The sequence below is a fragment of the Acomys minous genome, assembly GCF_964271855.1.
Source record: "Acomys minous genome assembly, chromosome: 13".
NCBI lineage: Eukaryota > Metazoa > Chordata > Mammalia > Rodentia > Muridae > Acomys > Acomys minous.
Window position 1 is genome coordinate 44,808,363 of NC_140495.1, and position 285,081 is coordinate 45,093,443.

At 45.8% G+C, this 285,081-nt stretch overlaps 6 protein-coding genes and 2 long non-coding RNA genes across 16 annotated transcripts; 4 read left to right on the forward strand and 4 right to left on the reverse strand.

The window, feature by feature from the left end:
* Positions 1–11,016: 11,016 nt before the first annotated feature.
* Positions 11,017–62,129, forward strand: TMOD2 (tropomodulin 2). 2 transcript variants are annotated; one of them, XM_084754579.1, is made up of 11 exons: positions 11,017–11,305; positions 27,584–27,770; positions 30,644–30,800; positions 32,413–32,535; positions 38,064–38,150; positions 40,046–40,176; positions 44,862–44,969; positions 49,734–49,877; positions 52,395–52,539; positions 55,324–56,136; positions 56,215–62,129. In XM_084754579.1, the coding sequence occupies exons 2-10, from the start codon at positions 27,645–27,647 to the stop codon at positions 55,356–55,358; spliced, it is 1,056 nt and encodes a 351-aa protein (XP_084610705.1). In that variant the 5' UTR covers positions 11,017–11,305; positions 27,584–27,644; the 3' UTR covers positions 55,359–56,136; positions 56,215–62,129. The 2 variants fall into 2 exon arrangements, with proteins under 2 accessions (XP_084610705.1, XP_084610706.1); XM_084754580.1 differs by lacking the exon at positions 11,017–11,305 and adding an exon at positions 11,334–11,464.
* An 8,914-nt stretch (positions 62,130–71,043) lies between these two features.
* TMOD3 (tropomodulin 3) lies at positions 71,044–134,462 on the forward strand. Of its 2 annotated transcripts, none has more exons than XM_084754577.1 (10): positions 71,044–71,211; positions 96,671–96,838; positions 101,573–101,729; positions 113,991–114,113; positions 115,673–115,762; positions 119,793–119,923; positions 121,321–121,428; positions 124,938–125,081; positions 127,101–127,245; positions 132,132–134,462. In XM_084754577.1, the coding sequence occupies exons 2-10, from the start codon at positions 96,713–96,715 to the stop codon at positions 132,164–132,166; spliced, it is 1,059 nt and encodes a 352-aa protein (XP_084610703.1). In that variant the 5' UTR covers positions 71,044–71,211; positions 96,671–96,712; the 3' UTR covers positions 132,167–134,462. The 2 variants fall into 2 exon arrangements, with proteins under 2 accessions (XP_084610703.1, XP_084610704.1); XM_084754578.1 differs by lacking the exon at positions 71,044–71,211 and adding an exon at positions 71,397–71,419.
* On the reverse strand, positions 91,638–91,836 carry LOC311580953. Its single transcript, XR_014773612.1, has 2 exons — positions 91,768–91,836; positions 91,638–91,727 (listed from the first exon to the last, which is right to left on the reverse strand). It is a non-coding gene; the product is annotated as an uncharacterized lncRNA (long non-coding RNA).
* On the reverse strand, positions 133,828–155,038 carry LOC311581989 (RNA polymerase-associated protein LEO1-like). Of its 2 annotated transcripts, XM_084754590.1 has the most exons (10): positions 154,959–155,038; positions 150,579–150,673; positions 149,785–149,930; positions 148,747–148,831; positions 146,467–146,561; positions 145,031–145,165; positions 143,375–143,507; positions 142,860–143,013; positions 141,691–141,789; positions 133,828–140,445 (listed from the first exon to the last, which is right to left on the reverse strand). In XM_084754590.1, the coding sequence occupies exons 2-10, from the start codon at positions 150,657–150,659 to the stop codon at positions 140,399–140,401; spliced, it is 975 nt and encodes a 324-aa protein (XP_084610716.1). In that variant the 5' UTR covers positions 150,660–150,673; positions 154,959–155,038; the 3' UTR covers positions 133,828–140,398. The 2 variants fall into 2 exon arrangements, with proteins under 2 accessions (XP_084610716.1, XP_084610717.1); XM_084754591.1 differs by lacking the exon at positions 154,959–155,038 and having other exon boundaries at positions 150,579–150,718.
* Positions 155,039–157,003: 1,965 nt separating this feature from the next.
* LEO1 (LEO1 homolog, Paf1/RNA polymerase II complex component) lies at positions 157,004–182,375 on the reverse strand. 2 transcript variants are annotated; one of them, XM_084752105.1, is made up of 12 exons: positions 182,047–182,375; positions 177,850–178,611; positions 176,476–176,580; positions 175,211–175,305; positions 174,218–174,363; positions 171,371–171,455; positions 167,522–167,616; positions 166,994–167,128; positions 165,811–165,946; positions 164,783–164,969; positions 162,920–163,017; positions 157,004–157,234 (listed from the first exon to the last, which is right to left on the reverse strand). In XM_084752105.1, the coding sequence occupies exons 1-12, from the start codon at positions 182,237–182,239 to the stop codon at positions 157,166–157,168; spliced, it is 2,106 nt and encodes a 701-aa protein (XP_084608231.1). In that variant the 5' UTR covers positions 182,240–182,375; the 3' UTR covers positions 157,004–157,165. The 2 variants fall into 2 exon arrangements, with proteins under 2 accessions (XP_084608231.1, XP_084608230.1); XM_084752104.1 differs by having other exon boundaries at positions 157,004–157,238; positions 182,047–182,363.
* Positions 182,376–196,883: 14,508 nt separating this feature from the next.
* On the forward strand, positions 196,884–197,300 carry LOC311580561 (large ribosomal subunit protein eL33-like). The gene has a single exon (XM_084752208.1). The coding sequence runs from the start codon at positions 196,927–196,929 to the stop codon at positions 197,257–197,259; it is 333 nt and encodes a 110-aa protein (XP_084608334.1). The 5' UTR covers positions 196,884–196,926; the 3' UTR covers positions 197,260–197,300.
* Positions 197,301–202,416: 5,116 nt separating this feature from the next.
* Positions 202,417–211,501, reverse strand: LOC311580475. The gene is made up of 3 exons (XR_014773469.1): positions 210,165–211,501; positions 204,792–205,278; positions 202,417–202,816 (listed from the first exon to the last, which is right to left on the reverse strand). It is a non-coding gene; the product is annotated as an uncharacterized lncRNA (long non-coding RNA).
* A 1,343-nt stretch (positions 211,502–212,844) lies between these two features.
* MAPK6 (mitogen-activated protein kinase 6) lies at positions 212,845–242,028 on the forward strand. 5 transcript variants are annotated; one of them, XM_084753622.1, is made up of 7 exons: positions 217,253–217,417; positions 231,460–231,701; positions 232,134–232,632; positions 234,302–234,446; positions 236,413–236,577; positions 238,149–238,350; positions 239,805–242,028. In XM_084753622.1, exons 3-7 carry the CDS (start codon positions 232,138–232,140, stop codon positions 240,910–240,912), a joined length of 2,115 nt encoding a protein of 704 aa, XP_084609748.1. In that variant the 5' UTR covers positions 217,253–217,417; positions 231,460–231,701; positions 232,134–232,137; the 3' UTR covers positions 240,913–242,028. The 5 variants fall into 5 exon arrangements, with proteins under 5 accessions (XP_084609747.1, XP_084609746.1, XP_084609748.1 ...); XM_084753621.1 differs by lacking the exon at positions 217,253–217,417 and adding an exon at positions 212,845–212,961 and having other exon boundaries at positions 231,460–232,632; XM_084753620.1 differs by lacking the exon at positions 217,253–217,417 and adding an exon at positions 213,031–213,048 and having other exon boundaries at positions 231,460–232,632.
* Positions 242,029–285,081: the final 43,053 nt, after the last annotated feature.

Sequence of the window (285,081 nt, forward strand, 5' to 3'; positions counted from 1 at the left end):
TATATATATATATATATATTCCATTGGTTTTGTGTGGCTTAACGCTTGTCTCTAAAATAAGTTTATTTAATTTAAACAAAACATGCATGTCTGGTAAGATGGCTCAGTGGATAAAGTTACTTGCTGCACAAGGCTGGCAACCTAAATTCATTCCCCACAGCTCATATAAAGGTGAAATGAGAGAAACAACTCCATAAAGTTGTCCTCTGTCCTTCACATGAATGCAATGGCCGCGGTGTACTACACACACACACACACACACACACACACACACACACACACACACCCTCATACACACACATACATACACTAATTATAATCTTGCAGTTCATTTCCTCTGAAAATTTAATAATGCTTTCTTGTTTATCTGTTCACTGACTGAAAGACATCTCTTTTGTGTCCAAGTTTTGGCAACTGTGAACTTCTGTGTACAGGTTGGTGTGTGATCATGAACTTGAACTCATACAGGAGCACAGTTGCTAGACTTTAGGGGGAGGCTGTGTTTGCTCTGTGAGAAATTGACAGACTGACTTCTGGAGTGTCAGCATTGTTTTGCATCCACAGCTGCACTAACAGTTGGGGCAGCCCCTGCTTAAAATATTAGCCTGAACCTGGAGGCAATCGTCTGGCTTCTGACTCCACCCCCCAGTTTCTCCACCTATGCCCAGCTCGTCTCTCCCCCTCACCCCACCCAGCTGGCACTGTGATGTTGATTAGGAATATAGAGGGAGGAGATCCTTGCCCTGTTTATGGAGCCTGGGGAAAACATAGTTTCTCACCGTTGTGTTATGTTAGCTGTAGAGTTGTTTTTAAAAGAAACAAAACAGCCTCTCTTTATTAAATCAAGGAAGCCTCCTTTTAGGCCAAGTTCACTGAGAGCTTTTTATCGTGAATACACATTAAATTTTGTGAAAACCTTTACAAATGCATAAATCCATATGGTCATCTTTTTTTTTTCTTCTTTCCCCTGTTGATAGAATCAATTAAGCTGGAACCACTTGATCACGGTGTAGAATCCATTTTATATGTGGTTTAATCCAATTCACTAATACTTTGTTAGGATTTTTGCATTTGTATCTGCGGGAACTACTGACCTGTTCCCAAAGAACTCTTTGCTTGTAGTGTCTTTTTTCAGAATTAGGGCAATGTTGGCCTCACAGGATGAAGTCATATATTGTTGCTGCTTTGGCTTTCTATTGAAGATTGTATAAAACATATAATTTCTTCATTAAATCTCTGAATGAATTCCCCCTGAAAGCATAATTTATCTAACAAATGTTAAAGTAAAACCAAAGAAAATAGCTTAGAAAATTTTAGGCAAATCAACAAAACCAAAAGATAGTTCTTTGATAGATGAACAAAACTCGTAAACTTTCACATGGACTAACCAAGGGGAATGTCTTGGTTAGGGCTTCAAGAGACACCTTGACCAAGACAACTTTTTAAAAGGATTTATTTATTCATTTACCGTACATACAATGTTCTGCCTGCGTGTGTGCCAGCACGCTAGAAGAGGGCACCAGATTTCATTATAGATGGTTGTGAGCCACCATGTGGTTTCTGGGAATTGAATTCATCACCTTTGGAAGAACAGACAGTGCTCTTAACCTCTGAGCCATTGCTCCAGCCCTGACCAAGACAACTCTTATAAAGGAAAACATTTAACTGGGGCTGGCTTACAGTTTCAGAGGTTTAGTCCATTATCATCATGGGGGGAAACATGGCAGCCTGCAGGCAGACACGGTGATGGAGGAGCTGAGAGTTCTACATCTTGATCCACAGGCAGCAGGAGACTGTGTGTCACACTGGGCATAGCATGAGCATATATGAGACCTCAAAGCCCTCCTCCCCAGTGACACACTTCCTCCAGCAAGGCCCCGGCTCCTATTAGTACTATTTCCTATGGGCCAAGCATTCAAACACATGAGTCTATGGGGCCGTACACCACAGCAAGGGAGAGAAAACTCACATTGCAATGATTAAGATTAGGAATATAAGAACATCAATACTTACCTTATTGAAATAAAAGGAATAGTCAAGGCATGTTATGAACAGCTCTGCTAATAAACTAGATAACAAATGAAGTAGAAAATTATAAGAAATACACAAACTAGTAAAACTAACCCAAGAAGAGGTATATAATCCAAGTTGGGTAAGGCTGCAATACCCATGGTCCCACCACTTGGAAGAAACAGGAGGATGGGCATTCAAGGCCAGCCTAGGTGAATTTTCAGGCTGAGCTACATGATATCCTGTCTCAAAAAAAAAAAACTAATTTAGTAATTTTCAAAGTATGAATAGACCCAGAGGTCATCCCAACCAGTACACCATGCAGTGCAGATGGGCAGGGGACACCCAGAGACCAGCCTGCCACCATGCCACATAGCATGGGCAAGAGGAAGACACCCAGAGACCACCGCACTGTCATGCCATGTGCCCAGATCCAGTATCCATGCGGCCAGCCCTCAGCAGGAGCCACTATGATGTACAAGTGTGTGGTGGACAGATGGGAGAGAGACAGAAGGGGTACAGTTTGAGCATCATGAAGAGAGACGGAACTGGGGGATATGAGGGTGGAGAGGGGCAGCCTGCTGTGAGTAGCCAGCCCTGCTACCTGAGGCCATGGTGAAGTCCTAGCCCATGCTGCTGCCGAGGGCCATGTCTGGGTCTGTGGCCATGCAACCATAAAGGTCTATGTTGATGTCCATGGTTCATATTACCTCTGAAAATCATGTGACTGTTCCTGGTCTGGGCTGCTGCCTGTCACCACATAAATGTGCAAGGGCTGTGCAGAGCTGGTCCTGCCCCTCATTGGCTGCGCTCTGGAGAGCTGGCTCAGGCTACCGTATTCAGGAGGGAGGGCCCTGTATCTCCCTGGGCAGCACAGTAGAGCTGGCCCCACCACTCGTCAGCTGTGAAGTGGCACAGGTGTGGAGGTGACGCCCACCGCCAGCTGTGACAGTCAGGAGAGCTGGCCCCAGGGTCATGAGAGTGGGAGAGCTGTTGTCCCTGCCCCTCAGCAGCTGCATCACTCAGGAGAGCAGGCATGGCACATCGACTGAGCAGCACAGTGAAGCTGGCTCTAGTGGCATGGCTGGGAGAGCTGGCCCTGCCCCTTGCCAGCTGCAGCACTGGGTGAGCTAGCCAGGGCAGTGCTGGAGAGCTCACCCTGGTGACGCATGTGTGGGAGAGCTGGTGGGCTGACCAACTTAGCCACCCCCCCAGGCACAGATCTGGGGCTTTGAGTTGGTCCACCCCAACATCTACCTCATCTGCGAACTGTTGGGAGTTTGTAAAAGGGACAGTGCTACAGGATCTCCAGGGCAGATAGCAACAACAGCATGACCAAGAGGAGTCCCAATGAGGATCCAGTATGGATGGTGTAGCAGAAGCCAGAGGCCTCAAACCAGACCAATGATTCTTTGCAATGAACATTTGCAAGTAAAGATGTGTGGACAAAAGGCTGTGCTGTGGGGCACCCTGTGATACACGGCCGCTTCCATAGCAAGATGTTTTCCTATGCTTTGTTTTGTTTTCTTTATTATTGTTTTTTATTTTCTTTTGTTAGGAAGGATGCAAAGGTAGAGGGGCAGATACAAAGGGATGGGGAGGTGAGTGGGATTGGGGTGCATGATATGAAGCCCTCAAAGAATTAATAAAAAGTTAAAACAAACGAACAAACAAAAACCTTTGAATAGAGAAAAGGCAAAGCCAGGCCTATCACCCGAGTCCTTAGAAGAACTGAGGCTGGGAGGTTACCAGTCAGAAGCCATTCCCGACTACACAGTGACGCTCTGCCTCAAAACAAAGACAAAGAACAGCAACAAAAAGGGTGGGAGTCCTAGTGTGTGCCTTTATGCTGGCCCTCGGGAACGCTGAGTCAGGCTCAGAAACTTGAGGCTGGCAGGGGCTACGTAGTGAGATCCATTCTCAGACACAGAATGACTCTGTGGAGACCCAGACCGATTCACCAGCAAATTCTAGCAAACATTTAGAGACAGATTACTACCGCAAACATTTCCAGTGGACAGTAGATAAAAAAAAAAAAAAACCCTAACACCATTCTATAAAGCTAATGTTATCCTAATACCAAAATCATCCAAAGCTATGAAAACTGCAGATCAATATAACTGGTGATGCATAGTGGAACCTCGTCTCAAAAATAAAAAAAAATAAATCTGGAAGTGACAGTTCACATCTGCAATCCTAGCACTTCAGAGGCAGAGGCCAGAAGGATTAGAAGTTCAAGGCCAGCTTCAGTTATATGGTGAGGTGGAGGGCAGCCTGGCCTATTTGATATTCAGTTTTAAAACAAAACATCCTAAACCAGAAAACACTACCACGGGGGCTTCAACAATTATCAGCTTACACCCAATCCTATTTCATCTGTAACCCTACTCCTCTACTTCCACATTTTGGGTTTTTTTTTTTTTTCCAGTTTACTGAGGAAATGTTGCATTGTTAGCCACGTGGCTTGCTACATCCTGGACTTGGCTGGTAGAATTATAGTGGTGCCGTTTAACATGTGCACTATTATACAGTGGGTGGCTTTTAAATGCTTGCTGCCAATTCTCCTGTAAATACGACTTAATCCATCTGTCATCAACGCGCTGTTGCTCCTGTAGTCCTAACTGATTGCTGCATCCTTTGTAGCGTACTGGAAGGTAGTGATCTCATCCCATTTTCCTAAAAGCCCTATGTGGTACGCATAATTCTCCCTAATCGAGAGATGGTGAACACAAAACTTAAAGAGGTTAAGAAATTTTGACTACAGTTAATTCGCCAGAAAAATAATTGCTGGGCTCAAACTTTGATGTTAAAATCCATATTGTTATCCACTGTGTCATAATGTCCCCTCGTGACCCTTTGCCTGGGCCTTGTGGTGGTTGGCTATTTTTGTTTTGTTTTGGTTTGGTTTGTTTGTTTGTTTGTTTGTTTGATTTTCCCCCTTGGATTTTCAAGACAGGTTTCCTCTATGTAACAGCCCCGGCTGTCCTGGAACTTGCGTCGTAGACCATGCTGGCCTGGAACTCACAGAGATCCGGCTGCCTCTGCCTCCCGAGTGCTGAGATTAAAGGTGTGCGCCACCACACCCGTGGTTGGTTGTTTTAGTCAGCTCTAGGTTGTAGTTCTTCAAACTACCTAGAGAACTTTCGCATTTCACGTCCTAAGTAACACTTAGGGTGCTTTCCGCTCCAAGTAAGAGAAAACTCCATCTCAAGTGGACGCAACAATAAGGCTATTTATTGTCTCACCTAACAAGAGAGTGAAAAGTGGGACGGTACCATGGCTGGCCGGTTTGCTGACTCAACAGCAGCGGTGCAGGCCACGGTCCATCCTATCTCTTCACTTGAGCATCATCAGTGTGTTTTTGTCCTTCAGCTGGAAGCTCTGATGGTTATAATATAACCGTCCTGATTTCAAGCCACACAGCCCTGTGAAGCAGCATCTATCATGAATGAGGGCATGTTTCTCTGTGTGTCTCGCTCTATTTAAGAGAAGGAAGTCCCTTCACACAGGAGAGGAGAAATAATGTTAAGAGCCAGAGAGTGAGGTGGGGTGCTGTCAAATTATGCCTTCTGGACACTGCTGTTGCTTTCATGAAATCGCTGCACTTATTATTTCTTGCATTGGATCAGGCCATCAAAATCCCCTCGATATTTCAGCAGACAGCACTAATTAAATTCGGTGGGGAGGTAGGTACATAATAGTGAGAGGGGGCCATGCTGGGAAGTTTCTGAGATGAGTAGAAGAGGGAGCAGGAGTGCATGAATACACAAAATTATCAAAGAATAAAATAAAGAGCAAAAGAGAGGTGTTGGGGGACAATCTGATGTATTTTGATGCTAATTACTGCTTGCTGTCTGACCCACCTTTTGCTTAATAAAAAGCTGTCCCACCTGGGCAGGGCAGGAGATAGGTGGGGCTTAGAGAGGAAAGGATTCTGGGAAGAAGAAAGACTGCCACAAGGAGAAAGGAGAGAGACCTGAAGTGAAGAGAGGAAGGCCGCCATGGGTTAGCTGGAGGAGAAGCACATGGCCGGGGTGGATGGAGAATCTGGTCCAGATGAAGAACATGAGTAAGTGTATGGGATTATGGATGGGAGGTAGCTTGATAGAAGTTATTAGAAGCAGATGGCATGGGATTGAGACAGGGATCCCATGCCTGCCCCACTATGGGAGGTAGTTTAGAGGATTGATATCTGCCCTGCTCCAGGTTAACTAAGGCTATTTTAAAATATAACAGGTGTCTGTGTCTTGATTGATCGCTAGCCGGGCCTACTGATAATATAGATAATTTAAAAAAATAATAGAGAGGTTTCTTCATCAGACCTTGCCTCGCATGTCACTGGCCAGAATAAGCCAGGTGTCCACTCCCGGGACTATAATGTCATATTATAATGTCATGTAGTCCAGGGAAGATGGTCCTATTCCTCGCAGCTATAATAGGATTAAGAGCGTATCCCTAAAACGGTATTAGGGCATCCTTTCCCTGATGGATGCATTCTACAGTCAAGAAGAACATGAAAGAGAAGGGCGGTGGTGGCGCGCGCTTTTAATCCAGCACTGGGGAGGCAGAGGCAGGTGGATCTCTGAGTTTGAGGCCAGCCTGGTCTACAGAGTGTGTTCCAGGACAACCAAGGCTACACAGAGAAACACGTCTCAAAATAAAAGAAAAAGAAAAAGAAAGAAAGAAAGAAAAGAAAAGAAAGAAACAAGGAGGAGAGCCAAGCAAGGTGGCACACGCCTTTAATCCCAGCACTCGGGGAAGCAGATGCAGGTGGATTGCTGTGAGTTCGAGGCCAGCCTGGTCTACAAAACTAGTCCAGAACAGCCGGGGCCACAAGAGAAAGAGGAGGAGCGAGAATAGAATGGATGTGTTACAGGCAACCAATAACACTGCTGCCCGCTCGCCCTGGGTGTGCTGCTGCCATAAATAACTCAAGCACTTCATTGCTTCATTGTAAGTATTTTCTGCTGACAATTTTCCGCCAGTGTGTCGGTGTCTTCCTTTGCATGAGGAGGCTACACCTGGTGCCCTGCAATGGCGCAGTTCTGGCCTAACTCTCCATCTTCACAGTCCAAAAGCAATCGGAGGTGCTGGAGAACTGACTCGGTTGGTAAAGTGCTTGCTGCAGGAGCCTGAGGGTCCGAGCTTGATCCCTAGCACCCAGGTAGAACAGTTGCCATAACTGACAGTGAGTGCCTCTAACGCCAGGGCTGAGAAGGCAGAAACAGGGGCTCACTGACCAACCCCAGTCCCCAAAGACAGAATCTGTTTAAAAAAAAAAAATAGATGGCACCTGAGAAATGACACCCAGGGTTGACCTCTGGCCTGTACATACATATACAGATATATACATGAGTGTCTGAGAGTATACATGTATGTATGCATGCACGCATGCACTCACACGCTCAGGAGAGGCGGGGAACTGGCATGGTGTTACAGGCCTAGAACACTAGAGTTTGGAAGGTGGAGACAAGATCAGGAGTTCAAGGTCACCTTTAGCTAGACACCAAGTTGGCGGGCAGCCAGAGCTATGGAAGACCTTGTCTCAAAAAAAGGAAATTTAAAAATAAACAACAACAACAACAAAAACATCGTCTAGAAATTCTGACAAGCTTGAATTAAATCATAGGTATGACTGTATCTTTTCTTTAAAAAAATAGAACATGAACAATAAACTGTTACCATCTTCCCTTCGTTTATTTTGTTTGTTTGCTTGCTTGGTTTGTTGTTGTTGTTGTTGCTGCTGCCATTTGTAAAACCAGCCTTTCCAATAGATAAGGCTGGCCAGGAACCTCCTGCCTCCACCTCCCAAGTGCTCAAACTAAAGGTTCACACCATTGTACCCACTATTTGTTTTGGTTTTTTGTGGTTTTGTTTTATGGGGTTTTTTTTTGTTTGTTTGTTTGTTTGTTTGTAGCCCTGGCTTTCTGGGAGCTCACTATGTAGAATAGACGGGACTCGAACTCCTGCCTCTACCTCCTGAGTAATGGGATTAAAGGCCTGTACTACCACACAGGTATTTTGATTTTTTGAAATAGCACCTCACACTGTAACCCAGGCTGTCCCATATTTTACTGTATAGCCCAGGCCAGCCTTAATTTCCCAGCAATCCTTCTGCTTCAACCACCAAGTGCTAGAATTACAGAAGTGCACTCACTGCCAGGCCCAACTTCTTATTAATGTGTATCTGTCTGTCTGTGTGTTGTTCTAAGACAGGGTCTCTGTAGCCCTTTAAACTTACCATGTAGCTGAGGATGACCTTGAACTTGTGATCCTCCTGCCTCTGTCTCCCAAACATTAGAATTATAGCCATATGCCACCATGCCTAGCTTATTGATCGCTAGTATTAAAAACGGGAAAGTTAAGTAAGCTTTCTACTTTCCACACTTGTACATCCATTGACATCCACTTGCTTCTACTCCTCATGGGACATACAGAAGTTGTCTAGATGGTCTTTCTTCTCAGATGTCTTTAGTGTGATTTCAACATCTTCCTAGAGCCCACACATGGCTCTCTATTTCTGCTCGGGCTGCCAACTATGACGACAGCGTAAGAAACCACTTCCCTGTCTGCTTCATCTCATGGACTGCTTCCGAAGTAATGATCCATTCATTGTTTCCCATGCAGCCAGATTACTTGCGGAGGACCACGACACAGCCACAGGAGGAGACATCCTGCCACCAGGCATCTTGACTACTCTTTTCTCCAATCTGAACAAAGGTGTTTGCCTACACCACCTTTCTCTAGAAAAACTGGGCACCTGATCTGTAAGCAGCTCCTTTTTTTTTTTTTTAGTAAAAGGCTACGATTTGTAATGAATGCACAACAGACATGTGAGGACATTTGGAGTAATAAAAGCGCACAAGAGACCTTGAGAACACTGTTTAAGGCAATTTGGTCACACTACCATTTCTTTGCACTCTGACCAGGGGGTGCAGGGTTATAACTGACCATGAAAACACAGATGTCTCTCAGCAGCCATGGTAGACCTGCATTCACCACCCTAATTTCCAGGGCCTTAAAAGGCCAGCTTTTATGTTCTGACTCAGCCACCCACTGGCCTGGTTTTTTATTTGTTTTAATGCATATGTTACTTGTCTGTGGATGCCCTTAGGAGACCATAAAAAGGGCATAGGGTACCCCAAAGTTAGAGTCCTGAGGTGATGTGGTCTGTCTCGTATAGGTATCTGGAACCAAACTTGTGTCCTTGGGAAGAGTTATCAAGGTTAGGCTTAGAAAGATGTCTTTACTGAGTGGCTAAGCTGGACCAGCCTACATAAGTCCTATCACCTGTCTGAATGACTCTGATTGTATTAAAAACTCCCTCTGCCCCCAGCCAAGGACTATACTTGCAGTAAACATCAAACCCTGACCTAGATCTAGCCAATGGACAGGACATTCTCCACAGTTGAGTGGAGAGTGGGGACTGACTTTCACACAAACTCTGGTGCCCCGCATTTGACCACATCCTCTGGATGGGAAGACCTGGTGGCACTCAGAGGAAGGATAGCAGGCTACCAAGAAGAGACTTGATACCCTATGAGCACATACAGGGGGAGGAAATCCCCCTCAGTCACAGTCATAGGGGAGGGGAGTAGGGGGGAAAGCAGGAGAGAGGAAGGAATGGGAGGATACAAGGGATGGGATAACAATTGAGATGTAATATGAATGAATTAATTTTAAAAAAGAAAAAAACTCCCTCTGCCCATCCCACAGGACTATTACAAAACTAAAGCAAACACAGGAATAGAAAGCATATTTCACATGCATACGGAGCTGCTGTTATTATTTTCAACTATAGAATTTCCTCCGCAGCATAGTTTCTCACCACGTGACTATTGCATACCTCATTCCAGAGAGCAGTCACTGAGGTTCACTCTCGCTCATCCTTTGTCTATTGCAGATCCCATCAGCCCTGGGGCATCCGTCTCTGTAGCTCATCTTTCTGAGCTGTATTTATAAACACAAATCCCGCCATACTGTGAAATGTTGCACGGAGCGACTTGAAAAACAAAACTCAGCAGAGCTGTAACTGGCAAGTACCCTAGCAAAGGTTATGCTCAAAGTACCCAACAAAAAGTCATAAGGAGAGAGACCTTATCGAATTAGAAAATGCCTCTACTGTGTAAGCGTGGTGGTACATGCCTGTAATCCAAAGCCTCAGGAACCGAAATCAGGAAAATTATGAGTTCAAGACCAGCCTAGTCTACATAATAAGACCCTGCTCGCCCTTGAAATGAAGTTTCTGGAAGGAACGCATGTGCCATGTACTTCCACAATCAGGAATTTGTCCCACCCGACTTGCGTGCTTCAGAAACAAGATAATATTCTGTGGCTCCTAAGAACCAGGCAGAGAGAAACGGGCGTTCCACTACATATTCGGAAGAGAAAGTGAGACCGCTAAAAAACCCACGGTAATAAACTCAAGGAGTTTTAATGTCTACCCAGGCAGGAGATGCAGCTATGTTTTGCAAAGCACTTTTTGAAGTGCTTTCCCACCAGGAAACTGTATCCAAAGAACATCTGTTGTAACCACGATGAAGGACAGCTGTGGTCATTGACTCACACCTCGAATCTTTAAACTGTAAACATTTTACAGGCGACGACTCTGAGTCTCGAGTCCAGTGTTCAGGCAGGGTCGTATCATGTGAAGCCAGCACGTAGGTCTAAGTTCCCCCAATGCACTCAAACTCCCAATCAAGCACCCTAAACCCTAGCTAGCTTTCCTTTCCGTTTCCCTACGCAATTAACCCATCTAATCCTTCCCATGCTCACACCCAGCCAATAAATCCTAGGGTAGGCCTGGTCTGTTTCTGAGCTTGGCTTGACCTGGGCCTTCACAAGGCTGCCCAGAAAGATGCTCACTTGTCCCCAGTCTTGCCAAGCCTCTGCCACCGCCACCCATCGCATCAGTGATCCTGAGCATCTCCACAAAGCCTACGCAGCTCCCCTACCCCACCCCCCAAAGCCAGGCTCCACCTGCCCTGCAGCACGCTGGCGCATGTAGCTCCAGATGCTAGGGAAAGACCCTGGGAGGCCATCGGGTCTTAGGGAGACCCAGTCGCGGCCCAGGCAGGGGTCCTGCTTCGGTGTGGCCACCGCGCGCCGCCGAAACTACGCTTCCCAGGCTGCCTCGCTGCAGCCGCGCGCCCCGCGCCGCACCCGGCGGGGAGCTGCCTGTTGCTCGCAGTTCTAGCTCGGGGCCCCGGCGCCGCCCCTGCTGGTCGGACCTGAGCATTCGGGACTCTAAGACTGCTGGCCAGGACCTTCCGCTTCGGAATGGGCGCAAGCAAGGGTGAGAACCCGGGGCAGGAGGGGACTGTCGGGGCAGCTTGTCTGCAGTACCCGGGTCAGCGGCTCAGCAGCCACCGCGCCCTGCGTGTCCACAGGAGGATGCTCCATGGCGTGGCGCGTGGCCAAGCGCAGCCCGCAGCGGCTTGCACCGGAGCGGCGGGTGAGCTGGGTGGCAGGAGACAGCGCCGGGCGGCCAGGGATGCTTGTAGTTACCGGTTGCACTGTGCGGTGCAGCCCCACAGCCCCGCAGCCCCGCAGCCCCTCAGCACCGGAGTCCACGAGCAGAGAAAGGGCGCGGTCTCCGATCGCCCGGGGCTGCGGAGCTGGGGTTTTCCACGCTGGGCTTTGTTTCCCATTTTCTCTACTCTGGTGAACCTGTGAGTGTTAAGCTCTCGGAGCCTCCAGCATCTCGCGGCCTCGTTTCAGCAGGAGCCTGGGAAAGGAGGACGCGGGCCGGCATCTTTTCTGAGCTCGGAGCTGTCACAGGACGCATCAGCCTTCAGAAAGCCGCCCCGGGCAGTTCGCTGGGAATCATTTTCTTATTCTTCCTGGGTAAAATCATGTTGGTCTGTTCATTGCCGGGGCTTCTTTGCTTTTTAACCTGTTGACCTGTGAAAAATGAAGGTCGATTTTTTTTAAATGATAATAACAGGCTCTGGGAATTTTTACTTTAAAATAACAGAAAATGGGAAGATGATGCGGCTAAGATACAAATTACAGTAAAGAGGCCAAGAACGCCACCGCGTCTTAGGTGCCTATTATATATCTGATTCGCCATGCGCCTGGAAAAGGAGAGAAAAGAACATCAGAGGACGTGTTACAAAAGCATGGTTTCTGTAGCAGCTCCACCATTGAGGAGTTGAGGGATCCTGGGCCAGACCCCTTCGCCTCTCTGTAATGGGGTATTTGGTGAAATGGTTTCTGGGCCTCTTTTCTTCCTAGATTCTTGTATCAAGGAACTGAAATGGCAAGAATGCTTTAACACTTTTACAAAAAGCTTGACAGGGACAGAACGAACCGTTTTCCCTTAAGGAAGCAGGAAGAACCCCCCTCCCCCCTAGGGTTTAGCTAATCCAGTTTTTTGTTTTGTTTTCTTTTTTTAAATATACCTGGTTTCATCTGTTCTCTTCAGCTTATCTCAAAGGTTTGGTTTTTATGTTAACATAAATTGGCAGGCCACAATGTGATGGTTTTGTTTGCAGAAGGCATTGCGATCAGCTGATAAAGGTTAGTGGCTGCCTAGGGCTGGGCCCGGGCTGTCAAATGCGCTCTGTAAGAAGGTGGGGGAGGAGACGCCAGCAAGAAATAACCAGAGAGGACATACAGTGAGAAAAGACAGAGTGCCACTGATGGGCTGTTGTGTGAAACGTGAATGCACAATAGAAGGACTGAGAAACGCACTGTACAAACACTGACCGAACTCACTAGCTGGTACAGAGTATTTGAGAGAAAGAAGGATGAGAGCGGACCTTTCGGATTATCTCAGAGTGTCCTACGCAGGGAGAACGCGCCTTTACAATGCACAGACTAGGAAGTTTCCACTCTCCCCCAAAGGTCAAGGTGCTGTCTCTTGTGAGTCTCCCGTGCTATGATAAAAAGACTGTAATTTCACCCATGTAGTATTCCTAGTAAGCCTAGAGGACGCAGGAGTGGGGGAACAGCTATCGTAGATAGAAACACATGTGACTGTGGATTGGTGTGTGTGCACTTTGACTCGTAGATGAGAAATCAATAGCTGCAAAAGATCGTTTTGGGGGGACAGGGCATGGTGGGGCCTGCCTAATGCCAGCAGGTAAATCTCTGTGAATTTAAGGCCAGCCTGGTCTACATAGTGAGTTTCAGGGCAGCCTGGGCAACATATAGTGAGACCCTGTCTCAACCTTGTATCCAAAATAAAGAAATAAATAGAGATAATTTGGAAATGTCCAAGATACCCAAATATGCACTGTGTATTAGACAATGTAGAATTTTTGCTCTTAGGTATCCTAAAGGTATGGTAGTACATAGGAAACTGTTCTTTTGTTTTGTTTGGTTTGGTTTGGTTGGTTTTTGGGTTTTTGAGACAGGGTTTCTCAGTGTTAGCCTTGGCTGTCCTGGACTCACTTTGTAGACCAGGCTGGCCTCGAACTCACAGAGATCTGCCTGCCTCTGCCTCCCTAGTGCTGGGATTAAAGGCGTGCGCCACCACCACCCGGCTGTTTCTTCGTTTTTAACCCCCAATACATCCCCTTCCCACCTTCATGCCTTTGGTGGTGGTAACCTAGTAAATCCGAAGTAGCATGATCTTGTTGGGTTGATCTGCAGATCTTGTGTTAGTAACCACAGCAGCTATGCGTTCATGAGTGCAACAGCTGTGTGGTGTCTAGAAGACAGCATTTCACTGCACTCCTTCCTGTCCTCTGGGTCTTATGTTCTTTCTGCTTCTTTCCACACCCTCTTAACTGATCTTCCCTGAGCTTCTAGGTGGTTGGGATGTTCCATTTAGGGATGAGCACTCAATAGTCCACTTGCTCTCAGCACGTTAGTCTGCATTAACTGCTGCCCACTGCTGAAGAATCTTCTCTGGCCAAAGTCGAGAGGATCACTAATGTATGAGCGCAGCCATAAGTATTCAGAAGACAACTTGATGGCTTGTCTGTTTAGCAAAACAGCAGCACCGCCTGTACCTCCCCCCATGTGTACCGTCTGTAACCTCCCCCTATGTGTACTGCCTGTAACCTCCCCCCATGTGTACCGCCTGTAACTTCCCCCCATGTGTACCGCCTGTACCTCCCCCCATGTGTACTGCCTGTACCTCCCCCCATGTGTACCGCCTGTACCTCCCCCCATGTGTACTGCCTGTACCTCCCCCCATGTGTACTGCCTGTACCTCCCCCCCATGTGTACTGCCTGTAACCTCCCCCCATGTGTACCACCTGTAACCTCCCCCCATGTGTACTGCCTGTACCTCCCCCCCATGTGTACCGCCTGTAACCTCCCCCCATGTGTACCACCTGTAACCTCCCCCCATGTGTACTGCCTGTACCTCCCCCCCATGTGTACCGTCTGTAACCTCCCCCCATGTGTACCGCCTGTACCTCCCCCCCATGTGTACCATCTGTAACCTCCCCCCATGTGTACCGCCTGTAACCTCCCCCCATGTGTACTGCCTGTACCTCCCCCCCATGTGTACCGCCTGTAACCTCCCAAGCCACAGGCTTTTGACCAGGCATGAACTTCCTCCTGCAGAACAGGCCTCAAGTCTAGTCAGAAGTTGGTTGCCCCCATAACCTTCGTACCCCTGTATCATGACTCACACCTTACCTGGCAGGTCGGCTGTTTTTATGGAAAGTGTACACAGTAGAGACACTCTAGGAATAAACTCAGAGTCTTCCTAGGAAAGCACTAGACCACTGAACCGTATCTTTTTTTTTTTTTTATCATTTGACCTGCAGTTGATTAAAGTAGCAGATGTGGAGATCACACTTATTAGTGTAGACTCTGTGTTAGTAATTCTCAGCCCTCAATAATTCTTGCCCTCGCTAAGAACTGCCCTGAAAGAACGCTCCTCGTCTCCACACTCATCACCTTGGAGACTGAAGATGCCCACACATGCTAGGAGAACACTCTACCCCGGAGCCATGTCCGCAGCCTTCCTGTGTTTGTTTGATTGGCTGGTGGTGGTGATGAAGATCTTGGTTTGTTCAATTGTTTGTTCTTTCATTGGTGATGGTTTTTTGTTTGTTTGTTTTGTTTTGGGGGGGCGTGAGACAGAGGGTTTTTGTTGCTGTTGTTGTTGTTTGTTTTGTTTTGTTTTTCGAGACAAAGTTTTTCTGTGTAGCCCTGGCTGTTCTGGAAGTCGAACTCTAGATCAGGTTGGCCTTGAACTCAGAAATCTGCCTCCCTCTGTCTCCCAACTGCTGGGATTAAAGGTGTGTACTGTGATGCGCAGCCTCAGCCTTCTTTTGGTTTTTCGCCTTTGAGCCAAGGTCTCAGCACATTGCTGAGACAAGCCTTGAGTTCTTGTCCCTCTGCTCCAGCTTCTTGGGTGGCTGGTCTGCTCTACAAGGTCCAGCCAACTATTTCCCTTTCATGCCTGAGATCTGTGACAGTATGTAAGGGAGTTTGGGAATGTAGGTTCTAGCTACATTGGTTCGACCATTGAATGGTAGTTCATTTTACTTTGGATGGAGAAAATTCTGGGGAAATAACTGGTCTAATTTCAACAGAAACATAAAGAGTGGATTCCCTTTTAGCCCTTCTGTGAGTAAATTACATGTTACCTTGTGTAAAAGGTTACATGGACTTATAGACTATTTTTTGTCCAGAGAAACTTCTAGAAGGCATGTGCAAAGACTTCCTACTGCAGACTAAAAAACCAGAATCAATTCTTAAGACACCACCAGGTGTGACGGCTCATGCTCCCTAATCCTAGCATTCAGGAGGCTATTATGGTTATTTTTTATAAAACTATGTTTATCAGTTTCTGTTTTAACCCAGATAACACCCAAATAATTGAGACTCTGTTATATTTGTTTAATAATAAGCTTCACAGCACAAGAACTGAACTGTTATTACTCTGTTCTTTTGTTGCTCTTGTTTGCTTTGGCTTTTGGTTTTGGGGTTTGGTTTGGGTTGGCTTGGCTTGGCTTGGGTTTTTTTGTTTTGTTTTGTTTTGTTTGTTTGTTTGTTCATTTGGCTTTTTTTGAGACAGGGTTTCTCTGTGAAGCCTTGGCTGTCCTGGCTTTTATAGACCAAGCTGGCCTCAAACTCACAGCAATCCACCAGCCTCTGTCTCCCGAGTGATTAAAGGTGTGCATCACCGTGCCTGGCTATTACTCTATTCTTAGCCATCTAGACTAATTTGGCTTCCTCCTAACTTACATCCCAGAGATGATTGCACTTTGTAGCTTTCCTGTTCCAGCTCTCTCTCTCTCTCTCTCTCTCTCTCTCTCTCTCTCTCTCTCTCTCTCTCTTTCTCTCTCACTCACTCTCTCATTAGCTGTAAGATGCTTTATTGGCCCATCAGGGAACAATTGGGGAACAGTGTTAACACAACATTGAGCCCGGAGATTCTAATAACAAGGACAGGAACTAGATATGGGGGTACAGAAATTAGCATTTGAATTACACAGTAACGTTATGTCTACAGGAGACAGAGAAAGGACACTCATCACAAGTTCCAGGCTAGCCTGCCCTACATACTGAGTAAGTTCCAGGCTAGGCTGGTCTACATAGTAAGTTCAAGACCAGTTAGGCTACAAGATGAGACCCTGTCTAAACGTTAAAATAAATAAATGAATGAATACATAAAAAGATACTGCATTTAGTCTCTGATACAGACCCCTTTTGTTCAAGACTAATTTTCCTATAACAAGATCTCATGTGTGTGTGAAAATGGTCATTTAAAGGATGCATTACTTGGACATTTGTCTGTAGTGACATACATGTGTATGATCTGTGATTCTCTCAGCTGTTGTGCTTCCAAGTGTTTAGAATATTGTTATCACTATAAGAAAAGGAGACTATCTAATCAGATCCAGGAAAACTGTTTTACTCTTCATGGTCAGAGCTTTTCATGGGTTAATGACCATTGAGTTCTTGGATCTGGAGGGAGGGAGGGAGAGAGATTCAATATGTTATACAATTGTAAAGGAACTTTTATTTGCCTGTTTCAACTGTTATCTCAGAAGATTACTGCCTCTGTCTGCTCACCTAGGCCTAGTCCTGGAAGCTTCTAGCCTCCATATAATCTAATCTAGGCCTAGAATGTTTATAGCCTCTGAGACTTACTGCTTTATAAGCTCACCCTTTCTTGTTCTTACTGAGCACTGGACTGGCCGGTTCAACTCAGCTGTTCTGGCTCAAACTCCTCTCCCAGCTGATTTATTCAATCTGGTGTCTCTCTCGGCCCTTGAATTGCTCTGCTTGGCCTCAAACTAACTCCAGCTAACTGCTCCAATCTTGTGGCTCCTTCTCATTCTCTGGCTCATTCTGTCCTCACCTGAGTTCTCTTTTTGCAACTTGTCTCTCTATTGCTGTCCAGGTAAAACTGACTCTTCTCTCTCTCTCTCTCTCTCTCCACTGCTCCCTAAAATAGCTTCCGTTTCCTCTCTGTTCTCATGAGAGTTGGGCATATTCTATTCTGTCAAATCTTCCCTGATTCATCACTTTCTTTTTCTGTCACTCAATTAGACACCACTTTCCAGCATGGATGCTTCCTTCTACAAACTAACTTTACCTTCATTGTTTTGGATTAAAGGCATGTGTCATCACACCTGGATCTAAGCCTTTCTTTAGCTGACATTTGCTCTATACAAGTCTGGCCTTGGACTCTAATCTGCTTGCCTCTGGCTCCTGGATTAAAGATGTGTTTGTATTCCAGCTAGATCAGTTGGTAGAGCATGATACTCTTTTCATTTTTTTTTAAGGTTTATTTTTATTTTATGTATCTGAGTACCTTGTCTTCATGCACACCAGAAGAGGGCATGAGATCTCATTATAGATGGTTGTGAGCCACCATGTGGTTGCTGGGAATTGAACTCAGGACCTTTGGAAGAGCATTCAGTGCTCTTAACTTCTGAGCCATCTCTCCAGCCCCGAGCATGATACTCTTAATCTCAGGGTCATGGGTTTGTGCCCGATGTTGGGCACCAAAATGTTGTTATAAAGAAATAAAATCCCCAATCATTCGATTTTACCAGTGAAGACTCAGGAGCCAGATGCTGGGGTGAAAACCTGCTAGCTCAGAGACGCAGAGAAAGCATCCAGCTTTCCTTCCTACTCAGCTCACGTCCCAGAGGAAAAGGCCAAAAAGCCAAAAGCCAAAAGCCCAAGTCCAAAAGCTTGCTAGCTCAGATGATGACCCAGGAGGAAAAGGCCTGCAAGCAAACCCAACAACCCAGGAGGAAAAAAGCCAAAAAGCCAAAGAGTTCTTTCTTCTTCTCCACACTGTCTTAAAAACTCTTCTCTCAAAGTCCTGAGCAAACATAGAGCCCACAGGTCATAACAAGGCATAAGTCAAAATTTATCTGATTGATGCCAAAGAAAAAGACAGAGATAGGTAGATCAAAGACCACATGAACAGGCAGAAGCCAGGAAAACAGGCAGATGAAAGAAAAGAAACAAATCCATGGTGTCAGAAAATTAGAAGTCTTTACGTTTCCAAAGGCTGGGTGAGGAACATAGTAAAGCCAACGTGAAACTGGAGCTGGTGGCACATACCTGTAATCTCAGCATTTGGGAGATGAGGCAAGAGGGTCAAGCATTCAAAGCCAGTACCCACATGGCTGCTAACAACTGTCTGTAGGTCTAGAGGGTTCAACAGAGACACTGTACACACACAGCCCACAAATGTACATGCAGGAAAAGGTACATCTACCCAAAATAAAGATGGATTAATATTTAAAATAGTAAATAATAATATAACAACAGGCAGTTAAAAACCAGAAAGGCTGGAATGTAGGCAAAGAAGTAGATACAGGTCTAGAAGTGGGAGTTCAGCAAGGCGTGGTGACTCACCCCCTATTGTCACCAGGACTAAGAAAGAAAAAGCTAACCCTGTCTACTGTGAGTTCCAGATCTTCTAGGACCACATGACACAATAGCAAAAAAAAGGGGGGGATATCTCAGAAAATAGGGCCTAACCAAGAGGGACAAGCAGCAGCAACAGGACCCACCAAGAGAATTAGAAAGTAAATGGTGGGGCTGGAAAGATGGTTCAGAGGTTAAGAGCATTAACTGCTCTTCCGGAGGTCCTGAGTACAATTCCCCCGCAACCACATGGTGGCTCACAGCAACCATCTATGATGTGATCTGATGCCCTCTTCTGGCCTGCAGAGGTACATGAAAGCAGGGCACTGTATACATAATAAATAAATAAATCTTTTTTAAAAAGAAAGAAAGAAAGAAAGAAAGTGGCAGCAGAAGAAGGCCATAAGAATCTCATGTAAGAGAGCTTCTGCCCCAGCTGGCAAGTCCTGGCCACCTCCTGCCCAGGTGGAAATCTATATCAGTGTGGGCAGCCACCCACCATGGAGGCTTGCTGCCCTTGGCAGTGTTGATTCAAGACCCTCACACGCTGCTGCTTTCCTGTATGTAATCTTAGCAAGGAAAACAAAGGAAAGACAGCTTTCAAAAGAAGACTTTTCTCAGACCTCAGACCAAAGGCGCACGAGGCACTGTGCCTCGGAATACAGTAATACCCCAGGTACTGCTCAATATAGTTACGTGATGATTGTCTCAGTCAGTGGTGGAGCACATGCATGGCAAGGATTACGTCACCCGATTCACTGTAGGTATCTTAAGAGTGTGTATGGTCCGTAATGTTAGCACGGTACAGAATGGCCTGATGACACATTTCTCGGAATACTGCTCCGTGGCGAGGCAATGTGTGGCTGCACTGTTCTTTGCTCGTTTTGCAAAGGATAGGTCATCAGTTCCTTTTTTTTTAAAGATTTATTTATTTGTTTGTTTGTTTATTTATTATGTATACATTGCTGTGCCTGCTTGTACCCCTGCAGGCCAGAAGAGGGCGTCAGATCACATTATAGATGGTTGTGAGCCACCATGTGGTTGCTGGGAATTGAACTCAGGACCTCTGGAAGAGCAGACAGTGCTCTTAACCGCTGAGCCATCTCTCCAGCCCATCAGTTCCATCTTTGTCTGCATCATGAGGCCCTGAGCTAGTTATCTCCAAGGTCATGCTTTTAGTCTTTGATGCTTTCTGGTCCATTGCTTTAGCCACAGGCCACGATGACACCAAAGCCTTCTGTGCTTTCTGAACTAGACAGGAGCCTTCTTTTGTGGGTCTTGTGAGATAATGAAGGTGTATTAAACAAGGGAAGATTAACATCATTTACTGATTCAGAAATAAGTCAGCAACAGCAGTTTGGGGTTTTGGTCTGCTTTTGTGTAGAGAGAGTACAAGGCTGAGCCCTTGGTGTCCTAGTTGATTTTCCTCTTTCACAGCACAGTTGAATTAACAAGGTAATGGAAAAAGAAGCAAAGGGACCCACGCTCTTAACTTTCCTTCCCAAGGCTTGTGTTTCTGGGTAACAGGAAGAGGCGCTTCCTTCAGCTCACCGGGCACTCCTATTTTCCATTCTGCTAATAGGCTTTGCGCTGGCCCAGCTGGGCTCCTGGAAGCCTCAGAGAGGCATGTGCTCTCTTCCAGTGTGTGCATAGTGTCCTGTTGTGTGTTGACGGTTTGCCATGGGACAGACACCCTGCTGGAAGCGAGGCTGTGGCAGGACTTTGCAAACTTTCCACTGCCTCATCACTCCCAGGAGGGGAAACAAACGTGAACCCAGCAGGGTTTGGGTGTGGGCTAGGGCAGGCCAGCCAAGCTCCAGGAAATCTGAGGTTTGACAATAGGGTTATAGGAAGACCATGTTCTTCACTACAGCATACCTATATTTGTTTTAGGAGTTTGGTTTGGTTTTGGAACAGGGCTCTTACTATATAGACTAGGCTGGTCTCAAACTTGAATCAATCCTCCTGCTTCTGTCCCAAAAATGATTAAAATTAATTTTAAAAAAAGTATTAATAATAATAATATAGCCTGTAGAGGCTGAGGAAGGATTGCTGTAAGTTTGAGGCCAGCCCTAGGCTACAAAGTGAATTCCAGGTTAGCCTAGGCTATAGTGCAAGAGCCTGCCTCAAACCAAACAAAAAGCAATCTACCAATAACTAGGTTCTCCTTGAATCCTCAGAGCAGTTTGTGCTATAAACAGATACAACTTTCTTTTCTCCTCTGGCACTGAGACCTCCTGGCACTTTGCTATAACATATGAAGTTTGTTTTGACAGATACTGTTGTCATTAGTTTTTTGTTTGTTTGTTTGTTTGTTTGTTTCTTCCAGACAGGGTTGTAGCCTTAGCTGTCCTGGACTCACTTTGTAGACCAGGCTGGCCTTGAACTCAAAGTGATCCACCTGCCTCTGACTCCCAAGTGCTAGGATTAAAGGTATGTGCCACCTGGCCATCGTGTGTGTGTGTGTGTGTGTGTGTGCGTGTGCATATATACATATATATAAAGATATGTTTATTTGTTTATTTATTATGTATACAGTGCTCCATCTGCATGTACACCTGTAGGCCAGAAGAGGGCACCAGATCTCATTACAAGTGGTTGCTGGGATTTGAACTCAGGATGTCTGGAAGAGCAGTCAGTGCTCTTAACCTCTGAGCCATCTCTCCAGCCCTGTCATTAGTTTTTAACTATTTTATTTGGGGTATTTACTGCCTCTACCTCTCTTCTCCACCCCATCCCTTCCGACACCCCAACACTACATATGAGAGACAGAAGGTTAATGGAGAGAGGGGGCCTGTAGACTTCTTTACTTCTCCTGGCTGTTTAGAGTCTATTGAAGCCCCCCTCTCTCTCTTTCCCCCTCCCTCCCTCCCTCCCTTCCTTCCCCCCCCCTCTCTCTGTGTATGTGTGTGTCTGTCTGTGTGTGTGTGTGTGTGTGTGTGTATGTCTGTGTGTGTGTGTGTGTGTGTGTGTGTGTGTCTCTCTCTCTCTCTCTCTCTCTCTCTCTCTCTCTCTGTGTCTCTCTCTCTCTGTCTCTCTGTATGTCTTTACGTGTGTGTATTTGTCTCTCTCTCTCTTTCTCTCTCTCTGTCTCTCTGTCTCTCTCTCTGTCTCTCTGTCTCTCTCTGTGTCTCTTTCTGTCTCTCTGTGTGTCTGTGTGTCTCTCTGTGTGTATCTCTCTGTCTCTTTCTCTGTGTCTCTCTCTTTCTCTTTTTCTGTATGTCTCTCTGTCTCTTTCTCTGTGTCTCTGTGTGTGTCTCTCTCTTTCTCTTTCTGTCTCTGTGTGTGTCTCTCTATCTCTTTCTCTGTATCTCTCTCTGTCTCTTTGTCTCTCTCTGTGTATGTCTCTCTCTCTGTTACTCTCTCTGTGTTTCTCTCTGTCTTTATCTCAGTGTCTCTGTCTCTCTCTGTGTGTGTCTCTCTTTCTCTGTCTCTGTCTCTGTGTCTCTCTCTGCCTCTCTCTGTCTCTCTGTCTCTCTGTCTCTCTGTGTGTCTCTCTCTTTCTCTCTCTCTCTGTCTCTGTGTGTGTGTGTCTGTCTTTCTCTCTCTGTCTCTCTCTCTCTCTCTGTGTCTCTGTGTCTCTGTCTCTCTGTGTGTCTCTGTATGTGTGTCTCTCTTTCTCTCTCTGTCTTTCTCTCTGTGTGTGTCTCTCTGTGTCTCTGTGTGTGTGTCTCTCTCTCTCTCTCTCTCTCTCTCTCTCTCTCTCTCTCTCTCTGGCTCTCTCTGCCTCTCTGTCTCTGTCTGTCTTCTTCTTCTTTTCTTCTCTCTCTCTCTCTCTCTCTCTCTCTCTCTCTCTCTCTCTCTCTCTCTCTCTCTCTCCCCCAACTCTGAGCTCTTGTATTTATAGCCCTCGGAGTCCTCAGGCTTATTAGACTACCTGTAGCTGGCAAAGACCATGCCCCACATGAGGCAATTATCAGCTATGGACAGACTAAAGCCCAAACTAAAATCCGACGCTTGGGATTAAAACAAAATCATGTTTATATAACATAACTGAGTTTTTAAAGAAACAAAAACTTCCCTTACAGACACTGTTGGTGGTTAAAGTATTATTGTTATTGCTTATTGTTCTTTCCCTTGTGGATCATAGGCCCAGGTAGCACACAGGACTATCGGTTTTGTCCACTACTATGTCCCAGCAGTGTCTGGAAAAGGTAGGCTTTCAATAGACATCTGCTGAATGAATATGCAAGCCCGGACTTGAAAAGTCCAGGAGCATAGAGAATTAGAACATGGTCCCTGTTTTATGGAGGTTGTGGTTCCTGGAGAGAGAACTGTATAATAACATATGTGAAAGATAACAAGTGATGGGTGCTGAATGGGTGACACAGTCAAAGCAAATTTGGGGAGAGGAACAAATCCTGCATGCAGAGGTGATCTCAGCAGGCTCTACGGAGGGGAGGGGGAGGGGGGCTGATGGAAAAAAATGGCTGCAGTAGGAAGATCTCTGCGCCCGTGGCCACCTCACCACTCTGAGCTCATTCCCTTCGTTTGGCTTCTGTATTTACTGGATGTCTACCGTGGGTCAAGAGCTGTGCCGGGAGCCAAGATTCTATTGGTGGATAAAAGTTATATAGTCTCCACCCTCACAGAGATTAGCAAGCAATTGTGCTGAAGCCAAGTTTGGAGTCAAAGAGGCACCGTAGGGGCCGCAAGTGATCCAGATTTTGACTCAGGGTCTGACCTGATGGAAGAAATGAAGCTCACATTAAAGACTGGAAGATGAGTCTGGAAGAGTCAGCCAGAGGTGGGATATGAGTAGGAGTTCTTAGTCCTCTGAGATAAATAAATAAATAAATAAATAAATAAATAAATAGTTGGGGGAAACGTAAATGAAGACCTGGAAGTGGTCCAGGAGGCTGGATGCAGGAAGACATCAGGAATGCAGGGGATGGGGGATAGAACCACAGAGGCCAGAGCATGAGTTTGAACTTCATCCTTGGGGCAATGATGATCTGTAGAGTGATCAGATGGTGTCGGGCTGGGCGTGGCCTGGATGGAGGGGCAGGTGAGCTCTCCGTCATCCCTCTGTAAGGACAGGATTTAGTGATTAGTAGACAGAAGCGAAGGGAAAGGAAAATGTAAAGCATGACACTTCTCTAAATGCTATGGACAGAAAGAAAAGGTGAGAGGTCTTCCGCTGTATTTTAAGGGTCTGAGGTAGCAAAGGGGAGATTTTGGTCAGAAAACTCAGATCCGGTCCTTGGAGACAAAATCTAAAATCCAGATACAGATTTTAAAGTTAGCAGAATATAGGTTCTAATTAAATTTTCAAGGCAAGTAAGCACCCTTGGTGAAGAGTGAGAAAATAGTATCTAAGGCAAGACTTTGAAGGACACCAGTATTTAAGGCAGGGGAAGAGAAACTGTGAAAACAGACCAAGAGAAGAGTGGTGAGAAAAAACACAAAAGCTGCCTGTGGGGCTAGGCTCGATGGCCAAAGGCCTCCCTCACTCTGGAGTCCCGTGGTCCTGTAGAGCTTGGGACCTTAGCCAGGCCTCAGAAACAGAGCACAAAGAGAAAGGACATTCCAAGCAATGGGGCCACATCTGCCAACTCCCCGACAAGAAACAGAGGGCGCGCTCAAACCGAATCGCTTGAGAAGGGTTCAATAGAGAGGCTATTTACAAGGGTGTAGGAAGCTTTAGAGAAACAACAAAGCAGAAATCTGGCAAGCGTCATAACAGAGACCCTTTAACCACCCCCAAAGCCTGAAGCCAGCAAGAAGGCGGGGGGGGGGGGGGGGGCCTGTGGGAAGATGTGATCATCTGAAACACCCTCTCCACAACCACCCCACACCCCACCACTATGCCCTCTGCTTTGCCGCTGGTGCCTCCTGTTGGCCAAACAGAAGGCAGAAAGGACAGGAACGCGGGGATGCAGCCTAAGCCTATAGTAGTCCTAAGGCACAGAGCAGAGTGAAGAACAGAAATGGACGGATGGACGGAGTGTTCTAGAACACTTCCCCGAGAGATGAGAGTGGGTTGGACAGGGAATATTGGTTTCTGTATTGCTCTGGTGACAACAAGCAAATTCAGTTGCTTAAAACAATACAAGTGTGTGGTCGCCATTTCGGAAGTTCGAGATCCAAATGGCTCTCACTGGTGTCAGCAGGACCTTAGCGCTCTCTAAAGGCCGCAAGGGGGAGATCCCTAACCTTCCCCAACACCCATGGTCCTCACACGGCTTCTCGTGGCTTTCCTGCATCTTTGAAACCCCAAATCCTGACCTTCTGACCTTCTGTTCCCGCCACGGCTGCTTGGCTCCCACTTCCATCACCTGAGCACTTTGGAATACATTGTGCCACCCAGACAATCCAGAATACTTGCCCTGCGGTGAGTCCTTAATGTAGGGGCCCTGGGTGTGGCTCAGTTGTGAGACCCAGGTCCCTTAGGCATAGCACGTGCTCCACCAGTCCTCCTCCTGGCCACCCCGGCCATCCCACCAGCCATTGTATACTTCCCTGTCCTGTGTCTCTGCCTGTGCTTGTCTGTGTCTTAGATGACCCTGGCACATGCGTGTCCTCCTCAGGACCTCTTCCTTCAAGGCTCGGTGACAATCTCTGTCTCCTGAGACTTTCAGCCTACTTCAAATGTTACAGGAATACTTACCACACGGCTTTTTTTTTTTTTTTTTTTGCTATATGTGTGCTGCCTTGCTAAGCTATGGTCCTCCTGGAGGGAGCTTTTCTAGAACTTTGCTTGGCGGCAGCAGGTGTACAAAAAGTGCATACTGCCTTGGAAGAGCTAGCTGAAGACCGAATGCAGGATTGTCTTGCTAGGGAAGACCTGGAGAAATTTCCTGCAAGGGACTGAGGAAAGCTTGCATTTGTCGTGAAAGTTTAAGAATGAAGCATTCAGCAGGCCCCAGTGACACACAACTGTAATCCCAGCACTCAGGAGGCTGAGGCAGGCAGATCTCTGAGTTCGAGGCCAGCCTGGTCTACAAAGTGAGTCTAAGACAGCCAAGGCTACACAGAGAAACCCTATCTTGAAAAAAAGGGGGGGAGCAGGAAGAAAAACCAAAAAAGAAAAAGAACAAGGCATTGGCGTTTCAGAGGGGTGGGGGACTAAAAAAAAGAATGTTTTAAGAGTATAAAGAAAGAAAAATTAAAAAGAATTGCTACAGAAACAACAACAACCAAAATAAAAAGAGGACATGAAGATGGGAGGGAGATGGGACTGCAGGGCATCGGAGGGAGGCGGAGGGGGCACCGGAGGGAGTGGGGGGGGCACTGGAGGGAGGTGGAGGGGGCACTGGAGGGAGTGGGGGGGCACCGGAGGGAGTGGGGGGCACTGGAGGGAATCGGAGGGGGCACTGGAGGGAGTGGGGGGGGCACTGGAGGGAGGCGGAGGGGGCACTGGAGGGAGGCGGAGGGGGCACTGGAGGGAGTGGGGGGGCACCGGAGGGAGTGGGGGGGGGGCACCGGAGGGAGTGGGGGGGGCACCGGAGGGAGTGGGGGGGCACCGGAGGGAGTGGGGGGGGCACCGGAGGGAGTGGGGGGGCACCGGAGGGAGTGGGGGGGGCACTGGAGGGAGGCGGAGGGGGCACTGGAGGGAGTGGGGGGGGCACCGGAGGGAGTGGGGGGGCACTGGAGGGAGTGGGGGGGCACCGGAGGGAGTGGGGGGGCACCGGAGGGAGGCGGAGGGGGCACTGGAGGGAGTGGGGGGGGCACTGGAGGGAGTGGGGGGGCACTGGAGGGAGTCGGAGGGGGCACCGGAGGGAATGGGGGGGCACCGGAGGGAGTGGGGGGCATTGGAGGGAGTGGGGGGCACTGGAGGGAGTGGGGGGGCACTGGAGGGAGGCGGAGGGGGCACTGGAGGGAGTGGGGGGGCACCGGAGGGAGTGGGGGGGGCACCGGAGGGAGTGGGGGGGGCACCGGAGGGAGTGGGGGGGGGCACCGGAGGGAGTGGGGGGGCACCGGAGGGAGGCGGAGGGGGCACCGGAGGGAGGCGGAGGGGGCACTAGAAGGTGTTGGAGGGAGGCAGTAGTGGACAAATGTGATCAAAAGCCATAATTTAAAGATAAAACTTTCAAATAAAAAAGAAACTATTAAAATGCTCTCAAAGACATCATTAAAAAATAATAGATAAGGGTGGGCGGTGGTGGTGCACGCCTTTAATCCCAGCACTCGGGAGGCAGAGGCCGGCGGATCTCTGTGAGTTCGAGGCCAGCCTGGTCTACAAAGCGAGTCCAGGACAGTCAAGGCTACACAGAGAGACCCTGTCTGGAAAAATAAAAATAACGAAGGAAAGGAATAAGAAGTGGAGAGAGTAACTGTGCTCAGAGCTTTAGAATGACTCTCGTTTTCACTGCGTGGGCGCAGGGGACAATGTGTTCTCACTCGGAGCCTCTGAACTCTTTCCTGAATGAATCCCAGTCTGTGTTCTTCACAGCCCTCTCTACCCTGAAAAGGCGTGAGTACGCTGCTTACAACCGCCCCACAATTAGTCATTGTTCCTCAGTGGGTTTCAATGGAACCCGAGGATGGAAAAGCACTCACTACCCTGGGACCCAGAAGCCAGGCACACCTCTCAGAGCTAGGCCTTTGCTCACCTCGCTCTCCGCCACAGTCTGTAAAATCCCCTGATGCTATCTTGCCGCCTTCCTTACAGGGCTGCCTTATGCGGGGGCAAAGATTGAAATAATACTGCAGGCTGTGGTCTGCTCTTTGGCTGTGCGGTAGAATCCATTGCCGGCACGGCACGGTCTGTTACTAATTTGGCAGTTTTATGGTAAGGAGATAACAGTGTTTCTCTTTGTGGTAGTGTGAAGTCTCGGGAAGCTGGCCCACTTCAAGGTGCGTGAGAAAGGTGTGTCTCAGAAGCCATGGCGCTCCCCTTCCAAAAAGAGCTGGGGAAATTCAAGGACATCGACGAAGATGAGCTTCTTGGCAAGCTGTCAGAAGAGGAACTGAAACAGTTGGAGAACGTTCTGGATGACCTGGATGCCGAGGTTTGTGCCGAGGGACTGGAGCGGGCTGCTGAAAGAGAGCGCAGGAGAAAGGGGCGGTTCCCTCCTTCCGCGTTGCCGAGGCCCCCACAGCCCCAGTGCGTAGTTCTGGCTTCCTTTAGCGTTTATGCTGAGCCCCAGGGCCACCACAGTGAGGAATGGCAAGGGTGCTTCTCAAAACCAGTTCGCTATAGATGAGGAAAAGTGGTTTTCATTGGGAAAGAACTGGTCTGGTTTAGCTCAGGAATTGGGGGAGCGGCCCAGAGTCCTTGGAGAAAACGGCATTAAGTGTATTTCACGACTAGAAGGTATACACACAAGAGTGACCCACACAGGAGCCCTCACTACAAATGTCTGAGGTGCTGTTGAAAACGCCTCTGTAGTATAGGATTTCTTTAGGTTGATTTATTTGTTTGAGACAGGGTCTTGTGTACTCCAGGCTGTCTTAGAACTCGATGTTGTAGCTGAGCATGACCCGCCCTTCTGATCTTCCGACCTCCACCTCCCAGGTGCTGGGACTACAGGCATGTTAAGGATGTAACTTGGGGGTTTCTGCCTGTGAGACAAGCACTCTGCCAACTATGCCACGGCTACAGCCTGTTTGTTTGTTTGTTTATTAAGACAGGGTCTTATAGCCCAGGTGGATGGCAAACTCACTGCACAGCTAAAGCTGACCTTGAATCCTTCCTGTCCTTACTTTCCAAGTGTTGGAATAACAGGCCTGAGCCGCCACACCAGCCAGACACCCTTTTTAAGGCAGGTCTCACTGTGTAGTCTTATCTGGCCTGAAACTCACTATGTAGCCCAGGCCAGTCTCAAACTCATAGAGAGCCACCTGCCTCTGCTTCCCAAGTGCTGGGATTAAATATATGTATGGAACTCTACAACCAGCCCAGAATTTTTTTTTCTTAAGATGGTGTCTCACTATGTAGCTAAGGCTGGCCGGCAACTTAGTACGTAGCCCAAGCCGGCCTCCTATATGTTAACTATAAGCATGCAACACCATTCCTGGATCTTCTTGGGTTTGGTTTTGGTTTTGTTGCTGTTCTGGGGAATTTTGTTTGGTTGGTTTGGTTTTGGTTTTGAGGTAAATCTTGTGTCTCCTGTAGCAGAACTGGCTTGAAGCCAGCTCGAGCTCACCATGTACTCTAGGAGAAGCTCAGGTTTCTGGTCATTCCACCTCCAGCTGCAAAGTGCTGGGATAGCCTGTGCTACCACTGGTATAATTTAGTTCAAACATACAAAGAACTTGAACTTCTATGACAGTGTGTAGATGATTAGCATCCGAGTCTCACTTTCCAACATTTCCATCGCTTCTCGAAAAGCTGGGCAGCTCTTGCTAAATACTTAGCAAGTGTTTCAGCCCTGAATGACATTATCTTAAAGCTGGAGGTATCCAGAGCTGTGATTAAGCCCTAAAGATGTCAGTAAATAAAACTATTCATATGACATTCTGCTCTACCTGATACCTGAGATGTTTATTTTTTTTTATTTAAGTATAATCTCCCCCCTCCCCCCCCCACTCAGTTTTTTGAGACAGAGTTTCTTTGTGTAGCCTTGGCTGACCTGGACTTGCTTTGTAAACCAGGCTGGCTGCAGACTCACAGCGATCCACCTGCCTCTGCCTCCCTGAGTGCTAGGATTACAGGCATGCACCACCATGCCCGGCTTAAGTGCAATGCTTTTATACACATAAGGAAGGAATGTTGGGGCTTAACCAGGGCATAATGCCACATGCCTATCACCCCAACACTTCGGGGAGCAGAGGAAGGTCATGAGTTTGGGTTGAGCCTGAGAACATAGAGAGTTCTAGGGCAGTGTGGACTACAAAGGGAGACTTTAACTTAAAAATCTAAAATAAAGCCAGGTGTAGTGGCTCACTCTTTTAATCTCAATACCTGAAAGATAAAGGTAGGCAGATCTCTGAGAGTCTGAGGCAAGCTTGGGCTACCTAGTGAGTTCTAGAACAGCCAGTGCTACTTGGTGAAACTTTGTCCACAAAAAAAGAAAAGGAAAAACCAACCAACCAAACAACAACAACAACAAACTAAAACAAGAGCTGGCCATGTTGGTGAATGTTTTTAATTCCAGCACTCAGGCAAGAGGGTCAGGAGCCAGGGCTAGCCTCAGTTACATAGGGAGTTTGAGGCCAGCCAGGGTTACATTCGACTGAGTCTTAAAAAGACAAATAAATGACTCTTACTCAGGCAGATATGGTCGTACACTATAATATTTCCTTACCTCTTGGTTGTCTCTGGAGGAGACAGGTTAGAAATAAGTGAGTATGGCCGTCCTGCCTGCCTTAGGAGCTGTGGGTGCATACCTGACCAGACCTTATGACAATAAACACAGAAAGACCTTTTCCTCCACATTCTAGAAGGCAGCTGCAGATGTTCCAGAGGCTGATGCTTCTGTGGCTGTGCTCCTTGAGCTGGTTGGGTCCCCTCCCTTAGCAAAGGAGGTTAGAACAAATACATTCCCCAGAGCCGTCTTAGAGAGCCCCAGGCCTCAGCCAGTAAAGGTGCTGCCAGGCCTTCCCGCTGACAGCACATGCAAAAGAGGAAAGAGCTCAGAGCAGAGCTGTGGTGCACGCCTCTAATCCCAGCACTCAGGGAGGCAGAGGCAGGTGGAGCTCTGAGTTCGAGGCCAGCCTGGTCTACAAAGAGAGTCCAGGACAGCCAAGACTACATAGAGAAACCCTGTCTGGAAAAAGGAAGGAAAGAAGAAAGGAAGGAAGGAGAAGGGAAGGAAAGAAGGGAGGAAGGAAGGAAGGGAAGGGAAGAAAGGAAAGAGGAAGGAAAGAAGGAAGGAGGAAAGAAACAAGGAAAAATCAGTCTAGCAAACATCTCCCCGACATCTCCTATCTGTCTTGTCAGAGTGCGATGTTGCCGGCTGGATTCCGACAGAAGGACCAGACCCAGAAAGCAGCCACGGGCCCGTTTGACCGCGAGCACCTCCTCATGTACCTGGAGAAGGAGGCTTTGGAACAGAAGGACAGAGAGGACTTTGTGCCCTTCACGGGAGAAAAGAAAGGTAAGGCCAGCACACTGCACCTCAGGGGACAAGGTGCCCTTCACGGATTTGTGGAGCATCAGGCAAGGGAGCTGGCCTGGGCATAGGGAGTGGGCCTATCATCTGTGCATGGTGTTTCCAGACACTAGGACTCATAGATACAGGTACAACACCCAAAGTGAACCCTAAGGTAAACTACAGCTCATGGGTGGTGATGATGGTGGTGCTTCCCAGACCCATTGGTTACCGCAGATGCTCCCACTATAGTGTGGGATACAAGTAGGGAGGTTGAGGGGGCACATGAGCATTTTCTGCTTAATTTGGATATGAACCTAAAGTTATTCTCAAAATTAAAAGCCATTAGTTTAAAAGAAAAAAAGCAGAGCAGGATGTGTGATTAGTTGAATGAATACATGAGATGTGATGGCTCTGAAATGAATTTCGTTAATTATTTTTTCAAAGTCTGAAGAAAAAAGCTTTGGACATGTTAAGCAGCGACCTACTCGGGCTTTGGACATGTTAAGCAGTGCCCGACAGGGCATCGCTGTGATAGCCCTAAAACCACACTCATCAGTTTGCATCTTTGCTTTGCTGGGGGTGTGGTCTCTGCATCAGAGCACTGCAGCCTACACTCTGTGCTGTGCACATCTGACGGGTCACAGGCCCCTGAGAAGGAAATTAAGAAGGCAGAGCCCATCAGTGATGAGTCAGGTAAAGAGCCATGGGTTACTGTGGAATGTGAGCGGTTGCTATGGTAACGCTGTTGCTGCTGTTGGACTTACTGAATTGTGGCAAGCATAATGTATAATGTAAAAAAAAAAATTCTTCAATAAAATTCCCCAAATGCTATGCATTAGATAGTGGCAGAATAATAAGAGGGAAAGCTTTTGTCATTTCGTCTCCAAGTAGAGGGGGTGGCTATGGCAAATTACCCGCTGCATCCCTGGTTCATGTACTTGTGGTGCTGGAGGTAGAAAGGAAAGCAGGAGCTATCGGAGTACAAATGGTGCACACAGTCACATCCTGTCGCCTAGGACACGGCTGGTGGGGTACTTACTCTCTCATTGCTGTGACAATGTGCCAAAACACCGGGCAAAGGCAACTTAAGGAAGGAAGGGTCGATTTGGAGTGACAGTTCAAGAGCACAGTCCATCTCCAGTGGAGAAAGCGCAGCAGCAGAAACCCAAGGCAGAGGCTCGCTCCGCATCCACGGGCAGGGAGCAGATGGATGCTGGGGCTCAGCTTGCTGTCTCCTTTTCAAGCCAGGACTCCAGCCCACGGATTGGAGCCTCCCCCATTCAGGGCGGGTCTTTCCAGTTCAAGAAATACAGAAACCTCCTCATAAGCATGCCCAGAGATTTTTCTTTTCTAGATCTTGTCAAGGTGATGCTATTAGCAATCACCCTTAGAAGAAGCTTAACTGCTGAAGTGTGGAGTTCTGCGTGGTAAGAGGCAGGGCAGGGTTCCTTCTCAAACTAGCTTAGCCCCATCCCGGCAGTTCAGGAACGTCAAATGATACGAGACAGTTCAATGATGCGTGTCTTTAATGCCAGCGTTGCATCTTCTGTTCAGTCTGCCAGCCCCACCCATAAGGCGGTAGTGCAGTTACTTTTGTTTTTCTTCTGATTTAAAGGGAGAGTGTTTATCCCCAAGGAAAAGCCTGTAGAAACTCATAAAGAAGAGAAAGTGACTCTGGACCCAGAACTGGAAGAAGCCTTGGCCAGCGCCTCTGACACTGAACTCTACGACCTTGCAGGTCAGTTCTCAGGGCTGACCTGTGTCCCCCGACGTGACCCCCAGGCATGCACTCACTCCCCTGGGGCAAACCTGTGAGCTTCTGGTAGCTGCTGAGACTTGTGCAGCCCAGGTGGCAGCCCTCACCTGTAATCCTGGATCCTGTGGCTGAGCAAGCCATGTTCTAGCCCATTCTGCTGTTTAGATGCTGCCCATCCTACAAACCTCCTATGAGAAACCAAACAGAGCAGATAAAAATAGTATCGAGAGCTTAAAAGAAGTAAAATTGCAATCTAGGTGTGGGGACTCATGCCTGAAATGGTAGCATTAGCACTCTAAAGGCTGAGGCAGGGGGATTATTGTGAGTTTGAGCCCAGCCTGGGCTACAGAATTAAGACACTATCTCAAAAAGAAAACAAAATTAGAAATTAAAAAATGAATGAAGAAGGGCCAGAGAGATGGCTTAGAGGTTAAGAGCACTGTCTGCTCTTCCAGAGGTCCTTAGTTCAATTCCCAGCAACCACATGGTGCCTCACAACCATCTATAGTGAGATCTGGTGCCCTCTTCTGGCATTCACACACACATGGGGGCAGAGTGCTGTATAAATAATAAATAAATAAAATCTTTTTTTAAAAAATGAATGAAGTAATATCCCCATATGCTTTCTAAGAGCTTCTACATTAAAACAAACTTACGGACTTCATATATTTAATGGTCACTTTTTTTTTTTTTTTGGTTGGCCTTGTTTTTGTTTTTTGAAACAATTTCTCTACGTAACCCTAGATGTCCTGGAACTTGCTCTATAGGTTCTCTCCAGGCTCAAACTCAGAGGTCCACCTGCCCCTGCCTCCCAAGGGAGGGATTGAAGGTGTGTGCCACCACCTCCTGGCTTCACGGTCACATTTCTGTGAAGGTATTTGTCTCCCTCACAGTCACCATTGCAAGCTGATTTGTGCCAAGCGGTCAGCTGGCCTTCTTGTTTCCTTAACAAACTGAAACATGAGGACGATGACAATGACAACGACAGCAGGACTGTTATTTTAGTTGATTTTACATGCAGATTGTATTAGTTACTTTTCTGTTGCTGTGACAAAACACCACGACCAGGGCGACTTATAAAAGAAAGTGTTTAGTTGAACGTGCGGTTTCAGAGGGTGAGAGTCTGTGGTGGCGAAGCAAAGGCACGGCACTAGGAACGGCTGAACACTCACATCTTGATCCAAAAGCAGGAGGCAGAGCGCACTGGGAATGAGTCTTTTGGAACTTCAAAGCCGGGCTGGAGAGATGGCTCGGAGGTTAAGAGCCCTGTCTGCTCTTCCAAAGGTCCTGAGTTCAATTCCCAGCAACCACATGGTGGCTCACAACCACCTATACTGAGATCTGGTGCCCTCTACTGGCGTGCAAGCTAAAATGCAGGCAGAACACTATAAATAATAAATAAATAAATCTAAAAAAAAAAAAAAGAAAGAAAGAAAGAAAGAAAGAAACTTCAAAGCCTGCCTACCCCAGAGACGAACATGCTCCAACAAAGCCACGCCTCCTAGTACTTGGCTCAGGACCACCCATTCAAATATATGAGTGAATGGTGGCCATTAACATTCAAGCTACCATGTAGCCATAAACTCAAATAATACAAAAGAAACGAGAAGTCTTTCCCCCAAATTAAGTCTATTCTCTTAAAAAAAAAAAAGATGTGATGCGGGTGTGAGTAACATAGTAAGTTCTAAAGTAGTATGGGCTATCTAGAACAAGGGCTGGAGAGGTGGCTCAGAGGTTAAGAGCACTGACTGTTCTTCCAAAGGTCCTGAGTTCAATTCCCAGCAACCACATGGTGGCTCACAACCATCTATAATGAGATCTGGTGCCCTCTTCAGGCATGCAGGTGTACATGCAGGCAGAACACTACATAATAAATAAATTTTTTTAAAAAAATCTAGAACAAGAGCTGGGTGTGGTGGTGTATGTTCTTAATCCTCACACTGGGGAAATAGAGGCAGGAGGATCAGCAGACCTGGCTAGTCTCAGTGTGCATGTGACGTTCACAGGACAAGTCTATGGAGCTGGCTCCCTCCTTCCCCTTTATGTGAGTTCTGAGGATCAAACTCAGGCCGTCCAGCTTGCATTGTGGGGCAGCAGGTGCCTTTACTTCCTGAGCCCAAAGCCCTGCCTGCCCCTATTTCCTTAGCACTGGGATCACAGATGCACACCTCCACACCCAACATGCATCTGGCTCTTACGTAAGTTCTGGGTTCTAACTCAGGTCCTTGTGTTTTCTTTTTTTGTTTGTTTGTTTGGTTTGGTTTGGTTTTTTGAGACAGGGTTTCTCTGTATAGCCTTGCCTGTCTTAGACTTGCTTTGTAGACCAGGCTGGCCTCGAACTCACAGCGATGTGCCTGCCTCTGCCTCCCGAGTGCTGAGATTAAAGGCGTGCGCCACCACACCCAGCTGGCCCTTGTGTTTTCCAGTGAAGTAGTTTATCAATTTATCTGCTTCCCAGCCCCGGCACTGTGGTTCTTATTCCACTAGTAGATGTGTGTAGAAAGCTTGTGGGGAAGCCTGCCAGCCTTCTCCCAGTGGAGAGTGCCACCCCCACACATTTCCATCCAGCTCTGCTGATGTCAGCGGGTGACACCAGGTCCATTAGAGGTCTCTGTAGCCTCGGCTCACCTGGTGAGGAAGGTATTTTGCAATGAATGACTGGGCCCTGTGGTTACTATGGAGACACTCCCTCCGTAGTTACTGCTTTTCCCAAGGGTTGTCTCACAAGCTTTACTGGAATTGCCCAAAGGAAGAATGCAGGGTCAGACTTGATTGCCAGGAAACACCTGAGAAAAGAGAAAGGGAAAAAAAGCAATCCCCCTGAAGATACTTGACCCTGGGCTCCGTGTATTAGCCGGGGAGATAGTGCAAACAGGCACTGCCTTTGTTCTCCTTCCTCGGCCGAACAGACACGCGCCCTAAGAACTCAGTGGAAAGCCTTCTCTGGGGATGAAAATCAAGCAGCGTCTTCTCCAGGGTGGATCTTTCTAGAAGATTAAGCATAACCTGTGAGTGCAAGGGCTAAGGAGCATTGCCTGTGCTGGTGTGGCTGGGAATGAGTAGAAAGGCCAGCAGTTCAAAGGTGTGGCGATGGCTTCTTCCCCTCGCGTGGTGGTCCCAGGCACATTGAGAGCAAGGCTTCCCCTCTCCTGGACTGCTCTGAGGAAACTCGCCCATAGAAAGCCCTGAGGGAGCTTTACTAACCGAAACTTTAGTCAAGTTCTCAAGCAGTTGGGGTTAAGGAGGAGGCAGACCCCGTGGGCAGTCAGTGGTTTCCCAGATCAAGGAAGTTAGGGTGTACCAGTGAGGATTCAAACTCTATGTGCTCCAGATTTTAGCTCCTAAATTCCATAGTTTAGTGTTGTGACTCAGTTTTCAGTGCAAGGGATTGAACCTAGGGCCTTGGGTGTGCTAGACAGGTGTTCTACAACTGAGCTATAGTCCCAGCCCTTGTGTTGTTGTTGTTGTTGTTGTTGTTGTTGTTGTTGTTGTTGTTGTTTGGGTTTGGTTTGTTTGTTTGTTTTCAAAACAGAGTCTCACTCTGGTAGTAGGTTATCCAGGCTGGCCTTGAACTCTTGAACTATGTACATACCCCCGTACATAGCCCCACACTGGCCTCTTGATACCCTTATGCTTCTTGGGTGCAAGCCACATACCTACCTCTAACTCCTGGGGTTGTTTGTTTTGTTTTGTTTTTTGAAACTGGATTTCTTGTAGCCCTGGCTGTCCTGGATCTCACTCTGTAGACCAGGCTGGCCTTGAACTCAGAGATCCGCCTGCCTCGGCCTCTCGAGTGCTGGGATTAAAGGTGCATTCCACCACTGCCTTGCCTCACTTCCAGGCTTAACCACGGTTACTGGCTTAATCACGGGCCCTTCTTTGTATTGTGTTAGCTGCCTCACTTCTAAAATATAGCTTAGAGTAGAATCAATCAGGTCTTAGGGGCCTGTGCCTCTCACCTGTAATTTCACTAGAAGAGAAAACTGTTTCAGCCTGCCCAGCACCACCCGGCCCACAGTGCAGCTTCCTGCAGGCCTGCCCCCTAGTGCCAGTTCTGTGTAACAACAGGCACTGGGGCCTTAATATACTCAGCTGACCCAGTGTTCCTGATAGCCTTTCTCTTCTTTCCCAAAAGGAAAGAAAGGACAACTTTTTTTCTAGCTGGTTTTGCCTCTGGGGTGGGGGTGGAGTGGAAGGGAACCAACATAATAATCTATACCACATCAGATCTTTAAAATCCTGAGAATCCATCAGGGTTATTGGTCCAGTATTAATCTCAACACTCAGGGGGCAGCAGCGAGAGGATTACTGCAGATCTGAGGCCAGCCTGGTCTACGTGATGAGTTCCAGGCTAGACAGGGTTACAGATAAGAAAATTAAACAAGGCCAGGTGTGGTGGCACACACCTGTAATCCCAGCACTCAGGGAGGCAGAGGCAGGTGGATCGCTGTGAGTTCGAGGCCAGCCTGGTCTACAAAGTGAGTCCAGGGCAGCCAAGGCTACACAGAGAAACCCTGTCTCAAAAAACAAAACAAAAAAAGAAAACTAAATGAAGGTGGGATGTGGTGGCACCTACCTATAACACAGCATTTGGGAGCAGAGGCAGGAGGATCACACTGAGTTTGAGGTCAGTCTAGCCTATGAGTGAGTTCCAGGCCATCCAGGGCAATAAGGCGAAACCCTGAAAACAAAGTAACGATGACAGTAACAAACAGCTGAATGTTGAGTCTCCTTAGCTAGGGCAGTGTTCTAGACTCATCTCTCTTACTATGATCAAAGGCAGCTCAGGGCAGGAAGGGGTTTATTCGGCTTACACTGCCAGCTCACTGTCCAGCATCGAGGGCAGGAGTCAAAACAGGAACTTACGCCCCTAGTCACATCACATCCACAGCTCAAAGTGGGGAGAAATAAACAAATAGACGCTGCCACTTCTGTCCAGCTGGCTGTCTTCACTCTGGCACGGTTCAGGGCCCAGCCCAGGAAGTGATGCTGCTCACATCGGGCTGGATCTTCTGGCCTCGATAATAACCCTCCCAAAGGCATGACCTCACACCAGCGTAATCTAGAGAATTCCTCATTAAGACTCTTTCCAGGTGACCTGTGGTCGTGTCAAGTTGGCAGTTGTGTTTTGGTGACTAGCCGGAATGGCTACACAGTTAGTTGTTCCTCGGCCCCTTAATGACCCTGCACATCTAACCACACAGAGCTACTGGAAGTCTCTGGAAGGATTCAAGGTTATTGAACACTGTGCACAGACGACACACTGTGCCAGGGAAGGGGTCCTGGAGACTTTGTGCTATGTAAAGAATTGTTTGGCTGGGAGTGGTGACGCACATCTTTAATCCCAGCACAGGACAGCCAAGGCTACACAGAGAAACCCTGTCTCAAAAAGACCCAAAAAAAAAAAGAAAAGAAAAAAAGAATTGTTCTTCTAGGTGCAAATTAACAATGTGGCCATCCTCGCCTGTGTTTCAAAACTTAATGCTTGTTATTGTCGCTTGTGTTTTCAGCTGTCCTTGGAGTCCACAATTTGCTCAACAATCCAAAGTTTGATGAAGAAACCACCAATGGCAAAGGTCGCAAGGGGCCTGTAAGGAGTAAGTTGTTGAGGAGTCTGGGGACTCGGGAAGCTTCGGAGCCTTGGCCTGGTGCCTGCTGGAGAAAGACCCGCTGCTTCTAGCAGGAGTCACTGGGCGCCAAGCAGTCAGACCCGGTGGAGAAGCCGATGGCGGGCACTCTGCCTGCCGGTGTTGGCTAGAACCACAGAACACGCCTTCATGCCAGGTTATCCAGTAGGGGGAAAAAATCCTGATAAAAAGTTTGCAGAGTGGGCTTAGAATGCAAATAAAGTTTTATGTTCGTAAGGATATTTTAATCACTGAGGGAATCTTGGCTGCTGTCTTCTTCATTAGTTAAATCATTGTTAAATACTTACTGGGAATGTCCTGGGCAAATGTAGAAAGATCTTTTCCAAAGGAACTTAACCAGAGTGACCGGTTAGTCTTCCCTCCGTGAGAGCTGAGTAAAGGCAGATCCTGGCTTCTGGACCAATTGCCTAGGATTCCCTCTGTCCGAGATGTCAGAGATGCCACTCAGTCGCAGTAGCTTGTTTACTTGGTTAGTTATTGAGATGAGGTCTTGCTACTTAGCTTAGGACGACCCCAAACTCCTCTCTCCCAGAGCCCTCCTCTCTCAGCTTAAAATTTAAAGAATTTATTTGCTTGTATATTATGTGCATTGGTGTGAGGGTGTCAGACCACCTGGAACGGGAGTTACAGACAGGTATAAGCTGCCATGATTGGTACTGGGAGTTGAACCCTGGTCCTTTGGAAGAGTAGACAGTGCTCTTAACTACTGAGCCATCTCTCCAGCCCTTCTCTCAGCTTCTTGAGTGCCGGGATTATAGGTGTGTTGCTGGTGTGTAAGAGCTCTCTGCACATTAGAATATTGAATCCTTTGTATGTTACATGTACTCCAAATACTTTCGGATAAATCAGTGTGGGCTGTTTTGTTGTTGTTGTTTGGTTTTTGTTTATTCTGAGACGGGCCTGAAATTCACTGTGTGGCCCAGGCTGGTCTCAAACTCCTAACTCAATCTCTGAAATTCGAGTATTTGAGGCATGTCTTGCTATATCTGGCTCAAGTAATTTCTCATTTATTTATTCTTATGAATGTAAGTGGGCTTATTTTACATGTATATATGTGTGCCACATGCGCATCCAATGCCCAAGGAAGCCAGAAGAGAGTTTCAGATCCCTGGGTCTGGACTTGGTAGTGTTTGTAAGGCACCATGAGGGTGCTTGGAGCTAAACTCCAGTCCTCTGCGAGAGTAGCAAGTGCTCTTAACCACTGAGCCATGTCTCCAGCCCCCAATACTTGCTTTTAAGATGGCCTTCATTCTCCTCTTCCATTCCTTGGTCTTTCCCATACCTTTCTCAAAGCTAAAGATGCCAAATGGAAATTGGAGGAGGGAGGCAATGGAGAACTAATGGGTTGGGACCTGGAGACAGAGGTGTAGTTCTCAGCGCAGTTCTTACCACTTCTAAGCAGGAGAACAAAAGCTCTGAGCGGGTCCTGGGTTCAAGTTTTTAGATTCACACAAAAGTTTTAAAAGGGTTTGGGAAGCAAAGAGACTCATCATGGCGCCCAGTTTTGCATCTCAGAGCCTGTGGTCTGGTGAAGATAGTGCGGGGAAAGTCCATATGGTACAGCAGGGACTGCCAGTGGATGTCTTGGGGGTTGGAGTTTGCTTTAGGGCCTTCTGTACTGGGACTTCATGTAGTGTCAGCTACTGAGACCCTCGTGGTAGCTGAAAAGCACCTGCCTCCCAAACTAACTCAAGAGCAGTGCTTGCCCAGTGACAGTGCACTTACTGTCATTGCTACGGAGTGTTAGACTCCACAGGAAAAAACGGTGCTTTCTGGGGAGGTCGTCTCTGGTTCGGTAAAGGATGCCTTGCGCTTTCTTTTCTAAATTAAAACTTGTGTTTTAGATGTCGTCAAAGGTGAAAAAGCCAAGCCAGTATTTGAGGAGCCACCGAACCCCACAAACGTGGAAGCGAGTCTACAGCAGATGAAGGCCAATGACCCCAGCCTGCAAGAGGTCAACCTCAACAACATCAAGGTAGCTCTTGGCTCAGCCTGGCATCACAGAGCTGGCCGGAGGCCACCGCCTGCTTGCCTGCCTTTACACTGGCCTCAGCCTGGCATCACAGAGCTAGCTGGAGGTCACTGCCTGCCTGCCTTTACACTGGCTTGCAGTCCTTTCAACCTACTGACTTTAGACAGAACACTCTAGTCAAAAGAAAGGGGTCCACGAAAATAGTAACTTCTAGAACTTTTTGAAAAAATAATAATAATAACACTCAGGCCAAACAAAGCACATTGTACCTGCTGCTGAATAACACCAATACTTGTTTCTTTTCTTTCTTTCTTTCCTTCCTTCCTTCCTTTTTTTTTTTTCTTTTTTTTTCAGTTCTAGGAGTCAAACCCAAAGCCTCGTGTGTGCTACAGCACTCTACCACTTAGCTGTATTCCCAGCCCCCTCACACAGTTTCGAGTATCAAGAATGTCAGAGTAACTTAGAAGGGTAGTTGGCACAAGCTCTCAGGTGAGACTGCAGTGAAGGCGCCTGTCGAGGCTAAGCTGTCCAAGGCTCCACTTCCAGGATGGCACACCCCTGCGGCCGTGGCCAGGAGACCACGTTCCCACCACGTGGGCCTCTCTTTATGGTCACATGAGTGTCCTTACACAATCACACCTGGCATCCCCAAGGAAAGCGACCTTAGAATGAAAGAGAACACGAAGCCAGGGTGGAGAGAAAGCTCAGTGGTTAGAAGCCATTCAGAGTACCCAACCTCAGCACCCATGGCAAGTGCCTCACAACCACCTGTAACTCCAGATCAGGGGTCCAACACTTTTGGCCTCTATGTGTACCCATACTTAGAGATACAGGCCTATATGCATGCCTGCACACACACACACACACACACACACACACACACACACACACACACACTTTTTTAAATAGTGAGAAGAGCATGACAGTATTTTCCACGACCCGGTGTGTGAAGTCACACGCTGTCGTGGTCATTTCCACCTTATTCATTTTCGACGTAAGTCATGCTGTTGCCACTCTAGTTGGTAGCATGAGCCTGGGAGAATGGGGCCTAAAACTGAGGCGGACTACACAAGTCTTATGCAACTAGCCAACGTTATTCAGAGCATCAGATCATTTATGCTCTGAGGGTTAACAAGAGTCACCTGAGTAAAGTGAACAATCACAAGGACAAGCCACGTGTGACAAACGCACATTTGGGGGGGGTCATAGAAGCATATGAATAAATAACAGTAGCCAGGTGTAATGAGTAACCTAAAGTGAACTCCTGCCTGCGACACCTGGGCACAAAAGCACATTCATTCCAAGAACAGCCTGCGCTGTGGATGAATGGAGGTTAACAGCCTCTTGTGAGGAGGTCACAAAGTCTCAGAAGTCCCCCCCACAGCTTTATCCGTGGACTGTGTCCTGCCATTGCGCTAGTGGAGGAAGATAGAGAAAGGAAGAGATGGAACATGAGCAAATGTGACCGGCCTGAGCCCGCTTGATGCATCCTCTTCAGCTGGTTGTTTGGTTGATTAGTTGGTTCACTAGTTTGAGACAAGGTTTCACTGTGTTGCCAAGACTGGCTTTAAACCGTTGACATTCCCTATGTACACAAGGGTGATTTCCACTGCTCCATGCTCCGGCCTCCACCTCCCTAAAGCTTAGGGATTACAGGCATGCGTCATCAATCAGGCTTGTTTTCTTCATCCTTCCAGAGCTTGCATTTAATATTTTTCTAAAGATTTTTTTCTTCTTTCTTCTTCCTTCTTTCTTTTTATTTATTCTTCTCTCAAACAATACATCCCGACTACAGTCTTCCCTTCCTCCGCTCCTCCAAGTTCCCCCCTCCCCTCTCCCTGAGATCCACTGCTCCTCCCTTTTCCTTCAGAAAAGAGCAGACTTACCAGGGATGTCAACCAAACATGGCCTAACAAGATGCATCTTATTTCATCTTGCATGGTGGCGCATACCTTTACTCCCAGCACTAGGGAGGCAGAGGCAGGCGGATCTCTGTGAGTTTCAGGACAGCCTGGTCTACAAAGGGAGTCCAGGACAGCCAAGGCTACACAGAGAAATCCTGTCTCGAAAAACAAAAACAAAACAAAAAAGTCTAGACACAAATCTTCATATCAAGGTTAGACAAGGCAACCCAGTAAAAGGAAAAGGGTCCCATTAGCAGGCAAAAAGAGTCAGAGACACCCCAACTCTCACCGTTAGGAAGCCCACAAAAGTCTCAAGCTAAACAACCATAGCATTTATACAGAGGATCTAGCCCAGACCAGGCAGACTCCGTGGTTGTCACATTAGTCTCTGTGCTCCCCTATGAACCCTGCTTAGTTGATGCTGTGGGCCGTTTGCTCCTGGTGTCCTTGACCGCTCTGGCTCCTGCGATCTTTCCTCCTCCTCTTCTTCTTCCTCCTCCTCTTCCTCCTCCTCCTCTTTTGTGGGCTTCCCCCAAGCTCTGCCTACTGTTTGACTGTGGCTCTTACATCTGCTCCCATCTGCTGCCTGAGGCGCCTCTCTGAGAGTGACTGGGATAGGCACTGAGCTATGTTATGTGTAAAGCAGAATATCATTATGGAATCGTTTCATTGAAAAAAAATATTTTTTTTTTTTTGCCAGTCATGTTTAGTTCTATCCTAGGACTCTGGCCTATCCAGCTTCCGGTTCCTGGTCATCTAGGAAGGGTCTGAGCTCTCTTTCCTGTGTGGGCCTCAAGCTAGACCACTCCCACAAGCTCTGAGCCACCATTGTCCTAGTACATCTTGCAGGCAGGACAGAGGGAAGGTCAGAGGGTTGGTGGCTGGGTTGGTGTCCCAGTGCCACCACTAGAAGCCTTGACTGATTACAGAAGATGGCCAGTTCAGGCTCCCAATCCGCCATTACTAGGAGTCCTTGCTAGGGTCACCCTCATAAGTCCCAGAGAGTTTCCACTGTACTAGGTTTCCACATTGGCCCCAATTCCAGCTGTCTGTCTCCATACTCTCTCCCTGCCCCACCTGGTTCCTCGTGTTTTTAACTCTGTGTGTAGTTGTCTCACGTGGGTATGTGCCCACGAGTGAAGTTGCCTGCAGAGGCCAGGAGAGGCCATTGGGTCCCCTGGAGGTGGACGCACGGGCAGTTGTGAGCCACCCAACGTGGATGCTGGGAACTGAACTCGGGTCCTCTGCAAGAACAGCCAAGTGTTCTCCAGTGCTGAACCATCTCTCCAGCCGCAGTAATACTGTTCTCACTGAGTGTGCGCTCTGTGTTACATCACTGACTACTTAAAATTCATTCTCTCGTGCCATCCTCAGCGAGGCCTGGAGAGACGGCGTTGTTGCCACCACTCAGCCGGGCTCGTGTCTACTGCTGCCCCGTGCTGCTTACCACTTACTTCCACGGTGCCCACTGCAGTGCTACGTGACTTATGAGAAAGAGTGCAGGCACACACATGCACACATGCATGAAAAAACAATCATAAAACACAATTCATCTAAAAGAAGAAGGAGAAGAAAGGAATACACACAAACTCGGTAGCTCACACCGTGTATCTGAAGGATCCAGTCCCAGCAGGGCACGCCCATGTGCCTGTGGGCCTGAGACCTCACTCTGTAGGAATCTACCTTTTAGAGGCAAAAGCAGAGGCCACTTAGCAGGAGTTCAAGGGAGCTTTGGCCACATAGTGAAATTGGATCCAGCCTGGGTTCCAGGAGACCCAGGTAAGATCCATCCCCTCCTTACTTAGAAAAGTAATAGTAGGAGAAAATAACATTAACCAAATGTTGGCAGCATGGTGTGGTAAGCCCCAAAATGTAGGAATTGTAGAATTGTAGGAAAGGAAAAATTTGAAGCTGCCTAGGAGAACTCATAAACAAGAGGAAATATTTCAGTCAGGTCTTCAAAGGTGAGTAGATAAGTAGATAAAAAAAAAAGGCAACAGGGATTGTCAGGCTAAGGAGAAAAGCATATGTCTAAGGGCATGTATGTGAGAGACCATGGCTGTTAACCTGTCCTAAAATATAGACAATGAGAAAAGAAAACTCTTTTGAGTTACATTCCCTTACTAGACACTAGGAGGCGCTATTCAGTCAGACTAGCTTAGTTATCGCACATGGATAAAAATCTAACTTGCACTTCCTGTTCCCTCAGATAATTAATTTTATTCCTTCTCAAGTCTCTGATAGGGCTGAAGACCAGATAGTTTAGTTTTAGGATTAGTTTTTTTAGGGCTTAAGTTGTTTTTAGGTCTAGATAGAAGTTTTTAGAGATAGAGATGAGATATGATGGATAATGATTTACATTCAGAATTGTAGACTCACCAAGATAGGAAAGATGCTTTCTCCAGTGTTGCCAAACACAAATAGACAAAACACTATGAATATAACATTTATATGATTCCTAATTGTTTCATGGTCCTTCTAGCTGTAGGTATTTTATATATGTATAATAATATAAATATATATGTAAAAGTAAAAATAAATATTTAAGAGCAGAAATGGGGAGGGAGAAAGAAAAAAAGGCTATGTAATCATCTAAATGTAGGTGATACTTCAGAGTTGCAGGGGACTTGCTGACAGTGGGGCTCAGCAGCAGAGCACATGCTTAGCACATGTGAGTGAGACCCTGTGCCCAGTCAAAAACAAAAACAGTATTCTCAAGTTGAGGCTGAGTGCTCTGCGAATGGTTTATAACTATATAACTAAGTCCTGTCTTCTACGCTTTAGAACATTCCAATTCCAACCCTGAGGGAGTTTGCAAAGGCTCTAGAGACGAACACTCATGTGAAGAAGTTCAGCCTGGCTGCGACCCGGAGCAATGACCCTGTGGCCCTTGTAAGTGAGACTTGAAACACACACGATATGAAGTCATTTTATTCACTGGAGACTCTTTATTTTTAGGTTTTGCTTATTGTTTAAAATTAGCTTAACTTAGCTCTTACTTGTTTTGAGATAGGGTCTTAAAGTGTGGCCTGAGTTTTGAAGTCACTATGTATCTTGGCCTGGCCTTGAACTCCCAGTAATCCTCCTGCCTCAGTGTGCCTAATGCTGAGATTTCAGGCATGAAATCACCATTCCTGGATAACTTATTTAATCAATTAAAAGTCTTAGATCTGGCCAACTTAATCTAACAAACTTGCAGTCCCAAAGCACAGGCTCAGAGCCTACACTACATTGACTTAACTGGATTCTTATCAGCACTGCATTTTCCAAAAAGGAAACAAGACAAGCATCTTGGCATTAACTAAATAAATATTTAGAGTTTGCTCTGTTGAGAAAAACCACTCTGAAACTTTCACTCTCTGCAACAGTCATTGGACGTCATGAACCCAATAGCCTACTTGAACTTGGCACGTAGGAAAAAAAAAGTCAGAGAATGTTTTATCTTGATCTTTATGAGCATTAATATGCCAGGCATACTGTAAACAGCCAAAATTGCTGAAGCATTTTGTTTGACATCCAGATAATTAGAATATGGAAAGAAAAATAATAACCGAAACCCTAGTCCTTTTATGCGTGTGGGGTAATTCAGCCAAACAAGAAAGCTACTTAGCTCGAGTAAATACTGTCATCCTGTCACCACCACTGACACTCCTCCTGTCTGCTTTAAGTATTTGAGGGATCAGGGACTACAGCACTGATACTTGCAAAGCTTCGAATGCATTGCCCCACCCAGTCATCCCCGTAGTGCTCTACGTGTGGGCTGCCATTGGTTCCTACTGCAACAAGAGAGAGGTTAGATTATCCCAGGTCTAACAAGTAAGGACAGAGAGTCACTGCCAGGTCTTTCTGGTTCCGCTCTGCTCTGTTTACACACACAGCCCTGCTGTGGTCCACTGACTAAAATACGTTGTTGGCAGGGTCTCTGGGAATCAGCCCGAGGGTCTACAAGTTCAGTCACTCAGCTCTCAAATCCAACTAGAAAAACAAAGTTGTCCTGGCAATGCTGTTTCCAATTTAGACCCAGAGAGATGGCTCAGCGGTTAACAGTGCTTGCGGCTTTTCCAGAGGACCTGAGTTGGTTCAAAGCACCCACTTCAGACAACGCACAGGCGCTTGTAACTCCAGCTCCAGGGGATCTGATGTTCCCTTCTGGCATCCTTGGCTACCTCATGCACGTGGTGCACAGACATGCTTTGAGGCAAAGCACCTATATGCATAAAATAAAAATAAAGATTAAAAAGTAAAAGCTATGTATGTCTATGTGTATAGATACAGTTTAAAACTATACTAAGGCATTCCACATTCTTTTATTTATATTTCATCTTTGAAATCTATGGTGTGCTTTTTATTTCTGGCACATCAATTAATTCAAACTAGCTAATTTTCGAAGACTTAGTAGCTACGTTTCTTTTTTGTTTTGTTTTGTTTTGTTTTGTTTTTGAGATAGGGTTTCTCTGTGTAGCCTTGGCTGTCCTGGACTCGCTTTATAGACCAGGCTGGCTTCGAACCCACAGAGATCTGCCTGCCTCTGCCTCCCGAGTGCTGGGATGACAGGCATGTGCCACCATACCTGGCTATAGCTACATTTCTTGTGACTACCATTTGGTCATCAGGGAAGCTATGTATTTTTGGGTTCTGTTTGTTAGATTTAGAAGAGTTGTTTTAACTTTTAATTAAAGTGTGTGTGTGTGTGTGTGTGTGTGTGCGCGCGCGCGCGCGCGTGCGCACGCGCATGAGAGTTCAGGTGTCCTTGAAGTCCAGAAGAGGGTATCTGGAGTCCTGGAACCAGAGTTACATGCGGTTGTGTACTGCCTGATATGGGTGTTGGGAACCGAACTTGGGTCTTCTCCAAGAACAGCATGTGCTCTGGACTGCTGAGCCATCTCTCTAGCCCTAGGAAATTATAGTTTTGTGTAATCCCATAAAGTGCAGAAAGCAAATCTTTTCTTGAGACATGTACTTCTACTTTAATAATTTAGATAACATTTAATAAACCACATCTGTGTTCTTCTGACATTACTATCCCAGCACTTGGAATAGATGCTCAGATATTTGCTGAACTGAAGTGAACTTGGGTGTAACAGCTCCAAGTTATGTTTGGCTGCGTGTGCTCCATTTTGCTCAGTTTGAGAAAAAGTGTTTTCTCAAGTTTGAGACAAAGCAGCATGATCTTGGCTGCCTCCCAGGAGGTCCTGCAAGTTTTTGTAAAGAACTAATTGCTCTGACATTTCATTATTCTGGAACTGAGAGTTAAGGCCAAAGCTGGGCGGCGTGTCCCGTAACAAAAGGCTTGTCACATTCCCGCCTCATGCTCTGATTAAAATGTGTACACTTAATTTTAAGATCAAGTATTAAACTGGGTGTGGTGGGGCACGCCTCTAATCCCCTCACGCGGGGGGCAGAGGCAGGCAGATCTCTGTGAGTTCGAGGCCAGCCTGGTCCACAGAGCGAGTTCTAGGACAGCCAAGGATACACAGAGAAGCCCTGTCTCAAAAAACAAAAACAAATAAACAAACAAACAAAGACCAAGTATCGAATAAATGTACCTTGAGTTACATAGTGTGCCTGCCACGAGCCCATGCCCAAGCTGTCAATGCCCAGGTTCCCTGTTCTGTCCCACTGAGTCTCAGGATAAGAGCTCTTTTGCTCCCGGGGCACACTGGCAGTGGCCGGAGATGTTTGGGGTTATGGTGAGGACAGATGCTACTGGCATCTTTAAGGTCTCTGAAGCCCAGAGAGGCTGCTAACCAGCCTACAATACACAGGACACCCCCCCCCCCAGCAAAGTCTCCAGGCCCAGACCTCAGCCATGCAGAGGATGGGAAACCTGCCCGGTCTCCTGTGGAATTCCTTCTCTTCCTTCTTCCCGTCTCAACTGCCACTGCAAGAGTGATGATCGTTTCGGGCTTCCTTGGTCCACTCCCTAGAAGCAATCACTATTAGTAATTTGTTTTGCATTCTTCTACTTACTGCCTTTATGACTTTAATTAAAGTGCCTGCCAATCTCAACTGTTTATTCATTTGAGGAGCAGAAGGCCAGGCCACAGCCTCCGAGATCCTGACTCAATTCATGGTCATCTGGGTGGGGCCAAAATATACTTAAAATTTTAATGTATATTTAAATTTATGTCAGTGTCTCCTCTCTCTCTCTCTCTCTCTCTCTCTCTCTCTCTCTCTCTCTCTCTCTCTCTCTGTGTGTGTGTGTGTGTGTGTGTGTGTGTGTGTGTGTGTGTTTGTCTAAGTGAGCATATGTACACATGAGTGTGAGGGTACCCATAGAGGCCAGAAGAAGGCATTAAATCACTTGGAGCTGGACTTATAGGTGTTTATGAGCCTCTTTTTTTGTTTGTTTGTTTAGTTTGGTTTTTCAAGACAGGGTTTCTCTGTGTAGCCTTGGCTGTCCTAGACTCACTTTATAGACCAGGCTGGCCTTGAACTCACAGAGATCCGCCTGCCTCTGCCTCCCTGAGTGCTGGGCTTAAAGGCGTGTGCCACCGCGCCTGGCTTTTGTGAGCTCTTGATGCTGGCATCTAGACACTTGTTTTCGTGATTGAGCAGCAAGTGTTCTGAACCACCAAACCGTACCCCCAGCCCCAATTTTATGTATAGTTTTGAAATCTGTTTGTACGGAGACTATTATTAAAATAGGTTCTTTTAGTGAATATGTGGTCTCAGATCTTGAGAGGCAGAAGCAAGATCAGCACTTCATGGCCAGCCTCAGTTACACAGCAAGTTCAAGGCTAGCCTGGGCTACCTGAATCTATCTTAGCATACATACACACACACATACACACACTCACACATACTCACACACAGAGGCTGTATAGACAGCTCAGTGTTTAAGGCAAAACATCTGTACATTAAAAAAATTAAAATTAAAAACAAGAGAAAGTTGGATGGGTGTGGTGGTGCACGCCTTTAATCCCAGCACTCAGGAGGCAGAGGCAGATGGATCGATGTGAGTTCGAGGCCAGCCTGGTCTGCAAAGTGAGTCCAGAACAGCCAAGGCTACACAGAGAAACCTTGTCTTGAAAAACCAAAATAAATAAATAAAACAAAGAGAAAGCATACACTTAGATGCTAGGAATCAAAGTCTGGTCCTCTGGAAGAGCAGCTGGCCGACATAACTGCTGAGCCATCTCTCTCAATTTCTGCTAAGCTATTTTAATTTTTTGCTTGGTTTTGGTTTGGGGTTTGGGTTTTAGGTTGGTTTTTTGTTTGTTTGTTTCTTTGTTTGTTTGTTTTTTTCAAAACAGGGTTTCTCTGTATAGCCTTTGCTATTCTGGAACTTGCTCTGTTGACCAGATTGGCCTAGCCAAAGATCTGCCTGCACCTGCCTCCTGAGTGCTAGGACTAAGGGCATGTGCCCCCACTGCCTGGCACTATTTTAATTTTTAACTGCATTTCTAAATTTTAGTTTTATTTGGAGATGAAAGTATGACTTAATAAATGTTTTCTTAAAGTGCTATAAAACTTTTTGGTTTGGTTTGGTTTGGTTTTTGAGACAGGGCTGTCCTGGACTCGCTTGTAGACCAGGCTAGCCTCGAACTCACAGTGATCCACCTGCCTCTGAGAACTATATTTTTTTTTAATTGGGAGAAAGATGTTCATGAGACCAACCTTTGGAAACCCTAATGCCTGTTTTTGTACACTAAGGCCTTTGCAGATATGCTGAAAGTCAACAAGACCTTGAAAAGTCTAAACATAGAATCCAATTTTATCACTGGAACGGGAATCCTGGCCCTGGTGGAAGCACTGCGGGAGAATGACACCTTGACAGAGGTCAAGATTGACAACCAGGTACATGGGGGGGGGGGTGCAAAGCTTGCTTACATCATAGACCCCACAGGCATTGGGCTAATGCTGAAAGCTCTGTGCGGACTTACTTCACGGGGTCTTCTGGCTTTCCTATAAATCTTAACAGTCTCTCTCTCTCTCTCTCTCTCTCTCTCTCTCTCTCTCTCTCTCTCTCTATTTCTCTCTCTCTCTCTCTCTCTCTCTCTGTGTGTGTGTGTGTGTGTGTGTGTGTGTGTATGCACCTGTGCATGTATTCAGGCTTGTGTACCTGCACATGTATGTGTGCACATGTGCATGCAGAAGTCATAGGACAGCCTCAGCTACATTTTGTCAGATACCACCACCCTTTTTTTGAAACAGGGTAGACTGGCTGGCCGGTGAGCCCCAGGAACCCCTCTTATCTCGGCCTCCCCAGTGCTGGGATTACAAACGCACACCAACACACCAGCTTTTTAAATGTGGGTCCTGGCGATTGAACTCACGGCCTCATGCTGTGGTGACAAGTGCTTTACTGACAAGGATTCTCCCTAGCCCCTGAGCATGTTCTTTCTTCTTTTCTTTTCTTTTTTAAAAATTTTTATTTTTTTAATGTGCATTGATGCTTTGCCTGCATGTATCAGTGTGAGGGTGTCAGATCTTGGAGTTACAAACAGTTGTGAGCTGCCATGTGGGTGCTGGGAATTGAACCCGGGTCCTCTGGAGGAGCAAACAGTGCTCTTAACCGCTGAGCCATTTCTCCAACCCCCATCAGAGCATGTTCTTACATAAATTTCACAGCAGGCCAACGGACACATACAGAGCCAGCTGCCTTTGCCCTAAACTAGCCAGGAAGCAGAGGTATTACCAACTGCTTTGTTCAGACTTCTTTCTCTTACCCTATAGCCTGAATCTCAGGCCAGTGGTGCCCAGCCTTGGTTTTGCCTATTACTGAGGCTGTGTCCAGAAAGAAAGTGGGGTGGCCCTGCCCAGACACTGAGGCAGCATGCCCTTGTTTGGAAGCCATTGGTCAATGATCTTTACCTTATTATTTTTAATGATGCATGTGGGGTGTGTGTGTGTGTGTGTGTGTGTGTGTGTGTGTGTGTGTGTGTGTGTGTGTGTGTGTGTGTATACACCAGAGGTCAGAGATGTCTAGTCCTGGGGTTACAGGAGGTTGGGAGCTGCCTAGTGTGGGTGTTGGGAATCCAATGCAGGTCTTCTGGAAGAACAGCAGGTGCTCTTAGCCACCAAGCCGTCTCTTCAGCCTAGCTCTTTACTTAGTCTTGGCTATGGATTCAAGGATAGAAAAACTGAGTAGCTGGGTTGATGGTTTTTCTGTCCGACCTTTACTTAAGAAACATCTCTGCTTTAATCCCATTAGCACTAAATGACCTGGAACCACAAATATTAGTTTTGCTTAAACTCACTCAGGAATTATGTTCTCTTTATTTTTGTTGGGTCTGTTCTATGTATTTATTTTTTAGGCAGTCCCGTTGGTTAGCACAGGCTAGCTTTGAACTAGAGATCTTCATGCCAGCCGGGCGTGGTGGCACACACCTTTAATCCCAGCACTTGAGAGGCAGAGGCAGGTGGATCTCTGTGAGTTCGAGGCCAGCCTGGTCTACAAAGGGAGCCTAGGACAGCCAAGGCTACACAGAGAAACCCTGTCTTGAAAAACCAAGGGGGGGGGGAGATCTTCATGTCTCGGTCTCTCAATACTGTGATTATAGGCATACACCTAGCTCATCTTTCCTTTGGAAAGGATTTCTTGTTTACTGTTAAGTTTGATTGTTTTTTTGTTTTTTGGTTTTTGTTTTTTTTTATGAGAGTGGGAGTTGAGACAGGGTTTCTCTGTGTAGCCTTGGCTGTCCCAGACTCAGAGAGGCTAGCCTTGAACTCACAGCGATCAGCCTGCCTCTGCCTCCCAAGTGCTGGGACTAAAGGCATGTTCCACCCCGCCCAGCTTGCTGTTAAGTTTTACTGTTGTTTACTTGCTTACTTGGTTTTGTTTTACTTATGTATATGTTCATTTGCAAGTGAGTGTGAATACATGTCACGTGTCTTTACCTTAGTGTTAGGTTTTGTAACAGGATCTGTCACTGGACCTGATGCTCGCTGTTTGGCTAAATTGGCTGAGCAGTGACCTCTGGGGATTTACCTAGCTGGGCACTTCCAGCTGTGTAGTTATAGGTTCACGTCATCATGCCTGATTTTATAACATGGGTGCTGGGGACCCAAGTTCAGGTCCGCGTGCTTGCATAGAGGCACGTGACCGCTGAGCCGTCTCCCCAGCCCAATTTTTGCTTGTTTATTTGGTTGGTTGGTTTCATTTTTTTTTTTTTTTCATTTTTGAGTTCCAGAAGATTGGGGCTGTCTCCATTTTCTTTCTAGACAAAGAACCAGACTCAGCGGCTGCATAGGAAGGAACATCTCAGTTTGACTCTCTTGGGGGAGGTAGCCATGTCGTTTTCCCCCGTAAGTAACTGTTCCCTTTCCCTCCCTGCTTATCCCGTGTCCGTGTGCGCGCCCACCCACAACCAGAGGCAGCAGCTGGGAACAGCCGTGGAGATGGAGATCGCCCAGATGCTGGAAGAGAACTCAAGGATCCTCAAGTTTGGGTACCAGTTTACTAAGCAAGGGCCACGGACAAGAGTGGCAGCTGCCATCACAAAAAATAATGACCTGGGTAAGGCAGATGTGGTTGGGGCTGGCAGGATGAGCACTGGGAGCATTTGTCTTCCCACTTCAGAGGCAGCATGGCCGACGACACCATGCCCCTGGGCCCTTGGGCACTCTATTAGGTGGTCATGGCAGTCCTCTGGTCTTCAAGGCGTTTAAGCTTCAACGCCGCATTCTTTTATTTTGTTTTATTTAATATATTTATTTAATATATTATTAATAATAATAAATAATATTAATTTATTCATATTACATCTCAATTGTTATCCCATCCCTTGTGCCCTCCCATTTTCCCCTTACTCCCCTCCCCTATGACTGTGACTGAGGGGGACCCCCTCCCCCTGTATATGTTCATAGGGTATCAAGTCTCTTCTTGGAAACCTGCTATCCTTCCTCTGAGTGCCACCAGGCCTCTTAGCTCTAGCTTAGCACTTGATTTCCTTGTCTTTGCCTGTCTTCTCCTCTCCTCCTTCTATGGCACCCTTTCTTTTCTTTCCTTCTTTTTTCTTTTCTTTCTTTCTTTTTTTTTTTTTTTTTTTTTTTTTTTTTTTTTTTTTGAGTCAAGGTCTCTCTGTATAGCCTTGGCTGTCCTAGACTCGCTTTGTAGACCAGGCTGGCCTCGAACTCACTGCAATCCGCCTGCCTCTGCCTCCCAAGTGTTGGGATTAAAGGCATGCACCACCACGCCCAGCCTATGGTACCCTTTCTGTTTGGACACAGGACACAACAATCCCAGGTTCCTCATGTGTGAGGTCTGCTGCTGCTTTCTTCAATACTCAGGCTTAAATATGGGGGCATGATTACGTCTTGCTTGACCCATGATGTGCCCTGACCGCCTACACTACACAGGCTAAACTCTCCCGGAACTCCTCAGCAAGGCTTCCCTTTACCTTCCCGTGCTGTTAGACTTCGCTGAGGGTCCACACTGTTTCTTCTGTTAGGATGAGATGGGGCATGTCACAGTGTAAAGGAGGCCGGTCACAGTGTAGAAGGATGGGGCGGTTTGGAAAAGCTTGGTCTGTAGACATCTTAGCTACCTGGAGTAGCATAGCAAAAAGACATATAGGACAGGCCAAATCCACTTGGCAGTGAGCCAGTAGCTGGCTTGGGTCCTTGTTTGAGCTTTGGGAATAATGTACCAGCCCTTGGACAAAACAGAAAGAGAGACACTAGCAAGATAGAGGCCGAGCTTACCAACTGAGAACAGTGAGTAAGTGAGACCCATGACCCAGAAGGAGGCTTTAGGAAAAGATGGAGTCAAGCAGAAACGCCTAGGAAATAAAGCGTGTTAGGTTGGTATCCGAGCAACCCAGAAGGAAAACGAGCAAAGGAAGGCTCTGGAAGCACTGACACTAGGTTCCATGCCCAGGAACAGCTATCACGGGCAACATCTTTGTCACTTCCAATAGCTTGGGCCACTGGAAGTAACAAGGTAGAAAGGACCATGGACAGCATACCAGTTTGGCCAACTCCGGGGAGCTTCCAGAAACCCCTTGCTGTCAACCAAAAAAGCCTGCAGTCCAGGAAGTAAAAAGAGAAGAAACAGGTTGTAGAAACCAGGAATACAGTCAAGTGTGGAGCGTGCCTGTAATTCTAGCACTCCGGAGGCTAGCACAGGAAACCTCCGGTTGAAGAGCTACCTGAGCTACGTGGTAAAACCATGTCAGAGGAGGGGAGACAGTGTCTTTGATCCCAAAGTACTGGTTTGAAGGAACCTCAATCTCTGATTTTGCCTGTTGTCCAAAATCCACTCCTTTTTTTTTTTTTTAAAAGACCAATAGTTAGGAATTTGTTTGTTTGTTTTGAGACAGAATCATGCTGTGTATCCCAAACCTGGCCTGGGACTCAGCTCTTTAGCCCAGGTTGGCCTTCACTTCTTGAATCTTCTGCCTCAGCCTTCAGGGTACCGATGACTACAGGTGTACTCCACCACAACCACGACTGAGGAGTTTTTAATCAGGATGAGATTTAGAATCTGAACCTGAGCTTCAGCCGGGCAGTGGTGGTGCACACCTTTAATCCCAGCACTCAGGAGGCAGAGGCAGGTGGATCTCTGTGAGTTCGAGGCCAGCCTGCTCTACAAAGCGAGGCCAGAACAGCCAGGACTACACAGAGAAACCGTATCTCGAAAAACTAAAAAAAAAAAAAAAAAAAAAAAAAAAGAATCTGAGCTTCTGTTTATAGATGCCTGCTCTCCCAGCCATAATCAGAGGTGATGGGCATGGCTTTATTCACCTGGGACTGAACTACACCGACCAACAAGATGCCCTATATATAAATACTCATGAAAATAGTTAGCAGTTCGCTATTCTGTGCTCTCTCCTGGACTGACTGCCTCCATAAACACACGAAGAGGCTCTCCCACTCAAGCTCCCAGTTAGCAGGCAGAACTTTATTTAAACGTAAGTTCTTCCACATCCTAGATTACCTTGCCATTTCCGCTTATTGCCACAGTTGATTGAATATTGGCATTTAAGATGATTGATCCCCTCAGGTGTGTGTCACCGAGTTTTGTAGGACGGATGTTGTCCTCAAGAACAGTGGCTCTCAACCTGAGGGTCACAACCCCCAAGGGGACACATGTCAGATTTCCTGCACATCAGATGATATTCACACAGCAATTCATAGCAAAATCACAGTGATGAAGTGACGATGACAGAATTTTATGGTTGGGCGGGGGTGGGGGTGTCGACACATTAAATGGCCACAGCATTAGGAAGGCTGAGACCCACAGCTCTGGAATGATTTTTAAAGACTGCCCTTTTCTATTTGTCCTCTCTCTCCTCCCTAGTTCGCAAGAAGAGAGTGGAAGGAGACAGGAGGTAAGCCTGCACCAGAAGAGGTGCAAGCCTCACCACGCAGCCATCCAAAACACCAGACATAAACTCCTCCTCTTCTCCACGGGACTGTCTTTATCTAAGGCCGTTTCGCTTCCGTCAACCCTGTATGTCATAATTGTAACTGTTACTTTTTTTTTCTGCACTACTTATTTACCTGAGATTCTGGATTGTGTGCGGCAGCTGGACTTGCTCCTGGACACACCTGGCGGCTCGCACGAGTGGGAGGAAACAGCTCTGAGACCGTGGCGACGCTGGCTGGGGGGGGGGGGTCTCACCCACCTCCCTACTTTCAGATCGGTTGTCTTGCTTTCTTACATGAACATCTTTTTTTAATCATGGAGAGGAACTTAGCATGTAGCATGTGTTTGCAGCTGACTGCATTAGTGGAGGCCTATCTCTGTTTACACGCATTTGCTTTGGGTTAGGCTGAGTATGTGTGAAGTGTGCTACCGACCACATAAAAAGTTAGTACTGCCAATCTCTCACAGATTTTCCGTTAATTCCAGGGGGCAAAAATGTCTCTACATGCACATGCCCCACTGACTGTTGGCCGGTGGGGCTCTCCTTAGAAAGCACTTTAACCTAGCACTCACAAATTAACTATTTATTATCCCATGAGTATATGAATAATCCAATACTTATCTTTACTGACTACTAAACGTGAATTGACATATTTGCATAGGTGTGTGGTCCTGGGGGTGTACCCAGGGCCCTGTGTGTTGTAGGCGAGTCCTGGGATGTATTTAGGGCCCTGTGTGTGGTAGGCGAGTCCTGGGATGTATTTAGGGCCCTGTGTGTTGTAGGCGAGGCCTGGGGTGTACCCAGGGCCCTGTGTGTGGTAGGCGAGCACCCTATTCCTCCTGAGCTACATCTCCAACTCAAATTATATTTAAAATGATTCCCTAATAGATAAGCATTTACAAAGCTGTGGAAAGGCTTTCCAGGTATGGTGGGAATTTTTCAAGTTTTACTAAAGAAAAATTCAAAATGGCACATTCCTAAATAAAACAACAATAACAGCATCTTAGGAGCTAGAAAGATGGCTCAGCAGTTAAGGGTGCTCGCTACTTTTGCAGAGGACCAGAGTTCAGTTCCCAGTACCTGTGTCAAGCAGCTAACAATGGCGAATAACTCCATCTTCAGTGGAATCTGAAGCCTCCAGCCTCTGAGGGCATCCATGCACACATGTATACATACCCCCCATACGCACACACATTATTAAAAATAAATTTAAAAGATATGGCACCTTAATCAAAGTTTCTGATACATAAGATTGAATGAATTTGAGAAAAGCAATTGTTGCTTCATCTTTAGCCTAACAAGACCTCAGGATAAAATTGCAGGCATTGTGGCTAATTATATAGATTTTTGTTACATGATACTACTTCTCTGCCTTTTGGCTTAAAAATCAAGCGCCAATTTTTGTCACATGACAAGGTCAATCCAGACATTTGCAAACCTAAGGTAAAAATGAATTGTCTGTTGCTCAGCTATTTGTCACCTCAAAAACAAAGCCTGTGGAGACACGGCTGAAATGACTGCATTAATTTCTTAGTAAAACAATTGGACAGGGCAATGCAAAATTAAGGTAACAAAGGATGGAAGTCCTTGACCCAAAATAATCCTGGCCCTCTCCTGCCTAGATAGCCACTTCAAGGTGTTGTGACTAAACACCTGACAGAAGGAGCATGAGGAGGGAAGGGCTCGGTATGGCTCACAGTTTTAGGGTACCATGCACCATGGCAGAGGAAAAAGGCAGGCAGAAGCAGGAGGCAGCTGGCCACATCGCATCACACCCAGGAGGCAGAGAGAGAGGGATGCTGGGGCTCTGCCTCTGGGACCAGCCTGTGCGATGGTGCTCCCCACGTTCTGGGTGAGTCCTCCGTTACACTTCTCTAGTAACAGGTTCCGCGACCCCAAGTCCCATCAAGTTGACAGTGAAGGTAACTGTCAACAGCATCTCTTTTCCTTTTCCTCTCCTCTCATCACACAGCATCCCTCCTGTTTCCCTTCTTCTCTTTAGGACTCTGAGTCAATGGTACCAACCTGTGGATCATGGCAACCCCTTTGGGGGTTGAGTGAACCTTTCACAGGGGTCACCTAAGACCATTGGAAAATACAGATTCATAGCATTGATTCAAACATTACGATTCATAGCAGTTGTAAAAATTACTGTTATGAAGTAGCAAGGAGATAATTTTATGGTGGAGGTCGCCACAACGTGAGGAGCTGTATTAAAGGGTCTCAGCATTAGGAAGGTTGAGAGCTGTTGTTCTAGGTCTTATAAAGGTGATACCTCCTGTGCTGGCCACAGAGCAAAAGACGCTGCTGGCTGCTGTCTCTGGCAGATCGTGACCCCCAATCCTGTATATTTTTAGTTACTGGGGATTCCTGACTTGCTTGGTAGCAGTAAGTCAAGTTATTGGGAAAGTAGATTAGCTTGAAAGCACTTGGAATCTGTTTGCAGAAGCCTTTAAAAAAACTGGACACTTGGAGGGAGAAACTGGACGGTTAGTGCGCTGTAAGTAGCCAAATGCTCTGAAACATCACATTGTCCTGACTCATGTCCGTGCTCCTCAGGACACAGTAAGGATGGTATTCTGACATTTTAGAGTCACACCCCCCCCCCAATCCTTTAGTCTAATATTTTATCTTCCTGTCAGTCTGAAAACATATTAGTTTTGTTTTATCCCATTTGATGGTTTTTAATCTGATTTTTCCTTCCTTCTCACCCACTTAGGGATGATATGTTGGGGCCAGTTTGTATAGGGTTGCTAGTTGTTCAGTTTTCAACAATTCTTTGAATTATTGCTAGCACTGCTAAAGATTAGGCGAAGTCAGTTGTGGTGGCACATGCCACTTGGAGTAGGAGCAAGATCAGTGTTGGCTATGTCGGAGGCAGGAAGCCAGCCTGCCACCTGAGACCCCCCCCCCAGGACACCCCCGTCAACTGAAACATATTAAATGACATGCACTTGTGGTTAAATCAATTATAGTAAAGGCACAAGTATGTTCTTGAGATTATTTGCGAATGTTGTGCCTATACAGTGTAAATACTGCTATGATGTGCTTTGGCGCAAGTCTTCCCAGCTCTGTCAGCATTAGCCTCTTGGCCTCGGGGAGAAGAGGCCTTGGGAGTGAGCAATGTGTAAGATACTGAGTCCTTTCTTCCCTCCAGATGGCTGGCTGATGAGCAGCCATCGTTTATGCCTGGGTGAAATGTGTATGGTGTATTTTAGCCTTAATTTTTGGTTACTCTGTTGCCAAAGGGAGAGTGCTAAGTCTCTTTCCTGTCTCTCAGTCTCAGACTTCTTTAAGAGCAAAGTCCCTAACAAGCTCCTGTGAATAATCCTTTTCCCTTTCCTCATTCACTCTCTTGCCTCATCCCTGAGACCCCCTGAATCTGCAGAGTGTTGTCTGCACCCCACATTGTGGAGAAAGGGCTTGCCCCAGTTGTTGACACACCCTAGCAAAAAGTGAGGAAAAAATCGGACTGGATCGTGGCTACTCCTTTTTACAAGTAATTATTCATACTATGAAAGCAAGAGAGTATAACATTATTTTTTAAATCTTACTGATTATATTTAAAATCATTTTAGCTTATCAAATGAGTTTATAAGATTATTTATTACAAATTACCTGTTTTATCATTAGGGATTTTTAGGTAGCTTGTAAAGTGATGTTTCCTTTTTTTGTTTGTTGTTGTTGTTGTTTGTTTGTTTGTTTGAGACAGGGTTTCTCTGGGTAGCCTTGGCTGTCCTCGACTCACTTTGTAGACCAGGCTAGCCTCACACTCACAGTGATCCTCCTGCCTCTACCTCCTGAGTGCTAGGATTAAAGGCTTGCACTACCACGCCCAGCTTGTAAAGTGATGTTTCCACTAGCATTTATAGAGTGAAGATAACTATTAGAAGATAAAACATACATCTTGGGGAAATCTATCAAATCATTTAATTAGATGACGGCTGCACACACACAAACACGCACACACACAAACACGCAAACACACAAACACACACACACACACCTGCCCAAAGTGGACCATTAATATCATCATGATGAGATATAATATATGTAAATTGCTTTAAGTATGTATGTTTTGCTAGCTAGTATCTTGGGGGTTTGGTGCTGCCTGAATGCTTCCCTTCCCTTTGCAGTTGTGTAGGCCCATAGTAAGTGAAAACCACTCACCTGGCCTTGAAGGTTCCTGCCACTGGTGTCTTGTCATGGCACATGCAGATGGATGGTTTTTAGGAGACAAAGTTCTCAAGTCTGGAAATGCTAACTGGTCCCACAGTGCAAGTGCATTTCTTCATCTGCCTAATGTGTGCAGTGGAAGCTCCTTCATCCTCATCAGCGTGATCAAACCCCTTGCTTTCATCCTTGAGGGATCTCTCTCTCTCTCTCTCTCTCTCTCTCTCTCTCTCTCTCTCTCTCTCTCTCTCTCTCCCTCTGTGTGTGTGTGTGTGTGTGTGTGTGTTGTCAGATATCTAACTAGGTATTTGGCTACATCTGGACAACTGATTGAAGGGGAGGCTCTCTCCCCAAGTCCACTCCCCTTCCCCTTTCTAGAGCTGCCCCACACCCAGGTTCCAAGGGAACTTACTCTGGGGTCTGCAGTTTCTGTCACCCACCACCACATTCCATAGTCGTATCGCAGACGACTCTTAGGAGACTGACTGGCTTATTCTTCCATGAGATCTTCCTGTATGCCTGACGTGTGTATCACTTCATACTCGTGACCATCAATTAGTCCCCTCCTTCCATCTCTGTAGGACACACTGTATATAGACATTTTGTACATAAAGATCGCCAAATACTGTAGTGAGGTATTTGGCTACGTGTGGACTGTGGATTGACGGTACCACTCTTCCCTCAGCCCTCTCAGGGTTGTTGTGGGCCCAGGTTAGAGAGTCACGTGCCTGGAGGGGCAGGTGCTGCCCACCCATCTTTCAGCACACGGTTTATCTTCCGGTAGAAGCCCGTCCCCATGTCAAAGCTCAGAAGCTATCACAGTGCCTGGAGCCCTGGAGCCTGTTTTCCTGAAGGAAGACTGGTACCCCAGACCAAGAACAGCTGCTTCTCTTCCACGTGCAGATGTGGCCCCTGGCGGGCGCCAGCCTATGGGAGCCACTGCCTTCCGAATAACTGCCACAAGACATTTCTAAAGCGCAAAGCTTAGACCCAGCGTGAAAGAGTCCACATGCTCTCCTGGTCAGACGGTCCTGTCGAGCTGATAAAAGTGTTTGAACAGACTTCCTTTCTCATGGCTGAGACTTGCTCTGCTCTCTCCTCGATACTGTGAAGGAGACAAGAAAACATAAGAATGCTGGTCTGGGAAGTTTGTGTTTTCAGTTGGGATGATAGACAGTGCCTTTTCAAAAAGTCGTTACTGAATTTGCTTACTGCTCAGTTCCCACCCTGCCGCTACCACCTCCGTTCTCGGTTACAAGACTGAGGCACCCATAAAAGAAAGGTACGGACACTGTAAATATCAGGCTGACCCCACTGGGTAAATACAGACCAGCCTTTGGGAACTAACAGGAGGGAAGTGCCCAGAACCTCAATGTTTGTTGTTTCCTTGTCCCCAATTCTAGATCTGACAGTATTTTACACTATGGCTCAAGATGCTTACAAAGTAGAAGGGCTGGGAACTTAATATTTAAATTAGTTTAATGGCAGAACTCTGTTCTGCTCACACCCCTAAACCTCTTTCCCATCAGCCTCTTGACCGAACCATAGGTGAGCAATGGGTTGCACATTTTAAGTCTGCGTCTCAGACACAGTGTACAAATTGGAGGTTATCCCTATTTATGACACAGTGTCGGCTTGGAGAGGGTGAAGGAGAGGGCATGAAGTCTTGGGTAGAAAAGAGTAACCAGCTAACCAGGCTTGGTTGGCTGTGTCTTGTGGCAGTCATTTGGAGCGCGTTGGCTCAGCTAGTTGGTATGGTGAACGGGTACCATACCAGCAGATTTGGAGGCTAAATCCCAATCCCGTTACTAACACTTAGCAGGTGTATGATCATGGGCAATTCATTTAATTGCCTGCCAATTATATACTATATGGGAGATGAGCACCCGAAATGGAGTCAAGTGACCCCGACCCTTGACTCCACACTTTCTGAGCTGAGTGACTTTGGAGAAGCCCCTTGATCTCTCAAGCCTCAAGCTCCCCAGCTAGTAAATGGAAATAATATCTTCACTAACTACCTCACAGAATTGTAGTGAGAAATATCATCAGGTAATTGGATGAAAACCACCGTAGAAACTAGAAAGCACTATACAAAAATAGGTCGCGTTTATCAATTCATTAATGTTTCCCACTGTCTGTGAGTCTGTTTTACTCTCACCAGTGGTTGGTTCATCTTCTGGAGTGGGGCAGATTGAAACATGAGTATGATGCAAGGGACTAGAACTGTTTTACTTTGAACTTAGAGGTGAGAGAAGTAGTTGGCAGTAGCAGTGGGTGTTATAGTTCAGTGATAAAATGATAGGCCGTTTCTGCTGGGTCATTTTGAAAAGGGTTGGGGAGTAACTGAGCAGGGTAGTACGCTTGCCTAGTGTGCACAAAGTCCTGGCTTTCATCCCCAGAGCTGCATAAACTGGGCATGATAGCACTAGCCTGTAATCCCAGCATTCAAAAGGTAGAGGCAGGAGGATCAAAAGCTCAGATTTATCCTTGGCTACATAGTGAATCTGAGACCAGCCTGGGTTACATGAGATCCTGTCTTAAAATAAAATAAAATAAAATAAAAAGCCCCTTAGGATGTGGTCGCAATTCTTGTAAATACCAGACCCAAGAGGGGAACTCAAACAGTGACTAAGAATTTAGGCGAGAGCACTGCTGCCTGTCACTAAAGGTGATGGAGGCCAGGATGACGGTATCGCTGGCAGCTTTGGAGAGCATCTCCCTGGGCCTCCAAGAACTGTCATGCCTAACATCTGCATACCAGGTGGCAGAGAAGAAAGCTCTCTGGGGCTACAGCTACCTATCACCAGCAACTCAGCCATGGTCAGTTCTTTATTTCAGCCAAGAAAAACAGTGGAGCCTGGCCTCACAGGGATGGTGTCTGATCAGTCCTTGTATCTTTGGTACCATCTAATACGGTGCCTTGTACATAGTAGGTGCTTAATCAGTGTTGCTTGTACTTCATTTTCTCCAGGCCTACAAGAATTATACTCCGTTTACAACCATGTGATTGATATATATATATATATATATATATATATATATATATATATATATATATATTGATTTGGATTGCAGCTGTATGTGACACTTTGGGCAAGATTTTCCATCTATCTTATCTTCATTTCATCTATAAAGCAGTGTGTTCTCAAAAGTCCCCCTTAGGTCCCAAACACTAGAACCCTGTGGTTCTGATTCTGAACATGGGTGTGTAAGGTAGCCACGGAAGCCCCAGCCCTCTCCAGGGACGTGCTGCAGACAGTTGCCTGGTCTTTTTCATCAGTGTTTGATTACTTCAGAGTAGTTCTGGACAAGCAGCCTCATCAGAAATGCTGCTGCAGGGCTGGGAAAGGTGGCTGAGTGGCAGAGCACTTCCTGGCATGTGGGTTCAATCCTAAGCACTACAGAATAATAAAAACTTTAAAAGTCTTGTGATGCTTCCCTCAAGAACAGAAAGGATATCTTTATATATATTCTCCTTTAGAATCAGAGGGAAAGGAAGGGAGGAAGTACAAGGAAAGAAACTGACCAGTATGGTATTTCATAGATTTTCATCTGTAGTATGTGGATTTGCATTTCCAAGCACAGATTGATTGCATACCAGGAGACAATCAAAAGTGCACTTCCTGCTGAAAGAAAGTGGTCCAGGATTTAAACTTCTGTGGACACAATCTAGAAGTGGGCAGACAGGAATCAGTCAAGTGAAAAGAGGAGATGGCTAGAAAGTATGTCCTGAGTAATTTTCCTTTAGTACCAAATGTTAGCCGTGACAATCTTTATCTAAGTGATTCTCAGCCAGGCTTGATGGTGTACACCTGTAATCTGAGCGCTTGGGAGGTGGAGGCAGGAGGATCAGAAGTTCAAGGTCATCCTCATCAGCATCACAAGTTCAAGACCAGCCTGGGATACACGAGACTTTGTCTTAAAATTTAAAATAAATAGATACATAGGATTAAAATAATCGTATCTCTGTGTACAGGAAAAAGCATATTTATATTTTAAGTAAACGTTTATCTTGATCTTATTCCATGTTTTTCAGAAAACAAGCAGCATTTTTCATTCACATAAAATGTAAAATACTTGCATGCCACCAGTCATAATGGCTTACTGGTTCTATGCCTGTCAGTGTGACCTTATGTGTATTGCTGCCGATATCCTGTTGAAGAGACTAAGGGACATAATACTCTTGTAAACTTGTAAATTTTGTTGGTAACATATGTTTACTTAAGCAGTTACTGAAAAGCCACATGGCTTTATTTTTCATTTGATACTTTTTGATCAAAGCTACACCGTTGGTTAATTCACTAGGACACTAAATATTAACTTGCCTTTTAAATGTGAAGTTGAACATCTTGTGAAAAGTAAGTGTGAATTTTTTTTTAAAAATGTATGCAGTGTAAACTAATTTTATCCTCAACATAAGGAACCCCTCTGGCCCAAAAAGGTGCAATTTTGGGCCCTTTGGAATTAGCCACCCAGAGATAATTAATGTTCAGCTAAATGTAAACTGTTTTAATTAGCCAAGATCGTTCAGCTTTCAGAGATGTCATGTGCTCATTTGTGTCTGGAATTATAGTTGTAAATGAAAATGTAAAAGGGTGATGGGGTGGTGATGGTGGGGGTCAATAAACTTACCTTTAAATGTAAAAGCCTGGTTCTTGGATACTCTTGGACAGTGTATCTCTTCACAATAAGTGTCTGACACTGTGTTCTTACTTAAGAACATTTGCAGAAAGAACAATGGCGCCTTAATACAAAGAAGATAAAGTGCACAGCCACTGTAGCCAGAGGAGAAACGGAAACATGTTAAACCCAAAAGCTTACATAATTGAAGTTTGTTAGAATAATTGGGAAACAGGAACACAATCATGGGTAGGTGTTTACACCTTCTGCCAGCTAACACTAAACCAATTTTCTGAATAAAGATTTGACCTGGACCAGCAGCAAAACTAAACTTGCTGCTTCCCCACTGAGCTCTGCCTCAGCTTGGTGAGCCCCAGGCTGACTACAGTCTGAGGAAAAGAGAGGCCTAGATCTGGTTTCTATATTTGCTGTCACGGACATCTATCAGGAAATATAATGCTTTATTGTTTTGCTTAACAAATTCTCCTTTTGCCTGGCGGTGGTGGTGCACACCTTTAATTGCAGCATGGGGAGGCAGAGGCCAATAGATCTCTGTGAGTTCAAGGCCAGCCTGGAGCAAGTTCTGGGACAGCTAGAGCTGTTACACAGAGAAGCCCTGTCTTGAAAAACAAAACAAACAAACAAACAAAAGTCTTCCTTTCCGGAGCTAGGGATGCAGTTTGGTTAGTAGAGCAGCAGAAGCCATGGACTCTGTCCCTGGCACCACATAAAACCCTGTGTGGTGGTATATACTTGTTAGCCTGGCATTTGTGAGGAGGAGGCAGGAGGGTCAGGAGTTTGAGGTCATGCTTAGTTATACAGTGAATTTGAGGTCAGTCTGAGCTACATGAGACTCTGTCCTTTTCAATCTGTGGCATCATGGTTAACAGAGATTATAAGTATACACACTGAGGTCACCCTTGTCTAGTTTAAAGTTCATCACACACACACACACACACACACACACACACACACACACACACACACACACACCAGGAACAATGATGTGCCTCAGGCTTCCTCACACTCACTATGTAGCCAAGGCTGGCCTTGAACTCCTGGTTCTCTGGTCCTTACCTCCCGAGTGCTGGCCTTGAACTACGGATTCTCCTGCTCTTACCTCCAATACACCTGGCTTTTTCTTTCTTTAAACTATATTCACTTTCTTTTGCCCCTCATTCCCCATGCAGAAGTCCTCCTGCCACAGCACCAAGAATGGAATACAAGCAAGATGGCGCTGCACTAGGAGTTACTCTGGCCCATCCTCTCACCTGACTGGGCCCCTGCTCACTCTCCTGTGCTGTACTTGCTGTTTTCTAGACACCAGCTTTCAGATTTGACCTCCCCCCCACACCCCCACACCCCCCCCCCACACACACACACCCCTCTGTTTCAGTTTTTTGGTTGGTTGGTTTTTTGGTTTTTTGAGAGACAGGGTTTCTCTATGTAGCCTTGGCTATCCTGGACTAGCTTTGTAGACCAGGCTTGCCACCCCCTCCACACCACATACCCCCACCTGGCAGCACTTAACTCTTAATTGACTTGACTTGGAGCTCTCTTGTGTTTGGATTTTGTTAAGGAATGCCTCGCCTTTGTGGACTGTTTGATAGTTAAGCCTTTTTCTAGCACTAAAAGAAAGGCAGCCCTTACACTATCCTCCATCTTTGGCTAGCAACCTAGAAACCCATTATTTTGTATGCTAATAAAAAAAGAAACCTGATAGGCCAGATGTCCATAGCTGATAACATTCCTTATGCCCAGGGTGTCGGTGGGGACCAGATGAGTAGGGTAATTGAACACAGGTCCTTGGCTTGACAAGTATAAAGGTCAGAAGGAGATTCTACAAATTTTATAAATCTGTGTTTATCAAGCCTGAGAAAATTTTAGAGCACTGTAGAATCCAGTAGAAAAAATGGCTTGTAAGCATACTGCCATGCCCTCCCCCCAACCGCACCCTACCCCCCGCCGTTCTTTTCTGAGACAAGGTTTCATATAGTTCAGGCTGGCCTTGAACTCCCTGTGGAGCTGGGAATGGCCTTGTTAGATCCTGATCTTCCCGTCTCCAGCTCCCTCCAGTCCTGGGATCACAGGCATAGGGCTTCCACAGCCGACTAGAGAATGCGTTTGGTTCTTGGTCCTCTGGCATTTATAGGAATGTGTATTATAGCTGCGCCGCTAGAAGAGCCGTGATAGGGCAGGGATGTGGGGAGAGTGGATTTCAGCTGATGGTGTTGTGGGGGGGGGGGGGAGGAGGGGGGTTGTGAGGGGGCGGGGCGGGCGGGAGTAATAAGTGGCCTTTGAGTTGGGCAGGAAACATGAGGAGACCTTACCATAAATGCGTGCCCATCAGGAACAGTGCTGCTCTCCTCTGAGTTCTACCTATCTCCTCTTTAACCAACTCCGAGGCCCCAGAATGCAATCCTTTCCTTTTAGTTTTTGGTCTACAGTTCAAGTTTTAACAGTTGTCCTGGAGACTGTTTTTTAAAAACTGCTTAAGTATATGAGGGAAGCTGTTTCCTGCAGGGATCTTTTGATAATGAGCAAGTTGCCCCTGGCGTTCATTTGCTAATGATGACTCAGTGTGTGTGGCACAGGCTTTATGAGGTCCTCTGGCTGGAGACATGAGGATAGCACTAATGACGACTCACGTGCAGCAAGGAGAACTGGCGTATCATCTTATCAATCACTTTCACTCTGTGTGTGTGATCTTATCAATTGCTTTCACTCAGGCCGTGTGTGTGTGTGTGTGTGTGTGTGTGTGTGTGTGTGTGTGTGTGTGAATGATCTTATCAATTGCTTTCACTCTGCCTGTGTGTGTGTGTGTGTGTGTGTGTGTGTGTGTGTGAGTGTCTGTGTGTGTCTGTGTGTGTGTGAGTGATCTTATCAATTGCTTTCACTCTGCCCGTGTGTGTGTGTGTGTGTGTGTGTGTGTGTGTGTGTGTGTATGTGTGTGTTGTAAGCCAAGGGACAATTTTGAGTACTCCTTGGGTGCTGTTTTTTGTTTTTTCATTTTTTTGTTTTTTGAGGTTGTGGGTATTCAAGATAGGGCTTCTCTGTGTAGCTCTGGCTGTCCTGGAACTCACTCTGTAGACCAGGCTGGCCTCATACTTGGAGATCTTCCTGCCTCTGCCTCCTGAGTGCTTGGATTAAAGCCATGTCCCAGCACTGCCCAGCAAGTAAGTGCCATCTTGAGAGAGAGAGAGAGAGAGAGAGAGAGAGAGAGAGAGAGAGAGAGAGAGAGAGAGATTTACATATACGTATGTGTGCCTAAGTATGTATGTACATCACATATGTGCAAGGGCCTGTGGGTGATAGAAGAGGACATTAGGTCCTCCTGAAGAGCAGGACGGGCTCTTAACCACTGAACCACTCCCCCAGCCCTCCAGGCCCATTGACGCCTGCACTGGAGCTCACTGGGTAGGCTAGGCTGGCTGGCCAGAGAGCCCAAAGCCTGACGACTAGAGTTAAATCTCCAGAATGGCAGAAGGAGAAAACCAGCTTCTTAGGCCAGAAGAACGAGGGTGCTGTGTAAAGTGAATATAGAGCTGTCAAAGGAGCCAGATGTATGGTACAAGACAGTAATTCAAGGATCTGGGAAGTGAAGTCACAAGGACCAAGAGTTCAAGGTCAGCCTCAGCTACATAATGAATTTGAGGCCACTCTGAGCTACATGAGACCTTTCTCTCACATAAACTGGTCTGGAGAGATGGCTCAGCAGGTAAGAGCATGTGCCACCCTTGCAGAGCATGGGACCAGTTCCCAGAACCCACATTTGTCTGCTCCCAAGTGCCTGTAACTCTAGTTTTCGGGGACCCAACATCCTCTTCTGGCTTTTACAAGACACCTTGCACACACATGGTGCACATAAACACATGCAGGCACACATACATGTACATCAACAAGAAATCAGGCTTTTGTTTTGTTTTATTTTTAAATATCACATACATGAACTGTCAAAGAATCCACCTTTTTATTCACCCAAAATGCTGTCTCTTCTGGAATTTCTTGGAGAAGTTTTTTCATGTTCTTTGACCATGGCCACAGATTATCGTATTTTAAAAAATTTGATAAGATCTAGGAGACATGTCGGTCTAACCTGCAGTTAGAAAGTAAGCTAGAATTTGAGCATATGCTTCATTTCTGGACTTATAAGTAGTAATTGGCTATTTGACTTTATGCAAATTAATTTCTCATTTTTATTTTTCTGTTTAAAACTTGAGGATATTAATTTCCTCCTTGTAGGGCTGTTTCAAAGCCCAATGAGGTATTACAAATACTGGCACAATGCTGGTATGTATTAGATACTCAATAAATATTCATTGAATCTGAGCGCTGTAGGAAATTTCTTTCAGAAACCAACTCCTGAATATCGTAACTTACAAGAGAGTTCCCTTAGCTAGGTAGGGCGGTGTGCGTCTGTAACTCTAGTGCTTGGGAGGCTGAGACAGATTTCTTTAAGGCCAGCCTGGTCTAATAGCAAGTTTCAGGGCAGCCTGACTATGTAGCAAGACCTTGTCTCAAATGAACAAACAAATGAAAAAGAGAGGGGAGAGAGGAAGAGGAAGAGAGGAGGAGAGGGGCAGAGAGGGGGAGGGGGAGAGGGGCAGAGGGAGAGGGAAAGAGGGGGTGAGGGGGAGAGGGGCAGAGGGAGAGGGGGAGAGGGGCAGAGGGAGAGGGAAAGAGGGGGTGAGGGGGAGAGGGGCAGAGGGAGAGGGGGAGAGGGGCAGAGGGAGAGAGACAGAGACTGAGGTTGATTTTCCTGATCATCAGTGCTGTTCAGTGGCTGTCAGTTGCACAAAATTCCAGGGTGTTTACTTAACCCAGGGTACTCCCTGCCCTGAGAAGAAGTAGAAGCCAGGAGAAGCTTAACCATGGGGCGACTCCCTATTCTGGGTGTAGCTGGAATGTACCTCAAGCATGCACTCCGGCCCTCTTCCGGCCTGCCTTTTTTTTTTTTTTTTTTTTTTTTTTTTTAGGTTATCAAGATTGAGCATTCTTCCTGTAATCTGGTACACTCCTTAGGTACACTCTCCTCAGAGCCCAGCATCTGAGACAGCCATTACATGGGGCATCATGCAACAGCCCTCTGAGGTGTTTCCGCTGTCTTCGTCTTCCCTCCCTGACTCTAACAACTTTATTTCCCCCCCTTTGACTAGTTGCTTCTGTCCTTTACTCACTGCCTGATGTAGAACATGAAGTTGGAACGGAAGGAAGGGACGGAGCAGAAACTGACCAGGAAAATGGGCCAATTGCTATCCAATAGGCAGTCAGAAGCTGCATCTGTTAAGCAGCGTTGACTCACTTGGGCGCATACGATAAGGAGAAGCCAGGTACTGCCTAGCATCTCCGGTTTCATTTTGTCTGCCTTCCTGTTTTGGGTTGCCTGGTAGCTCTGCATGGAGGCATGTGCATCATTCAAGGAATGCCTATCCAGACACCTGTGATACCTGTCCTAGCTCATCCCCGCTTCAAGGATAAAATAAAACAAAGTAACTGAGACATCTTATAGTCGGCTGTTACAATTCCTCCCTAAAGGCACCTAAGGTCACCTTGGATTCCAGGAACATCAGAGGATCCCAGGTCAGCCCACCTCCCAGATGAGGGCATCCTACCCAGAATGGAACATGAGCAGTCATCTTCTGAGAACGATATTGTCCCCTCAGGCAGGAGGGACTAGTTGGACCACCTTGTAGAACCAGACTGAAACAATGACCAGCCAGGATTGCTCAATTACACATTCTTCTTGCTGGCTCCCCCAGTTCTTGCTATGCTTAAACGTAAAGTTCATGTAGCTCCTATCTGTTCCTTTCCTGGCTGTGTGCATTAATGAAATCTAACTCTATTTTCATCTTTACTCCTCTTTTGTGTTAGGGGCACTACACCCTGTGGTTTCTTATGAAACTTTCTTCTCTGAGCTAGTTTTTTGTTTGTTTCTTTCTTTTGTTTCTTTGTTTTTGAGACAGGGTTTCTCTGTATAACAGCTTTGGCTGTCCTGGACTCACTTTGTTTTTTTGTTTTTGTTTTTGTTTTTTAAAGATCTTTATTTATTTTGTATACAGTGCTCTGCCTACATGTACACCTGCAGGCCAGAAGAGGGCATCAAATCACATTATAGATGGTTGTGAGGCACCATGTGGTTGCTGGGAATTGAACTCAGGACCTCTGGAAGAGCAGTCAGTGCTCTTAACCTCTGAGCCATCTCTCCAGCCCCCTGGACTCACTTTGTAAACCAGGCTGGCCTAGAACTCACAACAATCCGCCTGCCTCTGCCTCCCAAGTGATGGAATCAAAGATATGTGCCACCGCCACATCTAGGGTTCTGAGTTAGTCTTAAAAGGAAAATCTCATTAAGCCCAGACTGGCCTTGAACTCAGTACGTAGCTGGATGAATATTACCCTAAACTGATTCTCCTCCCCCCCCATCCCCCTTCAAGTGCTAGGATCTGAGATTACAGACACGTAACACCGCACCCAGTTCATGCATTGCTTGGAATTAAATATAGGGCTCTGTGTGTCCTTCAGCAAGCACTCTACCAACTGTGTTACAACCCCAGCCCCTCAGCGTTTATCTGCCTTCCATGACAAGACTTGCTCTATAAAAGGCCCACTTACGCAAGAAGGAAACCTATTACACCCCCGCCCCAAGCCTCTAGAAAGGCTTTCTACTCCCAGAGGGTTGCAGGCAGGTTATGTACAGGAGCGGAAAGCATATTTCTAGTCCTGGTATCTGTAGCCTGTTATAACACCCTTCCCCTAGTAAAGAACGTGATCCGTACGGAGCCGCGCCCTTCTCCCTCGAACTACAACTCCCAGGATGCAGCCTGTCCTAAGAGTACGCACGCGCATGGGAGGGGAAAGGGAGTAGTGGGGCGGGGGGGAGAACCAGCAGCACCGACAGCGCGGTAGGGTTTCGGGGCAGCTGGCCGGAGGACTCGTCGCCTCCCTGAACTTCAGGCACTGCGGAGTGCGGGCTCTGAGAGGAGCGATTCAAACCTTGTGGACCGCAGGGGTCGGCGGCCGGACAGGTGAGTTCAGCGACCGTGCTTTCCAGGAAGTCCGTCGGCGGGCGCGGCAGCGGGTCGCTCCGGCCTGGGCGACCGAGGAGGGAGCGGCTGTGCTTCCCGCTCCTTCCCCGCGGGCCTCGCTAGGGAGCGGAGGGTGCCGGGCCATTCCGGAACGGCGAGGTGTGCCGGGTGTCGCCCGCGGCCAGGCGCGCAGGGCTCCGAGCTGTCGGTGAGTCACTCGCGACCGGCCAGCTGGGGGTTCGGGGCCGACCGTCTCTCGGGTTCGGGACCCGCCGGCTGGGGTTCGGGGCCCGCCACCTAGTGTTCGGGACCGGCCTCCTCCAGTTCGGGGAAAGTCTGCATGGGGGGTTCGGGACTAGCCGTCTGGGTTTGGGACCGGCTGATGCTCCTGAACCCGCGTGGGCTGGCAAGCCGTCCAGGCATCGCCCCACTCTCTCTACCCGAGCCATCATCTCGCATGCCCCTGCTGTCGGTTGGGAGGGAACCCACAATCCTTGGGACACACCCTTTTCGTGATTGAAATCTGGCGTCTTGCATTGGCCATTTTGATCTATCTGCTGTGCTCTGCTCTTCCTTAGAATAAATTTCTGCCTCCTGCGCAGCACAGCTGGGGCCGGCTGTGAAGCTGACGACGGGTTTGTTTTGAGGACGTGACTAGGTCGTTATATTTTTGCTTACAGAAGTTGATGCGTTTCCTCCGCAAACCTACATTTTGATTACAAACAAAAATGGGAAACAGACCCAATTTTTACTTTCTTTCCGCCCCCCCCCCCCCGTCTCTTTCTCCTCTCTTTTGCGTTTTCTAGTCTTCTCGGTTGTGTTTAAGAATCTCCTTTCCCCTTTTGAATTCTTTTTCCTGTTCCCTTTCTACCCCCCACCCCCAGCCCGCGCCCCCCCCCCCTCGCTCTCGTCTTCTTTCATGTTCAGCAAAGAATCGCATTTCCAACTTGCCCTCTGCCTTCCCTAAAACCCACAGTCATCTATTTGGTAATGAACGCTGCAGTAAAACTTTTCCCAGGAGGTCGTACTTAAACAGGAAGTGAGCCTGTGGAGATTTGCTAGCCCTGTGCAGCCTTCTTGGGTTTCTGACATTTTTGTGCAGCTCGTATTTCTTTTTCTGAGCATTTTCAAGAATGGGGTTTTTTGGTTTTGGTTTGTTTGTTTGTTTGTTTTTTCATATTAAGTTGATGAATCAATTGACCTGCCAGTATTTTAGAAGAATAACTTTGCTTAGACTCAGAGCACATATTGATCTTTCAAACGACCTAGGTTTAGTTCCTAGCACCCCCACATCACATGACCTACAACGATCTGTAAGTCCAGTTTCAGGGCATCCAGTACCCTCTTCTGGTCTCTACAAGCCCTGGACACATGATGCATATAGTGCACATACAGACAAGCTGGCACAGACATATATATATATATACACATAAATAGATTAAAAAAAAAACTCTACAGTTACAGTTAGAATCCCATCTCCAGCTCTACAGTGTGCATTCCATTATATTCCGATCTTAGAAGAACCTCCCTTGCCTTTGCATCTGTCTCCCAGCAATTGATGGTGACCAGGTAACCCCATGATCGTCCTAGCATCCTGGGGTGTGTGTGTGTGTGTGTTTGGGTCTATGCAGATGTGTTCACACATGTGTGAACATGCATGTGGAAGCCTGGAAGTCGATGTTATGTCTTCCTGGATCATAACCACTGAACCATATCCCTTGTCCCTCCTTCTAGACTATTAAGAAATTAATCCATTTGGGAAACCTCGGCTACATGCGTATCATTCCAACCTCTATGCTAGACAAGAACAAAGAGAAGTGTGTTCGTGATATTGCTGCCCTATAGCTAAATTTTTTTTTCATCTTTGTGATAGACCTTTAGGCCACATTTTACCTGACATTACATCCTTATGGGTCAGATCCCATCACAATTCTTGGTTTTCAGTGTAATCACAATTTTATTTCAGGCTGGAGACGTAGCTCGATAATTAAATGCTTGCATAGCACGTAAGGGACTAGGCTGGATCCCAGCACCACAGGAGCCAAGCGATTGTTTTCAGCTCCCCAGAACTGGCTTATTAAACCGCAGGTTCAGTACAACAGAAAGAACCTAAGGGCCTAATGGAGGGCAGAGCTTTCCACATTTAGCATGCGTAAGTCACGTGCCTGTTCATCTGAAGTGGAGTCTAGAACGTGCATCTCTCAAAGTTGGTAGAAATCACACTTTGAAAACCAAGATGGGTGTGGCTGGGCGCGGACCCAGCACCCAGGAGGCAGAGGCAAGTAGATCGCTGTGAGTTCGAGGCCAGCCTGGTCTACAGAGTCCAGGGCAGCCAAGGCTACACAGAGAAACCTTGTCTCGAAAAACAGAAACAACCAAAAAAAAAAAAGAAAGAAAAAGAAAAAAGAAAACCAAGATGGGAAGATAATTTTTGAAGTTACTTCAAGGGGCTTATAATGGTTCTTTTAAGACAGGTGCTCATAATTGTGATATCAGATATATATATATCCAGGACTTGTCTAATTTTCAATATAGAAAATTTTTATTTGAGACAGGGTCTCACATAGGCCACACAGGCCTCCAATTTACATTGTGGCGAAGTTAGGCTTGTGCTGGAATTACATGTGGGTGCCACCATGCTGGCTTCTCCTTTGTTGTTTTTGGGGTTTTGTTTTGTTTTGTTTTTTTCTATATACTCTCAGCTTTCTTCCTTTTCCTTCCTCAGTTGTTTGCATTCACATTTGGTAGTTAATTCAGCACTCTATCCCAGACATTTTCTTGGGCTCCTGATGTGTGTAAGATAGGATTCCTGTGTGTAGATGCTTACTTTCTTTGCAACTATGCCTGTGTACTGGTTCAGAGCACTTGTAGGTGCTGTTTGTAGGAAGCAGAAACATGCGGTAGTTGTATGTTAATCTGTTTCCATGTGTTTGTCATCCGTTCTCCCAGGCCATCCCTTTCTGTCATGTTGGAGTGTGTGTGACATATCTACATAGAGTACAGTGTTATTTTATACATTTATTTGGAATTTAAGATGATCTGAATACAGGAAAATCAACTAGACGTAAGCACTGTTATCAGTAGGGTTGTGTCTGCAGGTATAAATATATACCTGGAGTAGAGATCAACAGAGGGAGGGGAAAACGTGAAAGAGATAGAGATAGTGGGAGAAAATGGCTTTCATGCTGTTCTGGGTCGGCCTGTACTCTGGTGTTATTGTTTAGGTTTGAATTCATGAGCTTCCTGCCTTCGCTTCCAGACTGCCAGCATTGTGAGCATGTGCCACGACTCGGGAATTTTTGTTTTGTTTGTTAATGGGTTTTACTCTGGAGCCCAGTTTGACCTGGACTCACCGTGCTTCGATTATTTGCACACTCACAGCAGCCTTCTCCACTCAGCCTCCCTAGTGCTGGAGTTAGAAGTGTGAGCCCACGCCCTGCCAGGAGTTCCCGATTAGAAGCATCCGGGAGGGCATTAGTGTGTAGGCTATAATTGTAGCCAAAGCAGTGTGTCACTGCTTGCTGGTCATTGACTTCCCGTTGACATTTGATTTACACTTGCTCTTCTCGGTTTTATGTCAGATCATTTAAAATCGTAAGTGTAAAATTATATTGAAAGGAAAACAAATATTATTTAATTTGTGATGGTCCATTAGCCTGTTAGATATTAAAATTGTGAGTCAAATTCTGTTTGCTAATTATAAAAATAAATAAATCTGAGCATATGTTCTTATATCCGTCTGAACCCGATTAGTGAGTGTATATTTATGTATATATACTCACGTGAGTGTGTATTTGCGTGGAAGCCAGGTGCTTTTTTCCAAGACGGGATCTTTCTCCATAGCCCCGGCTGTCCTGGAACTCACTATATAGACCAGGCTGGCCTCAAGCTCACGTAGATCCTCCCACCTTTGCCTTCCCAGTGCTAGGATTAAGGGTATGCGCCACCACACCAGGCTCTGCCTTATTTTTCTGAGACAGGGTTACATACTGAACTTGGAGCTCCCTGAGTCAGTCAATCACTGCACCCCAAGATCCTCCTGTCTCCTCCTTCCCAACTCTGGGATTACAAGCACATGCTGCCTGACTGTTATGTGGGTACTGGGGATCAAACTCCCGTCCTCAGGCCTTCCCACAGACCTCTGCCGAGACTGTTTTGTTTTGATACTTTGTAGTACGGAAGGACTAGAGAGAGGTTCTAATAATCCACAGTGGTAAATGGTTGAAAGTGCATGCGTTCTCTAAACTTTCTTCGGAAACAAAATCATTAGCCTGTATCTTGAGAATAGAATTTTTACATTTTTTTTTTTTAGTGTGTGTGTAGGTGCCCACGTGCTGTGATGCCTGTGTGGAGGTCACAGACAGTCTGTGTGAGTCAATTCTCTTCAGCATGTGGATCAAGCGCCTTTAGCTGCTGAGTCATCTTGTTGGTCCCGTCATTAACTCTTATCTTGAAGTGGAATGTTGCTCTTTTTTATGATTAGTGTTTCTTACATCTTGACCAAGAAATGCCTTCCTCTCCCTGCCATACAGTTTACCCACTTAAATGTAATCCCTAAGGGGCCAAAGAAAAGCAATAATGCCAACATTATAACCCAGCACTGGGTAAGTAGAATTCAAGGCCAGCCTGGGCTAAATGAGACTTTGTCTCAAAGCAGATGCAACAAAACAATAATGTGTGCTCCTAATGTCAGTGGATTTTAGTATGCTAAAGAGTTGAGCAGCCTGTACTGCAATTCGTTCTAGAACATTTTCTCATGCTAGAAAGAAACCTCTTACCACTAGCAGTCACCATATGTGTCACGTCATATGAATCATATAACAGCTGACCCTTTGTGACTGGCTTCTTTCACATGTACTTGTTGCTTGTTTGTTTTACAGGTCACTGTGTAGTTCAGGCTTGGCCCGGAACTTACTATTTAACTTATTAATTGTGGCAGGAGTGTCAGCTCTGGAAGTGCTGGTATTACAGGGTTAGCCACCCCATGTCTGGTAGACATCTTTGTCCCTCCTCCTTTCCCCCCCCCCTTTTAAAATTAACATTTATTTATTTTGTATGTGTCTATGATGTGTACTGTGTGGCCATGTGCCATCATGGTACATGTGTGGAGGTCAGAGCAGAGCTCATAGGGATCTGTTATGTTCCACTACCTTTAGGGTCCCAGGAGTTGAACTTAGGTCATCAGGCTTGCTAGCAAGAATTCTGACCTCACTAAGCCATCTTGTTGACTTTTTTTTTTTTAAAGGTTTCTCTGTAGCCTATGTAGCTGAAGAGACCTTGAACTTTTGACTCTCTTGCCTTCCCCTCACAACTGCTAGGGTTACAGGCGTGTACTACCAGCCTTGGTTTTCTGTGGTGATAGGGATCCAACCCAGGGTTTTGTGTATGCTAGACAGGCACTCACCAACTGTGCTGTATCCTCAGCTCAACCCTGGTACTCCTAAGAGAAAATGGCTATAATGCTATTAAGATTCCTTGATAGGAGTGACCTTTTATTGACCTGTAAAAGTATACACTCCCTAGGGTACTATGCTCAAGCACTTACACCCACACCCTAGGGAAGGAACACAAACACTCACAGACACTCCTACGAACTAAGGTTACTGATAGACAGCAATAACCTTTTGCGGATAAACAGTTCCTGTCTGGACATAGCCAACTTGTAGCATCATTATAAATACATCCTGAATTTATATAAATTCAGGAATATAATATAAATACTCCTGAAGTGTATGTGAGAAAAATGGATGAAAGATAAAGTAGGAAAAATGAGGGCATACTGCTAAGAGTACCATGGCAAGGCAACTTGTTAAATTTTTAGATAGGGTCTTCTATGTATCTCTTGACTGGCCTGGAGCTCACTACACAACCGTGGCCTCAGGTCCCCAGCATCCTCCTGTTTCTGGCTCCTGCAGGATACAGGCGCGGCCCATCAGTCTGGCTGTGTGTTAAATACCCATAGAGTATGCTGGAGTAGTGAAGCATGCCTCCGACCCAGGCACCAGAGAGTCTGTAGTAAATGTTTGGCAAGTGCATATTATTTAATATGTGTATGGATTTGTTAGTCCTTAACTTACTGAAAAAGAAGTCCCTTATTGAGCAGGATCCTATTACTAATAATTACACACCCTGGGTTCCCATTTGTAAAATCATAAAACAGAGTATATTGGTTTTGTGGGTCTTTTGTTATAACTAATGAGGAGTTGTTAAGGAACTCATTCCCTTGGGGTGTATAGCACCAAAAGGGAGATTGCCCTTCAGCTATGAATGGATCAAGTTAGGTTCAAATTAAATGTGTGCACCCTTCAGTCAGCCCTGATGTTGGGCAATGGTGACAAGACTTCGTACAACTTGAGGGTGTATTTTTCTTCTTGGTGGGCTCTTACTGCACAAGTGTTTCAGAGTTGACACCTGGTCCCCACCCCTCATTTTTTTCCTGCAGTTTGCCCTAAAGTTATTGCCCTAAAGGTATTGCCATAAAGCACAGAACATGCAGGGGAGGGGCTGAGGCAGAGCAGTATGGTTTTACCTCCAGCAGACCCTTCCCGGGGAATCCCTGGATATGGGTGGTTCAGCCTCTGCGTCCCCCTTGCTGCAGAAGAAACCAAACTCACTGGTGCTCTCTCCCCTCCCCAAGACTAAACCTGAGGTCTGGCCTTGTCTTCTGAGTAGGACACTAGGGAATTGCCTTCAAGGAAGTGTTTGTACTGGTCTCTGAAGAATATAAAAATATTTGAACACAGTGGGGGAAAGGATATTTTAGGTTGTAGTAAAACAATGTGATGATGTAAGGATAGGAAGTAGAAAAGCATGGAGACTGGACTGCTTTTTTTTTGTTGTCCATTTTTTTAAAGTTCTCCCTCCCTCCCTCTCTCTCTCTCTCTCACTCTCTCTCTCTCTCACTGTCTCTCTTTCTCTCTCTCTCTCTCTCTCTCTCTCTCTCTCTCTCTCTGTGTCTGTGTGTGTGTGTGTGTGTGTGTGTGTGTGTGTGTGTGTGTGTGTGTGTACTGTTAATTGCAGGTCCCTCTCAGAGTCCATAAAAGATATCAGACCCCTTGGCACTGGAGTTACGGGTGAGTCTGAGTGGCTGCCCATGAGGATTGGGAACTGAACTCAGGTCCTCTGTCACAGCAGTATGCACTGCTAACTACGGAGCCATCTCTCACAATTTTTTGTTCTATTTGGAAACAGTATCTCCCTGTGTAGCCTTGAATGGTCTCAAACCTCTCTTTCACATATATTGGTTTGTGTGAGTTGGTTTTCTCCTTCTGGGATGAACTTGGTTACAGACAGCAAATGTCTTTACCCCTGAACCACCTTGCAGGTCCTGTGTACTGATTTTTTTTTTTTATCAGCCCTTTTTCTCTTTACTTTTTTCTTCCTTTCCGTCCACTGGCTGTAGTCCCTGCTGCCATTTAGCCTAGGCTTCGTTCTTTTGCATCCTCCATGCTTTGCTCCCTCTTTAGCTGACTCTGCCTCTTTCTGACCACCCAGCGTTACCTTGGAACCACCACAGCACTAATTGTCAGGCCCATGGCTTTGGGCTGCTAATTACATATTGCCTTGTTTTTTTTTTTAAAGTAGCTCTAGGTTGTTTCACTTTCCCAAGTAGATGGCTTTCATCTCTTGGGTCTCAGGGAATACAAACTTCTTTAAGCTTCTTGCTGTGGATTATTATTATAAAGCCACCGAGCTCCCAGAAATGAGCTACAGCGGGGACTCAGAGTGGCCTCTAAGAAACATGCCCAACCCCACGCCAGCCTCCTGGCTCAGGGGCCGGCTTGGCTTCCCTGGCTCTTTTCTGTGCCTCTTCACCACTCTAGGATACTACTTACTATTTAAAAAGTAATGGTAAATATGACATAATTTGTCTTGACTATTAAGTTTACTGGAGTTGTCTTGAATCTAAAACTAATGTCTGGACTTACTCTCTTGCACAGCCCTTCCCCATCATCTTCCCTACAGACTGGGATTTTCTGCTTTTTCATGTCATGCTTTTCCTCAAACTTTAGGGTTTTTGTTGTTGTTGTTGTTTTGGTTTTGTGAGGCAGGGTCTCACAATGTAGCCCAGGCTGGCCTCGAAGTCAGTGGCAAGCCTGAGGGCTGGGATTATAGGCATTAACCACCCTGCCTGGCTTTTATTTATTAATGTATTTTTTTCATTCATTTCAGTTGTTTATTGCTGAGGATCAAACTCCAGGCCTTGCCCATGCTAGACAAGTGCTCTGCCACTAAGGTACATCCTCAACCTTTAGGCTCCGGCTTATTTTCCTTTAAGATTTATTTTTATTTCAAGTATAGGAGTGTTTCCTACATGAATGCACGTGCGCCGTGTGCGTGCCTGGTGCATGTGGAGGCCTGAACAGGGCAAACGCACCCCCTGAAGATGGAGCGGCAGGTGGTTGTAAGGTGACGCCATGTGGGCTCTAGGAACCAAACCCAGGTTCTCTGTGAGAGCAGCAAGTACTCCTGCTGCACAACTGTATCTCCAGCCCCTCGGCTCAGTTTAAATGTGGCTCGTGCTTGTTTTATGGAGTTCCAGATTTGATGATGTATAATCTTCCAAATTAGACTTTGTCTCCCAACTCTACAAATCAGATTTGATCTGTCTTGCTTGGGTTGGAAGAATAAAAGAAGGATATTAATTTATTTATTTTCACTTTGTTGTGTGTGTGCACATGGGTGCCTTAGAGGCCAGAGGCATTGGATCCCCGGGAGCCGAGAGGAGATTGGGAGCCAAGAATCAAGCTCAGGTCATCTGCAGAAGTAGCAAGTGACTCACCGAACTGTCGTTTCTCCAGCGCCTTGATATAATATTTTAATGTTGTCTTTTAGATAATATTTTTACTGTAGTATGCAGTTACTTTCTGGGTTTTAAAGGTTTTCGTAAATATATTAAATTGCTTTCCACTTTTTGTTTTACTTTGTTTTTCCTTCTCTTTTATACCCAGCTGTGGCTCACTCTCAGTCACCTTGATTTAATTGGCTTCTGTTAATGTGAAGTATTAGTGACATGATAGAAATTGTTGACAATAGTGACTGCTAGTGAGTGTGGTAGAAATGGAATGTTTTACAGAAGTAGTGTGAGATTGTGGGAAGCAGGGGCTCTAAGGCCTTGTTCAACTGAGAAGCACATTCTCCTGGGCAGCTCTCTTTTCTCTGAGCCTCAGGTTGTTTTTAACCAGTAACACAGGATATTAGTATTATACAGGATTACTAAATGATGTATTACTACATATTATATTATATATTATATATTATTCTCATGTCAGTGATAAAGAACTTTGCATATAAAATATATGCAAATGAAGTGTGTTCTGCTTTTTCTTCATTGTTTTGGAGTATGGGGTGTGGTCCTTTATCGACCTGAGAGGCTCAAGTAAAGAAATGAACTTTGGGCTGATGAGAGGCCTGGCAGGTAGGAGTCTTGCTGTGTAAGCCTGATAGCCATCTCCCAACGTGGTCTTCTAGTCTCCTTGTGTGTGTCATGCCACGGAGGTGCCTGTCTTCACAGATACACATCATGCACACATGCACATACACATGTATGTATGTGTGTATGTATGTATGTATATTTTTTGAAGTGTTTCTCTATGATATAATTAAAATACAGCCAGTTTCACTCTACCACTTAAAAGTAATACTTACAGTTGTGATAGTTTTAGATTTGTCTTGGGCTTCTGTTTGGGCCCTCACTTGGCTCTTGTTGACCTTGTTTCTTTTCCAAGTGGCCTTTTGTTTCTGTGTGGGTTTCTTGCGTTCTCTCACTATGAAAGGGAAAATGTCCTGTTAAAGAACCTGTGCTAAAGCAGACCTTGTACCCTGCTTCTTGGCCAATAGCCACAGTTTCTGAGACGTCCTTTCTTTCGTCAGTTCTGCTTTCTTCAGCTGTCACAGCCTTAATATTGATTTGTTTTTCTTTCCATTTCTACTCCCTCCCATCTCTCCTTCCCAGAGCTCCTCCACTAACTCTGTGGTTCTTGTTATTTTGGTCATCTCACATGGTTTTCCTTTGTTTGTGTTACATGTCACTGTTTTTTAAGTTATCTGACCCAATGTATAAAAAATGCGTATCATTATAATATGGTGGTAAGTATGTATAACTACAGGTGTTCCTTAATGTCCAGATCAGGTCAAAGTCATCTCCTCAAACATTTATCACTTCCTAATGCCCAGCATTGTCAAAACCTCTTCTTTGGGCATTTTTAAATGTATTGTACATTTTTATCACAGCAACCAGGACTTCTTCGCCTGTGTAGCTTAATACCTGTTTATCAACCTTTCTTTACCCTCCCCCTAGGGATATGTATTTTTAGAGCTATAGTATAGTGAGGGGGTTTGCTGTTGTTGTTTTTAAGACAGGGTTTCTCTGTGGGGCCCCAACTGTCCTGAGACTTGTTCAATAGACCAGACTGGTCTCGAACTCTGAGGTCCACCTGTCTTTGCTTATCAAGTGCTGGAATTAAAGATTTGTGCCACCACACCAAGCTTATAGTGAGTTTTTTCTTTGTTTGTTTGAGACAGTATCTCCTTCTTATATATTTTATGTGCATTGGTGTTTTACCTACCTGTGTGTCTGTGTGAGGGTACCAGGTCCTCTGGATCTAGAGGTACAAACAGTTGTGAGTGGCTGAGAATTGAACCTGGGTCTCTGGAAGAGCAGCCAGGGCTTTTAACCACTGAACCATCTCTCCAGCCACTTATAGTGAGTTTTTTAATCACTTAAAATGAGCTCTGCTATTATAATATCACAAGAAGCCAGGCGGTGGTGGCGCATGCCTTGCCACCGAGCCTGACAGTCTGAGTTCAATCCCTGACACTCCCATGGTGGCAGGAGAGAGCTGACTGCAGAAAGCTGTCCTCTGATCTCCACAAGTGTGCTGTGTTGACACATGCACACACACAATAAGGAAAGAAAGGAAGGAAGAAAAGAAATAAAATTAATTTATAATAACAAGGCTTTCTGTGTACACAGTCTCTTGAAGTTAGAGTAGTGACCATTGGTGTCCCCTAGAAATCACAAGCATGTTGTGTGTCTGAGGTGTGTAGGAAATGCCTTCACGTGCAGGTATTCATACCAGCTGAGGCCCAAGATACACAACGATGACGTGTGACGGGCTAAGCGGTGCTGGCCTCTGAGGAGGGAAGAGACGGGGTGGCTAGAGGACATGGGAAAGGCTTGAGAAAGAACAGGCTTGAGCTGGACTTAAACTGTGAGGGTTTGGATAGGATGGAGATATCTGGGGCTGGGTGGGGGCCTGTCACAGAGATGTGTAGTCACCGCTCTGGGAAGGAAACAAGTGAAGCAGCAAGGTAGCAGTGAGCTTGGTGTCTGTGAGGAGGCCCTGAGGCCGCCAGCCTGATCAGCACAGAGGCTGCCTGGTGAGCCGTAGTTCAAGAAGGGGATTTCAGCAAACGAGAACGCTCCAAAGTACATGAGTGTGGTGGGAAAAGAGTGCTTCGGTGACTGAGCTGCTCCCGAGCAGAGAGCCAGCCTGTCTCCAGCCTGGGAACGATGCTTTGTGAGGGCCCGCCTCCTTCCTCTTCATGAGGTCCAGGATTGGGTTAGGTCCTGGAACCTTGCCGAGGAAGGAGCAAGGGCTGCAGATAAGGATGTGTGCGTGTGAGTTGCTGTTGCTTGTTTTTCAATTAATTTTTAGAGATGTGGAGCTTTGCAGCTTGTTTCTCTTGATATTTCCCTGGGGGAAAGATCTTGAGGGAAAAAATAACCCCCCAAACTGGCCTCAGTCCAAGTTTCAGACTCTCACAGCCTTTAGTCCAAAGCTGGGGAACTTGGGAAATTATGTGATCTCATGCATTTGAATACGTCTTTGCTATTGATTTTATAGACTCTTGTTCTGACTTTTTCTCTTTGTGGTTCTGAGGACGGAAGCTGCTGCCTCACTCCCACTGACCGTGCGAGTCTTCTTGGCAAGCTGTTGCGTGTTCGTGGTTCTTGTTTTGTTCTTTCCATCCAAGCACTTTTCACTGTTACCCGAGTGTGGTGTATACAGTTCGGAAATCCAAGGCAACGCTTACTTCTTCATGCGCAGAATCAAAATGCTGCATATAGGTGAGCTGTCCTTTAAAAATGAATGAGTGAATGAGCAAACATGATATAAAACTGAAAAGATACCACTGGCTACGTACTGCACGTTGGAAGACTCTCCTTATTATTTCAGCTTTCCTTTTTCTCTATTGTTCTTGTAGAACTTTCCAGAGTTATTATAAACTCATTCATTTTTAAAAGCTCAGTATGGCCTGGAGAGATGGCTCAGAGGTCATAAGTTCAGTTCTCAGCAACCACATGGTAGCTCACAACCATCTATAATGAGATCTGGTACCCTCTTTTGGCCTGCAGAAACACATGCAGGCAGAACAGTGTATACATAATAAATAAATAAATCTTAAAAGCTCAGTATTTAGAACTGGAAGTGCCATAAGGGCCTCTTGTTAACCATTAGAGCTTCTTCCTGTCTGAAAGTGGCGGCTCATGCGAGGTAAGTGCAGGAGGGCCTGGAGTTGGAAGCCACCCTTGCCTTTATAGGAGTTCTGGCCTGCGCTACATGAGAACCTGTCTCAGAAGAAAGACTAGGAGAAAAATGTCCTGTACCAAAGAAAATCAAACTTAAGGGACAGGTGTTAATAAATGATTGAGGTCCACTAATTTCCCCTAGACTATGACCTGAAATTAAATTTAAACTTTGAAGAGCCCTGTTTCCCAGAGGGCTCCTTCCTTAAATTTCAGCTTCCCTTCTCCCACTCCCCTCCTTTCTTGAGATAGGGGCTCACTGTATAGTTCTTGAAATTTGTTATATAGACTTAGCTATCCTTCAACCCTGTGACCATTATCCTGCCTCTGCGTCCCCAGTGTTGGCACTGCAGGTGTGTGACCACCACTCCTAGCTTTTTGGGTTTTTTTTTTAACCATAAGAGAAATTGTGGTAGATTGGCAACAATAGATAGTAAATGAATTCCTCTTTAGACCAAAGTAGGAAGAAAACAGGTTTATTGAGTATATCACAAACAGGTTTATCAAGTATACCTCAAGGAGTGCCAGGCTGGGCAGAAACAGAAGTACTGCCTGCAACTTGAGTTATCTTAGTAAGAGGCCATGGCTGAAAGTTGTGGCTTTCTCCTCAAGGCTGTATTTAATGCCAGTGCTCAGCAGGCAGAACTAGAGGGGACTGCTGCGAGTATACACAACACGCAAGAAATCAGTGTGTTCACTTGAGTGGTACTGTAACATTACTCACAATTGTAAACTTACATCTGAAACAGATTTGCATTCACTCCTGGGACTTACCAGTGTGTTGAGCATTTATGTTTTCATAGAGACATCTTACTTTTGTGATGGAGATAAGAGATGAGCTTTCAATGTCTGCGTGGTATGGTGGGAGCTTTCACCAGTGTGGTCACACCACATTAAGTTTTCTTCCTCTAGTACTTAACAACACTTTCTTTCTTTCTTTCTTTCTTTCTTTCTTTCTTTCTTTTAATCTTTTTTCAAGTCACTTTTCTGAAATGTTCATACCTACCTAGCATGATTCAGCTTTCACGTGTTTCCTGTCTGCTGGTATACTATTCATCTTGGCTGTGATAGGACAAGTCAGCATTATGTTTTTCCATTTTTAAGGTTGAGTTAAATGGTGTTTCTTTAAGATCATGCCTGTTGCACCTAGAAAGACTTGAGCCCCTAAAATCCCAAGAAGTGACCAGATCTTAGCCCCTAGTGAGCTCCCACATAGTCGCCCTGCTGAGGCTTTGTAGACCAGGCTGGCCTCAAACTCACTAAGTGCTGGGATTAAAGGCATGTGCCACCATGCCCAACTCCAAAATCCTTTTTTCTTTTCTTTTTTTTTTTTTTTTTTAAGTCCAAGAAACTGAGAGGCATAGAGCTGAGAAAAGACACTACTGTGTTCACTACATGGATTCAGCTCACTCTCAGTGTGGTTTCTTCTAGACCTAGCCTAGTTTAAAAAAAAATTTTGGTAAGTAGTTCAATTCTTATTAACTTGGTAGAGTAAGAACATTCTTGGAAAAAGATGAGTGAGTATAGTTATACTTCTTTGGGAGGAAAAGGGAGGAAAAAACCAAACCAAAACAAAGCTCAGATTAATACCTCTGTTATGCACTTGGAATAGTAACCACTATTGGTATAAACATGGGTGCTGACACTGAGCACGCTAAGGGCACGCCTGTTTTGGCATTCATCTTTGGTTCTCAGGGTGGCTTCTCTCACCCTGCTTCTCACCTGTTGCCATGACTCCACCGAAAAGACAGGAGGGGTCACTGGGAGGAGGGAGCTGGCTTGCAGCAGTGAGCCAGGTAGGTTACTCACATAGGAGCCCCAAAGTCTCTGAGGTTCACGCCGAGAGCTTACTTTTGAAGTGGTGAGTAACCTGTTCAGGTGGTCTGGCTACTTTCCTCTCTGAGGTTGCCCTTGCTCTCTTTAACAAACATCTAGTTAAACCTCTTCTCTGTTCTGGCTTTATCAGGCCTTGCTGAGCTGCCTAGCAACTGCACACTGTGTTCTTTCCCTATGCTTCTGGTAGACATCAGCTTTAACAACTCACCTCGGGATGTGGCAGTGGGAGAATGTACTGGGCTATGCTTTTTAATTGTTTTTTTCTAATTTAATTTTTTGTTTGTTTGGTTGGTTTTTCAAGACAGAGTTTCTCTGCGTAGCCTTGGCTGTCCTAGACTCACTTTGCACACCAGGCTGGCCTCGAACTCACAGCAATCCACCTGCCTCTGCCTCCCAAGTGCTGGGACTCCGTCCAGCCTTTTGTTTAAGTTTATGTATTGGAGGAGGCAGAGGCATGCATGTGTGGTCAGAAGCCAGTCAACGTTGAGTAGTTGGTTTTCTTCTTCTACCATGTTGGAATCTACCACAGGCAGTCAGGTTTGGCAGCATATCACTTGTCTTGCTGGTTCCCTTTTTTGTTTATTAAATAGCTTCCTATTTTAAAATAATACAGGAAGTCCAGGCCAGCAGGAAATACATAGTGATGCCTTGCCTCAAACAAACAAACAAACTAAGTCCCCCCAAATTGGCTGGCTGTTCACACTTTTTTGTGTCAGCCCTTAGATGACAGAGGCAGGCAGATCTCTTTGAGTTCAGAGCTAGCCTGGTGTGCATAGCAAGTTCTAGGCCAGCTAAGGGATACAGTGCTTAAAAATAAATAAATAAAAGGAGAAACTGTCATGTAAAGTTAAAAGGTTAATAGTTCAATAATTTGATAATTGTTTAAGTGACTTGGGCGTTTTAGTTACCACTTCAGAGTTAATTATGTTGCTGCATTTTAGTCCTTAGTGGTGACCTATTTTACTCCAGGTGCAAAGGGTAACAAAGTTCTTTCCTGACTATAGTTAGGGTTCAGGGACAGAATAGACAGCGAATCAGTAAATCTGTTCTACAATGCCTGATGATACATACAGAGGGAAGGAACATAAAAGTAGGGGACCTGTGAGGGTTGCTGTTTTGTAAGAAGCAAGCATGAACAGTTCTCAAAAACCAGTTAACATTTAAGCAGAGACCTAAGAAAGAGAGCAAGTCATTTAGCTGCCTGAGTGTAGAGTAGTCCAGGTACAGGAATATTCAGGTACAAAGGCACTGAGGCAAAAGTGTGCCTGGTCTGCTGGAGGAAGGGCAGTAAGATCTTTTTGAGTTAAGAGTTGAATGGTTAGAGGTGAGTGAGGGCTTAGGGTATCTTTTGAGTCCTTGTGGGCCCCTGTAAGACCATTTGAGTTGTTTTTATTGAGATTTGATGCTATTAGGTATCATGAGCAGTGCAAGTTAATGCTATTAGCTATGGTCACACAAAAAAATGTACATGAATCTTCATACCTTATTTGTAATATTCAAGATGAGGAGTTAGGTGCTGGATGTATGGCTTAGTAGTAGGGTATTTACATAGCATGTTTGGTTTCCAGAACTCCCCCTGACACACACACACACACACACACACACACACACACACACATAAAAGATAAGCAAACACAGTCATTCCCAATGACTCTCAACATCTGAATATTAATATGTATAACATTACTATGAACTCCAGCAGAGAGCAAACTACTAATGAGGTGACTTGGATAAGTTCCTAGGGATTTATATTTGATGACAAAAGCTAATCTCAAAGGTATTTATGATTGATTCTTCTTCCTCCTCCTCATCTTCCTCTTCTTCCTCCTCCTCCTCCTCCTCTTCTTCTTTTTGAAACAATCTCTTTAATGTAACCCTGGCTGCTCTGGAACTGTGTAGACTAGGCTAGCCTTAAGCTTGTAGAAATCCTCCTGTCTGCCTCCGGGATGCCAGGATTACAGACAAGAGACACCACAACCAGCTGAATGTAGTAGTATCTTTGAAATGACAAAAGTTTAGAACAGGTCAGATGAGCATTTGCTGGTTGTGAGAGGCAGGTGGGTGTGGCTAGAGAAGGGCAACATGAGGAGGAATCCTCTGTGTTGAAACTTCATCTTGACAGTGGTGGTAGATGGCATGAATTTGTGCTGGTGAAAAACTAGACTGTAGCACAAATACGTACATAAGATTGCATGTAAAACTAGGGAAATGAAGTAAGACCAATGGAATGTGTCAACGTCAGTGTCTTCCTAGTAATTGCGTAGGTTTGCAAAATGTTACCAAGGGAAACTGGACACAGTGCGAAAGAAGTCCCTCTGTATTATTTCTTTTTACTGTGTGTGCTTCTACAGTTATCTCAGTAAGGCTTAAATATCACATTATGTACCTCAGTATAAACAATTACAATTAGTCAGCTTACTATTGAAAATTCTTCCGTTGGACTGAGAAGGGAGCTGAGTGGGTGAAGCGCTGGGTTGGAGTCCTCAGAGCTCATGTGAAATAAGGCACGGTAGAACATGTCTGTAACCTCAGCGCTGCCTCCCTGAGGTGGGAGACAGACAGGAAAGCCCCGGGGCTGATGAGGAAGCTAGCCTCATCCACTGTATCAAACAAGGACTACCACCCGAGGTCGTCCTCTGAGCTCCATCCGTGTGCAGCTCTACATACACACATACATGGAAAAGAAAATGACTGATATTTTATAGAGTGTAGAGTATGGCATTGTTGTAGGACCTGGCTGCACAGGAAGCTAGTGCAGGAGTTCAGGCCTGAGGTACTGAGACCAGCTTACACATAGTGTTTGATTGGGGGTTTGGATGTAGAATGTGAGAAGTTGGTCAACTTGAAGATTTTTGGGCCAAAGCAACAAGAAAGTGAAGTTTCCATTTACTGTTATGAGCAAGATGGCAAGGGGTGGTTCTTTGTTGTGTTTTATTTTGTTTCAAGCCAGAGTTTCTCTGTAACAGACATGGCTACTCTAAACTTGCCTTGAATTCAGAAATCCAACTGCTTCTGTCTCCTGAGTGCTGGGGTTAAACGTCAATTCCTGCACATTTATGTTCAGGATTACTGTTAGTCATCCAGGTAAAATTTACATAAGTAGTTATTTTTCAGGTATGGTGTTCACAAGAGAGGTCCAGATTGGAGGTAAAGTTCAAGAGTGGTCAATGTATGAAATTCATCAGGAGGTAGGTGAGCGCAGGAAAGAAGGAAGGCCACTATGTATAGTTTACCCAGCCCTGTTGTAGGTAGAGATATGATCTGCATTGGGGCCTACTTAACCAGAGAACAGCATAATCAGGTGTGTGTAAAGAGATCAGATAGAAGAGTCTGGAAACTTCAAGCTTACCCTAAAGAAATGATGAAACGGGGTTAACGGTTTGCATATTGAGAGCTTGTATCTCTGAATTATGTAACTCCACAGCAGCTTTTCTAGCAGGGGCGTGTTAAGACCTTCCTCTGTAAAAAGAGAAGCTGGGAGAAAATATGTAGTATAGGGTAGGTGCAGTGACGGTTTGGTTATAGTGTTTGGTTGTTAGTGGAGGGGTATGTGTGCCGTGGTAGAGGTCAAAAAACAACTCTCCTCCCATCAGGGGGGCCTGGGGATCAAACTCAGGTTCAGGCTTAATGCCAATTGTCTTTACTTGTGAGCCGTCTTATCAGCCCAAATTTATGTAATTTATAAACCCTCTTTAAAGTGAAAAAAATGTGTCCTAGTGTTCATTGACTTGTTTTACTAACACTGAATTGGTATTGATGGGCCAGCATTAGAGGCTGAGGTAGAGGATCTTTTGAGTTCAAAGCCAACTTGGGATATGTAATAATACCCTATTTTTATTTTTTATTATTTATTCATTTACATCTGACCCAGCTACTCCTTTCTCCTCTCCTTCCAGTCCCTCCCTCGCCTCCCCCTAACCCTTGGCCCACCCTTCTCCATCCCCTCAGAAGAGGGGAGGGAGCCGCCCTTGAATATCAGCTCTGCCTTAGGATATCAAGTTGCAGTAAGACTAGGTGATCTTCTTCTATTGAGGCTAAATAAGACAGCCTGGTTAGGGGAAAGGCATCCAAAGATAGACAGTGTAGTCAGAGACAGCCCTGCTCCTGCTTTAGGAGTCCGGCATGAAGACCGAGCTACACAGTTGTTACTGTGTGTAGGGGGCATAGGTCCCTCCCATGCATGCACTCTGGTTGGCAGTTCAGTCTCTGTGAGCCCCAGTGGGCCCAGGCTGGTGGGTTCTGAGGATTCCCCAAGATCCAGTTAATGTTTGGCTGTGGGTCTCTGCATCAGTTTCCATCAGTTGCTGGGTGAAACCTCTCTAATGACGGTTATGCTAGGCTCCTGTCTTGTCCCTGGTGCCAGCACACCTCCAGGAATGCAGGCAGAGTTGTGGACCAGAAAATGGAGCTGTGGGGACAGGGTGAAGTTTGATGCTGTTGGTTAAGCTTCAGGGGGATTGGTTGTCCCTGGTGCCAGCAGGCCCCCTGCAATTTTTGTGTCCAAACCCTATTTTTAAACGAAAGAAAAGAGCCCCACCACTGACATCAACAGCAGAACTGTTTATTGATGGGATCTGGTCACCAGGGCCAGGAGTAGCTATAGATAAGGGTGTGAACAGTTTCTCCATGGAAACGAGTAGACCTTGTGGGTACAGATGCAAGTAAGTTAGGTTATAGTTGTGTGAGAATGGAGCCTAAGGAAATTTCTAGGGATGCTATGATACTCAGTGAGGCTTCAGCTGAGGAAACTGACATGATTAAAGAATGTATTTCCTCTGGAGAAAGAAAGCACAGTACGTAGGGTGCAGGGGATCTCGTTTGGGTCCTGTTTAGAGCCATGGGCATCGTGGTAGGGGACAGCTGGAGACAGTGCTGGGAAGTTGGCTAAGCTAGTTGGTAAACGGTGTTGTGTGAGGAGGAATTTGCACTTTTCTCAGAGTTGGCAGCTTTTATTCTTTGGGGGGCCGATAGTAAATGTTTTAGGCTCTGCAGGCCATTGTAACTGTTCAGCTGCCCACTGTTGCCCATGGACAGAGATAGACAATACATCCATGAATAATGTAACTGCTCCAATTTACACTTACCAAAGCAGACAGAAGGCCAGATCCAAGTCACTGCTCTAGAACACAAGAGCATATTCTTATCTAGTTACGGTTTAGTACCCATTACCCATCCTCCCATGCCCAACCTTTCTAGCCTGAAAAACATCTATTCAATGCCTATGAAATTAACCTACAGTGTTTGACTCTCTGTGCTTGGCTTATTGAAGTAAATATAACGTCCTTTAGTCCATGTTGCCGCGCGTGTCCACCAGATTGTCCACCAGATTGGCTGTGGCTGCTGCTCATTCAGAATGTGTTCTCTTTTCAGTAACGTGTCCTCAGAGGACAGCAGAGACATAGCACTGTCACCCTGCTGTCAGCATACAGATGCTCCTCAGAAAGAAGAGCTGAGGGGAAATGTGCAGTCAAGACAGGGTCCAAGAAAGTGCAGGTGTGAGTTTTGAGCCAGTCAGGTACCATGAACACTAGCTGTTGACACTTTGTTGAAGCAGAATGAAGCTATATGCAGGTTAGCAGTAGAAAAGTTGACTGCACAGCTGGAGGTTCTTTCATCTTGGAAAAAAATCCAAAATCAAGGAAGTGGCTTCTCCATTGTTTTAAAAAGGAAAAACAAGCTGAAGCCATAGAAACATGTTCCCCTATGACACATAAGAAGCAGTAAGAGTTAACAGAACACAGCCAGGCGCTGTTATCTACATACAACAGTAATGTTCCTCTGTGAAACAGTAGTGCAGGCATGGCACATGCGTTGTGAGTGGCCAGCCACCCACTATCCGATTGGATTTAAGGCCATTCCATGAGCTGGATGGAACCCAGTCCTGACACAGCTTGGGTGGCCAAGGATCTAGGATTACATAGGCCATGGGCCTAGGGGAAAACCAAATACTGTTGTTTTGCTAAGGAACACAGCAATAAAATGACCCCTAACGTTACACTATACTCCCGTGTCTTAGTTAGGGTTACTACTGCTGTGATGAAACATGACCAAAAGCAACTTGGAGAGGATGGGATTTATTTGGCTTGCATTTCCATGTCACTGTTCATCATTGGAGGAAGTTGGCACAGGGACTCAGGCAGGCAGGAACCTGGAGGAAATCGGCACAGGGACTCAGGCAGGGCAGGAACCTGGAGGAAATCGGCACAGGGACTCAGACAGGCAGGAACCTGGAGGAAGTCAGCACAGGGACTCAGGCAGGGCAGGAACCTGGAGGAAGTCAGCACAGGGACTCAGGCAGGAACCTGGAGGAAGTCAGCACAGGGACTCAGGCAGGAACCTGGAGGCAGAGCTGATGCAGACCCTGTGGAGGAATGCTGCATGATGGCTTGCTCAGCCTGCTTCTGGGCTGCGCCTTCCCCCATCAATCACTCATTAAGGAAATGTGCTACAGCTGGATCTAATGTCGGTGTTTTCTCAGTTGAGATTTCCCCCCCTTTCAGATGACTCTAGCCTTTGTCAAGGAGACATAAAACCAGCCGCACACCATGGATCAGTGTCTTGCTCAGCCATCATCAGAGAGGCTCCCTCCTACAGCAGACGGGAACTAACAGATCCACAGCTGGACAGTGTGCAGAGGGAGAGACTGGAACACTCAGTCCTCAGTGTCTTCAGTAAATCCCCCCACCCCACCCCGGGCTCAGGGAGCTATGCAGAAGAGGAGGCGGAAAGGCTGTAAGAGCCAGAGGGGGTGGACGACACCAAGGAAACGGTGTCTTCCAGACACAACAAAACTGACTCACATATGAACTCACAGAGACTGGCAGCATGCACAGGGCCTCCAGGTTCCAGGCAGACACCACCAGAGCTCAGAGGGAGAAGTAGACATGACCTCCTGTTCCTAACTAGTAAGAAGCCCTCTCCAATTGACAACCACTTGCAAAGGAGAAAACAGTTTTCTACAATGGAGACTCACTGAGCACACAAACCACACTTGAGGGGAGGCCCCATGCCAAGCAGTGCATGGCCAACACAGAACTAACTCAGTGGTGTTTTGTAATTTTTTAAAATTTGGTTTAGTTTTGGGTTGTTTGTCTTATGTTGCTTTGTTTGGGCACTTTTTTGTTTAATATTACTCATCCTTTGCTTGTATGTTATTTTATAGTTTTTAATTGTTTGTTTTTATGAGTTTTATTTGTATGTTTCTTGTGCCTTTTCATCTTATTATAATCATTATTCTAGTTTGTGTCTGATTTACTCGTTTGTTTGCTAAAGAGAGAGGGTGTGGATGTGTGGAGGGGACCTGGAGAAGATGGCTGAGGGGAACTGATCAGAATATAGGAAATGAGAGAGTTCAATTTAGCTTGATAGCAAAGATCAATATCTAGAATGAATAAGACTTTAAAAAAAGAAAGACCACTGGACTAGGGAAGTGGCCGAGAAGGTGAAGTGCCTGCCCTGTCCCAGTATGAAGATCTGAGTTCAGAGTCCTGGAACACACTAAAAAGCTGGGCATGGCGGTGAGCGCCTGCAAACACCCTCCTAAGCTGTGGAAAGACAGGTGAAGCTCCTTGGCCAGCCAGTATAGCCGAATCAGTGAACTTCAGTAGGTTCAGGGCAGAGGAGGCGTTGTTTTGTTTTGAGACCATCTCAAAAAATAAAAAAATGTAGAGATTGAGGCCGGGCATGGTGGTGCATGCCTTTAATCCCAGCACTCGGGAGGCAGAGGCAGGAGGATCACTGTGAATTTGAGGTCAGCCTGGTCTACAAAGCAAGTCCAGGACAGCCAGGGCTACACAGAGAAACCGTGTCTTGAAAAAACAAAAGCAAAATAGTAGAGATCAAGGAGACACCCCACCCCAGCCTGTGAGCCTGTGGCCTTGACATGCAAGTGCATGCCTCCACACTAAAAGCACTATGCCACACACACACCAGACATGTACTAGTAACAGTGAGCAAAAGGAATGAACATGTTAAACAATGCATAACCTTGTCATAGTCAAACCCACAGTAAAGCCATGGTGAAATACCACTCCACATATGCGAGAACGCCGAAAATTAAAACTCCGATACTACTGAAAATAAACAGAGAGGGGCAACATGAATTGTCATGTATGGATTTTTTTGAAATGTAAATTGGTGCTGTCACTTTGAACATAGCTTGTCATTCCCTAGTAAAATTGAGCGTGAAAAAGCACTTCTTTTCCTCAGCAATTCCATTCCCAGTTTGAGGATGCAGCTGGAATTGTCTCCATGTGGATTTAGTGTGTTTGTGCATGCTCACTTTATTCTTAAAGTAATAGCATAAGCCTTAAGATAGATTGTATTTGGGACAAGGAAAAGCAGTGTCCTGGAGTGAACTGTTTATATGTGTCGTATTCCAAATCCATAAAACCAGGGTGGCATGTAGCATTGCATTTGCCAATAATATCTCATGTCTTGTCATTGTGCATGACAGTGTTTTGAGTTTCTGGATCATACCAGGACACTGTAGAGAATTAACAAAGAATGATGAAAATAATTACAATCTTTGTGTGTGTAAATTTTAGAGAAACAATTATGAGCTAAGAAATTGTCTTTACTATATATTTTAATAGGTGATAGTAAAGCGCATTTAAAAATGTTTATTGGCTATCCAAACATTAAAAAATAGTGAAAGCTAAATTATTATCTTTGTGTGAGTGTGTGTAATACTTTTTTATATATAAAAATCTTTGTCTGGCTTGGTTTGAACACATCCTATTAGTTCATCAGATAGGCCTTGATCCTTGTATTCATTGTGTGAGCCTCCTCAATGGCTAAAGTTACAGGCCTGAGCCCAGCTAGCAAAGTTGTTCTGGTTTTGTTTTTTTTTTTTTTTTTTTAAAGATGTATTTATTATTATGTACCGTGCTCTGCCTGCATGTACACCTGCAGGCCAGAAGAGGGCATCATATCTCATTGTAGATGGTTGTGAGCCACCACGTGGTTGCTGGGAATTGAACTCAGGACCTCTGGAAGAGCAATCAGTGCTCTTAACCTCTGAGTTATCTCTTCAGCCCCAACAAAGTTGTTCTTGATACATATTTATAAACCCTTACCTATCTGTTACCCTTACCTGTCTCAAGTAATCATGTTACTGGTATTTTTATAAGGGAATATTTTTCTTTTTTCTTTTCTTTTTGGTTTTTGGTTTTTGGTTTTTTTGAGACAGGGTTTTCTCTGTGTAGCCTTGGCTATTCTGGACTTGAACTCATAGAGATCCGCCTGCCTCTGCCTCCGGAGTGCTGGGATTAAAGGCATAGGCCACCACACCCAGCAAGGGAATATTTTTCAAAGCCATCTTGTTTTAAATAATTTCTCCCCTCAGAACTATCAATCACTTCCTTCAACATCATGTTTTAGGGTTAGTATATTTTAAAGCTCTGGGAATTTATCAGAAATGCAGATTATGGGTGCTCACCATAATTGACAATTATACTTGTCAATCAGGAAACTGGGTAAGGCTCTGGAATCTGGATCTTGACAGATGTGGCTGCATTCTGATAAACTCAAGATAGAGACCTTTTGGAGGGACTGCAGTAACTTAGTAGAACATTTGTGTCGTGTTCACAGGACCCTCGCAGACTTAAAAAACTAAATAAGTAAAGCAAAACAACCTTTGCCTTAAAGTTGAAACTACAGAGTGGGAGTTGCTTAACAATGATAGTTGGCTAAAAACAAAACAAACAAACAAACCAACAATAAAAACAACAAAAAGCAACCCAGGCACCACAGCACACACCTATGTCTCAGGATATAGGAGGCTAAAGCAGGTTGATCTCCTGCTTATGCTACATGAAGAAGGAAAAAGAAAAGTCCAGAATACGTGCTAGCCCAGAGGAATGTCCATTAAACACGTGTACACCAGGCCTGTCTCAGCAGGTACACGAAATGCCTGCAGTGTAACACCTGCACAGATGTGTTCTGTCCGTTTGCTTTTCCTCAGACCTAAGGTGGCTAACGCTAGTAAAATAGTGGCTGTCGGGCTCTTGGGGGTGAGGCTTCCGTTCTATACACGTGACAGAAAGGTCTTCAGTGAGTTTGTAGAGGAAGATAGACCAGCTGAAACATGAAGCTGGGAACTCTGGGAAGAAAAGGTAGTGAAGGATATGGATCAGACGGTGATGAACTGTGTGTTTCACAGCCAAGAAAACCTTAGGCAAATCACTAGTCCTAGCACTGTCTCTTGTCCCCACATGGACATTTTCTGTGGGGGAAGTACTTGATTGCTTGCTCCTCATTTTTGTTGTGTCGTGTTTTCAGCATCCTCTCCTATGGAGTAGTCCTGTACGTGAGGGCTAGCTGCTGCACCCAATGCTGTTGGTAGTGCTGTCCACACTGACCATCCATCCCGCCAACTACTGGGTGACACGCCCCAGTGTGCTTTAAGAATTTTAATATGGGGCCCTGGAGAGATGGCTCAGAGGCTAAGAGCACTGACTGCTCTTCTAGAGAGAGAGAGATTCCCTTGGTTTTATTTTATGTGTACCTGTGAGTGCTAATACCTTTAGAGGCCAATGTACAGGCAGTTTTGAGCCACTCCATGTGGATGCTGGGAACTGACCACAAACCTTCTGCAGGAAGTATTCTTAACTGCTGAGCCATCTCTCCAGCTCCTAAAATAATCTTTTTGAAAAATATTTTTTAAAAATGTTCCCAGTGGCACGGGACTCCTCCTTCCTGTGAGACACACATTGCTCTTTTCTTATGTTGGTACTGTTATACTGCTCTCCTAAATAGTTTGTAGTAAAACAAGTGTTCTCCTTTAGGACCACTTGACATCACTAACACATTATTTTGGAAAAAAAATATTTTGCCACTAAAATTCAGTCATAAAAATTGTACATTCTGTCAAGTAATTGTTTTAAGGATTTTCATCCTCATTTCCCTTTTCCCACTTGATTATTTTTCTACAGAGACAAAGCAAGTGAAGGTATGAATAATCCGTAGGTAAGAGCAGCTTACATTATGATCAAGAATGTTTCATAAATGGACATAGCACTTCCCTTTGCCCAGTAACAGGTGCAAATGGGTACGATTTGTTTTTAAGATGGTTTGTTTCTCTCTCCATAGCTGTAAGTGGTGGAAATCGAGTGGCTTCCTACCCTCCGAGCCATGGCACTGCCCTTCCGGAAGGACCTAGGGGAGTACAAGGACCTGGATGAGGATGAGCTCCTTGGCAACCTGTCGGAAACTGAGCTCAAACAGCTGGAGACCGTCCTGGACGACCTTGACCCTGAGGTTGGTGCTGACCCAAGAAGAGAAGTGCAGTAGCTCTTCAGACTGTTGACTCAGCAGCTGCCTTTTGCCGGCTTGCTTTCCCATGCTTTTCCTGTACCCTTCACCCACTCTCCGTCCAAATGAGCTGGCAGTTTGCTCCTTCTGCAGGTCCTCCACATCTTATGACACAGATATTTTAAGCTATCGTTAAACAGCTACACAATTTTTTCCACTACAAATTTCCCTTTGTGTAATTGGAAGTAGTAATTGCTAATTAGCTCTTTAATTTATGCTAATGAATTTTTCTTCAGAGTTTCTGTACCAGGCTGGTGCCAGTATACTGTGTCTCTGGAGTGTTCTTAGTGGCCTAAACTTATTTATAACAGTACTTGAGAAAGGTTGACCAAATGTTATGACTTATTAGCATTGGTAGTACAGATCCAAGAAGCAGATATGAACACAGATATTTCTTTTTTTAATGATTTATTTGTTTTTATGTGAATTTGTATTTTCCCCCACGTGTACTCTGTGTGAAGGTGACAGATCCTCTGGAGCTGGAATTACAGACAATTGTGAGCTGCCAAGTGGGTACTGGGCATTGAACCTGGGTCCTCTGGAAGAACAGCCAGTGCTCTTAACTGCTAAGCCACGTCTCCAGCCTCACAGATATTTCTTGTTTGTTTGTTTATTTGGCTGGTTGGTTGGTTTGGTTTTTGATATTTCAAATTTCTCTGTGTAGCCTTGGCTGTCCTGGACCAGGCTGGTCTCGAGCTCACAGAAATTTGCCTGCCTCTGCCTCCCTGAGTGCTGGGATTGCAAGTGTGCACCCACTGAGCCCAGCCCACAGATATTTCTTAACAATAGTCTTGTGTCTCTGATAAACCATCCTAAGTTGCAAATATTACACATTGAAATGCATTTAATAAACCTACTAATATCATAGCTTTGCCTAGTCTACCTTGAATACGCTCAGAACACTTAAATAAGCCTACATTTGGACACAGTCCTCTAATATAAAGCCTAGTTTGTAATAAAGTATTGAAAACCTCGTGTAAGTTGTGTGCTATACTGAAAATTAAAGCCAAAATAAATGTGTGGGTTCACTTTTACACCATCTTAGAGTTGAACTGTTGTTCAGTCAAGGACAGTGCAAATGAATACTTGTCTTAATTTGCCAGGTGGTTGTTGCTTGTCTCATAGGTTACACAAGGCGAATGTGGAACCCTTTAACCTTTAAAATGTGACTCAAGGAGGAGTGGATGGCAGGGAAAAACCTCAAGTGGTTGTTAACAAGCTTTGCCATGTATCTTAACAGCCCGTTATGTGCCCTTTAAGAATTGAGGTGTGGCCAGGCATGGTGGTGCACACCTTTAATCCCAGCACTTAGGAAGCAGAGGCAGGCGGATCACTGAGTTTGAGGCCAGCCTGGTCTACAAAATGAGTTCAGGACAGCCAGGGCTACACAGAGAGACCCTGTTTCCAAAAAACAACAATAAAAACAAACAAAAAAAGAATTGAGGTGTTGTGTTTAGGGAGAGGAGAGGAACTGGGAAGTAAATTCAGGGCCTCAAGCTTGCTAAAAATGTGCTTTATAAAATTGTTCTTGTTGCTAGGTGATATGTCTAATACCGTAGGCCAAGTTCTTTGATCATAATTACTATTACAAAGAGTAAATCTGAGGATTACACAGGATAACAGCTGTCAACAGTATTTCTGGCAGTCAGTGAGACCAACTTAAATCAAATGGTTTAATAACTAGAAAGAATGTAAGAGACCATCTCGCCTTGGCCTTTCAGCCTGGTGGTGACTTCTGTGAGGGGCTGTCGTGTGCTTTATGGGGTGTTTAATAGCACCTTGCCTCACTCAGTAGCAGCAGTCTCCAGGCTGTGAACATCCAGGGAGAGAAAACTACACACCTTCAACAGCCACGCATGGAGCAGAAGGGAAGGGCGCAGCGTTTCCTCCTGTGCATCACCATGTTCTCCATGGGCCTAAGACTGTGGGGTCCTTGGCATGACCGTGCCTGTGCCACTCAGGACCTCACTCACTTAGCGCTTCCTACGCTCAGGCACGTGATTTACACTAAGCTCCATTCCCCAGCTTTAGAATTTTTATTTAGTAAATGACTGGGGACAACGTGCAGTTTCTGGTTAATATGCTGCACTTAGGAAATGCAAGAGTGAGCCAAACAAATTCCACTTTGTCCCATGATGAAGGCTGGTAGGAACGGGGCAAACTAGACCGAATCAGATAAGAAAACTGCACTAACAGAATGATGAGTGCTACAGATAGGAACGCTGGTGGATGAGGCAGCAGGAAACACGTTTCCTGGGGCTCGGGGCTGAAATCTTAAGAGCGAGTAACTAGAAAGGATGCACAGAACCTTCCAGGAACATGATCTCCATATTTCACATATTTAAAATTTAAAGGTCCTGTGTATGACAAGAACAAGGAAGGAAGTATTGACAATGGAGGTGTGAATGAGGGGTTTTTGTTGTTGTTGTTTTTTGGGGTTTTTTGTTTGGTTTGTTTGTTTGTTTGTTTGTTTGTTTGTTTAGACAAGATCTCTTTAACCCAGGCTGGTCTGGCTGTGAACGCCTGATCCTTCTGTCTCTGTGGCCAAGTGCTGAGATTTCCAGCATGCACCCCCATGCCTGGTTGGGACTGACGTTTGGCAAGCAGAATGGCGCTCGCTTTGCTGTTGCTCCTGGCCTTAATACAAATTCAGAATCCTGACTTCAGGGCACAACTTTAACTATTCTTTCCCTTTCTACTTCTAGTCAGTCCATGTGCTCAAGGCTGTGCTGTGTGGACACCAGAGGACTTAGCTCTTCTGTATCCCAGGGTGCCATGGGGCATGCATAACAGTGACAGTACTTGTTACTCGTGCTCATGTGTACACGTGCACACACACACACACATACACACAGTGAAGGATTCTATACTAGATTTAAATCAAGTAAATAGTCTTGATGTTGGATTGTGCATGTTTTTATTTTGATAAGGGCCTTGTGATCAGGTGGAAGTCATCATTAAGGGATAACACTAGTTTGCAGTTATTTGGTTATAGAATTATTTTATGTGCATATTCATTGATCAGTTGTTAAGAATAAAATTCCTAGCACTCGGAGAGGCAGAGGCAGGCAGAGATCTCTGTTAGTTTGAGGCCAGCTTGGACTACAAATTGAGTCCAAGACAGCTAAGGCTACAGATAACCCTGTCTCAAAGGGGAAAAAAAGAAGAGAGAGAATAAAGAAAACTGTTGTTGCTCTTATTTGGACAATAAACTTATTATCCTCCTGCTTAAGCTTCCTGAGTGCTGGAGTATAGGCATGTGCTCCTGGGCCAAGCTAGGAAAAATTTTCCTTAATAATCCTTGGAGAAAAATAAAAATGTCAACTCTAACATAAATAACAATATAAATTTAAAAACCACCTCTGGAAAAAAATAATAATCCATGGATACTTAAAAATTAAAGGGTGAAGCTAGGCCAAATGACTCCTTTCTATAATTCCTGTACTTGAAAGGATGCAGCAAGAAGGACCATGGCAAGTCTGTGGCCAGCGTGGTCCACATTGTGAGTTCTAAGCCAGCCATGGTGATGTATCAAGAGTCTGTTTCAAAAAACAAAACAAAGCAAAACAAAAAGCTAATGGGTATTTCCTGCTAGTGGGATACTGCCTGAAGAAGATATGAAGGTGCCTGTTTTTAATAATAATGTAAATGAATTCTACCTACTTTAGAAAAAAATAGACTTGCTAGGCAGTGGTGGCACACCTTTTAATCCCAGCAATTGGAGGACAGAGGCAGGTGAATCTCACAGTTCGAGGCCAGCCTGGTCTACATAGTGAGTTCCAGGACAGCCAAGGCTACAAAGAGAAACCCTGTCTCAAAAACAAACAAAGACTTGTGGGCTCAGCAGTAAGTACCACTGTGACTTACACATCAGCCTATGTAAGATCCCAGTGCAAGAAGGGGCCCAACTCCAAAAGTTGTTCTTTGATCTCTATATACAGGCCGTGGTGCGTGCACTTCTCTACACCCAAAATCAGTGTGTAGGTTTAAAAAAAATTTTTTTTTGATAATACATCTCATATGAACATCCTAAAATCTTGCGAGGAGATATTCAATACCTGCATCATGCTAGTTTCTTGATCTTTCTTTCTTTCTTTTTTTTTTTTATTTAAGTAATTTATTCAGATTACATCTCAATTGTTATCCCCTCACTTGTAGCTTCTCGTTTCCCCCTCCCTCCCTCTTTCACCCTATTCCCCTCCCCTAGGCCTGTGACAGAAGGGGACCTCCTCCCCCACTATATGGTCACAGCCTGTCAGGTCTCATCCCTGTACCCTGCTTACCCTTCCTCTGAGTGCCCCCAGGCCTCCCCACAAGGACATACGCTCAACCATGTTCATAGCAGCCTTATTCGTAATAGCCAGAATCTGGAAATAACCTAGATCAATGCAATGGATAAAGAAACTGTGGTACATTTGCACTATGGAATACTACTCAGCTATTGAAAACAAGGAAATCCTGAAATTTACAGGCAAATGGATGGAACTAAAAATGATCATCCTGAGTGAGTTAACCCAGACCCAGAAAGATACATATGGTATCTACTCACTTACAATTGGATACTAGCCCAACAGAGATGTCCCATGAAAGTCCTCACTAAGCAGGAGACAGGGATAGAAGCATTTGGTGTTGGCATTCTTGGTTTGGTGGTCATAATGGCTGACTCATTCTCTTTGGCAGAATGCCCTTCTGCCTGCAGGGTTCCGGCAGAAGAACCAGACGTCAAAGTCCGCCACGGGACCCTTTGACAGAGAGCGTCTCCTTTCTTACCTAGAGAAGGAAGCGTTGGAACATAAGGACCGGGAAGACTATGTGCCCTACACGGGGGAGAAGAAAGGTGAGTCCGGATAGCAGGCTGTCCTTCAGCAGCTTTGGGCTCTTCTTCTAGTGGAGACACTTGGAGAGTTAGACACTTCATTTACATGTTATCAGCTTATCCAGGGAGTGCTTTTCTAAACCATTCATTAGTGAAGATTTATTACAGACTTTGTACAACACTACTTCATACTACAAGTTAAGGAATCAAATTTAAAACCCACTAGTTAATACAGGGTGCAAGCGACAGCAAAGCAAGCTCCGTTTGCTACTGTATTATCATGAGTTTGAGGAAACTTCTAGTCTTAACTCCTTGATGTTATAGTTGTAGTATCTAATTCATCCATCACTTACATGTAAGCATGCTGATTTATCTTCCTTAATCAGGAAACAGGAGCAGCACATGACTTAAGTTGAACTTTACTTTCCAGAGGAAAATGGTTCACTAGCTAAAGTTGCAGCTCAAGAAGGTACCAGCTGACACAGCAGCTCAGGAGTGGGCGTGAGCTACCTGAGAAACAGGAAGTGGGGAACCTCAGACAGGCAGAAGGCTTTTACTTAAAAGCACAGCTAGCTAGAAAGTATCCAAGAAGGTTTAGCTTGTATGCAGGCCATACTACAGAAGCTACGGTGACGGCTAGAGTGATGGCTCCTGGTTAAGGCCACAGGCTGCTGTACTCAGTTCCCAGTAGCCATGTTGTACAGCTCACAACTGCCCGAGGCTCCAGCCCCAGGGGCTCCAACGCCCTCTTCTGGCCTCTGAGGGCATATGCACTCACTCACTTGCACATAACTCCCCATACTCATAATTTAAAAAACAAAAAAACCTTTTAGAAAATCAGAATACATAAAACAAGAACCAAATATATGAAAATACAGGGTACAATTATAAGTATTAGGTGGATGTAATAAAAGCAGGAGGCTTTAGTTTAAGGGTTTCTTTTTTTAAATGTGTGTATATGTTTGTATCTGTGTTTGTTTTATGCACCCATGTATAAGGGTTCCTGCGAGGCCAGAGGATGGGGTTGTGTAGCTGCGGTTGTGAGCCGCCCAGTATGGGTGCAGAGACTTGGGTCCTTTGGAAGAGCAGGAAGTGTACTAACCACTGTACCCATCTCTCCAGCCCCAATTTGTTTTTGTTTTTTTTTTATTACTGCCTTCACTCATTTATTTTCTGTCTATATGTGTGTGTGTTTGGGGGCAGGGCGTAGGGGTGTGTGTGCATGTGAAGGTTAGAAAACAACCTAAGGAGTGGGTTTTTACTTTCCACTTTGTGGATCCCAGTAATTGAACTCAGATCATTAGACTCAGTGGCTTACCTACTGAGCCAGCTCCAGCCCATGAAAGCTATTTTTAAAATTACTCACTTTCTTTCTAAGACAACCTTGAATTTACCTAATAGGGAAGAATTGTGGTGGTGGTTTGTTGTTGTTTGTTCTCTCTCTCTCTCTCTCTCTCTCTCTCTCTCTCTCTCTCTCTCTCTCTCTCCCTCCCTCCTCCCTCCCTCCTTCCCTCCCTCCCTCTCTTTAGTGCTGGGATCACTGGTATGAGCTAACATGCTAAGAACTATTAAAGTGCATTCTTTTTTTGCAGCGCTAGAGTTAAGCCCAAAATCTTTTGCATGATAAACAAAACATTCTACCACTGAGGGGCATCAGTGTGTTTAAGTGGGTTTTTCCTAGGCAGACCCACAGCACACATCTATTCAGTTCAAATACCTCTAACAAGCTCCTTTAGGAATAGTATCCTGATATGAAATAATTTTGACAGAGATTAATCCAAATACCTTCATTGTAATTCTAAATCTTTAAAAAAGTAAAATTATAAGAGTATGTTTGTTTCACTTGTAGATATTATATTAAAATGTGAAAAAGACATGAACTAACTTTCTTTCTTTCTTTCTTTCTTAAAATTATGAGTATGTTTGTTTCACTTGTAGATATTATATTAAAATGTGAAAAAGACATGAACTAACTAACTTTCTTTCTTTCTTTCTTTCTTTCTTTCTTTCTTTCTTTCTTTCTTTCTTCCCTTGGTTTTTTAAGACTGGGCTTCTCTTGTAGTCCTGGCTGTCCTGGACTCACTTTGTAGACCAGGCTAGCCTCCATCTCTCAGAGATCCGCCTGCCTCTGCCTCCCGAGTGATGGGATTAAAGGCGTACACCACTAAACCTGGCTAGATGTGGGTTTTTTGCCTCTTTAAACTTTTGCAAAATGGATATAAGGATATAACTCAGTTGGTAAGAATGCTTGCCTGTGCTGTGAGAGAGCCTGCACTCAGTCCCCAGTGCTGTGTAAACTGGGTGGGTGGTACAGTCTGTAATTCTGTCACTGAGGAAGTCAAAGCAAGGCCAGCCTGGGCTACATGAAACTCTGTTTCACACCACATAAACACACACACACACACACACACACACACACACACACACACACACACAGTAAAATTGCAGCTGTGCATAGTCAAAAACAAGGATGAAGGAGAGTATCTAATGCTTTCTAAAAATGATGGACATACACAGTGATAACTATGGCCAATTATGTCTGGTCACACTTCTACATGTCATCTGTATATAGTCTGTCTCAGAGTTTGCCAATGTATGAGTTTGTCACTTGGACGGACGCATTATGTGCCAGCCTTTAGTATCTCTTACTGAGTTTCAGGTTGCTTTCCCCGTTTACCTTTGCTCCTTTGTCCCTTTTCTCATCGCATGCTTCACTCTTATCTGGATGTTTTTTCCTGTGTTCATTATTTCAGTGCCATGACCACAGTCTATTTGCTGCAGGTAGGTGTGTTCCGTTGCATTGTTTGAGCTGCTGACTCACCAGGGATGGCCCTCCCGTCCCCTGAGTAGCACTTCTGCTCCCCCAGCTAGTCCTTGGGGCAGAGCCCTCTGCACTTTATCATTCCCGATTGTTTGTTTGTTAGTTGGTTTGTTTTTTCTTTCCAACTCTGAGGATCTAATATTCCTGATTTCCTTCCCAAGAATCCCACATACTCCACCTTGTTTCCTCAGGGTGAATTAACCAGGTTTTCCTAAATGAATGGCTTATTAAATACTTTTCAATTCACTTGCCTTAGCTTTCCAGAGAACTCATATTCTCCAATATTCTAAAAGAGGCTTCCCACATCTTGCTGAGTGTATGAGTTCTTTGGAGACCATTTGACTCTTGACTAAGTCAGAAAGATCATAGTTAAGATGCCTTACAGCAGCAGTATCTAGGGTTTTGATGGTGTCTGAAGTTCCACAGCAAAGGTTCAAACTCCTTTGTTGCTTCTTTTGTTTATTTGGAGGTAGGACTTGTCCCAGAGATCACTTTTTCTGATGTAGTCATTTTTTTTCCTACAGTGTTAAAAAAAAAAAAAAAAAAAAACAGTTTGAATTTTAAACTTCCAGTCCTAGGTTTTGTTAAATAAGAAAATTAAAGTCAGTCAGATAGAATGTTGGCTACTGAAGAATACAATAAGTAGATTTTTTTTAGATGCTTTTTTTTTCCCCCAAAAAGCCCTTCTGTTCAAAGTTTTGTCAGGAGCTAGAGAGATGGACTCAGTGGTTAAGAGCACTGGCTGCTCTTCCAGAGGACAGGAGTTAATTCCCAGTGCCCAGATGCAGATTCACAGCCATCTATAACTAGTCCCAGGGGATCTGATGCCCTCTTATGCCTTCCACAGGTATTCACACACATGGCACACACATGCAGGCAAAATATACATACACATAAATCTAAAATTTTAAAGGTTTTTAAAAAAGAAAGTTATGTACAGGGTTTTTTCTTAACTTTTCTTAAATTATATGTATCTGTGTGTGTCAGTGTGAACATAAGTGCAGATACTCTAGGAAGGCAGATTTGGGGCATTGAAAATTAGTGTAGTGCCCTGTGTGGTGGCACATGCCCTTAATCCCAGAAGTTGGGGGACAAAGTTAGATGAGTCTTTTCAAGTTCAAGGCTAACCAGGGCAACACAGTGAGGCCATTTTTCAAAAATTAAATGAAATAATTGATGACAATTTGTTCTGTTTATTATAAATCAATTCCTTTATAATATAAAGTTTATAGCCTGATGTGATGGTGCACGCTTTTAATCTCACACTTGGGAGGCAGAGGCAGGAGGATTTCTGAGTTCAAGGCCAGCCTGATGTACAGAGGAAGTTTGTAGATAGTCAAGGTGACACAGAAACCCTGTCTCAAATAGAAATTTATGTAGATAAATAGTTATGACTTGTGAAAAACATGCCAGAACTAAGATGATCGTAATACAGTACAGCACTAATACACTTGGTAATGACTGGCTTGGGGTAAAAATGGTACCTCCGCCCTCTCTAACATCTGTCTGATGAAGCCTAGCGTCTCACTCACCCTGTGAGGCATTTAGGGCTAAACCAAAAGCAACTTGTATGACGGGAAGGTATTTTTCCTCTTTTGTATTTTAGAAAGCGACAAACAGATTTGTCAAGAAAAATACATATTTTAGGGATTTTTAAATTTTTTGTTTGCTGGCTTTAAATATTTGTTTTTTAATTTATCTGTATTTCTAAGTAGTGACAGATGGGTTTTTCCTACCATGTAAATCCTAAGAATCAAACTTATGTCAGCAGACTTGTCTGGAACCATTTTTCTCTTCTAAGCTATCTCACTGCCCACCCTCTTAGTTTAAAAACAAAAAACAACAACAACAACAACAAAAAACAACTTTATTTGGGGCTGTAAAGGTAGCTCAGCAGGTACATGTTTCCCACTTTTGTAGATGATCAAGCACACACATAGCTACCTATTCCTCCAGTTCCAAGGTGCACACGTGCACACAAATACACACACACACCTTCTAGAGTGTATAAAATAGTCTTTAAAAATCATCTTTTGGGCTGGAGAGATGGCTCAGTGGTTAAGAGCACCGCCTGCTCTTCCAAAGATCCTGAGTTTAATTCCCAGCAACCACATAGTGGGTTCACAACCATCTATAATGTGACCTGATGCCCTCTTCTGGCCTGCAGGTGTGCATGCAGGCAAAACACTGTATATGAAATAAATAAATACTTCTTTTTTTTTTTTTTAAGCAAAACACATCTTTTGACTTCCCCAGAGGCGTTGCAGGGGTGGCTGACGTGTCACATGTGCATCAGTAGGTGTGTCAGGAGAGCGGCTATGTCTACACAGGGTTCTGACCCATGAATGATTAGCACCCTAACATTCCCTGAAAAAAGTGAGCCTGCGAAGACCAGCAGTCCAGCACCAGGCAGGCCCAAGATGGGCTCCCAGGATGAGGAGCATGCCGGAGACTAGAAGAGTCCCACCTGGGACCATGGGTCCTGGGCAAGTGACCCTCTTGCAAGGGGCTACTGGTCAAGGAGTGAGCCTGAGATGACCACCAGACTGGCACTGTGCAGGCCTGGGGTCTGGGGAGACCATGCCTAAGATGATCCCTGCCTGGCACCTGAGACCACCCCTAAGACAACCCCAGACACTCAGAGACCCTGGACGCCATTAAGAGGAGCAAGTGAGTGGTGGAGACACGGAAGAGAAACAGAGACAGAAGGATGTGGGCGCAATGAACAGGCAGAACTGCAGACTCGAGGGTAGTGAGGGACAGCCTGGTGCAAGTAGCCAGTGACGCCACCTGGGACCATGGTGGGGTCCTGGCCTGTGCTGCCACCTAAGCCATATCTGGGCCTGTGGCCCATGTAGCAGCAAAAAGAGTCTGTTACCACCAAAGGTGGATGTTCCTGGTCTGGGCTGCCACCAGGGAACATGCTGAGTGCAGAACTGGCTCCACCCCTCACCTGGGCATTGTGGGAAAGCTGGCCCTGGAGGCATGAGAGAGCAGGAGAGCTGACCCCACCCCTAGCCAGTTGCAGTATTCAGAAGAGCATGGAGTTGAGGGTGAGCCAGCGCCCAGGATAGGAGCATGGGAGAGCTGGCGCTCCCACTGTCTCTCCTCCCTTTCCCCCTTAACCACTTGTAGCAGGCAGGAGACCTAGCCTTGAGGTCATGAGAGCAGGAAAGCTGCCCCTACCACTGTCTGCAGGGTGGTGGCGTGGATGAGGGAGAGAAGCCCTCCTCCCCTCCTTTGTCACTCAACATGTATGGAAGGCAGGAGAGCTGGCCCCGGTGTTGGTGAGAGTGGACGATCTTGCAAGCTCAGCAGCTCAGAAACCTCTCAGACCTAGATCCAGTACTTTGAATTGGCCAACCCCAACATCCTCCTCACTGGTTTACTGCTGGGGTGCATGAAGGGGCTGGCCCCACAGATCCAAAACCACAGGATCTCAGGGGGGCCTCACATCAGACCAATGTTACACTTGCAAACAAAGTGTGAACACATTGTGACTCACTACAGCTTCCACAATGAGATTTTTTTCCTCTCTTGTGGGGGGGGGTGGGAGGGTATGAGGGCGGGGGGTGGGGAAGAAGTGTGGGATTGGGATGCATGATGCGAAAGTCACTAAGAGACAATAAAATAAAATTAATGTTAAAAATAAAACATTAAGCACCTTAAAAATCTATTGTTAATAAAGATTGTATAAAAGGAAATTCCCGTGCCATAAAAACCTCCCCATTTAAGGTACATGAGTCAGTAATGTTGAACATATTCGTAGAATTATACAACAATTCCACAATTTTTAGTTTAGAATAATTTCATTAAACCCCAAAGAAACCTTGTACCCATTTATAATCAGTCACTCTACCACATCCCCATCCTATGCCATAGGCAACAACTACTTTACTTTCTGGCTCTATAGATTTGTGTTTTCTGAACATTTGCTATCAGTGGACTATACGGCATGAGCTGATGTCTGCCTTCTCTCACTCTGCAGACCCGCTCGGCAGCAGATCTGCATTCCCAACCCTTCCTGCCTTTTTACAGTAGAATCATATTCCATTCTATTTTGTTATTTGACATTTGGGATATTTCTGATTTTTAGTTATGAATACACTGCATGAGTATTGTGTTCAAATGGTGTGGTTGCTTTTGGTTTTTTACTTTTTAAGACAGTTATATGCTGTAGCCCAGGCTGGCCACAAACTCGGAGGGATCCTCCAGCCTTAGTCTTCCAAGTTCTGGGTTTACAGGTGTGACCCATTACACCCAGCGGTCTGATTTGATGGGATCGGTACTTGTGATTGGAAGGGGGGCTCTAACTTGATGGGGTTTTGCATGTGACTGTCCAGCTGTCTACTGACCTCAATTGAACTACCCTTGAAGATAAATCAGTTTCGCAAAGTATAAGAGTTTACTTACAGATTCTAATCCATTCATCTAAATATCTCTTCCTATACCTGATAATACTGGCTTACTTATAGTAGATTTGCATTAAATCTTAAAATGGTCACGTGTGAGTTCCCGGGTGCTGGTTCTTTTCAAGGTAGCATGGCTTACTTAGATTTCCATGTGAATTTTCAGAATTGCTTGTCACCTCCTATAAAGTGATCATTTGGGATTTTGAAAAGAACTCAAGTCAAAAAATAAATTTGGCGACTCTGCAGTTAAGAGCATTGGCTATTCTTCCAGATGACCTGGGTTCAATTCTTAGGACCCACATGGCAGCTCACAACTGTCTGTAACTCCAGTTCGTGGGGATCTGACACCCTCACATAGACATACATGCAGGCAAAACACTAGTGCACATAAAATAATAAATCAGTCATGTAAAAAAAATTAGAAAGAGCCCTTAGAGTCTATATTCATAAGCTGAATTTAGACCCTACCAAATTTATACTTCCTTATAAAATTAATCTCATAATTATTTGTTAATTACAAAGAAAAAATAAATTAATTACTTTTTATTTTATTATTGAGTAGGAATTTTCTTTTTTCTTTTTTGCCTTTTTTTTTTTCTTTTGACACCAACAATCCAACCTGACTTCACATGTTAGGCAAACTAATACCTGTTGAACTAAATCCCCAGCCCTACTCCCCTTTTATTGAAAACAGATTTTTTTTCTCACACATTATATCCTGATTACAGTCTCCGGTCCCTCTACTCTTCCCCGTCCTTCATACCTCTCTCCCATCTGTGTCCACTCCCTTCCTGTCTCTCATTGGAAAAGAACAGAATGAAATAATTACCTTTTATTATTAACACATTAATACATATGGAGAGATCAACATAAAGAGAATGCCAAGACAGGTACCAAGTCCATGTCAGGAGCCATTTAAAAATAACATTTGGTCTGTGTGCTACCACCTTTTAATATCCTTGTAAGATTATAACAGCTCATTTTTAAAGCTGAACTTATTTAGAAATAAAGCATCAAGTTATATTTAAAACTTGGAAGGAAGTGTCAGTTCATCAAAAATCATTATCCCTGTGGAGATTGTTGTTACTTTTAGTGCCTTTAAAAACATAGTAAAAATACCATATCTCTGTATTTATCAAAGAACTAATAAAATGAGTTTGATTAAAAAATAAATATAAGTTGGGCATGGTGGCGCACACCTTTAATCCCAGCACTCGGGAGGCAGAGGCAGGTGGATTAGTTTAAGTTCCAGGCCAGCCTGGTCTACAAAGCAAGTCCAGAACAGCCAAGGCTACACAGAGAAACCCTGTCTTGAAAACCAAAAAATAAATAAATGTAAAAATGTATGTTAAAATTTCTATGTCTTTATAAATTTTGTTTTGCCTATTTTGTTTTTTATTAATATTTATTTTGTATTTTTAAACATTAGCAAAAGTGTGTGGGTGAGGGAAATCAGATATGAATAATACCTCAAGAAATGTGAGTGAGGATTACAAAAATAAAGATCTTAGATTTTTACAATGCTTTAGATTCCTTCAGTTCCTCTAAGAGGAGAACAGCTATTTGATAGTTTGGATGGTTTTCTTTCTTTGTCATTTTCTTTTCTAGTTTTACTTTTTAAGACAAGGTCTTAAAAGTACTTTTTAAAGCCCAGGTTGGCCTCAGACTTAGTATATCTTAGACATTAGAGTAACCTGAAAGTCCTGCCTCTACTTCCCACATAAGGACATGCCATCTTTCCTTTTTTTAATTGACAAAAAGTGTGTGGTGTGTGTGTGTGTGTGTGTGTACATACATATATATAATATGCAACAAAACTGTTTATATATGTACACACTATAGAATGGCAAAATCTAAATATTTGATATATTTAATTTTCTTATGGCAAATAGATCGTGGTTTTGCTTAGTCAGTGAATGCCATAATCCAGTGACTCTCAGCCTTGCCTGCTGTCTGTTGGAATGCAGATGCTCCCAGCAGCACATCAGACCAACTAATAAACTAGAGTCTCTGGGATAGAACTCAGATATTAGAATTTCTCAAAGTTTGCTGCCAAGTCTAGTATGCGTTCTTCACTTAGAACCAGCTATCAACAGGAGGGAATACAGGCAGGTGTGAGCCCTGGGAAACGGAACGGCCAGAGAAGTCATACCTGACGAACCATTTTGTTGTTCGATGTCAAGCCTGGAGCGGGTGCGTGTTGAACACGTGCTCTACCACAGGGTCACACTCTCAGCCCCCTATAGGTCATTTTCATTGTAGTAATAACCGCTGTGAGGATTTTAGGACACAACTATTTGGATTTGCCTTTAATTATGAATCAGTAATAAGAAAGGGCTGGAGAGAAAGATGGCTGAGGGGTTAAGAGTACTTGCTACTCTTACAGAGGACACAGATTTAGTTCCCAGTGTACACACACACAGTGGCTCACAACTGTAAACCCAGCTCCAGGGGATCCAACACCCTCTTTTCTCCTCTTTGGGCACCAAACATGCACATATAAAAACGTGACCAAACACTCATACATATAAAAATAAATAGTAAAAAAAAGTTTTTTAAATTACCAGGATCCCAATATTTTGAATCAGTTACATATACTGCCATATATAGCTTGGCATTTGTTTGCTTTAGCAGGAAGGCCTCCTACTAGAAATAATTAAGTTTTTAAGCTACCAACTTACTGAAAGAAGTTTGGAAACATTTATTCCAGGGCTGGACACAGGACCCACATGGCTGGCAGCTCACGACCGTTTATATAACTCCAGTTCCCGAGGACCTGATGCCCTCTTCTGGCCTCTGTCGGCACCAGGCATGCATGTGGTACATACACGTATGTACAGGCAAAACACCCATATGCATAAAATAAAAGTTTGAGAACTTTTATTCTTAGTTATCCTACTTTGAACCAACATGTTCAAATTATGCTTTAAAAAATGAGGCCACTTAGACTAAAAAATTGCTCACCACATAGTTATTCAGCAGGTTGGAAGGCCTCTGGTGTCCTACGAAGAATCCAGCGATGACCAGAACACAGAGAGCTTCTGTGCTTGAGAAATCTCAAGGGAGGGAGACTATGGAACATTAGCGGAGCATGGTCGTGTACTTCATCAGCTCAGCGCTAAGACAGACACTGTTGTTGCTGGTCAGGACCACCCACAGATTCTTACTCTGCACCGTCACAGCTGAAGGTTACACACCTTTAGTCCCTGCACTTGGGAGACAGAGGCAGACACAGAGGGATCTCTCTGCGTTCAAGACTGTACGGTGCGACTCTGTCCCTAAAAAATCTGTATTTGCTCACTGCCCTGGAAATGTCAGTACAAGGTGGACCGGCCTCTTTATTTGGGGGCCTAAGGTGAAGAAGAGCAATGTGATAAGAGCGTGTTGTAGAGCAAAGAGGCTTGCCACATGGCAGCCAGGAAGGGCCTAGAAACAAGGTATATCTCCCCAGGCCTCTCCAGTAACTTGCTTGTAACTAGTCTCCTCATTTCCCACCCCACGTTCCAGGGCCATCACGGTACAGATCCACCCAGGGGTTAGGTGTTAGGTCTCAGCCCTCAGGACCCCGTCACTTGGATCACCAGCTGCGAAGCAGGGCTTATGCCCATGAGCTTTTGAGCTACTTCACAACCAAGTTTTGTAACAACTAAAACAACCAGATAAACAGTAACTGGCTAGTATCTGCTGGACTGGTTATCACAGGTAACCAGGGCCACAGCTATGGCATTAAGTACAGTGCAGCAATAGACACACACAGTCTATATTTAGTGCTGTGGATGGTACTTCAAGTGAAGAAGTGGAGAGGAAAAACTCCCCAAGGCTTGCCTGTCAGCTGGGAGACACTGTGGGAAGGGTAGCATCCTCCTCATCCTCCCCCTCATCAGGTGGAAGGCAGACAAGATAAGATGGGAGTGGGAGGAGGATTCACATTGCCCCCCAAGATATAAAAGCCAGTGAGTAGGAGGTGGGACACAGCTGTCTAGTTACCTAGAGAGCTTGGAGTCATGGCTCTATTGTGGGGATGCAGTCACGGAAAAGTAGGCAGCTCTTCCAAAATCTCAGGGCCCAACTCTCAGACCTTGACAGGAAACTCCTGCTATGTTCTCAGAAAATGGTTCAACACTCGGGAGGCTGAGGCAGGTGGATTGATGTGAGTTCAAGGCCAGCCTGGTCTACAAAATGAGTCCAGGACAGCCAAGGATACACGGAGAAACCCTGTCTCGAAAAAACAAACAAAAAAAGGAATTGGGCCCCCCTGGGTTTTTTGTTTTTCTTGTTAGGGTTTCTCTGTGTAGCCTTGGCTGTTCTGCAACTTGTTCTGTAGATCAGGCTGGCCTTGAATTCATAGAGATCCACCTGCCTCTGCTTCCCAAGCACTGGGATTAAAGGACCGCACCACGACTGCCTGGCCCCATTTTAATTTTTTAATTGTGAAGTTTTATAGATTGCCTTGAGTTTTTGGTGTTGGTGTGTGTGTGTGTGTGTGTGTGTGTGTGTGTGTGTGTGTGTGTGTGTGTGTATGTGTGTGTGCATGCATGTGTGTTGGTTGGTTGGTTTGGATTTTGTTTTTTTTTTCCCCTTGCCAAACTGTCCTGGAGCTCATTGCTCATGATAGCTTGAAGCTCCTGGTCCTTTTTCCTTAGTTTCCCAAGTGCTTGGATGCTTACTCAGCTAGCTTCATTTAAATATTGATTCCGTGTTTGTGAAATAACTCATAATTGCTCCACAAAAGAACTGGGCATTGTGCACTCAGGAGGCTGAAGTGAAAGGATTGTGAGTTGTTCTAGGCTAGTCTCAGCGTCCGAGTGGAATTCTATCTCAAAACAGAACAGAAAATAAAAAGAACCATTTTTATTTTCAAAGGTGAGAGGATTTCTCAGTGATTCTTTCTCCCTAGTAGGAATAGCCTGCGTATTGCTGTAGGTGCCGATTTTGACCGACTTGTCCATCTCAGTTGCACATGCCTTACCTAGTGTTTGTTGGAAGGGCAGAGATGCTCGTGAGTTAGTAACAGTGGTGATGAATAACAAATGATGCTTTGTTTTTCAGGGAAAATTTATATCCCCAAACAGAAGCCGGTGCAGACATTTGCAGAAGAAACTATATCCCTTGATCCAGAATTAGAGGAAGCTTTGACAAGTGCCTCTGACACAGAGCTGTGTGACCTTGCAGGTATCTCCTAAGATGGGGGAGTTTTAAGTGAGTGCAGCATGGGGAGGGCAGTGCAGGGCCACGTGCGTGTGTTATGCAGTGCGTGCTTTGTACTTGCCACAATAAATCTGTCAGTAGGGTTCTTCTAAGTACTCTCTATGGGGAAATTTTATAGTGACAAAATCTCTTTATTTTCAAGCTGGAGAGATGGCTCAGGGGTTAAGAGCACTTGCTGCTCTTCCAAAGGTCCTGAATTCAATTCCCAGCAACCACATGGTGGCTCCCAACCATCTGTAATGAGATCTGGTGCCCTCTTCTGGCCTGCAGTTGTTACATGCAGGAGAACATTGTATACACAAGAAATAAATAAGTAAATAAATCTTTTAAAATTTGTTTTCTATGTTGCTGTAATTTAAAGTCTTTCTAACAACAAAAGCCATTCCATCAGCTGGTGAGCTTGTCCCATCTGAGCACTAGAACAACCTTCATGGTCCACTTGTGCCCTGTTTTATGAACTCAGGAACTGTATTCACTTCCTAACTGTGCTGAAGAGGCATGGAACACTGCAGACTTCTTGTGTTCCCATTGCCAGTTTCCTGCTAGGCTGCTCTTCCCTACTTATTGTGCAAATACCCATTTTCCTTGGTAGAAAATGTGATCTGTAAGGAGACCCTCATGCCAGATAACGCTAAGAACTGACATGTTTGAAAGCAGAGTGAGGGTTCTTGGGAAGGACCTTGGAAAGGGGCAGAGGTGTAGTATCACAGCTACAGGAGGTCGTGTGTTCTTTGAGGACAGAGGACTAGTGGGTTTGCAAATGGAACCTTCATCAGAGAAGACATCAAAAGATTTGAATGTAGCTAGGTGCAGTGGCACACGCCTTTAATCCCAGCACCCAGGGAGGCAGAGGCAAGTGGATCTCTGTGAGTTCGAGGCCAACCTGTTCTACAAAGTGAGTCCAAGACAGCCAGGGCTACACAGAGAAACCCTGTCTCGGGGTAAAAAAAAAAGATTTGAATGTTTCTGAGGATGCTGTTTTATTTAAATGAAAGAACGTAACAATACTTTTAGTATAGTTGCATGGGCCTTGGACTCTGACTTTGTATAGTGTCGTTATGTTCCTACAAACCGGAACAGTGAACAGCAAGCAGATCTTTCAGTTTCCTCTCTTAGCCACCAGGTGGAGCTAAGCACAGGCTTTTCTTTGGGATCAGCCTGGCTCACTATTGTCTAACTTAAAAGATACCCAGGAAATAACATGGGTATTGCTAAAAATAAATGAGAGATAGTTGGTGATTTCTAAGCACTACCCCCACACCACCCTGTTGTTTGGGGGTGTAAAGTCCATTTTCAGATTAGTAGGAAAATGTTAAAATTATTAATAAAAACGTTTGTTTGCAATTTGGGTCCTGGGCACACACCTCTAAGTACAGCTACATGGAAGGCTCGGCGAGGGAGGCCTGCTTCAGCCCAGGAGTTAGGGGCCTGCCTGAGACACAGCGGGGCTCCATGTAAAAACAGTAGAAGCGACAGGGCTTAGAGACAGCGGGAGCGGAGAACTGATTCTAATGTCTCTGCAGCTATTCTCGGGATGCACAATCTGATCACAAGCACGCAGCTCTGTGATGTGGTGGGGAGCAGCAACGGCGTGGACCACGACCATTTTTCAAGTGAGTAATTGAAATGCCTTGTGAATTCTAATTCTTTGTCAAATACATTTGCTTCCCTCTATGTATTAACTTTGATATTTAGTACGCCAAGTATTTTATATGTGTGTGTCTGTGTTAAAGTTCAAGTTTTATATTACAGTCACAGAAAGCCATTAAAAATATAAAATTTAGTCAGTTATTGTGATTCATGCCTATAATCCCATCATTAAGAATGTTTCCTGTCCGGGCATGGTGGCGCACGCCTTTAATCCCAGCACTCAGGAGGAGGCAGAGGCAGGGGGGTCGCTGTGAGTTTGAGGCCAGCCTGGTCTACAAAGTGAGTCCAGGACAGCCAAGGCTACACAGAAAAACCCTGTCTTGCTAGGGGGGGGGGGGGGAGTTGGAGAATGCTTCCTGAGCTGGTGGTGACGCACACCTTTAGTCCCAGCACGGGGGAGGCAGAGGCAGGTGGGTCTCTAAGTTTGAGGCCAGCCTGGTCTACAGAGCTTGAGGATTCTTTAATCAATTTTTTTTTTAAACAGGGCCCCACTGTTTGGGTCCTGGGCACACACCTCTAAGTACAGCTACATGGAAGGCTTGGTATGGGAGGCCTGCTTCAGCCCAGGAGTTAGAGGCCTGCCTGAGACACAACAGGGCTCCAGGGCCTTAGATGGTCTCCAACTCAGATCTGCCTGTCTCTGCCTCCCAGGTGCTGGCATGCGCCCCACACCTGGTGCTGGCAGTGTTTTACTCTTAATGTGCTAGCAAATGTCATGGAAACTGCTTTTGCCACATAAGTACTACTGGCAAACAGTATAAAAACTGGACAAGCTTAGGGTTTTGTTTTGTTTTGTTTCTTAGTTGTTTTTCAGAGTGAGGACCCAGCACAGTACCTTAAGTACTACATGGAGTCTTGGCCACCGCACAGCCCCAGCCCAGCCAATACTTAGCTTTGGTTGACATTCTATTTTTATGTTGCTAGTTTTTTAAAAATCCATGAAGATTCTCAAAAAGTTCTGTTTTTTAAATTATAGGATGTTTTTAAATTCTCAGAGTAAATATATGCTATTATAGCATATATAAATATGTCGTAAATATCTACACTACAAAGGAATGTCTCAGAGCTGCAGCTAAGAGTTCACTGCTCTCGCTAGAGCATCTGGGCTTGGCTCCCAGCACCTACGTGGTGGTCACAGCCTCCTGTAACCCCAGTTCTAAGGGATCCAGGTGCCCTTTCTGGCCCTCATTGGCTCCTGCATGCATGTGATATACATATATTGAAGTAGGCACATATATGTACACATAAATAATGTTTCTAAAAAGGAAGTAGATGTCTCTATTCACAAGCATTATGTAGCCTACCACCCCAGCTATTAACAAGCTGGCGTATATCCTGTTTTATAATTCTGCCCTGTTTAAAGTTTATATGCAAATGTATACATCTTATGCATAAATTGTCATTTTAGTAAAATTTATATATTTATTACAACTTAATTTTTCAGAGTTTTAATTAATATTATTTACATCTTTTTGGGGTTTTATGGCTGCTTTGTCTGTATGTATGTCATTGCACCCATGGTGGCCAGACAGAGTGTTGGATTCCCTAGGACTGGAGATGGTTGTGAGCTCCCTTGTGGGTGCAGGGAATTGAACCCTGGTCCTCTGGAAGAGCAGCCAGTGCCATAACTGCAGAGCCACCTCTCCAGCCTACAATTTAATTTTTTAATAATAGCACTATTCCTAGGGTTGTTGTTTTCTTTTTTTTTTTTCTTTGTAGATTCTTCCTATGGACCTCCTCTGCCTCCTCTGTCCAGCCTCGAGGGAGCTGGCATTTTAGTGTGCTATTGAGCCTTGGTCAGCAGTGAGGGTTCAACCTCACACTACATGCAGGCTTACTTCATTCAGATTTTATAGCTGTCTTTTACATTGTTCTATATAGTTTGGCTATTTCCCTTACTTTTTAACTTTTTGTTGTCAGAAATTTTCATTTGTGAGAAAGAAGAAAACATCAAGCATTCATTACCTATTCCATTGGCACTGCTGACCTTTCTTCTGCCTCTCTCCCGCCTTCTTTAAATTTTTTCTGAAGTTCTTTTTTTTTCCCTTCTTCCTTCCTTTCTCCCTCCCTTCCTCTATTTCTTCCTCCCCCCCCCCCCCACTTGCATTTAGAGGTCAGTGTACAACCTTTAAGAGTCTGTTCTGTCTATCCTGTGGGTCCTAAGGATGGAAGACCATCAGACTGGCAGCAAGCACCTTCACCTGCTGGGCATCTCACCAGCCAGTCTGCCTGCCTGCCTTTCTCTTTCTTCCTTTCCCCTGAAAAATTTAAAAGTCAAACCTTCCTATTTTTGTCACTTTATGCATAAGCATAAACACACACATATATACCCATAACATATTTATGTCTCTCACAAATTTAAAACTCTAGAAACAACTCAGGCCAGGCATGGTGGTGCACACCTGTTATCCCAGCACTCAGTGAGGCAGAGGCAGGAGAGGCCAGCCTGGTCTACAAAGCAAGTCCAGGACAGCCGAGGCTATGCAAAAAAGCCCTGTCTCAAACAAACAAACCAAAATAATAATAATAACCCAATGCCATTATTAAACACAAAAATTAGTATTTACTTCATACCATCTGAAATTCAATCTGTGTCCAAAACGTCTCTTACTTTCAAATATATCTCATTCTTCCTTCTAATCAGAATCCAAGCAAGGGTAACACACTACATTTGTTTGTTTTTCGGTATTTTTCCTTTCTTTACAGAAACCTTTGGCCATGTTGCATGTGTGTAGATCTGAGGACAACTTATGGGAGTTGGTTTTCTCCTTCTACCTGATGGGTCCCAGGGATTGAACCCAGGTGTAGGCTTGGCAGTAAACACTTGTACCTGCCAAAGCATCTCACCAGCCAAGTCTGATTTCTTAACGATTCCTTTCTTCAACTTCATCCTCTTCATGCCATGCCATCTATTTCACCAATGAACTAGATTATTTGCCCAGTAAAAACTTCTACCTCCTGGATTTGGTTTATTGCAACATGAGGATGTTATTTTACGCTTTTCTGTCTCCCATGCTTCTATGAACTTTAGGTCTGATGGCTAGGTCAGATTCAAAGGGAGGGATTTTGCTTACATGAATATTATGGGGAGTTGGCAAATGCTCAAATTATGTAGCTTATCAAGTGTGGTCCCTGATTTCTGGAGACTGTTAAGACTGATCATTGAGAAACTGTGTGTGCTGTGGTGGTCGACACCTCTGGTGTCAGCACTAGAGAGGATTGCAAGTTCTAGACAGCCCTGGCTACGTGGCATGACTCTGCTTCAGAATGAGACGGAGGAAGGAAGAGGAAGGAAAAAAAGGAGACGAGCAGGTTCAGGCATTGGGCTGGCCCATCCACTTACAGTTCCCCATGAACCTTTCATATAATTGTAACATCCCACCAAACAGATACTGTTTTAAAAGTCAAGCCTTGGTTTTGTTACTTTGTGCCCATATACAATTCTCACAAATTAAGAATTTTAAAAACATAACCCACTGCCATTATTAGATGTTGGACTTTTTGTTTGTTTGGTTGGTTTTGTTTGGTTTTTCGAGGCAGGTTTCTCTGTGTAGCCTTGGCTGTCTTATAACTCACTCTACAGACCAGCCTGGCCTTAAACTCAGAGATCCACCTGCCTCGGCCTCCTGAGTGCACCATCGACTGGCTTAAATGCTGGAACTTTAAAAACGCCTCTCCTGTGGTTTTAGGAATCTGAGAGCTTGCTCAGGTCTCCATTCTGTGAAGTATTCCCCCATTTCCCATGCTCCAGCAGCTGGAAGAAACCTGGCTTTGTAAACTTAAATGGGAGCAAACCTACTTTTTTCTTGTTTTCTGCATTCAATAACTTTTTTTAATTTGGTGGCATAAGTAACTACTAAGTTAAAAAGGTTCCTTTAGCAAGTGTGCAAATGCATGGCCTGGGGAGTGGGGGCTAGGTGACAAGTTAACGTGTGTCTCCTCTCAGGTCCAGCCACCTCGGCCAACCTCTGTTCTTCCCTTGTGTTCCCACAGATGTGGTGAAAGGTGAAAAGATTCTCCCAGTGTTCGATGAGCCACCGAACCCAACCAACGTTGAAGAAAGTTTAAAGAGAATTAAAGAAAATGATGCCCGACTTGTTGAAGTTAATTTGAATAATATAAAAGTAAGTATGTTAAGCATGCAATATACATATGTACCAGCATCACATGATGTTTTCTCTGAGTCAGTAGAGCCCAGGGCAGTAAAGTGGCAGTTCTGACATGTAGGCTTAGCCCTTCTGCGTTAAGGTGAAGTATACTAATGTTATGTGAACATAGATTCCCTCAGGTTAGCAATTCAGCATTACAGAAAGAATGTAAATTCAGCACATTATCAGGAAATTACCCAAATTTTAAGAATACTGTCCCTCTTTTTTTTTAGGGTTTTTGTTTTGTTTTAGTTTTAGTTTCTAGTTTTTCAAAGGCAGGATTTCTCTGTTCTAGCTGTCCTAGAAGTCACTCTGTAGACCAGGCTGACCTCAGCTCAGAGAGCTGCCTGGCTTTGTCTCTGAGTGCTGGGATTAGAGGTGTGCACCATGGCAAAATGCTACCCAGTTTAAAGAACTTTAGCCTTGGCCTGGAGAGATGGCTCAGTGGTTAAGAGCGCCGCCTGCTCTTCCAGAGGTCCTGAGTTTAATTCCCAACAACCACATGGTGGCTCATAACCATTTATGACATGATATCTTCTGCAGATAAAGCACTCATATACAATAAATAAAATAAATAAATCTTTAAAAAAAAAAAGAACTTTAGCCTTGGGATTTTGTTTGTTGTGTTGTGTTTTAATCAAGTTTCTGAAGGTATTTTTAATAGAGTTAAGTGAAATTCTTTTAGTGTATGGTCCTCGGTTGTACAAGCTGTAGCCTACCGCTGTCAAGTTGCAGAACAACACATAGACAGCTGACTGGCTGATGCAAAGCCCTCCTGTAATGCCGGGAGCCCTTTACGCCCCTTCCTGAGTCTCTGGCCACTCTCGCCCCTGACAGCTACTCAGTTTGCCTCCTCCAGCCTTGTACATGGAGTAGAGTTTGCAGCCTTTGAGTCTAACCTTTGGCATAATGCATTAGGGGCTCACCCACGCTGTGTAGGCTTCATTAGTTTGTTTTTTCACTGTGGAGTTAGTCTCTCTAGGTTTTGCTGGGGTTGGTTCATCGAGAGTCAGTCAGTTGGCGTGGTTATGTGTAAAGTGGCTGCACACATGTACACACACGGTCTTTGAAGAGTACAGCTTTTCGTTTCTCTTGACTAAATGCCCAGAAATTGGCTTTCTGGAATCTTACTGGTTTTGTTTTGTTTGTTTTTTTTTTTCAAATTACTATTATTAATGGTTTGTTGTTTGTCTTGTGGCAGGGTCTCTAAGTAGTCCTAGCCATTCTAGAACTCTCTGTGTAGACTAGGCTGCTTGTTTGTGCGCTTCCTGAGTACATTGAAAAGTAAACAGAAAGTGTAAGTGTATTTGGTTGATGGATTGAGCTTCCTGAAAACTAAAATGGTGATGGTGTTTCACATTTTGTCTTTAAAGAATATCCCAATTCCAACTCTAAAAGATTTTGCAAAGACTTTGGAAACCAACACATACGTGAAACATTTCAGTCTTGCCGCCACCAGGAGCAATGACCCCGTGGCCGTGGTAAGTGTGCTGTGGTTGATGGCCACACACCTGCGTGGGCTAGTGAGGGGGAGCCAGTTTGTTCTGTGAGACAGGAGCTCTCACAGCGCGGCTGGCCTTGCATTCACTGGGTGGTGGAAACGGTCTTCAACTCCCCAGGTCTCCTGCCTCCAATTCCCAAGAGCTGGGACTATAAGCCTGTTCCACTGCACCACTTAGACTGTGACTTCTTTTTACATTTCTATTTATTTATTATATATTTGGTGTGTGTGTGTGTGTGTGTGTGTGTGTGTGTGTGTGTGTGTGTGTGTAAAAGAATGATTTGTTATCTTTTTTCACCTAGCATTTTTGCTCACTATTTGGCAATACATTATATACTCCTTTGTATTTTTTAAATTTTATTTATATTTATTGTTTATTTTATATATTTTTTTTCCTCTTTCAGGACAGGAAAGAGGTAGGGTCCTAAGATTTCTAAGAGAGCAGCTCACTGTATAGCCTAGGCTGGCATCAAATTCATGTTCTTACTGCCTTGACCTTAGCCTCCTCTTCTTCTTTTTTTTTTTATTTAATAATTTATTTATTTTATTTGCATTGGTGTTTTGCCTGCATGTATGTCTGTGAGAGGATATCAAATCCTCTGGAACTGGAGTTACAGACACTTGTGAGCTGCCATTGTGGTTGCTGGGAATTGAACTCAGGACCTCTGGAAAAGCAGCCAGTGCTCTTAACCACTGAGCCATCTCTCCAGCCCTGGCCTCCTCCTTTTTTAAACAGAAAGGGGCCTAGAAGCATGATTGAATGGTAAAGTGCTGGTCTTTTGCCTGTGAGGACCCATCTTCAATCTCCCTGACCACTGAAAGAAAAAAAGGAAAGGAAGGAAAGAATTAACTTGATTCTGATTTTTCACTCAGCTGTAAATATTAGAGATCTTTTTGTGTCAGCATACAAAGGTCTGCTACATCCTTAACTTGTGCGCAGGATTCCATTTATGGGCCTGTGGTTTGGAGTTTTATTAAATGCTTTCTCTGGAGGTGAGTATGTAGTGATTGTCCTTCTGAAACCACCACTGACTTGTGTGCATTGGGCCCGCCTTGCATCCATGGGAAAGTCACGCCGAGTAGTCTATAGAGCCTCTCCCTTGCTTGGCCCTGCAGCAGGCACTCCTCCCACTTCCCCAGCTCCACGCTCCACACAGGTTCTTCCTCTGAACACTGGAGTGGCCCAGGGCTTTGCTTTCCCCTTCACTGCTGCCTGGACAAGCTCTGTCAGTGCTGGAGGTTGTTCGCCTGTGCTGATGACTGCAGCGCTTCGTCCTCTTCCTCCCTGTCCGTAACTCGGCACTCATACCCAGCTACGCATTAAGAAGTTGTACGTGGAGCCAGGTGTGGTGGCGCACGCCTTTAATCCCAGCACTTGAGCAGAGGCAGGCAAATTGCTGAGTTCCAGGCCAACCTGGCCTACAAAGCCAGTCCGGGACAGCCAAGGCTACACAGAGAATCCCTGTCTCGAAGTAAATAAATAAATAAATAAATAAATTAAAATAAAATAAAAAGAAGTTGTACATGGGACTGGAGAGATGGCTCAGTGTTAAGAGCACTGTCTGCTCTTCTAAGGCCCTGAATTCAATTTCTAGCAATCACACGGTGGCTCACAACCACCTATAATGAGATCTGATGTCCTCTTTTGAAGTGCATAAAGGCAAAGTACTCATATACATAAATGAATAAATAAAAATTTTAAACGACGGATGAGTTTTTTTGTTTGGGGGGGTTATTTTTGGTTTTTTGAGACAGAGTTTCTCTGTGTTAGCCTTGGCTTTCCTGGACTCACTTTGAAGACCAGGCTGGCCTCAAACTCAGAGCAATCCACCTGGCTTTGCCTCCCAAGTGCTGGGATTAAAGGCGTGCGCCACCACCACCTGGCAAGGCTGATCAGTCTTAAAGTAAGTAGAAGAAAATAAGAAAGAAGCTGTACCTGGATGTCTAGCAGATGTCTCACATCAGAGGCTCAGACTGACCTCCTGACCTCTCCCACACCTCCTCTTCTCATACCTGTCACTAAACAGCAGCGTGGGCATACTCTCCATGGTCAACAGGCCCCCCCCAAAAAAAATCACTCTTAACTACCCTTTCTTACAGCCTTAAAGCATATATTCAGTTCTGTCTTCAAAATATTTTTAGAATCTAGGATAGTTGTGCTGGCTCACACAGGTAATAAATACTAGCACTCAAGAGGCAGAGGCAGGAGGATTGCTATTAAGTTTGAATCAAGCCTGTTACATAGCAAGCTCCAGGCCATTCTGGGCCACATGGCAGGATCTTCTCTGGCTGGGGCCGGGGGTCACACGACAGAAGCATGGGGCTGGCAAGAAAGATCAGCAAGTAAAGGCACTTGCTGCATAGGAGTCCTGGCAACGTCAGTTTACTCCTCAGAATGCCTGTAAAGGCAGAAAGAAAGAACTGACCTCCACATGTACACCATAGTGCATATGCAGGCACATATATCATAGACACACAGACACAATCATACTGTTTTAATTGCCTGCATCTGGATGCAATGGAGCACCCCTTAATCCCAGCAGTCTGGAGATAGAAGCAGGCTGATCTCTGCAGTTCCAGGCCGGCTAAGACTACATTGCAAAACCTGCCTCAGAAGGGGACGGGAGGGCTGGAGATGGCGCTCAGTCCTTCACATGAACAAAGCCCTGCATCTATCCCCAGCACCACACAAACAGTGTGGTGGCACATACCTATAGTCCCAGCACATACTATAATAAATTCAGAAAGCAGAGCCAAAAAGATTACAAGTTCAAGGCCATCCTCAGCTCCATAGAGTTTGAGGCCAGCCTGGGGCACGTTAGGACAGCTTGGGATGCATAGTGGGTGCATAACTCTAATCCCAGTGCTTGAGAGGCAGAGACAGGCAAATCTCCTAGTTCCAGACAGCGTGGTCTACAGAGTGAGTTCCAAGACAGCCACAGCTACCCAGGGAAGCCCCTGTCTTGAAAGTGAAATAAGGGGAAAGGGAATAAAAGCACTTTCTGTCTCCAACCGTTTCTTACATTTGTATTATTATTTTTATTAGCAGAATTCTCTTTCCTGGATTACTGCAGTTGCCTCTTCAGTGAGCCACCTCTGTCTACCCAACTCTGAAGCCAAAAGAGATATTAATGAAATTAGCACCTTAACGACACAGAAAAAGTGTGAAAGACAGGAGAAAAAAAAAACATGAAGTAGAGAGTGTCTTTTTTTTCCCAGTGAAGTAAAGAATGAATGAACATGAATTATGTACAGGCGTTAGAGATGTCAGCACCAGGAATTACAAGTTACCAGACAGTTTAAGGAGTATATATGGTAATGTGTGTGGGAAATAAGTAAAAACCTGAGAGACCTGAGCAGGCGCATAGCAAGCTGAAACAATGTAAAGAGAAACCCAAAGTTAAATTCATGAATTTTACTTATGGCTCATGCAGCAAAAAGTAGGTGCTATCAGATTTTAATCTCCAAATATTTTCTCTATATTTCTAGGCTTTTGCAGATATGTTGAAAGTGAACAAAACTTTGAAGAGCTTAAATATGGAGTCCAATTTCATCACAGGTGCCGGGGTGTCAGCACTGATAGATGCCCTGAGAGATAACGAGACCCTGACAGAACTCAAGATTGACAATCAGGTGTGTGCTGTGCAGTCGCAGCTGGGAGGAGCTGCAGCCGCACTTAGAGGGCTGGAGTCCTCTCGGAAGGAAGCGGGTGGAAAGAGGTTGTGAGCCATTTGGGGACCCAGAATCATAGTGTATATCAGTTGAATCCACAGCAAGTCTCTTTAAGTCAGTTTAAGAAGTTAGATAGGTGGCTGATTTGAACCAGAAAGACTTAGATGTGGCGTAGTCCACGTTTTCCCCAGGTCTTTGAGAGGTGCATGCAATAGGTAAACCTTTCATGTCTGTAGTGTGTTACATTCTCAAATACACAGAAGGTGAGTAGAGTTGGTGGCATGAAAGAAAAGAAATAAGACTGAGGAGATGCCCGGGTGGGTGAGGGCGCTTGCTGCAATCACAAGAGGACCAGCGTTCAGTCCGCAGCACCTGTGGGAAAACCTGGGCACAGCCACCTCGGTATGGAACACCTCCAGCATGGGGGTCAGGGGAAAGCAGATCCCAGGACGGTCACGTCAGGCCAGTGAGAGAAGCTGGCTGCTCTGAGGGCACGGGCCTCGCCTGACAAGGACGTTGCTGGTACTTTGACTAATGTGGGGCCGCATATGCCTAGACACGCTTTTTTTTTCCTTTTACATTTTTATAGGCACGTACATGCATGAGTGTGTATACGGACGGTAGAGGCATTGGATTCCCGGGAGCTGGAGTAAAATACGGTTGTGAGCCACCTGCTGTGGGTGCTGGGACCTGAACCTGGGTCCTCTCGGAGAACAGCAAGTGTTCTTAGCTGCTGATCCATCTCACCAGACCCACAGACAAACTTTAAAAAGGGGAGGAAATATACATGCTAAAAATATTTGCATATAGAGCAACTATTAATTTTTCTATTTGGAAAAATAACTTTACTAGCTGGGGAGACAGCTCAGTGGCTAAGTTCTTGTTGCATAATCCTGTGGACCTGAGTTTGCATCCCCAGCACCCACCAAGAAGCAGGGTGCAGCTGAATAGCTCTTTGACCCCATTCCGCAGAAGCAAAAGATCTGCAGATCGCAGGCTCACTGGTGTGCCAGCCAAACAACAAGCTTCCAGTTCCATGAGAAACTCTTGTCTCAGAAAATAAGGTGGAGAATGATGGAGGAAAATATTCAGTCTTACCCTCTGGCTGCCACACACATGCACCAGCAAATGCACCTGCTTCCATGCATGCACACACACACTCACATACCACATACACAAGAGGCAAATGGTCCCATCAGTCCTTCATGGGCACCAGGCATACATATAGTGTACATACAGGCAAAACACTTAAACACTCATGCATGAAGTTTTAAAAACCTAAAAAAATAATTTTTAAGAAAAATAATGTCCTCATGGATATTCACATATAAATGTCTTATGAGCATACATGTCTATGTCTTGGGCCTTACATCTACAGGTAGAATTGCTAGGTAGTATGGTAATTCTGTATTTCAAGCAATTACCACGGCCCACTTTCCTACATTTTTGGCATGCACACCAGCACACACCACACCTGGTGCGGTGCACACCAGCACACACCACGCCTGGTGCTTGTCCATCTGCTGCTTTGTTAGTTTACTGCTTTGGGTTTGTTGGCGCCAAGGTTGAGACGTTGTCTCAGATAGCCCAGGCTGTATGAGAAGATGACCTTAAACTTCTGCCTTCAGCTCCCAATACTGGGGTTCCAGGTGTGCCCCACACCTGCTGTATGCGGTACTGGCATTGAACCCAGAGCCTTGTGGATGCTGAAACTGTTTCCTCAGTCCTTTCTGTCTGTTCCATCACACCCAGCCTTGTGGGTATGAGGTGGCATTGATGGTATTCACACCTTAATATTCATACTATCTGAGCTTTTGCTACCTGTTGATACCAGATACGTTTCTTATGTATGTTGTAGAAATTGGAAAACTTAAAGAGACAAACAGAATCCACATGGAACTAAAAGTCTTAAATCTTAATTACCTAAAAAATGTTTTTATCATCTTTATTAATACTATTCTTTGTTTCTGATTCCTCCAGAGACAGCAGCTGGGCACCGCTGTAGAATTAGAAATGGCCAAGATGCTTGAGGAAAATACAAATATCCTTAAATTTGGGTATCAGTTCACGCAGCAGGGACCGCGAACCAGGGCAGCCAATGCTATAACGAAAAACAATGACTTAGGTAAGACGTGTGCGGTACTGAGTCAAGTTTCCAAAATACAACACTAAGCTATTTTTAAAAATAAATTTCAACATAGAAAAATTACCTATGCTTAGTATCTAATGCTGCTGGGTGAGTCAGAGCCGAGCCAGGTTGTCATGTTCTTCGTGTGTTAAATCACATGTGACAGGCATGTGATAGCTACAAGTGAAGCATCCCATGAGGTGTTTTATTCTTGGTTGTCACTTACGCCTTGTGCTTTGAAACAAAGAGCTCGACACCAGGAAGTGTCAAGCAGCCCCAGGCAGAAACTCAGTTCTCTGTTATGAAGCACAGGGTAAGCAGAGCCTGACTCCCTAGCCTCCTGTGGGCGCTCGCTTGCCCCGCTGATCCGGTTCCCCAGCGTCCTCTACCGCTGAGCCTGTGGCCTCGGGCTGAATTAATAAGTAAGGTGCTCACGTTGTTTTTCTCTGTTTCCAGAAAGTGACTCTTCTTTTAAGTTATGCTGTTTGCCACTAAAATGCTTGAAAAGATTCATTATAGACAAGAAGTAAAAATAAATGTTCCTAACAGGAGCAGTGTTTCCGAGCAGTATAGGGCTTTTAGGCTTCAGCCGTATTTGCACTTAGACCACTGTCGTTTGGGTCCTTTAGTTAGGGTTGCGTGGTCAGTTTTGGCTAATCCCCGTCTGTGACAGTTGCCCATAGGAAAGTTTTGCGACTTGCTTTTCAAAAGAGAAAACGGGTCCTTTGCTGAGCTCTTGATTCTAGAGGTGGGTTTCAGTCATCCACAGTGTCTTCATGTTGGTTCACTTGATGTATTTCCCTCCAAGTGTTTTGACCTGGCTGTTCAGAGCAGGGTTTCTCAAGTCTGGGCTGACCTTTGTAAATCGCTAGAGAGCTTTCGAAACACTCCTTCCCCAGAAGCTCAGAGGTAGAAAAGCATGGAACGTGGGCAGAGTGACCCTTAGCAAGACTTCTCATTCTGTGTGGCAGTCCACACCATTGAAATCCTAGCTCACGTCTCTGGGTATCAGGAGGTATTTGAGTTTCTGAGTCTGACACTAATATATATCTTAAGCACATGTCCCACATATATTTTGTATTTATCACATTTGTCATACTTTTTAAATTGCCTTTATTTTTTAAGTTAATTGTAGTTTATTTAAAGTGTCTGTCTCCAGATAAGTTTCGTTTTTGAGCAGTCTTGCCTGCTCAGGCTTGCCTCAAACTCCTGGTGATCCTACTGCCTCCACCTGCCTAATGTTTGGATCTAGCCAGCATGAGCCAGCAGGCTAGCTAAAATAGTCCTGTTTGGGGACAGGCAGGGTGGCGTCATTGTGTAAAGTGGTTCACACTGAAGCCTGACAGCCTAAGTAAGTCTGATCCCCTTAACAATGGACAGGGAGACCAGATGCCAGAACGCGCGCGCGCGCGCACACACACACACACATATTCACACATCATAAATAAATAAATTTGTTAAAACAAAAGTCTGTTTTCAAACCTTACAAGGCTTTGTTTGTTTTTTAGCACAGGGGCCATGTTCAAAATCATGTCAGGCCCGTAGTAGGTTTTTAATGAAATTGTATTGTGGCATTGGGATACACCTGAGGGACAGAGTGCTTGCCTAGCATGTTCAGACTCCTGGGTTTGATCTCTAGTAAAACCAAAAGGAGGAAGGGGGAGGGGAAAAGAAAGGGAAAGGAGGGAGGGAGAGAGAAGTGAATTGGGCAGTAGAATTTATCTTTACTCAGTTTTCTGATAACTGTATCATCTTAAAGTAAGCCAGGCAAATCTTCCATTTTCCTGTCCTCTGGAACTACCTTAAGTCCCAGTGCCACCAATGTATATTACCCCTAGTCATCTCTGTCAGAGTAGATGGCACCCACAGGAACTACATAATTGTGGCCCATAAACATCATAGCAGGGAGGTCACAGTAATGTTCGTACGCCAAGCCGGCTGTGGCAGATGGTTTGCCCAGTCCTGTAGGAAGGAGATATGTGTTAGAGTAAGACAGCGTGTGGATGGGTGACACAGAAATGAACAGCTCCCTGGGCTCCCATCGGTGGCCACTCAGCAGGTGAGCACCTGTGCACGGCAGTGCAGGGAGGATGGGAGGCCACGCAGAAGGAGGCATGGTCTGTCACCAAGCAGAAGTGAGGAGCCCACACTGCCTGCTGGGACTTCCCTGGACCCCTCTCATGCTGATAGGAATTAGAATTACAGATGTGGTCACACATGTAAAGGACAGTCTTATAAGGGCACTGCTGGGATGTGAGAGCAGGCAGATTTACAATAAACTTTCCAAGCATAACCTGTTCCAATAAACACAGGGTTTAAAAGTGCTGTCACTTGTAGGCAAGAGAGGAGATTGATGGGGGAGGGGGAGGATTATCAGAATAAAAACAAAGTGAGGTCAGCACCTCAGGAAGATGGGTGGGGAGATGGAGCAGGGCTTTAATAGAAGATGCTAAAGCCACATGACAGGGAACGTAGGGCTTTTTACTGTGCTGCAGCAGAGGCCTTTGAGAGCTGGTATAGGCTGTATGGTTGACACAGCTGTTTAAAAGAAAAAACTAACTTTTTTTAGAGACTGAAAGTGAGGTTATTAAAATTGGCTACTAGTGAAGGATCAAGAATTTTATTTTGGATCGAAATTAGACCAGGTAGACAGCAAGGACACCAAGTGACAACAATCAAAAATGGTGTTCTGCCCCTTTGCCCTCTGCCTTGTTGTGCACACAGCAGCTGCCTCAGATCTGCTCCCAGCTCCACCCTCTCTCAGTGCACAGAGGTCTCTGCCTGTGTCTAAGGTGCAGAGCCTGGGGTCGGTGCTTCCTAACAGCCTGACAGCTGGGGACTGGCGCAGCCTCCTGGCAGTACCCTTCCTTCAGCCCGCGAATGGGGCTGGGTCAGACCTTGTTCTCGTTCCTGTAACATCTTCTCATTCTTTTCTTACTCTCAGCCATCCACTGAAGTGCTGCTTCTGCCTACTCCCACCTCTGCAGCTGGGAAGTGCCACAGCCGTAACAGAAAAGAGGTTGTGTGGCACACATACAAGAAGCATTTCAACTTTGAGCCTCGAGCTATTTATCTGTACGCTAGCTCAGTGCACACTCAGCTTTCTACAGATTTGTGTTTGCTGTTCTCTGTCCTGTAGATGCTGTCAGTAACACATTTTAACTTTTTTTTTTTTTTTGGTAGCATGCCTTTTAACATCTGAAATGATTTCCCCAAAACAGCCAAACCCTGCCCTAAGAACTGCATGGTGTTGCCCTTTCCAGTGTGTATTTGTATTTGTTTCGGGTCTCCTCGGCTTTTTTCTCCTTTACATTTTCAGTAGACACTTGAAACTTGTTCTTCATACTGTAGGTTAGAGTCAGGGACGCTGAGTAGGTAAGAATAGTTCATGCAGACTTTATCCTTTGGTTTTATTTTCTGACTCCACCCAGCTAACGGCTGAGCAGTTCTTATGCAGCAGCCTGCAGTCAGAATAGCGTGGGAGCGGCCATTGCTGTGGCTGAGTTAGGAGCCAGATGCCCTCTTGACTAGCTCCTCTGACAGCTAATGTAGACTAAAGAAAAGCGGTACCTTGTGACTTGCGTCCAGAAGGCATGCGGGAAGTCAAGAGCCACTCCTATTGAATCAGAATCTGTGCCAAGTACAAAACCAGTGTCACAGGAGTACAGATCCTCTGTGGTAGCCAAGATGGCTCCCTCACTAGAGATGGCTGGCCAGTGCCTCAGGGCCAGTGTGTAATAATCCTCAGAGGTGGCTGAAGGTGAGCTCTCTGTACTGAGCACTTGCTGTGTTCTCAGCACTGCTCTGTTCAGCATCTTATACCTTTAATCATGTGGCCATAAGCAGTATCTAGACACCATTATTATCCTGTTAAAGAGGAAAGTTGAGACCCAGAGAGGCCACAGCACACAGCACAGGAAGGTGGCAGAGCTGTGGTTATGGTCCTTTGCTGGTTCTGCAGCATGATCCATCCTCTTTGGGCAGTAGTGTGGAGCACTGAAAGGGTGGCTCTCAGCACATGCCCTTGGGGTCTGATAGTCAGAGAGCACAGTCGCTGCAGACCTTACCTGCCACTAGTGCTCTCGGCAGTGGTCTAATGTCAGCAGTCCAGGAAAAGGCTGAGTGCTGTCAGGCCCGTGCATGTTGATAGCATGTTGTTAGCCACTTTAGCAGCCAGCATGCAGTGCCCAGAAGGAAAGTTTGTAAAGAGAAGGGAAATTTGGAAAGTCAGTTACATTTAGAAATGATGAAAATGTTCTATAGATTCCTTCAATGTAAGGAAATACATTCTATCTAACCAAGGAAACATGTAAATACTTTTAATAAAACTTGTATAATTTTATTTTGTGATTTGGTGCTTTGCCTGCGTGTATATCTTTGTACCATGTGTGTGCCTACTACCTGTGGAGACCAGAAATGGGCATCAGATCCTCTGGAACTGGAGTTATAAACAGTTGTGAGCTGCCATGTGGGTGCTAGGAATCGAACCTAGGTCCTCTGGAAGAGCATTGAGTCATCTCTCCAGGCCCCTAATATAACTGTTTAACCATATCTCACAGATACCATTGCAAACATTATTGTACTAATTGATCCTTTCTCTAGACTTAGGTATTTTTTCCTATAAGCAAATGACTTGAAAATTGAGTGCTGAATATTCTGTGGTGTCCAGCCAGCTGTTGTGTAAGCACCAGTACCATAAGATGCATGGTATTGTATTAAGTCAGTGACAGGCAGATGCCCAGGCCTTCTGTTGATGGTCATACGAATGAGAAGTACTCAGCTCATTTTTATGAGATGTTAGCTGTAGTATACAACGCTTGTTACAAACAAGTTAACATTTTATAAACAAATACGCATTAGTAACAGGCTCTTTTTCCCCACAGTGCGCAAGAGACGAGTTGAAGGAGACCTCCAGTAAGCGTGCCGCGGGCAGCCTTTGGAAGACTGCAGATCACCAAGGCGCATGCGCCGAGGGCAGCAGATGTAAAATTTTCCTGGGTAGAAGGGGAAAGACTGGAAAACTTTTTTTTAACTATATGCATTATTTTCCTAGCTTAAGATAATATGTTTGATTTGTAAAATGAGTAATAGATAGTATTTTGTATTTGTAGCATTTCTACTGAAATCAGTTTAATTTAGCTTAATTGAATGGTTTATAATGATTTTTAGACAAAAATGCAGTTGTAGAAGGTTTCAGAAGTCGTGTATGTAAGAATAATTTGAACATCTTGAGGACCAATCTTTTTTAAATCAAAAAGGGATGTTGCTGACTCAATATTAATGTTGTTCCATGTACCTAAAGGGAAGGCACATGGCAGCTTTTTTTTTTTAATCCATTACTTTGGCAAAAGTTTGCTTTATCCTTATTAGGGAAATAAAATGTCAGAATTTTAAAAGATGGCTCAGAATCTGATATATCTAAAATAAGCCAAAGCAAAAGACCTCCAGGACACAGCCTGCCCTCTGCATGGCAGGGCTCTGCACATGTCTGATGGGCTCGGCTGACTTGGGTGGGTTTGTTGGTTTGTTTTTAATAGTCCTTAGCTCTGCCCCGCTGCATACCTTATTAAAAGTATGGCTAATGTAAGGTAGTACAGTATTTCTTCTTGCTGTGGGCATTAAATGTTTGTAAAAGCCAATGGCTAAAAGCATCAGCGTGGAAAGGTTATTTTCTTCCCCATAAAGGGCTCTTGGCCAATACCCAGTTAATTAGAGTAAAAGGAAAAAAAACAGAAGGGTGCTGTTAGATAGATATAGGAGAGAGTTCAAGCCTGAGAAGCTCGCACAATGGCCATTAAACTGATGAGCACTGTCAGTTAGAAACTAAAGGGTGCTAGCGGGGGTGGCTCCCTCCTATAATCCTAGCACTTGGGAAGCTGAAAAGGGAAGATTGCTGAATGTTCAAAGCCAGCCTGAACTACATAGGAAGTTCCAGGCTAGCCTGGGCTGCAGGTGTGAGAACCTGTGTCAAGAAAGAGCAAACCTGTGCCATGTGGTGAGAGGCTCCATCTGTGATCCCACAAGCGCAGCGTTGCAGGATCGTGTTAATCGCTGCTCCAGTTTCCCAGCCAATCACAAAAACTGCTATTCTTCAGAAATCCAGTTGTAGTGGATCTTGTACTTTTAAAGTCCGTATGGTAAAAAATAACTTCTATAGCATAGGCTACCTTTATCACCCAGGCATTGAGCCGTGTACTGCAGCTGTGGGGTTGGGGGGTGCTGTACACCTGCTGGGGTGGGGGTTGGGTTTGTATCTGTGCTCTGCCCTGGGGCAAGTACTTCTGGAAGGAATAGCAGAGGCATGCACAGTAGGGACAGCAGAGAGGAAGTGCTCCAGTGAAGCATGAGCAAGTTAACTTTTGCTTATACCATTCCAGTTCTGTTCTGTAATACATTATGTAACTGAAGAAAATACTTCTTTAAAAGTAACTTAAGTGTGAACTCATCCGGCTGAATAGACAGGTTTTAAGAATTGTAATGGAGAACAGTGTTTACCTGGATCTTTCAAAGTCTGGCACCTCCTGAATTTTTAATAACTTCCAGTATTTTTTAGTTCCTCTGAAATTTTATGACACAGTAATAAATTAGGATTTTGTAACCGTTTTAATTTTAAGCCAGAGATTTTCTTTTTCTTTTCTTTTTTTTTTTTTTTTTTTGGTTTTTCAAGATTTTCTAAACCCTCGAGTTTTATGTCAAATTAAATGGTTGTCTAAGAGAACATTCTTTACATTTTTTAATTGTTCTTTTAAAAAGCCTTAAATTGTCCATTTTATAAAACTGTGTTCATATTTATCTCAAGGTATAATTTTTAGTATACCTGTATGCAATTGTATACATTAATGCCACTGTTAGTGGGTAGTATTAATACCTTGAAAATAGATTTTGGTGCTATATACTTACTATAGCTAAAAGTTTAAAGAATAAATAAAATACAGATTCTAAGGTGCCTGTCATTTCAAAGACCAAATAAACATTTTATGTTAAACATATAAGCCGTTGGTGGTTTCAAGGAGAGTGTCTGTGACCAATAAGTTGCACGTTAATCATTAGTGAAATTAGCCGCATACTTTATTCAAGGGGTGCACTCCTGAGAAGTTACATGTAAATAGAACTTTTAAAAAGTTTTCCAACTGATAATTCCTTCACATATTTTCCTTTAAAAGTGATATAATAAAATTATAAAAGAAGAACGTCTTAATAAAATATTAGTTGTATGCTGTATGTGTGACCCACATTTCCACTATGGTTCCCAGAGCTGTCTCACTTTCCTGTGTAAAGTCAGGACCCACTGTTACCTCCCAGCAGATGAGTGTTGGTTCACCTGGAGCCGCAGGTGCTGCCTGCGGTGTCCGGCTGTATTCCAGCGCAGCTTTGCTTTAGACAGTATCAACTGAAGATATGGCACCCAAGAGAAGCGAACACGTGGGCATTCGAGAGCCAACTCCTGCTGTTCTGCCAGGACAGGTGTGCGTTCTCAGATCTGAACACCTGCATTGCTGTCTTGTCCATCAGCTCTCACAGGTCTCTACGGTTTCAACATAGTTCTTTTGGTTTTGGTTTTGTTTTCAAGACAGGGTTTATCTATGTAGCCCTGGCTGTCCTGGACTCACTTTGTTGACCAGGCTGGCCTCGAACTCAGAGATCCACCTGCTTCTGCCTCCCAGAGTGCTGGGGTTACAGGTGTGCACCACCATGTATGGCTTGATAGTTCTCCCTCTTAACACTTACAAACAAACTAGTTGCCATTAAATTGAGAAAGTACCATCCATTGGTAAAGATTTTCTGTCATGTTGACTTCTGTGCACTATAATTTGGTTCTGTGAGTCCTTCCCTATGAAAATTAAGCATAGGGGTTGGAGAGACGGTTCTGTCATTAAGAACACTGGCTGTTCTTGCAGAGGTCCTAGGTTCAGTTCCCAGTGCCCACAGCAGGCAGCTCACTACCTCCTTGACCTCCAGTTCCAGCTGGGATGCCCTCTCCTGCCTCTGTGGACACCTGCATTCATGTGGGACACAGACAAATAGGCACATGCACATACACAGACAAGTAACAGAAATTGAGCTATGTATAAATGTTACAGTAAACCTGTATAACATTTCATTAACTCTCAACTTCTCCTTGCAGTCTGTCAAGGTCTAGCCTTGGAGGTTAGCTTAATCACTGCCACATATTATTTTTGCTTTTGCTTTTCTCGTGTATTTTAGAAAGCCTTCATTAATGATAAAGAATAGAGCATGCCTGTGATCCTGGCACTTGGGGAGGCAGTGGCAGGCAGATGACTGAGTTTGAGGGCAGCCTGATCTTTACCCTTAAAGATTGTATTCCTTTTTCTACATTGTCAGGGTTTTGATACAGAGCAAATAATTCTGATAAAGGTCTTCCAGATATCCTGTTAAGTTTAAGAACAAAGCTTAAATACTTCTTTAAAATTATTGATATGCATGTCTGCACACATGCACATAGGTGCTTCTGTGAACAGGTGCCATGGCACACATGTGGAGGTTAGGGAACAACTCTGTGAAATTGGTTCTCTCCTTCCACATTTCCATGACTCCAGGAGATCAAAACAGGGACCTTTACCCTCCGCACCAGGTCACTGGCCCGACTCTTTAAATCTGGATTTTTTGCACTTAAAACTCACAACCCGGAGAATGCAATTACAATCTTCATAAGGGTACCAAGGACACAATTTCTTAGTTTTCTTCCTTTTTCCTAGTTTTCATTCCAGTAGCTAGACTATACTCTCAACTGAGTAAACATAATTCCTAAGAATCAGATGTCTCAGCTTTGGTTATTAAGAAAATACAGTTGAGTCCATGAAGGGTCAAGGCAGCTGGGTATGTCATAGAATCCCCACGTGTCCTTTTCTCTTTTTTTCTTTTCTTTTTTTTTTTTTTCTTTTCTTCTTTTTTTAAGATTTATTTATTACATATACAGTGTTTGCCTGTGTGCATGCCTGCAGGCCAGAAGAAGGCACCAGATCTCATTATAGATGGTTGTGAGCCACCATGTGGTCGTTGGGAATTGAACTCAGAACCTCTGGAAGAGCTTAACCTCTGAGCCATCTCTCCAGCCCATCCCCAGTGTCCTTAAGCTATCCAGGTCTGAATGCCAATGCCAGTGAGAGCCAGCCAGCATGTAGCCTTGGCATCCTTTCCATCCTTGGCACTGACTGCCCCTGCCCTCTGGGGGACACAGAGGACAGTGACCTGCTCATCACACTGTTGTTTTTTGGTGCTCCTCAAATGATGAGGCCCATGCTTGGGGTTACTTCCTGCAGTGTTCACCTATCGCGGGTTGCTGTGAAGAGACACCATGACCAAGGCAACTCCTAAGGAAAACATTGAACTGGGGCTTGCATACAGGCGCAGAGGCTTATTCTATTATCATCATGGCGGGAAGCAAGGCAGCGTGCAAGCAGACATGGTGCTGGAGAAGGAGCTGAGAGTTCTACAGGGCAGCAGGCAGCCGGAAAAGTGACACTTGGCCCAGCTTGAGCTTCTGAAACCTCAGCCCACCCCCAGTGACACACTACCCCCAACAAGGACACACCTCCTAATAGTGCACTCCCTGGGGCCAAGCATTCGAATCCGTGAGCTTTGGGGGCCATTCCTATTCAAACCACCCCATCTCCACCTCAGAGAACACAACATCCCTGAGCCAAATTAAAGTTGAGCCCGTTATAGCCCAGAGTCTTACCTAATGTCCTCATCACTCTTCACCTCTTGACTCCTTTGCATAATCAACAGCTTTCCAAGAAAATGAACATCCTCGCACCTGGTCCAGGTGATCCGGGTATAAGGCAGAGCTGCTCCACCTGCCAAGACCCTGGTTTCTGCACATTGGATTTGCTAGGGAAGAGCTGTACTTAGTGGCCTTCAAGACAGATCTGCAGTCATCTGAGGTGGCTGGGAACAGGACCATGTGTTACTGTGATCTTGTGTCTGTATTGTGTGTCTTGTGCCTGTCATGGCACCATAGAACCCTTCCAAGTATTGCCATGGACACCCCCACTTCCTCCCCACCTATCCAGTAATGTGCATTTGAGGGGGGAGGTTGAGACAGGGTTTCTCTGTGTAGCCTTGGCTGTCCTGGACTCACTTTGTAGACCAGGCTGGGCTCGAACTCACCTGCCTCTGCCTCCTGAGTGCTGGGACTAAAGGCGTGTAATTACCACTGCCCAGCACAGTAATGTGCCTTTTTAAAGGGCCGGACAGTGAGGTTCATGATTGATTAAGTAATCAGCAGGAGCTAATGGCGATGAAGCTGTAATATGTAAATGCAAGTTTATTAGAAGCAGTGCAGGAGGGGAGGGGAGGACGGAGAGAGGGCAGGGAGGTGGGAAAAGGACAAGGGGGAATGGAACCAAAATGTCTGGTTTATACAGTGAGTATTTGAGAGAGGGGAAGCCCCACCCTAGGTAGAGAGCTGGCATGCCCTACAGCAGGACCTACCAGTTCACCATTTGTCACACTGAGGATACATCCTTGTGATGGTGTTGGGGGCGGGGACAAGGGGGTATTCATCCCAAGTACCTACCGCCTTGGGGCAGACTGAAACATCACTGGACAGTTCTGTGAGCATGAGTCTTTAGACTTTCCCGCCTCCAGAGCTGTGAGCTCTCAGTAGGGTCATCGTTTTCCTTCTCTGGTGGCTAGTAAATTCTATTCTTAATATAATGTGAGGTTTCAAGTTGTAGAGCCTGGAAAGCCAAGGCCTGGGTGCCAGCAGATCAGCATCTGGTTTGCAAGTGGCATCCTCGTTGCATGTCACATGACAGAAGCATGGGGCTCCCTCTAGGTGTATAGCAATTATTAAGAGTTTGTTTCATCTCTGCTTTAGAAAATGAGATTTCTCTTTGTTTTTGTTTAATTTTTAGGAGAGGCTTTTTACCTAGGCTGACCTCCAAGTTGGCTCAAAGAGCTCTGCCTCCGCCTCCAGAGTAGCTGGGACTACAAACAGGCATCACTTTGCCTAGCTGAGGACTACATTTTTTATTGAGCAGTTTTGAGTTTTTAGATTTCTATGCTTAGGAACTGCTGTTTACAGAGTGTTTCCCTGGCTGGGGTGGAATCCAGGTCCCAGTCCAAGGTCACCCATTGCTTTGTGTGCTGACCCTCTTCCCTTCTTACACTCTTCCCTGCCTGTCCTGCACTCGATCTGTGTGTCCTCCCCACAGCCTCCTGCTGAGGCCCCGGAGTGCAGGAGTGGTGGGATTTGAAGATGGCCTTTAGAAGGCAGAGGGGGAAAGAGCATGCACACACAGCCCTTGTGAGTCCACATGTTCGCTTTATTTCTGTTACAGTCTTAAAGTTCTTCTAATATGAATATATCAATAAATGCTTTATAAGTAGAAAAGCAATGAATTTTTGTGACATTTTAAATAACAAGTATTATCCACACCGTTTATAACAAAATAAAGTTTTGTTTGAAGACTACTCTACAAATATTTAAAACTGTATACTGAACCAAATAACTGTATTAAAGTTCATCAAAAATGCTATATTCCGACTTTTTTTTTTCAGTCTCTAACTTTGACTCTACATCATCCTTCAGGAGCAAGTATAAAACACATATGCACGACATGCCACTGTGACCCTGCTGTGTGTGCTCATCTGACTTACTAGTCAACCTTTTTAAGGGTAAAGCTTATTCATTCTCCATGTTTTTACCCTCCCCAGACCAATATGCTGAAGCCCTGACTAACATGCCGTAGTGGTGGGGTTTGGAGGTGGGCCTTTGGAAGACAATTGGGATATACAAGATCCCCAAAGGGGGACTCTCATCACAGAACCAGCAAGAAGGTGGCTAGCCGTCCACAAGCCCTCACAGGGCTGAGCCTGGATGCTAGGAATGGAGGAAGCAAGTCTGTTGGAGCCACTCAGTCTGTAGCCTGCATCATTGTCATGCTGAAGCACGCAGAATGGTCAGCAGTTGGCCATCTCTGCCTCAGTGTTCAGTTAGCTGTGTCTTCTGTCCAAACATGTTTCACTGACTCAGGAGGTGGGGTGGGGGGACTGATACCCAGTGTCCTTTGCCTCACTGCAAAACTTGTCTTTTGTATATGTCAGCTTAGTTTTATGGGCAGGCAATAATGAGTATAATTAAACCATATGAAATGAGTCTTTAGTTTGAGACAAGGTCCCATTATAGCCCAGTTGGCCTCAGACTCACAGCAGTCCTCCTGCCTCAGTCTTTCAGATGCTATAATCAGGTGAGCTGTAATCCAGCCATACCTGGCTGAAGTCACTGTTTCATGAGTAAGCGTGGCCATGGCTCATGGAGGGTCAGCTGCCCAGGAGAGAGGACTAGAGTGCTGTGGGCTGGGCCTGAACAGCGCCTCCCTGTGCTCCCTGAGGCATTCCAGTTAAAAATGCAGAGCCCAGGGATGAAATCTGTGTGGCTGACCACCTGTAAAGCAAGACTGTCCAGCAGTGTTGCCCTTGCTTTCTTGCAGTTGGTAGGGTTGGTCTAGAGGTTCACGGATATATCAGTGGCTCCAAGTCCGCACCGTATAGAGGAGCCCTGAGCCTGAAACTGCAGCTAAGGTGTTCCGAAGGAGTTGGGATTCTTTCTGGAGCTAATGTTAACTGAACAGTTTTTACTAGACAACCACAAAATAGTGCTATAACGTATTAAGGGGGTCAGGTGTGGTGTCACACATTTAATCACAGCCCTCAGGAGGCAGAGGCAGGCAGATATTCCTGCTCTGTAGGCTAGCCTGGTCTACGTAGCAAGTTCACAACCAGCCAGGGCTACATAGTGAGAGCTCATCTAAAAATAACAAGCTGGTCGCAGTGGTGCACTGTCATCCCAGCACTCGGGAGGCAGAGGCAGGCGGATCTCTGTGAGTTCGAGGCCAGCCTGGTCTACAAAGCAAGTCTAGGACAGCCAAGGCTACACAGAGAAACCTTGTCTCAAAATAAAACACACACACACACTAGAGGAGGATGGAATTTAGGGGTTTCCATGTGGCCCATCTCATTGGATCATGTAGGTCAAAACAATCATTCTGTCTTTAACAGATCTGAGGGCTAGGGTGCCCCTAAGTAGTAGGGCGCATGTTTACCACACCATGCCTTAGACCCAAGCCCAGCACAAACAAAGCTAACAACTTGAATATGCTAACACAGGTGCACGTTTAACACTTCAGTCTTCCTCTGCATCCCTTGGCCTCTTTCTGGAGGGTTTATCTCCTAAACAAATATGAAGAATGGGTTATAGGAGCCAATATAATGCATTTCTGGCAGCCTTGTGCAATGTAGCTCTGAAATGACAGGAGACATTTGCCCCAGAGACCTGTGTCACACAGCACCACCTCTGGGAAGCTAGGTGCCTGGGACCTGGGTTTCCCTGGGTGTTCTCAGGCTAGGAGAGACACTTTTCATTACTGTGGTAAAGTACTTGAAGTAATTTTGTTTCAATACTTGTATAAAATTCAGTGTTTTAAAGTCTGACTTTAGAGTTAGAGAGATGGTTCTCGCAGAGAACTCAGGTTCAGTCCCCAGCACCCACTTGGCAGCTCACAGCCATCTGTTGGGGGATGGAGAGTTCCATCATCGCCTTCTGGTCTCCACAGGCACTGCATGCATGTGGTGCACATGCACACATGCAAGGAAAACACTCATGAATAAAAAAACTTTTAAAATATTTATTATGTATACAGTGTTCTGCCTGCATATATGCCTGTACACCAGAAGAGGGCACCAGATCTCACCATAGATGGTTGTGGGACACCATGTGGTTGCTGGGAATTGAACTCAGCACCTTTGGAAGAGCAGCAGTATTCTTAACCTCTGAGCCGTCTCTCCAGCCCATAAATTTAAAAATCTTAAAGACTGAATTTTAAGAGTGCTTATGTATGTTTTAAATACGTATATAAACATAAAAATGAATTAACAAGGCAGCGCTATTCAGACACTCATGCAGCTGTGATGCCTATCCCCACCCTGGCACCTAGAGCACATGACAGAAGACACTGAGTTAGTACATCCAGGGGCCATAGCTAGGGACCCGCACAGTTATGACTTACAGTGTCTTCGCTCTGTCATCTTACAAGAGAACAGGCAAACAAGGAGTCAACAGGAAGTGGCACACACTAAAGAGCCCTCCTCGGCTGCTGCTCTGTCTGACAGCAGGCAGCTGTTCACCCACACCGAGCATTCGCCATTCTCTAGATGAGCTTTGGTGGCTCAGGGCCCTGTGCCGTGCCTTCTAGTCTCAGTGTAGCTGAAAGGCCTCATCCTGTTGTGTGGTTTTCTGGAACCTGCTGCCTCCCAAGACCTACCCTTTCCAGGCCTCGGGTCTCTGGCTCTTATGCTACACACCTGCTCCACTGCGTGTCAGTGAGCCGTGTAACTGACATCCTGACCTGTGACATCCTGACCTGTGAGCTGGCTCTTGGAAACAAAGTCACCTAGAACTGAATAAACGGAGCTTACCTCTGTCGCTCATGAGTTTCCTGGCTTTGAGTAATCCTCCCGCTTTATCTTCTTCAGATCCGTCATGACTGCAATCTGAGGAAGACATGGCTTGTTCCTCTGAAACCAAAGGGATTTTAGGCTAGGGTTGACATTCAGAGGGACCCACCTTTACCTGGATGCAGCCACCTGGCTTGTAATTACCATGACTGCCCCTTGGCAACCCTTGCCTGTGCCTTGCCTACCACTGTCCAGCACACTACAGAGGACCGCACCATTAAAATAACTGCAGAGCTTTCTGAACTGATGTGGTGCCATCAGAGGGTATGTTCCCTGCAAGCGGCTGCTTCCTGCCCTGAGGGAACGCCAGCTCTGTCCTGGCTGCTATATCAGCTCCTACCCTCTCACCAGGTCGCACGGATCCAGCACTGTAGCTGCCATCCTTGACCACCATCCCTCTGCTGGGGTGTCCCCAGTACACTGCCCCCTGCAGGCGTCAGTAGCCAGCTCTTCATGATGGATTTTCCTACAACAGCCTAAAAGATGAAGACGTATTCCTGAATTTTACTCTGGCTGAATACTGTCCTTCCCACTGTACTTTTCCTTGAGAAATAAGTAAGGCATTGGCCTTCTGCTAGGGGAGGAGTGGCCGGCTTGCTTGCTTCAGGACACAGGTGAAGCTGACGTGCACGTGAGCTGAATGAACTGGGCTGTTACGTGCCCAGAGCCTTAAGAAACACATTTCTGTGGAGGGTTTACTTGGGGTTGTTTTGCTTTGTTTTACTTTGGTTTTGAGACAGAGTCTCCCTTGGCTTTGTGTGGAACTTGTGAAGTAATAGCTCAGGCTGGCCTCAAACTCAAAATCCTCCTCTCTCGGCCTCGATAGCACTGACAGCGTGCTTGTACCCCCATGTCCAGGCGCTCATGACAGCATGAAAAACAGGCTTAAATACTAAGTTCTTAATTGTGCTAATATATACATTTCCTCCATGGCACCTATCATGTGTGGAACAGGTTTTATGGTTTTCAATTAACCTTTTCTATGGGTGAGTGACCCTAACCAAAGCAGAACGGAAGGATGGGGTGTGTGCGGCTGTCTTAGGTGAATAACACCAGCAAGATGAAGATCTCACTGGAGCAAAACTAGGCTCTGCCTACCTGAGTGAGATGTGAAACCAGCACGGACTTACTGTGGCCTGCTCCCTGGTGATGGCTTCCAGCGGTAACGAGGCTGGAGGCGTCACCATCCTCCTCTCCTCCCTCCTCGTCTTCCTCTCGCCCCTCCTCTTTCTCTTCATCCACCCAGATGGTGGAACTTGGACCTGGACCCCGGTGGTTCTTCCTCTGCAGAGGGATATTCTGGTGAGTGGCTACCCCTAGTTTTATATTTAAAAAAAAAAAGGCAGCCAGGTGTGGTGGCGCATGCTTTTAATCCCAGCGCTCGGGAGGCAGAGGTAGGTGGATCAATGTGAGTTTGAGGCCGGCCTGGACAGCCAAGATAACATAGAGAAACCCTGTCTAGAAAAAAAAACACAAAAGGCAAACTTTCAACTTAAAAAAAAATGAACTACTGTAGGCAGGATGTGGTAGTGAGCGAGCACCGGTAGTGGGGACCGAGGCAGAAGGATAGCAATCTTTCTTTTTAAAGCTCAGGAAAACAGCTCCAATTGTACAAAGCTCCCAACATAAAGCTTAGGTAATATACCTTGATTAAATCCAGGCGTGGCCACTCAGGGTCAGGACCAGACATCGGCAAGATTCTAATCTGTGTCTTTGAATTTGCGTTCCCAAATGAAAGAGTCATCTTTTTATAGGAGGCACTGTCTGTGAAGTGAGGCCTGCCGGGAAATGAACAGAAAATGCCTGTGTCAAGTTTATCAAGAACACCCAACCCACCCATGGGTAATGATGACCTCACAGCAGGCAGAGAAAACAGGACCACAATTCTGGCTCCATCTGTCCACTGCTCAGGAAAAGTAGCGTGAACTGACCCAGAGTGCAGGGGGAAGGGGCAGGCGGCCAGATGAAGTGCTTTTACAAAGAATATCCCCAACTATAATCACAGATGGGGGCATGAAATCTCACTTCCACAAGGGTAGATCATGCATTAGCAGGGACATTTTGAGAACTAAAAGTTGTTCCCTCCACTCAATGAAAGTAGAAGGATTTTTAAAAGTGGTTTTAAAAAGTAGGTGGCCAGGTGTCTCAAAAACAAAGTGGGCCACAATGGCAGGAGGGGCCTCAACAGCTCAGGGCAAGACTGGAGTGATCCCACCAGGCAGGCAAAGGCAGGAGGATTGCAAGCCCAAGGTGAAGACGGATAGTGAGCTCAAAGCCAGCCTGGGCTGCGTGCAAGACTGTCACGAGCAGTAAGTGCTTCCTGAGTATAGGAAGGCAGCTCTTCACTGGGTCCCAAAAAACGAGAAAGGACTCAAAGAAAGAAACTGTGCCAAGCAGTCAAACAGTAGCTCACAACAAGGGGTAAAAAGCAAAACCAGAACTGCACTTGTTTCAGGGTACTTGGAGAATCCTGGGAAGGCTGAGCTTCCCTCACTGTGCCAGGTCTATGAACCTACTTAGCACAACGCCCCTGTGATGCACACATTTTACAGCTCGGGAAATTAGTGAGAGTGAGAGCCTCAAGCCTGCGTTAACTTCACCGTTGTTGCAGCCTTTAAAAAACACATTTACTAATAATATACGTGCAATAGTACCTTATTTTAAGTATATAATTGATTTTTTTAATTTACAAAGCTGTACAACCACGACCACAATCTGATTATAAAATACTTCAGCATCTTCAGAGGAAGCGTGTGTCCGCTGTCATGGAGACTGCACTTCTCAAGAAAAGCTGGATGCCAGTCACAGGTGTGTGCTTAGGGGACCGTGTCCAGAGGGACTGAAGCTCCGCCCACTGCAGCTAGCAAAGCTGGCCCCACGTCTTGAGTGGGCACAGGCTACATCCACCTTGGTCACACGTGTTGTAAGCTCACATGGCAGCGCATTCTGTTGACAGTTCAGCTTTCTTAGGTCAGTCTCTCTAAAGGGTAAGGACCTGTAGTTGACTTTACAAACTTGTCTTGGAACCCGACATGGCTCCCTGTGAGCTGCACCAGTGAATGAAGTCCGTCAGAAGGGTCAGGCTTTCAGCAGCACAGCTCTGCTTTGTTCTTCAACAGCAAGTAGCAACATGTGCGTGCAGACCGTTACCTAAAGGGCCAGGCGGTGGTGACTCGTGCCTTTAATCTCAGCACTCAGATCTCTCTGAGTTCAAGGCCAGCCTGGTCTACAGAGGGGCAGCCAGGGCTTCATGGAGAAACCCTGTCTCGAAACAAACAAACAAACAAACAAACAAAGTTACCTGAAGGTAAGTCTGGATTTGAAAACCGCCTGTCCTCGGAGGCCAGTGTCTTCCCGTATAAACAGGTGGTGGTGCCTGTCCTGCAATGGGACTCTGTAGACATCGAACACTTCGCTGCCTACATGCAGGGACATGCTGGAGAGGGTAACAATTCGGGTGTTGAGATGTTTAGTGAGTAGCATGTCCTCATATAGAATTCATAGAGAAACAACAACAACAACAAAAGGGTGCTCCCAATAGCCTGCTTCCAAGCTGGGCACTTGGGAGGCGGAGCAAGAGGATCAGGAGCTCAAGGGCGCAGGTTCAGGGTCAGCTGTTAACAACAAAGTGAGTTATGTGTCCAAATGGGCTATGAAACCCTGGCGCTTGTTTGTTTGAGACTGTGTAGCCTTGGTTGGCCTGGAGCTCAGCGTGTAAGCCAGGCGGCCACTAACTCGCACAGATCAACCTGCCTCTGCCTCCCCAGGACTGGGAGCAAAGGTGTGCACTACCACAACAGGTGAGAGCCTGTCTTCAAAACCCACAACTGAACTCTGCTCTTTGTGGCGCTGTGAATGGGACCGGCCGCCCTAGACGTTCAGATGGTCGAACCCTGGTCTCCAGCGGTTGCTGTTTGAGTAGGTTTAAGAGGCGTGGCCTTGCTAGAGGAAGTACGTCATGGGGGGTGGGTTCTGAAGCTTCAAGGCCAAGGCTAATCCCAGCCAGCTCTGAGCCTTGCTTGGTTCTCAGCTGTGCTTACCACCAGGCCTGCTGCCCAAGGCCACAGTTTCCGAGATGGGATCTTATCCCCCTGGAACTGTAAATCCAAACAAACTCCCTAAGTTGCCTTCGACATGGTATCTTATCAGAGCAATAGGGAAGTAAGTAATACACACTTCAGGGTAAAAAGTAGTCAAATCTACTTTTCAGCTTCCAATAGAACAGTCTTATAATATCTTCCAATCTGTATCTTTAAATTAATAAATTGAGCCACAAGGTGGTGACGCATGCCAGCACTCGGGAAACAGGCAGGCAGATCTCTGTGAGTTCGAGGCCAACCTCATCTACAATGCAAGTCACAGACAGCCAGGGTGACACACAGAAAAACCAAAAATAAAAATAAAAATAAAAAATTGCAAACTGAAATGAGTTCTCAGATATTTCTATTTAGGGTCTAGGGCTACAGCCGAGTTGGTAGCCCTGGGTTCGATCCCCAGCACTGCAAAAAAGATTATTTAAAGTGACCCTGATATTAGCTAGCAAGACAGATAAAAGGGATCTGATGAAACAGAAGCAGATGTAAGCACCTCTCCAGCCCACCTGTAAGCGCAGCCGTGACTGCTCATCCCACTCAGGCTTCCCTAGGTAACGACAGCAGCCCAGCTTTTCTCCGTTCTTGAGCCCTACACTGAAAACTTGCACTTGTCCAGGCCTCCGTCGGGTGTTCCAACACTCACCTTCCGTCTGACCACTTCACCATGCGAGCATTGCTTTCTCTAACGTTGTAGCCTTCTTCATTCTGGGATACCCTCCAGCGTATGGTGTTTTCCACCTGGTCCAGAAAGAAAGGTATCAGACAACCAACCAACTAGCTATGTGGCTTTGTTCCTCAGATAATTCATAATCACATGCCAAGGATTGATGAGTGGCAGCACGAGTGGCCAGCTGAGCAGCCCTGCCACCCAGTTACCACAGCTGCCTGGACTTGCTGCTTAGGCTAACCAGGCCCAGGTCTGAGCAGTGGGAGGAGGCTAAGTAAGATGCAGCCTGTAGCCACAGCCAAGAGCAGGAGGCAGGAAAACAGCGGTTGGTCCTCACAAGGTAGGTAGCTGACATCACCACCTCAGCTCAGAGTGTAACACAGAGGCAGATCACTCGCCTGGCGTATGAGGCCTGCAGTTCTGTTCCTAGCACTGTTATGCACGCGCGCACACTTCTTGCAGGGCCCTTGCAGGGACTGTGGGCGCAATGGGGGAGGGGGAGCTTTAAAAGTGTCTCTCCAGGGGCCCACAGAATCAACCAAAGCAGGGCTCCTAGGGGCTCATGGAGACCGAAGCGGCAGCCATGGCACGGTGTGGGTCTGACCTGGGTCCTCTGCGTATGCATTTGGCTGTGTAGTTCGGTGCTCTTGTGGGACGCCTAAGAGAGGGGGTGGGGCTTTCGTGTGTGCTCGGGACCCTTTTCCTCCTACTGGGTTGCCTCGCCCAGCCTGATAGGAGGGTCTGTGTCTGGTCTTACTTTAACTTGTTATGACATCCATGTTCCACTGATGTCCCTGAGAGGCCTGCTCTTTTATTAAGGGAACAGAGAAGCAGTGGATTTGGGGGAGAAAAGAGGTGGACGGAGGACTAGGAAGGGTGGATGGGTGGGGGGGAGGTAACTGTGGTCAGGATGTAATGTGTGAGAAATAAATAGGTAGATAAATGAAATTCCTCCTTTTCTAAAAGAAAGGAGGAGGGGTGCGTAGTGCATGGCTCACTGGATAAAGGCCATTGCTCCCACGCCTGACTACCTGAGTTCAACCCCCAGCACCCACAGAGGGCTTTCTGACCCATGTGTACATACATGTGCATGCTCTTGCACACACAAATGTATTTTTTTTAAAGAAAAAGGTGTTTCTTAGTCTAATGAGATAAGATCTAATGACAGGTTAATTTTTTTAAACTAATTAACTAGGAACTAGAGAGATGGCTTAGCAGTTACGAGCACTTGCTTTTCTAAAGGTACCTACACACACATGGCACACAGACACACAGACACACACACACACACACACACACACACACACACCAATAATAATAGTCTTTGAGACTAGAACAATTACCAGAACTTAAAATCTGAAACCTGTACTTAGTTCTGAGTCCAAATTTATCTCATGAAGTAGAGAACACCAAGTCACAAAAGACCACTAAGAACGGCCATGTCTAATGTCACCACCTGTTCGGGAAGATAACATCCTGCAGGAACAGTGGCAGTACTGTCATCTCAGGTATCTCAAGAGAAATCCCCTACTGGCAAGGTGTATGCTGTGCATGAAGTAAGCCTCCATGAGGAGACAGTCCTGAGCCGGGTGGCTGCTGGGATTTCCCTGGAGGAAGTGTGGAGGCAGGTCTACACCACTTACACATTGTTTATCCTGAGGGAAGCTAATGAGCTTCAACTGAGGCCAGGCGTGGTGGCACACGCCTATAATCCCAGCACTCGGGAGGCAGAGGCAGGTGGATCGCTGCGAGTTCGAGGCCAGCCTGGTCTAAAGAGAGTTAGTTCCAGGACAGCCAGGGCCACATGGAGAAACCCCGTCTTGAAGAAAGAAAAACTAAAAACTGAAAACGTTAGAAGAGGATACGCCACCGCTTCCGTGGTCCACAGTACTTGCTGAGCGAGCACAAGCTCAAGCCGCACGTCCTCACCCCTGTGTTGATTGTCTACAGGAGAAACTTAGGAGGCTGTAGAAGTGACTCATGGTTAAAAACACTTGTTGTTTTTTCGGAGGATCCAGGTTTGGTTCCCAGCATCCATAAACTGCAGTTCCAGAGGGTTCGATGCCCTCTTCCTGCAGGTACCAGGCACAAACATGGTGCACATACATACATAATGCAGTCAAAGCTCTCACATACATGAATAAGTCTAAAACACATCATAAGGGAGTGGCCAGCCCAGCATGGTAGTGCATGCCTGTGGCCGCAGAGAGGTGGGGGAGGTGCCAGAAGGAAAATCAATAGAAAATGGCACAATACCTTTAATTTTAACCTAGTTTTGTCTTCGTCACAAAGCACTTTCTCATCTTCAAATTCATCTTCATAAAGCTGAGGATCAAAAGGTCTAAAAAAATGTGTCATATTAGTCATAGTTAGTGATTGATTGATACTATAGACAATTATGTCCAGAACATATCACAGCAGACAAACAGCTTCGTGAGAACCCTCAGGGAGTACCCCAAGGACTACTTTCTTGAAATTTCTTTTTAAAACAAACTTCCTGAAATAAAATCCAAACATAGCTCGGAATTCAAACTCTTTGAAGAAGCACATCACATAAATATAAATATATCTTATAAAGCATAGGTAACAATCGCTCTATCCATATCTAAAATACGCAAGCCCTCTGGCTATCGCAGTGCTCTGAAGGGCCCGACATGGTGGCGCACGCTGTTAATCCCAGCACTAGGGAGGCAGAGGCAAGATCTCTGTGAGCTCGAAGCCAGCTTAGTCTATATATGGAGTTCCAGGCCAGCCTGGGACACTGTGTTCAAAAGAAAAAAGAAAAAAAAAAGTCCCTTAGCTTAACTAGGCAAAATCTGGGCCTGATATTTTATATTTTTAGAGAATAAATAAATAATAACAAATTAAAACCTGAGACCTGTGTTTAGTTCAGGTGTTAAAATGTACCCTGTGAAGCTTGTATCTGAGTATCTTAGTGAGTAGGCAGAGCCAACACTACTTTGTGGTCAAAGTTGTCATCTGGTTGATATTTGGGGTCATTTACCCTGAACACCTGTGATTTCTCTGGCCTCTCTCTCACTCTTTCCATATTTTCAGCTTTACACAAGTGACACTGCCATATGACACCTGTTCATCAGCCGCACAGCACCAAAGGCTAGCTAGGAAAACCGCTTGCTTTCCGAGTCTCTCCAGGAACTTACCATCCTCTTGTTTTTCGGTCGCACGAGAAACCATTCATCTTATGATTGATCAGTTTATGACAGATAATTCACAGTCTATACAGGGCTTTTTTTTTTTAATCTTGACCTTTTTTTTTTTTTTCAGCTCTCTTACTTGGATTCTATCCTGAGAAATTTGGGCAGCTTCACAAAATGCAATTCATCCCCCAGGTCAGACTTGATGTTGGGGACCTCTATCTTCATTCTGGTTTCAGAAATACGCCGTTCCACGCGCTGGTTCCGAGGGGCGGCACGTGCGCCCTAAGGGAGAGATCAGAAAGGGGAGGGCGTGAAGAGAGGGGACAGATGTTCCAGCTGTGCCCTCCTCTGCATGTGGCAGACACAGGTTTGAGAGGAAGTCACACAGCCACACTAGAGAGATAGTCAGCCACTCCAAGTCTCTCCCTGGTACCTCACCCCAACCACACCCATGAAGGAAAACAACAAATTCCGAGGGGGATAAGGCTCGTTAACCTGCATTAGCAGAGAACTGTATCTTGTTGGCATTTCTATTTTTCTACTTTGCACGAGACATTCAAGAAGTATAAATTCAACCCATCATTACTAAGTAACTGCCAAGAGCAGGAAACAACATCAACGTTGCCCAGACAGCACGGCACAAGTGTAGGTAAGTAAACCTTTTAAATCAATCAAAGGTGCTCGCGCTAACAGCCCCACTGTCCTGCCCCGGAAGTACGGCACGGATCACATTCTAATGGATCCTCCTGTGCCTTCTAAATATTTCCCCAAGTGCCCAATTCAGCTACGAATGTCAAATGATTAGTCCTCTGAACACATCCTCCCTCCTTTGCTGCCCCACCCCCACAACATGAAAGGCAGCCTCATCAGCCTTGGAAGCTTGTCTTAGTGTTGCCTCCTGGCATCAGGTGGGCGGGTGGTTGTACTCACAACAGGCTGCCTTGGGATAGGTGTTGGCTGGTCCTCATCGCTCTCAGAAGAAATGTCATCTATCTCTCCAAACAGATCCATGTTCCCACTATAATCTTCAATGTTGAGGGAATATAAATTATTAATTGGTCTAACTAGAGTTTATTTTTTGTTTTTAATTATGTACATGGGGAGGGTGATGTGTGGACATCGGTGCGGGTGCGCACAGAGGCAGGAGTCAGACCACACGGAGCTGGGGCCGCAGGTGGTTGTGAGCTGCCCACCATAGGGGCTGGGAACTGAACTTGGGTCCTCTGCAAGAGCAAGTGCTCCCTCCGGCCCCCTAATTAAAGTTCTTTATGTAGGGGGCTGGAGAGGTGGCTCAGAGGTTAAGAGCACTGACTGGTCTTCCAGAGGTCCTGAGTTCAATTGGTGGTGGCTCACAACCATCAATAATGTGACCTGATGCCCTCTTCTGGCCTGCAGGTGTACATGCAGGCAGATCACTGTATACATAATAATAAATAAATAAAAAGTCCTTTATGCAGTTTCTCAACACACTTCCAACATTCATAAGACAAATCTCCACTGCCAGTCTCAAGCTGGCTCTCCAAGACTAGCCCTTAGCAACTTCATTAAAATGTCTCCAGGGAAGGGAGGAGGCGGGGTCAGCAGATTAACCATTTTTGAGTTTAGTTCCCAGAGATCCGGGCATGGCGGTGCACACCATGCAAGGTGGTGATGCCAGCATTTAGGAAGTAGGTCAGGCGTTAGGGCTAGCCTGGCCTACATGAGACCCTGACTCAAAGAGCAAACAAAAGCCACGGTTCTAGTGAGTCCACCAGCTGTGACGTCGCCGTCATGTCACAGCTCGTCCGTGCAGTCCATGAGCTACCACCGCACTTCCAAGGTTGGACGACGAGTAATGCTGTGGCTTTTCTGCTTGTTTTCCTTGGGTCCCTCACTGTGAGGGGGGAAGCAGATGCTTTGATGTGAGGACACACCCACTGCCTCTGGTGAAAAACAGGAGTTGTGTGAGCTGGCTCTGACACAGATCCTTCAGCGGCAGACCGGCCTTCAGAGAGAGCAGCCCGTGAGAGTGCCTGAACCGGAACCTCACAGCTGAGTCACTCCCAAGTTCCTGACCCTAAGAATCCGGGTGATTAGAGATTACTGTGCTGTTCCCAGCTGTTGTGCACTGGGATCCTGTCACACAGCAAAGATATGCAACAGTCACACTAGAAGCACTTTCTCCCCTCACTTCTTCTACCATATTTTCTGACCCATAGGATGCACTTTACCCCCCAAAAGTGGAGGCTGGGGGATTAGGATGCGCCTTACAGTCCAATTGCTGTTTTTTACTGTTTTTCTTGTTTTACTGCTCTAAAAACTGGGTGTGTCTCATGGTCAGGTGCGGCCAATATGGTATGTTTTCCCATAATCTATTCCCCAGGCTCCCTAGTGGCCTCCTACAGTCTTAGGACACTTAACTTAGGATAACTTAAGGTTGAGTCCTCTACACTCATAGGATGCACCACAAAGCCAGCTTTAAAAGTGACTATTAACTTGTCCAGCAAAGACACAAAGAGGAACGTCGAGATCGCTTGACTCTCAACTCTCTCGATATAATCATATAATGATGTTCTCAAATTCCCAGCCTTCCTAGCAGCTCTTCAATACTCCCTCATCAACTCTGGGAAGCAAGGCTGTTGTTGCCCACGACCTCAGATGCTACTTACACTAAAATTACCTGTGCACATGAACACCAGCATCCTGAAAGAGGAAACAGTCTAAGAGAGCAGCTTGCCACTAAAGCAAAACCAAGTTCTAGCGCTGAAATACAGCCTAGATGTTAAGTGCACCAAGTTTTTGGGATTTTTGTCGTCGTCATTGTTGTTTTAGCATATCCATCTGTTTGTGTATATTACGGAGGTATACGAGGACAACCTGCCAGGGTCGGTTCTCTCCTCCTGTGTGGCCTCCAGGAATCGAGCTGAGGTCATCAGACCCGCCAGCAAGCATCTCAGCCACCGAGCCATCTCAGTGGCCCTACTAACACCAAGAAGACACGAATAACAAACACCTCGAGTAAAGGAGGACTGCGCCACAAAATGTAGCTGTTCAAAACAATAGGGGGACTAATACAAACAAAGTCAACAGCTTAAACCAAATGATCCAGTTAACTGATGGTTACCAACCACCAAAATTTACTTACTAAGAAATAATCAAAACATCTCTGTTTCTATTAAGGAAACCAAACTGGTAGTTTAAAAAAAAAAAAACTAAACTAAAAAAAGAAAATTAAAAGAAAAAAAGTGCAAAAACTGGGCATGGTAGCACAAGGCTTTAATCCCAACACTGGGAGGCACAGGTGGGCAGTTCTCTGAGTTTGAGGCCAGCCTGTTCTACATAGGGAATTCCAGGACAGCCGGGGCTACACAGAAAAATTGTCTCAACACAAAAAACAACTTGAGCTCCCGAGGCCCCACCAAGACAGCTTGGCATACTTAATGTAAGCCCTAACAGTCAGTTAACAGGCCAGATCTGTGATGGACTCGCTAAGGTAATTTTCTAGTAGTTTATCCTTGCAGAAGAGAGAGAGAGACAGAGAGAGAGAGACAGAGAGAGAGACATAGAGAGAGAGAGACAGAGAGACAGAATGAGAGAGAATGTTATAAACATTTCCTAATTCATTTTCTATCTAAAAAGTGTGTCGGCAAACCAGACATGGTAGCACACCTGAAATCTCATAACTCAGGAAGCTGAAGATGAGGGGTTGCCAAGTTTGGGGGCCAGTCTAGGCTACATACTGAGAACTGTCTTAAAAAGAAGGGGGAAAAGGCATGGGTGATGGCACATGCCAGTAATTAGCAATTAGGAGCCTAATATTAAAAAACAAAACCCCATCAGTTTAAGGACAGCCTGGGCTTTACAGCAAAACACTGCCTAAATAAATAAATACTTAAAAACAAAACATTTAAAGTTACAATTAGGCCTAAAGTTGTTTGCTAGGTTACTAAAAATAAAAGAGTTTTTATCAGAAAGAGCCAAATTCAGAGAACAACTTTCAACCCAGACCTGAGAAAACACAGAGAAGAGGTAGAATTATCAGAACTTAAATATTTAGACAGTATGGTGGCTCACACCTGTAATCCCAGCACCTGGGAGACAGAGGCAGGAGGATTACTGTGAGTTAGAAGCTATCCTAGACTACAGAATAAGATTTTTGTCTCAAAAAATAAAACAGCCAGGCCATTTTGGGGTACCTGGAGGCAGGCAGATCTCTGGGAGTTCTAGGACAGCCAAGGCTAACAGAAAAACCCTGTCTCAAATAAATTATTTAAATTTTAAAAATGGGGCTGGAGAGATGGCTCAGCAGTTAAGAGCACTGACTGCTCTTCCAGAGGTCCTGAGTTCAACTCCCAGCAACCACATGGTGGCTTACAACCATCTATAATATGATCTGATGCATACTGTATACATAATAAATAAATCTTTTTTTAAAAAATTTTAAAATGTACTGGGGCTGGAGAGGTGACTCAGAGGTTAAGAGCAGAGGTCCTGAGTTCAACTCCCAGCAACCACATGGTGGCTCACAACCATCTATAACATGATCTGATGCCTTCTTCTGGCCTGCAGGTGTACATGCAGGTAGAACACTGTATAAATAAAGAAATCTTGTGAGGGGAAAACAATTTAGATATAATCTGAATAAATTAATTTAAAAAATTTTAAAGATTTATTTATTTATTATGTACACAGTACTTTTTCTGTATGTATGGGTACTAGATCTTATTACAGATAGTTGTGAGTTACCATGTGGTTGCTGGGAATTGAACTCAGGACCTTTGGAGGAGCAAGCAGTGCTCTCTTAACCTCTGAGCCATCTCTCCAGTCCCCAAATTAATTAAATTTTTTAAAAAGAATCTATATATACTTTTTTTTAAAGAAATATTTTTCCTGGGCTAGAGAGATGGCTCAGAGGTTAAGAGCACTGCCTGTTCTTCCAAAGGTTCTGAGTTCAATTCCCAGCAACCACATAATGGCTCACAACCATTTACAATGAAATCTGCTGCCCTCTTCTGACCTGCAGGTGTTATATGCAGATAGAACACTGTATACTAAATAAACAAATCTTAAAAAAAAAAAAAAGAAATATTTTTCTTTTTCTTTTTTTTTTTTGGGGGGGGGTTGGTTTTGGGTTTTTTTTGTTTTTGTTTTTGTTTTTTCCAAGACAGGGTTTCTCTGTGTAGCCTTGGCTATCCTGGACTCACTTTGTAGACCAGGCCCGCCTCGAACTCACAGCGATCCTCCTGCCTCGGCCTCCCGCGTGCTGGGGTTAAAGGCGTGCGCCACCATGCCCGGCGCTACAAGAACAGATTTCAAAAGATTCCCTCGCACCTGAAGAAGCTGTCCCCCGGGGACTCTTGGGGCGCAGTAAGGTGGACTCTCCTGGTCAGGCGTCACCCTGGGCTCAGCTGCCGCGGGAAGGAAGGAACTGCCCCTCCCGAGGTGAAGGACGGCTGCGGCCGACCCCTCACAGAAACGCCAAGCCCACAGGAAGCCCCCTGAAGGACTCCAGAGCAAACAGGAAGGAGCCGACCCTCTCTCTGCTACCCAGCCCTCCAGTCTCCCTATAGCGCCCCCAGCAGGATGGCAGGCAAGGATGAGCACAGCCGCACAGGGGCTGGACACTGACACGCACCTACTAGTAAGGACGGGACACACACACACACACACACACACACACACACACACACACACACACACACACACACACACACACACACACACACACACACACACACACACACACACACACACACACACACACACACACACACACACACACACACACACACACACACACACACACACACACACACACAGTCTCTCTCTCTCTCTCTCTCTCTCTCTCTCTCTCTCTCTCTCTCTCTCTCTCTCTCTCTCTCTCTCTCTCTCTCTCTCTCTCTCTCTGTCTCTCTCTCGTTCGCTCTCTCGCTCTCTGCCTTGGGAAGGACAGAGGCAAACCAAGGGCTCTTAAACCAGGTACAGGAGTTTCAACTTGGCCTGGAGAGAGAGATGGCTCAGAGGATAAGAGTCTGTTCTCCCGAAGGTGCTGAGTTCAATTCCCAGCCACCACATGGTGGCTCACAACCATCTATGATGAGATCTGGTGCCCTCTTCTGGCCTGCAGGTGTACATGCAAGCAGACTACTGTATAAATAATCTTTTTTTTTTTTTAAAGTTTCAACTTGATAAGCCACAAAATACACAGAAACTTAAATTCTAACTTAGGAAAAGGGGTGGGATGGTGATTCAGGATTTTTCCTTTTAAAAGTTACCTTGCACTCTAACCACGGAACTATACCTCAGCGTCTATAAAGCAGTATTTTTTGTTGTTATTTTGTTTTGTTTTGTTAAAGCAGTATTTTTATAGATCAAAATTAGGGCTGGCCCCTGTGCTGCTCCTGCAGAGGACCCAAGTTCAGTTCCCAGCACCCACATCAGGCATTTCGCAACCACCTGTAGCTCCTCATCCAGGGGATCTGATGCCCTCCTCCGGCCTCCCCAGGTACCCATACACAAAGCACATATACATAAACATAAAAAATTTTTAACTTTTTTAATTTTAAAAAGTATATGTGACTTACGGTAATTACTCAAGCAGGTTGAATTTTAAGCCCCCAACACAAATTCATGTCTACACAGAACCTGAGACTGCGGCTTTACTTGGGAGAAGTTTCTGTGGAAACAATCCATTTAATGAGGTGGTGCTGGATTTAATTTGGGCCTCTGGGTAGTGGTTCTTATTCTTGCCAGCAGAGGGCAGTATAGAGACCCAGAAGCCAGTTGACACTGCGGGAGCCATGCTGCCACACTCCGAAGACCTCAGGAAAAGGAAGGAAGGGCCCGTGGGAGGGAGTGTGGTCCTGTATTCATCTTGCTTTCAGACCTACAGAGAAAGTCTAGGATTGAGTACATTTCTACCATTTTAAATTTTATTTTATGTATTTGGGTGTTTTGACCAGGAGAGAACATAGGATCCCCTGGGACAGAGGCTACAGATGGGTGTAAGCAGCCAGTGGGGTGCTGGGAATCAAAGCCAGCATATGGAAGACAGTTGATGCTCTGAACTGCTGAGCTGTCTCTCCAGCCCCGGTATTACTGTTTAAGGGCAGCAACTTGTGGTCCTCCGCTAGGGCAGACCAAGGAAACTAGTCACTGGGGGTCTTCTGTACTCTTCAAACTCTGTGTGGGAGGTGAGGGCTCTCGCAGCCCTGCCTCAGCCCCGCCTCAGCCCTGCCTCAGCCACGCCAGTAGGCTTCTTGGTATGGAAGGAGCTGAAGTCCACCAAACCCGGACTTTGTAAAATGCTTGCAAAATCATCTTGCTGTTTTTCCTCTCTTTCTTTCTGAGAAAAGCAGATTTGTTAGGCATAGGGATTTGCTTTTAAATGTTTTATTACAATTAAATTTTCACAAACACAAATTAATCTCAAAATAACTCATGTTTACATAGTATTTATAGACAAGCTGTACAATAGATACATAAAATGCATTCACAGTTCGTATTTCAGTCATCTTCCTCCTCCTCCTCATCACTGATCACATACTTCTTATGCTTTTTATTTGCTTTATCATCATCTTCTGCTTTCCTCTTTCCAGAAGATTCACCTTCCTGAACAGATAAAAACATTTACAGTTTCAAAGTCAGAACATTCCTAGGGAAGTTTATCAAAATAGCTCTGAGTCAACAATTCTCTATTAAAGTAACTTTAAAGAAACAAAAACGATGGGTGTGGTGGCACTCACCTTTAATTCCAGCACTCGGGAGGCAGAGGCAGGAGGATGGCTGTGAGTTTGAGGCCAGCCTGGTCTACAAAGTGAGTCTAGGACAGCCAAGGCTACACAGAGAAACCCTGTCTTGAAAAAAAAAAAAAAAGAAAGAAAGAAACAAAAACAAAAACAACTTGTAGATGGTCGCTTCAGCAACAACACATATACTAAAAGTTGTAATGATACATAAAAGATTAACATAGCCCCCGTGCAAGGATGACACAGAAGTGATGAACCAGTCCATATTTCTACCAAAAAAAGGAAAAGAGCAGAGCATGGTAGTGCATGCCTTTGATTCCAGCACTCGGGAGGCAGGAGGCAGAGGCAAAGGCACGAGGCTGTCTGTGAGGGACAAATAAGCCTCATCTACATCTTGAGTTTCAGACCAACCCTACAAGTGGGACTCTGGTACAAATAAATAAACAAATAAATAAAAGATAGCCAATAAATAAATAAATAAATAGTAAAAAAAAAAAAAGATAACCTTGCAGAGTTTGAGCCCAGCAGATTGTCTTATACAGGGAAACCACTGTAGGCACTGAAAGTCGCAAGCAATGGGGTCTGCCCTAGGAAAGACTAAGGCTCTCTCAAAGAAGTTTCACCTGGGGCAGCAAGATGGTACCACAAATATGCGCACGCACGCACACACGCATGAGGTTTCTAATCTAAAAATGAAGATTCACTTGACCTGTTGGAACATTTTCCCCCATGATCAGGTACTTAATCTAACAGTCTCCTTTCTCAGCCTTCAACTTCTATTCCTTATCTAAAAATTCATTATTTTAGTATCAATTTTTAAAATAATTTTTGTTTGGCCACCTTAAAAACTCACATCATTAAGGTTTTTGAGAAATATTTAAAGACACCAAAGGCCTATATACACAAGCAGAGAATCTATTAAGACGACTTAAATTCATTTGCACAATCCTCTGGCAGAAACATAACTCGGCGGTTCTGTCACAAACCAGCCCTCACCTGAGTTACATGGTGGGCTGCGTCACCAGCCCAGAGGCAGGCTGCTTACAGGACGAGCGCGACCTAGGGCTGCATCCCTAGCCCCACAGGAACAAGTTCCAGGGACAGGCTATCGGCTTCAAAGTTCCAGTCAGGGAAGGCCACAGAGTGCTTCCGGATGCAGAATACAGCCTGGCATGCACACTTTCCCAATCTCCTTGGCTGGTCCCCTCTGAGGACAAGGTGACAGCAGCACCTGTTTCCTGCCCTTTTATCCCAACTGCACTCCTGTAGACTGCGGAGTGCCTTAGGAGGGCTCAAGAAAGCTACGCGCCCACACAGGACACACAAGTCCTCCCTACACCCAGTCCTGCTGGAGCCTCTTGTAAAGCAAAGCCAGGAACAATTCTGCAAGATGGATCACGCCCATGACCTCCTTCCCAACTCCTCAGCCTAGCGTACACCCGAATCCTCCTGCTGGGCCCCCATCAGGAAAGTAACATGGACTTTTATTCCCCCTGAAGAACCCTGAAAACATGCCTGAACATACAGTGTCTGGTGTCTAGCTCTAAAATTCTTTGATGGTGGAGACTAGATTTCAGTGGCGGAAAGAACTGGCATGGTGCGTCTAAAAACATGTAACATTTCTTCAAAAGCTCTTGCACACGGGGCAGCAGCAGCCCAAGGCCAGGGCTCTTGCAGAAGTCTAAGCGGCACCAGAGCCAGTTCACTGTCAGCGCTGAGCAGCTGTGGGAAGTCTGCCAAGACTGACTGGCTCCCCACAGGCTACAGGCAAGCACAGCACAGGACCCCCAGGCTACAATGGAGCCCTTCAGGATGACCTTATTTCAAGCACGCAGAAGGCTGCCTCACCCAACAAGCCACAACTCGCCCCTGTGGCACACATAATAAATAGTAAGACTAAGCTGAAGCTTTACAGTGTAGTCATGAACACAGGTCCCTACAGACACGGGCAGGTCACAGGCTGTGAGAAGGCAGGGCTACAAGGCGGGTTCCCGAGAGAGAGAGGAAGAGGGAACAGAGGAGCCAGGCCTTTCTGACGAACCCTTCTCAGCAGGCACCCTGTGACTAAGACAGAGTCCATCACGCCTCTGCTCTCCAGTCTCCATCTGAGTCTTTCAACTCAGTGTTTCCTTTCCCTGGCCCCCAGGAAACAGAGAACTGACCGACAGCCCCCACTCTCCCCACTTCACTGTCTTTTATGGAAGGAAAAGGGGTTTTCTACAGGTTGTACTACTTACAATAACAAGGGCACTGGCTAGAGCACTCTCCGTTACACTGTTCTCCGTTTAGGCTGGGGAAGCAAAGGCAGCATTTCCTGTCAAGCTAGATGTCACTCTGTTCCCACATTCCTATCTGTACTTACTTACAACATAGTAACCTTCCTGGGCAGCAGTTATGAGCCACACTCAACAAAGAGCAGACTGGGGAAAGAGCTGACTTGCCCCACAGCACGCAGATGCTGACTGGCAAGGATGGGTAACACTCAAGTTCCACAACGCATCTGATGATAACCTTTCTTTTCAAGTTTTGTCTTTTAAAACAGGGTCTCATCAATAGCGCAGCTGGCCTGGAGCTCAGTATGCTGCCTCCTGCTTCAGCCTCCTATAGCTTAGGCCTATGAGGGGTATGAACCACCGTGCTGGGGTAGTCTAGCCTTGCCCTGACCCTCCAGACCTGTTCTGGCAAAGCTGTGGTTCCTAATGTGGGTGTCCTGACATCTGGATGCTCCCCACATCTTAGAAACACAGCCAGGTTACTGGCACTGGGGGGGCGGGGGCTGTTATGCAAAAGAGAGCAGGAAGGCTACTCTCTGTTCGCGACCTGAACTGGAGATAACAAGCAAAGGCAGAGCAGAGGCTTGGAGGCAGAGGTATAACACCTGCTGTCAAGCTGGGCAGTGGAGACTTGCACCTTTAATCCCAGCACTCAGGAAGCAGAGACAGGAGATCTCTGAGTTCCAGGCCAGCCTGATCTACAGTGAGTTCCAGGACAGCCGAGGATACACAGAGAAACCCTGTCTCAAAAAACAAATAAGCAGAGGGCCAGAGAGAAGGCTCAGTGGTTAAGAGGACTGGCTGCTCTTCCAAAGGTCTTGGGGTCAAATTGCAGCACCTACGTGGTAGTTTACAAACGTCTGTAACTCCAGTTGCAGAGAATATGGCATCCTCACACAGACATACATGGAGACCGAGAACACCAATGTACATAAAATCAAACTGAAAACAACAAAACCACTTGTCGGGAAAGGTAGACAGTACAGAGATTCTGAGAGCATGCTGGGGGGTGGGGGTGGGGTGCCTGGAAGAGGGGCTGTTGTAAGACCGTTGAGAGACATGTTTAAGCCACAGGTTTGCACTTTCCCTCTTTTCCTAGGAATAAACAGTTCCATGGCATTTCTCAGTTTCCACAGCTCAGCTTGCCAAGGATTAAGCATCTGCTTAGATGAGAGCCCCCGTTTGCCAACTGTTCGTCACACTGAAAACGCACTATTAGGGTGTTACTTCATTCAATCCACAACAAATATGCTGCAGAATAATGTTAACAGATTCCGTCTACAGCAAGCTACTCCCAAGAACATCGCAAAATATTAAATGTGGTAATCAGCAGTAAACTAAGGACACGACTTTGCTTCCCATGCGAAGAGCTCATAAAAGCCCAACATGAGTCAAGGAGCTGGAGAGCAAAACAGGAAGATACCCATTTCCTGCAATATGGCGGACCAGGACTTAGAAACCAGTGAATGATGACGAGGAAGAGAAAAGAAAAGCAGGACAGAGGCCAGAAACGAAAACAAGAAGGCAGAGAGAGCAGGCCCTGGAGCAGGCTCTGCTCAAAGACACTGGGCTATGTGACCGTGAACACTGGCTCTTAGACCTTGCAAGGAGGGCGGGACAGAAGACAAGTGATAGAAGCCTTCGGTGTAAAAATGATTAGGGTATAAGCTTAGCACTGTTTGTCTGAGTCAGGCGTCTACAAACTTTAAAGTTACTTGGTCTTGTGTTGTGGGGTGGGGTACATTTGTCCCCAGCATGGATGTAGTGGTCAGAGGGCAGTCTGCGGGGGTGAGTCCCTCCTTCCACAACATGGGTTTCACAGCTCAAACTTTCAGCACTTTCATTTTCCAAGTTATCTAGAAAGATCTCAATCTGAGAATATAGTTTCATGTGGTCCTAGATAGCAGATGCCCAGGGCAGCCTGCAGAGACACACACAAATCAGCCAGGCCTGGTTGTGCAAGCCTATATAATCTCACTCCGCATTAGCAGGAAGCTCAGGAGTTCAAGGCATGCCGGAACTACATGAGACTCCAAACCCTAAACTCAAAACCAAACCAAACAACAACAACAAAAATATCGTCTTCAGAGAAATTAATCAATCTAGGTACCAAAAATTCCAGTGCAGGGCTAGGGAGAAGGTTCAGTGAGTGAGCACACTTGCTGCTCTAGTAAAGGACCCAAATTTGGTTCCTAACACCCATGTCAGATAGCTTACACCTGTAACTCAAGATCCAGGGCATAAGACGCCGTCTTCTGGCCCCTGGGGCACCCACATACATGTATGTGCTCACATACAAAGACATAAATAAAAATAAATCTAAAAGAATTCCTACGGCTATCAGCTCAGTAAACCAATCAAAACTGATTATTCAATCACAGAATGTACAAAGAAACGGTACCATATTTCTTTGTATGAAGAAATAAGATACAGCCAGAAAATGCCACAGTTTATCTGGGTCTCTAAAGTCATCGGCTGAAATGTGAACCTGAGATTAGGAGGGGCTTTTGAAAGGCGAGGGTTAAGTCTCTTCCTAGGACTGAAACATTGTATACTGCTAGCAGCTCCTTAAGCAGGAAGGGAATCAACTCAAAACAGCTTCAGGAAGTCCCTGAAACTGAGCAGACTCATTACGCCCATCCCTGAAGAGTAAGCAATAAAAGCTGAAAGTCCCTCTCAGAAGAAGTCAAGCCGAGCTACAAAGGCTCTGAGTCGGGCAGAGCTGCCGAGATGACTTTGACAAGCTGAGAAGACCCTAAGACTACACCAGCTGCAGATGCCACCCAGGCTGCTGTCCAGCTGTGGCACAGGGAAAGGCCACGCTCCAACTTCTTGAGCTGCCCCTGAACTGAGCAGTAGCTCCCGATTCCTAGCCTTTGTGGGCTGTCCCATGCTGAGATGGCAGTTGGGCATGGAGCTATCTCTGAGTCATTTCTGATCCTGTAAGTGACCCCAACAGAACTCACTGGGTCACCAAAGTGGGCCTTGGTGGTATCTGTACACTGCTCTGTCATGGTTTCCCTATCTGGGATGAGTGCACTTGTGTGTCCCTCCAGGGAAGGTTTTGTCACACGACAGTCAGCAGGACATAGGCAGAGTCTCATGAATGGAGTGAGTACTGTGGGCCCAGAGCCTGGCCCCAGCCCCACGCAGGCAGCTTGTGGACTAGGACCTTTGTGAAGAACTCAATTGTGTCTGTCTCGAAGCTCCTCCTCCTGGGAACCAAGTCCTAAGGGCAGGGGAAGCCTGGAGTTCAGCACGTGTGGCTTACCTCATCACTGTTGAGTTTCTTTGCTTTGAGTAATCTTTGAGCCTTGTCTTCATCTGAGCCCTCATCACTGTCTGAGGAGTAGATTCTGGCCCGTTCCTCTGAAAACAAAGGATATACATACACTCAGTCATTTTCAAAGACAATTACCTATTCACTCTTGGATTTTCTTTCTAACTAATACCTCAGTTCTCTCTACACATTTTCCACAGAGGATAAAAAGTCTCCTGTGTGTGTGTGTATGAGTGTGTGTGTGTGTGAGAGAGAAGGGGGGTGTTGGTAAACCGTATCACTCAGCAGGGACAAAGCCAGGATACACGGTCATGTACGTCCTTATATTACATTATGGTTCCCAAAGCTCTTCAGAGTGAAGCAGGGAAGGGCTGGGCTGCAGCTCAGTGGAACAGCAGTTCCCTGGCATGTGATAGGCCCTGACTTTTACCCCAGCGCGACACCCAACTCAAAGCATCAGCAGAGCTCATTTCTCACTCTACAGACAAGGCGAGTGACAGCAGGAAGTGAGAAGTGCCTTGCTCAGAGTGGATGAGGGAGAGAAGCGGCCTTAGGAACACTCGTGCACGATGCACTGGCATCCGCCCCGAATGCACTCCATGTTCAACCCTCAGCCCACATCCAATAGCAGACTGACTGATTCCAGACAGCTCAACAAGGTTATGGAGCCTTCCCAAAGTCACTCCATTAAAAGGGGGCAGAAGCAGCCAGGCACGGGGCGCACGCCTTTAGTCCTAGCACTTGGGACAGACAGATCTCTGTGAGTTCGAAGCCAGTCTGGTCTACAAAGCAAGTCCAGGACAGCCTGGGCTACACAGAGAAATCCTGTCTCAAAAACTTTTTTTAAAAAGGGGGGGAGGGGCGCACCACAGAACTAGCTGGGCATGGTGATACAGGCTGTGACTCGGGAAGCCGAAGCAAGGGAATTCCAGGCATCCATGCTATCTTCTCAGTCTGCTTTTCTTTTCCAAATGCATTATTGACTTAACATGTAGATGCTTTGTCTGCATGTACATCCTGGGCCATGTGTGTGCCCATGTACATCCTGGGCCATGTGTGTGCCCATGTACACCCTGGACTATGTGTGTGCCCATGTACATCCTGGGCCATTTGTGTGCCCATGTACACACTGGGCCATGTGTGTGCCCATGTACACCCTGGGCCATGTGTGTGCCCATGTACACCCTGGGCCATGTGTGTGCCCATGTACACCCTGGGCCATGTGTGTGCCCATGTACACCCTGGGCCATGTGTGTGCCCAGTGCCTACAGAGGCCAAAAGAGGGCATCAAATCTCCAGGAAATAAAGTTAAAGCTGGGAGCCTTTAGTTTTATCAGCAAGAGCAAATGCATCAGAGCTCTGTGTAGAGACCACACAGGATATTCACGTTTTCCCAGGACCCAGTGTGTACTGAATAAATGCTGAGCACTATAAAATAGACACTGAGAGGAGGGACTCTGCAAAGCTGAAGGCCAGATCAAAGCACCATGTGTCCTCAAATGCTGAATTTCTTGTTAACTGGCAATTTAGTTGAATAAGGTAGTTTATGCCTGAAATACCAGCACTTGAGAAGCTGAGACAGGAGGATTGCTGAAAGTGTGGGGACAGCCTGGACTACAATGAGACTCTTCCTCAAAACAAAAACTGTCAACCTTACAAAATGGAAACCAGATCAAGCGGTAAATTTGCATGGGGCCTGAACTGTGTACATGCCTGGAACCCTGGTGCCCAGGAGACAGGCGTGTGGCAGCCATGCAAGGGGCAACGCCACAGAAGATCCTACCCTTCCAGGCCGGCTTCACACAACGACAGTGGCTGACAGTCAGTGCACGTGCAAGGCGAGCACACACTCACCGCGAATGCCCCCTTTGTAGCGGTTTTTAATGGCCGCCAGGCTGATGGACTCCTCGCCCTCCTCCTCCTCGTCGTACCGGTCGGGCTCCAGGTAGCTGGCGCTCAGACCCCGCTGGTGCTGCTTCTCTCGCATGCGGCGCTGCTGCGACTCCCTCCTGATGGAGGCCCTCAGGCGCTCTTCCTCTTTCTGGAAGAAGGCAAATAAGCCATCTGCTATGGTTTGAAAAGTGCCCCAATTTCATGTGTTGGAACTTAATCCCAGATTACCTAATTCATGTTTTAATTGATAAATTAACAGGCTGACGGGCTGTCATGGGACTGGCCATCCCAGAAGTGAGTTTGCTCTCTGCACACAATGATGTCTCCACCACGTTGGGACGCAGCAAGAAGGCCCTTTTACCAGCTGCTGCTCCCTTGTTCTTGGACATGCTGGCCTTTTTAAAAAATTCATTTTACTTTATTTATTTTGTTTGTGGAGGATAGGTCAGAGGCCGGCTTAAGGGAGCCGGCGTTATCCTCCTCCCACGTGGTGCTGGGGATTAATCTGGGGTTGTCAGGCTTAAATGGAAGAATTTCTTGCCTTGATTTTTCGACAAGGTCTCAACAGACACCAGGCTAGCCCAGAACTCACAATCTAAGAATGACTAAGGCTCTAGGTTTTATCCTCAACACAAAGCAAAACTCCGCAGATGACGGTGCCATCTCCTTCACCTACCCACTGAGTCCTGACACAATAAACTAGGGTAGATGGTTTAGTGGCATTTGATATGTGAAAACTCAGGTATTTATTTCAGTGACCAGTTTTGTGGGACTTTCAGGCTCTTTTGGGGAAACCTAAGAGCATGCATCTATTTCACGGCCATCCCCACATTTCTCCGCTTGATAAATGCTTAGGAAATTAAGCTAGCTCGTGTCATTGGAGAAGGGAAGGGAAGTCCAACAGAAGATGATGAGCAGGTGAACAAGCAGTTTGGGCAGGCTATTCTTACCACACAGAACTGTTCCAGGATTACACTTAGGCGACATACCTTAATCATCTCTGTGCGTTGGCACTCAGGGTCACGGCCGGCCATGGGTAAGATTCTAATCTTTTGTGTCTTTGAACATCTGTCTGCAAGTGACAGAGTCATCTTCCTGTGTGTGGCACTGTCTGTAGAGTGGGGCCTGTGGGAAATGAGGAGACACTTCCCAATGTCTATCAGGTCTATCCATGAGCCATCCTACTCACATCACAAAAACACAAAGATGCAGCCACTTCCGGGTCACCAAACAAGTAGGCCAGACTAGTAAACTGAAGAGTGTCCCTGAGGACTGCTTTCCTTCCTCTAGCCCATCGGTTCTCAGCCTGTGAGTTGTGACCCCTTTAGGGTAACCCTTTTACTAGGGTTAAATGACCCTTTTATAGGGATTGCATATTAGATATTTACATTACATTACGATTCATAACAGCAAATTTACAGTTATGAAGTAGCAAAGAAAAGAATTTGATGGCTGGGGTCACCACAACATGAGGAGCGGTGGCAAGGGGTTCCAGCATTAGGAAGGTTGGGAACCACTGCTGTAGTCCAAAGAGACAGGAGAAAAAGAGGAAGCTGGAGCAAAGACTGCTTGTGTAGCACAACCACCAGCAGAGCAAGCAGACAGCTCCAACAGTGCTGAAGGACACCGTGTGCTCGGCAGGCCGCCTGCACCTCACCTGTCAGCGCCGCCCCGTGAGCTAATCTCCCAAGACGAAAGCTGTCCAAGGTCAGGAGTAGAAACAGACGCAGGCAGATCCCCAAGCCTAGCTCTGCCCATCCCCAGGGAAGGCCTAGGGAAGCGCAGTGCCCTCACGTGTGCCCATACATTCCCACAGAGGCCTGGTCACGTCACAACTAGGCAATGGGGTAGCCAAAATTCACAGCCCCCAACTCAGTGCCTTTCCTTGGTGCTAGTGTGTGACACTAGCACACACTAGTGCTAATTCTCAGTGTGTCTCCAGGTCAATGTTATTGGAAACAAAAGATACGTTTGACCAGCACAGACAAGCTCTTTAGGCCTCCTACAGGGAACTGAGAGATGAACGCTCTGTTTTACATCAGCCTCTCGTAAGCTTGGCTGGCACCCCGGGCTCTTGAGGAAGCATCCTCAACTGTCCTTGACAGAAGCCCCTGAGCCTCCAGGACTGAGTACAAGCATCAGAACCCGAGCCCCATAACCAAGAGCACTTACCTGAAGGTGAGCTTCGTCTTAAAGACGGCCTGCCCCTGCAGCCCAGTACCTTGCCGTATGAAAAGGTGGTTGTGGTCACCCTGCAGTGGAGCTTTGTACACATCAAACACTTCATTCCCTAAATGTAGGGACATGCTGAAGGGGGGAAAATCTCACATAGTAAAATCAAAAGGCTTTTGTCCTACATCTCCACTTCACTGACAATGTGACTCAGAAACTGTTATCCCCTCTACACAGAGCGAAGGAAAACACCACACTGGGGAAGTGACTTGACAGGAGTCACCCCTGCTGTACTCAGGCCCAGCCCCGCTGCATTCCCAGTGAAGGACACCCTCCCTCCTATTAGTGCTAACCTCACATTATGTTAGCCCGAACAGCCTCCAACTCTCAGGTCTCAGGCTTTCTATGTAATCACAGGGAGTAATGACTAGAGCGTCTCTAACAAGAGCCGGCCCTGAGCAAGGGCGGAGCCGTAACGGTCTCTTTCTCAATGTTCTGGGTGTTCAAAGCCAGGCATCCAGGACTCACCTTCCATCTGACCACTTGACTATCCGAGCATTGCTTTCCTTAATTTCATTTCCTTCTTCATCTCTGCGTATCCTCCATCTTATAGTATTTTCTACCTGTTTTAAATACAAAGACTTAGAAAACAGTCCTTGGGGGATTTTCCCCTCGAGACATGCAGTCATAGAGTAAGCGTACGTATGTAAGTGACAGAAAGAAACAGCAGCTGAAATCCTCGTGGGAGAAACTAGGAACAGGAGAAAAATCGGTGTTTTGAGTGATTTCTCTGCCTGCAGGCCCAGTAGCCAGGGAAGAACCTCTCTCACACACATACAGGGACTCTTCACCTGCTGGACAGAAAAATGCCATTTAGAAAATCTGTCACTGCTACAGATGGGCCTTCCAGGAGAACACAGCACATTAAATGCGTGGGTTTTTATCATGCTACATCCTAGAAACACACTAAAATAACAGCAAAAGGGGGGAGTTCACATTCGCAAAGCTTTAAAAACTGAGAACCACCCAAGTGTGGTGCGTGTCTGTGCCCCCGGCGTGGGGGACGGAGGGCTGTGGGTTGGAAGGAAGATGAAGATGGCAACAAGGAGAAGCAGGCTCTCCAGCCCACGCACCCCACTCCGTGACTGCCCGCCCCACGCCACAGGCTTTGCGTATGGCCACTCCCAACTGCCCAGCGGCTTGCTTCCGGTTTTCCCATTTAATTACTCCGCACTAAAGAAGCAACTACTAAGTCAGCTAAATAAGAACTCGATAACCTTAGATATGATAGCGTTTCTGAGATCGTGTCAAAATCAACTAGGGAAGGCAGAGTGGTGAATATTGATGAAACAAGACTGCTCAAGATGACAGGCACGTAAGAGTTAGTTATAACACTGCCCCTATGTTTATGTGGGCTTAGAATTTTAATAAGAATTAAAATGGGCCTAGTGAGATGGCTTACCAGGGTAAAGGGGTACACCATGTGGCCAAGCCTGATAAACCTAGTTTAATTCCTTCCAAAGCTTTGTTGGAAAGAATCAATTCCTAAAAGTTGACTTTTGACGTCCCCATTTACAAAGTGGATTGTGCACGCTCACAAAGGGGGGGGGGTGCAGGGTCAAGGGCGTGCTGGCCATTCCCAAGCCCCAGGCCACCCATTATCACTTAGGTTCACCCATGAGGGTTGTAGGAACACGGCAGACAAACTGGACACAGGGGAAGTTGCAGCTTCAATATGGCCAAGCTGAAGAAAAGCAAGATGCCAGAGAATAAACACCCCAGTGACAAAAGAGACCACTGACCAGGAAAAGAGGAGTGAAAATTCCTAAAATTTCCCTACCCAACGCCACCTTGTCATCTCCAAGACCACCTCGTGATGTGGAGGAGAGCTACTTGCAAGATGGACACAGGCCACAAGCTGCTATGGACCTACGGACCTGGGCATTCGGCGCTGATGCCACTGGCCCTCGGGTCTCTGAAGGAGGTCTGCCCCACTAATGGGGCTGCCACACTTCACCTGTTTGCCCTAGGGTATTATAGAAAATCATTTATATGATTGAGGAAAATAAAAATTTGAGAAATTAAAACAATGTACTACTAATCCTGTTTTCCCTCTTATGTACAATAGAGCCTGGCAGAAAGTGTGTAAGAGTTTTTAAATAAACCCTTTCTTTCCCAACTTGCTTTTGGTCATGGTGTCTTATTACAGCAACAGAAACCCTAACTAAGACAGTTGACTATATGTAAAAATACAAACGTATATAGGTATGATCTTAGCTACTTTTTGTTTGTTTGTTTTGTTTTGTTTTCAAGACAGGGTTTCTCTGTGAAGTCTTGGCAGTCCTATACTCACTTTGTAGACCAAGCTGGTCTCAAACTTACAGAGATCCTCCTGCCTCTGCCTCCCGAGTGCTGCTGGGATTAAAGGTGTGTGCTACCACGCCCGGCTTTTTTTTTTCTTTTTTTCTTTTTTTTTGATCTTAGTTACTTTTATATTGCTGTGATAAAACACCATGACCAAGACAAATTACACAAGAATTTAATTGGGGGCTCATAGGTTCAAAGGGTTAGAGTCCATGCCATCATGGCAGGACACATGGCAGCAGGCAGGCAGCAATAGCTGAGAGCTCACATCTTGATCAACAAGCACAAGGCACAGAGAGCTTACTGGGAATAGTGTGGGGTTAAAAGCTCAGAGCCCAGTGATACACCTCCTCCAACAAGGCCACACCTCCTGATCCTTCCCAAACAGGTCCACCACCAACTGAGGACAAGTATGAACGCTACGCGCCTCTGGGGCCATCCTCATTCAAGCCAGCCCAGGTATGAACAACTGACAAGACAGTTTGAATGATGTCTTTGAGGACACACTATGAAGTCTTACTCTACATGCATGAAACACATGAAAATACTTCTAAAGACACAACACCTCACAGAGCCACACTGCTCATTCCTGGTTCATTAAAGAACTATGTCACCAATCAGCTCTAAGACGGTTCACCTTGTCCTAACCATCACTCAAGAAACAACGCATCCAAGGATAGTTTCTTTTCTTTTTTTCTTTTCTTTTTTTTTTCTTTTTTTTTTTTTCCTTTGGTTTTTTGAGACAAGCTTTCTCTGTGTACCCTTGGCTGTCCTGGACTCACTTTGTAGACCAGGCTGGCCTCAAACTCACAGCAATCCACCTGCCTCTGCCTCCCAAGTGCTGGGATTAAAGGCGGTGGGATACTTTCAATCACTTCCCTAGAGGCTGAAGGAGAGCTGCCTATACTAAACTCTTGACACTTTCTACTCTGAAGCACCTGAGGCTTTGGAACAAAACACTGATGTCTAAACTATGATGGCCACACTAGAACATATAGGGGCCATATGATACCAACAACTCACTATGACAGAAAATGGAAAATGTCAAAATGATTAAGTTGAAAAGGAACAGAAAACCACCACATTAATTTATATAAATGACGGAAATAATGAAAAGCAGCACAATGGAGTCTGAGGCATTAGAATGGTCATGAAAAATTAATACTGCTAACTCTAAATCAATACACACACATTCCACGCAAATAACAGACAGGTGAGCCGACAGTGCAGAGGCATTGGAGGGCAAAGCAAATAAAGTCCAAACCATCTATCAGTCTAAGCCTACCAGTTGTATGATCTTGAGCAAACTATTGGCATTTCTCAGCCCCTCTTTCTTACTTGCTCTGCATTTCCACAGTGATCACTGAACAGCTCTAGACACCTGTGCCCTAGACAGGAAGCATCCTTACCAGTGTTGCTTAGCTCCTCATGAAGCTGCCCTAAGTAAAGAAGACACACTCCTGGAAATGCAGAAGCGCAACCCTTAAGTCAGGCATGTTGCTCACGCCTGGAATCCCAGCATCCAGGAGGTGGAGGCAGGAAGATCATGTGTTTAATGCCAACTTGGGTAACATAGTAAGACTCTGCCTTTAAAAAAAAAAAAAAGCCTAAACTGCAAGGGCCTAGGTCCGATCCCCAGCCAGCATGTCAGGCACCACGCATGCAGGTACATGAAGAGTATGTGCAGAGGCCCACAGTCCAACCCCCAGCACCAAAAGAACTCTAAGAAGAACAAGAGACATAAAAACCACCTTTAAACTCAAATCTTGGGCCAGGCGGTGGTGGCGCACGCCTTTAATCCCAGCACTCGGGAAGCAGAGGTGGGCAGATCGCTGAGTTCGAGGCCAGCCTGGTCTAAAAAGTGAGTCCAGGACAGCCAAGGCTACACAGAGAAACCCTGTCTCAAAAAACAAAAACAAAAACAAAAACAAAACAAACAAACAAAAACCTCAAGTCTTAGGTTAGCATCCCCAGACTCATTCTATGAAAAGCAAAGCAGAGTCTACACGGTACCTTCAATTTTAACCTGGTTCTCCCTTCTTCATCCAACATCTCCTCATCTTCAAATTCATCTTCATAATACTGAGGATCAAAAGGCCTACAAAGTATTTTTAAAATAAGCAATTAATCCTATTTCATAACGAATACTGCCATAATGTAGCTATAGTTATTACAAACCATTATATCAAAATTCTAAATATCACACTGTTCACATGCTTTGACGCTCAACTTGAAAGAAGTATTCAAATATGCTAAAATGTATTTTTATTTATTTTTTAGTTTTTTGAGACACCATTTCTCTGTGTCACCCTGGCTGTCCTGGACTCACTCTGTAGACCAGGCTGGCCTCAAACTCACCGCCTGCCTCTGCCTCCCAAGTGTTGAGATTACAGGGATGCGCCACCATACCCAGCTTAAAATTAAAATTTTTGATGCTGTTATATCATACTTGAAATAAAGTACAGGCTGGGCGTGGTGGCGCACACCTTTAATCCCAGCACTCGGGAGGCAGAGGCAGGCGGATTGCTGTGAGTTCGAGGCCAGCCTGGTCTACAAAGAGAGTCCAGGACAGCCAAGGCTACACAGAGACCCTGTCTCGCAAAACCAAAAAAAAAAAGAAGAAGAAGAAAGTACAAACAAGGCTAAACAACGATTCCAAACAGCTGGGTGTGGTGGCACATGCTTTTAATGCCAGTATATAGGAGGCACAGGCAGGCAGATCTGTGAATTTCAGGTTAGAGGCCAGGTATTTAAATCTATGAGCCTAGGAGAGCCATTCTCACTCAAACCGGCACAGGTATGGTCAACTGAGAAGACGTTTTGAAATATGTCTGGTCTACATAGTAAGTTCTAGGCCAGCCAGGGCTACATAGTGAAACAATATCTAAAAGAAAAAAAATTCTCTATTTTTATTATTATAGGAGTCTGCCAAAGAAAAGACCACATACCCTGCACCTTCCCACAGCATTTTCCTGGTGGGGGAAGCATGACCCGAGCGTTGGGGTGTTACTTTAGGAGTCCCCATCAGCACTGTTTAGCCATAGCTTTCTAGTGTGACAGCAGCTGCTACAGTGGCTGGGCAGATCTCACTGCTTCCCACTGCAGTGCTGTTGGGCTGTATTAGTTACTAAGTCTTTTAAGAAACTTGGTTTGGGCTGGAGAGATGGCTCAGTGGTTAAGAGCACTGACTGCTCTTCCAAAGGACCGAGTTCAATTCCCAGCAACCACATGGCAGCTCACAACTGTATGTAACTGCTGTTCCAGGGGTTCTGACACCCTCACACAGACATACATGCAGTCAAAATACCAATGTACATAACATAAAAATAAATAAATTATGGGGCTGGAGAGATGGCACAGTGGTTAAAAGCACTGATTGTTCTTCCAGAGGTCATGAGTTCAATTGCCAGCAAGCATATGGTGGCTTACAACCATCTATATAGTGTGATCTGATGCCCTCTTCTGGTGTGCAGGTGTACATGCAAGCAGAGAGAGACTTGGTATCTACTCATTCATAAGAGAGTATCAAACTCCTGACAACAGCCACAGCCAGGAAGTCTCCCTAAACACTAGGCTATGTCTTTTCTGTTGCAGGGTGCTTGATTTACTTTTTCAAATGTATGAATGATTCCATTTCTGTGTAAGCAAAACACATTCATGTTGACATAATATTATTGTGCACTGTGTATAGTTTACTCATGTACTATTCAAATGCTGATTTCTCCACCCCACTATCTGGTTTTAATCCAGACACGACTTTGTCATATTTGTGTAAACATGCTCCCCAATTGTTCTCTCCCTTGCCAATAAAATGATGACCACCTAATCCTGAGCAATAGAGAGAGTAAGGTGGGACGGAGGAGAAAGACAGTGACGTGGGGACTGAGAAGGGGATTCAGAGAGCATCAAGAAAAGAGAACTGGAACCAGACAAGGATTAAAACAATGCAGGTGGGGGCTGGAGAGACGGCTCAGTGGTTAAGAGCACCGCCTGCTCTTCCAAAGGTCTGAGTTCAATTCCCAGCAGCTACATGGTGGTTCACAACCATCTGTAACACAACATGATGCCCTCTTCTGGCCTGCGGGTGTACATGCAGGCAGAACACTGTATACATAATAATAAATAAATAGATCTTTAAAAAAAAAAAACAATGCAGGTGTGATGGGGATTCTGGCTGGGAGGAAGCTAGACCAGCTTGGAGGTTTAGGGTGGAGTAATAATTGCTCAGTATTGTGCTCAAGTCTGATTAAATACATCACAGTCTCCCTGTGTCGTTATTTGGGTAAATTGCCGGCTAAAAATAAACTGCTGCCATACTAATTTTATGCATTTACATCCATATTTTTTTTTGGTTTTTCAAAATAGAGCATTTATATCCATATTAATAATCATTTTTACACAATCACATATACCCACATATTTCTTTTCTTTTTGGTTTTTTGTTGGTTTTTTTTTTCTCTTTGCTTTTTTGTTTTATTTTTGTGTGACAGGGTTTCCCTATATATCAGCCCTGGCTGTCCTGAAACTTGCTCTGTAGACCAAGCTGGCCTTGAACTCACATCGTCTGCCTCAGCCTCTGCCTTGAGTCTTGGGATCAAAGGCATGTGCCAGGCTGGAGAGGTGGCTAGAGGTTAAGAGCACTGACTGCTCTTCCAGAAGAACTGAGCTCAATTCCCAGCAAACACATAATCATCTATTATGTGCTCTGATACGCTCTTCTGGCCTGCAGGTATACATGCAGACAGAGCACTAGATAAATAATAAATAAATAAATCTTTAAAAAAAAAAAAGTATGTGCCATGCCCGGCTAATACCCACATATTTCTAGCCAACACCCAGAAGACATCTTAATTTTCTTACCTGGGCTCTACACTGAGGAAGTTGGGCAATTTAACAAAATATAAGTCGTTTCCTAAGTCAGTGTTTACTTTGGGAATTTCTACTTCTATTCTGGTCTCAGGTATTGGCTCCTCCTCCTGCTGATCCTGAGGCAAGCCATTTTCATCCTAGTGCAAGAAGGCAGAAGGTTAGAGCTGTGGAGACGGGTAACAGCCCAGTTCAAACTCCACATTTTATTACATTCGGGAGCAAGAAACAGTGTTTGGGTTTTATTTTGTTCTTTGTTTCATTTAAGACAGGATTTCACTCTGTCCTCCAGGCTGGCCTAGAACTCTCTACATAGCCCATGCTAGGGTCAAGCTCACAGAATTCCTCCCTCCTCAGCCTTCCAAGTACTGGGATTACAAATGTGAGCCACCATGCCCAGCAAGAGCCATATCTAGATACGATGCTAGGGTTAACGCACCCTCAGTCCTCAGCACCTTTCGTCGATCTCCAGAACATCTCAGGAGAAGGACAATGGGTCCACTGCCTCAGTACAGAGCTCCTGTGATCAGTTTCTTCTAACCCTTCCCTCACAGACGTCCAATCAGCTAGCACTTACACTCTCACTCTAACGGCACCAGAGAAGATTATCCACACATGGCGAGTCTGTGGCCAGCCTGGGCTACATAGCAAAACCCTGTTTTCAAAACTAAATTTACAAAATAAAAAGGATAAAGTAAAAATTATTAACACCGCACACATTTCCTTGCATGAATAAGAAAAACAATTGGGCGAAAGGCTCTCAAACCCCAGGGCCTCGTGGTCTCACCCTGCGAGGCACAGCACCACCTCATGTTAGCAGCACTCACGTCTCCTCCTCTTGGGAACTAAAGGTTTCCTACAGACTTAAGAAAGTCATCTACTCATTGTATTTCCATACTATAATTTAGCTAGCAAATCTCTCTTCTTGAAGAAAGAGAGGTTCTTTCTCTCTAAGACGTCATCTCTCTTCACACTACTGTCACTTACCACAGGCTGTCCTGGAGTAGGGGGCTTATCTTCTCCATCACTCCCTGAAGATATGTCATCTGCACCTCCAAACAGATCCATGGTTCCATTATTGTCTTCAGTGCAGAAGGAAAAATGCAGAGGGTTAACATCTGGTCTTCACTTTAACACCCCCAAGGTGTCTGGCCAGCTCCAGGAGATGGTGTAAGCCTGCGTCTAGAGCACGTGTGTAGAAAGACAGGCACTGTGGCACGTGTGTGCAGAGATGAAGGCACTGTAGCACATGTGTGAGAGAGGTGCCGTGGCAGCCGTGGCACGTGTGTGCAGAGATGGGCCCTGTGGCACGTGTGTGTGCAGATGGGCACACTGCTCAGGAAGCTCCTCTTTCTCCCTCCATCTCTGCATCCTTCTTGCATTTTCCTTCACTGTCCAAAGTTAGCTGTTTGTCCCAGGCTAGGCCCTCAAACCTGCGGTAACTCATTCTGTGTCAGAGTTACGTCACTGTCTAGCTAGGCCCCATCTCACAGGCAGAACACCACTGAGGCACCCATCAAAACAATCATCTATGTAAGCCAGCGAAGCAGGAAGCGCCACACCAAGTGAACAGACAGGGAGAGTGGCTAGAGAGCCGTCTGTTTCAAATTGCGGTAACACAGGTCAGAATTACTTGTAAACACAAGGCTATGAGACTATGTTACAGAGACGTGGCACAGGACAAAATCACTGGACACCAAACAAAGGTGACCGGAGTACTGGAAACTCATTATCTGATCAAACAGGAAATGACCATCCTAGCCCCTCCTCGGCATTCCCCACTTAGCTCATGTCACCACCCAGCTACTTACTGTACATGTATATACATGTAACAGCTGCACATAGCATCTTCTGTGCATGGTCACCTGCCATTTGCAAACACTCACAGAGACAATCATGTACAGCGCACACCTTAACACCACGTTTCTATGACTGACCTCTTCATCTAGCACACAGTCAAAGGCCACTCCTTCTCCTAAGGTTAACCTGTTAGAGGCGCTAAGGGCGGTCAGTGCAGGGCTGTCCTTACTCACGCTGACACACAGAGTCAGTCACTTCCTAACTGACCAGAGGCTCCGCCCCCTTTGATCAATTCACTCAGCCTATAACAAAGCAGCAGGCTCCTACAGCCAGCGCTGCATGGAGCACAGGGAACACGCACACACAGTCTTCCGTGAGTCACGCAGTCGTAAGGTTTGGAGTGTGCTATAAAGAGCTGCAAACCAGACCCGGGAACAGAGTAAAAGGGCTACCTTTGGGCACCTCGGCGTCACTGTCCGCTTCTGAATCAGATGGAATTGCGTTCTTGCGCTTCATTCGTAAAACTTCATCTTCACTGTCACTGCCTCTTGCGGATTCTGAAAGAACAGAATCAGCAGGCATGCAGACTCATCATATGCGAGCTTGACGGAGAAAGCCCACAGCACTCACGCAACGTAATCCAGTGCAGCAGTACACAGAAAATAACAACGATACACATAACAATTTGGATTGGTCTAAGATGTGTTATGCTAAGTAAAAAAGAAAACCTAGCCCAGCAGAGACAGGGCCTGTAGTCCTAGACGTAAGGAGGCTGAGGCACAGGAGACAAAAGCGTAATGAAAGAACAGATCAGAGCCGGGCGTGGTGGCGCATGCCTGTAATCCCAGCACTTGGGAGGCAGAGGCAGGCGGATCACTGTGAGTTCGAGGCCAGCCTGGTCTACAAAGTGAGTCCAGGACAGCCAAGGCTAACACAGAGAGACCTTGTCTCAAAAAAAAAAAAGGAGAAAAAAAAAGAAAGAAAGAAAGAACAGATCAGTAGGTGACGAGGCCAAGGCAAAGGATGTGGTTATAAAAACGGCTCTCAGAACACGCTGTCCTGTATCATGACGGTCGCAGCTGCATAAATCTATAAGCATGTCAACACTAAACTGCACACAAACAAAAAGGCAGACGTGTAGTAGCTTAATAGCCGAATGTGTGTCTAGTATGGCCAAGGCCCTGGGTTCAACCCATCACAGAAGAAAAATGACAGCGGTGGGGTGGGGAGCTGGGTGTGGGGAGCTGGGTGTGGGGAGCTGGGTGTGGGGGTGCTGGGTGTGGGGAGCTGGGTGTGGGGAGCTGGGTGTGGGGTGCATGCCTGTAATGCTTGCAGCTCAGGAGCAGAGGCAGGAGGACAGCAAACTAGAGGTCAGCCTGGGCTATGCAGCAAATTCCAGGCTAACCAGGGCTAAACAGAGAGACCTCATCTCTAAAGCCAGCAATACCAAGTCAACCTTAACACACACAAACTTTCTTTTGTACCCTGGCTTGCCTGAACTTGTTTTGTGGAGACCAGGCTGGCCTTGAAGTCACAGAGATCACCTCTGCCTCCCAAGTGCTGGGCCATGAATTAATTTTTAAAAATAGACATGGTGTGGTAGCACACACCTTTAACCCAGCACTTAGGAGGCAGACGCAGGCAGATCTCTTGAGTTCGAGGCCAGCCTGGTCTACAGAGTGAGTTCCAGGACAGCCAGGGCTAAACAAAGAAACTCTATCTCCAAAAACCAAAAAGAAAAAAAAAAACAATCTTTAGAAGGAAGCAAGAGCAGACCATGCTGCACCCACATGTCTGTACTGCACAGGCTCCCAAGGATGCTTTACCTGACTTCTGGTCCTGCTCCTCCTCCTCATCGTCCGAATGCCTTCTCTCATCATCTGAGACTTGTGGCCTTTCATCATCAGAGTTTTGCATTTTCTCCTCATCGGACAGCTGTGGCCTGTCCTCATCGTCCGAATTCTGCTTCTCATCATCATTGTCAGACGCTACAGGGTGCTCATCATCAGAATTCCCCTTTTCCTCCTCAGACAACTGCTGTCTGTCATCATCAGAAAGCTGGGCCTGGTCCTCATCATCTGTGTTCTGCATTTTCTCCTCCTCATCGTCAGAGTTCTGTAGCTTATCTTCATCAGAGCCCTGCTCCCGCTCCTCGTCATCAGAGTTCTGCAGCTTTTCGTCATCTGACTGGTCACTTTTATCCTCTCCGTCCCACTTTTCATCGTCTGACTGTGCTTTTTCAGAACCTTCTGCCTCGGAGTGCCGGCTCCCCTCATCCGACCGGTGACCCTCATCATCATCATCGTTGTGGGCTTCAGAGCCACTGTGCTGATCTATGTCAGATGGCTCGTTGTCCTCATGGTCAGAGCGCTCAGAGGCCTCTGACCTATTGTCTGATTGTTCAGAGTGATTGTCACTGCCACTGTGATGAGAGGCCCCCTCCTCCTCACTGTCATCGCCAAACAGTTCCTTGTTACTGGGCTGTCCTGAATCACCTCTTTCATCTTGGTCGCTCTCGCTGCCGGAGGCATTGCTGCCAGACGCACCATTCTCCTGGTCAGAGTCTGAGTCAGACCCAGAATCAGAAGCTGTGGGGTTTCGTAAACACAAAACAACATCAGCAGAAGTAAGGAACTCTAAAAGTCCAGTGCAGGCTTATAAAAGGCAAACAGGAACTGGTAAAACTGTTGGGGCCAGAGGCAAAGAAGTTTCAAGAACAAAGAGAATGATCAGTTAAGAAAAATTAGCATGCTGGGTGTGGTGGCGCACGCCTTTAATCCCAGCACTCAGGAGGCAGAGGCAGGCGGATCGCTGAGTTTGAGGCCAGCCTGGTCTACAAAGCAAGTACAAGACAGCCAAGGCTAACACAGAGAGACCCTGTCTCAAAAAACGAAAAAAAAAAAAAAAAAAGAAAAATTAGTAGACAGTAAATAGGCACCGTAGCACCTATGATCCCAGGAGGCTGAAGCAAAGGATCAACTTAATTTTCAGGCCAGCCTTAACTATACAGTAAGTCCCAGGCCATCCTAGGCTACAGCGTGAGACCTGGTTCCAAAAAGCTGAAATAAATAAATAAATAAATAAATAAATAAATTGCAACTCTTTGTGTTTTCACCTCACCCAGTCCTACCCTCCACTGCCTAGTTCACTCACACAAAATAAATAAACAGCCTTGCATTCCTAGTACACATACCAAGTAGTGGTACCTGTACCAGAAATGCAGCAGGAAGAGAAAGAATGAAAAAAAATGAGCAGAGCCTAAAAGCATAATAAGTATAGGAAAAAAATTGTACATGTTAAGTACACCACAGATGCCTTGTGGAGTCCTAAAAGAAAGTAATAGCTAAAGAAACAATGACCCAAATTCAATGAATCTACACATTCAAGAAGTACAATTAGCCGGGAGGTGGTGGCACACGTCTTTAATCCCAGCACTTGGGAGACAGAGGCAGGTGGACCGCTGTAAGTTCAAGGCCAGCCTGGTCTACAAACCGAGGCCAGGACAGCTAAGGCTTGAACACAAGAAGGAGGAGGAGGAGGAAGTAGGAGAAGTTGTTCAATTAATGCCATACTGAAAACACTTATCCAGTTGTCAAAGAATCTTGAAAAAAAAGAAAAAAGTAAAAGAAAAAGAATCGTCAAGTACAAGGGATCCTCTCTAAAGATGATGGCTGAGTTTTCATCAGAAACCACAGAAGCAAAAACCAGCATCCAAATTCTGGAAGAGAAAGACCGTCCAACAAGAACACGCTCTTTTAGCAGTGCTGGCAACAGGCTTGGCAGTGCTGGTCAGGAACATGAACCCTAAGCCACACGATTCAACCTGACCAAGAGTTTTGCATCTTGCAGCTATGCTGCAAATAATAATCTAAAGGGCTTGATGAATGAATTACAGAAAATATTTTAGGATGAATAAAAATGAAAATGTTACACCAATTCTTAGGGAGCAAAAGGAAAGCAGTGTTCCTGAAAAGAAACTCTATAGCGTGGCTGGGTGTGGTGGCGCACGCCTTTAATCCCAGCACTGAGGAGGCAGAGGCAGGCAGATGGCTGTGAATTCCAGGCCAGCCTGGTCTACAAAGTGAGTTCAGGACAGCCATGGCTACACAGAGAAATCCTATCTTGAAACCGCCCCTCCCAAAAAAAAAAAAAAAAAAAAAGAAGAAACTGTATAGCTACAAACATCTACATTAAAAGGAAACATAACCTACTTTAACATCTTTGTTTTTTGTTTTTGAGACAGTGTTTCTCTGTGTGTATCCCTGGCTTCTCTGTGCCTATCCCTGGCTGTCCTGAACTCACTTTGTAAACCAGGCTGGCCTGGAGCTCATAGGGATCTACCTGCCTCTGCCTCCCACGTGCTGGGATTCAAGGCGTGCACCACCACGCCCAGCCTACCTTAACAGTATTATACACAACAGGAGTATACACATCCATAGGAGCTTCAAGACCAAGAGCAATTGTCAAGGACAGCACACCAGACCCGGAAGTAAATCTTCAAGAGTGTTCACTAAGTTAGTGGCAAAATGGAAGAAAATGGTCATGGCCTTAAAAGAAGTTTTTTTTTGGGGGGGGGGGTTTGCGGGGGGCGGAATGTTTGTTTGTTTTTTAGGTTTTCGAGACAGGGTCTCTCTGTGTAGCCTTGGCTGTCCTGGACTCACTTTGTAGACCAGGCCTGCCTCTGCCTCTCGAGTGCTGGGATTAAAGGCGCGCACCACCACACGTGGCTTGTGTGTGTGTGTGTGTGTGTGTGTGTGTGTGTGTGTGTGTGTCTGTGTGTGTGTGTGTGTGTTTAAAGACAGAAGGGGGAAGAAACCCTTAGGGTTAAAATCATCTCTACCCACCACTTCCTTATGCCTTGCATTGCTGCTGTGTTGCTATGGGAACACACTGCAGGTCTACCTCACTAAATAATTTTCAACTGTGTGTCCAAAAAGCCCTGAGCATTAATGTAAGGTGGGTGGGGGGGGGAGAGGGGAACCAGCCATCTCATGATGATGACCCCCAAACACCTAGCAGATACCTAACAAGGTAGCTAGGAAATGTTTACTGAAAGCATGAAATGAAAAAAAAAATGTCATGGAAAACACGGGAAGGTTTACATGGAATTGTGCCTCGAAGACACAAAGAATAAATAAGGAGAAAAAAATACTAGCAGACGCTATGGGACAGAAGTTAGTATACGGAGATCTTCCAGGCTTATGCTGAGTAGAACTCTCCCTGTAGAATACAGTTCTCCGTACTTTCACCTACTGCGCCCTTCACTAAAGTCATTACATATAAACTGGATTTGGTGAAAACTGGGGGGGGGGGGGGGGGGGCAATGACAAGGAAAAAGACATTTCTACAGGCTAACTTGGGCCTAGAGGGCTGCAAGAATTCTGAGGTTGATCTCGGAACTTTCCTCACTCCACACTATTTCCATTCGTATCTCATATTCAGCTATTCATAGGCCTGTGGCAGAAATACCCTCCCCCAATTCATCACCAAACCCTCTGTCACTTCTCTCCAAACACCCCACAAGCTTCCCCATTCTCACATCACAAACAAGGAAACTACAAAGGCTCTCCCAGGACACTCATCTCCACCGCGTCGTCCTTCTGTAGTTCTGTAGAGCTGCACCCTGTTTCCCCCCCCTCCCCCTCCCCAAGACCCTTCAGGAGCATCTGCAGTCGCCCATCATCAGCTCTGTTTCACCCAGGAGGGCGTTATCTGGCCGATGGACACTGATCAGGACACTTGTACACTGCCACCCCTCATCTGGCCAGGTGTGTCCCTGAGGGGCGCAGGCCACACGTCCTATACATTTCCCCCACGAGCCCAGGCCAGACCCGGGGCCTTCGAGGTACATACTCCGCGCCCGCCTCCCGGGAGAGGCTGGCACCGCCGGGCATGCAGGGGGCGCTGGGCTAGAGCGTTGGGGGCACCACGTTGCCCGGCGCCGCGCCTCCGGCCGGAAAGCAACCCGACGCCCCACGCGCCCATCCGCGGAGAACCCCCGCCGGCCCTTCTGCCCGCCGCACCTTTGCGCTCCGCCTCGCTCTCGGCTTCGCTCCCGAAGAGGTCCTCCATGTCCGCCATGGCAGTTAGGTCCGCGGCCTTGGCTTGGGCGACTCGGGTCTGCTTTACGGCCGGAGCCGACCGAGCACGACGGTGTCGTAAACAGCCCGCGTGCAAAGGCCTACTTTGCTTCTGTGACCTAGTTTCCGCGTGCATTCGACGGGCTCCGCCCCGAGAGTGTGAGCGCACGCCCGCTGGCTTGCTCGCCGGCGCAGCGGAGCTCGAGGCAGACACGCTTAGGATCTGATCAGCGATCTGATCAGCTGCAGGCCGTGGGCATGGTTGCTCTCCCCTGGGTAGGCAGGCATAGGTGATCTCTTTGTGTACGTAGCGAGTTCCAGCCAGACGTGGTGGTGCACGCCTGTAATCCAGCACTCGAGACAAAGGGTCAGAAATTTAAATTCATCCTCAGCTGCATAGCAAGTTCAAAAACGCAGGGTGGGAATTCCTTGAGGATCCGCACCCTAAAGACAGAAACAAAAAACAAAAGCTGGGGAGATAACTTGTTGGTAAATCACTTGCTCTTCATACCTAAGGATCTGGTTTCCCAAACCGCAGCAACCTACTTAAACCAGGCACGCCCCCGCCATCTGTGATCCCAACACTGAACCCACAAGTTCTCAAACTCAATAAGGACCCCTGTCTTAAAGTATAAAAATCAGCTGGGTGTGGTGGCGCACGCCTTTAATCCCAGCACTCGACAGGCAAAGGCAGGCAGGTCTCTGTGAGTTTGAGGCCAGCCTGGTCTACAAAGTGAGTCCAGGACAGCCAAGGCTACACAGAGAAACCCTATCTCAAAAAATAAAAATAATAAGAATAATAATTATTCTTATTCTTATGTTTTATGATTGGGGGGTCACCACAACACGAGGAACTGTATTGGTTTTTTGTTTTGGTTGGTTGGTTGGTTGGTTGGGTTTTTTTGTTGTTGTTTTTGTTTTTTGAGACAGGGTTTCTCTGTGTAGCCTTGGCTATCCTGGATTCTCTTTGTAGACCAGGCTGGCCTCAAACTCTGTGGCTGAAGCTGGCCTGTTGAACTTGCAAGATCCTCCTGCCTCTCCTTCTTTAAGTATTAGGACTGGATTTGAGCCACTACACCTGGTTTGGTATTTGAATTTTAAAATATAACAAATACGTATCATAATTTACTAAGAAATGCATCCTGGGTTTGTTTGTTTTTTTTTTTAATATAAATTAAATGAAGCGTAAGGGGAAGGAGAGGGCGGGGAAGGGAGATTAGTTAGGGAGAGAGAACAGTCATATGTGATAGATTCTTGCTTCTTAAGATAGAGTGGATAGAAAGAAATAAGTCAGCTACGTGTAGTGACGTACACCTTTAGTCGAAGCATTTGGGAGGCAGAGGTAAACTAATTACTGAGTTCAAGGCCAGCCTGGTCTATGGAATGATTTTCAGGACAGCCAGGGCTATGAAGAGAGACTGTCTCAAAAAAAAATAAAAAAAAAAAAAATATATATATATATATATATGATATATGGTTAAGCCTAGGGGTCGTGCTCAAACTAAGGCACCAGCCAAGGACAATACATGCAGTAAACCCCTACCCAGATCTAGCCAATGGACAGGACATTCTCCACAGTTGAGTGGAGAGTGAGGTATGACTTTCACACAAACTCTGGTGCCTCATATTTGACCACGTCCCCTGCATGGGGAGGCCTGATAGCACTCAGAGGAAGGATAGCAGGCTACCAAGAAGAGACTTGATACCCTATGAGCATATACAGGAGGAGGAGGACCCCTCAGTCACAGTCATAGGGGAGGGGAATAAGGGGAAAATGGGAGGGAAGGAGGAATGGGAGGATACAAGGGATGGGATAACAATTGAGATGTAATATGAATAAATGAAATATATTTTAAAAAGATATATGGTTAAGGAAGAAATTTTTGAATAGCATACATATAAAACTGTGTTGGCTCAATTTTCTTAACAATCACACGTTATTATGAACTCACTAACAGAGCGTACCTCACGTACAACCCGACTAACCCAAACAATAGGAAAAGGAGATTAAAGAAAACAATAATGAAACCTTAAGGACATCAGTTCCGAGGAACGATTCTCCCGAGGTAGTCAGCAGGATCTCAGCAAATCTGCAATTCAACCAAGGTTTCTGCTGGAACCTGGAACAGCAGCCAAGCCCAGAGCCTCAGCCGGAGCACCAAGCCTTGAAGCCTTCCCTGGAGCAGTTCTCTCTAGGAGCGTCTCTAGAAGTGTTGATGGACAGCCAAAACAATCCCAAATCCTCTCCCCAGCCTCTTGTTTATATATCCTCTCAGTCTGTACTAGGATGTTTTCAGCTGGCAACACCCAGAGCTCCCCCACAAGACTTCTAAGTGGGAAAACATCCTGCTCTCTCACAAGTCTGTTCCCCACCCCACACTTGGGATCAACACAAAAACGGGTTTATCTCTCCTTTACAAAGCTACCCTTACAACTCTGTGATCCAGGCACAATGGGACACACCTTTGATCCCAGCACTTGAGAGGCAGTGGTAGAGGCAGGTGAATCTCTGTGAGTTCAAGGACAGCATGGTCTACAGAGTGAGTTCCAGGACAGCCAGGGATAGTGAGACCCTGTCTCAAAAGAGCAACAACAAAACCCAGACCTCTGTGTATAGCACAAAATTGACCAACTGTCTCCAGAGGGGTCCATTGGTAGAAGCTGGAAGCAGTGGCTGCCTACTAAGAGAGGACCCTGAGGACAGGGACGGGAGAGAGACTATTCTTCACTACGGTCTTTTAAAGATTCACTATCTTTGTCTATGTGTGTGCCCGCTTGTCTCTGCCTTTCCCTGTCTGTGTGCCCGCTTGTCTCTGCCTTTCCCTGTCTGTGTGTGTGCCCGCTTGTCTCTGCCTTTCCCTGTCTGTGTGTGTGCCCGCTTGTCTCTGCCTTTCCCTGTCTGTGTGTGTGCCTGCTTGTCTCTCCTTTCCCTGTCTGTGTGTGTGCCCGCTAGTCTCTGCCTTTCCCTGTCTGTGTGTGTGCCTGCTTGTCTCTCCTTTCCCTGTCTGTGTGTGTGCCCGCTTGTCTCTGCCTTTCCCTGTCTGTGTGTGTGCCTGCTTGTCTCTCCTTTCCCTGTCTGTGTGTGTGCCCGCTAGTCTCTGCCTTTCCCTGTCTGTGTGTGTGCCCGCTTGTCTCTGCCTTTCCCTGTCTGTGTGTGTGCCTGCTTGTCTCTCCTTTCCCTGTCTGTGTGTGTGCCTGCTTGTCTCTCCTTTCCCTGTCTGTGTGTGTGCCTGCTTGTCTCTGCCTTTCCCTGTCTGTGTGTGTGCCCGCTTGTCTCTGCCTTTCCCTGTCTGTGTGTGTGCCCGCTTGTCTCTGCCTTTCCCTGTCTGTGTGTGTGCCTGCTTGTCTCTGCCTTTCCCTGTCTGTGTGTGTGCCCGCTTGTCTCTGCCTTTCCCTGTCTGTGTGTGTGCCCGCTTGTCTCTGCCTTTCCCTGTCTGTGTGTGTGCCCGCTTGTCTCTGCCTTTCCCTGTCTGTGTGTGTGCCCGCTTGTCTCTGCCTTTCCCTATCTATGTGTGTGCCCGCTTGTCTCTGCCTTTCCCTGTCTGTGTGTGTGCCCGCTTGTCTCTGCCTTTCCCTGTCTATGTGTGTGCCTGCTTGTCTCTATAGGTAGCAGCAGAAGCCAGTAGAGGGCATCAGATCCCCTGGAACTGAAGTCATGAGCCACTTAACAATGGATATAGGACTCAACACCATGTCCTCACAGTACAGTACACGCTCCTAACTCCTGAGCCATCTCTCCTGCTCCATTACAGCCATTTTAACACCCTCTGGATTTTGTATAAAGTATCCCCTAAAATTAAAGTGAAATTTAGAAATACAAAAAAGATACTAAATGCCGATGGTGCTTAATTAGCTCTGGGTGCAAAGATTTTATTTTGTTCTGTTTTCTAGATATTACTACAATGGGGATATATCAGAATAAGCAAGGACGTTTTTTAAAATCTAGTAGGACAGACGGTGTTATGTTTTTCCTACTAATTTGGCATGCTGGTTAGGGTTTTGTTTGTCAGCTTGACATAAGCTAGTCATCTGGCCTGCCTCTGCTTCCCAAATGCTTGGATTAAAGGTGTGCGTCACCACTTCCCAGCTGATTTCTTTCTTACCATCCATGCCTATAATCCCAGGACTCCGGGAGGTAGAAACAGGTGGATCTTCATGAGTTTGAGGCCACTCTGTCTACAAAGCTATTCCAGGACAGCCAAGGCTACACAGAGAAACTTTGTCTCCAAAACAAAACAAACAAAACCAAAAAAACCCAGAGAGAGAGATTGGGGGGAGGGGGGCAGGGGGGCAACAAGCATACCCCACAAGTAAGAATATGCCTGTAGGTAAGTCTGTGGGGAATTTTCTTGATTAATGATTGATGTGGGAGAGCCTGTTGCACTTTGGGCAGTGCCACTCCTGGGCAGGTTGTTCTGGGTCATATAAAAATTCAAGCTGGAGAGATGGCTCAGAGGTTAAGAGCCCGGAGGTCCTGAGTTCAATTGCCAGCAACCACATGGTGGCTCACAACCATCTATAATGTGATCTGGTGTCTTCTTCTGGCCTGCAGAGGTCATGCAGGCAGAATACTGTATACATTATAAATAAGTCTTTTTTTTTAAAGGGGGGGTGGGGACAGGTGTGGTGGCGCACGCCTTTAATCCTAGCACTCAGAAAGCAGAGGCAGGCAGATCTCTGTGAGTTCGAGGCCAGTCGGCTCTACAAATCGAGTCCAGGACAACCAAGGCTACAACAAAGAAACCCTGTCTTGGGGGGAGGGGGGGACAGAAAAAAGGCTCTGGATAGGCACTGCAAAATGATTCTTGACTCCTCACTCCCAAGACAAGGCATAGACATGAGAATTTCTCTTCCCTAAAGCAGGCCATGGAAGCAAATCTTCTGGTCTCTTTCTGTCTTGGAGCTGGCCCTAAAGGAATGACCTTATGAGTGAGGCTGGACATAGAGCTCAGAAGTTAAGAGTGTTGACTGCTTTTTCAGAAAATCTGAGCTCAGTTCCCAGCACCCACACCAGGGTGCTTACAACCATCTGCATATAACTCCAAATCCAGGGAGATCTCAGGCCTTTGGCCTCTGTGGGCGCCTGCACTCACATGCCACACCCAAACACAGACACACTTAAAAATAAAAACTATTTAGAAAAAAAAAAAAGAAGAAGTGACCTTGGGCTAAATTCCATCCCCAGCACGATGTCAGAATAACAATCCTAATAAAGTTTTAAAAATAAATAAAATCAGCCGGGTGTGGTGGCGCACGTCTTTAATCCCAGCACTCGGGAGGCAGAGGCAGGTGGATCGCTGTGAGTTCGAGGCCAGCCTCATCTACAAAGCGAGTCCAGGACAGCCAAGGCTATGCAGAGAAACCTTGTCTCGAAAAACCAAAAATAAAAAATAAAAAATAAAAAATAAAAAAATAAAATAAAATCAAGCTGAGCCATCCAGGGAGCAGCTTGCCTCTGTGGTCCTGTCCTGATTTCCCTTCAAGATGGAATGTAAACTGTAAGGTGAAATAAACTCTTTCCTTCCCAAATTGCTTTTGGTCAGTGTTTTATTACAGCAATAGAAAGAAAACTGACGTGTGGCATAGAGGATTCTGACAATTGGTTTTGTAATTGGAGTGGGAAATGAACAATCAAGTATAAACTGGGGATCACATTAGTTAGTTGCTTCATATAATTCTGTGTGTGGCTGGGTGTGGTGGCCCACGCCTTTAACCCCAGCACTCGGGAGGCAGAGGCAGGTGGATTTCTGGAGTTCGAGGCTAGCCTGGTCTACAAAGCGAGTCCAGGACAGCTAGGGCCTGTGTGTGTGTGTGTGTGTGTGTGTGTGTGTGTGTGTGTGTGTACACGTACTAGGCATTATAAAATTTATTTGGATGTGAAGCTAATTTCTTTCTTTTTTATTTTTGTTTTTTTGAGACAGGGTTTCTCTGTGTAGGCCACCACGCCTGGCCTTGAAGCTAATTTCCATATGATAGAGTTTTCTGGGTATTTAGATTGAAAATACACTTCCCCAAATTAAGTTTAAGCTGTTTTCCAAAATAATGACAACCGTTTTCTCTTTAACCTCCATTTCCTCCTAGCAGCTGGGTTTTTTGGAGATTCGACTCAAAGCCCTGGTAAATCCCCTATGCAAATGAGTTTGGGCAAGTCAAGATGAATGTGGAAAATGTTCGGGTACGCTTCCTAAGAAAATGTCTATCTATGTGGAGAAAAAGAGAGAAAAACAAACATCAAGCAGAAGAAAGTTATTAAATCAGAAAGCATTTCTTACGAGAGAAATAAGGTGGACCTTTTTCCGTTGGGAGCTTTCCCCCCCAGCGCGGAGGGGCTTGGGAGGAGGCAGGGTTTAGTTATTTCCTGCCCGCAGAAGGTTACCAGGGAGCTGTGTCCTGGAAAGACCTCCGCCAGCAGGCAGGATGAGGTCAGGCGCCGCACTAGCGGGAGGCGGGCGGCGAGGCAGAGAGCGGGAGGAACCTGCAAAGGAGGCGGGGCCTGCCGAGAGGAGAGCCGGTGACAATGACGAAGGCTGTACCGGGAAGGAGAGACCAGAGGACAATAGAGATGGGAGAAATCAGGAGATGGAAGAACTTCTTTAAAGCGCCTAATGAGATAGTGGGGTGGCGGGAAGGGGCGGGGCCGGGAGCGGGACTGGAAAGATGGCTCAGTGATTAAAAGAAGGTAGAGCTTCTTTTTTCTTTTTCTTTTATTTTTTCCAAGACAGGGTTCCTTCCTTTCATCCTTTCATCTTTCCTTCCTTCCTTTCTTTCTTTTCTGGGTTTTTCAAGACAGGGTTTCTCTGTGTAGCCTTGGCTGCCCTGGACTCACTTTGTAGAGCAGGCTAGCCTCAAACTCACAGCGATCTGCCTGCCTCTGCCTCCCTGAGTGCTGGGATTACAGGCGTGCGCTACTACGCCAGTCTTGAGATAGGTTTCTCTGTTTCTCTATTGTGGGCTCTGTAGACCAGGCTGGCCTTGAACTCTAGTGATGGATGCCTTTGTTCTTAGCACTCGGAGACAGATCTCTGAGTTCGAGGCTAGCCTGGTCTGCAGAACAAGCTTCAGGAGCCAGAGCTACACAACCCTGTCTCAAAAAAAACACAAAAAACAAAAAACAAAAAAATAAATATAATAGACAGCCCAAAGACAAAACAGAAACGTTCTCCTTACGGTGACACTACTCGGATTAAATCTGCTGGTACAGCCCAGTGTGTTGGCACACTCCTTCAATCCCAGCACTCAGGAGGCAGAGGCAGGTGGATCGCCGTGAGTTCGAGGTCAGCCTGGTCTACAAAACAAGTCCAGGAGAGCCAAGGCTACACAGAGAAACCCTGTCTCAAAAACCAACCAAACAAAACAAAACAAAAAAATATGTGTGGTATATTTTCTTACTTAACTTGTTATTTTAGAATCCTGCATAAACACTAAGATGCCATCTCAGCAGAGGGTGCTGTGCCTGCTTGGCTGGCTCTGTATATTTCCTCTCTCACAACACAGGACACACTAGGAGGAGACTGGCTTCAGGCCTCAATTACAAAAGCTTTGAAGTCTTAACAGTAATGTGGCAAAAGGCCACAAGATGGTGATGGTACCCTAAAGAGCTCTGTCAGCAGCCAAGTGAGGGCACTGAGGAACAGGCCTCCCCCATCCTTTAACCAATGTTTCTTAAGCTAAATGTTTGTGTAACCCTGTGGAGAAACATGAAGCAATCTCTTTATAACCCCTAAAACAAAATGTAGCCATCTTTCTCACAGTTAGAAACAACAGCTTTTTTTTTTAATTGGCTGTCTTGGACTCACTTTGCAGACCAGGCTGGCCTCAAACTCGCAGAGATCCGCCTGCCTCTGCCTCACCGAGTGCTGGGATTACAGGCGTGTGCCACCATGGCTGGCTGACAGTATTTTTTAAAAGATTGACAAACACTACAGAAATGAATTTTCTGCTGGACACCTGACTGCCGTTCAAAGCAAGAAGGCCTCCCTCTGTTGCCGAGGCTGGCCCTGAACTCCTGGGCTCAACTGATCATCTTGTCACTGCTTCTCAAGAAGTAGGAGGACAGGGAGGCGCTCTCTGAGGCTGGAAGAAGTGATCGTTGTTGGTTTCACTGTTGCTTCTGTGGCAGGTTTTGTCTGTCTTGTTTTAAGCTAGCCTGTCCTTACGTAGCTCTGGCTGACCTGGACTTTGTGATCCTCCAGCCTCAAGAGCTGGGATTACGGGCGTGTACCACTACATTTGTTGATTCAATGACAACTGCTACATTTTAAGGAAACCGCTTTCCTTAGGCACCATGAAAAGGGAAATTTCCCCCTAAAGAGTCCACTGAGGTTTTTAATGTCTTGACTATAATTTATTTCCTTACTTACCAGGAAATGACTGTTCAGGACAGTCCCTTACCTTTAAAGGGTGTGACACTTTATGTTAATTATGATTTGAAGTGTGGGTAAATCCGGCTTTCAAATGTGGGAACCTATGAATTTACATGGCTGCTGCCTTGGGTGAGTATTGAGGATCAGTCCAGGGCCTCAGGCAAAGGAAGGCTCTGTCCAGGTTAAGCTACGTCAGCATCCCCCATTATCAACTACTTCACAGAAAAGCAAAATTTGAATGCAGGAATAGATTATAATCTTGGGCTTAAAATAGCAAGAAAAACCAAGCAAAGGGAAACAATACAAGATGCCACCCAAACCACAAATCTTCTGTCTAGCTATGTTATTCATTAGAGGTTTGAAAAAAAATCTTTTTCTTTTTTGTTTTTGGTTTTGGTTTTTTGATTTTTTGAGACAGGGTTTCTCTGTGTAGCCTTGGGCACAAATCTAGACTCGATTTGTAAACCAGGCTGGTCTCGAAGTCACAGTGATCTGCCTGTCTCTGCCTCCCTAGTGCTGAGATTAAAGGAGGTTTGAACTTTTATTTTGATTGTACATGCATGAATTTTTGACTTACATGTATGAATATACACCACACACCTGGAACGCCTAAGGAGGCCAGCCTTTAGAAATTAAATTTGAGGGAAAAAAATTGACAGCTATGCGAATACATGGATAAATTTTTCACAGAAACTTTTATTTATTTTGAGACAGAATTTCTCCGTGTATCCTTGGCTATCCTCGACTTGCTTTGTAGACCAGGCTGGGCTGGAACTCACAGCAATCCACCTGCCTCTGCCTCCCAAGTGCTGGGATTGAAGGTGTGTGCCACCATACACCCGGCTTGGGAATTCACTTTTACTGACCTAGTCCAAGACTTTAAAATAGTAGGGAAAAACCTTTCCTATCCCTGACTTCATCTGCTACTGCTGTACCCTACTCTAATTTGTGCTTATTTTTACTTGATGAGCTTTACTTTTATTTTTCTTTATACAGGCAATCCCTCTATAGGCCAGGCTGGCCTTGAACTCATATAGAGTCTCCTACCTCAGCCTATGAGTCCTGGGATAACAGATGTGAGATTAACTTTGCCATGCTGAGGATTAAACCCAGGACCATACACACGTCACATGATAACTGAGCTACACCCTTAGACTCTGAGTCTAACTTTTAATTAATTAATACTTAATTTTTTGTTTTTACTTATGTGTATAAGTATGTGCACGAAGAATGTACATGAGTGCAGTGCCCAAAGAATCCAGAAGAGGGCGTCCAATCCCACGGAGCCTGAGTTACAGGCAGTTGTGAGTTGCCAGATGTGGGTTCTGGAAACTAGACGCAGGACTTTTGCAAGAGCGGTAAGTGCTCTTAACCAACAGCTCAGCCATCTCTCCGAACCCTCCCCATCTTCTCCCTCTCGCCCTCCCCAACCTCACCTCCCTTTCTCTTCTTCCCTCATCACAGTCATTATGTGGTTTAAAAAAAAAAAAAAAGGTGTGATTTTTTTCTGAAGCATGTGATCAGAATGTGATTAGGGAAATGTGTGTGTGTGTGTGTGCTGCCAAGGATGAATTATCTTAAAATGCCCCTTTCTTCTGACTTCACAGCAGGTAGGGAAAGAATGTGTGCAGAGTGCTTTTGTTCCCGTAAGGATTACCTGAATACATCACTCTGTGTGTGTGTGTGTGTGTGTGTGTGTGTGTGTGTGTGTGTGGTGTTAGCCTGAAAAATATACTTTAAATTGTTAGAAAAGCTTTTTCTCTGGGAATATAAGGTTGCAGAGACACCCCGTGATGCAATTTGTATGTTTCTGAAATGTTTCAGGAGAAGTCCTGTGGGGCTTGGCGGCACACACCTATCACCCAGCCACCCAGGAGGGGAGAGAAGGGCAGGAGGATCCCACGTTTCAGCCTGGCCTGGGTGGCTTAGCAAGGCTTTGCCTCAACGTAAAAGAAGCTGGCAGTGTGGCTCAGTGGTGGGAAACTTGCCCGGGATTCATTACCTCTAGCCTCAGTCCACAGCACCGGATGAGAAGAATCTAGGTTACTTGCACAAGGCAGAAAGAAATGAAAATGGGGAGGGAATTCAGAAAAGATGATGACTTCTGAAGTCTTTGTTCAAGTGTCTCTTCCAACAAGGTCTGCTTGTTCATTCAAGGCTGCCCCGCCCCGCCTCACCGCACCCTGGAATCCCAGGCCCCTCACAGCTTTTCCATCCGTCTTGACTACTCCAGGCTGTCCAGACTTTGGCTCTTATCTTTGCGTTTTATCATACAGAGGGTATGAGCGTTATTAAAACTGAAGGGCGGGCCGACAGGCTGCATGCATTTGCTTTGTGTCTGCTATAGAGCCTAAACATTCCAGGGCCACAAATAGATGGCTGCTAAATGTTAAATTAGTTCAAAAATCCAACATCTAAGGAATTTGAAAAGAGCATGCAAAGTTGTTTTCTTAGAGAAAACATTATGAAGGATAAAATGGGATTTTAAAAATATACAGGCTAAGAAAGGAAAGCAGCAAAGATAGAAACATGTCAGGGAGAAGCTACTGTTTTAGTTGCTTGTGGCTGACCACAGTTTGGTGGCTGAATTCAGAAGAAATGTAAGCAAGCACTCACGGTCTGTAGCCTGGAAGCTCAGCCTCACTGATAGAGACAGCTTCAGCAGAGCTCACAAGAACCCGCGTGCCTTGTCTCACTGGGTTTCTGACAGCAGCCAGCACTCCCTGGCTTTTGGCCACATGAGTAGAATCGCTCCATCTGTGGTCGCATCGCCTTGTTCTTTTCAGTGTATCAACTCTCCCTCTGCCTCTGTCCACGAAGGGTATAAATCATTGCATCTATGCCACCCCCCCAAAAAAAACCCCAAACCTCTCGACTTAACCACATATGCAATGAATTTCCCACCATGTAGGTCACATATGCAGATCACGAGGATAAGGACCTTGGCACGAACCCTTTCTCTGAATTGCAGGAAAGTCTTGGCCTGTTCTCCAGCCCTTCGTTCTCTTCCGTGTAAAGATTAAAATTCCTAAAACGGCTGATTCTAATAACTTCGTGATTAAGTCAGAAGTGACAAGCAGACGTTTAAAGCAGCGTGGTTGGACATGAGGAAAATACCAGAAGTCTATATTCTCAGCTGGGGACCACAGCAAGACTAGTAGCAGATGGCACTGAGAGAGATGACACGCTCAGAATCGAACTTGCAGAGTCCCACTCTGCAGATCCATGGTGCTCTGTCACCCCAAGTGTGAGGGGGAGGGTTCTTAGCTTCAGAAGGCACCGTTGGATAAAGACTTTATAACCAAATGGTTCTCCCCGCTCTAAATAGTTAAATGGAGCAGCCCAGCCAGATTTTCCATAATGCCCTGCTTTCAAACAGATTATGAGATTCCAGGCTAAGGCAGGCACAAAGGAAGCAGCTGCTCTCCTGCTGGCCTTACGTAAATCCTACCAGGAGTGAGGAATTGGGGCCACATCTCCGCAGATGAAAATAGGATTTTGTTCAATAAGAGAGTAACGAATAATATATTCTGTGGGAAATGAAAATATGTCAATATTTCATAGCGTTAAAAAGGCTAGAATGGAATACCACTTGGGCAAGATAAAAATGCAGATTTACATGGGCAAGTCTGGATTTGCAGTGTGGGTGGGTTTTACCACTTGGCAAACTAACACAGCACACTGCATCCTGGAAGAGGAAGGCAAACATTTTAACTTTCCTGCTTTTTAGACAAGAAAAGTAAATACTTTTATCTTCCATAAGGTAGAAAAGTGAGGTCTTATGCTAGCTACCAAAAAAGTGCCAGTAAGAAATAGTGCACGCCTTTAATCCCAGCACTCGGGAAGCAGAGGCAGGGGGATCCCTGTGAGTTTGAGGTCAGCCTGATCTGCAAAAGTGACTTCAGGATAGCCAGGACTGTTACACAGAGAAACCCTGTCTCAAAAAACAAAAACAAAGCAAAAAACAAACAAACAAACAAACCCCGAAATATATAGACTTTTATTGGCCAAGTATGCTGGCACATGCCTTTAATCCCAGCACTAAGAAGACACAGGCAAACAGAGCTCTGTGAGTTCCAAGCCAGCCTAATCTACATAGTTCCAAGAGAGCCTGAAAGTAAGACCCTATCTCAGAGAAATTTTTTAAAAAATTAACTTTTTTGATGTTTCGGTGTGTGGTGGTTTGAATAGGTATGGCTCCCATAAACTTGTGTGTTTGAATGCTTTGGTTCATGGAGAGTGGCACAATTAGGAGATGTGGCCATGGGGCACTGGAGCGATGGCTCAGTGGTTAAGAGCATTGAATACTTTTCCAGAGGACTCCTGTTCAATTCCCAGCACTCACATGGCAGCTCACAACTGTCTGTAACTCCAAGATCTGACACCCTCACAGACACATACATGCAGGCAAAATACCAATTCACATAAAATAAAATAAAGTATTTTTTAATCTTTAAAAAAGGAAGTGTGGCCTTGTTGGAGTAGATGTGGCTTTATTGGAGGGAGGGTATCACTAGGGGCGGGCTTTGAGGTCTCAGATGCTCTAGCCACGCCCAGTGGGGTATTTTCTTCTTGCTGCCTGAGATCAAGATGTAGCGCTCTCAGCTCCCTCTCCAGCACCGCGGCTGCGTGCCCTCCGCCATGCTGCCCGCCATCACGATAGGATAATGGACTAAACCTCTGAATTGTAAGCCAGCTTCGACTACATGTTTTCCTTTATAAGAGTTGCTGTGGTCACTGTGTCTCTTTACAGCCATAGAAACCCTAACTAAGACAGCCACTCATAAGAGACGGTAAGTTCCCTGGAGGAACTTACCCAGTGTAGAAGTTTGACATATTTGTTACATTGTGTCTTAGTTAGGGTTTCACTGCTGTGAAGAGACACTGTGACCAAGGTAACTAAGGAAATCATTTAATTTGGTCCCTATGGACCAAGCATTCAGACACAGGAGTCTAAGGAGGCCATTCCTATTCAAAGCACCACAGCAAGACAGGGAAAGGCATCTGACACAGACGTCAGGGTGCACACTTGTAAGACTGGCAAGGCCTGGGATGGCATGTGGGATGACTTTAAGGCTGTGATCTTTGGGGATGCAATGGGAAGACCAGCCTGAGAGAAGAACCTACGTGAGTAAGGCTTGGAGTCTGCACCAGAGAAAGTGATCCTGGGCCTATAGAGCTTTAGGGCATTTGAAATATCTGCCCCTCGGGGTGGGGGTGGGGGATTATTCTAGCATAAATTTATGGGCAGAGATGGCTCAGGAGGTGAATGAATTTGCCGCCAAGCCTGACTGAATTTGATCTCCAGACCCATATGGTGAAAGGAGAAAACTTATTCCGGAAAATTCTCCTCTGACTTCGCACCTATGCTACAATGCAGACGCCCCTGCCCAAGTAAATAATAAATAAATATAATTCTAAAAACTGAGATATTTGAAGGCCGTTGGGGTTGCAGGGAGATGCTCAGTAAAATAGCGTACCCTGATGTGCAAGCACAGGGACCTGAGCTTGGCTCCCAGCGCTGACATGAAACCCCACATGTGGCAGTGCACAGTGACAGTGAATCTTGTGGGGTGAGGGTGGGGGCTCTCTAGTAGAAAGCAATAGAGGAAACCCCCAACATGGAAACATAGACCTTCACAGAGGAGCACTTGGGCAAAGGCCCATACACACACAGGCACACACCACACACACACACAAATATAGTCTAGAAAGATTAGCGAACATTCTAGTGGGAAGCAGGAGGAGCAGAAAGGGGCTGGGGCTCCAAGTGTTTAAAGCAGCTGCCTAGTCCCAAAATAGCACACGCTATCTGCTAGCCTGAAGCACCTGCTGACAGAAATGGGGAGAGGGGGATTTTGGGGTCAACTGTTATCTATTGCCCTGCCTGAACCATGGAGATCCTGCTAGAAGAGGCAGTGGCACCATAAAGAGTTGGTGGAATTTGGTGGGGTGGCCTGTGATTGTAATTGTGGCACTTGGGAAACTGAGGCAGGAGAAACACTATGAGTTGGAAGTTAGGCTGGGCTACACAGTGAGGCCCTGTCTCAAAAAAAAAAAAAAAGCTGGGCAGTGGTGGCGCACTCCTTTAATCCCAGCACTTGGGAGGCAGAGGCAGGCAGATCACTGTGAGTTCAAGGCCAGCCTGGTCTATAAAGGGAGTCTAGGACAGCCAAGGCTACACAGAGAAACCCTGTCTCGAAAAACAAAACAAAACAAAACAAAAAACCAGCCAACCAAACAAAAAAACCCAAAGGCAAAAACTAAAAGAATGAGTTGTGCAGACACCTTTGGCTCCCATGGCTCAGTTAGTAGAATGCTTGCCTGGTTCGATCCCAGCATTACAAGAGCCACACATGGTGCACACTTGCAATGCCAGCACGTAAGAGGTAGAGACAGTCTTTCCACCATCTTGGCACCTGTGGAGGCCTGCTGGGAACAGGACTTCTAAAATGCAACTATGTCTGGAAGGCTGTGGTGCAAGGCCATTTTTGCTGGCTACAAACGAGGTCTCCGGAACCAAAGAGAGCACACAGCCCTCCTTAAAATTGAAGGTGTTTATGCCCAGGATGAAACTGAATTCCACTTAGGCATGAGACGTGCTTATGTGTTTAAAGCAAAAAACAACACAGTGACTCCTGGAGGTGAACCAAACAAAACCAGGGTGATCTGGGGAAAAGTAACTCGGGCCCATGGAAACAGTGGCATGGTTCATGCCAAATTCCGAAGCAACCTTCCTGCGAAGGCCACTGGACACGGAATCCGTGTGATGCTGTACCCTTCTCGGATTTAAACTAATGAAAAGTAAATAATAAAAGTGGATTTGTGCTCTTGGATTTTTTTCATTAAAAAAAAAAGAAGAAGAAGAAGAAGTAGAGACAAAGCTGGACATGGTGGCACACACCTTTAGTCCCAGCACTCGGGAGGCAGAGGCAAGCAGATCTTTGTGAGTTCAAGGCCAGCCTAGTCTATAAAGTGAGTACAGGTCATCCAGACAGAGAAACTGTCTTTTTTTTTTTTTTTTAAAGATTTATTTATTTATTATTATGTATACAGAGCTCTGCCTGCATGTGCACCTGCAGGCCAGAGGAGGGTATCAGATCACATTATAGATGGCTGTGAGCCACCATGTGAGTGCTGGGAATTGAACTCAGGACCTCTGGAAGAGCAGCCAGTGCTCTTAATCGCTGAGCCATCTCTCCAGCCCGAGAAACTCTGTCTTAAAAAACAAACAAAAAAGAGGTAGAGACAAGAAGATCAGAAGTTTGGTGTCATTCTCAGCTATGTAGCCAGTTGGAGGCCTGCAGAGGACTGTTAATTCAGAACATGGCTGTTGGCGGATGGGCTGATGTATTTTGATGTTAATTACTGCCTTCTGTCTGTGACCTACTTTTTGCTTAATAAAAAGCCATCCCACCTGGGCAGGGCAGAGGAGATAGGTGGGGCTTAGAGAGAGAGAGGAATTCTGGGAAGAAGAGGGACTGCCAGGAGGAGGAGACCTGAAGGGAAGAGAGGAAGGCCGCCATGGGTTAGCTGGAGGAGAAGCACATGGCTGGTGTGGATGGAGAATCCGGCCCAGATGAAGAACATGAGCAAGTATATGGGATTATGGATGGGAAGCAGCTTGATAAAAGTTATTAGAAGCAGATGGCATGGGATTGAGGCAGGGATCCCATGCCTGCCCCACTATGGGAGGCAATTTAGAGGACTGATATCTGCCCTGCCCCAGGTTAACTAAAGCTATCTTAAAACATAACAAGTGTCTGTGTCCTGATTGATTGCTAGCCGAGTCTACCGATAATATTGATAATACGTATAATATTTTTAAAACAATACATAGATGTTCTGGCAAGAAATCAAATCTGAAGACTTTCTAGGTCTATATGATCCGGCTGGTGACAGATCACATCCAAAGATCTTCTAGGTCTGTTTGATGCTAACAAATACAAGCATGCCTTTAAACCCAGAACTCAGGGAGGCAGAGGCAGGTGGATCTCTATGAGTTTGAGGTCAGCTTGGTCTACAGAGTGAGTCCAGGACAGCCAAGGCCACACAGAGAAACCCTGTCTCAGGGAGAGAGAGAGAGAGAGAGAGAGAGAGAGAGAGAGAGAGAGAGAGAGAGAGAGAGGAGAGAGAGAGAGAGGGGCACTTCCAAGTAAAAGTCAAGACTCAAGGAAGAGTTACAGAAAGATAGCCATGCAGCTGACGCAGAAGGCAGATCCCCCTGCACGGAGACAGCTTAACAAGCCAGCCGAGGAAGGCCAGACTGGCAGATTGCAAAACCTTGGTGCTGAAATGGACTGATGCTGAAGGGTCAGCGCATCGACAGCTGAGTGCATCTTCATAAGGACATTCAGACTGTTAAGATTGTGGGATTGATAATTATTTCTACTGTAAAATTCTATTGTACAATTTTAGCTCACACTGAAGGGGAAGTGGAGGAGGAATGTTAATTCAGAACAGGGCTAGGTCTACGTGATCCAGCTGGCAAGAGATCACATCCAAAGATCTTCCAGGTGTGTGTGGTCCGGCTGGAATACAAACACGCCTTTTATACAGGAGGCAGAGGCAAACAGATCTGAGTTCAAGGCTAACCTTGTATAGAGTAAGTATCAGGTAAAGAAAAGCTTAGGTCCAGGCCTGGTGGTACATGCCTTTACTCCCAAACTAAGGTAAAGTTTATAGCAGGAAGCACCCATGTTTGAAAGTAATGTCTAATTGAGTGGCAGAAAAGGTGAGGAACCAGAGAAGATTTGACAGAATAGGACACACCCAACTCTCAGAAGAGAGAGGAAAGGGAAGCCACCCAAGAGGCAATTTTACCAGCATAGTAATAGAGAGATGGGTTGCAGAGAAAGAACTCAGGTGAAGATGGAACAAGTCAGAAAATGAGAAGAAGCCAGAAGATTAGAGCAGACTGCTGAGTTAGTTTGAGGCCAAGCAGAGCAATTCTGGGCTGAGAGAGAAGCCAGATTAAAAAAGTCAGCTGGGAGAAGCGTTTGAGCCAGAACAGCTGAATTGAACCAGCCAGCCCAGAGCCCAGAAAAAAAACAAATAAGGGTGAGCTTATTAAGCAGTAAGTCTCAAGGGTGAAAACATTCTAGATCTAGGTTAGAATGTACAGAGGCTAGAAGCTTCCAGGACTAGGCCTAGGCTATCAGAAGGAGGCAGTAAGCCTCCCAGACATCAATTGAGTCCAGGAGAATAAATGTTACTTTTAGAGAGGCCAGCCTGGACTACATGAGACTTTGTCTCAAAAACAAATAAATAAATGAATAAATAAATAAATAAATAAATAAATCTTGAAATGTGATTAACAGTCTTTTTTTTTTTTTTTAACTTTCCTCTCTTCTCCCTCCCTTTCCTGGTATGCTTTGGGTGTGGTTTGAGGGTCCTATGTTGGAAGCCTGGTCCTCAGTGGGGTGATGCTGGGAGGTGTGGAACCTTTAAGAGCTAGAGTTCAGGGCACTTGTTAAAGCATCGGAGGTGTTTCCCATGGAAGGAATTAGGGAGTTTGTTTTCAGGAGAATGTGCTACTGTTATTTAAAAAAAAAAAAAAAGGCCCTCTCTGCTGCCAGGCTTCTCCATGCGTTGTACTCCTGCCATGATGCCATCTGGCTTTGATGTGTTGTAGCCAAGGGGTTCCTTGCCAGGAAACCATCGGATCTTAGAGTGTCAGTCTCCAGAACTGTGAGTTAACTAAATACACTGTGCCTTTAAAGTGTCCAACCTCAGTTCTTTCGTTATAGCAATAAAAGTAAACGAAGGTAGAACCCAGCCGAGTGGAGCCCTAGTGGTCTAGAGTTTGGGTGGGCAATTGGTCTGGAACAGGAGGTAAAGGCCAAGAGGATAAGAAGGATTCTGTGTAGAAGGCGGCTTTACTGGGCATCCCCACAAGAAAGGGGCACCTGTGCAGTATTCTTAGATTAGGGAGATTGGAGTCCCTTTAGAGAGGCAACCCACTGTCAGGCTTTGGAAATCAAGGGGGGAAAAACACTTGGGGCAAAGGGTAGGAAGCCTGCACTATGCACTGGTCAAACCACCTGAGGAGACCCAGGGCACTGGGCCTCCCAAGACTGGGAGGCAGAGGCAGGTGAATCGCTGTGAGTTCAAGGCCAGCCTGGTCTACAAAGCAAGTCCTGGAAAGCCAAGGCTACACAGAGAAACCCTGTCTCAAAAACAAAAGAAAACCAACAAAAAAGATTGACATCTGTCATTGCACCTGCAGTGCAGATTAGGAGCAAGGTCATACTGAAGAGATGGGGGTGGGGCACACGACGGACAGGGACCCGATGCTTCGAGACCCAGGAGAAAGAACTGTGTCCTCCCAACCCTCAGCCACACACTGAGCACTTCTGACCCCAGGTTCCTCAGTGGACAGAGAAGAGGACTCCCACACTTCAGTTCTGACACTCTACCCAGAAAAGGCTGAACCCACAGATTGAAGGTGCAGTGCCATAGATGGTCCTCACTTCTCAAGCTGCCCCAGGGGTTGCTTCTGGCTCAAGTTATAGATCTGTGTTCCCACAGCGCTTTGCTTTCTCAGGTTGGTCAGGGCAGCTCATGTGCTCAGGGAAACACGTTGCTGATGATCATCCGTGTATGAGAAAGCCTGGTACAAGAGATAGAGTCGAAGGGAAGATTGCTGCAGGGATGTGGCGCTCTCTGAGGCCCCACCCCCTCTAGCATAGCCTACCCGGAAGCTCTCCAGACCTTGTCCTTGGAAGTTTTGTGGAGGCTTCATTAAGAAGTAACATTGCTTGCAGGGCTGGCCCATTCATGACCAGATCCACCTTCGATGCTTTGCTCCATCGGATCACGTGGCTGGTTCCCCTGGCAACCAGCCCCATCTTGAGGCTGTCCAGGGACAAGTCAAGAGTTACCTCTTTACCACAGAAAAATGTGCCTATCTCAGGGAAATTCCACGGATTTAGGGGCCCTGGGTTAGATATGCCAGTAACTCAGGAAATTACAGAGGTCTGAAGATCTCTTGGGTCAGGAACCAGAGTCAATGACCAAATATTAAGAACACAAGATTCTCCCAGGAGCCATGTTACTCAGGAAATCACAGACATTTGTGGATCTCTCTGTAATGGCCAAATTTATATTTCACAGTATCCCAGGCTGTCAGGGCGGGTGGTTAACACGGGAAGGACTGAGTAGATAAGTCATGGGAATCCGAGCCTCTCACCAGCAGAGGTATATAGGAAGTAAGAGGACTAAAGCTACTCACAGTGGGACTAGAATTAGAGGGAAGAGCGATGTTATTTTGGATATACACGGAGGAGTCTAGAAATAACTATAGCTCTAAATGCATACGTTATTAGTCATAGGTACATACATTGGGCATATTTCATATATTCCCTAGCTGTAGGTGTCAGTGGGCCAAAGAACAGTCAGAGAGTCAATAACACATTTGAGGCCCAATTCCTGGCTTGTAAGAGAACCAAAACTCCTTGGAAAATGGCCAGCTGAGGGGCTGGGCTTGGATGATACCAGGTAAGCTTGGAGTGTCTTGCACAGTGAACAAGGAAGTACAAAAGAAGTGATGGTGATCAGCTAAACGGATAAGGAGGCCAACGTGCAGGAGCTACGACTGGCCAAGAGGGAAAATTCTGGAAAATTAGAACAATGAAGTAACTCAGGCGTGGTGGCTGGCACACCTTTAAGCCCAGCACTCAGGAGGCAGAGGAAGGCAGATCCCTGTGAATGCAAGGACAGTCTGGTCTACAGAGCCAGTTCCAGGACAGTTGGAGCTACTGAGAAAGACTCTGTCTTGGAAAAATAAAAATTAAAAATAAATAAATAAATAAAACAAAACAAAACAAAAAAAACCCAACAAACAAATACACAAAACAATGAAGTGATAGATTATGACCCTACTGAATGAACCAGGAGCCCTTCAAGCAATGCAGACACGAAGGCGTGAATAAATACGCTGAAAGTCTGATGAAGGGTAGAATATTTATGTAGCTTTGATGTGTGTCCCCACAAACACTTAATTACAAAGGAAAAAAGTAATATCACAGTGGGAAAGCCTGATAGTCACCAAGGGATCACCTGATCACAGTTACCCATAGTTGTGATGGAACAAATTGGTGTCATGTGTCACCTGCGAGGGTGCGGTGAGAAGAGGCTTCTTTGATAGTTTGGCCAAAGGTCCATGATCTAATTATGATAAGACTATGGTTTTTGACTCTCTGCCCGTCTGTACCTTGGAAGATGGCATTCTGTGCCTTCAGAGCATGGCATCTGAAGAGACACTTGTAGGTGGCACAGCCAGTGGACTCTGCTGCCAGACATCTGTCCTCACAGCGTCTCCATCGCAAGATGGAAAACTCCAGAACATGCTACAAAAAACAAGTGACGCAGAGTCTTGAAAACTGTTGGGTCATGAAAGTCAAAGGAAGGTTACACACATGACGGTGCATACTGGTGGCACTTGGGAAGTGGAGGCAGAAGTTTGAGGCTAGCTTGGGCTGCTACATATGTAGGTATTGTATAACATTGCACATGTGAATATTGTATAAAGTAAAAAAATGACTAAGAAACTATTCAACATTGAAAAAGGCCAAGGGGGCTGGTGAGCTAGCTCAGTGGATACTGTTGCTCATGATGCAATCCCAGAATCCTCATGGAGCTGGAAGGATAGAAAGGACCTCACAAAGTTGTCCTCACGCACTTCATGTACATGTGCATATACATGTTGATACTCATAAAACTGAAACAAAGAACAGAAGACAAAACCCAAGCTGGTGTGATTTCTGGAAGGATCTTTTCACGAAAGCTATTATTAGGGTGAGGAGGCCAGCTTTGTCAGTAAAGTGTCTGCCTTGCTAGTGTGAGGATATGAGTTCGCTCCCCAGGACCCATGTTGGAAAGTCAGGCATGGAGGTGTCCCCTGGTAATCTCAGAGCTGGGGAGGTGGAGGTCCTGAGGCTCTCCAGTCAGCCTCCCAATTCAGAGAAATAAAGTGACACCTAATGACCTGTATACACATACGTAAAGCCCCCCTCCCATGAATAAACCCATTTATTTATTTATTTAGTTTTTCTTTTCTTTTCTTTTCTTTTTTTCTTTCTTTCTTTCTTTCTTTTTTTTTTTTTTTTTTCGAGACAGGGTTTCTTTGTGTAGCCTTGGCTGTCCTAGACTTGCTTTGTAAACCAGGCTGGCCTCAAACTCACAGTTATCCACCTGTCTCTGCCTCCCAAGTGCTGGGATTAAAGGCACGTGCCACACCTGGCTTTTTTTTTGTTTTTCAAGGCAGGGTCTCTCTGTGTTAGCCTTGGCTGTCCTGGAGTCGCCTTGTAGACCAGGCTGGTCTCGAACTCACAGCGATCCTCCTGCCTCTGCCTCCCAAGTGCTGAGATGAAAGGCGTGCGCCAACACCACCCAACACACATTAAGACCAATTACAATGGAGTCTGGAGATCAGGTACAAACTTGTTAAATCCTGATTTAGAGGTTTTTCTGGAATGCTCTGAGTGTTCTCATTAGTAAGAAAAACACATCACAGTTCTAGGGGCAACAGGGCGTCTTCAGAGCTTTGGCTCTACAGGAAGAAGCCGCTGAGTCAGAGCCTAGCATCCAGGATGTTTGTTAGGGAGTGCCTTTGAAAGAGACACCGGTGAAAGAGAAGAGAAGGAAACTAACCCACAGGTAGACCAGCAACCTTAGTTGACCCACGAAGAGCCCAGTGCCACATAGCACTGCCCCAAACCAGCCTGAAAACGTTAGGGTTTGTTTTATTGTTAGGTGTGTGGATATTTGTGTTTTGTGCAAGGTCACGTGTTCATATGCACTAGAAGACCTCAGGTTTGTCTTTTAGGAGCACGCTACCCGCTGAACCACTTCCCTGGCCCAGGCCTGGGTTTATTTTTATTTATTATTTATTTATTTTTTATTTTGTTGGTTTTTCGAGTCATAGTTTCTCTGTGTAGCCTTGGCTGTCCTGGACTCCCTTTGTAGACCAGGCTGGCCTCGAACTCACAGCGATCCGCCTGCCTGCCTCTACCTCTGAATGCTGGGATTAAAGGAGTGCGCCACCACACCCGGCTCCAGGCCTGGGTTTAGAATCAAACCGCTATTGGATGTGAAGGTCTTGATGATGAGGGTAACATTGCCAACGGGACTGCTCCTCTTCTCTCTGGACACCAGGTACACAAGGGGCCCAGGAGACAGCTATTGTTAGCTACCCTAAAGGACTTCTGCTGCATCGCCTGGGCCAAAGAGTCCCATTTTAAGAAGCAGATCCCTTAGCCCTGCAGAATCAGAACAGCAGAGTGGATTCTGGGATTCAGGGGAGTGATAGCAAGGCAGGCTTACCCTTACTTCCACAGTTTGCTTCCTAGGTTCACGCATCCTGCCTGCTGGAGACATAGCATCATAGTAGAAGGTTTTGGGTTTTTTTTTTTAAGTCTCTGTCCCATGTAACCTGAAAAATGGCATTCCGTCTCTGCAGAGTCCGGGGCCTGAGCAGGCGCTGATGCATCTTGTGAGAAATGTAGACAGTAGAGTCCATGTCAGGAATCCAGCGTCATGGTTTCTTTGTTGCAAGTTGAATCCTCTGGTCCGATGAAATGTTCTCAGAGATGCTATGGCTGATGGAATATTCCAGAACCCCAGGGTGATGCCTAAGGGGTGAGACATTCAAACCACTCACCCAAACACTTGTCCATTCCTGTCAGAATGAATCATTCACCAAAGAGGATTCCCAAGTATCCAGCTTTTGTTACCAGATGGATTCTTTTTTGGGGTGCGGGGGTGATAATATACCCAGTCTCTTGCTGGTCGCTTGCTGTCAAGTTGGACCCTGGTAGAAGCAATAAGTAGTTAATTCCTTGTGAGAACCTGTGCTACTGGGCCCAGAAGAGCCTCACTTGGCCACGCGGTCACTTAACACATGCATCTGTCGTGCCAGCAGTGGTGAGGTAACAAAGGCTGACTCAGCTGGCTGAGCAGTTTTATATGAAGGATTTATATCTGTCATGTTGCTGTTCCTTAGGTCTGTTTTACCTCTCTATTCCTCCATCACGCCTCTTTTCTATTGGAAAAAAAAATATTTTTCAAGATGGGTGTACCTGCCTAGTGCCCAGGAAGTGGAGGCAGAAGGATCAGGGATTCAAGATGATCCTTGGCTACATAGGAAGCTTGAAGATAGCCCAAACTACTTGAGAACTTGCCTTTAAAAAAACAAAACAAAACAAAACAAAACAAACCAAGTCAGGGTGCTGAAGAGATGGCTTAGGGATTAAGAGTGTTTGCTGCTGAGCTAAGCATGGTGGCACATGCCTGTAATCTGAGCACTCTGGGAGGCACGCGCACCCGCACGCGCATGCGCGCACACACACTTTTTTCCCACACACTTGTGTGAACAAAAACCTACCTTTTTTTTTGGTTTTTTGAGACAGGGTTTCTCTGTGTAGCCTTGGCTGGCCTGGACTCACTTTGTAGACCAGGCTGGCCTCGAACTCACAGCGATCCACCTGCCTCTGCCTCCCGAGGGCTGGGATTAAAGGCGTGCGCCACCACGCATGGCTAAAGTATCACCTTCATTCTTGTCCTGTACTACAGGCTATCTAGTCTCCATCTGTCGCTCGTGGTGCTTGTAGTCGGCTTGCCAGGGGAGAGTGAGCCCTGTCTGAGCTCTGACTTGCCATGCCTCCCCCGGGATTGGCTTTTTTCAGGAAGCCGACTGAGACAGATTTTAGTGCTCAGGATATTTATTAAAGAGAGCTGTTGGGATCAACATCTGTGGATGGGAGGCGGAGTGGAAGGAAACCGCACTGGGCAGGAGGAGGAGTTGAGAGGAGAGGCCGATTGATGGCCTGAGCTAACCCCACCAGGGAGCCTTGAAACAGAAAGCCTCTGAAACATCACGCTCTGCTCTGTGGGGCTGACGTCCCTGGCTTTTTCTATTTTTGCTGTGACTTGTCAATGGATTTGGGCCACTGAGGAAAAGGTGTATCTCTCTGGGCGAGGGTGTTCTCTGCAGATAAGACAGACCCTGAAGGAAATGATTGTGACAGCTCCTGGCAACCACAGTCTCAACAGCTTAGAATCAGGTTCTTTCTTAAAGAAAAAGTCCAGTGGTTTGGATGTCTACTACAGGCGTCATGGAGGCAGTTTATTCTCTAATAGCTCAGCACATGAGAACACTTAAATGCTGTGTGAGCAGTCTTTCTTTCTTTCTATTTTTGTATTTACTTTATGTACATGAGGTTTTTTTTTTCTGCATATGTGTGTATACTCTGCCCGTGCCTGATAGAAGCAATGTCAGAGGGGGTGTCGGGCCCCCTGGAACTGGATCAGCAGGGGCTGAGCAGAGGCCACAAGGCGTGTTGCTTACTGGCTTGCTCCCCGTGGCTTGCTCAGCCTGCTTTCTTCTACATGGCTGTGAGCTACCACATGTGTGATGGGAACCAAACCCTGGTCCCCTGTGGAAGCAGCAACTGCTCTTATTGGCTAAGCCATCTCCGTGCGCCCCCCCCTCCTTTTTCCTTTTACAGGGTTTGAACCCAGAGTTTTTTGCACGCTAGGCAGAACCTCCACTAAAGTAAGCCACAATCCCAGCTCAGGTGTACAGCTTTTCTCTTAGTCTGAAATGCATCAAAAATAAAAAGCTTTCCCAAAGAGAACATCGAATGGCTGACAAAACAGGAAAGCTGATATTGAAAAGATGAAAATCCATTTGAGTTTGCCAGTCATTGGTCTCTAGGAGACTCAGTGGAAGGCAAGCTTGAAAATAGTTAAGCTTTATCTTTCCTAAGGCAACAAAATGTGTAAGTCTTAAGAATAATAGGGTATCGGGAAAAAAAAGAAGAATAATAGGGTGTCCCGGGTGTGGTGGCACACACGTTCAATCCCAGCACTCAGGAGCAGAGGCAAGTGGATCACTGTGAGTTCAAGGCCAGCCTGGTCTACAAAGCAAGTCCAGGACAGCCAAGACTAACACAGAGAAACCCTGTCTTGAAAAACCAAACCAAACCAAACCAACCAAAAAGAATAATGGGGCGATTGACTGGAGAGATGGCATAGCGGTTAAGAGCACTGGCTGCTCTTCCTGAGGAACTGGGTTCAGTTCTGTCTTACGGCTTCTATTGCTGTGATGAAGAAACACTATGCCCAAAAGCAACTTGGGGGCGGGGTGGCTTATTTGGCTTATGCTTCCACAGCACTGTTCATCATCAAAGGAAGTCAGGCCAGGAATTCAAGCATGGCAGGATCCAGGCAGGAGCTGATGCAGAGGCCACGGAGGGGTGCTGCTTACTGGCTTACTCCCCATGGCTTGCTCAGCCTGCTTTCTTAAAGAACCCAGGACCACCAGCCCAGGGATAACATCATCCATAATGGGCTTAGCCCTCCCGCCTCAATCACTAACTAAGGAAAGGCCTTCTAGGCTTGCCCACAGCAAATCTTACTGAGGTACTTTCTCAACTGATGCTCCCTCCTCTCCAGTACTCTGGCTTGTCTAGTTGACAGAAAACAAGCCAGCGCAGATTCCCTACGCCTACGCGGTAGCTTACAACCATCTGTAACCTCAGTTCCAAGGGATTCACTCAACACCCTTTTCTGGGCATTGCATGGACATGGTACACAGATAGCTATACAGGCAAAACACTCATATTAAAAAAAGAAAAAACAAAAGAGCCGGGCGTGGTGGCGCATGCCTTTAATCCCAGCACTTGGGAGGCAGAGGTAGGCGGATCGCTGTGAGTTTGAGGCCAGCCTAGTCTACAAAGCGAGTCCAGGACAGCCAAGGCTACACAGAGAGACCCTGTCTCGAAAAAACAAAAAAACAAAAACAAAAACAAAAACAAAAAAAGAAAAGAAAAGAAAAGAGACCGGGTGTGGTGGCACACGCCTTTAATCCCATCAGAGGCAGTGGGATCTCTGTAAATTCGAGGCCAACCTGGTCTAAAAGGGAGTCCAGCACAGCCAAGGCTACACAGAGATACCCTGTCTCGAAAAAACGGAAAAAAAAAAAAGGATAGTGGGGCCAAAGTGGGACACCCTTCTTTCCCTACAGCTGGATGGGCTGCAGTGTGTCTCGCCTCTGGGTATGTCAGTCTTTTGACTTTCCACACAGTGTCACTGTTCCTGGGCTGAAGCAGGGCTCAGTGGTAAGCACACTTGCCAACCACGAGTGAGGTCTGGGCCCGTCTCCAGCATCACAAACACTGTTTCTGCTGGGCCTGGAGACACAGGCCTGTAATGGCGTTTGCTGAAGAAGGGGTAGTCCACAAGTTCAAGTCCTGACCAGGCTACAGAGAGAGTTCAGGGCCAGCCGGGGAAACATATTAGAGGACCGGTTTCAAAAGGAAAAGAAGGCTGGGGACACAGTCGGGGGTGTGGCGTTCTTGTTTGGCATGCACAGTTGCTGTTCACCAGCCAGGGCGGGTAGAGCCCATGTGTCATCCTAGCCCTGGAGAGCTGAGGCAGAGGGAGCTGATGTGTGTAGGCCATAGAGTGCGATCCGGTCTCAAAAACCAACCGACCAACAACAAACACCACCACCCCTCTGCTGGCAAGAAATAAAACTACAAATTAGTTTCTGCCTTCTCTCTGTTCCTTTCCCTTCGTCTGGCCTCATGTCATGGAACTTAAGAGTGTGACGATGTGTCTTCCTCAGCGTCCCTGCACTGGGGCTGGGTCTATTTTTAGGGATAGTCTGAGTCACAGAGGGAGGCAGGGAGGAGCCATTTCTTTTCTTCCTTCTCATTCTTTCATGCCTTGCTGTCCGGCTAAGTCACTTTGCAAATGTTGCCTTTCTCTCCTCGCCTCCCCCAAGAAAACTTCGCCTTCTGTCTGTGCTTTGGAAGTGGTATCCGTAACCCTTTAAGAAAGGCTTTCTAAGTGTAAAAGAGATTTTCCTTTGCCCAAATGGACCTCAGGCTAAACTACAGAGCCTGAAAAGCCGTCCTTGAATATGTGGCAGAATTCATGATGGTGCTGCATGCTGGGAATGCAGAAGTTGCCAAGTCACCCTGGTGTCACCCCAGTTGCCCTTCTTAGCTCTGTCCACCATGACTTTCCTTCTGCCTCTCCTGGCCGAGGGCAGAAGGCACACTTGCTTCTGAGGGAGGAGAAAGCACGCCTTCTTTCTGAGGAGAGATGCAGGTGGATTGGTTGGCCCTTTGTCCTTGACGCTGGGCATGTGTCAGGCTTCACTATTCATCGCGTCTTGGAGAAATAATTAAGTGCAAAACAACACACGCCACGCTTTAAAAATGTTTCAATCAACCATGGACGCATTAAACACTAAAAACGACAACTTCCCAACTAAGTTCCCCCAGAAAGTCTGGAGAAAGTGGTTTTGCAATCAGCTCTCTCTCCCACTGCCGGGCATCAACCCCAGACCGCATGTATGTTACACGGATCACAGAACTCCATCCCCAGCTCTAGAAAAAGTTCCACCGAAGCTGGGCGGGGCGGCCCGCGCCTTTAATCCTAGCACTCGGGAGGCAGAGGCAGGCGGATCGCTGGTGAGTTCGAGACCAGCCTGGTCTACAAAGCGAGTCCAGAAGAGCCAAAGCTACACAGAGAAACCCTGTCTAAAAAAAAATGACTACAGCAAGTGGAGGGAGCCCTGGCCAGCTTCAGAAAGCCATGAAGGGAAGAACAGGCTCCTGGCTGGAGACCTGAGCACCCAGGGGTTTCCCTTCCGCATTTCCAGGGTGCTTTCCACACAGTACTCACCAAAGCCTCAGAATGACTCCGAAATTCAGAGAAAAGAGTCGTGAGGTATCTACGCTGCCCCGAGATGAGATGAAATGACTTGCCTCGAGTCAAACCAATAATCAGAGGCGGCAGCGGGGCGTATCCCCCGGTTCAGTGAACGCTGTTGCTCTCAGGACCCCGGATGGACACCAGCAGCTCCCGGTGCTTTCAGAAGTAGAGCTCCCATGAATCACCGCTGCTGGAGGGCAGGAGCCTGTCAGAGACTGCAAATGAGCTCATGTAGCGAAAGTCACTGGGCTGAAAATGTCCTGGAGCTCTCTGCTGCAGTTTATTACTGAGCAGACGTATCCACGTTGAAGAAAAGGTAAATTGCACAGAGCCGTGTGGGTGGACACGAGGGTGCAAATGGGTTCCGTTTTGTACAGCTGAGAATAATTCTTTTAGGCCGTTGGTGTGAAGTGTACTCAAGATGAGCTGGGAGCCACCCTTGTCCCAAGAAGAGAAGCTGAGTTTACATCCGCAGTTGGCTGAAGTCATACAAGGGCCTCCTTACCAAGAAGGCAGAACACACAATGAGAGCGTTATCTTGCTCAAGACAGTGATGACGCATTACTCAGAATCAGGCGTTGAACTCTTCCGGGAAACCTTAAAAGAGGACCTAACAGGTTCACCAGGGCTGTAACACAACCAGGCAGACCCCGGGGTCTGCCGTTCGGATGGAGAAACGTTCCCAAGGCTCACGGGCTGCAGGCTTTTGGGGAGGTGACTAGACCATGAGAGGTCTGATGTCAACACGGAGCTACCCACCGAGGAGCAAAATTAGATGGTACTAGGGTGTGTGTGGTATGCTCTAGAAATAGGGCTAACTTGAAAGGAGTAAGCCACTGGGGATGGGAATGTCATAACAAGGATCTATCTTGTCCCTGGCTCCCTCATTCTGCCTCTCAAAGCCCTGTGTCAACAGCCAGATGGTCGTGGAACCTTGGAAACCGTGAGCCAAATTAACTTGCCATTTTTTTATGCCGGCACTTTGTTACAACCATGAAACACTACTGGCTGGCGAGATGGCCCTGTGGTAAAAGCACTTGCTGCCAAGTCCCTGAGTTTGGGTCATAGCTGGCAAATGTAATATTCATAAACAACTTTCAACCCTTGCTGAAAAGCCTACAACAGCCAACAGCAGAGTCACAATGAGTCAAACCCAGAAGTTTCACGCACACAGCCAGAGAATACCAGACAGGCTGAGTCTTGGGTCCAGCTCAGCAGTCATCTTTGAGGGTTTTTTCCCCCTCCAAGACAGGGTTTCTCTGTGTGGTCCTGGCTGTCCTGGAACTCAAACTACAGACCAGGCTAGCCTTGAGCTTAGAGATGTACCTGTCTCTGCCTCTTGAGTGTTGGGACTAAATGCTTGTGCCATCACTGCCAGGCCATCTCTGAATTCTCTCCCTGCCACCCCCCCCCCATGGTTTTTCAAGACAGGGTTTCTCTGTGTAGCCTTGTTGTCCTGGACTTGCTTTGTAGACCAGGCTGGCCTCGAACTCACAGAGATCCATCTGCCTCTGCCTCCCGAGTGCTGGGATTAAAGGTGTGTGCCACCACGCCAAGCCATTTCTGAATTCTTAATTACCATCTGTTTAGCCAACCATAGTCGGAACAGGACTAGCCACCAGAGACTATCAGCCTCGGTGGAGCAGGTTCTTTAAGCTGTAATTCTAGAAGGCTGGACTCTTCCCAGGGGACAGAGCGAAGTTATAGGTGTTAGTGACTTTGTGTTAACATCTATTTGCCCCAGTCTTCTGCCCTTCTGGATGGTGCTGGCTTTCCTGCGCTTGGAAGACACGCAGTCCTTCCTCGTGGCTGAGATGAGTTCTTAGGAGTTGACTTCTGATGTGTGTCCCTCACAGCCACTGTGCTATACCCTCCCCCACCCAGCTCCCAGAGTAACGACGTCTAACGTGTTTACTACAGGAAGTGTGCCTCAAGTGCAGCAGCTGCTTAGAGGCAGCCTTGAATCCTCAGTGCAGAGCACAGTCAGTTGCTTCTGGCTTGCTCAGGAAGTGAGGGAGTGCCGGTAGGTGGGGGAGTTTTTCTTTGACCCACCTTCTTCAGGGGTTGGGGAGGTGCCAGGCTGGGTGGATGGTTTCTTAGCAATGCTAGTGAAAATTTCTAAAGCCCTTTGTTCAAAAAGCATTTAAAAGAGAAACACTAAGCTAGTTGTGGTGGTCAATGCTTACCACCCCCCCACCTGCAAAAATGCTGCTAAATACAGTAAAATATAAAGTTCTTTTTTCTTTTCTTTTCAATTTGTTAATGTGATTTTAAGGAGAATGTTTTATGTTGTAGGGAAGCAACTTTACAAGTAAACATAAGCACTTAACTTTGCCACACACTTACCAAACTGACACAGTTTGTGAGTTCCAACATTATGGTAAATTTTGTTCTGAGCAGAGTTGCAAGAAACCTGTACAAAAGCCTCATTTTTTCCCCGTTCCATACACACATTCTAGCAAGAGGATCCGAAGCATAAGGAGGAGCTGGTTAGGACTGTAATCAGGACAGGTGCTTGGCTAACATGGGAAACAAAGCAAGAGCCGCCGTGACGTTGCTGCATTTCAGCCTTGTCTCAGACGGCCTTGCTTGTGTTTCAAGTTCTGGTTTTACTGGAAAGCTTGGCCTCTGGGAGCTACCAGCTCCCTGCTCACTCATCTGCAGACAGCACACTCAGCTTGGACTTAACAGCTGTAAACACCGATGCCTGTAGCACCATCAGAGAGCTACATTTGTGGGCAAGGAAGATGCTCTGATGAGGGGAGTGGTAAGACAGAGTGCACTTATGGTCTCTATCTCTGCTGTTTATTCCGTGCTCCTTTGTCTTACCTGATTTCAAAACAGGAATTATTAGGTAAGTCAGATGGCAGAGGATTAAATGTGTGGCTTTTCTGAGCATCTAACAGTAGCAGAATAAGTTATCTTGGGCAGAAACAATAGATTCTCCTGGCCTCTCAGGGTCCTCGGTCTTCTATCAATCTGCCCTTCCCATTATTGTGAGCCATTTCAGTTCAAAGTAGGGGCAGGCCAGGGCCAGCAGCAGAGGCCCCTGCCTAGTGTTCAGAAGCCTTCATCATCAATAATTAGTTATTTCACCTAAATTCCTCGCCTGGTGTCATCACAGGAAATCTAAAACTGTTGGCAGGGCAGTCCAGGTCTTCTCTGTCTGGGGCCTGCTCTCTCAGGCCTGTGGTACGTCAGTTTCCCACAGTGTGGGCTGCAGGCCCAGGAAGGTCTTTTGTCCTGCTACCACTTGCTCCAGGTAAAAACGCTTCCTTCCGCTGAGCTTTTCCTTGACGTCCCCAGCTCCCATTACTGTTCCTACCGGTAACTTGTGCTCCATTCGTGCAGGTACTCCAGTGCAGCTCAGAAAGGATCGTATTCTGCGGCCACACTCAGCCTCTCCCCCACACTTACACCACACCCATGACTTTCAAACTAGCATGAGCAAAAAATTCATATGTACAGAGTTATATATGCTTTATGTTTCAATAGTGTGTTCTTCCTCCAACTTAACAGCTCTGAAATCAGAACAAAGCAAATGAGACATTTTGATAAGGTTTATTTATTTATTTATGTATTTATTTGAGACAGGGTTTGTAGCCTTGGCTGTCCTGGACTCACTTTGTAGACCAGGCTGGCTTCAAACTCACAGAGATCCGCCTGCCTCTGCCTCCCAAGGGCTAGGATTAAAGGTGTGCGTGCACCATCACTGCCCTGCCTATTGATTGTTTCTTTGAAGCAAGGTCTCACTGTGTAGACTGGGCTGATCTAGAACTCAGGAGATCTGTCTGCTTCTGCTTAGCTGCTGCTGGCAATAAAGGCATGCCTGGTTTTAATTTTATCATTCTTTTAAAACAGAAGTGTAAGAATGTTTTGGCTGCATGTATGTCTGTGCATATTCCTTGTACCTATGATGGTCAAAAGATGGTGATGCAGCCCTGAGAACTGGAGCCACGGATGGTTGTGAATGCCCATGTGGGTGCTGGGATTCAAACCCTGGTCCTTTGGAAGAGAAGCCAGTGCTCTTAACCTCTGAATCATTTCTCTATTTCCCTAATTTTTTTCTTACTTTGAAACTTTATTTGAAGTTGCTAGTGCTATTTTTTCATTTAAAAATTTTTGCAATTTAGAATTTTTTTTCTTTTTTCTTTCTTTTCTTTTTCTTTTTCTTTTTTTTTTTTTTTTGCTTTTTGACAGGGGTTCTCTGTGTAGCCTTGGCTGTCCTGGAACTCACCATGTAACCAGGCTGGCCTTGAACTCGGAGAGATCCACCTGCTTTTGAGTGCTGAGATTAAAGTCATATACCACTACTCCCTGGAGAAATTTAAAAAATTTTTCATGTATATGGATACTTTTGTCTGCATGTCTGTCTGTTTGCCATGTGCCTGAAGAGGATGTTGGATTTCCTGGAACAGGAGTTATAGACAGTTGTGAGCTGCCATGTGGGTGCTGGGAATTGAATCTGGGTCCCCTGGAAGAGCAGCCAGTGCTTTTTAACCACTCAGCCATCTCCCCAGCCCTGGGGCCTGGCTTTATCATTTTTAGTAGTACATAAAATGACAGCATGGCTTGTAGCTAGTAGCGCTTGGGTTTGCTGAAATGTAGCAGGAAGCTGAACGCTTCACTGTGGCCCTTTTTGTTTTGGGGGGGCTGCTCTCTCGCTGTTCTGGGAACGAGATTTGCTGAGCATGCTCCATGGAAATGATTTCCCTACTCGTGACTGCCCTGCGCAACTTCAGAAACTACCTGGAGCAGCTGGGTGAGGGGGCTTGGGGGTGCGGAGCGCTGGGGAGGCTGGGGCGGGACAACCAGGACGGACTGTGAGGTCAGCTTGGGCTACACAGACAGCCCTTGCTTCAAAACAATTCCCTTCAAAACAAAGCACACCTTAGTGGAACTGGACTGTTTACACCCATGCCACAGTACTAAGAAGCAAGCCCAGCTGTGCAATGCAGCTGTGCAATCCAGCTGTGTACATCAACAACCTTTTTCTAAAAATCTGTTGACAATTTCACTCATTGTATATGATAAAATGCGGTCATTTTCACTCCCCACTACTCTTTCTCCTTCTTTGCTTGATTGCCTGCTTTGGGGATGAGGTCTTATGAACCCCCAAGGATTGACCTCACCTCAGGTTTCTCCCGTCTCAGCTTGCAGAATGCTGTGGTGACTAAGGTCTGCCACCACACCTGGTTTGCACGCATGACTAATTTCAAGATATTCTCATCCAGGAAGGTGAATTTGCAAATATTTTATTGCACTTTCAGGCAGGGACTTCCTCAAAGCCTGTTTTTTTTAAGTGACCAAAGCCATCGTGGTGAACAGCCACCTCCTCAGCAGGCTTACTGGGTTTATCCAACATTACACCCTCCTTGGCTTCGGTCAAAACTCTCCCCTTCCCCATCCCAAACTGTTAGACCCCGTAGTCCCAGCCAAGTCCCCTTGATGAAAGATCCTCCATAAACCAAATCCCCCAGATCTTGTAACTAGCTTCCCCTGACCTCTCTTTTAAGACACTGCAAAGACTTCACATCACGGGCTCCCTTGATTGCTATAAAACAATACGGTTGGCTTTAATTGGAAGTCAGGGGAGATGCATTATCAGCTTTTTGACAGAAAGTATACTGCTTGCTATTTGTTCTCACCACCACCCAGGTGTCCAGACGTTAGAGGGAGATGGAAGGGAAAGAGTCTCTGAAGAGGAACAGAGGAGGAGGACAGGGCAGAGTTAACCAGCACAGTGCAGGCTGCATCCACCAGCTGGAGACCTTGCATTCTTCCCTTGGCATTCCTCACCCTCTCCTTTACACACCGGTATTCAGATGGCATTGCTTTAAATATAATAGAGCTGGGCTCAGCAGCCTAAGCCTATAATCCAAGCACTAGGCAAGCTAAGGCAGGAGGATTAGGTGTGCTAGGGCAGGCTGGGCTATAGAGTAAGATGCTATCTCACTGAGTATGTATTAGAAAACGCGGACGCTCATTTCCAGCTCTCAATTTCAAGTGACTGTGTCATCTCTGAAGGGGTTGGCTGCATACAGTGGGTAATGGGACTGCTGTGCTCAGACTTTTTATTTTTATTTTTTTAGGATGGTCGATTATTGCTGATAAGAAGGGCTAACCAAATCTCTCTAATTTCTTTTACTTTTTGTGAGACAGGGCCTCGTAGCGGAACTGGCTTTGAACTCACCGTGCAGCTAAGGATTACCTGCATCTACTAATACTTTTTGTCTCCACTTCTGGATCATAGGGGTATACCAACGAGCACCTCCCCTCCCCCTTTCGAGACAGGGTCTGTTATGTAGCCCAGGCTGTCCTACAACTGACTATGTAGACTAGGCTGGTCTTGAACTCACAGAAACTCTTGCGTGTACCACCACTCTCAGGCAAGCCCTGTGTTTTTGTTTTGTTTTGTTTTTCGAGACAGGGTTTCTCTATGTAGACTTGGCTGCCCTAGCCTCACTTTGTAGACCAGACTGGCTTTGAACTCACAGAGATGCGTCGGCCACGCCCGGTTTAGCCCTGTGTCTTTTAACCTCTAATTTCCTAAACACTTACACTTCACCTAAGCAATGGAAAGGCAGATCACCACTTTTTCCAGCACACCTACGTCCAATGCTCCTTGTCCTAGTCCTAGTCCTAGTCTGGCTCTTTGCTCATAGTTCTCTCAGGACCCCTCACCCATTCACCTCCTGGGTTACAGTGGATGCTTCTGGAAGCAAATAATAGGCCCCGAGGGGCCGATCCCTGGATCCTATCTGCTCAACACCGGGGGCCTTGCATGCTCGCCCTCCGCCTCTTCCTCCCCACTGCCTGCGGCCCAGCTGCCGTTCAGAGGCTCGCCCTGCCGGGTCACTTGGTACGACACGACGGTGGTTCAGCCGAGGCCAGGGTATACCCGCCAGCAGGCCGCCGCGTGCATCCCCCGCCGCCCCCGCGGCGCGCGAAGTCACGGGCGTTGGAAATTCCGGCGCGTGCAGCTCCCGGCTGGCGGGGGCGGGGCCGCCGTGGAGTGAGCCTGTGACGCGGAAGGGGCGTGTCCCCGCGAGGCCCCGCCTCCCCTCCGCGCCCTCTCTCTCGCGGGTCGGGGTTACATGGCGGCGACTGCGGCAAAGCGAGAGCCTCGGAGACGCCGCTGCCGCCAGCACAGCCGGAGACCTGAGCCGACCTTGGGGGCTGTCCGCGGGCCTCGCACTCTCTCGATGAGTCGGAGAAGTCCCGTGAGTGTGTGTGTGTGCGTGTGTGCGTGTGTGTCCGTGTGCGGGCCGGCGCGGGAGGGCCCGGCGGCAGCGGCGGCGGCGGCGGCGCCGGGCTCCCGCGTCCATTGTGTGTGACCCTCCGGGCGGCCGCCGCTCAACAAAGGCGCTTTTGTTCCGTGTGCCCGCTCGGCCCCGGCGGCGCGGCCGGCTGCGAGGGCCGGGTCCCCGCGTGGGGTTGGCGGCGCGACCGTGGCGCCCCTCCCACCCGGCACGCCCCTCGCCGGGCGGCCGGCCGCAGGCACAGCCGGCCGGCCCCGCCGCCTGCGCCGGGCTGCTGCGTTGCCGCGGGTTCGAGTCCCCGCCTCCCGCGCCCGGGCTCCGCGGGTTCGAGTCCCTTCTAGCGCGCAGGGCGAGGGCGGTGGTTTCAGGAGCGCTGGAGGCGGCGGAGGCTTGCCTTCCTGGCTCGCTGCCTCCCTAACGCTCTCCTGTCTCCTCCCCCAGCCCGCCCGGGTGACTCGGCCTCAGCTGACTCCGGCCGGGCAAAGTCTCCCGGCACGTTGCGTAGCGCTCTGCTGTTAAGTCCGCCCAACTTTGTGTCTGCCGGTCCATGAGGTGCCGGGGACCGGCCAGAGAGGCAGGGCTCCTGACACCTTCCCGGACGTTAAGGTGTGATCCGGGAAAACACCCAGATGAAAACGTACGTTACCGGTTACAGGCCTCCTCGCTGAGAGCTTGTTCTAAGCCGACCTGGGAGTTGAGTGGATTGGAGGGCTTTCCGCCGCCTTTTGTTCCTTCCTGGCATGGGCTCTCCGGCTCAGGTGCCCTGGGGAAGAAGCTGCGTGCAGCAGGCGCCTTTAGATTGCTTTTGTGTTTTACCTTTCTTTGGCTTCAGAGTAGGGGAAGATCGAGTGACGGGACCTGCTGAGGGGGAAGTTAGGAGGTCTTACAGTATTTGGAACAGTTCGTGTGCGTTGCTGAAACAGTCGTCTCAGAATTAACTTTTTAGGGACACGGATGATTGATTGTCAGGGGGAAAACATCCACAGACCATCAAACGAAGAGCGGCTAGCTTCCGAATACTTTTCTAGGCGTTGATTATTCTAGCGTGTTTATTTTGGTAAAATTCTGTTTGTTTTTTTTTTTTTTTAACGTTCTGTGTCTTTAACGTTGGAGAACTGTGTTGAAAAGAATGATTTAAGTAGAGAAGAAAATGGGTCTAAACAGGGTCTGGCCCACAAAGGGTTTTTGTTGTTTGTTTGTTTGTTGAGACACTTGGCCACGTTGTCTCTCTCCTGGGCTTTGAGAAACGATTCTCCTGCCCCGGCTTCCTGCTGACTTTAACACGTGTGCACCAATATCCTTAGCTTTAGAGTTTCTTAGAAATGACAGATTTTAATGTTTGGACATAAGTTTGAATTGGGTTGAAGGAACATCTTTAGATTGCGGTTGTTAAAGACCTGCTTATGGAGGGCAGGGGGAAGACCTGTTCGTGAGGTGCTTTAACATATATGTTGTATTAGTTAACCTAATTACCTCAGAAACCTTGCTTACTGATGTCCTAACCAATAATTGTCATCTCGGAAACTTGCCAGGTGTGAGTTGACTATTCTATCCTTCGGTATTACTGTTCAGAAAAAAAATGCTGGAAAATGAAACATTGTTTAAAATCAGCCTTCTATCTGAGGGTATTTTGGAGTTTAGTCATTTGCAGAAGAGGATTAGAAGTAGCCTGCCCACTTTCTGCGATTAAAAAAGAATCTGGAGAGGACTGACTTGAAGAACATTTAGTTTTGCAGTAGAAAAAAAAGGCAGCCTTTTTACTGACAAGCGTTAGCGCTCAGAGTGCTGTAGCATTTTACATAAGTTCATGAGGGCATCGTGGGAACTCAGAACTGACAAACTAGTAGGCTTGCTGACTCAGGGTACCCTGTGCCGGGGATGGGGTCCGGTGGGAGGAGGCTGAGAAGTATTGCAAGTTTCAAGCTGGGTGATGACTCATCCTGCCCACTGCCGCTACTACGTGGCTTTTTTTTTTTTAAATGATAGTCTAAAGTGTTTCTGCCCATATCGGAATTCTTTTTTCTCTGAAGAATAGTCCCCCCCCCCCCACCCCAAAAAAAGTAATGGCTTCTTAAATTGCCGTTTAAAAGGATATCCAATACCCTGCAGGACCAATTGTGTAACATTTGAGAGAAAAGATAGTCTTTGCTGGTTAGTTGCTGAAATTAAATGTTTGGTACTAATAGGTCTTTGGCTATTATTAAGAGAGATTTGTTAGAAGTTATTTACAAAGGACAGACAGGACGTTCTAGTCTTGGCGGAAATTGACTGGTTTTCATTGATTTTGTAAAAGTTATCTTAAGAAGACATTGGTTTAAGTGTTGTACAAATACCACCATAGTTTAGTAGGAGCTGTTAAACATGACTTTCTTTCTTTCTTTTTTTTTGTTTTTTGTTTGTTTTTTTTTGAGACAGGGTTTCTCTGTGTAGCCTTGGCTGTCCTGGACTAGCTTTGTAGACCAGGCTGGCCTCAAACTCACAGCGATCCGCCTGCCTCTGCCTCCCGAGGGCTGGGATTAAAGGCGTGTGCCACCATGCCTGGCTAAACATAAAACATGACTTTCTTGTGATATTTATGCATTTTCTGTAATTTAAAATTATTTTTATCGTTATGAGTGTTTTGTTTGCATGTGTGTCTGTGTACCATTTGCCAGGTACCCTCAGAGAAGCCTCAAGAAGGCACTGGATCTCCTGGCACTGGAGTTTCAGAAGCTTGTAAACTGCCATGTGGGTGCTAAGAATCAAATCTGGGTCCTCTGGAAGAGCAGCCAGTACTTTAACTACTGAGCCATGCTTCCTCCAGCCCTGTGAATTTTCTATTGTAATAAAGACAAGTTGAAACAACATTGTTACAAACACTGGGTTTTGTTTTGTTTCAAGACAGTGTTTTTCTGTGTAGCTCTGGCTGTCCTGGAACTCATTCTGTAGACCAGGCTGGCCTGGAACTCACAGAGGTCCCCCTGCCTCTGCTTCCCAACTGCTGGGATTAAAGGTGTGCGCCACCACTGCCTGGTTTACAAACACTGTTTTTAATTAGTCTTATGTTGTTGTTGTTGTTTTAAAATATTTATTTATTTTTTATGTATAGAGTGTTCTGACTACACATTTGCCTGAACACCAGAAGAGGGCACCAGGTGTCTTTTAGATGGTTGTGAGCCACCATGTGATTACTGGGAATTTAACTCAGGACCTCTGGAAGAGCAGACAGTGCTCTTAACCTCTGAGCCATCTCTCCAGCCCCAATCAGTAGTTTTTACACTGAATGAATAATTCCAATTTAGGACTTAAGCTGAAGCTGGTGATAAAGTAGATATTTGGACATATTTCATGGCCAACATTTAACAAATTGGCTTAAAGTGAGATTGAAGGAGGGCCAGGCGGGCTTGTGCTCACTTTTAGAGCCACTACTCTTAAGGCAGGGCTCGGTAGAGCGTGGGCTGGAGGCGTCTGGTCTATATGCAGAGCGCCTTCCCAGAGCCAGGTACTGAGACCAGCCTGACATGACCCACTGCAGGTGACAGAAGAAAGAAATAACAGTCTCCCCAATGGTTTGTTATTTTTTCCATATTGTTCATTTTCTGAAAGCTATTTGGGGCATTTCCTGGGCTGTAAATGTATTGTAAATTTGAATGAAAATTTGGAGACATTTTGAAGTTGCATTACATGCTTCACATAGTTTTTTTGTTTGTTTTGTTGTTTTTTGTTTTTTGAGAGAGAGTTTCTCTGTGTAGCCTTGGCTGTCCTGGACTTGCTTTGTAGGCCAGGCTGGCCTCGAACTCACAGCAATATGCCTGCCTCTGACTCCCAAGTGCTGGGATTAAAGGCGAACGCCACCAGGCCCTGCTCACATAGGCAATTTTAACAAGGATTAATTAATACTTAATTATTAAAGGAAACACAAAAATACAATGTAAAAGGACTGAGTTTTTCAAAGCATAATGTCTCTTAGAAATTGAGCAGGTGGGCTTTTTAAATGCAGGTAATTAGCTGTTGTACATAATTCAGGAGTTAAAACCAGGCTTTCTCTACAGTATTGCTCTGTGAGGTGGGGAGCCTGCTCTCCCCTGCTCCCCGTTTATTTGCAGTGCTCCTTTGGACCTTGTGTCACTTCAGGGCTCCTGTTAAACCAGGAAGACGATGCCTCTCAAGTCACTTCTCTGCGACATTGTTGGCAGTCCTCTGCCAGCGCTGGCAGGCTGTTTTGTGGACTCTTACACTATAACCTGCCTACAGTACCGGGAATCTGGTCAGTTTTATTGCTTTAGTACTCAGACTTTACAAATATGAAAATGACTCTACTGTACTGTACCCCATGGCTTTTTGCCAACGAGCTGCTCACGTGAGCAGATGCCATTAAGATGACAGTGGCTCCTGGCAATAAGCGTCACTCTTTTCTCTCCATGAATTGTGTTTGGAAAAATATGATCTGTCCTTCTGCTGAGGCGCAGCTCCCCAGTTTGTTTACAGCTCCCTGTGTAGCCCAGCCCTGCCACAGTGTCCTGCTTCAGCCTCGGAAGTTACAGGCATGTGACACCAAGCTTGACTGCTAGAGTTTGTTGTTCTTGCTTTTTGTTTTGTTTTGTTTTTAAGCTTTACTGCTGGGTGTGGTGGCTCACAGCATTGGGAGGCAGAGGCAGGCATATCTCTGAGTTGAAGGACAGCCTGGTTTTGAAAAACAAATCAACAAATACTTTTTAAAAAATTCATGTGTGCTCATGCTTGCACATGTGTGTGCAGGTGCCAGATGAGGTCAGAAGAAGGGGTGGGGTCCTCTGGGCCTGGAGTTATGTGCAGTTGTGAGCCTCCCACCCTGGTGCTGGGACCCAAACTGTGGTCCACTCCAGTAGCAGCCAACTCTCATAACCACGGAGCCGTCTCTCTGGCCGCTTGCTTGCTTTGCTGGTTTTTGTCTGTTTGGTTTGTTTTGCTTTGCTTTCTGAGACAGAGTTTCTTTGTGTAGCCTTGGCTGTCTGAACTCACATGGACATTCTGCTGTAGCTACATCATTTGACAGTTAAGTAAACTGAGGTCTGGTATGAACTGAGACTTTATCACTTAGGAGCTGGGTTCAGACCCTGGAGCTGGATGCCATGGTTCAAGCTGGTAATCCCAGCACTTGAGTTCGAGGCCAGCCTGGTCTACAAAGTGAGTCCAGGACAGCCAAGGCTACACAGAGAAACCCTGTCTCGAAAAACAAACAAACAAAACAGATTTATTTATACATACATACATACATACATACATACATACATACATACATAGTGTTCTGTCTGAATGCACACCTACATGCCAGAAGAGGGTGCCAGATCTCATTATAGATGGTTGTGAGCCACCATGTGGTTGCTAGGAATTGAATTCAGCACCTTTGGAAGAACAGCCAGTGCTCCTAACCTCTGAGCCATCTCTCCAGTGTGTAGAGAATTTTAATCCAGCAGTATGGCTACTCTGCTCACATTTTAGGTCTGTGTGATCCGCAATACCAGCTATGTTTTGTGCTGTCCAATGAGGTCTTAGTTGTCAGAGTAATACTGATTAAATACTTGATAAGTGACTGATGGTCCTGAAAGATTGAAATTAATTAATTAATTAACTAAAAAATTTTTCTTTCAAGACAGGTTTCTCTGTGTAGCCTTGGCTGTCCTGGACTTGCTTTGTAGACCATGTTGGCCTCAACTCGCATTAATCTGCCTGCCTCTGCCTCCTAAGTGCTGGGATTAAAGGCGTGCGCCACTACCGCCCAGCTTAATTAAATTTTTGAGACAGGTTTTTCTGTGTAGCCTTGGCTGGCCTGGATTCACTTTGTAGACCAGGCTCGTCTTGACCTCAGAAAGATCCGCCTGCCTCTGCCTCTGCCTCTGCCTCCCAAGTGCTGGGACTAAAGGCGTGCGCCACCTGTCTAGCTTTCTGTTTTGGGCCTTAGGCTGTAGGTTGTATAACTGGTGGTGCCAGAGTCACTATGTTGCCAAGGCTGGCCTTGAACTCCCAATTGTCCCGCTTCCATCAGATGTTACAGGCATGCACCATTGCACTCGGTTTTGTGTGGTGCTGGAGATGGAGGCCGGGGCTTCCTGTGTGTTAGCAAACACTTTACCAGTTGAGCTGTAGTCCCAGCCTAATCTAGATGTTTTTCACTAAATTTGAAAATAGCTCAGTCTCAATTTAAAAGGAGCCTCATTATGTAACTCTTCTGTCTTTATGTACTAATTGAAGAGATGGTAGGTTTTTTGTTGTTGTTGTTGCTGTTGTTGTCTGTTTTTTACTAACTTTATGCCTGCATATTCCTTTCTTATATTTTTTACTTATCTTTATTTTATGTACACTGGTGTTTTGCCTGCATGTATTCTATGTGAGGGTTTCAGATTCCTTGGAATTAGAGTTTCAGACAGTTGTGAGCTGCCATGTGGTTGCTGGGAATTGAACCTGGGTCCTCTGGAAGAGCAGTCTCTTAACCACTGGGCCATCTCTCCAGCTCCCTGAATAATCTTTTAGTGGCTGTTAGAAAGCAGTTTGCCAATTTTCTGATACTCTTGTTCAATAAAGCCAATCTAGGTTGCAAGAATGCATACATGGGTGGGTGGTGGTGGCGCACGCCTTTAATCCCAGCGCTTGGGAGGCTGAGGCAGATCTCTGTGATTTTGAGGCCAGCCTGGTCTACAAAGTGAGTCCAGGAGAGCCAGGGCTACACAGAGTATGTCTCGAAAAAACCAACCAACCAAAACAAAACAAAAAAGAATGCATGCACGCTTCTTCCAATTTCTCTCAGGTGCATCAAAAATAATACAAATAAATTAAGTTTTTCTGAGTTACTTTATGGTCAGTAGTAGCCTTGCCCTTACCTCATCTCTCCAGGTTTTGTTTTTTTTTTTTTTTTTTTTTTTTTTTTTTGCTTTGATTCTTGGTTTTTTGAGGTAGGGTCTCTCTGTGTTAGCCTTGGCTGTCCTGCTTTGTAGACCAGGCTGGCCTTGAACTCACAGCAGTCCACCTGCCTCTGCCTCCCAAGTGCTGGGGTTTTGTTGGTTGTGGAAGTAACTGCCAAACTGACCTGCTTGCTGTGTGCTTATTTCCAAGTGCAGAAATGGGGAGGACTTGAGGGCTTACTCAGAGATGCAGACTTTCTTGTCAATTTAATTAGATTAAGAATTACCTGGGAGGGGCTGGAGAGATGGCTCAGCGGTTAAGAGCACAGACTGCTTTTCCAAAGGACCTGGATTCAATTCCCAGCACCCATGTGGCAGCTCACAACTGTCTGTAACTCCAAGATCTGACACCCTCACACAGACATACATGCATGCAAAACATCAATGCACATACAATAAAAATAAATAAATTATTTTTATTTTTTTATTTTTAAAGATTTATTTCTTTATTGTGTATACAAATCTCTTTATAGATGGCTGTGAGCCAACATGTGGTTGCTGGGAATTGAACTCATGACCTCTGGAAGAGCAGTCAGTGCTCTTAACCTCTGAGCCAACTCTCCAGCCCCCAAAAAATAAATAAATTATTAAAAAAAAAAAAAAAAGAATTGCCTGGGAGCCAGGTATGGTGGCGCATGCCTTTAATCCCAGCACTTGGGAGGTAGGCAAATCACTGTGAGTTTGGGGCCAGCCTGCTCTACAAAGTGAGTCCAGGACAGCCAGGGCTACTACACAGAGAAACTGTGCCTCGAAAAAACACACAAAAAAGAATTGCCTGGCAGATTTCTAAAGCATGCTGTCCACTGTGATTTAGCCCCCTGATTGATTTGTAATTCAGTGGCATTTTTGGAAGCTGGTTAACAGGGGAAGGTGGTCTTTAAAGGAAGTGGATCACCAGGGCCATGGCCTTGGACTTACACCTTGCCTTGCCCCCAAAGTGTGCTCAGTCACTGCTCTCTGCATGGCTTGCACTCCATGGTGGGATGACATTTTGAAACTGAGTCAAAATAAATAATTCTTCTTTTTAACATGTTCTCAGGGATTTTGGTCATTGCTTTTCAAAAGTTACAAAAACTGTGTGCAAATAGAAAATTCCGACTCCAGACGCAGATTGGTGTGCTCAGATCCTGTTTTACTGTCCGTGTGACTGTATGGGATTACCTCACCTTCGGGAGCATCTGGGCCCTGTGAAATGAGATCTTTGTCATGTAAAGAATGCCTGCCACACAGTAGATCCAGAGGGAGCGATGGGTTACGATGGGTTACGTTCCTCCTCCTGCTTGCCTCCTGTGCTCCTCTCTGTGAAACCCTGGGCTTGGGTTCCCTCCAGGCTAATGCATGCTCTGCCTGTCTGTATCCACCCTGTGCTTCCCTGCTCCTCTGCTTTGACTCCTTCTCTCAGGTTCCTGAGGTGTCTTCTTACCAGCATCATGAATCTCACCTTCCTGTTAGATTGTCTTTTTAAATACGGAAGTGTGCTGAAGAGTTGTACAATATGATAGCCACTAGCCACTTGTAGGCATTTTAATAATTTATTTTATTTCGGTGATAGAGGTTGAACCCCCAAGACCTTGTGCATGTTAAGTGCAGTTTGTCATTGAGCTGCACCTATAGCCAAAACTCAACATTTTTGTTGGGTATACTGGTATTTTTGAGACAAGCTCTCTCTGTGTAGCCCTGGCTGTCCTGGAAGTCATTATATAGACCAGGCCTAGAACTCACATAGGTCCTCCCTCTCTGCCTCCTCGGTGCTGGCACTAAAGGCATTTCCCCCTTAATTGATGGAGGTGAGACTCTAGCTCAAAGATAAAATGTTTGCTTCCCTAGCCTGCACAAGATCCAAGTTCAGTCCCTAAGACCGTAAAAACGAATGAATGAATGAATGAATGAATGAATTCTTGAGTGGAGTCAGTCATACTGTAGTTACTTAGCCACCATCTGTGCCCTGTGGTTACTCTGTGGGGCAGTATAGTGTAGACATCAAAGAAAATACTGTGAACTGTAATGTGCTTTATAACGTCTTTGACACTTTTTTTTCTGGTGACGGCCTCATTTCCCTGCCTTCCAGGCTTCTATTTTGTTCCTAGTGATGTCCAGCCCTCAGTCTTCCTGTTCTTCCCTGATACACACTTCGTTTCTTCCTGCTGATTGGCTTTATTTTTTTGTGTCACCCATTTGATGTGAATTCGTTTGTAAGTTGGTGTTTTTCATCTATTGTGGAATGTTCTGGCATGTATTTCTGAAGTCACATTAGATCCCTGAGCCTTGGAGTTCTCTGCTTGCAGCCCAGCTCCCGGCTCTGCGGACTGGCGGGCTTCTCTCTTGCTTGCCAGTGCAGCCCCATGCTCCCTTAGCTCAGCCTTGGGAGAGTAGGAGCTTGTTGTTCTGAAGATGCAGAATACTGCAGAGGCTTTTATCTCAGCTTCATGTCTTGGCCCCACTTCGAGAGGGCAGCTCCTTTGGAAGTGGTGGGGTTTCAAGCCCCTTTTATTTTGGAGATAGTCTCCACATGTAGCCCTGACTGGCCTCAAACTTGCAGCAGTCGCCTCTTCTGTGCCTTGCTGAGTGCTGGGGTTAGAGGTGAGTGTGGCACCACATCGGATTTGCCCCTGGTCTTTTCTACTCACTAATGACCCGTAGAAAGGGCTGTAGAGTGGGATGTGCAAGTTGGCCTCTGGTGTGCTAACATTCATCCATGAAACTCCTTAGGCCTTTGAGTCCTCCTTAGCCCTGTCAGCAGAGTCCTGTCTTTGCTCTGTTGCGGGCATAAAAGCAGCCTTGCCACTTCTCTTCTGAAGGGCTTGACATTTTAATGAACCTTTAAAATTTTTTATTTATTATATGTGTTTGGGTGTTTTGCCTGAGTGTATGTCTGCGCCCCACATTCGTGTACGCTGCCTGGAGGTCAGAAGAACCTGCTGGATCCCCTGGAACTGCAGTTACCGACGGGAACCGACTGTAGGACCTGCTGAGTTCTGGGCGAGGGCTCTACCACAGAACCATACTTCAGTCCTTTCTAGCACTTTTTTTTTTTTTTGAGATGGTCTTTGTTGTTTCTCTGACTGGCTTTGAACTACTGATCCTCCTGTCTCAGCCTTCTGAGAATCTAGGAGTACACGCTGGTGTGAGTCAGCCCACTGACTGTAGGCAATGTTGTACGGTCCTGTGCCAGGAGCAGGCTTAGCTCAAGGACAGAGGTGTCAGTTTCACCTGTAGTTTGGGGAGGGCCTAGGTGCCCTAGACCCTGCTAGGATCACAGCTCGTGGACAGTGCTGCCTGGGCCCCCTGGGCTTTCACAGAGGCTGGAGGGCACATTTCCCTGATCTTTCTGTCCTTCCCCTTTCCCTGACAGAGTCCATCCTACCACCTCCACAGAGGAAAAGGGCCGTGTAACAAAGCTTTTAGGTGGTTTTGCTTCTGCACTCCCAGAGGTTGAGGCCAGTTGCTTTTTCCTGCGGACAGCTTGCATCTTCACCGTGGGGTGAGGCCCCTGAGGGAGTGCCTGGGCAGTGTAATGCTGGATTTGTATCTTCACCGAGAGTCTCCAGTGGCCAGGCTAGACCCCTGCTTCTGGAAAAACATGACAGTAGGGCTTATCTCCCGCCAAAGGTCTTCCCCCCTCACTGGGCATGCTGTTTTATTCATTCAGTACAGTTTATAGGGCACCTACTAACTGGTCAGAAATTGCTAGTAAAACTGCTTAGTCTCAAACCTTTCCATTTAGAGCAGACAGCGCCATGCTGGGGGAGGGCTGGCCTCCTGAGAGGAAGAGTAGAGGACCTAAAGAGTCACCTTGGAGAGATGAGGATGCTGCAGGAGTGGGGAGAGCTCAGACTCAGGGCATCTCAGTCTGTACTGAAAGCAGGCTGTCTCTCCTTCACGTCTTAGTGCTGCTCTGACAGGGCAGGTTGGGTGGCCGGAACAGTGAACTCTTAGACTCCTGCAACTGTTAAAGTCTTGGTTCTCTGTACTTGTGGGTCCTGCTTGGGATAACGCTTCCTCAGCTCCTTTGGGTGCGGCTGTGTGCTGTGACCTGCTTGGGTCTGTAATAGGTTGGTAAATGCTGTGGCATGGGGTAAGGAGTGTAGATGCTCTTTGGTGTGAGCTCTTTGGTGCGCTGACTGTCAGTGGTAAAAGACGGGGTCCTCACTAGCTCAGGTAACAACCCTGTTGGGCTTGTGGGATGGTGACTTAGAGTAAGTCGGAAAGTTTTGGGGGTTATCTGGCCTATCCTGACTGCCACAAAAATCTGATGGGATTCCTTAGACATCCAAAGGTATCTGAAGAAGAATTGCTCAAATGTTTCATGGTCCTATGTTTGCTTGAGTGTTTCTTAGTCTTAGGTTAATGTGACATCTTAGAAGCAAAGTTGAGCTAGGTGTGGTGCTGCAGAACTTGAATCCCAGCACTCAGTGAGTTCAAAGCCAGCCTGGACTACATAGTGAGTTTCAGGCTGGCTGAGCTACATAATGAGGTTTTCTATGCCCCACCACCCACGAACTCTTGGGCAAGAGGAAGATAGATACTGGATGGAGGGAGGCTAAGTCCTGATATTGCTTGAAACAAGCCTGCTAGGTCTTGGTGTCCTTAACCAAGAGAGACTTGGTAAATCTCTCTCCAGCTTCCTGAGATGTTTAGCCAACTACTGGGATGTACCACTGGTCTCCTTGAACTGGTCTCCTTGAGGTCCAGATCCTGAAAGGATAACTCTATAGGTTACCCTACTTGAGGAGCAGGAATGCCTGTGAGCAGGCAGTTAAGCTGTGGCCTCCTCTGCCCTGGGAACTCAGTAACTAGAGAGTCTGAAGCATGATCACAGACAAGGGTGGGTTTGATAACAGCATTGTGCCAGCTCAGGAGGCAATAGATAGATCTTAACCCATCTCTTCCCAAGGCAGCTGGCTGAGCTCCAGTTAACCCAGGCTGCTCACTTGACTCTGGAGAAGAACAAAGTAAAGTGCCGTTCAGAGGTTGTCACTGTGAACAGGTTAGGGGGACACTTTGCCTTAAGAAGCTGCAGTGTGCTTGGAAGTGTGTGTGCACATGTATGTGTGCAGAGCTAGCTCTACCCTTAAGGCCATTATCGCATATGTAAACGTGACCATTATAGCCAATCTGATACAGTCGAGACCAGAGTTAGAACAGAAAGTCCAGTTCCTATAGCATGGAAGCATTACCAAAAACAAAAATCAAATGAACAGAAACTCAACAACATAAAAGGAAAGCATTTGTAGGTTTATTACAGGCATTTCTCCAGAGCTTACCTAAAGGAAAAATTGTTGGGTCCAAGGATATTACTTGTTCATTCCTTCCTTCATGTGTTTATGCCATGTTGCTTTAAAATTCCTAACTTTTATTCTTTTTTTTTTTCTTTTTTTTCTTGAGACAGGGTTTCTCTGCGTAGCCTTGACTGTCCTGGACTCACTCTGTAGACCAGGCTGGCCTCGAACTCACTGAGATCTGCCTGCCCCTGGCTCCCCGAGTGCTGGGATTACAGGCGTGTGCCACTATGCCCGGCTTCACTTTTATTCTTTTTTTTTTTTTTTTTGGTTTTTTGAGACAGGGTCTCTCTGTGTAGCCTTGGCTGTCCTGGACTCACTTTGTAGACCAGGCTGGCCTCGAACTCACAGCGATCCGCCTGCCCCTGCCTCCCGAGTGCTGGGATTAAAGGCGTGCGCCACCACGCCCGGCTCACTTTTATTCTTATTTATTTTTTCTTTCCTGAGGCAGAGTCTCCGGCTGGCTTGGCTGAACTTACTGTTTAAACAAGGCTGGCTCTGAACCTTAAAGACATCTACCTGCCTCTGTCTCCCCAGTGTTGGGGTTACAAGTGTGGACCACCGTGCCCAGCTTTCTTATACTGTAGCAATAATCTGCTTTTTGGTTTTGTTTTGTTTTGCATTCCTCTTCACACTTGATGCTAATGGAATATTAAAATATGTTTCAGGGCCTGGGGAAATGCCTGTGAGTAAAGTGCATCAGAAACTAAATCCAATCCCCAGCACTCATGTAAAAGCCAGGCATGGTGGCACACACGAGTGTGCAGCCAGCATCCCACACCCCCAGTTTTGCTAGTTTGAAATGCTAAGGTATTTTTATTTCCGTGGCATTCAGTGGAGTCCATCCCAAGTGAGCTGCCCACTTCTGACCAGCTTCAGAGCGTGCTTTGCAAGTGCCTCCTCCGTTGCTAGACTTTGCTTACTGGATACTGACAGTCAATTGATAATAATATGATGCTCCAACTAAGAAAAGTGCTGTTAAAACTTTACCTTTCAAATGAATTTTACTTGTTAAAAAGTTGTATAAAAATATGAAGATGCTGGGCGTGGTGGCACACACCTTTTTTTATGAGAAGCAGAGGCAGGTAGATCTCCATGAGTTTGAGACCAGCGTGGTCTACAAAGGGAGTCCAGGACAGCCAGAGTGCTGTTACACAGTGAAACCTTCTCTTGAAAAACTAAAAAGAAATTATGAAGCTTCCCATACTGGTTGGCGTTTCGTGGTGTGCATGGCGTGTGCGCGTGCGTGCGTGTGTGGTATATGCACACCTGCTCTGCAGACAGATGCCTGTGTGCACGCAGAGGGTAGAAGAGGATGTTAAAGCCCTACTCTTCCATTCTTTACCGTATATCCCTGACAGCAGGCTCCAGTGCTCCTCCTGACTGCTGCGCACACTGCTGCTGCACAAGCTGTTTGCATGGGGCTAGGGATTTGAGCTCTGGCCCTGATGTTTGCACACCAATCCCTCTTGCTGAGCTGTCGTCTTAGGTGCCCTGGGTGCGTTGCTGAAATGCCAACCCAGTGAGCTTGTTCAGAGAGTTCAGTGCTGTGTGGTCTGGGATGCTTAGCACTTGACTAAGTAAATGTGATGCACCATGATGAGCAGATGGAGGGATGGACAGACAGACAGACAGAGACCAAGAGACTATTATTCTATAGCCCGGGCTGGCCTGGAACACTAAGCAGTGCTCCTGTCTCAGCCTCCCCAGATGACAGGCATGTGCCACCATGCCTCGCTGCTGTGTCGTACAGATAACGACGTGTTTTCTCTAGTGGTGATTTTCCCTTCTTTCCTTTCCACCCCAGGTTGTATCAGAGTAAGATGGACGGTACCTTTGACTGTGATTGTGGTGAGCTGGAGCCACCTGATCACTAACAAGAGACGTCTGTCAACCACCATCACCAGGGCTTCCTGTTGAAATTTAGCAACAAAGGAAGAGAGGAAGCAAAGGGAAGGAGTGCTTCCCAGCGCCTTAGCATGCTGCTCAGGACCAGTCCAACACTGAATGTATCTGCACTGTGAGAGGATGTCCACGGAGGCCCGCCGGGTGCATATTTATTCACAGTTTTGTCCCATGTTAAGTCAGTAGCATAGTAAATCTGAGTGCACAGTATGTCATTTCATTCCGTTTGAGTTTCTTGAGTGTTGTCTTTAAATGTCTGCAGGGTTGCTGCCCTTCCTTGAACTATGAGCCCTGCAATCTTCTTAATTCTCAGTATGAGTAGAGATTTTTGAGCTTTAAGTCTGAGGGGAATTCAGCGGGCCTGGTTGGCATCTGCAATGAACATCAAGAAACCATCGTGCTGTGGAAACGTAATTGTTTTTCTCCCTTTCTGAGAGATCTTTCCTTTTGATGCCAGTTTTCTTCCTTGTTTACACAAGTTCAACAATTTGAAAGGAAAAGGCAATTGTAAGGTTTTAAAATGGCGGAGAAATTTGAAAGTCTCATGAACATTCATGGTTTTGATCTGGGCTCTAGGTACATGGACTTAAAACCATTGGGCTGTGGAGGCAATGGCCTGGTGTTTTCTGCTGTGGACAATGACTGTGACAAAAGAGTAGCCATCAAGAAAATTGTCCTCACTGATCCCCAGAGCGTCAAACATGCTCTCCGTGAAATCAAAATTATCAGAAGACTTGACCACGATAACATTGTGAAAGTGTTTGAAATTCTTGGTCCCAGCGGAAGCCGGCTTACAGATGACGTGGGCTCCCTCACGGAGCTGAAGAGCGTCTACATTGTCCAGGAGTACATGGAGACAGACTTGGCGAACGTGCTGGAGCAGGGCCCTTTACTGGAAGAGCATGCCAGGCTCTTCATGTATCAGCTGCTACGTGGGCTCAAGTACATCCACTCTGCAAACGTGCTGCACAGAGATCTCAAGCCAGCTAATCTTTTCATTAACACTGAAGACTTGGTGCTGAAGATAGGTGACTTTGGTCTGGCTCGGATCATGGATCCTCACTATTCCCATAAGGTAAGCGGGAAGCCAGCTCCCCGCAACCTCCAAACGGATGTGTCTTCTCCTGATGCGGGCCCTGCTTTCCTTTATAGTCTCTGGGGTTTGAATTGAAGGCGAAGTAGAATCCTAGTTAAATACAACTTCCTCAAAGTGTACGGCTGTGTGTTAGAAGTGGAATTCTGAAGTGTACAGATTTTTGGTTTTTGAGATTGGGTCTTGCTATGTAATCATGCTGCCTTGTACTCTAGTGTATATTGTAAGCTAACGTCAAACTCACTGTCTTCAGCCTCCTCAATACTGGGGTCTCAAGCATGCGCTGCCATAAAGAGTTATGTGTTGTAATTGAAACACTTAATTAGTTATCTCAGTGTATGTGTTTTTATGTTTGGGTCTGTGTCCTACTTGAAAGGATAGAGAAGCTTTCCAGCCTGAGGTTGTCCTTTGTCCCTTTGTGATGCTGTTCTGTTCTATACTGTACTGTAGTTAAATCTTGCTTAAAGGGAATTTAGTTTGAAATTTAAATTTGTATGAATTGGCAATTAAATACAGCTGAAAAGAGTCACCTCATAGCAACATTCCTTTTTAATGAACTTTTTTTTTCATATAAGAACTTAATAGTGTCTTCCAAGCCAAACTCTGGCCTTTTGGTTTTACATTGAAATCTTAGGTAGAATCTTGATGTTTAAAAGTAAGCTGGGTACGGTGTGTATACTTTTACTGCCAGTGCTCAGGAGGCACAGGTAGATCTGTGTAAGTCAAGGCTAGTCTGATCTACACACTGAGTTCCAGGCCAACTAGGACTAGGCGGTGAGACTCTGGTCTCCATAAAATAAAATAAAAAGTAGAAATGATTTTGATGACAAAGTACCCCTGAGAACAAGTCCTGTAACTTGGTAGTCCAAAGCCTGTGTCTGAAACAGCCAATTCTTCATTCATGCTGTTGTCTTACTGGATATGTCCCTCTGTTCAAAAACAGGGCAAGGGAGGCGGTGAGATGGCTCGGCAGGCAGGCCCGTTGCAGCAGACCCCTAAGAAACCTGGTTCAGTCCCTGAATCTCACACTGCAGAAGGGAATGGTGTGTGTGGTTGCTGGTCCTCCCTCCACCGTCTCCCATGCAGATTAATGAACAAAGGTCGAGTCCAGGCTGAGCACAGTGTGATGTGGAAGGAGCCACACTGAGGCCTTTACTTGCAACTCTGCCTCAGTCCCTAGGCTGTGACCTTAAGCAGGCCCTGATCTGTCAGTGCTCTGACCCACACAGTATACACCAGTTCTGTGGCTCTGAGTCCTGAGGGCAGAACAAGGCCATGTGGATGTGGGTTAGAGTGGGGGGCGGGGTGCTCTCTCCCCCAGCCTTTTCCCTCTGAGCCAAAGCAGGCCTGTTCCTTAAGTATGTTAAAACGTGGAGTGAGGACTTGTCTCTTTTCTGAGACAAGTTGAACTTGGCCTAGAGTTGGTGTTAAGGCCTTCTGGTGAATTTTGTTCTGCACTTTTTGTGACAGTCATTTGAGAGATGGTGTACCTCTAAGGGACACTGTGGCCACTAGATGGTAAAAGCCTTGAAAACGGCTTAGAACAAAGCAGTACTGAGAACTCGACGGCGTTTTTGGAAGATGTGTCTTTGCACCCTTCCCTTCCCCCAAAGTAACGGATAGTGACGTCTATTTGGTGTTTCTTTTCCAGGGTCATCTTTCTGAAGGATTGGTTACCAAATGGTACAGATCTCCACGGCTTTTACTTTCTCCTAATAACTACACTAAAGCCATTGACATGTGGGCTGCAGGCTGTATCTTTGCTGAAATGCTGACTGGTAAAACCCTCTTTGCAGGTCAGTGTTAATGTGGGAAAATGTAGAGGTCATTTTGCATTTATCCCTAAGGCAAGATTATATAAGATTTCAGAAAATGTATAGTCCAAAATATTCAAATGCAAAGATAAAATGGTGTTTCTACTACTAAGAAATGAGAAAATTTACTCCCATATGCACTAAGTTGCTCTAGCGTTTAGTTAGAGCTCTGGTGTTCTAGTATGCACCAACTTATTTCTAAACTGCAGGGTTTTGCTGGCGACTCGGGTTAAGTCCTAGCTGACTTGAACCAGTCATTTCCTGGTAAACTCACTGTTGAAAATTGGACAGATTCTGTTGTCCCCCGTCTCCAGGTTTCCTTTGGACAGTAGGGGTGTCCTCAGAGTGTGGAATCTGTTATCTCTTAAAAGTGCAAGGAATAAGCCAGTGTTTTTAGGAACATGTACCTAGTTCACATACCACTCAGCTTACCCATTTAAAGTGTGTAGTTCAGTGTGTTTGCGGTATATTTATGGAGTTAATGTCTGATCTTAGAACGTCTCCATCCTTCTGTAGATAACCCTATGACAGTAGTTATTCCGTTTCCTCAGCTCCTGCATCCGCTGGGCTGCTTTTTATCTGTGCATTGCCTGCTCTGGCCACTTCGTGTGGATGAAAGCTTGTCTGACAGGCTGCTTTCTCATGGCGGCGTTTTAGAGTTCATTCTTGTTCAGCATACGCTGGGTGACGTGCCCTGTGTGTGTGTAGGCTACATTCATCAGTGGGTGGGTGTTTGGGTTTTTACTTTCTGGCTTTTGTGAACAATGCTGCTGTGAACATTTCAGTTCTCTTGGGTATGCGCGCCAAGCATGGACCAGCTGGGTGACACATGGTATCTTGGGTTGAATTTTTGAAGACGAGACAATTTTCTAAAGCGGCTGTGTGTTGTTGTTCCCCAGTCACCTGAGAAAGTGGGGAGGTTCTATTTCTCCACATTTCACCAGCACTTTAGAGAGCTGTCTTTGTTGAGTGTGATCCTTGGTGGGTTTGAGAAAGTATGAACAGGGTATCTCTGTGCTTACTGACCTCTTGTTTGTTGGCATAGGATCCTGTAATGGAGCTCAGGTTAGCCTGGAGCTCATAGGGCCCCCGTGCCCAGCCTCTTACTGGCCTTTCTAATGTCTTTGTGGAATGTCCACATGCTTTACCTTTTAGTTGGATTGCCTCCGTATTTATAATTCTTTACACACTGTGGACATGGAGTCTCTTATCAGATATCATTTTTATTTTCTCCCATGCTGTGTGCACTGTCTTTTCCTTTTATGACAGTGTGTTTTGAAGCACAGAACATCTAGTTCTGATGAAGGCCAACTGATCTGTCTTTTGTGTTAGCCTATCTGAGAAACTGTTCTCTACGTTAAGGTCAAAATATTTACTCCCATGTTTTCTTCAAAGCATTTTATTGTTTTAGTTTTTCAAGACAAGATTTCTCTGTGTAGCTTTGGCTGTCCTAGAACTCATTCTGTAGGCCAAACTGATCTTGAACTCAAAGAGATCTGCCTGCCTCTGCTTCCCTGGGATTAAAGGTGTGCGTACCACCCTCCTGGCTAGTTTTAGCTTTTTACATTTAGATCAAGATTGCTTGGGTTAATTAGTGTGCGAGCACATGTGTGCGTGTAGGTGTAGTCATTATTTTGCTTGTGGATGTACAGTTGTCCCTGAACCATTTGGTAAAAAAGTTTTTATTTACAAATTGAATAGTAAGACACCTTTACTTAGGAAAAAAAGTCCAAAGCATGAATTACCTTGTGACTTTTCCTCAGAAGTTACACATTGTCATTTCAGCCCAATGTTCGCTTTAAAGCAGGTCACCAAGGACAACTCAGACTCAGTGCAGAAAGGCGCTGACTTCCTGAAGGGAACAGTATCAAGGAATTTGTGAGTGTGTTTATTGCTGGACAAGTGGCCGCTGTGGGTGGTCTGTTTACTCCGGTGTCCCTCTCACCAGGTGCACATGAACTTGAACAGATGCAGCTGATCTTAGAGTCCATCCCTGTTGTGCATGAGGAAGATCGGCAGGAGCTTCTCAGCGTGATTCCAGTTTACATTAGAAACGACATGACTGAGCCACACAAGCCGCTGACTCAGCTGCTTCCGGGAATTAGTCGCGAAGGTATTGTGACTGGCCAGTAACCGCGTGTCTCTAGCTTGCTTCCATTTTGAGGTGTGTCTGTAGGACTTCAGGTGGACCAGGCCTGTGAGTGAGGCCTTCCGCTTGTGGCCTGGCCCTATTTCTCTCCGTTCCTGGAGTTAATATACCCTGTCCTTTCCAGTTGATCTTTCCACCTACTGAGGGTAAGCCTATGGAAGGAGGGGCTCCAGATTAGCTGCAGTGGAGTTGTGTCAGTGCGCGACACTAGCCAGCGTGCCTGTGCCCATGGCCTGTTGTCTTTGTTTAGTTAGTTCTGAGGCCACATGGACGGCTTTGTGGGTCGTGATAGCACTGGCTGTCCCTAGAGCACTCAGCTTCAGGTCCCACCACCAGCGTGCTAGCTACTAATAGCTGTCATTTCATTTCCTAGAGCTCTGGTGCTTTGTCTTCAGACTTCCCTGGGCATCAGGCATTCATGTCATACACGGTACACACGGACAGAACACGTACATAAAAAGTGAGAAAGCAAGCCATATTCTAAAATAAACCACCACTTGAGTCTTAATAAATTGTCAGCTTTCACCTTGTGAGTTCAGGAGATGAAACTAAGGTTGTTGGGCTTGTCAGCAACACCTCTACTCCTGGAGCCATCCCCTTAGCCTGAGTGTAAGTACGAAAGGAATTGAGCCAGAGAAGGCAGACATCTTCATGGCAAAGAAAAAAAGAGCAAAGTGCAAACAAAAAGTGTTGGACCATGTAATATCCAAATGAACAAAAGATGTAAGAGTTTGTATTAGTACTGGAGTACGACGTGCTAGGTGTGAGAGTTGTGCGGTCTTGAGTAGTGTAGAAACTTGGTGAGAGGGTTTTTTGTTTTTGTTTTTTGAGACAGAGTTTCTCTGTGTAGACTTGGCTATCCTGGACTTGCTTTGTATACCAGGCTGGCCTTGAACTCAGAGACCCACTTGCCTCCCCAAGTGCTGGAATTACAGGCACACACCACTGCGCCCAGTTTAACATCAACTATTAAGATAGTTAATTTCTCATCTTTGTGGAGCGATATGTTTGTATAAAAGTCTTTAGCCTTTGCAGTTCTCTGTAATAAGATAATGTTTTTTTGAGAAAAATACTTAGATCTAAGTTTGGCTCAGTGGTAGACCACTTGCCTAGCATGCTTAGGCCTTCTGGTTAACTCCTAGCGTCAATACTGAGCGTGTGCACTTATACACATGCACTTACGATAACTCTGACACCTTGGTGTATCTGACTGCATAGTCAAAGATGTTAGGGCCTGGGCTGGAGCTCAGTGGTAGAGAGCTTGCGTAGTGTGCACCGGATTCTGGGCCCAGTGCCCAGCACTGAAAGCAAAAGTTCGTGAGCTCCTTTATCTCTCATTTATACACCCGCTTACTTGTATCATCTGCTCCTGGTGTTAAGTGTGGTTCAAGTTTACATGCATCAAGGTGTGTAAAGTGGCAAGTGTGAAAATGGGCGCTACCATGCCCAGCTAGACACGTGTCCCGTGAGACTGAGTTTCCGTTTTCTTCAGGTGAGCAGTCTGTCTGTAAACCTCTCCTTTCCTCTGCCCTTAGCACTGGATTTCCTGGAGCAGATTCTGACGTTCAGCCCCATGGACCGGCTGACAGCAGAGGAAGCGCTTTCCCACCCTTACATGAGCATCTACTCTTTTCCAACGGATGAGCCGATTTCCAGCCATCCTTTTCACATAGAAGATGAAGTGGACGACATTTTGCTTATGGATGAAACACATAGTCACATTTATAACTGGGAAAGGTAAGTTCCTAAGTTAGAAAAGCCTTCATTGAATTTTCAGTGGACCGTACGTTGCGTGCTATATGTTATAGATGTCTTGTTACTGTCTTTATTCAATGGCTTTTACAGAATTCAGCACTAGGTACAGCTGAGGAAATGGGAGAACATGGCTGTTTTAAGATGGTTGAAAGTCTGATTTTATAAGGTCAAATTTCTTAGAAATCGTTTTAATTACACACCTAATCTTTTTCATCATGGGAATAAAACCCAGGGCCATGTGAGAAACATGCACTTTACAAAACCTGGATCCATGTATCCCTGTGTCTGAATGGAAATGTTCTTTGATTCCTTGTATGTGTGACAATTGAATTGTTGGCCAGATGACAACAAATTAGAATGGGTCGGCTATGCACTGAGTAGAGTGGGTGACACCCACGACAGTGCTCCTTGCCTTAGCCACCTCTTGGCGTTTCAGCATCTCTACATTTCTGGGGATGTATAGCTGTGTTATCCTGCTTGCAGTGAGTTCATCAGGGTCAAGGTCTTCAGGGGATTTGATTGTAGCTTGGACTGAGAATCACAAATGAGATTTAAGTTCTCAAGTTTTTGTTTTGAAAGAAATGGTTAAACTGAGCACAGTGACACCTGTCTGTCATGTGGGGTACTTTCTGCCTTATAGTCAGAATGGCCATGTCTCACCCCATCTTGACCCAAGGCAAATAAAGGTAGTTAAAGCAGTGTTTCTCCTCTTAATGCCGAGGTGTCTGACAGCTGGCAGGTGGGGTGAGTATGCACTTGGCATCTCCCTAAGTACCGTTGAGTACACCCAGATATTTCCTGACCGGTTCATTCTCTCGTGTTGTTGAGTCACCAATATCTTCTCAGACTCCTTGTGTCCTCCAACCGTGGTTGTTGTGGCAGTCTGCTTCCCTTTGGGTGTGGTATAGTTGCTTTGCTTTGCTGTGCTGTGTCAGTACACAAACACACCGTGACATGGAGTCCAGTCAGCCTTCCCCACTCCTCGGCTGCCTTATTATCAGTGGAACCAAGACTGGTAAAGCGCCTGCTCCAAGTTAGATGTACAGATTTTGAGCATGTGAAGCTGGAGAGAATACATTACAGATGTGCCAGCCTCCTAGATAATTACCCGTGGATAAGAATAGAACAGAAGCAAAGGATGTGAGAAGTGGCCCCCACCTCACTCAAGAACGGAGGGCCTGAGTTGCCTTTGAAGTTGGTACTTTGTGTGTTACCTTCTGGCTATGTGCACCGTGCTTTTAAAGACACGCACTCGGAGCTGGCTGTGCACAGAGTCCACATCTAGTCCAGTAGTGGGGAGGCGGAGGCAGGATGGTCGCAAGTGTGAGGTCAGCCTGGCTACCTAGTGAGTGTCAAGAAGCACTCTGTGTTTCCACAGAGCGCACTGTGCACTTGAGAGTGAGGTCAGCAGTGGAGTAACCCCTGTGTCTCCCCAGGTACCATGACTGCCAGTTCTCGGAGCATGACTGGCCTGTTCATAACAACTTCGATATTGATGAGGTTCAGCTTGACCCAAGAGCTCTGTCTGATGTCACTGACGAAGAGGAAGTTCAAGTTGATCCTAGAAAGTACTTGGATGGAGACCGGGAGAAGTATCTGGAGGACCCCGCCTTTGACACTAGCTACTCTGCCGAGCCTGCCTGGCAGTACCCGGATCACCATGAGAACAAGTACTGTGATCTGGAGTGTAGCCACACCTGTAACTACAAAACACGGTCGCCATCCTATTTAGATAACTTGGTGTGGAGGGAGAGTGAGGTTAACCATTACTATGAGCCCAAACTTATTATAGACCTTTCCAACTGGAAAGAGCAAAGTAAAGAAAAGTCCGATAAGAAAGGCAAGTCAAAGTGTGAGAGGAACGGCTTGGTGAAAGCACAGATGGCGCTGGAGGAAGCATCCCAGCAGCTGGCTGAGAAGGAGAGGGAGAAGAGCCAGGCCTTTGACTTTGACTCCTTCATCGCAGGGACTATTCAGCTCAGCTCCCAACATGAGCCTGCCGATGTAGTTGACAAGTTAAATGACTTGAATAGCTCAGTGTCCCAGCTAGAACTGAAAAGCTTGATATCCAAGTCAGTGAGCAGAGAGAAGCAAGAAAAGGGAATGGCTAATTTGGCTCAGCTGGGAGCCTTGTATCAGTCCTCGTGGGACAGCCAGTTCGTGAGCGTGAGCGGCGGGGAGGAGTGCTTCCTCATCAGCCAGTTCTGTTGTGAGGTCAGGAAGGACGAGCACGGGGAGAAGGAGAGCACGCACACCAGCTACCTGGACAAGTTCTTTAGCAGGAAGGAAGACTCCGAAGTGCTAGAAACTGAGCCAGTGGAGGAGGGGAAGCGTGGGGAGGGAGGGCGAGGGGCGGGGCTTCTGAACAGCAGTGGGGAGTTCCTCCTGAGCAAGCAGCTAGAATCCATAGGCACCCCTCAGTTCCACAGTCCAGTGGGGTCCCCCCTTAAGTCCATCCAGGCCACGTTAACACCTTCCGCTATGAAATCTTCCCCTCAAATCCCTCACAAGACATACAGCAGCATTCTGAAACATCTGAACTAAACACTCAGCAGACATTTCTTTGTTCTTCATGAAATGTGTTGTGTCTTTTTTTATCACTAATGTTTTAAGTCCTTTTTTTTTTTTTTTTTTACTTGAATCAGAAGGTGTCATTAGTTTGCAAGGATTTTTCTTAGTTCTCGGTTTGTAAAATGCAGACCTTTTTTCTACATGTGAGTTAGTTTTCGTTTGACCTGGCATGTCGTTTGCACACACACGGCATAGAGCAGACGGTGCAGGAGGAGACAGGATGCGATGCACTAGGATGAGCAGACGTTCTCATAGACCAGTGACCTGCTTCACGGAAACAAAACCTTGCCTTGAAACTTACACAGTGAGACTGTACATAATTGCATGAAAAGATCTATTTTTTTCCTGAAACATTTTTCATTCATTAGTATTTTCAAGTTTTTCATACTGTACACATTTCTTAAGACACATGATACCAGCAGCAACTGAAAACGAATGCCGAATTTGGTACACATGTGTTATCTACCTCAAGGTAACAAAAGTATGTGGCGAAACATAAACCACCCATAGTGCTCCACGGCATATGCATTTCTATCTAGCCAGCGTTTATCGTAGTAAACTATTGAAACTCGTTCACATTTATAAGTGTCCTGGTATTCATTCTTTATAGTGAAGTGTTAAATACATCACATCTTATTTATTTTTAGCAAATCAGTATATTTTCTGTATTTAATTGTAAAAGTTAACTTAGTTTTAAGTTTATTTGCAACTGCCCTTTTTTCCATTTGGCACTATGGTTTGTTGCCTGCCAAGCTGATGTGACATCAGCTTGCTCTGAGGCTGTCCATGTACGTTAAGTAAAGTACTCACTGTGTATAGGAATCTGTATTTTGGAGGTGCTTGATCTATCTACAAAGAAAAATTAGGAATTTATTATAAAATGCTCCTAGAAGTCTTAATTGTGTTTATTTTTTAAAAACTTGTAATGTTAGACTTGTGTGCATGGAAGTAATTAAGGTACATCATTATTGTAGTTTAAACATTGTACATGAAAAGCCTTCCCCTCTCCCCCCGTTTTTACTGTATGTTTTTATTGAATGATCTATTTCCCATCCCTAGGCAAGCATGAATAAAATTAGGTTAAATGTAGCATGTTGCTTCTCAATCTTTTAGAGTTTGTTTTATCTGTTTTACTTTGCTAAATCCTGTCTGTATCTTTGGTTATCCTATTTGATGGGAAAAGACAAAGAAAGATGGCCAGCAGGTGCGGCTCCTGTCTGACTCTTTAGAAGGACAGTTACCTCCAGGATGCTGTGCATGTCCCCAACACTGATAGGAGATAATACCGCAGAGGCAAAAGCTTAGTCCTCCTAATGGAAAGACTCATACCATGAGGCTGGGACAAAAAGGTAGTTGGTCTGTACGAAAGCGTCTTCCTGCTGTGCCTTCATGCATTCCAGTGGGCTAAGCCTTTATGTGTCTCAAAGCTGTTATACCTGGGAACGCTTTGAACCTTGCAGAGAAACCTGGATCTGCTCCTCCTCCCTAGATGACCACCTGGAAGCTGGGCACAGTTGACACATGCCTGGCCCAGTGTTCTCTGGGGGGTGGCAGGAGGATCAGAAGTGGAAGGCCAGCCTGGCCCGCATGAGCACGCGTCTGTAAGTAAAGGAAATGCTCTCATCAGAGGGAAGGCAAGGGTTTCTTCCTGGGACTCTTGCCCCGAGCTTATTTTATTATGGTCAACTTAGCGTCAGTAGTGGTTGAACTTTAACTGTTTGACCTTATAAAGTCATGAGAGGACGAGGAGGAGGACATAGAACTACTTTGAAACTATATAAAATACACTTGGTTTGTGGGGGGGTCAGGACTGGGTATATTTGTTCATTTTGTTTATAAGCTTCAAGTAGCCTCAGCTGGCCTGGTCTTGAGCTTCTAACCCTCCTGCCTCTGCCTGCCAAGTTGCTGGGTTTAGATGCATGAGCCATCATGCCTGCTTTAGGTGAGGATTTCGTCCAGGGTTAGCATGTGAGGCAGATGCCCTCTGACCTACACCCCCAACACCAGTCCTTATGTTTGAAATGAATTCTGTGATGTGAGGTACGGTGTGGCCTGCCTGTAATCCTGTTCCTTGGAAAGCAGAGGCAATAGGATTCCCCCACGGTCAAAGCCAGTTGGGTCTACACAGTGACGCGCCAGTTAGGCTACATTAAGATGCATCTAAAAAGGCGTACACATGAGTCTTGTATATATCATATAATTGGATTTTAGAAGCTCATTTAGCCATTTTGTCATGCAGTCAGGAATCAATCAGTTGTTGTTTCGTATCTTGTATTTTTCTTTCCCTATTTTGTTGCCTGCCTTGTGTTTGTTGGCCTGTGTGTGTGCGTGAAGGGGGGAGGGCGTTCTTATTTCTGTAGGCATTTTCTTTTCAGACACCATAGGAGTTGTATAAAACATTGGTGGTGGCATTTTGTTTTAAACTGATAGCAACTTCAGTGTGGAAGCTACTTCACATCCATCCTTGTGGAGTCAACTTCTTTTTTTTTTTTTTTTTTTTTTTGAGTCAACATTTTTACCTCTTAATTTTTAAATTGTAATTGTAAGAGAACTTTGTGTATGGGTGTTTTGCCAACATATATGCCCATACTTTTTAATTCTTTTGAGTCAGGGCCTCACTCAGTAAACAGCCCAGCTGGCCCCACATTTGCAGGCCTCCTGTGTCAGCCTTCTGAGTGCAAGGGTTGCATGTAGCTGCCACCATGCCAGCCAACAGACCGTCAGTGCGTGTGAAATACAAAAAGGCGCAAATTGGTAGCTAGAGAAATGGCTCAGGATTTAAGAGCACTGGCTGCTATTGCAGAGGATCCAGATTCATTTCCTAGCCCACAATCATCTATAACTGTAATTCTAGGATATCTAATGTCCATTTCCTGCCCTTTAGACGCACTGTGCAGCACATTATATACTCAGGAGCATGCGCACGCATGTTTTGCTTTTGAAGTTTTGGGCCTGGAAAGGTGGCTCAGTGGTTAAGAGCACTGGCTGCTGCTCTTCTAGCGCTAGGAGTGAATCTGGTTCCCAGCACCCACTTCATGCCTCACAACAACCTTTAGCTCCAGCTTTGACGGTCCGATGGCCTCTTCAGGTACCAGGCACGCAGTATTGCACAGAGATCCATGCAGGCAAAAGGCTCCTGCATGAAGAATCCAGCACAGGTTAGTGGTGCACTCACAGCCCTGGGCTGCGTGGAGAAATGTAGCAGCTCTGTATTGGCAGTGGCTTCAGACAGCTTGTTGCCTTATTTCCTGGCCTCACCAAGAGGTGATGGTGATTGCCTGTCCCATCTAGTTCTGTAAGCACATGGTGATGAAATCGTGCAGTGACAGGGATTCTCAGAACACGCTATCATTAGGCAATGTGTGATGTGCAATTTACACTGTGACCCATTGTCTAAGGAATCAGAGAGGATCACGAATCAAGCAGTGTTTTAAAAACAAAAACCTTAGCAACTTAACTTGCTTCTGAGTTAAAAGGCCTTGGTACAGCACTGCTCCTTATGTTGCTGCGCTATTCAGAAAACCTTTTTTAAAAAACCACAGACACTGTGGCGTAGTACAAAGCATGGTGGATTCCAGCCATCAAGTAGACCGGAAGTGCTTTCACCCTCTCACTTCCCACTTCCTGTTAAATTCAAGGCCGGTAGCATATAGGCTTTGCCCTACACAGGCGTGTCAGGTACAGCGGCTCATTTCAGTCATTGACCTCATGCCTGTTTGTGGTCTGAGTAGAGACCACTGAGCTTGGGGCAGGGAGGTCTGAATTCTGGGTCACCTCTTCCTGTCACTTGGTTGTCAGTCTTGGTGGACCAACACTCTTTCTGTTTGAGACAGGATCTATGCCGCCTGCAAGAGCTAGCTTGCTTTCTTTGTTTCTCTCTTTCTTTTTCTTTCTTTCTTTCTTTCTTTCTTTCTTTCTTTCTTTCTTTCTTTCTTTCTTTCTTTCTTCTTCAAGGCAGGGTTTCTCTGTGTAGCCCTGGCTGTCCTGAACCCGCTATGTAGACCAGGCTGGCCTTGAACTCACAGCGATCTGCCTGCCTCTGCCTCCGAAGTGCTGGGATTAAAAGTGTACGCCACCACCGCCCGGCCACCTCCTGCTTTCTAAGTGTCACGATTATGGATGTGCAGTGTCACACCTGGCCCAGAGTTCCTTTTGAACCTGGAGATGCACAGCACCTGAGCCCACCAGTGCAGTCGACCCAGGAGACCCGGCCAGGGTAGTGTGTTGAGTTGTGATAGCACTGTACACTGTAAGAGCTCAAGCATCAAACCGTGAGGGAGCAGCTTTTCCAGCGACTCTCCCCTTTAAAGAGACTGAACTTTTTGCTCGACCTTGCTGCCAAGTAATAATATGCCTTGAGATCTCAAATAAAGCTATGTACTCAGTGCGCTGCCCTACTGTGTGCTCAACCTGTTTTAAGTCTAAGCTGCCTTTAAGAGAACTATATAAGCGACCTTATGCCTTGGATTGCTCATGCAATCAGCTTTAACATCCTAAGCTAAGGGCAGAGCTTTACTCAGGATTTAAAGACTCAGATCCATGACCCTGACCCAGAATGGAGAAATGGAGGAATGGGGGGAGGGAGAAAGAGAGATCATTTGCTGAAAACAGCCAATGGATTGAAAGAAACTTTTAGGGTTTATTTGTTTTGTTTTTTGTTTGTTGTTGTTGTTTTGTTTTTGAGGCAGGGTCTTTCTACATATTCCTGGCTCCTCTGGAACTTACTAAGTGGACCAGACTAGCCTCAAACTCAGAGATCCACTTGTCTCTGCCTCTTGAGTGCTAGGATTAAAGGCATATATGACCACACCAGCAAGAGAAATTCTGAGGCCTGCAGCCATGGCTCAGTAGCTAAGAGCACTTGCTGCTCTTGCAGAGGACATGATCCCAGCACCCATATGGGGCAGGTCATGGCCACCTGTAACTCCAGCTCCAGGAATCCATACTCTGGCTTTTGTGGGCATTGCACACATGTGGGACACACACACTTTGAAAAAAAATTTTTTATTATGGGTGCAGGTGTTTGGGTTATATGTATGCCTTGCACCATGTGGGTGCCTGGTGCCCACTGAAGTCAGAAGGCAGCATTGGACCCTGGAACTAAAATTTCAGGTGGTTGTGGCTTCCCACCTGGATGCCTGGAATTGAACCTGGGCCCTCTAGAATAGCAGCCAGTGCTCTTAACTACAACTTTTCCAGCCTCTGAAAGCAAATTTAAAACAAGTATCCACCATAAATACCGTAAATACCATGTGGATCTAGCTTGATTATGTGTTTGTGGTTCTTGAGTGCTATTCTGGGTCAACAAGTAACTTTTGGTAAAGCTATTAGATTCCTTTTATAAATTAAGATAACTTTACATGTGTGTTTTGATGTGTACCACATGTATACTTGATGCCTGTACAGGCCAGAAAAGGTGATCAGATCCATTATACTGGAGTCACAGGTCCTTTGGAGCTGCCCTGTGGGTGCTGGGAACTGAACCCAGCTTCTCTGGAAGAGTATTGAGTGCTCTTAACCGCTGAGCCATCTTTTCCTGCCCCCCCCCCCTCAGTTGAAGATTTCTGTAAAAAAGATTTCTTTTTGTTCTTTTCCCATATCATGCTTTCTGTGCTGTTTAGTAAATATAGAGCAGAACCATTTGTTGGGGACAGACCATTTGTTGGGGACAGACAGATTTCGAACAGACAGGCCACAAACCACAGACAGAAATCAGAGAATTTACATTTGGGCCCACTCTTGGTCTAAACTACTCCAAGAGGAAGATGCTTCATTCCTCAATGTGACATCACAGAAGCCATCAACAGACCGTCCTCACACAGCTCGGCGATGTCTGGGTTGGGCTAGACTCAAACCTTTTAACCACACTGGGAAGCTTTTTGTTTTGTGTACCAGTGTTTGTTGATGGATAAAGAACAAAAGCATTGGAATCTGGAGGTTTGCTTGTCAAGCTCAGTGCTCACAGGCCTGAGATGGTCTCCTTAAATTGGCCAAGAGTGGCATTTTGGCTGCTCTTGGCCTCCATCTGGTCATCATAGGGTTCCTGAGGGAAGGGGTGGGATTTCACCAGTCACCTTATAGCAGTATCTGCATTGCAATACAGCGGCCTGCCACGGTGCGTACTGGTGCCACTAACCTCACCAAGCAGATGTGCTCCATGTGCAAGTCAGTGCCTGGAGCCCCACCCCCACCCCCTGCGCTGCTGCAGGCCAGGGGATGGGATTTTAAACTCCATCCCAAGCCTCTTTTTCACATCTAACTTAGACCTCAAACTGAGGTCTGTGCATTTCAACTCCTGCCTTGTGCTCACCGCTCCCATGCCTGCTTTACTGGAAAACCTCTCGCTAACTCCAGCTGCAACTGAAAGAAATGGTGCACTGGGCAGTATCACCTGGTGCTTGAGTCCAGTCTGAGCCTCGAGCTTTGTCCTTGCATAGGTTTGTAATTAGTAAAAGAGGGCCATTGATACACAATCCATAGGTTATTCTAAGAATTACATGAGAACACTATGAATAAGGTTAGCATGATGCTTGATACTTAGTATGTGTGTAATTTTTATGTATGTGAGTTCTGTGTGCATGTTTGTCTATGTATCATCTGCCTAGTGCTCAGAAGTCAGGAGAGGTTGTCAGATCCCCTACAACTAGAGATAATGACAGTTAGCTTCCGTTTTGATGCTGGGATTCGAACTCAGGTCCTCTGGAAGAGCTATCAGTGCTTTTAACCTCTGAGCCACCTTTCCGGAGCCAGATTTATTTTTAAAGTATGTATCTGAGTATATGTGGGTCTGTGCGTGCGAGTGCAGTGCCCATGGAGGCCAGGAATATTGGGTTCCCCCGAAGCTGGAGTTACTGGCAGCTAGTAGCTTCTCAGTGTGGGTACTGGAAACCGAATTCAGGTTTTCAGCAAGAGAAGTATGTGCTCTTAAGGCCACTGAGCCATCTCTCCAGTCCCCCTTAGTACATTCTTATTGTCCATTTGTTATTGGAGTTGGGGTCAGCTTAGGCCCCCTGAGTCCTTTAAGAGGCCAGGCTCAGCCATCTCCCTTCAAAGGGCCTGCTGACGGGACAGGCTAATACTAAAACACAGAAAAGGAACACATTTGGAAGATGAACAAATCAAGAGGTCCAGAGACCACCCCAGCCCCTCCCAACCCATTTTCTGGGTCCCAGCATTGAGATTCTGGTTTAAGTAAGGGGCCAGGTGTGCAGAAATCAGCTGTCAAGGTGTGGTCCTGCTCAGCATCACTGCTTGGGCCCACGTCGTCTCTTCCTCAAGACAATCCGACAAGCTGTAAGTCTGCTTCTAGGAGACAGCTTCCCACCCCGAGGCTGGTGCCAGCCTTTAGCTTTTCCTTCTAATATGAGACAACTTGGAAAATTCCAATTCCTAGGAGTCCGTTGTTTCAATAGTCTGATGGACTCAGGGAGGGCTGAGGAGGGGGGGGACCAATATATCTTCAGAAATCTGTCCTGCCAGGACTGTTAGTTCTTCCCAGATCAGACAGAAACACAGAAAACCCGACTGCCTTTAGTAAGCTTGTTGCATTAAAAAACTCTGGTGTTGATGGTCAGGGCTTGTGCTGCAGCTCTGGGTTTACTTTTCATCCTTTCTCACCAACCCAGACTCCTGCTTGAAACAGCCCCATGTGGGCAGCTTTGCATCCCTAAAGGCCTGATTCACATCCACTGCTCAGGTCTGCTGTCCCCGACTAAAACAAAAAATCAGGCAGCTGGAAAAAGTCCTGGGGTCTGGACCGAAAGCCTTTCTTCCCTTCAGGTTGCAACCTGCTGTCTATAATCTAACGCTAATAACTCAAAGCTCTTTTAAAGGGGGGAAAAAGGTCTTGGATAAATATGTTCCTTTCCTGGAAATCATTGCCATGTCCATCAGTGGGTCCTGTGGTGATAGCAACACTTGGCCTCTCACTCCCTTCCCTAGCTCTGGCCACCATGATGCAGCCTGCCAGTGAGGGTTTGAATAGCATCCTGACAGGCTCCCTGCTGCTGCCTTCATTTCCTATAGCTTGTTTGTTTTGTTTTGTTTCTCTGTGTAGTCTTGGCTGTCCTGGACTCTACTTGTAGACCAGCCTGGCCTCAAACTCACAGTGATCCACCTGCCTCTGTGTCCCTGAGTGCTGGGATTAGAGGCATGTGCCACCATGCCCGGCCTATGGTTTATTCTTTTTAAAAAAATATTTAATTTTAATTTATGTGCATTGGTGTGAGGGTGTCAGATCTTGGAGTTACAGAACAGTTGTGAGCTGCCATGTGGGTGCTGGGAATTGAACCCAGGTCCTTTGAAAGAGCAGGAGTGAGTGCTCTTAACCACTGAGCCATCTCTCCAGCCCCATATGGCCTATTCTTTTTTTTTTTTTTAAAGAGTTATTTACACAGTATTCTTCCTGCATGTACGCCTGCACACCAGAAGAAGGCACCAGATCTCATTATAGATGGTTGTGAGCCACCATGTGGTTGCTGGGAATTGAACTCAGGACCTTTGGAAGAGCGGTTAGTGCTCTTAACCTCTGAGCTATCTCTCCAGCCCATATGGCTTATTCTTAATCCACAACTAGAGTAAGCCATTTATTTATTTATTTATTTATTTATTTATTTATTTATTTATGTCACTTATTTGCTTTTGGCTTTTTTTTTTAAAGATGTGATCTTATTCTGTTGTCCAGGCTGATCTAACACTCAGTAGTTCTGCCTTAGCCTCCCAAATGCTAGGATAATAGGTATGAACTGCCATGTCCAGCCAGATGGGATCTTTTTTTTTTTTTTAAGATTATCTGTCGGTTCATTTATTTGAGTGTGTGTATAGTGTGTGTGTGTGTGTGTGTGTGTGTGTGTGTGTGAGTTTGTGTATGTGTATGTGCATGTGTGAGTGATTATATGTGTGCATATGTGAATGTATGAGTGTGTATGTGTGTGTGTATATGTGTGTGTGTTGCTGAGGATACAGAAGAGACAGATTTCCTGGAGCTGCTAGAGTTACAGGTAGTTGTTAACCACCTGATGTGGTTGCTGGGACCTGAACCCAGGGCTTCTGTGAGAGCAGCAGGCACTCTCAGCTGCCCCACTATCTGCTCTCCAGCCCACAGGCCGATCCTCTAAACTGTTAGGCGGCATCACTCCTGGAGCTCCTCAGTGTCATCTCCCTTAACCTGTAGAGGCCCCTGAGGCAGATCCGTCTTCCACTCCTCTGTCTACATCCGTGACGTGAGTAGTTTGGCCCAGACTTACTTCCTGGCTCTCCTTCCCACTGCCTGGAAAGGTCTGGGTACAGTTGTGTCACTGTCCCTCCCTTTATTAGAAATCTAGTCAGTCTTGCACCAGCGTCAGGCCTGGTGAGCACACCTGATCTTGAGGGATCTCCACACACCATCCCTAAACCCCAGATCTAGTCTGGGACCCATATCTAGTGCCCTGGCCTAGTTTACTGAGGTCCCAACATTGAGGTTCTAGTCAGGAGGCACATTGTACACGCCAGCACAGGCTCTCCTCTTAACCATCTGGCTTAATCTCTCTGTGGCATATCCAATCTCCAGACACAGTCCAACCTGCAGGTCTTGAGCCAGGGCCAAGCTTGATGAACTGTCTGGTTCTATCCATACGCTCTCTAATCCCCGCGTTAGTCTGAGTCCCACATCTAGGGCTCTGGCCTAGTCTGGTCAGCTTCGCCCATGCCACACCCAACTGCCAGGCTTTGGCCATGACCCACTTTTCCTGCCAGCCCAGCCCAGCCCAGCCCCACCTTCTACCACATGACTTTGGCCTGTGCTACATGCACCCTCCAGGTCCAACAGGAGCAGCCCAGCCCGGTGACTCCATATCTGACACAGAGCTAACAAAAGGACGCCACCTGCCCAGCCTTTATTGCAACAATGCAAACAATATTAAAAGAACATGCATAAGCTTCAAAGAATTCAAGGAGCTTGAAGTTAATACAAATGGCTTAATGAACTTAAAATATAATGAAAGAATAAACGTTGGCCCGATGCCCAGGAAAAACACAAGCATCATTCTGAATGAAATGACAATCTAGAATTTGAAAACTAAATTCAGTAATGAGAAAATATGATGAGCACATGAGCTGGAATGAAGGTGGAATTAAAATAACCTACCTGGAAAGCGGAAGGGGACTCTCACAGGTAGAACTGGTCCAACAGAAGACAGAACATCAGGGCTTAAAGATCAGGCAGATGAACTGGACCACGCAAGCAAAGAACGTGAAACACACACACGGCAGGGTGGGACACAGACCAGATTTTCAACAGGATCATAAAAGACTTCCTCAAACTAAGGGAAGACATACCCCATGCCGGTACAAGAAGTGCATAGAACATCAAATATTCAAGACCAGAAAGTCTCTTCAAGTCATAGCACAGCTAAAACACTCTGTATACAGCAGAGTATTGGAAATGGCAAGAAGAAAAAAGTCATACACAAAGAACATTCTGTTTTTGTTTTTCGAGACAGAGTTTCTCTGTGCTGGCTGTAGACCATGATGTCCTCAAACTCACAGAGAACTGCCTGCTTCTGCCTCCCAAGTGCTGGAATTAAAGGCCTTAGCCACCATGCCTGGGTAACATCTGGTTTTTGTTTGTTTGTTTGTTTTTGGTTTTGAGACAGGGTTTCTCTTATAGGCCTGGCTGTCCTGGACTGGCTTTGTAGAACAGGCTGGCCTCAAACTCAGAGATACGCCTGCCCCGGCCTCCGAAGTGCTGGGTTTAAAGGTGTGCCCCACTACATCTGATTTTTTATTTTTATTTATTTATTTTGGTTTTTGAGACAGGGTTTTCTCGTAATTCTGGATGTCCTGGACTCACTTTGTAGACCAGGCTGGCCTTGAATTCACAGAGATCCACCTTTCTCAGCCTCCTGAATGTTGGGATTAAAGGTCTACGCCAGCACATCTGATTTCTTTTTTTTTTTTTTTTTTTTGCATTTTTAAAAATAATTCACTCATATTACATCTCAATTGTTATCCCATCCCTTGTATCCTCCCATTCCTCCCTCTCTCCCGCTTTCACCCTACTCCCTTCCCCTATGACTGTGACTGAGGGGGACCTCCTCCCCCTGTATATGATCCTAGGGTATCAAGTCCCTTCTTGGTAGCCTACTATCCTTCTGAGTGCCACCAGGCCTCCCCATCAAGGGGACGTAGAAGGATCCAGAGGGTCCTAGAAACCTACAAGAACAACACTATGACAGGCAGATCTGGACCTAGGGGTTCTGCTCAAACTATGGCACCAACCAAGGACAATACGTGCAGTAAGCATCAAACCCCTACCCAGATCTAGCCAATGGACAGGGCATCTTCCACAGTTAAGTGGAGAGTGGGGACTGACTTTCACACATCTGATTTCTTAATGGAAACTTTGAAGGCCAGAAGATCCAGGAGCAATGCATTCCAGTTTCTAAGAGACTATAGCTGCTAGCCTGGACTGCTATACCTAGCAAAACTATCTGCATAGTTGAAGGAGAAAGGAAAAAAAGTGTTGTTGTTTTTTTTATACAAACGAGCTTAAAAGAATTCATAGCCTGCATATCAGGTTTAAACAATACTTGAGCAATACTCTGGCCTGATGAGAGGAATAAGCATAGCCAAGGGGCTATAGGGGAAAAAAAAAAAAACCCAACAACAAATGAAGCTGTAATCACTGAAACCAAGTACGACTAAGAACACAGATGCCAATAAGACAAATTAATGACTGCATCCAATGTGCACCTTTCAAAAATAACTTTAAATATTAATGGCCTTAACTCTTTAGTCAGAAGACACAGGCTGGTTGAATAGATTAAGAAACAAAGTCTGGGGCTGGAGAGATGGCTCAGGGATTATGAGCAATGGCTGCTCTTCCAGAGGACCCAGGGTCAAGTCATTGCACCCACCTGGTGGCTAGTAACTGTAGCTCCAGCTCTTGTCTGGCCTCCGTGGGCACTGCACACATGTGGGAAACAGTCATATATGCAAGCAAACCACTCATACACATACAAGAAAATAAACTTGGCATGACAACATGTGCCTTTAGATTGAGTAGTTGGGAAGCAGAGGCAGGTGGGGTCTCTGTGACTTCAAAGTCAGTCTGGTCTAGAGAGTGAGTTCCAGAAGAGCTAAGGCCTCACAGAGAGACCTTGTCCCTCAAATAAGTAAACCAATTAATAAACCTCAAACTTGAAAGAAAAAGAACTACAAGAGAAGCCCTGTCTCAAAAAACGAACAACAACAAAAAAAAAAAAAAAAAAAAAAAAAGAAAAAAAGAAAAAAATCTTTCTGCTGTCTACAATAAACTCATACTAATAAGCTTTAAAAATAAGGGCCATCTTAAAGCGAAACAAAGGAAAAAGCACTCCAATCAAAAGGAACCAGAAAACAAGCAAATATTGTGCTGACATCTGGCAAAATTGATTTTACACTAAAATCAATCAGAAGAGATAAAGAAGGACGCTTCATTCTAATCAAGGGAACAGTTAAGACATTACAATCATAAACATATGTACACCAAACTCTGATGCATTCAATCTCACAGGAAGTGTACTACTGCAACTAAAGATACAGACTCACATCTTTTTAAAATTTTTATTTTCTTTTATGTGCAGTGGTGTGAGGGTGTCAGATCCCTCGGAACTGGAGTTACAGACAGTTGTGAGCTGCCATGTGGGTGCTGGGAATTGAACCTGAGTCCTTTGGAAGAGCAGACAGTACGCTTAACCACTGAGCCATCTCTCCAGCCCCCTAGATTCACATAATACAAGACTTGTCACACAAACCCACTCGAGTGAGATATTGATGGTTTATTAGAACTCCAGACCCCAAGACTGACTATGGCCAGGGACACAGTGGACTCAGAGTCAAATTGTGACATTGGCCTGCTTCTAAAACCATAACCAGGTACCAACCAGGTAACCAGGTGGGAAGCAAGGGGAGGGCAGCAGTACATCACTTTGATTAGCTAAACACAAGAAGAATTGTAGGCTTTGTTTCTTTTTTTTTGTTGTTTGTTTGTTTGTTTGTTTTGTTTTTTCGAGACAGGGTTTCTCTGTGTAGCCTTGGCTGTCCTGGACTCACTTTGTAGACCAGGCTGGCCTCAAACTCACAGTGATCCGCCTGCCTCTGCCTCCCGAGTGCTGGGATTAAAGGCGTGCGCCACCACGCCTGGCTGTATGCTCTGTTTCTTAACAATTAAACTTTATTATACAACCCAACTAGCTTACATAAGAGGGGGAAAAGGTTAAAGGGAAAAAAGAGTGAACCTTCCGGTATCCGTTCCATGGGATGGGTCCCTAGGTGTCTCTGGCCCGTGTACTGGTTTGGCCTGTTCGCTGATCCACGTGCGCTCAAGCGGTCTGCACCTGCCGCTGCTCTCTCCTCTCTGCCTGTCTGTGTCACGTGGGAAGGGTGGTCTCCTTCTGCCATTGAGGGTCAATTAGAAAAATAGTAGTCCAGGTGGAGTCCCCAGGTCTGCTTCCTGAATTCCAGGCCCAGGATGGCTCCACCCCAGTCTATCTCAGGGTATCTATGGGGTGTCCAAGGGTAAAGCCCGCCAAGATTGCTTTCACCTGTGACAAAGCTTACAGTCTTTCCCACAAAGACTCAATTTTGTTGTAAGCACGATGTCCAGCATTTAAAGCTGATTGGCTAGGATTTGGACGTGGGGACTTTTCAGTTCTCCACTCTTGTGGGAGAAAGGAACATAGCAGGGTATTGTGGTTTTAAGTACTACATAAATCAATAATTCAAGTAGAATGCCAACAAGTATTGAGTTATAAGTAAAAGGCTATTCAAGCCCCCAAGCTTTTGGATTTGTTTTTTGTTTGTTTGGGTTTTTGTTGTTGTTGTTGTTGTTGTTGTTGTTGTTGTTTGGTTTTGAGACTGGGTTTTTCTGTGTAGCCTTGGCTGTCCTGGACTTGCTTTGTAGGCCAGGCTGGTCTTGAACTCACACAGATCTGCCTGCCTCTGCCTCCTGAATTCTGGGATTAAAAGTGTGCATCACTATGCCTGGCCCCATCTCATCTTTACATAGAAAATAAAACTATCCTAAAATTCATTTGGAACCATAAAAGACCTGGAGAAGCCAAAGAATTCCTGAGTAAAGAACAGTGCTGGAAGGATTACAGATTTTAAGATATATTATAGGGCGATAGTAATAAAAATGGTAGGATAGTCAGGCGGTGGAGGTGCACACCTTTAATCCCAGCACTTGGGAGGCAGAGGAAGGCAGATCTCTGAGTTTGAGGCTAGCCTGGTCTACAAAGCAAGTTCCAGGACAACCAGGGCTACATAGAGAAACCCTGTCTCAAAAAAAAAAAAATCATTAAAACTGTATGGTACTGGCACAAAAATGGATGTGTAGACCAATGAAACAAAGTAGAAGAACCCAGTGTGAGTACAGAATCTTTAACAAAGAATGCTAGGGAAACTGGATGAAATTAGACCTGTATCCATCACCCTGCACAAAAATTCATATGGATCAACCTTGTTTTTTTTTTTTTTCTTCAAGACAGGGTTTCTCTGTATAGCCTTGGCTGTCCTGGACTCACTTTGTAGACCAGGCTGGCCTTGAACTCACATCAATCTACTTGCCTCTGCCTCCCAAGTGCTGTAACTAAAGGTGTGCGCCACCACACCCGGCTGATCAAACATCTTAATGTAAAACCTAAAACACAGAAACTGTTGGAAGAAAACATAGGAAGTCCCCTCCAAGATGTTGATGTGGGAAAGGGCTTTCTGAATACACCCCACTTGCTTAGGAAATAAGTCCAACAATTGACAAGTGGGACCTCATAGGACTTAAAAGTTCCTGCGTAACAATCAAAGATTGAAACGAAAGCCCAAAACGCAGGAGAGAATCCATGTTAGCTATCGATCTGGCAGGGGCTTGATACCCAGAATGTATAAAGAACTCAAAAAACAGACTCAAGGAAATGAGCTGCCCATTCACAAAGCAGACTATGGAGCTGAACAGAGATTCACCAAAAGAAGAAATAAAAATGACTATCAAATACTTCCAAAGTGTTCATTATCCTCAGCAAATAGAAGAATACACATTCAAAGCAGCTTCGAGTTTCAGCAGAGTGGCTAGGATCAGCTGAACAACTGACAGCACGCAAACGCTGGAGAGGGCGGGTAGGAAGGAGAGGGAATACTCACCTAGCTTGCTGGAATTGCAGACTGGTCCGGCCGCTGTGGAAATCAGTGTGGGGAGTGCTCAAAAAGCTAAAAATCCACCCACCACAGGGCCCAGTCGCATCACTCCTTCACATATGACACCCTTCCCCACAGATACGTGCTCAGCCGGGTTCATAGCCACCGTACCCCCAAGTGTTAGAAAATGGGGGTACATATACACAATGGTATACGATTTGGTCGTAAGGTAAAATGAAATTTGCAGGTACATGAATGGAACTAGAAAGAGATTTTATCGAGCGAGGGAACCCAGGCATGTTCTCTCGCATCTGTGGTTCCTAGGTCCGTATCCTCAGATGTGCGTATACAGCCTGGAGTAAGTGCAGAACACAGGAAAGTAAAAGGGGACAGTGGGCTTGGGGGAGAAATACAGGAGAGGGGGAAGGGTAAAGTGGAGGTGGGGGAAGGAGGGAAGACAATACAGAGGTGGGAGGGAGAAATAGCTAACACTAAGGATGTTTGAAAAACCGTAAGGAATCACACTGTTAACCTAAAGTTATTTATATAATACATACATACATACACATAAACAAATATAAGTATTTTAAATGAAGTTAAGCCTTCTGGGATAACCTAATAAAAAAAATGTCAGTACCAGGCACGAGAACCGCGCCCCCACCTTTAAAGTTGTTGGTTAGGTGTGTCCAAGAGACTCCCAAAACAATATAGGTTATTGCTCTTGCCTTTGGTTGCCTCCCAGAGGTCAAAGGTGAGTCCCTGTTGTTGAAGACATCATGCACTTTGGACACAGAACTTGGAGGATTCAAGCTGGATCTGACTTGAAAGCCTCCACCCTGAGGAGGAGCTTTCATAGCACCCAGGATGTTATGCAACCTGCCAAGGGAGGGAAGCACCAATAATCCTACCCAGTTTGTGACGCCTGTGAACAACATATCCCTAAAGGTGCAACGTGGCACTCATATCTTGGTGATAATCAACAGCCATCTGTGTGGCCTTGGGCTCACTCGACAGGAGAGAAGTCATACCTGGGGCTAGTGAGGCCATGGCTCTTGGAGGAGAGCCTTCAGTCAGTGCTCTATGAGAGCAGCATACTTCCTGTGTTCTAAATACTTATGCTTACACCTACGGACAAGTGTAGCCCTCCCCCTCATCAAAGAAGCTTCTCTTTGCAGCAGGCAGAGACCATTACAGAAAAACACAACTGTCAAAATGCAGAGGACAGCCGACTGCTCATGGGCTGCCCAGCCACAATGGCTACATATGCAGACGCAAAACAACTCCTGCACCTAAGGCTCAAGAAACATTATGGGCCAAGCGTGGTGTCACACGTCTGTAATCCCAGCACTCAGGAAGGCAGAGGCAGGTGGATCACTGTGAATTCGAGGCCTGTTTGGTCTACAAAGTGAGTCCAGGATAATCAAGGCCACACAGAGAGACCCTGACTTGAAAAAACAACAAAACAAAACCACCACCAACAAAAAAAAGAGGGTAGGAAGATTTTTTAAGAGCCAGAGGAATAAAAAGTCTGCTGTGAGATTGTGTCTCCTAAAAAATGAGGAGGAAGCTACACACTCATGATGTATCAACAACATGGCTGCCTAACCAAGACCTGTTCAAGAACAGTGCCAATATGGATTCCTAACCTCGAGGGTGGGAATCTCATGGGGCCCCATTCCTAGACAAAGAACTACAGGCAAGGAAAGGGTTTAGTCCTCCCAAGGGATGAGCCCCCTAATTAGTTATCCAATAGTAAGTGGTCAGCCCTGCACTCATACATACAAGCAACAATAAACAGCCTCAGCAAGTTGTATTTATGTGTTTTGTTATATTGTAATACATTATGTTATAATTATATTGTAAAATATTATAACTATGTTGTAATATTTATGTATATAGTAATTTATTACATATATTATATAATAGGATATATAAATATATAAATACAAATTATATGTATATGTGTATATTTATGTATATGTATGTATATATATACATATATATGTATATATATACATACATATATATTTATGCCATGATTTTGAAAAGAGGGGCATGAGAGGGTTGGAGGGAGAAAAGGGAGAGGAGAAATGGATGAAACTATATTTTAACTTAAAAAGAAATCTGCCTGGGCATGGTGGCGCACGCCTTTAATCCCAGCACTCAGGGAGGCAGACGCAGGCGGATCACTGTTGAATTCGAGGCTAGTGTGGTCTACAAAGTAAGTCCAGGACAGTCAAGGACACACAGAGAAACTCTGTGTTGAAAAACAACAACAACAACAAAAACCAAACCAAAAACCAAAAACCAAAAAACCAAACCAAAACAAAACAAAAAATAAAAATGAACAAGAAGTCTGCTCTTACTGCAGCTGTCCCTGCCAGTGTGTGCACACCAGCACTACTCCTGTACTCCTGTCCTTCCTGTGCCCTGCCCTGCTTGAGTTTCCTTTCCAGCCCACAACCACTGATAACACCACACACTTTTAGACCATCCACCTATCTAGTTAGAGAATAAGCCCCTTGACGCAGGGCTTTGTCTACACAGTCTCTCCACCACCCAACAGTGCCTGGCACACGGACCCTTAGTATTTACTAGCTGCATGGCAGCATGAAGAAGACGTCCCAGACTTCTCAGTCAGTGATGCTTTATGACCATTCTGCGTTTGCTCCTTGGAGGGACATCTTATTGTGTTTGTAGTCATCAATTTTCTATAATTTGTAGGTGGCCCAGAGGTTTGGGAGCTATTTAGATGTGACTCAGTAGAAGAGCAAGCTCTGAGTTGTAGTCCCAGAAGCAGTTGGAAATTCTGGGAAAACATAAGCCTGCCTCTGGCTGGTTTATTACCCTTAATTGCATTTTCAAATGTGGGTGCAGCTCAGGTTAGCAGTTTCGTTGCTTTTGACTCAGCTGTTCCACGGCTTTCCCAGCTCTTAGCGGATGACTGTACCTGTCAGTGTTGCACAATGCGTCCGTGACCTAGTTAGGACAGTGCCAGTCAAGTTTGTTTCCAAGTGTCCTGTGCGCCATCTCTCTGTCACATGAGCCAAGGTCCAGATTACACAGTTAGCCAAGGACCCTTGGCAGCAGACCACCTGTGCTATCCTTTCCAAAAGGAGACATTTCTCATGATTCAAGGAGGCTTTTAGGAGCCCCTCAACCCCATCTCAGGCAGAATCCGAGCCAGGCTGGGGAGGGGCACCAGCTGCAGTTGCTCATCTCTCCTGTATCCTTTTTCAGCCAAAGGCTTCCTGATACAGACGGCAGGCAGCAGGGGCTGCCCATAGCTCCGCAGATACAATCCTTCCAGCTCTGTTAGAATCCTGCTCTATGTCCATCTGGGCAGGGGCAGTGGGGGTGGGGACAGGGTGGGGGGGTGGGGGCGGGGGAGGACAGAAGGGGTGGTGCACCCTGCTATGGCCAGGAGGTAGAAACCCCACCCCTGAGAGTCAGCTTTTGATGGGGAGAGCAAGGCAGACAGCTCGGTTGTTTCTATGTGATGGTCGCCCAATGAGCCTGTAGTATGCAATAATGTGCTATGCAGCTTTGCTTTTCCTGTCTCGTCTGTTCCCAGTAGGCCTTGAACTTGTGATTTTTCTTGAGTCTCAGGCTCCCGTGTGCTCTTTATTTTTATTTTCTTAGTTCATGTATTTATTCATTTTATGTCCCAATTGTAGCCACCTCCCTCTTCTCCTCCCCGTCCCTCTCTCCCTCCTTCTTTCTCCTTCCCCTCCCCCTGAGAAAGGGGGAGCCCCTCACTGTATACAGCTTTATTATGTTTCCTATTGAACATTCAACCAGCTCTTCTGCAGGGTAGTGCCTCTTCAGCTGGCCACACTGGGGTCCTGCGGGCACAGATGTCATTAAGTCATCTCTGTTGGGTTCCAATCAGCCTCTGTTTCAGTCACAATCCCTTGACTTTAGGGCACATTTTGATATTAGAAACTTGGTGTGATTTCACTTTTCCCTAAGAGATAAAGTATAGTAGGTAGCATTTCCTTCCATCTGTAATGCAAAAATGGAGAAATTCAGTAATTAAGTGACCTGTCTGGTGGTGGTAAAATTAAGAATCTAGAATTACCTAGTTGTGTGGTGCTTTTGTTATTTTTCGGTTGTTTTGTTTTTGACTGGATTTTATACATCCCAGGCTTGCTCAGTGCACAGGAGGATGACTTTGAATGTCTGAACTGATTGCTTCTATACCCCAAGTGCTGGGATCACAGGTGGGTACCATCAAACCTGGCATCTACACAGCCTCTTAAAAGAGAAACGCTTTTGAACTCCATTAGCAGGCTTTGCAGCTCTCTCCATATTCTAATTTCAGGATACTGGTCACTCTTCAGTGTACGTCCCTCCAACAGCCCTGTGACCACTAGGTTACTTCCTGTCTCTGTAGATGGGCTCAGTATATATCTCATAATGGATTTACAAACACGTCGTCTTTGTGACTGGCTTTTATTGTTTTTTGTTTGTTTGTTTGTTTTTTGTTTTTTCGAGATAAGGTCTCTCTGTATTAGTCTTGGCTGTCCTGAACTCACTATGACTGACTTTTAGTTACCTTAATGTTTTCAAGGTTCATTGAGGTTATTAATTTCATACATATATACATACATACATACATACATACATACATACATGGTTTTGTTTTTGTTTTGGGCTGGCAAAGATGGCTCAGTGCATACACACACTTACTGCCAAGCCTGACTAATTGAATTCAATACCCAAGGACGGTGGAAGAAGAAACAGACTCGTGTCAGTTGTCACAATTGTCCTTTGACCGCCATCCTGCGTGTGTGCCTACACTCTTTCTCTAAGTAAGATGTGATAAATAAAGAAATTTAACTAAACTTTTTTTTTTTGGTTAAAATATAAAGTAATGGGTTTCCTGATATTGTGAATCATGCCTTCCTATAAATCATGTCCTTTCCCCTGTTTCCTGCTGTCTTAGTCGGTGTTCTGTTGCTGTGAAGAGACACTGTGGCCATGGCCTCTCTTACAAAGGAAAGCGTTTAGCTGGGGCAGCCTTGCAGGTTCAGCACTTAGTCCGTTATCGGCATAGTGTACAACACGTGGGCACGCAGGCAGACATGGTGCTGGAGAAGGAGCCGAGAGTTCTACGTTAGGGCCGGCAGCCAGCAGGAAAAGAGAGAGAACCTCTGGACCTGGCTTGGGCCCTTGAAACCTCAAGCCCTTCCTCCCCGCCACATGTGCGCACAGACCATGACACAGTTCCACCAACAAGGCCCATACCTCCCAATTCTTTCAAATACCGCCATGAGTCTTGGTGACTCATCATTCAAATATATGAGCACACCTGCCCACTCTGCCTGCTTCCCTCTTCCTTCCAGCTGGACCCCTCTGCTTTCTTTCTTTCTTTCTTTTTTTTCAATGTTTCTTTTCTTTTTAAAAAAATATTTTATCTAACTTTAATTTATGTGCATTGGTGTGAGGGTGTGAGATCTTGGAGTTACAGACTGTTGTGAGCTGCCATGTGGGTGCTGGGAATTAAACCCGAGTCCTTTGGAAGAATAGGCAGTGCTCTTAACCCCTGAGCCATCTCTCCAGCCCCCCCACCCCTCAGCTTTCTTATCACATGTACTCCACGTTCTTTTTTTTTTTTTTTATAAAACTGTGTTTGTTTTTCTCTTAAGCAGCTATCATACAAATAACTGAGACTCTATTATATTATTTTAACAAGCTTCACAGCACAAGAACTGAGCAGCTACTAATCTGTTCTTAACCCACTAAGCTCATTTGGCTTCCTCCCAGAGTTCATCCCAGAGATGCTTGCGCTTTGTAGCTTTCCTTGTCCCAGCTCCTCGCCTGATGTCTCTTGGACCTCTCCACGGCAGAATCCTCTACTTCCTCTTCTAACTCCTCCTCCCCTGGCTGGCAGGAAGTCCACACCTATTCTTTCCCCTGCTCAGTGATTGGCTGTCAGCTGCTTTACTGGCATATCAAGGGTGGACACTTGGGGAACAGGAGATTCTCAGAACAAGGACTGCAACCAGACGTGGGGGTATAGAAATCAGCATCTGAATTACACAATAACCTTATGCTTACATCTGCCTTCTCTTTCTCTCCCTAAGATATCTTCTTTACGTCTCATGATTGGTCGCCTTTCTGGTTTCACAGTCTGCACTCACACACCACACAAGGTTGCAGTTTTTTTTAATGTGCTACCCCCCTTCTATCATCACTTAATTTCTTTCCTTACTCAAGTAACATTCTACCATGTGGACACTATGGCTTATTTGCCTGTTCATCACTTGGTAACATTTGTATGTCCTGGCTATTATGGATGGCGCTATATATTATATATTGGTGAATAACTTCTGTTGGAAGCATGTGCTCAACTCTCTCGTGTGTATGCTTAGGTGTGGCATTGCTGGGACCCATGGTAACTCTCTAGGAAGTGTTACACTCTACCAGACATAGACTGCATTGGATGGAGGATTCTAATTTCTCTACATTCTTTCTAGCACTTGCCTATCTTTCTAAGGACAGCCACCCCACTGGATTCAAAACACCAGCTCCTCATGCCTTTGATTTCTTCGTTCCCGGTAAGTAATGAGGACGAGAACTTCTGGTGCTAATTGGTTGTTTGTGTATAATCTTTGGGGGAACGGTCTCTCCAGCTCCTTCAAAAAAGATTGTCTTTTTAAGATTATTATGCTTAATGATTCGTGTTTTAGAAGCAAATATCTTACTGTATGTATGATTTGCAAATATGCCATTTTGGAAGGCTGTCTTTCCATAGCACCATCCCTGATGCTTTCGGAAGAGTTTGTGAAGGACTGTTATTAGTTCTTTAGTGGAATTCACTAGTAAAACCATCTAGGCCTGGCTTTAAAAAAATATTACACGTACTTATTAATTTATTTATGAATTATAAATAATTAATACATGTTAACTAATGAGGTAGAGGGCTTGTGTGTGTGCTATAGCATTGTGTGGAAATCAGAGGACAACTTTGGGGAGTTCTTTGGTTTTTCTCCTTCTACCACTTGGGTTTTAGCTATTAAATTCGGGTCTTCAGGCTTGGCGGTAGGTGTCTTTTTTTTTTTTTAATTGCATATGAGTGCTTTATCTGCAGAAGAGGGTATCAAATTACATTATAGATGGTTGTGAGCCACCATGTGGTTGCTGGGAATTGAACTCAGGACCTCTGGAAGAGCAGGTGGCGCTCTTAACCACTGAGCCATCTCTCCAGCCCGGCAGTAGGTGTCTTTTTTGTTTGTTTGTTTGTTTGTTTTGCTTTTTGAGACAGGGTCTCTCTGTGTATCCTTGGCCGTCCTGGACTCACTTTGTAGACCAGGCTGGCCTCGAACTCACAGCGATCCGCCTACCTCTGCCTCCCGAGTGCTGGGATTAAAGGCGTGCGCCACCACGGCTTAACCACCGAACAGTCTCACTGGCCTGGGCCTGATTTTTGTGGGAAGTTTTGAAACCAGTTATTAGCAGGTTGATTTTTTTTTTTCTGTGTGATGCTAAGACGGACTCCTGACTCGGTCGGTTTGTTTCTAGGTGGGTAGCCAATTATTCTTACCCTACTCATTAATAATCTAGTGTTCTTCCTCGTCTTAAATGCCTAAGCATATTATTTTGGTGGTTTTGCTTGTGACTTTACTCCTGGCAAAGCACGAAGGCCATTTGCTTTATTAGTGGCCTACATTCATAGTCTTGAGGAATTCTTTGTCCTCTTGGGATGTGACGTATGGAACCAGGGGGCCAGGGTAGGGGCTGCGACTTTCCTGCCATCACTGCTCGTGGTGTGCTGAGGTCTGAACGTGAGCTGCACGCACCCGCCACTCTCTGCCTACTAGGCTGGGAGCACGCCCAGGAACACTTGATGCCCACAAAGCTCAGGGAAGAAGCCACACCCAGCCCTCCGGCCTGGAGTCTTACTTCTGGTGAGGCGCCAGACTTTGGAGTGTCCCTTGCCCCACTGGGCCTATCTGTGTCTCCTGCCTCTCCCTGGACTCATGGTGTTCTCAGACTTTGGACGTTATTTAAGAGTCTATCCCTCAGCCTTGAGAACAGTGAGTTCTGAACCTCGCTCGCTCGGATGCAGGACGTCATCCTGTCAGCAGCTCTTAGCCCTCCCGTTCATGCCTCTGCTTATCCCTGAACAATATGTTCTGATCCTCCCACAGTTGCTCACTGTACGGTCTGAACATGTCTCCCCTGGCCCCAACGCCCAGGAGATGGGATCCTCTGCTCACCCCTGAAGCACCGCTTGCCCCTTGTCGTTATTTAGGTGTCCCCTCCAACGCCATGGGGATGCACAAGAGCAAGAGGGAATGCTGGGAAGGGACCAGGGTCGCCACCCAGGGCAGCTACATGCAGAAACCAGAGGAGGCACAGACTGGGCATGAGGCTTAGGGTTAGGTCAATCAAAAAAAAAAAATGCTACACAGGCTTGCCTACAGGCCAGTTTGATGGAGGAATTTTCTCAACTGGCTCTAGTTTGCTTCAAATTGACAAAAGAAAAAAAAAAACTGACTAGAACAACCCAACCACATAGACAACTGTTGAGTTTATTGAATGTCTGTGCCTATGATTGGCAGGTCTTCCACCATAGAAATCCCTCAGGGTCTTCATAACGACGCCGTTCAGATAAAGTGTCTTCAGCCCAGCACTGTCTGCATGCCCACGCACTCAGGCCTGGCCCCGTCCACACAGAGGATTGCGTGGATAGATGCCATGTTTTCCCTTGGGCGGTGCGTGTTCCCTCTGCCCTTCTTCGCAGGCTCCGTTGTCACTTTCCTCAGGAAATCCTCTGACACTCTGGGCTTGGTGTCTCCGCCCTGTCTTCCCATGGCATCTGTGTGTTGGTATAAGCTTGGATTTCCCCCAAGTCCTCTCTGGTCAGGTCTTACTCCATTTTTCTGGCACCACTGCAAAGAAGCCAGCTGTTGCCACATAGCGGTGGAGTTTACCCAGCCTCCCTCTGCCCACATACACGGATACTAACAAGCCAAGTGTGGAGCCAGGAGGCCTGGGCATCTCTTCGGGCCTTACATAGACCAAGCGTGACAGCGTGTGGTACCCGGGCCGCTTCATCTCTCCTGAGGTGATCTGGTAGCAGATGCCTCTCTTGACTTCTCATCTCTCCGGTGCTCACACGGGGGATGGTAACTGTGAGTCTGGCTTCCAAAACTGCTAACTTTCCAAGGGTGGGCATGTGTTTTCTCCCTGGCTAGCTGAACCCAAGTCTTGCTATAGTCTACTTTTTTACTGGTTTTAGGGAAAATGGATGTTTACATTTTTTAGTAACCAAGGATACAGGCATTCAGATGTCAAAAAGCTTCCAGGCCACTCCTGAGTAAAGTTCTTAGGTGTGTCTGGCAGTTATGCAAGGTTCACCCCTCCCAGTGCACAGCTCCCCTCAATCCTGAGGCATCAGTCGCCTCACTCGAAGGCCAGGCGCCCCCTTGTGGGTGAACACAGTCTTTTCTGAACTGCCAAACTTGGGGCAGGCCTGGCAGTGCAGCTCTCCTGGGACCGCGAGGCTGATTATTGTTTAACATGTATAAAAATATATATTGTTTTGTTTCTGGTATTAAAACTGTGCCTTGCCGGGTGTGGTGGCGCACGCCTTTAATCCCAGCACTCGGGAGGCAGAGGCAGGAGGATCGATGTGAGTTCGAGGCCAGCCTGGTCTACAAAGTGAGTCCAGGACAGCCAGGGAACCCTGTCTTGAAAAAACCAAACCAACCAAACAAACAAACAAAAAAACCCTGTGCCTGCTTGTGTTATAAAATTTAGCAATTGTAATGAATTATGATAAAGTGTCAATAAAAAAGTCACCGCAATTCCCACCTTCCAAAGAGATATCGTTTTCTTTTTCTTATATTTTCAAGACAAGGTTTCTCTGTGCAGCCACCGCTCCCAGTAGAGACGTAGTTTTTCAAGCTTGGTATTTCTGGTATATTTTTTCCCAGTTCTTTCTTCCTTTCTTGTGTGTGTGTGTGTGTGTGTGTGTGTGTGTGTGTGTGTGTCTGTGTATGTATTTGTATATATGTGCCTCTGTGTATGTATTTGTATACATGTGCCTCTGCATGTCTCTCTCTTGTGTATGTGTGTGTCTCTGTGCATGTGTATGTATATGTGTAAGTATGTGCATATGTGTATATATAGGTACATGCATGCGTATATGTATGTGTCTGTGTCTCCACATGTATATGTGTATGCATGTGTATGTCTGTGTGTGTCTCTGTGTATGTATGTGCACTTGTGTGTGTGTGTAGGCCATAGATTGAGGCCATGTGTCCTCCTTGCACTCCCCACCTTGTGTCTGAAGGCAGACTCTTGCTGCCCCTGGAGCGGGCTGATTGGCTAGACTGACTGGCTGCAAGCCTCGGGGGTCCTCTGCCTCCATGTCCTCAGGGCAGAGATGACAAGCACGCAACTCAGGTTCTCCTGTTTACAAGGCTGGCCCTTCACTGGCTGAGTTGTCACCCAGCCCCTTAGTTCTTTTTCTGTGGAAATACAGGAAGTTGGCTGTACATTACTCTTTCAATATACTAGATAAAATGTTCTTAAAAGAAAATACAGAAGCAGGGGAAAAAACCCAGGAAATCCACACAGGTGTCTGTATGCAGCATATACATTAACCTACAGATTTAAAGTTGAGGTCTCTCCTCCCTTTGGTGACTGAGCCTGTGGCCTGGAAACCTGCTGCCTTGCTCTGAGCCCTGCCTTCACCTGTCCCACTTAGGGCTTCTATTGCTGTAATAAGACACTACGACCATAAACAAATCAAGTAAAGGGATTTCCGTCATCTTACAACTCTCAGGTCACACTCTATCACTGAGAGAAGTCAGGGCAGGAACCTGGAGGCAGGAACTAGAGCAGAGGCCGTGGAGGGTGCTGCGGACAGACTCACTCCTCCTGGATTGTTCAGTTTGCCTTCTTACATTAGCAAGGCCACCTTCATAGGGTTGGTTCCACCCATAGTGAGCTGCGCACATCAGTCATCCATCAGGAAAATCTGCTTGCCCACAGGCCAATCTAGTGGGAGCATTTTTTTTAAAGTAGAGATGTCCTCTTCCTAAAATGACTCTAGATTGTTTCAAGAGGACAAAACACCAGCCCTCAGCGTGTCTGCCTCCCTACCAAGGGGCTTTTCTTTTCTTTTCTTTTTTTTTTACAGAGTTAGTTGCCTTCTACCTACCACACACCTTCCTTATTGTCTTAGTTCATTGTGTCTTGGGGGCTGGAGGTTAAAGGGCTAAATAAATGCTAACTGCTCCGGGTGGCATACTATACATCCTGCTTTGAACCTTTATTCTAAATGAAGTCAGGGCCAAATGAAGGTTACTGATTTTAAGAATCTTCAAAGGGTAGCCAGGTGTGGTAGCGCACACCTGTAATCCCAGCACTCTGGGAGGCAGAGGCAGACAGATCGCTGTGAGTTCGAGGCCAGCCTGGTCTACAAAGTGAATCCAGGACAGTCAAGGCTACCCAGAGAAACCCTGTCTCAAAAGAGATGGGGGGTAGGGGTGGGGACTCTTCAAGGTCTAGAAGAGACTGGGAACTCCAAAGTGGGCCTGCTACCTCAAAATCGGTTAGTTGCCAGCACCCAAGAGTCCAGGTCTCTTTCTCACTTAAAGACACTGGCTGATACTAGTCTGGGTTGTAGTCTGGGTCATAGATTTAGAGGGTGACCCCGGCATATCTGGTCATACCAGAAAGCTGTGGAAGGCCACTACATCTACATCTACTTAGGAGCTTGCAGGAGAGCAAATGGGAAATGAAGGTACAGTTGATACAAGATTGGCTATAAATTGACAATGATTGAAGCATTGGGGGCATGTGAAAAGTCATCTTTATCTTTCATAGGTTCATATTTTGTACACGATAAAGTTCTAAAATTAGCAAAGTAAAAAATAGCTGTACCTGTTTTAATTCTGTGCAGGGGATGGAGGCTAAAGATGACACTTTATTTTTCTTTTTATTGTTTTAAAGACGACACTTTAAAATGGCAACATGGGATTGAGGCTTCCCGAGGATTCGCACTGTGTTAAGTATATTTTCAGAAATTGTTATACAGGCTGGGAGTTTAAGAGTTTGAGCTAAAGGGTGTGAATCATAAAAGCAAACAGCAAGGACCCACTTATATAGACATAAATGGATAAACCTGACGCTTCATCTTCGTTGTCAACGTGATTGGATTTGGAGTTGCCTAGGAGACACACTCTGGGAATGTCTATGAGGGTGTTTCCACTGTGCACATGGGTGGGATTATGGTCCCAAATGTTATTCATTTTTGAGATGGGGTCTTACTATGTAGCCCTTGCTGGCCCTAAACTTGTTATGTAGATCAGGCTATCTTCAAACTCACAGAAGTCTGCCACCCTGAGCCTCTCTAGTTCTGGGATTAAAGATGTGCGCCACCACACCCAGCCAAAATATTTTATGTGTATGAGTGTCTCATCTGTGTGTATGTCTGTGCATCCTATGTGCCTGTGGAGGCAGAATAGGGAGTTAGAGTCCCTGGAACTGTAGTTATTGGCGGTTGAAAGTCATTATGTAGGTGCTGGGAATCGAACCCTGGTCCTTTGAAAGAGCAGCCAGTACTCTTGCCTGCTGAGCCACCTCTCCAGTTTCCCAGATGAATGAAAAGGGGGTTGGCGCAGGAAGCTAACAGACTACCAGCACTTATTTCTACCTTCTGACTCTGCACGCAATGTGACCCGCTAACTCACAGACCTGCTGCTGTACCTTCCACGCCATGGTCGACTGTACCCCCTCTTGAATCATGTGCCAAAATAAATGCTACCTTCCTCCAAAGTTGCTTTCTAGGTGGTGATTTGGCTCCATGGGGGAGTGCCTTCTGAGCACAAACCTTTGAGTTCCACCCTCAGCGTTGAAGAAGAAATAAAATAAACATAGGTTTTAAAAGGTGCTTTCTGGGGCTGGAGAGATGGTTCAACAGTTAAAAATACCTGTTGCCCCTGCAGAAGACACAAGTTAGGTTCCCCACACCCATGCCAGGAGCTCACAACAGCCTATAACTTCAAGTCCAGGCATCTGATACCCTCTTCTAGCCTCTGAGGGGACCAGGGGACCTGTGTACCTGGACACACACACACACACACACACACACACACACACACACACACACACCATTTTTAAAAAAGTCATGTCGTGTACTTTGTTGATGATGAGAAGATTAGTGAATATGGTAAGTAATGAAAAATTATAGCTTCAGTGGGTGTAAATGCTAAGGTTGAGAGAGAAATTAGATTCTGGTTAAAAGACACTGCTGGGTGGTAGTGTCACATGGCATGCCTTTAACCAACCCCAGCACTCTGGAGGCAGGCCGACCTTTGTGAGTTTGAGGACATCCGGATAGCCAAGGCTACACAGAGGAATCCTGTCTTGAAAAACCAAAACCAAACCAAAACCACCCAAAAGCCACAAGAACAGGGCATACTTGCCTCAGGGTTCTATTCTATCTGCTGGGAGCAGATAGGAGGCAAAGCAAGTACTCGAGGGACTCCCCAAAACCATTTCTGTGGGTCAGAAGACACAGGTCACCCATATGCTGCCACCGAATATCCAGATTTCTGAGGAAGTCAACCCTTCATGCAAGGAAACACTATTACAGTCACCCAGGCTACATGTGACCCTGTGTGACCCTGGGAGAGAGGAGCCAGGGATTCCCACTTGGTCTCTTTTCCCCAAGTCTGCAAGATGCACTGGAAGGCCATGTGGGAGAGCAGGGAGTGTTTGGGACAGCCAGCCTTCTCTTGCACGTCCCCTGGCAAGTGCCATCTTTTGGCACTTTGCACACCCTTCCTCCTCCTCAAGGGGCCAGGCTCTGTGGTTACATGCCTCTGAAGGTAATTGCCACTCAGAGGGCTGCTCAGAGTTATAGGAAAGCAGCTCCAAAAGATATAAATAGCCACAGGAAAGACTGTGGTTGGAGCTGTGACACACAGCAAACCCAGTTTCTCTCTTCTTAACAACTGAGTTCTCAGAAACAGTCTTTGCTATTGAATAGTAGTGAGCTGGCCTCTGGTGGGTCACTCCAGTTCCAAGGAGGGGTCTGTCAGAGGACACAAGGATCCTGAGGATGGGCAATGGCCCCTCCCTCCTTTATCTGACCTGCTTTTATTCAGCAGGAGGCGAACCTCCTAGCCAAACTGGGCCTTTTCTGGGTGTGCAATTGGCTAAATACACATCTTTTAAATTGGATTTGCTCTCGTACAAAGCCGCTTGTTTGGCGGGTGTGTCAGTGGAAACATAGTATCACAGGCAGGCTGAAGGCTTTCCTTTCTGGAAGGCTGCAACATGTGATCTGTGCTGCTCCCCCACAACGCTGTCCTTGTCATAATTACAACTCCAATCCACCAGCTAGCTCCACCAGAAAAAAAGAAGGAAAAAAAAAAAGCAGCAAACATTAAAAGATGGAAATTAAGAAAATTAGATTGTACAAAAGGGAGGTCAACATCTAGAGACTAAAAATTGTGGGAAAGAGATCCAAGGAGCCTTTCTCAGGACGGGAGGACGGATTACCCCAGAATGAAAAACTTCCTCAACTTTGAGTGGGGTGGATGCAAACACCCACCCGTGGCTGTAAAACTTCAAAACCCATGTTAAAAAGAAGGTCCTGTATGCTCCTAGAGAGAAAACAGAGCCCCGCTCCCCCACTACACACGTTGGGAAAAAAAAAAACCCGAAAACTGAAAGAAAATGGAGAAGTGCCTGGAAATCCTGAAAAGAAGCCACAAAGCTAGAGCTGCGTTGTCTGGATGAAATGTTAGTCAGAAGCAGCATGAGACTGTCAGACGTGACCTCGGCAAGCAGTCTCCTCCTCCCTCCTCCTGGCTAGGAAGCTGATCCAGCCAGGCAAGGGCCGGAGACAAACAAACAGTGAGCTAGGACAGACACGGGAGACCCACACTGCAGGATGGTGCCTAGGAGACCCTGCAACATCACATATGAGAAACGTAATGGAAATGCGTGTCTCCAGAAGAGATTTCCACAGCTACTGGAGAATTCAAAGATGGGTCATTAAAACGTATATACAAAAGCCTGGCACAGTGGCACACGCCTTTAATCCCAGCACTCGGGAGGCAGAGGCAGGCGGACCTCTGTGAGTTTGAGGCCAGCCTGGTCTACAAAGTGAGTCCAGGGCAGCCAAGGCTACACAGAGAAACCCTGTCAATAATAATAATAATAATAAAGTGTATACGAAACCAGTCCAAAACTAATCAAGTAAGAAAGATTAAGCAATTATTAACTCTAAGAAGTAAAGCGTGAAGAAAGAAATAATCTGAGCCGAGTACATAGTTCACTTCAGGACAGCATGAGAACGCATAGTACAGATAATGAATTCTGACGGGACTAACATTATGACACAGTTACGTTGGGCGGGGCTAGGGGATGGGGATGGCAAGTGATGGGTTGGGAGTGTAAAGATAAGGATAATGCGTCACACTGAAGATCAAGAAAAGCACTCTATTTAAAGATCTAGGAGCAGGCTGGGCGTGGTCCTGGACAGCTGTAGTCCTAGATAGCACTTGGGAGGTCGAAGTGCCGAGGAATGCAAAGTCAACTTTGGCAACATAGCAAGTTCAAGGCCACTCTGTCTCAAAACAAGCAAAACCAAACCAGCTAAATGATTGAGGCAGGAAGTAAAATAATTCAAGAAAACATGAGGAAGTTTCCTGTGGGACTGGTTGGCAAGAGAAGCCTAGATCAGGTCAGTCCCTGTAACAGACCATATTGAGCTTTTTTTTTTTTTAACATTAAATTAGATAAAAAAATATTTTTTGGGGGGGAAAAGGTTGACAATTCACAGTGGATAACCTTAAGTATCTTAAGATGTGACTGAAATCTTGTATGGATCAAAGAAAGTGATTAGGCTCAAATGGAGCAGCGTTAACTGGCGCTAGTAGGTTAGTAAAGCTGTTGAAAGCCCAGAGGCACAGCCCCGCCTTCACATTAGAGCCACGTGAGAGCCCTCCCTTTCACACCATGCTCCACTTGAGCCATGGATCACTGAGACTGGCAGGCAGAGGCATCCAGAGTTTTAGAAGCACTTCAGGAGATTCTGATGTGCAGTCTGCTGAGTCTAAAGGTGGCCTGAGGAAATATTTTAAAATTTACCTCTTCAATCATTCATTCATTCTTTTTTTTTTTTTTTTTTTTTTTGGCTTTGAGACATAGGCAACCCATATACCCGAGGATAGTTCTTTATTTGTTTGTTTTTGTTTTAAACTTGCATGTTTAGTCCAGGCTGCCCCAGCCTCTGGAATGCTGATATGGTTCGCTATTTCACTCACAGCTCCATCTCCTTCCTTGTTAAAATAATTATTACTTTTTTTTTTTAAGATGGGGCTTCATGTATCCTAGGCTGGCTCAAACTCCTGATGGAGTTTAGGATGACCTTGAACTTCTTATCCTCCTGCCTCAGCCTTCTGTGATTATGGGATTGCACCAGATCCAGTTTATATGGGTGACTGAACCTGAGGGTTTGTGCATGCTGAGCAGGCAGACTGCCAATGCATCTACATCTCCATGACTTCTGGCTTCATTTTTATTTATTATAAAACTACTTGTGTGTATATGTATATATATATACATATATATATAATATGCATATATGATACGTGATGGGGGCCTTGTGCAGCCCACGGACGTCAGAGAACAACCGTACACATCAGTCTTGTCCTACCTTGCTTGAGGCACGGTCTCTTGTTTTACAAGTTCAAACTCTACACTAGCTGGCCTGCTAGCCTCTGAGAGAATTCTCCGGTCTCTGCTTCCTATCTTGAGTAGGGGTGTTGGGATTACAGACACACACAGCACCACATGTGGCTTCTATGTGGGCTCGGAGGATCTGAACTTAGGACACCAGGCTGGACGCCGAGGCCTTTACCCACTAAGCCATCTCCTTGGCTCCTCACCTGAATTTTCAGTTCTAAATGACTTCAACTCTTGTGAGGCATAGCCACAAAATACAACCGGGCTGGAGAGACGGCTCGGTGGGTACAGGCACTTACTGACAAGCCTGAGCCCTGGAGCCCACATAAAGTGAGGTGAAAGAGGAAAAGCAACTCCATAAAGTTGTCCTCTGACCTTTACATGCATGCGTGGCACTTGTCCCCAACCCTCACCCAGTTAACATACACAATAATAATAAAAACTTCAAGAGTGTTAAGAGTGTTGCAGCGGATGGGAGTTTGGTTCTGGCAGCTCACAACGGCCTAGAACTCCTGCTCCAGGAGGTCCCATGGGCACCCATGTACATGTGTGCACTCAGACACAGACACATGCGCAGCATAAAATCTTTTTTTTTTCCTTCTTCCTTTCGTTTTTTTCTTTCTTTCTTTTTCGGGACAGGGTTTCTCTGTGTAGCCTTGGCTGGCCTAGACTTGCTTTTAGCCTGGCCTTGAACTCACATCGATCCGCCTGCCTTTGCCTCCCAAATAGTGGGATTAAAGGCATGCGCCACCACGCTCAGCTCCAGGATAAAATCTTTTTGTTTTTGTTTTTGTTTTTTCGAGACAAGGTCTCTCTGTGTAGCCTTGGCTGTCCTGGACTAACTTTGTAGGCCAGGCTGGCCTCGAACTCACATTGATCCACCTGCCTCTGACTCCTGAGTGCTGAGATTAAAGGCCTGCGCCACCACCCCCACAAACAAATACTTGCAGCCATTTGAACAGGGTCTCTAACAACAGGGTGAAGGCCTCAGGGCAGGAGGTGCCAAACAAATAGAAGCCTTCCTTACGTGGGTGCAGAGAGGGGCAGAGGACGCACTGTGGGCCCCTGGCCTAGACTAGGAGAGGACTCTCCTTTCTAGCTGGTGCTAAGTCAGAGCACGAGGCTGCGTGGTGTCTGGGAAGCCAAGGAAGCAGAAGTGGCCTGTCTCAGGATTTTAAGCGCACAATTTTTGTGTTTCCCCAGATCTGGGCCAGGTAGCTTTTTTCCCCCCCCCCGTTTCTCCTTTGCAACCCTGGGGGGTTGAACCATGGAAGGAGGTGGAACCCCACATCTTTCTGGTGAAAACGCTGAATAGTAAAGCTGCTAAGAACAGTTCAGCAGATCCGCCGCCCGCCCGCTAAGCCTGCAGTTACCACAGGGCCCAGCAATCCCTAAGGGCTTGCACCCAAGAGTGCTAAAAAGCCCAAGTCCGCATAAAGACACGTAAAAGCACGCTCAGCGCTCCGCACTCACACTATCCGAGGAGGAGGGAGAGCCACCCACATTCCGGTTAGCTGTGTGTGGTAAGCGCGATGTAGCCATTAGCCTTGAGCAGGCGTGAAGTCCTGACATGCCGCATCGTGCAGAAGCCTAGGAAACGCTTGGTTAAATAAGAAATCAGACACAAAAAGCCATGAGCTGTCTGATTCCATTTATGTGAAGTGTCCAGAAGAGGCCGACCGAAAGGCAGAAGGTATCTTAGTGGTTGCTGGGGGTAGGGAAGGGGGGATCGGAAGACAGCTGATGGGTGTGCTCCATCTTTGAGTGATGGAATTAACGGGCGGTGCTGTACTACGGTAAACACACTAAAAGCCACCGAAATGCACTTTGAAATGGTGGAAAGGGCATTGTGTTGTGTGAATGTTATCTCAACACAAATGCGAGGAATAGAGCTGACAGGACGTGGGGTTAGAACCCAGCCTCTGCTCAGGCCACAGTACTTGCCTCGGGCCCACCCCTCTCGCAGTTACAGACAGGCAGGCACCTACTGAGCTAACAGACTCAACTGGGCAACTGAGCATCCAGCAAAGGGGTTATGGGTGTACACCCCGTGCCTCACTCTCTTCCCTGCCTAGTGCCTGGGAACCAGCCCAGCTGTAGGCTTCCGCCTTCCCCCATTCTCAGGAAGATATCCAAGAGACCCGCCCAACTTCTGCCACATGGGACTCCCCCAAAACTGGAATTTCCCTAGGAGTCTCATGGTAGAAAAAAGAGGTCAGAGGGCTAGCTGAGCAGATAAAGGTGACTGCCCAAAAGCCTCATGACCTGAGTTCGGTACCAGGGACCCATGTGGTGAAGAGAGAGAATTAACTCCTGTAAATTTGCTTTCTGACCTTCACACATGTGTACAGTGGTGTACACACACACACACACACACACACACACGTGCGAGCGCGATAACTAAGCAAACAAATAATAAATGTAGTTTGGCTGGTGAGATGACTTGGTAGAGAAAGGCATTTGCCACCATATCTGATAAACTGAATTTGATCCTGAAGACACATCTCCCGCCAGAAACCCTTGCTGTAGCCCACCCACCCCATAGTCAGACCCAGTTTTATGAAATGCACATTCACCCCTCATAAGGAGGGTTGGAGGGGCACCTTGCTTATTACTCTACAGGTTCTGAGAACACTGAAGAGTGGAAGGGGGAGAAGAAGAATGATTTATGAACTTTCATGCTGACTGAATGTTTAAAACAAAGAATGGTTAAGGCTGGAGAGGTAGCTCAGTGGTTAAGGGCATTGGCTGCTCTTCCAGAGGACCCCATCTTTGGTTCCCAGCACTCTTACGGTGACTCACAACCACCTGTAACTGCTGATCCAGGGGTCTAACACCATTTTCTGGTCTCATAAGCACCAGACACATATGTGGCACAGAGATATATGTACATGTATAACATCCATATGCTATTTTTAAACAAAATCCCAAACATCCGATTTTACCAATAAAGGCTCAGGAGCCAGATGCTGTGTTGCTGGCTCAGAGAAGCAGAGAAAGCACCCAGCTGACCTTCCTACTCAGCCAATGTCCTAGAAGGAAAAGGCTTCTTCTTCTCCATGCTGTCTTAAAAACCCTTCAAACTGAATGTCTCTCCTTTCTACTTCCTGTGTGTCTCTCTACCCATCCTCCAGACTTCCTCTCACTCTCTACAGTCTTTTCCTATGCTCACTCCCTGTCAACTGGTTGCTTGTTCTGCCTCTTGACCCGTGGTTGACATTATTTAATCCTGTTAACAGAAAGCTCTTGGATTGACGGTGTGTGCTAGGGCTGAGCCACACCACAACTAGAAGCAGACTTTTTCCAGTACATAATCTCGGAGCTCACAGTGTGATCAAATGTCCTGCAACATTTCCCCCCTTTGTCTAAATAAAATACTTTATCTAATAGTAATAATCTAGATACTGTCTGGTAAGAATTACATGCACAATGTCCAGTCCACTAGTACTTGGCAACCGTGGAGAAAGTACTCTATTACCCATCCTATTTTAGTGAGTCCAAAGTTCTGTATCTAAATCACTTTCTATCATATCCTGCATTTATCAACTTAGAAACATCTCTTTTTATACCTTAAAACATTTTTCTTAAATCCTAAATAACTTAATCTTAATTGTGAGACTATAACCATCTAGTCTTCAACCCCATCAGAGACCTGAGAAGGATAAATATTACCTGAATAAACAGGAAATGTAGAGCAAGCAGCTTCCAAAACTATAGAAATGACAGAGACTGCCTAAACAGTCACCCAAGATTCCTCTGCAGTGATGGAGTACCCATCTCTTTGACCTGGCCTAGAATATCTGACAGATGATGATGATGATGATGATGATGATGATGATGATGATGATGATGATGATTATTATTATTATTTTGTGTGAAGCAGGAATTGTGAGGGTCTTCTCTACCTTGTCCTGGCAGAGTTAGGCAGTTGACTTTCTTTGTGTCCTGCTTGGCCACAGCTTGGACAGCACACTGTCGGGTGAAGCAAGGGCACTTTCTTGCCCAGTGATAACTTGCCACATTTAATGTAAACTCCATAAGGAGGTTCTTCAATGCTCATCACCTTCTTTGAAGTAGAATGGGGTTGCTGCCAGGAGCTGATATGTCTCATTGTCAAAAAGTCTGAAATTAATAAAACATCTTTAAATGCCATATCCTATAGATATGAGGTTTTTGAAGACCATCTATCTCAGGGTATTTGAATAGGCAAATGCTGTTTGTCTCTAGCTATTTGCTAATTAACTAATAAAACACCTGTGATTAACTAAACTCCTACTTAATAAAACCACAAGTTTGATTGACTATTAATTTGCATTTCTTAATTATCCTAAAACAGTTTGTGGTAATAACTTTCAAAAGGACTAGAACTTTACTTTGCATTTTTAAGAATTATATAGGTACAATACTTTAAAAAGAGTTGATACATAGTATATTGTAACCAAGGGATATCATTAATTTTATATCAATATACAAAAATCTATACCAATGTAACCAAATATAACCTTAATTTGTATCAATATACAAAGATCTATACCCATGTAAGAATTTTGGCTAGCTCTATGGTTTAAGATAGAATCAATAATTTTCCCTTTTTTGCTCTTATTCCTGCATTATTCCTATACACCCCTCCTTTTTTTTTTTTTAAGTAAAAAGGAAAGATTTTAACGCTAACACAGTGAAACTGTTTACAATAATGAAGCTATTTCTACCAAGCTTTTGACAATGTCCAGCTTGGTTGTTTTTAGCAGTCCTAGGATTAAGCATTTTTGAATTCAGAGTTCTATAAATGTTCGTGTTAGTCTCCTATGAACTCAGCAACTTAAATGTCCTGACCAGTTTGTAGTCTGAAGCTGATCTTTGGGAGCTTAGTGGCAATCCTGGCCAGGCAGAGCATAGGATTCACCCAAAGATGTCCACTGTGTGTGCAGAACCTGGCAGCCGAAGAGGCACGGGGCAGTTTTCCCCAGTGGTTAGTGTTACCACAATCCAGATGGATTCGTTGTTATGGGGTTGATCTTCTTGGAGACCTAAAAGGTTACTGTTAGGAGTGGTAGAAAACCTAGACGTTGAAAATGCCATATTCAGAAGATCTCTGAAAGGTTTGAGGGCCATAATCTATCAAGTGCATTCAAGGTACATAAACTTTGTTCCTAGTTACTTGCTTTAGACTTAAACCTGAAAATACGTATAGGAAGCTGGATGAAGTTTATATATACATAATCATCTTATAGATTTAAAGATAATATTTATACTGTAAGAAAAGTTTAGAGGCGGGATGTGGTGATGCACACCTTTAACCCCAGCACTCAGGAAGCAGAGGCAGGCAGATCTTTGTGAGTTTGAGGACAGCCTGGTCTATAAACTGAGTCCTGGACAACCAGGGCTACTGAGAGAAACCCTGTCTTGAAAAACCAACCCCCCCCAAAAAAAACCAAAACCAAAACAACAACAACAACAAAAACAACAACAACTCACATTTTCATTTCATGTGAGCAAAGAAAGTGTGCCGTTGGTAAATTATCATTGAATAATTTTACTATTATTTACTTTTTCATGCCTGATCTTTTTTTTAACCATTTGTTAGTCTTTATAAGTTAGTTTGGGGTCTGGAAAGATGGGTCAGTGGTTAAGAGCACCGCTTGCTCTTCCAAAGGTACTGGGTTCGATTCCCAGCAACCACATGGTGGCTCATAACCATCTGTAATGTGATAGGGCGCCTTCTTTTGGCTTGCAGGAGTACATGCAAGCAGAGCACCGTATACATAATAATAAATAAATACATCTTTTAAAAAAAAGTGTTTAAAAAAAATAGTTTGGCCTGAGTGACCAAGCTGTTTGATGAACTATTGCCTCTCTTTATCCAGGAGATCTCTCCTGTTTGAAATTAATCTTTATCATTTTGATAGCTTTTCTTCTCCTGTGGAAACAAAAGCAAAACCTCTTCCCCAATGTAACACATATCCTGACTTCCATTCTGAGGTCAACATATCTTTAAAATATACAGGTTGATTTAATTCAGCAGTTCCCCCCTCTCCCCACCCACCCACTGTCCAATATCTCTCTGGAGCTGTTGTTCCTTTCTCATTAGCATTTAAAACTTTTTTTTTTTTTTTTTTTTTTTTTGCTTTTTTGAGACAGGGTCTTTGTGTAGCCTTGGCTGTCCTGGACTCACTTTGTAGACCAGGCTGGCCTTGAACTCACAGTGATCTGCCTGCCTCTGCCTGCTGAATGCTGGGATTAAAGGTGTGCGCCACTTACGCCCAGCTAAGACTTTTAAAGTTAATAAAGTTTTGTAATCTATCTTTTGGGGGTACATCTTTTTAAAAGTACTATTAGATCATTCTATAACTGCTTGTCCTGTAGGGTTGTGTGGTATACCTGTAATATGCTCTATGTTGTTAATATGCAAAAAAACTTTTTTTTCACTAGAGACATGTGCTGGGACATTTTCAGTCTTAATTTTTACAGGTATCCCCATAATAGTTATAACTTCTAATAAATGTGTAATTACAGAAATTAGCCTTTTCTGAAGTTAAAACATTTGCCTTTTGAAATCCTGGGTATGTGTCTATAGTATGGTGTACATATTTTAAATTTCTAAATTCTGCAAAATGCAACACATCCATTTGCCAAATTTAATTTCTTTGGGTACCTTTTGGGTTACTTTCTGCAGGCAATGAAGTTTTCGCTATATAAAGAACAGGTAGGCCTTGTAATTTCCTTGGTTTGTTGCCAAGTTATAGAAAAATCTTTCTTCAAACCTTTGCTGTTAATATTGTGATTATGATATTATGAGCCATCTAGCACATTTCCTATTAATAGCTGATCAATTTTGTCATTGCCGTGTGCTAGAGGGCCTGGTAGACCTGTGTAGGATCTGATATGTGTTGTGTACAATGGATGATTTACATTTCTGATTATTTGTTGTAGTTGAATAAATAGCAAAGTTAATTCTGAATCATCCAGAATAAGTTCAGCAGCCTCAACATGGAAAACAACTCTTTCTGCATATTGTGAGTCAGTAACTATATTAAGGGATTCAAGAAAATCTAGTTTAAAAAAAAAAGAAAATCTAATAATACCATAAGAATGGCATTCAACTCTGATTTTTGAACTGAATCATAAGGGCTCTGAGCCACTTTACTTGTTTTTCCTGACTTACAACATGCCTTTCCTAATTTATTTACATTAATATAGAATGTTGGTGCTTGAGAAATTGCTTTACCCTTTACTAGATGAGGGAGAATCCAATTAGCACTTTTTATAAATTGAAGTATCTTGCTTTGGGGATGTTTGTTGTTAATCTCTCCCCCAAAAAATTACTGCAAGCTCTTGGCCAGTGTTCCCTTTCTGCCCAAGATGAGGCAATTTCAGCGTTAGTAAAGGATACCACAATTTCTGCTGGCTCTATTCCTACTGATTGATGAAGTCTCATTTTTTTTTCTTCAGAATCAATTCAGAAGCATTCTCCACATAGGTCTTTAATTTTTTACTTTGTGTGCTAAAAATATCCATTCTAAGATACTATTATCTCTCTGGATAAGAATCACTGTGGGAGAATGAGTAGAAGACAAAATAACCAAACTATAATCCGGCTTTGGATCCAAGCGATCCACATGTGCATCCTGTAATTTCTTCTCTACCAGAGCCAGTTCTCTCTCAGCCTTATCTGATAATCTTCTTGGATAATCTTCAATACAACCTGGGGGTGCCCACTATCTCCTGTTATGTGTGGACTACACTTCAATACAACCTGGGGGTGCCCACCATCTCCTGTTATGTGTGGACTACACTTCATTACACCTGGGGGTGCCCACCATCTCCTGTTATGTGTGGACTACACTTCATTACAACCTTGGGGTGCCCACCATCTCCTGTTATGTGTGGACTACACTTCAATACACCTGGGGGTGCCCACCATCTCCTGTTATGTGTGGACTACACTTCATTACACCTGGGGGTGCCCACCATCTCCTGTTATGTGTGGACTACACTTCATTACACCTGGGGGTGCCCACCATCTCCTGTTATGTGTGGACTACACTTCATTACACCTGGGGGTGCCCACCATCTCCTGTTATGTGTGGACTACACTTCAATACACCTGGGGGTGCCCACCATCTCCTGTTATGTGTGGACTACACTTCATTACACCTGGGGGTGCCCACCATCTCCTGTTATGTGTGGACTACACTTCATTACAACCTGGGGGTGCCCAGCATCTCCTGTTATGTGTGGACTACACTTCAATACAACCTGGGGGTGCCCAGCATCTCCTGTTATGTGTGGACTACACTTCATTACACCTGGGGGTGCCCACCATCTCCTGTTATGTGTGGACTACACTTCATTACACCTGGGGGTGCCCACCATCTCCTGTTATGTGTGGACTACACTTCATTACACCTGGGGGTGCCCACCATCTCCTGTTCTGTGTGGACTACACTTCAATACAACCTGGGGGTGCCCAGCATCTCCTGTTATGTGTGGACTACACTTCAATACACCTGGGGGTGCCCACCATCTCCTGTTCTGTGTGGACTACACTTCAATACAACCTGGGGGTGCCCAGCATCTCCTGTTATGTGTGGACTACACTTCATTACACCTGGGGGTGCCCACCATCTCCTGTTATGTGTGGACTACACTTCATTACAACCTGGGGGTGTCCAGCATCTCCTGTTATGTGTGGACTACACTTCATTACACCTGGGGGTGCCCACCATCTCCTGTTATGTGTGGACTACACTTCATTACAACCTGGGGGTGCCCACCATCTCCTGTTATGTGTGGACTACACTTCATTACAACCTGGGGGTGCCCACCATCTCCTGTTATGTGTGGACTACACTTCATTACAACCTGGGGGTGCCCAGCATCTCCTGTTATGTGTGGACTACACTTCAATACACCTGGGGGTGCCCACCATCTCCTGTTATGTCTTGTGCAGTAACTGGATAAACTAAGGTTGGTTTTCTCACAATCTTGGGCTGCCCTCTTTCAGTTTCGTGATGCAGTTGCGGCACAGTAGGCTCTTGTCTAAAACACTGTCTATGTTTGAGTACTTTTATTTTAATTTATAGGTCTAAATTCATCTGTCTGTGTCTGGGTATTTTTCTTATTTTAATTTATAGGTATTTCTAAGGCTTGTCTAATTTCCTCTGTGTCTGAGTATTTTTCTTATTGGCATTTATAAATCTTTCTAAGGCTTGTATATTACCAGTCCATTTTTCTTTCTTCTTCTTCTTCTTCTTTTTTTTTTTTTTTTTTTTTTTTTTTTTTTTTTGGATTTTCGAGACAAGGTTTCTCTGTGTTAGCCTTGACCGTCCTAGACTCACTTTGTATACCAGGCTGGCCTCGAACTCACAGCGATCTGCCCGCCTCTGCCTCCCAAGTGCTGGGATTAAAGGCGTGCGCCACCACTCCCGGCTCAGTCCACTTTTCATAGCTTTCTGTTTCCTTATTGCTAAAGCTTTTTTCTTTGAGAGGATATAAAAAGCCAACATAGATATTAAGAACAAAATATGAAATATCAAAATAATAGTCATAATTGGTATTGAGCCAATTTCAGTTAAGTCGTTTGGCCCTTTGTTTTCTGCTTGCATTTTCAAGCCATCTAGAGTAGAACCATACCAGGTCCTAGCGCCTTCTGTTAGGGTATTCCCCATCCTTAACTCTTCCCCTGGGGACTTCCCAGTGACTTACCAAATCTGATTTCTTTTCCAGTTTGTCCACAGCTGGAGTGATTCCTCTGTCTGTGTGGTCATCCCACATGCTGGATTACCAAAATGTTGTTTTTAAACAAAATCGCAAATGTTTGATTTTACCGATAAAGACCCAGGAGCCAGATGCTGGGGTGAAAGCCTGCTAGCTCAGAGGCAGAGAAATCGCCCAGCTGACCTTACTACTCAGTTGATGTCCCAGAATGAAAAGGCCCCTTCTTCTTCTTCTTCTTCTTCTTCTTCTTCTTCTTCTTCTTCTTCTTCTTCTTCTTCTTCTTCTTCTTCTTCTTCTTCTTCTCCATGCTGTCTTAAATACCCTGCAAACTGAGTGTTCCTCTTTTCTACTTCCTGTGAGTCTCTCTATCCATCCTCCAGACTTCCTGCTCTTTTTTAAAATGATTTTTTAAAAAAAAGATTTATTTATTAAGTATACAGTTTTGTCTGCTTGTAGGCCAGAAGAGGGCATCAGGTTACATTATAGATGGTTGTGAGCTACCATGTGGTTGCTGGGAATTGAACTCAGGACCTTTGGAAGAGCAGGTGGCACTCTTAACCACTGAGCCATCTCTCCAGCCCCTGCTCTTGCTCTTTATGTTTTATTTCCTTTTGTTTTTCCCTATGCTCACTCCCTGTCAACTGGTTACTTGCTCTGTCTCTTGACCTATGGTCGACAATATTTAATCCTGTTTACAGAAAGCTCTTGCATTAAAGGTGAGTGGTAGAGCTGAGCCACAGGACAACTAGAAACAGGTTTTTCCAGTACACAATCTTGGGGTTCACCATGTGATCAAATATCTTGTAACATGCATACACATTATAAAAATAAAAATTACCCCCTCCCATTGCAATATAAGCCAAACTCTGGTTTATACTGAAGTAGACAATGAAAGTAAATTGTCCTCAACTCGTTACTTCCAAGAACAAGAGTCTTGCTGAATTAAAGGAAAACCCAGTCTTTTTCCTTTTTTAAAAGTATACATTTATTAAACATTTGTTAAAGAGGGCGCACTATAAATTCAGAAGTCATCCTGGGAATTATGCATAGAATGACTTTGGTTTGAAGGATTCCTTAAGGGTTTCTTTTGCATCCCTCTGGGCTTTGGTGCTTTTGGGTGCCCTGCCCTGGAACTCTGGCTACTTAAAGCAGCTGAAGAGACACAAGCGGCTCTGCTGCACTTGCAGCCAAATGCTGACAGCAGCACACCTAGTGCGCAGATGTCGTTTCTTCTCACAGTCTTTAGAGTGAGGTACCTGAGGACCATTCCCCAGCTACCGAAGAGCCACTGAGGCCCCGACACATGTCCCGAACACAGGACTCCAGTTAGTATACAGGTAAAAATGTCTCTAGACAGGAGGATTTCTTCAGCTATTTTCTAGTCATCTAGAGTTAGGCAGGTAAAATTGCTTTAAAAATTTAAAACTATCTGGGTGTGGTACCACACTCCTTTAATCTCTTGAGGCAGAGGCAGGCAAATCTTTGTGAGTTCGAGGCCACCCTGGTCTTCAAAAAGAGTTCCAAGACAGCCAGGCCTGTTTCACAGAAAAACTTTTGTCTCAAAACTCCAAAAATAAAATAAAAAATTTAAACTTATAACTGTTTCCAAATATACAGGATGACCATTGCAAAGAAGCATGACACAAAAGCCTGAGTCAGCCCTGGTCAGCCCGGGTCAGCCCGGGTCAGCCCTGGTCAGCCCTGGTCAGCCCTGGTCAGCCCTGGTCAGCCCGGGTCAGCCCTGGTCAGCCCTGGTCAGCCCTGGTCAGCCCGGGTCAGCCCTGGTCAGCCCGGGTCAGCCCTGGTCAGCCCTGGTCAGCCCTGGTCAGCCCTGGTCAGCCCGGGTCAGCCCTGGTCAGCCCGGGACAGCCCTGGTCAGCCCTGGTCAGCCCTGGTCAGCCCTGGTCAGCCCGGGACAGCCCTGGTCAGCCCGGGTCAGCCCTGGTCAGCCCGGGACAGCCCTGGTCAGCCCTGGTCAGCAGTCCTCCAGAAGCCGAAGAAGAGGCAAAAGCCACCCTATAAGGGGCAGAAAAGGAGAAATAGACTGCTTCTCTATGAACAAACCTGAGCCTCAGGCACACAGGAGGAAGGCTGGAGAGATGGCTCAGTGGTTAAGAGCACTGTCTGCTCTTACACATCGTGGCTCACAACGGCCTGTAACGCCAGCTCCAAGGGGTCTGACACGCTCTTTCTGGCTTTCTCTGAGCATTGCATGCACATGGTACACATCTATATATTATTTAATAGGAAGGGCTAGAGTGGCGTTTTGAGGTCAAACGTGTGATCAGCATGAGCAAGGCCATGGGACAATTTCCAGTATGAAAAACACCCCCAAATGTCATGGAAGGTTCTAGATCATGCCAAAAAGGCGTGTAGTTACCACACACCTCACACCTCACAGTTAGGACTTGTAATAAGTGGTAAAGCTTACCATATAGAAGCAACCGTCTAACTTCCTGATGTGGTAGAAATACTTCCTAACACCTCATATTTTACCTCAATGCTGAGGAAAGATATCTAGAGGAATTCTATTAAAAAAAAAAAACTTCACTT

What these genes read in the sequence shown, in the direction of transcription:
- LOC311580561 (XM_084752208.1), top strand. Translation starts at nt 196,927, where the DNA reads ATGTCTGGAAGGCTGTGGTGCAAGGCCATTTTTGCTGGCTACAAACGA.
- LOC311581989 (XM_084754590.1), bottom strand. Translation starts at nt 150,659, where the DNA reads ATGGATCTGTTTGGAGAGATAGATGACATTTCTTCTGAGAGCGATGAG. An exon ending in CTATCCCAAGGCAGCCTGTT is followed by an intron (nt 149,931 to 150,578) that starts GTGAGTACAACC and finishes TCTCTCCCTTAG; the next exon opens with GGCGCACGTGCCGCCCCTCG. An exon ending in TCACCAGGGAGCAGGCCACA is followed by an intron (nt 141,790 to 142,859) that starts GTAAGTCCGTGC and finishes CTTTGGTTTCAG; the next exon opens with AGGAACAAGCCATGTCTTCC.
- TMOD3 (XM_084754577.1), top strand. Translation starts at nt 96,713, where the DNA reads ATGGCACTGCCCTTCCGGAAGGACCTAGGGGAGTACAAGGACCTGGAT. An exon ending in AGAGCTGTGTGACCTTGCAG is followed by an intron (nt 114,114 to 115,672) that starts GTATCTCCTAAG and finishes ATGTCTCTGCAG; the next exon opens with CTATTCTCGGGATGCACAAT. An exon ending in TTAATTTGAATAATATAAAA is followed by an intron (nt 119,924 to 121,320) that starts GTAAGTATGTTA and finishes TTGTCTTTAAAG; the next exon opens with AATATCCCAATTCCAACTCT.
- LEO1 (XM_084752104.1), bottom strand. Translation starts at nt 182,239, where the DNA reads ATGCACGCGGAAACTAGGTCACAGAAGCAAAGTAGGCCTTTGCACGCG. An exon ending in GGAGCAGGACCAGAAGTCAG is followed by an intron (nt 176,581 to 177,849) that starts GTAAAGCATCCT and finishes CTGTTCTTTCAG; the next exon opens with AATCCGCAAGAGGCAGTGAC. An exon ending in GAACCAGGTTAAAATTGAAG is followed by an intron (nt 167,617 to 171,370) that starts GTACCGTGTAGA and finishes TATTTAAAACAG; the next exon opens with GTAGAAAATACTATAAGATG.
- TMOD2 (XM_084754579.1), top strand. Translation starts at nt 27,645, where the DNA reads ATGGCGCTCCCCTTCCAAAAAGAGCTGGGGAAATTCAAGGACATCGAC. An exon ending in TGAACTCTACGACCTTGCAG is followed by an intron (nt 32,536 to 38,063) that starts GTCAGTTCTCAG and finishes TTGTGTTTTCAG; the next exon opens with CTGTCCTTGGAGTCCACAAT. An exon ending in TCGCAAGGGGCCTGTAAGGA is followed by an intron (nt 38,151 to 40,045) that starts GTAAGTTGTTGA and finishes CTTGTGTTTTAG; the next exon opens with ATGTCGTCAAAGGTGAAAAA.
- MAPK6 (XM_084753621.1), top strand. Translation starts at nt 232,078, where the DNA reads ATGGCGGAGAAATTTGAAAGTCTCATGAACATTCATGGTTTTGATCTG. An exon ending in ATCCTCACTATTCCCATAAG is followed by an intron (nt 232,633 to 234,301) that starts GTAAGCGGGAAG and finishes TTTCTTTTCCAG; the next exon opens with GGTCATCTTTCTGAAGGATT. An exon ending in CACATTTATAACTGGGAAAG is followed by an intron (nt 238,351 to 239,804) that starts GTAAGTTCCTAA and finishes GTGTCTCCCCAG; the next exon opens with GTACCATGACTGCCAGTTCT.